The 288,358-nt window shown below is 38.1% G+C and overlaps 3 protein-coding genes across 11 annotated transcripts; all 3 read left to right on the plus strand.

Moving 5' to 3' along the window:
• The first annotated feature begins 38,892 nt into the window (after positions 1–38,892).
• On the plus strand, positions 38,893–95,782 carry TNPO1 (transportin 1). 3 transcript variants are annotated; one of them, XM_054652210.2, is made up of 25 exons: positions 38,893–39,029; positions 39,200–39,313; positions 41,778–41,853; positions 58,909–59,058; positions 62,421–62,527; positions 63,624–63,757; positions 66,061–66,142; positions 66,824–66,946; positions 67,419–67,537; positions 69,787–69,847; positions 70,490–70,658; positions 72,171–72,323; positions 73,560–73,785; positions 76,326–76,497; positions 77,741–77,827; positions 78,610–78,717; positions 78,893–79,051; positions 79,144–79,231; positions 80,152–80,250; positions 80,463–80,558; positions 83,332–83,407; positions 84,198–84,297; positions 85,669–85,743; positions 88,488–88,630; positions 90,132–95,782. In XM_054652210.2, the coding sequence occupies exons 2-24, from the start codon at positions 39,209–39,211 to the stop codon at positions 88,593–88,595; spliced, it is 2,673 nt and encodes an 890-aa protein (XP_054508185.1). In that variant the 5' UTR covers positions 38,893–39,029; positions 39,200–39,208; the 3' UTR covers positions 88,596–88,630; positions 90,132–95,782. The 3 variants fall into 3 exon arrangements, 1 of the variants encoding a protein (XP_054508185.1); XR_013180185.1 differs by lacking the exons at positions 83,332–83,407; positions 88,488–88,630; positions 90,132–95,782 and adding an exon at positions 83,497–83,569 and having other exon boundaries at positions 85,669–85,706; XR_013180186.1 differs by lacking the exons at positions 83,332–83,407; positions 88,488–88,630; positions 90,132–95,782.
• Positions 95,783–106,057: 10,275 nt separating this feature from the next.
• On the plus strand, positions 106,058–191,618 carry FCHO2 (FCH and mu domain containing endocytic adaptor 2). Of its 7 annotated transcripts, none has more exons than XM_077171871.1 (27): positions 106,058–106,222; positions 115,045–115,136; positions 120,678–120,752; positions 121,967–122,108; positions 122,194–122,346; positions 126,912–127,016; positions 128,955–129,053; positions 130,040–130,136; positions 144,000–144,044; positions 146,208–146,280; positions 149,242–149,266; positions 156,612–156,666; positions 159,129–159,307; positions 159,885–159,899; positions 160,310–160,334; positions 161,019–161,061; positions 161,995–162,089; positions 165,363–165,872; positions 166,483–166,586; positions 169,441–169,570; positions 174,886–174,997; positions 175,577–175,732; positions 176,604–176,736; positions 179,538–179,737; positions 181,830–181,894; positions 184,281–184,445; positions 184,662–191,618. In XM_077171871.1, exons 1-27 carry the CDS (start codon positions 106,196–106,198, stop codon positions 184,682–184,684), a joined length of 2,943 nt encoding a protein of 980 aa, XP_077027986.1. In that variant the 5' UTR covers positions 106,058–106,195; the 3' UTR covers positions 184,685–191,618. The 7 variants fall into 7 exon arrangements, with proteins under 7 accessions (XP_077027986.1, XP_077027987.1, XP_077027990.1 ...); XM_077171872.1 differs by having other exon boundaries at positions 159,888–159,899; XM_077171874.1 differs by lacking the exon at positions 106,058–106,222 and adding an exon at positions 106,249–106,365.
• Positions 191,619–200,955: 9,337 nt separating this feature from the next.
• Positions 200,956–228,589, plus strand: TMEM174 (transmembrane protein 174). Its single transcript, XM_054652573.2, has 3 exons — positions 200,956–201,527; positions 223,326–223,551; positions 225,049–228,589. The coding sequence occupies exons 1-3, from the start codon at positions 200,960–200,962 to the stop codon at positions 225,149–225,151; spliced, it is 897 nt and encodes a 298-aa protein (XP_054508548.2). The 5' UTR covers positions 200,956–200,959; the 3' UTR covers positions 225,152–228,589.
• The last annotated feature ends 59,769 nt before the right edge of the window (positions 228,590–288,358 follow it).

Raw genomic sequence — 288,358 nt, forward strand, 5'->3', positions numbered from 1 at the left:
CCTACGCAGAAAATGCAGGAGTGGTGTTATTTCTCCAATATGCATTATTCATTCAGAAGGAGAAAGCTTTTCTTGTTAAAAGGAAGTTTGTTGGGCTGAGTTGATGCGCCTATTACTAATAAATAACTGAAACATTGTTTTAGTAATCTAAACACAGAACAATGCATTTTATTTGTTTAAAAGCCAGAGCCAAAATAATAACCAAAAGTTAATTTTGGTAAAAAAAAATACAGTAAATTCTACAGAAAGACAAGTTTGATACAACAACACATTTTTACCTGTAGAAAGGGAAGGGGGGGGAAGAAACAGCATTCTGACAGTTTAGAGTACTGAAATTCTACTTTTGATACGACTCTTTGTGAAAACAACAGGCCATAGGAGCCAGGCTGGAGAAGGCCAGGATCAACCAGAATAGGATCATAGAATGGTTTGAGTTGGAAAGGACATTGGTTGTCCCAACTAGACAAAGTTGTCTAGTTACAAGCCCCTGCCATGGGCAAGGATGCCATTCACTAGATCAGATTGCCCAAAGTCCCATCTAACCTGGCCTTGAACAATTCTGGAAAGGGGCTTCCACGGCTTCTGTGGGCAATCTCTTCCAGTCTTTCATCACCCTCGGAGTAAAGAATTTCTTTCTAACATCTAATCTAAACATGCCATATTTGAGTTTCAGTCAAACCATTACCCCTTGTCCTGACACTATCTGCTCATATAAAAAGTCTCTCTCCCTTGTTTTTACAAGCCCCCTTAAGGTACTGAAAGACTACAACTGAGGCCTCCCCAGAGCCTTCTCCAGGTAGAACAATCTAGAGATTCCCAGCCTGTCCTCATAGGAGATATGTCCCATCCTTTGGATCATCTTTCTTGACATCTTCTGGACCTACTCCAATAGGTCAATGTCTTTTTTCTGCTGAGGACCCTACACCTGGATGCAGCATTCCAGGTATGGTCTCATGAGAGCAGAGTAAAGGGGGAAAATCCCCTCCCTTTCCCTGCTGGTGCTCCCTTATGGTGCAGCCCAGACAGGATTGGCTTCTGGGCTGTGAGCACACACTGCTGGGTCACACCCAGCTTTTCATCCAGAAGAGCTCCCAGGCCCTTCTCCACAATGAGTTCTTCTCCCAGTCTGTACTCATATCTGGGACTGCCCTGGCCCAGGGGCAGCACTTCACACTTGGACTTGTTGAACCTCATGAGTTGAAGAGATTCCCATGGGTCCATTTCCCAAGCTTGTCCAGGTCTCTCTGGATGGGATCTTGCCTTCTCAGTGTCTCAGCTTCATTTCACCTATGAACCTGCTGAGGGTGTGCTCAATGTCACTGTGGATGTCATTGATGAAGATATTGAAGGGCACCAGACCCCAGACCTCTGTCTGCCCTGAGAAACACCACTCCTCACCAGCCTCCACCTGGGCACAGAGCCATTGACCACAGGTCTCTGGCTGTGTCTGTCCAGCAAATTCCTTATTCACTGAATAGTACATCCACCAAATCCATTTCTCTCCAATTTGGAGGTAAGCATATCCAGTGGGACTGCATCAAAGGCCTTCAGAGTCATAGGTAGATGACATTGGTCAGTCTTCCCTTGTCAAAAGTTGTAGCCATTCCCTCACAGAAGACCACCAAATTGGACAAGTGAAATCATGATGGCTGCCCCAGATCATGCCCTTCTTTTATGTGCCTTAATATGTCTTCTAGGAGGATCTGTTCCACGATCTTCCCAGGCACAGAGGAGAGGCTGTAGTTCCCTGGATCTTCCTTTCCTCTCTTTTAAATACGGGAAAACTGTTTCCCTTTTTCCAGTCATCGGGGACTTTGTCTGACATCCATGACTTTTCAAGTACAATGAAGAGTGGCTTGGCAAAAATATCAGCCAGTTTCCTCAGGTCTCTGACACATCCCATTGAGTCCCATTGACTTGTGGCTATCAGAGATGATCAGATCCAGGCAATAGGCTGCAGAACAGCTCTCAAGTGTTCATTGTTACAACCCTTCATGTTCAATGGCAGCAGCAGCCAAAAGTTCCATACATCTATTATGGTTTAGAAACAGCAATACAGCTGCCCTTCCTCCCCCACCTCATTGAGACAGACAAAAGGCAGAGATTAAGGGTTGAGATAAGAACAATTTACTGAGATCAACAATGAAATAAGAAAATGATCTGGAACAGCAAAATATTAACAAAAAAAGTGTACAAAGAGAGGGTGATTTACATGCAAAATATGCTCACCCTGACCCACTGTAGCACATTCTTGAGACAATGCTCAGAGTGGTGAACCAATCCTCTCCGCCCACACTTTTCTTTCCAACTGCAACACACCTCTCCTTGGAAGTGAGAGTCCCTCAGTTCCACTCCCAGCTGTGTGTTCATGGTATAGAATAACAACCTAGACATGCCCACATAGCTGCAGGCTACACCGCCACACAGCTCATATGAAAAATTAACTCTGGCCTGGCAAAAACCAGGACAATATCTCACAGGACTGTGACATTTGGCACTGATGGGTTTAACATGTGAAGTATTTTTTTCACATTTTACAGAAGCATAAATTTGGTAACACTCCCCTGTCACAGGAAATCAACTGCATAGAAATTAAATGCTTTTCTTTTTGTCATGCTATCTTAACAGCTCTTTACTATTCTGTTTTTCTTAATCAATTCATAGTTAGAGCTTGAAAGTGTGGGAAGAAATATTTGAAAATACAGAGTGAATCTCTTCTCCAACAATATTTAGCTGAGGCTTTGATGGGAGTTCAGAGAGATTGGAAAGGGTTTTTTTCCCCTCACTTTTACACATTCAGGTAGTATGAGCCTCCTCTCTGTGGTGACACTGTTTTGTGCCACTTCAAAGAGTACAACCTAAATCTATCACTCTGTCAGTTTTCCTTCAGTAGTATTAAAAGAAATATTTGTGATAATGTTTGATATTTAAAGACATAAGAGAGCTAGATGAAGTAGATAAAATTATTATTTGATATTTTATAAATATTATTTGATATTTAAACATGCTAGTTTAAGATAAACTATGTTGGCCAAGAATTTTGCTCCTAACATGTCTACCTGCTGTATTTCCTACAATCTGGTGTACATATGTGGTTCTGTAGTTATGGTAGTAGTGAGATGTTGCAGTGATATTATGCCTGTTAACAAGTTGTTGTGTCAGTTTTGCATGACACACATGACAGTAAAGGAAAGGATAGATGAACAGCCTGCCTAAGCCTGCTTGCACCAGCTTTCCAGTGGGAAGGCCCTTCTGTTTAGTACAAATGCCACAGTGCTGCACCATGGGCTTGATTGTAGCTGTGAAGGTGTATTTGTACTTCAGAAAGTGCTGAACTCATGGACTGTGAGGATTACAGATTATAGATTTATTTCTTTGGGAAATCTATTAAGAGATAGAACAAAATACATATACATTCAAAGAAATTCTGCAGAGTATGGCCAACTTAAGCAATGGCTTAAACAAACAAAACTGAAGTGCATTCAGGGGTTATAGGCTCACCCTAAAAACTAAATATAGATACTTTCTTCAGGCTGGTATTTGATATATAATACTTTTTTATGAGATGCTTGAATTAGTGGGATTTTTTTTATTATTCCCAGAGCACATATATTTTCAATGCATCAAGTGGAAATAAGTTACTAAAAAGTAACTTATTTTAAGAAAACAACATAAAAGAGTACAGTACATATATCTTATAGTCAATACATTCCCACACACATAGTCAATGGCAACTGTCGTGGCAGGTCTAACTCTAAGGTACACATAGCCCATTCCTTCTAAGAAAAAAACAGCTAAGACAAACATGTCTTAGCATGAACTCATTCTTACAGTAAAGTACAGGTAAGCTTTTCAATCTCAGCAGAGGAAATAGGTGTGTAGGGTTAGTTTCTGTGGCATCGTGGAATTACCCACTTCACAGCTGGTAATTTCAGAGGACAGGAGAGCATGTTTACTTGAGAGAAGCTTCTCTGCACACCACAGGCAAGCCACTATAAAATAAACTTTTTAACCTTTTTTTTTTTCCTGTGGTTTAGAGTTTGGTAGTTTTTTGTTTGTTTCTATGTGTTTAGTTTGGTTTGGTTTGGGGTTTTGTGGGAGGGAAGATTTCTTCAGAGTCCCAATTCCAAAAATTCACACATACTTTTCATGTTTTAGTCAGATAAGAGATGATCAGAGTACCAGTATCACTTCACTTGTCTGTAACAATCTTAAGTACCAGGTCTGCATATTAGGCTTTTTTTAAATTTAACTGCACAAAATCTTGGAAAGGGGCAAATTTCTCCATTTCTTTACCTACTGGCTTTTGGAGATCCCTTGTCCTACTGAGCATGTCACTTGTCACTAGCCATGTCTGCCCATATCAAAATAAGTATTTTCCTGCAACAGCAAGCAGGTAATAGTGTTATATTTTCCATGTTGAAAATAAAATTCTGAAAACATTGTCTCTAGTGAGTGCTTTCACTCATTCCTTTTTTTACATAAACTCAGTGCAGCCAAAGGAGTCAAGCTGGGGCATCAGACTCAATGCGAAACTAAATGTGATTTTTGACAGCCATGGAATTGTCTGAACAAACATGTTTTATAATACACCTCATAGTCATCAAGACAGAGTGGAAGTTGAGATGCCTTTCATCACCATCAAAGATCAAAATCCTAAAATGGTAGTAGAAACAGATCCCTAGTTGCTGCAGCAGCTACTACCCTTCACTGTCTTTTCAACCCTTTCACACATTTTTGGTGGGAAAGAGACTAACAGAGTGAGAAAAGAAGGTCAATAAGGGTGGTAATTCTGGCACCAAGTGAGCAAGCAGGCTTTCACTTGGCTATGAGCACAGTTTTTGCAGGGTCTCTTGAACAAATTTAGCTTCCAAGTTTTTGAAGGCAACCTTGCATGTCAAATGATAGATCCTTTCATTTCACCTGCTCTCTGTTCTCCCTACTTAATTGTACAGATCCTTGTCCATTAAGCTGTGAATTCTTAAAGCAGTGAATACAGTGAATAAAATTCTTGAAGCACTTTGCTACAGTGGGTGTAAGAGACCAGAGCCTTATGAATTTTTTCTTCACTGAGTACCTGAACCTCTCTTCAAAGAAGCAGTGCAAGTCTATGTCAGAACAATTTTTGGGATCAGAATGGCATTTACCCAGCATGAGACAAACTTGCCTGACTAATGACTTAAACAGCTATAGCCAGGGTTAGGCTAATTCTTTCCTCCTTAATTTGAATAGATAAAAGTAATGTGTCTTGTAAATGTTCAAGTTGTTCCATCAAACAGAAGACTAATAAACCCAAAGAAGTCCTATGATTTATTAATAGAGTCTAACAAAGCCAATTTAGTGCTGAGAATAGAGTGAAGGCTGAAAAATAAGTCTTCCTCTTCTAGCCATCTTATGTAACGCAACCCTGTACATGAAGAGGAAGTAAAAATTCACACTACTGGCATACACCATCGATGTGTCATTGTTGACATTCCTAGAGAATTAATTTTCCCAGCTTGGGTGTGTTAGCTGTAACGAAATAGAATTTGGATTTGCTATTCTGGTTATTGCAAATAGAGATCTTTACTATTGGAAGCCAGCCTCCTAAATACCCACCATTTGAAACAGTACCTCCTTTTCTTTCACAAACCATACTTTCTGTGTTCTTCAGCACTCTTATTTGTGATTTTTTGGGATATTGTGGGAACCCTTTTGTAGGATGGTTTTCCCAGCATTATGCTGCATGTAGGATGCCTCAGAATTGACCTCTTGAAGTTGCAAAGGACAGAGAGAAAACAGGAGATACATGAAGGAGGTAGAATGGGCATAAGTATGTATGAGGAAAAGGAAAAGAAGTGGAAATAATTTTATAGGAAACTAACTATACCTGTAGACTTAGTCAGTCCCTGGTGTCTCATTCTTCCAGTAATGCAAATATATATCATTTTGTTCTATTTATTGAGTCAATGTAATTATGTACACCTCTGTCACAGTCTGTCTAATATTATTCCCAACCATTTATTTTCAGATGGAGCATCCCACAGTTGAATGGTCCATAACTTTAAAATTTTCATTCTGGTTTCATTCAAAACCTCATGAGCTCATTCTTGATTGCTCCAAAGCCTCAAATAATCCTTTAGCACAGAGCCAATGTAAACTTTTTAAGAAAAGTAACTGGAAAAAAAAAATCAATTTGCCAATTTGTCTAAAACTGCTTTTCCCTTTTTATACTCCCAAGAAACTCCTGCAGAAGATACTAAATTATAATTTTAATAATTACTGGGTCATTTTAGTATACAAGCTTCCTTTGGTTGCCTCATTAATTACCAGATAGCTACAATTAGGGAAAAAATGCTCTTAAAAACATTTACCATTTCAGCAAACAATTAATGATGTTATCAACACTGCAATTTTATACCCTCAAATTAATAATTAGAATTATATGCTATTTTATGTCATAAAATTATGCCAGTATTCAGGTAAACTGCATCCTAAATTTTTATGGTATTTTTATTATATTGATTTCCAAAATATATTTAGGAATTTGCAAATCCAAACATCATTTTAGTGTCTCAGATTTGTTGAAAAACACTTGAACTATTGTCCGAAGAAACAAACCACAGAACAAATTTGTTAGATTTGATGAGACACCTCAGATATTCACTTGCAGGGAAACAGCAGAGTACTTAGAAGGATAAATTAGTTATTTAATTGCAATTTCTTTATGCAAAAAATAATGCAAATTTCTTATATTAAACAAATGGTGGTTCTTCTCTTTCTTCACATTTTTATGTATATTACAATGTTCCTAAAAAGAGTTTAAAAAGTTACTTTTAGATTGTAAATCTCATTCATTCTATTATTAGGGGCTAAAATCTATCCAAGCAATTAGGTCAATGTGTTCATATGTGCTGAAACAAGTTAATGTTCAGAAAGTGAAGCTATTTCTTATCCCATGGCCAAACATTCTCTTTACTGACTCAAAAATTAGAAGAATCATTAAGTAAGAAAAAGATACTTAAATAAGTATTTTTTAAATGATAAAATGGGACAAGGTGCTCTGTCATAAAATAAAAGGCATCATATGTTGCTGTCATCTGGCTTTCCTGATAGGCGATTTTCAGCTTTTATTTCATTAATTTGTTACCAGTATAATTTTTCTTTCAAATTCTGATGTGGAGCTGTGCCTTTTTATTTATAGTAAAGACTGTTCTCTTAATTACATTGTTAAAAATAGCTTCATGAATGGACAGGAGCACAGAGTATAACACAGTGCAGTCTGGGTTAGGGTCATCAACAGATTATCTCCAGATCATCAGGATTACGTGATTACCCCTGTGAAATGTAGGTGTGTTACAAATTAAAAATTAATCAGATTTCTACAAAAACTATTATTAAGTCAAGATAACAAATGTTGGCCTACATGTATTTAAGACATGATGTATTTTAGTGTGGATTGCATCGATAGTACAGTGAAGCATAAAAAGAAAGCTCAAATTTTAAAAAGGTCTTGCATTGACTATACTGAGTAGTCTTGGTATAGGGGTTTTGCTGTTATTACCCTTTCCATTGCCAAGTGAATTTCAAATATGTCTTTATCGTGATCATTTTTCCCTCCTACAACATTCTTCCAACACTTCTAACAAAGCCAACTTCATTTTTTCTTGGCAAGTTGGAGATTTGATTCTCCTTGGAATATAGAACAGAAAAAGGCCCCAGCATTTCCCCAGCTATGTGAAATTCAGTGTAATGGATCAAAAATGTTATTAAGGCAAAGAACTCCTTTGGAGTTCTTGTGAACCAAAATGACCCTTCCATAAGAACTCATGCTCTGACCAGATGAAGCAAGTCCATTTCAAGGGATTCTCCAAGAAATCTGGCTCATAAAAAAATTCTATTCTGCAGCAGCTGAGTGCAAAATTCACTGATTCCTCTTCTGGGGAGGAAATTACTCGATGAAAGTGTGATGAAGACAGAGTTCTTCACTGTGCACATAACATTTACACACACAGATATTGAAACTCTTTTTGCACCTGTCATGTAACAGGAATTACCTTTTTAATAAGGGACTGGAAAATAATTGAAACACACCTTCAAAATTAACTATACAATTTCCTTGCACTCTTCACTAGGAAAACAATCCATGTAACAATGGTATTGCTAACATCACTTCTTTAAATAGGATATGTACTGGAAAATGGAAGCACAGAGATGTTTAATGCTGCTCTGACTGTGCAGTATGGGACCTCAGCCAACAATAGGAACTACATGAAAATACTGACTTAGATATGAAGGTCAAATTTAGTTCAGTCAGATTTACAATGAAACAATTGTGAAATCAATGGAACCACTCAGAAGAGAAAGTTGAATGACATGAAAATACATGAAAATAATATCTTTCTGTTCTTAATCATTAAATACTCAATGTGAAGGAAACTGTATTCCTCCTGCCCAAATAATTGGGCCCAAAGTCTCTGGGTTAGCAAGGTTAATAGAGAATCACGTAAATGGACCATGACGGAGTCAACTTGAAAGCTCTTCTGGACATGCTTAAAAACTACTTGTTATTTGTAACTTATCTATGTGTGATTTATTCATTATTTCACTATTTCTAATGCAATCTAATTACTATTCACATATCTACCACAGAAGATTTTCTCTACTATTTATTTTAATTGGCATGGTACTTGTGTTTTTGGCAAAATAATTTTGACATACTCAGATGTCATCTTTAGGAAGTACTCTGTCAAAGACAACAGCTGTCAGAAAACCTCAGAAGACCTGGGAGAGACTGAGGGGGTCAGAGGTGATTCAGGATTTGCTCCTGTAATAGCCTGAGGTCATGAAATTCTGAGTTATTTGTCCATTATAATCAAGCCTGAAAACTTAAGTTTTTTGGCTCATAGCCTTGCAAAAATCAGCCTGCAATTTTCTAGCTGTTTAAGCTTGAAAACCTTATGCGGACTTTAATAAGTTAAGAGCCTTCAATCTGCAGTGTATACTACCAGCTGTTATGTTAGATGCTACTATGGAATTTGAGAATGCCAGCACATCAATAGATATAAGCAGGATCTTCCATGCTTGCTTCCATGCATAAAAGGCTTAATGGCCTGGACTTCACTGCCATATATTTATATTTCAGCTTTTACAGGGAAAACGGCAGTCATATATTTCACCATTGTGATATATTATTAACTGGAAAGAGAACATCATTATTATATAAAAATTTCTATCATCTCTTACTTTCTTGTTTTCATGATAGAATTTTTATTAAAAGGAAAAGTATTTTCAGACTACCACTGTGATATTTTAATTTCTACTCTGGTTAGGATTACTGATACCATTTCATGGCACCAGCATACACGTCTACAGGATTTATTACTCAGCTCATGTCCGCTCTTTTATGGATTTCATCCAAGAGATGTTTGAATACCAAGCTCTTGAAATGTCTCCCTTGTGGTGATTCAACTGCACTGAGCTGCATCAGCAAATAGCATTGACACGAAGGCAGCAACTGTTACATTCCACCACAGTTTGATTTAGAGCAGAATTTTTTTAGATGTGTTCCACTGTAACCCTTTTCTACCCATTACTTAATGCAAGTCAAGTCAAAATATCAGTTTAATGGCTTTAAAAAGATTCTGGTATTCCTCTGAAATTTGTCTTGCAAATATGAAAAAAATAGCATAGGTATGATTCATCATGTGAAGAATAATTCAAATGCATTATATCTTTTTCAAGTTATGCTTAAGTGCTTAAAGAAAAAATGGTTTAAGAAATCTTAATTATCAGAATATTTTTAAAAGTACTTCAAAATATATAAAGTCTAGAATGTGAGGCACAGAATCTCTATGCAACTAGCATTTTTGTTTACATATTCTGTTTCAATGATGAACTGAGGATATCAAATAACAGTCAGTGAGCCTGCTGCATGCATAAAAGTACTTGTGAGTGAAAATTTGGGTGTGGAATAATTGACACATCATTAAATATTTGGCTCTAAGCTTTACACTGGCAGGTCAACATGCAGTGAATATAAAGCAGGTTAAAGGAAGAGGTCAGTATACTGCTAGTTCACTAATCAGCCACTGGCCTCTTACCAGAAACAGCACGTAAATCTCATTAAACTGCTCTTTATCTAAGTGGTGGAAGAATGTACATCATCCTTCGTTGAAGAACAAATGGCATACAAGCACTAAGATTCTTACTGCTCTCTGTGGTAGAGGCAAAGAACAAAAATATAAACACAAATAGCATCTGCCAGGTGTCATATTGTAATTGTTAAATAATGGAAAACACTGGAACAAGAAAAGACAGTGGCTAACACTTGCTGACAGATATAAATAAAGCATTCTCAGCTTTGTAATTATAAAGTGCAGATAGGTCTGATAGATTAAAGTCAGTTTTACCTTGGCACAAGTTTCCACAGCACTGTATGAACTTATCTGGGAAATTATTAGCTGTGCTGAACTACAAAACTGATACACTAGAGTTGGGGTATTCCTTGGAAACTATCTCTAACTATATACCACAGGTTAAAGAGTGAAGTAAATCCTGTTTATGGTTGTTTTTAGAAAAATCACTATCATTACATTGTCCCTGAGAGAAGCACAGGAATAACAAAAAGAATATTTTAAATGCTGAGTGGGGGGGAAGGAAGCTAATTTTCTACAAGCAAGTCTCTTATAAAAAAAACAAAACAGTACAAGAATGTGATTTGTTATGTAAAGACATTGCTGCAAGGAAGGCTAATGATACCCTGGGCTGTATTAGAAGTACTGCCAGAGAAGGGATGTGAAAATGATGAGGGGAGAAGAGAATGCTCAAGGGCAATGTCATCAATGTAGGTATATAAATACCTGAAGGAAGGGAAGAGGTGTCCAGGCTTTTTCCAGTGGTGCCCAGTGACAGGACCAAAGGCAGAGCCAGAGAAGATTCCTCATGAATGTAAGGAACAACTCTCTTTACTGTGAGAATGACTGAGCAGTGGCCCAGGTTGCCCAGAGAAGTAGCAGAATCTCCATCCTTGGGGACTGTCAAAAGCCATCTGGACAAGGTCCCAGGGAACCAACTCTATATGACTCTGCTAGAGCACAGAGGTTGTACCAGATAACTTCCAGAACTGCCTTCTAACATCAACTATTCTATCTATGAAATACATTAGGTTTGAGAAATATCTCCAGAATAAAGCCATTTCTGTAGTTTATATGGAATCATTTGCTGTTATGTATTTAGAAATGAAATTTTTCTCACCTAGAACTGCCATAGCCATATGCTTCTTCTCTTGACAGCAAATATTCACTTCATCAGTTCTAAAATTAAGCATACCAAAGGAATGAATGAAACATATTAAATTGATTTACTGTACGTAAACACATTTTCTGGTTTATAATATTTTTTTTCTAAATGGTATATTGAGGGAGTTTTTATTATTTTTCAGAAAGGATATAGTACAAAGTTACTGGGGAAAACATGGGAAAGCAATCTTGAAAAATTATATCTATGAAGAAAATTCTAAGCATAGGTTTTAAAGAAAGGAAAAGAAGCCCTTCTCCAAGTGGGCAGTAATGCAAATCTTGTGAAAAGAAACTTCAATGACTATTTCATTTATAATTGCAAGGGAAGTGAATATATTATATTTGATGACTATAAATTCAATTTAAGATGACAGGTGGAAAGAATGCACCCCTCTCTGTGCAGAGAAACAAATAGGTTCACTAGAATGTAGTATTTCCTATGGAGTAAGCACATTGCCTGTTGAGCTCTGCAGCAAGCTGATGTCTAGGGAAATTATTTCTAACATGAAACCACTGATAATCCATGGGGTCATGATAACTGATCACAGACATATAGGGAAGGAACAACGTAAGCCAGCAAAAACAAAGATGTGGCATTAAAAATGTAAAGTTAAATTGTGCAAAAAAAAGGGAAAAAAGGTCACATGAAAATTAGAGAGGTGACAGAAGTCAGTCAAAGTCTGCAGGAAAGAGTTTGCAGTAATGCCAGGAAATCGATAGAGTCTTAGGTCTGCAAAATTATTACAAGCTCCCCTTATGAGAAGAGGATCTACATATAAACTAAATTCACAATCTGAATATGACAAGGGATGAGACATGAAAGAATATCTCAAGACACCTAAAGAATCTTCTTAAAGAACAGAAAACTGCTTGGGATTTAAAACTACTATGTTAGTAACTTGGAGAAGAAAAATATGTTCTCACAGCATTGAAAGGTTTCAAACTAGAAATGTTAGTGGCTAAATTTTTTATGCTTATATTTATTTTTAACAAAAACAAAAATTCCAGTATTCTAAAATTTTGCCCACTGTGGCTGCTCTTCCTTTCAACAACCAAGATTAGAAAATTCTACTGGATGAAGATCGTGGGAGCCTTTTACTGTAGGCCAGTGAAAGAGAGCCACAGACATTGCATAAGAATAGATTAAGCATATAGATTTTCTCTTTTGTAAATAAAACCATTATCTAATAACAGTGCTATGAAGATTGAAAGATACAGACAGCTGACTTTCATCCCTGATGGGGCACATTCCTTTCCTCAGCTCCCACATCTCCAAGGGAAGTGTGCAGAATGAAATACCACCCTGAGGGCATTTGTGTGTCTTCCTGGAAATATCCTTTCCAAAGTCCAGGTTCTCAGAGGCATTGAAAAGGCATGTGGGATAGGACCACAGCTGCCATGTCCTCCCCACTCCTTTACCTTTGAGATGGAAGTGAAAACCAGCCATATTAAATGTCCGAATATATGCAAAGGGAATGAAGGGCTATCATGTAACCTCCACGCTTCCTTTTATATCTACAATATGATTAGGCACAATTTGTTCACAAACAGTGAAATTATCATTGCGTTCCAGCTTCCACTGTGAATTGAAGGGAGATTGTGCAATAAATGTCCTCAGTAATCTCTGGAATGGTTCCAGACAGCAGTCAGAATGCCTCTGGAGATCATGATGAAATACATTTCAAATCAAGAGCTCTCCTGCCATTCAACCAAACTCAATGTCTCATATATTGCAAATTAAACTTAGCTTGGTTAACATCTGTTAAGGACTATGATATTTTATAAAAAGATATTTTTCAAGGGAAAGGTCAGTAAATCTATTTCCAAACATGTTTCCTCAGCAAGAATGTTGACAGCTTTTACTGGAATGCTTTCCAGCAGTGCTTGTCCTTTGACAAAGTTCTGAAATTCAAGTAAACTTAAGTCAAATTACTCATTCTTTCTTTTGGAGCCTTAGGGAGAGAGAAAGATTTTTTCCTTCAGGACTAACATGTTCATAATTCTGTCTTCTTTTTTTTAAAGCAGATTTTAATTCTGTGTTTCAACAGTCATTTTTAGTGGGAAGAAAAGAGACTGATGGTTTTCAATTACAGTGTTTCTATCTTGCTACAGAGATGCTATTAGACTTATCAAAGATGGTTGCCACAGCAGTACTGAGATAACACAGAGTTCTTTTGGAATTATTTTTCTGACTTAAACATAAGAATTGTATAAATACTTGACATGATTATATCTAGGTGGATATTCCCATGTTTAAAAACTTGATGCCCTTGAAAAAATTAAATTCTTTGGCCTTTTGATCTATACTGGGCACTGAATGAAATCCTGGTACCACATAAAATATGGGAATGGTGCCAATGCCTTTGAAGAAGTCAGAATTATTTAGGGACTATGTCATAATTTTGTATTTACTATACAACTTTCCTGACTATCTAGACCCAGCCGTGACTTGAATGCTGTAACATATTTTAAATTGTAATTGTAAAACACATATATTATCTTCTTTATATTTGTAAGCATAACAAAAAAAACCCCAACAATTTAAACAGAAGAAAAAAGCAACTGAGGTTTGTTTATAATACTGGGAGATTTGATAATATAGTTCTTATACTTATTGAAAGTTACATGTCATGCCATGTCATCATTTTAGCTTTTAGTACAAAGTTATTTGCAAACGTGACATACTGAAATGCAAACAATTGATTTCTCTATTTTCATGTCATCATGGCTAAGTACTTGGGATCATGTATCCTAATGGTTCAGTAATTGTATTTGTTCTTAATGCAGCATAATGTGTGAGAGGACAGACAAATGACAGTTGTGTGAAACCTGGCACAAATCTAGTTGACCTGTCTACAGATAGAATTTTACGGATTGAGTTTTTTTAATTCATTAAATGAAAATTCATTAAGTGGAGTTCTGAGAAAGAAATAAAATTATTATATTGCTTGAGAAAAATACTGCAAGTATGTATTTTTATCAGAACATTTAGGAGCACATACAGTTGTGTCCTTGGGTATCTCTTGTATCCAGAATCTTGAAAATACCTCTGATAATTTTTTAAAGTGTTTGGTATTCACTCTAGATGCCAAAGACTGTGGCACTGTGTGTGTGACTTCCAGTTATCACACAAACCAGTAACCTCTGCAATTTCTAGGCCACTCTTTCCCCAAACCTTTTAGTCAAAGACTCTCGTAAAAAAATTAGTGGCATTCCAGAGGACTCATTCAGCATCCCATTCCTGTCACCACCTGTGCTATTCCCTGCCGGCTGTACTGCTGGTGCTAAGAGAACTCTCACCAGCCAGGCTGACCAGGCAGGCAGGCAGACAGGATCAGCACTGCAGACAGGCTTCCCAGGCTCCCCAGCACAGCTGTCTGAGGAGCAAATGCAACAACACCCAGGCTGCTTCTCCAGGCCAAAATTACTTCACCAAGTATACTCCATACTTCATCATTTCATAGAATCACAGAATCATGGAATAGTTTGGGTTGGAAGGGACCTCTAAAAGTCATCCTGTCCAACCCTCCTGCAATGAGCAGGGGCATCTTCAACTAAACTTAAGTGAGGCATAATAATTTTTGGTTCCTGTTCTTACCACAGCCGTTATCTTGAATAATTATAGAAATGGGCATTAAAATAAGCAACCTCTCAAAATCTCACGGAAGATCTCCATTTCCTATACAGTTTTCCATTAAGTTGACATCCAATTGTAAAAATCAGTAATTTAAATATTCTGAATTTGTAGTTGTCATGCATCATAATTCTGAATGTAACACTTAAATCATCACATGCAAGTAACTGAAAATATGAGAAAATCCTACCCGAAAACTTGACCCAAACAAACGAATAAAAACACTGAAGATTAATAGTCTTTTTGTTGAATTCTGTTGAAATTAAGCTCTTTTTAGGCTTAGGTTCTAACAATTCATAAAAATGGTAATCAAGAAGTAACAAATTAAGTTATAGAATTCTTTATCACAAGAAAGTAAAGTAAAAGGAAAATTAGAGACTTGGTAATACTTCTCTTCCCTTTCTCTGAGTCCTTATTCCCAGTTATTCCCAGCTTCACTGCTCAGAAATCTTAGACACCTATATCTTCACTAATTAACTCTAGTTATTTTCTATTATTTTTTTCATCTTTCTCAAATTAGCTAATCTCTAACCTCTCATAATATTTTCTTTCAATCTCTAGCATAACTCCCTTGGAGATAACTCACATCCCAATCTTCATCATTGGTTAATGTAGTCACTGGCATTGATCCTGAAAAGAGGAAAAGGTGCTTTCAGCACTCTTACTGCTGTTGCCTCCACTCCCTGTAAAGACAAAAGCAAGAGCACTATGCCTGTGTCTGCACAGGCACTCCGTAAATTTTGTCATCCCCACAAAACAAATCTTTCCTTCCTTCCTTCCTTCCTTCCTTCCTTCCTTCCTTCCTTCCTTCCTTCCTTCCTTCCTTCCTTCCTTCCTTCCTTCCTTCCTTCCTTCCTTCCTTCCTTCCTTCCTTCCTTCCTTCCTTCCTTCCTTCCTTCCTTCCTTCCTTCCTTCCTTCCTTCCTTCCTTCCTTCCTTCCTTCCTTCCTTCCTTCCTTCCTTCCTTCCTTCCTTCCTTCCTTCCTTCCTTCCTTCCTTCCTTCCTTCCTTCCTTCCGCCCCTTCCTTCCGCCCCTTCCTTCCGCCCCTTCCTTCCTTCCTTCCGCCCCTTCCTTCCGCCCCTTCCTTCCGCCCCTTCCTTCCTTCCGCCCCTTCCTTCCTTCCTTCCGCCCCTTCCTTCCTTCCTTCCGCCCCTTCCTTCCTTCCGCCCCTTCCTTCCTTCCTTCCGCCCCTTCCTTCCTTCCTTCCACCTGTAAGCACTTACATCTTTTCTGCTGGTTCTACTATTCTATGCTCATGGCAAGGTAGTTGGAAAATAAAGTCACAGTGACAACAGATAACATTCTTCATGCAGCTCATTCAGGTCCTTCAAATATCTCCAAGGATTTCTTCTCAGAATTCCTGCTGTTTCCAGATGGACAAATTAATTTAATGAAACATGAATCAAAGGTTTCAGTCTTCCATTGAAAAAACTTCAGTGGCCAACCAAGAACAACATGAAGATTTCAGAAAATGTTCATAAATAATTTTCTGTTAAAAAAAGGTACCTAGACAGATGATAACAGTTCTTTTGTCTGCCACTGCTAATGACCTTGATTTATGTGTTGATGGCCTGCTTCACAATTTTTTTCCATTCATTTATTTAACATGGCAGTTTTCAACCCTTCTGACCTTCAGCCAGCCCAATGAAATATATGCTTTAAAGCATATATTTAATTTGTTTTAAAGTTTAAGCACATTATAATCAATACAATTTGACATTTATTCCAGAACATTTACATTTTAAATTCCACTTAACATGTACTTGGCATGCTATGACTAATCTCAGAGAAATGGCTCGTGTAGATTGCTTCAGGGAATAACAGCTTTAGTTGCTACTGCTAAATTTATCTTCAATTGTGAAGCAAAACCTTTAGGAAAGCAGCCTATTCCTTTGTAGGGATACAAAATAGAAACTGAGTTGAAAAATATCTCAACAGCTAACATTAAACACTATCTTGCCAGTATGTAGTTGAAAAAATATTTTTAGCTAAAAAAAATTATCAAATTCCTACAAGCAATGACACAAACACAAAAAATTGATATGTAAATTCTCTTAACAGGAAGTCCCATAAGAATAAAGATAGTTCATGAAACTCACTAAAAAGAAATACTCTTTGAATAGGCAAAATAGCAGTGATATTTTCAGATTCTTGCAAACCAGGAAAAATTTAAGTTTGTAACTGCACATACTGAAAATCTATTCAAAATTTTGTCTATGATATTAATTAATCATGCCTATGAAATCAATTAAGTAATTTGTGTTATTTCTGTCTGACCAGCAAAGCTGGTTAATCCTGTATTTCTCACATTTAGTGACAAGATCATGGCCAAGATTATCTTCTTACTTTGTCTTCATATATAATGCTTCCAAAATATGTAAATTGCATGTTGTTGAACAAATCCTGCTTTATTTTATGATAGGAATTAACTGTACATGAATATGTATATTTTAATTTACTACTTAAATATTCCTTCCTTCCTTCCTTCCTTCCTTCCTTCCTTCCTTCCTTCCTTCCTTCCTTCCTTCCTTCCTTCCTTCCTTCCTTCCTTCCTTCCTTCCTTCCTTCCTTCCTTCCTTCCTTCCTTCCTTCCTTCCTTCCTTCCTTCCTTCCTTCCTTCCCTCTCACCCTCAGGCTATAAGGAAGCCTTGGAGACAATTTAGTACCACTCACACTGGTATGGAATACACATTTCCCTACAGTTTTTTGTCTCCACTGTCTAGAGGTGCAACTCTAGGTAGCACTTCTTCATTTTGCTCTCAGAAAGGGCCTTTGTAAAGTGCCCACAGAACTTCAGCTGTAGCACAATCACTGGACACTTTGGGAAAAGTGTCAGAAACTAAAGAACAAAAAGTGTACAGCAGCTGGACACTGATTGAAAAAAAATATATATAAATTCATACTCTTTTCAAATTAATCTTGAGATAGAGTATCAGGTTTCCAGAAGAAGTAGTTCTATTATTAGACCTAACAAGGTAAGAAACATCACAATACAGGGAAGAATATGCAAAAATGCCTTTTCTTCATATTTTGTGGAAAGTCACACATTTTACCACATTAGATGCCCAGCCTTCACCTCTAAACATATGAAGTAATTTCAGTACTACAGTATGTTAATTGTACATCAGAGTCCATGAGCATACTTAACTGAGCAAGATAACCAAGAAAGACCAGAAAAAATGGTGGATTTATAACCAAGAAAGACCAGAAAAAATAGTGGATTTATTTTCCCATCTAAGTAGAGGTAAAACTGCAGGTAAAACTGCTGTCAAGTGGTCATTTTGAGAAACCACCAAAAAACCTGGTGGATACTTTGTCCATTTCCACATGTTACAGATCTTCATTGTGACACCAAATTCAAACATAGTGCCCAAAGCCAGGTTCTTGTCCACCTCTGACCTGAATAAGGCTCACAGTCCTGCTCTCCTAACTTCATGCATGTTAAAAGAAAAAACCACTTCTTCTTGGCTTTGATGATCAACAAAACAGTGATATTAGCATTGAAACATGGTCCATGACTATGTGCATTTGTTTCTCATTATGTACATTTGTATTCAGCAGTAGTACCTCTTTCACCTGCAGCTTTCAAAATTGCAAACTCATGCAAATACCAAAACACTTTTACATTAATTTCTAGGTTTTATTCAATCCTAACTTTATGCTTACTTATAAATGGAAGACAAAATTGGAAAAATTACAGGACACATTATCTGTAGAGCATCTGTAGAACATCACACAGCATCTGTAGAGCACCTCAGGTTGTTTCTGATTCCTCTGTACAACAACTAAAAAATTCAATTAAGTCATTCTTTGTAAGCTGGAGGGCAAATTTTCATGGGAACTGTACAGCTTCCTTTATTACTAAGGAATTATGTATCTCCATGCTTTTAAATGATGAATCTCCATGCTTGATCCTGTCAAGAAAAATCAGGTGCTTAAAAACCACCTGATAATGATAAACCACCTGAAAAATGATCACAAATTATAGTGAAAATAACAAAGTATGCTCCTAAAAACAATTGCAGTCACACAGACAGACTTGCAGTCTAAAATTTTTAAAAATTTAAATGTATGTCTGTATACTGCATTATCAGCGCAATGTAGAATTAAGCTAGTTTCAAATAAATTTAGGAATTGTTTAGCACAGACCTTTGGCTTTCTCAGTCAAAATTATTATACTCAGAAAAGAGATAAATTAGCTCTGGCTTGCTATGTGCTATCATGACTAGGCTGCATCTAATAGCCACATACCTCACCATGCCAAAAGACTTCAGTGTCATGGAGAGGTATGTGGCTATTAGTTTTTTGCAATAACCTGTTTCCTTCATGTTTTGTTGACAGAACATAATCAGCAACTGAAATGGACCACCTTCTTTTGTATGGAAGATGCCTATCACAGATGATTTCTTCCAAGTGTGCATAGAAAGCAAAACTATTTAAACATACTCTGCCATAATCTATCACTAGAATAAAATGGATACATTGATTATAGTTTTATTTGCCTTAAGTACAGCAGACCAGTGCATCATGTCTGAAAATCCATTTCAATGAAGTATAGCTAACTGAAAATGCATTGCTTGTTAATATTTAATAATTTCTAATTTAATATTAAAATAATATTAAATAATTAAATAATAATAAAATTTAATATTTCTAATATTTAATTTTATTTAAACAAATCTTCAGAAAGTTGTCAGGAAGTTAGTAATCTGAATTTATCTTAAATGTGGGTAAAGTCAGGCAAAGGTAGATCTCATCTTTCATTCTTCCACTTCTTGAACTCTAGCCAGTGGAAGGACACATTGGACCTGGATAATATTAATTATGCCACAAAAAAAGCAGTTTGGCAATTGGAGATTATGATGTAAAACAGCAGTGTGACCACAGTGACTTCTCTGTCCCCTTTAGAGGAATACTTGAGTAGTTGACTATGCTGCTTTTGTAGCTTTCTTGTACTACGGTTTAAAATAGCTGTTTCAGGTATCAGAACATGCACCACAATTTGAGTATTTGTAGCTCTTCTCTCCATACCAAATAAACCCTGTTACCATGAACTCACTCCCACATATTTGGGCAGACAGCTGGGCCAGAAACAGCATTTTAAATTATGTATGTGGGCTGGACCAACCAGTATGTTGGTACTGATGAACTGGCAGGATATCAAACAGGCAGAAACTATCCCTTCCTTTGATCAGTTCCAACATTTCCTCATAAGCACAGCCCTTCTTCTGTACGTGGCTCCCTCCTGTTTTATCTCAGGACTTGGACTTTTTTATCTTTTGGAGACACCCTCATGTGTCAGTTAGTTTTGACTGCAGCTGACTAACATGTTGAAAACTATCAGAAAGAGGATAGCAGAGGATTGGGCATCCAGGCAGACCATGATCACACAGAATCTTTTCAGAAAGAAAACAGGCCAGGACTTTGCCAGCAGATTGCTGACAAAGGTGTAAGTAAGCCATAAGACATATGTTCTGTACTCAGGAAGGCTGAACTTCAGAAGATACAGCCCCACATACCTACCTTCCTGTTGGCTCAGAGATTTTATTATGAGAGAATGAATTTACAGTGATTGTTGCAGCTGTAAGTATTAAGATTCAAATCACAATTCAGTATATAACTATATTACAATCTGCTCAGAACAATACACAGTAAAATATTATTCAAGAAAATAACTAGTATTTAATTTGACTGTGGGCAGGAGCTTCAATAGAGGGAAGAAGCATTTTGAATGTGCATATAACAGATCTTCCTGCACAAGATCTTCCTTCAGTACATAGTACTGGAGTGTTAATATTTGCAAGATTACCAAACAGATCTTATGAAAACAAACAAATTGAGTTAACTGTTGGAGTAGTAGACAATGAATGTGTTATGAGTATAAAGTGCTGGTATTCAGACCAGTTGTGTTTTCAAGTTTTCCTCTGCAATAATTAGGAAACGTAGTGTGGTGCAATACTAGAGCTGAACTTGTGCAGCAACATTTGAGTGCTGACTTAGACAAGTGGCTGGGAAGCCCCGTTTATGGAAGACACTGTCAAAAGCTCTCGTTGTTGTGCAATCACAGTAGTATGTGGGGTTGTGGAAGGGTATGTGTATGCCAAAGAGGCAGACTGAGAGGATTGTTTCAATGAGGATTGAGAGAAGACCATGAGTTCCAAGAGCAGAAGACACATGACGGGACCATAAGCAAAGTTTGTATCAAGAATGTGCTTTTCTAAATGGTCTATAAGCTTTAGAAATAGTGTGAAAATTATCAGCTTTCACTGTTTAATAAAAAAGTAGCTAATGCTTACAGTCAAGGAGATAGGACTGCAGCACAATTAGAGATTGCTACTGTAACTTGTTGGGGCACCCACAGCCATGAACAAATGTGCAGTGGTCTTCTTGCCATGACAACTGGCCACGCACCAAAGAATTAGAGAATACAGTGGTTTGGGTTGGGAGTACTCTCCTCTGGACCTGTTCCAACGGATCCATGCCTTTCTGGTATGAGGGCTCCGGAGCTGGATATAGAAGCCAGAGGGGAAGAATCAACTTCCTCAACCTGCTGGCCTCATGATTTTTGATGCAGCCCAGTATGCAATTGTCTTCCTGGGCTGCAAATGCACCTTGCCAGATCACATCCTGCTTTTCATACACCAGTACTGCCAAGTCCCTTTTCAGAGGGCTGCTCTCAATCCATTCACTCAATCCATCGGGAAGACCCTGCGTATGCACTTGCATTACCTGCCTAAGATGAAAGCCAGGATGCTGTACTTTTACCCTCAGCCTCATTTTTTATTTTCTGTTCTTTTTCTTTGGCTGATGTGTCAGACACTTCCTGTAGAGCAGCTGCGGCCGGAGGGCTGCGAGCGTGAGGGGCTGCGGGGAGAGGGGGCCGGCCTGGGGAGCCTGGCGGAGCCCAGGGAAAGAATTCCTGTGAGGAGCCCGTTAGTGCTGGGGGGCCACGGCCGGGACCGTGAGGGGCCAGGCGGGGTCGGGCGGCCATTTCAGCGCCGCTCCATCCCGCCCGCCGTTGCCAGGGTGAGCGGGGCAGCGGCGCCCCCGCCCCCGGCCCCGCCCCGCGGCCAATCGAGGGGCGGCGGCGGCCGAGCGAGGTTCCCTTTGTTCAGCCATTTCGGGGGCCGGAGCGGCGCCGCGCGGAGCTGTGGAGGGAGAGGTCGGGCCGCTCCCTCGCCACTCCCCTGCCGCCGGGCTCTGGGATGGTGTGGGTACGTGTCCGGGTTGTGAGGGGCGGGGTGGGACGTCCCATCCCCAGTAGTCGCCAGCACCGCCGCGTGCCCCGGCCGATCTCAGGGGCCTCCGCGCTGCTGTTGGGCGGGGAGCCGTGGGGACTCGGCCGTGGGCTGCCTCTGCCCCTCGTACCGGGGATGGATGGATGGACAGATGGACATGGATGGATGGATGGATGGATGGATGGATGGATGGATGGATGGATGGATGGATGGATGGATGGATGGATGGATGGATGGATGGATGGATGGATGGATGGATGGATGGATGGATGGATGGATGGAGATACGGGGCAGGCAGCGGCTGGAACCTGAGGATCCGGGCAGACCCCCGAGATACCTCCTCCAGGCCCCCCTTTCCGCCGGCTCCTCCCGGTGTCACGGCTGGAACCGTCTCCGCAGCATTGTGCCGGAAAGTGAAAGTCGCTTCAGGATAGAGGAACGTGGTGCTATTTCCTACCGTGGTTTCTGGCGCGTGTAGGGTCCCTGCTGTACAGATTTGCCTTGGCGGGGTTTTAAATTTTTGTTCCGAAATATTAGAGAGGCGAGAAATCTCGTGATTGTCTAGTACTGTCGTTTGCATGGGAAGGTCGTTAATTTAGGTACTCAGTGGAAATTGACAGTGGAACTTGTGAACCTTCTGTGGGGCGACTGTACAGAGGACAGGAGCGCTTTCTGGGTTGATTAGTCTGCAAGATATTTGTCTCCTTGCTGTGAAGGTTACAATATCTCTCACTTGACTTTCTGCTCAAGACCTGAGAACGTCTCCTACTGCTGTGAGGATTGTTCTGTGATGAATTCAGGCCACCACAGCTTCTTAACCTGTTTGCTTGTCCTCTTGCATAGTTAAGTAGTCCTTAATGTGGCATTCGAATACATCAAAGATGTGGTTAAATCCTTAAAACCCACATTGAATAAAAATTGACTTTGTTCCTTCTGTAAATTAGTAATTGAACAGAAAAAAATACACATATACCCAAACTCTTAAAAGGAGCCTTTGATAGAATTGGAAACTGAGCCCATAAGTCTTCATTCTACATCTGCTGTGTGAACTGTAGTTATTTTTGAATGGTATGTGGGAGGATGGAGGAAAGGTGCCTACAGTTGGGAAGAATAGTTTCTGTATGATCAAAATTACTTAAGAATGCATTTTTCAAGATTTAGCTAGCTTATACTCAAAGCAGGATAAGACAAAAGAATAGTTATGATGGTGTGGAGACAGATTACAAAAGCAGTTCATTGATTGTCTTAAAGGAGGAGAGCTTAGGTTAGAATGAATATTGACCAAGGACCATGGTTACTGTTGGATACAGGCGATGACACGTTTCATTGACTAATACAGGTGCAAGCACAGCTGCTAAATTGAGCTATGCCTTGTGACAGGGAGGTTAAAACAACATAATAATGGCTTTATGAATGTAGGCTTTTACTGGATTATCTGACACACTTTTCTGCTATATTTATTTAGAATCCAGTTTAGGAGTCCTTGTATGTAGATATTCAGTAAAGCAGATATGTGTGCCGAATTTTTAGCTTCGGGGATGGGGCCTGAAACGTTTTATAGTCAGGTGATAGGTATGCACAGAACTGTCCAGCAGAGTAGCAGAGCTGTGGTAGAGTATATCCTGTTCATACTTCAGGCACACCAAGATGCTATGGCTACAAAGGAGAGTGGAGGGAAGGCCAAGTAATCCTCCTCCACCAAAGCTGATGTTCAGAAGCTTTCCAGTTAAAGATCAGGGCTGAAATAGAGACTGATATTTTATCTTTTAAATGTCTTAATAATAAAGATCTTCTGTCATGGGTCCAATGTTGTCAGAGTCATAAAAAAGGTTTTTGTCATAAAAAGTTTTACAACAGTTTTATGAACTTGATATGTTATAATGCACTGATCAGTGCGTTATTATCAAGTTGTGCTGGTAACATGAAATAGGGACGATTTTTTCTTTGTTTTAAACCAAGGCTAGGACTGCTTTTCCATTACTTTCATGCCTTAATATGTTGTGATCAGTTTGATCACAGAAATAAATTTTACCCATTAATTTGGTTCCAAATTCTACAAGTATTTAAGTATACATGTAACAGTAGTATGTTTCAATGACTGAATCCACTGCTTTCCACTCACTGTTTTACAGTATTGATTTGGATAATTGAGGCAGCTTTGATTTTGAAATCATTGATAGATTTCAGATTTATACTATACAATGTTTTAATTGCATGTATTGTACATACATAAATAATAATATATTCATACACAGAAAGATACTAATATAGCTATATTATACAAGTCATACTGAAATTATTTTAAATGCCTCATTGAAAGAGATATAGTTGTGTAGATCCACTGTTTGGTTATGTATCTGACCTGTCATGTACATGATAAAACACTGTTCATATTTATGCATGTATACACGGATGCCTTGGAATATGGCTTTTTCTAGTAACAATATGAAATAAACCTCCAAATGTCACTTTTAGCCTTTAGGGGGTTTTCTTTTCCAAACCAGGCTCCAAAGTGAAATTTAAACAATTTAAAAACAATTGTTAATTTCCCATGTACTGAATGCATTTGAAATTTTGAGTTTGTGTATATGTCTGCATCTAGTGTGTATGTCCTTGTCTATATGAGTCAAATCTCAAGGCATAAAATCAAATAAAATTTGTGTTTAAAGAAAATTTTTGCTTTTTAAACCTTGACTATAGAACAGAATCATACTCTTAAATTATTCTCCTATTAAGTAATTTAATTTTGTAGAGTATTTTCTACAAGTCATTGTGAGATACCCTTAAACATTGAAAACGTGCTGCTTATGGTGAGCCTTCCACTAAGTGCAATAGTTTAAATATTAGGTCAGTTCTATATATGAAAGAAGAAAAGACAAAATGTTTTTGTCAGAGAATAGAAAATAGATAGCTGGTGGTACAAAGATGCAAGAAAATTTACTGTCTTAGAATTCAAAAAGAACACACTTGCAGGAATGATGGTGTGATAGTACAGACCAGACATTCCCAAACCTAGTGGGTATATGGTCATCATCAGTTACTTCTGGCATCCAGGGTCATGCTTTTCCAACCATGCCAAACCACAACCTCATCTATGGCTCTTCTCCCACCTTCCCTACTGCATGTTCCTATGATTCAAGCTAGGATTGCAGTCCAGTGCTCACATTTAAGCTTTTCTTGCACCCATAAAAGTTTATTCTTTATTTCAGATTTCAGTCACATAATTTCTCCTCCACATACCCATATCATCAACCTTCAATTCCAGAAGGAAAAAGTAGAACCTTGGCTTCCCCTGCATCCATGTACCTCCTTAATCCTGTTCTTCCTACTTTACCAGTCTTGGTCCTCTTCCTCTGTCCTGAGCCAGAAATGCACTCTGTGTGGGGACAGCAGAGTTATTCATTGAGTTGAATGTGAGTGGTGGCTGCAGTAGTTCCTAACTCTTTCCTCGGGTTTTATGGAGGCCAGGGGGCCATTGCTGTGCTGGCTGTATAGGAGCAGTGAGACCCAGAATCTGTGGCTCAGTTAAGTTTTTAAACAGGCATAAGTGGCATTTGTGCTACACTTTGGCCACTTTTTTTATAGGCGAGGAAGAAAAATCAGTAGCAGAAAAGCATGGAAAGGCCAGAGTCATTTTTGTCAGAGACTAAAAAGCATACATTTCTTCTTCTACCAGATAAGCTGAATCAGTGCAAAAATCCAAACAGATATTTCAGTCTGTTTTGCATCAGTTTTGCTTGAGTCAATTTATCAGGAAAAAAAGCCAACCTTAAATTAAAATAAATTATTTTTTCTTGTGCAGACAGGCCCCAAGCCATGTCTATGGAAATCAGGAGTGACTGCAGTCCATTAAATGTAATGCAAATAGATGAATTTTGCATAGGAGGCAGAAGCTTCAGTTGTTGAATCTGGCCCATGAAAAGTAGTTAAAACCAAGCAAGACGAGCTTTGAATGAGAGCTTTTGAACAAATGGGAATCATATTAACAAGAACACAAGATTCATGTAATTGCATTCTTTGCTTGCATATGAGAAAACAGACTCCACATTGGTGTCTGGAGCAGAGATACTTTTGGAGCCCCTTGAAAAGGAAATGGAAGTAGGTCAATTGATGAGGGGAAATGGTTGGTTAAAAAAAACTTAATTTGGTTTCATTATTTTCTGAAACACAGAGAGCACATATGCCCTAAGTGCAAATATATTTCAGATACCTTCCTGTCTTAACATTTTTTAACCTTCCATAAGTAAAAATTTATTTGGTCATTTGATTACATTGGCAAATGACTTCAGACACCCTCCTTCCAAAATCTTCCACGTATCTGTAGAAGACTTTGCATAGTCTCCTTCTGTTTCTCCACTAAAAAGTGGGTAACACACTGTAACTTCACAGTTCTTTGCTTCCGGAGAATCCCTATTCCCCCAGGAGATAATTCTGTTTATTTTCTGAGCCAATGTGTACTTGCAATATATTTTACAATCTGTGATAATAGTATGATTTTCAGTTTAGCAAGGAATCCTATCTTAAGCATTGTCCATTCCAGTGGTTCTCTTAATTTCTTGATGATTACACAGAATCAAAATAGCAAACAAAAATCAAATACAGCACAATTGGCAGTATTCAAAGCATTCCTCATTTGCATTGTACATTTCAAGGTATGCTGTATTTTGGTTGCTACTTCCAGTTGCAGTCTTTTCAGATGTGGGGTGGAAAAGATGATGCTGATAAAGGAATTCTAGGTTAGTCTTGAATATAAACACCACTGAGTTCAGTTGTTTTGTTTGTTGGTTCTATTTTTAGTCTCAGCTATTGTTGTATAATGTTGTAAAAATAAATATTTATTTTCGATATATGAAAATTAATAGACTATTTGAAGATGCATTTTTAATAGTTATATGAATAATAATATGAATTTTGTATCAGCACATGAGATTGAGAATTACCAAACATTGTGAATACTGTCCTTACCTTTATCTTTTGTTCTACGTAACACAGCTAATGGATCATAGTGAGGCTTTGACAATTCTAGTTCCATTGGGGTGCGATTCTCTCTCTTTTTTTTTTTAATTTTTTTAAGGTTAAATGAGATAGCAGAGGCTGCCTTTTGACGATCTCTTGGTAGGTCTGGCTTTGGGCAATAGTGCCAATTTAATTTAACATAAGGACAATTTCTTAACCACAATTATTTCTTGGAGCATAGGAGAAACAGTATACCCCCGGAAACAAATAACTATTCTGAATTGCATGAGGACATACAAGTTGGACCTAAACTGTGGTGGAAATTTTAAATGTTGGCCAGTGAATTATTCATAATCTGACTTGGTATTTTTGCAAATAAAAGGTGATATTTCTATATATTTGGTTCTAAAATTTTACAAGTAGGAAGAACAATAATAGAAAATAATACTTCTTTTCTTCACATTTTATTCTTGCTCTTGTTTTATCAGAGATAATAGCAAAAATCCTAAGTCTTAGAATTAAGTGTGATAAAGTGATAAATAAGAAAGTAAGACATTAAAAATTAATTTGAGAATTTGATATTGCTGATAAAATATTACACGTCAGAAGGAATTCTAGAAAAGATGCTGTAGTACATGGTTTTGAGCTCTGCAACATCCCTTCTAGTGTCTTCTGTGGAGCTTACAAAGAGGTACCTCAAGTTCAGAGTGGTTAGATATAGTGTAATATTTTCATTGCAATTTAATCCTTAGGTCCTCCAGAAGGTGATATCAATGTAAGATAATAAAATTCAATACTCCATTGCAACAGTAGTATGTAGATTAATTACTTCATCCCTGTTATAGGTAGGTCTGAAAGAAGGAAAACAAATGTTTACCTTAGTGAAGTTCAGCTATCCTGTTCACATTTTCCATAAGTGTTAAATAGAGAAAACACATCCTTTAAGATTATGCTAATTTAGTTGAAAATGTGTTCAAAACTAACCTCTGTGTTCCTCGGTTAGACTTTTATGTTTGATTTTGAAATTCTGAAAAAATATTAAAGTCAATATTGGTTTTATCCATGCTGAACAGCTTTAACACTCTCAGTGTTAAAACATCAAGCAAGACCATTTTTTATAGAAGTGTTTTCATTTTGTATATAAGACACCGTGTATATAAGACATTCAGTACATTGTCAAATAGTCAGTTTTGTTATTGAAGCTAATTTGAAAGAAGTTAAAAAACTTGGCTGCCATATTATGCAGAAAATAGCTTTTTTTTTCAATTTAATATATGATTTTATATTTAGTTTTTACTTATGGTAGTGCCCAGATGCCAAACATATGTGGCTCTAACTTGTCAGATGTGTAACAAAACAGCCCTTTCTGCATATGGTTTACAACTGAATTACAAAATAGAGTATAAATGTTTTCCAGTAGGCAAATACAGGGAGAATAAGAAGTATGAGAGAGACTTAAGACCTCTGTGAATATTTCACCTAAAGACAATTTCCACATAAAATGTGAGAAAGGGTAGAATGCCTTTTGCATTACATTTTAAAGGATATCATATGAGAAAGCATTGTGCAGGTCAATAAATTGATCCTCAAGGTGAAGATCATAAAATCACTAGCAGGGAAAAAAGACCATGTTCTGCATTATGATAATGTATAAGAACACTTATATAGGGGAGAGATATTAATTTATTATCTTGGCTATAGCCAGTTTAGCCTGTGACTGTAGTTTAAACTTTTCATAGGTTTATGTTTCATGTACTGATTGCATTACTTTTTTAAGACAAAGATGGTATGTAGAATGCCAGCAAGTTTATTTAGTGGAGTTGGTGAAGTGATTTGCAACTGGTTTTTATTAAAAATGTATTTAAGTGGCCTTCAATTTATTATATGACCTATGCATTTAAGGCAGATTGAATTATTTCAAATTACAGTTTCTCCACTAAATAAATTTCTTTTATCTTTGTGCAAGGGAAAAAGAAAACCAAACCTTTAAAAAACTTGATTTTTTTGTTTTGTATTGGTTGTTTTGTTTGTAGCTTTTTAAGGGAATTAATTTACGTATGTATCATTTAGACTAAAGAACTGATCACAGCAAGTAGTCTCTGATTCAAATACATTTTAATATCCTCCACAAACCATCATATAAGTATTTAAATTACTAAAATATAAAAAACTTCCAACTTAAATAAGAATTACAAATAAATTCCTCATCAAATAACTTCCTCATCCTCAGCCTGAATTACATTTTTAAATGTTTAGATTCAGTTGCTTTTCTAACCCAAGTGCATAATGTACTTCTAATTTAATTTTTGGTTTCTAATGTTTCTTCTTTCATGAAATGCTGCATTTTAACCAGAAAGGTAAAAGAATTGCCAAGGGGACTGGTAGCAAGTTGATTAAGGCTGCATTAAACTGCCCAAGGAATTTTATGGGATCATTCATCTGTAGAGTAACAATCTCTATCTGTGCAGAAACAGCTATGTAGCCACTTCAGCACAGGAGCTTTACGTAAGGTGAATTGCTTGCCTTCAGACTTGCTTGCAATTTCATTTACACTGGTTTGACATTGCTTCAAAACTGGTCTCACAGCTACAGTTGAGAGAATACTTTTTTAAAAAAACAAGGCTAGAAATTAGAGAATACAGTAAGAATTAAACTGTTATAGTTTTGGTTTTAAATTGCTTCCTGTATTTGTGCCTTTTTTAAAACTAGACAGTGTAAGTCCACAGTCTACCTGTAATTAGTCAGTGATCTCTTAACACTCATTGCTGGAAAGGGCCATGAAGATGTGTGTAGAGGAACTCCTTCAATTTTCTTCTGTGATGTCTGTTGGCTTCAAACTATAGCAACTTGAATATCTTGTTTATTTGGAAATCTGAGACCTCTCTAAAACCTCATCTTCAGATGTCATATCCAAGAGCATTTAGAATACGACTTAATATGCTTAAACTGAAAAAGTTGAAGCATTTTTCCTGTGGCCATTCTATTAGATATTCACTGTGCATCTAATAATTGAAACAGTCTTCACTCCTAAGATCTTTCCTTGCCACAAAATTCAGTGAGTTTTATTTCTTTGCTCAGATGAAAACTGGAAAATTTCTTTAGGAATTTTTAATACTGTTTTAATTTGTATCAATAATCTGTCTTTAATAAGACAGACATTTCTCTGTTCTTTTGTAGTTGTCTCACAAAATTAATCTTGAAACTCTTGGATTGTAACTGTTGTATTAAACAATCATACATTCAACTCATATAATTTCTTATCATCTGAAAATACTGATATTCATAGAAGGCAAAAACATTGGTTTTGATGTGTCTGCAAATTCCACTGTGTATATAGATGCAGGAACAGTTTGGGGGTGGCAGTACTGCCTTTATCCATCATTGATTTTTACTCCCTTGTTCATCTGAGGCTTCCAATGGAGTGTGCAGTCATTCTTTAGCATTCTCATTAAGATCAATAGGTCCTATTTCCTTATGTACCTTAAAAGTTTTGCTTCTCTGATTAGGGTGGGTAGTGTGTAATCCTTTTGTTTATGTGTATGATTGGGGCAGTTGACTGCTCTCACTGATTAACACATTCTCTTTTGGAAGAAGCTCCATTCCAGATCAGTAATTATTTCCTCATCCTTTTCCACAAGGATGTAATTTCAGAATATTTATCTGACATTGGAGATTAGAGAGCACCCTGAACTCAGGCTTACTGGATAAGATTTAATTCCAGTTTCTTTCTGAAGGTTTCTGTAGATCTTCCATTTGTGTACCTGCCCGCTCATATATGACTCCGCCCATTTATCCCTATGCAGGACAGATAACTGCTCACTGGAGACATACAGGGACTAATAGAAACTGAAATATTGCCATTTCCTTGAGGCAACAGCATCTTAAGAACCTTAGATAAGCCACTCACTGCAGTAAGGAAATTCATCAGCTATGCAGGGAAAAATACACTAGCATTCTATTACAATGACCAGTGATGATGTTTCAGCCAGCGCTGTTGCTGTCAGTATTGCAAGTATCACCGAAGCACCACTGTTGTTACCAATGACAGATCAGACAGTGGCAGTGTCACTGTCAGACAGGTGCATGTCTTAGTGCATGTTCTGTATGTAAAGGTTTTAAAACACATAAGAGTGTTCAGAAAAAGACTGGGAGGAAAGTAGACGAGTGTGTCGTTCTGAATTCTGTGTACCCTGGGATGCAAGGTTTTTTGCCAAGAAGTAAAAATAACACCTAATCCTGATTAATCAGGTCTTAAGGCTCCCAATATCATTTTTGCCTTGAACTCTATACTGAATTCCAAATTATGCCTGATGGGCTTTCCAGAGGAGACTTCTCAGTATTTTGAATTTTCTTTACAGTTGGTTTCTTTACAGTGGGTGCATACTATGAAAAGACAGTGGTATGATTTAAACAGTGTAAAATAACTAATTTTAATAATTTTAATTGGAAGGCCAAAAGATTTAAATTTTTGTATTTGGTTTTAATTTAGCTTTTCTTTTCCACAATAGATTGTTTTTACCTCATTTATGCATCAAAACATACTTAAAAATACATATGCCATTTGAATTGTATTTGTTACTTTCTACTAGCAAAAGGTCTTCAGCACCTTTACAAGTTCTCTTTCTTTTTTAGTGAGATTGCTAATTTTTATCCTCTAATGTATTATTATTTTTTATGATTGTTAAGATAGCGTTGTAGAAAAATGAATTTAAATTAGTGAACTGTTTCATGGGGTATATATCAGTACTTATATATATTTTGCACAAAACTTGGTTGGTTTATAAGCACCTACATATTGACAACAATTGGAGAACTATGATGTATTTTGGTTCAAGATTGTGCAGAATTTTTTTACACTAGCTTAAAAACAGATCACCACTTACTTAGATTAAGTTTTTTTAAAATAATGGTGAATAACCTTATTTTAAATAAACAATGCATTCTTTTCAGGGCCAAGAACTTCCCCAAATTTGACACTGTTCCATGATGAGGTGTAATCTCCTTTACATTTGCTGTATTTAATAGCAGGGATGATTTTGTCTGCAAATATTATTGTAAAAGAAGAGCAGCAGATGTTTATCATGTGCCTATGCCACCAGGGCTCATGAACAGGCCCTGTCTGTCTTAGCTAAACCATTGTGAGAGGAAAGGGCACTATGGAGTCTCTAACCGTATGACACTCCTTCCAAGATTTGCACCTGCTCAACCATGCAGTAAGTCAAAACAGGAATCATGCATCTGTTAGTGTCATTATTTTTATTAATCTCTGTTAGTTGATAAGAATGAATGTATACCTGAAAGAAAGTGAATGCTAGAATTTCAGGGACTGCATCTCTTTTTTCACAGCCTTATACCCATCCTTGCATAAGGTTATTTTCAGCTGTAATTTTGTTTGTAAGTTAAATCTGCTAGTTTCCTCAGATGTTTTCAAAAGTCTGCATTCTGATCTATCACAAGGAACAGGTTCAAAAGCTGTGTATCATTTTGATTTTTGTCTGCATCTTAGGGAAGCCTGAATTACCAAGTAGAAAAACTGAAGTTCAGCAAAAATCCTCCAACAGATACCATTTGCTTTGCCTCTTACAGCTCAGAGAAAGAAATCTTACAGTATACTTTAAGTATAGAGTAGAATACGGTTCATAAGCACTTGACACTAATAATGCTTAAAACAATTTTAAGCAGGCAAAAAGCACATGCTGGATTTCAGACATAAAATTTGACAGTAGAGGTTTAAATAAGACTGGACTTGCAAGAATGATGCCTTTCATCCTTTGTACACTCACTTACTCCCTCTACCATTTAAGATTTTAGCTGATTGATCTGGTATTCTTTGTCACAAATTCATGAGGTGATGTTTTTCTCAAACAGCTCTCCACTGAGTTTTAGATTGTTTTCTGACTGCCAGCATTAAAAGCACGTATTTTAGTATCCAATGTGTGTGATTACAGTCGGGCAAATAATTTTCCACTTGGTATCTCTAGCTGTGGAAATGAAATGATCATAGAATCATAGAATCATCAAGATTGGAAGGGACCTAAAAGCTCATCCAGTCCAATCACCCATCCAGCACAACCACTGTCACCACTAAACTACATAAGCCAGTACCAGGTACAGATGCTTGTTGAACACCTCCAGGGATGGGGACTCCACCACCTCTTTGGGCCACCTGTAACAATGCTTGACCACCCTAACAGTGAATTTTTTTTCTAATATCAGAATCTCGCCTGTCTCAGCTTAAGGTCATTTCCTCTTGTCCTCTCATACTGATACATTTGAAGAGATGGTGCATCCTTGTCTAGATTAGTTGATCAAAGGCACTTTAAGTCTAGATCTTTGCAATTTTGCACTGTCTACAACTTCATTCAGCTGGACATTTCATTAATGATAACAATGGTGTTATCATTAATGTGTTTCATCCTGTCAAAGCAGAATTTGAAATCAAAATGCTTGTAATGATTTTGTAGTTGGTGAAAGCTTGGCTGGTTTTTGTTCCTGTAGCTGAAAATGTTGTGTGTCTAATTGAACCCATGAAACAGCAAGAGATTTGGGTTTCAGTTCTGACCTGTAATAAGCCTGTGCTATATATTAGTGTTTGTTATCCTAATTTGAATTGCCTTAATTGTTCTACAAAACAAGGAATATTAGTGCATGCTGAGGCTGGTCATCCATTTTATCTGCATTGGTGTGATGGTTTTGTACCTTCATATATATGGAAACTGTATTGCTGTGCTCTTTTCTCTATGCTCATTTGATGCATGAGAAGCAGAGGTATTTCATTAAATAAAGAGGGAATGTACTTCTGTCAATGGAGTGGAATTGCAGGCTGTTGGTCTTCCTGAGTACTATTTCATCTGTTCAATGGGATTCCACGGTGCAGGCTTTTACAGACATTATCAGCAAAAAGAAATACTGCTCCTCACTTTTGAAAAAAGAAGCCGTGAAATCATGGATGGCGACTGCAACAATAATGAACCATAACAGCTCTCCCTTTCACACTGGCAACAGTGTAACAAATTTCATGAGCAGATACCTTGTTGTAACTGTAGATACCTTCAGAAAAAGTCTATCATCAAATTGATAGCGTTCTACAGGCAGCAAATCACATTATAGATTTATTTGCCTCAAATATTGAAATCCCAGTGCTCTAGGAAATTTGAGTTCAGCTTCTTTACGGGTGTTGTACTATGGGAACATTTGTACATGTACACAACTTCTAGTTTCATACACAACATAGGACAGAATGAACTCTAGCTAGAATTATCTCAGGAGAGTAGAAAGCTAACATTTCTCTCAGTTTCTTCAGCTTATTCAGCTCCTTGACCTACTGACCAGAGAGAATGAATAACAGTAGGAAACAAAGGTCAGTTAACGGTACACAAATCTGAAATTATATTACCTCAAAGCCCAGATATTTGCTGCTTTGAATGTTGTTGTCGAATTGCTCCTCAGAGGTAGAAGAAATTCTGTCTATAGATAATAAAGAAGTCATTTTTTAAGGTAGTCTTAATCCTACCAATGAAGCACATTCTTAGTGTGGTACATTTCACAAAACTTTTTTCTTTAGACCAAGGCTTATGATTATATGATGCATCAAGTTGAATTTGGTTAACCTTCTGCTAGGTGATTTTCCTCTTGGTCTTTTATCATCCAGTGTGACATTGAAGAGCTCTTAAAAATGAGGGGTTTTTCGCAACCTTAGTTACGAGAAAGAGATTCCACTCCATTTGACAAGTTAATACCCTTTGTGCTAGTCTTAACCACAAAGTTCTACCTTCAACAGAATTACACTTGCAGTAGTGGAATTGCTTAGTGTTGCATTAGAAAACAGTAAGCCTACAGCCTCTTCTGTCTCTGATTTTTATACAACACAAATTAAAGTAATGTTGAGACTTCATCTTAAAGATATTTTTCTAAAGTTTGCTTTGTTTCTGTTTAAAACAATCCTTATATCATAACCAATCAGCCCTGGAAAAGTAGAAAATTAATTTCATAGACATTTCAGTGAGGCACACAAAATCCTTTCAAACTGTCTTCATAGCATCTCCTTAGTAACTCCTCTGGTGTGCTTCATAGGATCAAACTGTCTTCTTCCTAAGACTATTCAAATTAATTGTGTAATAAATGTTAATCTTGTATCATACAGCTGAACTCAGACTGCATCAAATGTTTCAGAATGGATGCTTCTTTGATATGTTGGATGTGAGGACTACCAGTATTCTTCTGAAGTGAAAGCTTAGGGCATGTCTCCAGGCACAAAACATTGCAAAATAGTATAGCAGTAGCTATTCTGCATGAGCTCCTTCACATAAACACATTTATTCTGTGTTATGAGAGCTTTTTTTCTGCTTTTCTTAATCTACATCACTCTTAGCTTGACATAAGAGGGTTTACACAGAAAGCTATTATGGAATATGTGTTATTTCCTTGGTGCATATAGTCCTTTGCAGAAAAACACTATAAGCAGTTTGTGTGGAAATTCAGAAGGCTGAATTTTAGCAATTGATTGAATGATTGATTACCATTATTAAATACTAATATTATGGCTTACAGTGTCTGAATTTTATGCCAAAAAGAATGCTATTAGAATTCTCTCAAAATTTTAAAAAATATTCTAATATTACCAATGGAATAAAACTAAAGAATGGGAAAAATTTTCTAAAGTATTAAGTGGCTGAAACTGTCTAACAGTTCTGAAATTAGGACTGTTTCGAGAATTAATTTTTATTAGAGAATAATTACTTGAAACTAGTTTCAAAACCACTGGCAGTGAAAAGTTGTAGTTTCCAAATGTACAGATTGGAATCAATGTCATTTGAGGGATGGGACATCTTCCTAGCAGTGCAGATCTCAGTCTATTTTCTGGTTGATTGTTGGGAGGGATTTGCACCAGTTTCTGGTTTCTTTTGTAAGTACACTGAGACTATGGAGGGATGGGGTGGGTATTCTATTATGAATCTCCTATTTGTTCTGTCTGTATGTGTTTTGAGTGTCAATTAATACACGTTGCTGATCAGAAACCAGATTCTAATCCAAGTTCCTGTTAGCATCTGTTTATAAGATAATGAAAAGCAGCAGAAGAGATTAAAGACCTAGAATCAAATGCATTCCAATGTGATGGTAAGGAGACTTTACAGAAAAAAGTTGGGTTAATCACCTTGGGAAGAAGCAAGAATCAAAGCCTATCTCATGCATTCACAGCTACTACTCTAAGAAAACCTGGATTTTGAATAATTTAGCAGCAGTACATATTGTAGCCATTTCTTTTGTTTCCTTGTATGCCAGGTATGTGTCATTTCAGCCTTAATGAGGAATTCTGGGAGGGAAATGGAAGAGGTCAAGAAAACAGAAGAAAATAAATTGTATAGGCTTTTTGTGGACACTTAAGTAGAAAATTGCAAGGTCTGTGAAGAGATAAATATCTTAAAGATATAGGTGTTTGGGCATGTAATTGTTTTGTTAGTTTGTTTTCAGTATTACACATTGTGATAATAGTGGATTATGGCTAGTGCATGACATCTGGAGTCTGGATAACAGAGAAATCAAATATTCCTCAGCATTTATAAGGCTTCTCTCTTCAGAGAGCTTCTTAAATCTTAATCTTAAATTATATAGATGAAGTGTGTCAAATTTAATTCTGCTGCATTTTGCTGATCAAGTGGGATGAACCAGGCTGTGTTTTGGAGGGCAGCATTCATGCCTTGGGTACTTTGTTTAACATTGATTCTGATTTCCTTTCTATACAAGAAGATTTTTGCTTGGGGAAAACAGGTAGTAGAAAACAAAAAAGGCATAGCATACAGATATATAAATGCAATACAGAAATAAACAATTTTCTCTTTTTTTTCCTGTAATGCTTTCAACCCAAAGGTTTTTTCCTTGTCGCAGTAAAATTATTTTGATTTCTGCTTCCTTACATAATTTGGAGGACTAGAGATAGGTTCCTCCTCAGGTTTCATACAGGTTTCATATATAGAAGCTGAAAGAGACACCTCATCTTGCAGAATACCTTCTCATCTTGATAATGTCTCATAATTTATTCTAACCTGTCTTGGAGGATGGTCATGTAAAGCACTTAGACATCTCCACTAGACGTCTTCTGTAGAGGCTCCCATTCATACTTCAATTTGTAGGCTTTTTTCTGTCCTTTCCACTGCTGAAGTGGAAATTCTTACCAGGACTGAATTCTAGTTACATTCTTGGAAAGGAAACTTATCTTCTTCTTGGCTATGGATCCATGCCATGCTTCTCTCTCTCCCTGCTCTTTCCTGTTCTGTCTCTCAATCTTCCTTTCTTTCCCTTGTTTCCTGTCTTTAATGTTGTTCTTCTTTAGCACACTTGGTTTCCAGGTAATATTAGACAGATATAATCCTTGTGTCAAAATTTCTGAATAGTAACTTTTGAAGCTCTAATCAAGTTCAAACAAACTTGACAGATGTGGAAGAAGTCTCAAAGAAACATCAAGTTTCTACAACCTTACTTCTAAGGCACAGTTAGGTGAATGAGGCCCACATTAGCTCTTTCCTGATTTGTTGGACTTCAGCTTTCATCTGTTCCAGCTATGCACACATCCCAGAAAGATCTCTCCTGCCCATACAGTGGGAGCCATTAACATCAGTTTTAATGGTCTGTATCAAAAACCTTTTGTTTTGACATGTTCCTATACTGGAGGAAAATGAGTGGAGATTCACCCTGATCAGAAAAATCTCATGTAAATCTTGTGCCTATTCTTTCCTGCTAAGTAGTGGCATGTCTTTATGTACCTGCCTTACTGACTTCATCTTTAGGTACTGCAAACTCTCAAGAGGTGCTCAGCTTTTGTTGTCTCCCAAAAAGTCCTGTGATAACTACAGCACTAGTTGCAATACTGATTTTGTCTCCTTCAATAATATCATCACATAGTAATAGAAGAAAAGTTAGCTAAGGACACTTCTTAGAACCTTGGACTGGACAGTCAGTGTTGGGGAGGTGAGACAAAGAGGCATGCAGCAAATTATCTGGGATGCACCCTTAGGAATCAGTATTGTTCCCTGTCCTCAATGCCTCTCAACAGTTGCTACAGCTGAGATTGTAATGTTTCAACTGAGTTCTGTACTGCAGCAGAAACTAGTTTTCATGTCAAGTGAGGTGCTTACACAGTGGCTAACAGTAAGGTTGTAAAAACCAGGGAATTACCGTCTTTCACGTTTTAGACCAGTTTTAAACAGCATGTATTATTCTGTTAGTATATTACATAAAAATAACTGCATACATACATGTGTAATGCATATTTTACATATATACATATGTATCTAATTTATCAATTTTAACTCGAGATCTCCCGTGATATTTTTTGGGTCTAAGTTTAAGATACAGTGGATATTCAAAGCAGTTTCTCTGGAGTTTGCACACCCCAACCTCCCCCTACTTCCATGCGTACTTTGTCCTGTTCCCTCTTTACATGGGGAATTGGGAACCTCTGAGATCTGCTCAGCGCTCAGCCAAATGACGTAGATGTGCAGCAGGTACCACGTTCCTGACCCCGGGCTCTGATTTCGCGCCCGCACATCTCTTCCGTGGCAAGGCGGGAGCCTCGCACTCGTTGCCGGGCGCTATCCCAGGGGCCTGGGCCGGGCCCGGGGCGTCCCTCCGCTCCTCGCCTGTCCCGTTCGCTGGAGGTTTCTGTCTGTTCTCGGGTGGGCGGCGTGGGCTCCCCGTTTCCCGTCGGCCAGGATTGAGGTGCTCGCGTTCTGTCGCCCGCAGGCCCCTGGCAGTGTGGGACGCACTGGGGAAAGGCGGACGGCGGCGCCGGCGGCCCCGAGGCGGCCCGGGCGGGCGGAGCCGTGCCCGGCGCTAGGACCCAGCAGGACGCGAGGCGGCTCTTCGGGCCGGATCACAAATTCGTCGTGACTCAGTCTCTGCTCAGCGCGGAAGCAGCGGGAGCAGGTCGGTGTCCTGCGTCTCTCCAGCGGCTGCTGGGGTGCGTGGGGGCACGAGAGCCGGAGCGGGCACTGCCGCGCCCCTTCCCTGGCCCGGCCTTCCTTCATCTCCGCCCGCCCCCGCTCGGGCCCTGCCGCGCCGCCAACCGCGGCCGCCTGTTGTCTGCTGTTTTCCAGACAGCCAAGATGGAGTACGAGTGGAAGCCCGACGAGCAGGGGCTCCAGCAGATCCTGCAGCTGCTCAAGGAGTCCCAGTCCCCGGACACCACCACGCAGAGAGCCGTGCAACAAGTATCCTTGGCCGAGGCTGGCGGAGCCCCGAGAGTGGGCCGGGGGCGGCCGCGGGCGGGCGGGGGGAGCGTGGCCTGCGCGGCAGCGGGGCCGGCGCTGCGGCAGCTGGGCCTGCCCGGCTCGGCCCGGCCAGGGAGCCGCCGCAACGCGGGAGGCCGAGCCCTGGCCGGAGCGGCCAGCCGTGGCGCGGCGTTTGAACCGCCGAGGCGGCCTGTGGGCCGCGGGGCCGCCTTCACCCGGCGGGCACTGGGCACCTGTTGCTAGTCCAGAGACAAGGGCCGCTTTGGGTTTGACCATAGGGGGCCTTTTTTCAAATTTATTTATTTATTTTCAAAGCGGGCGCGTCTCCGCCGATATCCGCCGCTCTTTCGGGTTCCCCCGCCCAGCCCCCAGGGCGGCCAGGCGGGAACGGGGCCCTGGGCCCAGCGGGTCCCGCCGAGGGGGCCGGGAGTGCCCCGGGGGATGTGCCCGCTGTCCCCATGGCAGAGAGGGGGCGAGCTGGGGCCTCTCGCAGTAATCTGGGGCCGGGATTCGAGGTGAAAGCCGTAGCTGGTGGGGGTAGTGCCGCTGGCAGAGCCGCTGCCTGCGCGCCCTCGTGGGCCTGCTGGTTCTGACACTGCGCATTTTGGTGCGTGGTCAGGATGTTTTTATTTGTCTGGAAGCTTGATCTTGAAACTCGGCTCTTTAAAATTCACGAAAATTAGCAGCTCTACAGTACGTATCTTCTTGTACTGCTTTGATTTGGTGGTGTGGATTGATGTTTTTTCACTCCCATCCCTCCTCTTCCCCTTCCCCCCACCCCTCCCTGCTGGTTACTCTTCATTGTAGAAGTAGTGAATACCAAGGTTTTAAGAAGTAAGGATTGAGAAAGCAAAACCTTAAATTAAGACTGATAGAAGTATAGGCCTTAAAAAATAAAGGCCTCATCTATTGTTTCCTGCTCCTTGCACTAGCCATAAGTGCTATGAAATTTATAGAAGTGCTGAAATTCTATGAGGAGTTTTGTTACCTGGGTCTCTTTTTATTTAAGGCATTTTTTTGAAGGTCTCCACAGAAGGCAACAGAGTTTATTTAAGTAGGTAAGAACATATGTGTGTCTGTATATATTTATATTAAGAGTTCAGATTTAAGCCAAATTTGCTCCACTTCTAGACTTTTGTAGCAAATGCAGTGACTGTCAGGAAGGTTTCTGCTCCTGAAACCTTCTGAAAAGTGAAGGTCAATTGCATCTTGATCATCTTGTTCTTTCAGCTGTGTTCTAAATTTTTAAGTATGATTGCTTTCTTTGAAAAATCCTAAACAGAAGAGTCTAAAGAAGTAGTCTTCTGATAATGCCCCAGGCTTAAACTGATGCTCTTTAGTATTTAACATATCAAAGTGTTTATAGGAACAATGTTTATAATGTAGCTTTAGTGTAAAATTACACTTTAAAGCTTTGCTTCAAATAATTTAATTACGTCTTGTTTGGTTATTGAGCTATAGCATCATATATGCATGATGGGCAGTATAAGTGATGCTGTCTGTCTTGATGATGTATAGAACTTAACTGAACAAAAATCCTTTCAACTGATGCTTGAAATTCTTTTTAAGTGATAGTGAAAACTCCCTGCTGTGTTGATGTTGGCTAGTAAGGGTTAGAGGTAGAAGGCTTTGTGTGTGTGTCTGTGTGTAAAGGTTCCACACACAAAAAGAAAGGAATTATGATGTCTGTTGTGTTCTAGGATGCTGTTTAATACCATGTCCAAGTGGGGTTGTGATTAATGGTTTCAAATTTAAAGTACTTAGTCCATAATTTTTTGTAGAAAAAATCAAAAAAGTTGTGCATTTATTCTGCAATGCTGTTTCTTTATGATGCTGTTTAGCACACTTGGGTGTTCAGGTGTCAAATACAATGAAGTGGGAAGGATACATAAGCTAAAACCCTTTGTTAGTAAAGTTATAAATTAGTATGGTTTCAGATATTTTTCAGTTTAATTTATTGTATGTTTCATGGAATGAAAAAGTTAAGTGGGTGAAGAAGTTGCTAAGAAAATTGGTCCAAGAAGTAGTCTTAATTTCATAGACCAATTAAGTGTTTTCTCATTAAGTTTCTCTTAAATACCGCTCTTTTTGTTCTTTCTTCTCCTTTCTGTTACATTTTGATCCATTTGACTACACAGTTGTTGGTAATGTTGAGCTGTCTGTTCCAGTGATACAGCTTTACAGATATCTTTAAGGATCTGTTATTTTTTATGTCTGCCCATGGATTATTTTTTAGATTTCCCCATAACTAAAAGCTATTGCTTCAGTGAGAAAATTACAGAAACTGTTTTTAGGTTGTTCATACTCTGTATGTCATGAGCTTATAGTCACAGCTGATTGTTATATTTGTTATGTACTGCTACATCAATTCAATCATCGTATCCAGAAAGCTGTAAATATTGTATGTAAAGATTCAACTTTCCTTAACAGTTTTTCTCTTCAGAAACTAGAACAACTTAATCAGTATCCAGATTTCAACAACTACCTGATTTTTGTTCTTACAAAGTTGAAGTCTGAAGGTAAGTTCTTGAGATAGTGACTTTTATTTTAATTTTTTGGCTTTCAAAAAGAAATTTATTGTTTTGCTTCAAAGAAAGAAAGAGCTGGCTCTAGACAGCTTCCTGATTGGTTGACCTGTCTATAGTCATGTAGAATTCAGTGCACTCAGTGGTCTTTGTGGGGGAAAAAATCTGATAACTTATTAGTACTTGCAGTATCAGCCTTAGAGTGGAATCCATTCTAAATGGCCTATGAAATCTTCTGAGAATGTTAGAGCATCATGCCTCTATTGGACTGCAGTAAAGTTGTGGAATAACTGTGGTGAATCATGACTATATACATTCTAAAACATACTGCTAAGTTCAATTATGATAATTATCTCTGTAGTAAGGGGACTGCTAAATACTTTGAAGACTACATATTTAGAGTTGTCCAAAGATGTCTGTCATAATTGTGATTCTGAAGATTTACTTGTAGTAAAAAAAAGTTAGAAATCAATCATGTTGTTCTATTGTTATGGACATTACAGTACACACTCTATATGACATAGTTTATAGCCTTTACCAGTTGGTAAATTCAGCCAATTCTTTGTGTTCAGGGTGTGTGAAAGATTGTCTTCTCAGTGGACTACAGCTATTGTTTTGAGGTGTCTTTGACAGAGAAAGGAAAATTTGTTTAAAGGTCTGCTTTAGCACATCTGTTTCTTTACATGTGTTTGTAATTGTGTTTGGTTGTTCGGGTAGTTTTCTAGGTTTTTTTCCTTTAGTGTTCTGCTACTAGTGCTTTTTCTGCCACTTGATGTTTCACATCTTTGTGAATGCTTGCTTTTTCCCTTTGAATTAGATTTTACTTATGTGTGGCCCTATAATGTTCAAAGAATTGTCAAGAATGTTTGTCTACATTCTAAGTACTGTTTTCATCGTATCAGCTTGCTTCAGGAGGAGGAAAACAGAGAGGAGTATGAAAGTATATTTTCCTGTTTCAAGGCTAGAGTATATCTAAGTGCTTTTGTGTGTTCTGTGTAGGAAGTCACCTAGTAATCTGTAAAGTCTCTTAAGTCTGAGAGCATTTTCAAGACTTGAGTCAGCCAGGATAAGGTATCTTTGAATACGGCGCCAGTGTAGATACCATGTCTTTTATACCATTACCAGAAAAATGTAAAGCAAAGCAGTTCCAGTAGTGGGACATGGAATCTGTACAAAGGATGTGACAAGAAGGATGTTTCACTTTTTCTTTTTGTCCATGAATTTGTTTTCTGACACTTACACAACTTCCTGATTTCTCTTTCTTCATTCACCATTTGAGCCTGAGGTTCTAGATTGTCGTAGATATTTGGTGTTTAGTGGTGTGTCAAAATCTATCTTCCGAACAGAACTATTTTGGTTATTCTGTAGTCATATTTTCTCTTCCTTATGTTTAATCGCATCGACCAATGTAGAATTTGATAAAGAGTAGGGGCTGTTATGGAGTGTAAAGCTGTTTTATCTGAGGGGAAAACAGCAGGTTGCAGCAGGTTGAGAGGCCAAGCAAGCTGGGAAGAAGTAGCAAGTTAACTTCCAGGGAGCAGTGTTTTGGATCAGATTGCACTGATATCTCTCACAAATACATCAGGTATATTGTGAGACTGTTGGAGAACATCTCTTACTCTGGTGATGCCCTTGTCCAGCATCGTGACATTTTTAGGATCATAACCTTTTGTCCAAAGCAACTATTTTTTACCTTCGTATCTCTATTTCTGGAAATTTGCAAAATTTGAAGGTATCATAACCAAGTCTGGTTGGTGTTTTTCATAGTGTTTGCTAAATTCTAAATATTTGAATTCTGTTGCCTTGCTTAAGTAGGACTAATGAAGAATAGCAGGAGACTGTTGATTGGATTTGGATTTGCTTTGAATCCAACCAGCAGCCCTTCCTCAGGCTCAAGTAAGGTAACTGCTGGTCAGCAGCTGCAATACTTGGACGGACTCATCCCAGTAGATAGCTGACTTCAGTACGACTGAGAAAGCATTCTGTTTTCTTCCCTCCTGAAGCAGTTCTGTTGGCTGTCTGTCTCTACAGCCTTGCCACAGACCAAAGCATGGTTATTCATACTGTTAGAAGTTTATGTTTTTATTGTGTCCATACTATTCCAGCAGAAGGAGCAATGAAAATAGACTTATAACATATTTGACAGCTTTTTCAATAAAAATTACGGTGTTTTCATAGTCCACAAGAAAAAGATCTTGGCTTGTTAGCAGATGGAACTGAGATTTGATTCAATTTTTGCTACTGTTGAAACTTCTGCTGAGAAAATAGTGCTTAAGGATACATTAGGTGACAGCTCCTGAATGTGGGAATTCTGTCATTTGGTTAGTTGAAATGTGTGTTAAATAGTATCATTCTACTTCAGTGAATGGTATCATTCTACTGCAGTGAAGATTGGTTTGTCTTTGACCTGAGTCTTAGACCTCTCTGGACAATTAACTTTGCAAGAAAACTTCTACAACCCTTCATTTACAAAACTGGCTTTCACTGAGCCCTGCCTTTAAGATACTAGGGTAAACCTTATGTGTAGGAAATTTGCTTTATTTTAGCACTGTTACTATTCAGTTGAAAAAAAAACTGTTACCTTCTTTTCCTCTAGCTACAGTTCCATCAAGCTTCTTTTTCTGAATGCTTATGACTTACTGGTTTAAGACCTATTGTGATAATCCTACATGTAAATAGGGGTTTTCTTGGCTTTGTTTTTAAATTTTTCTGGGCCTTGTCAAAGCTTGTTAAGCTTGGGTCTTCCTGGAAGCAGGAATGCCCTGCTGCCATTTCATCAGTGAAAATGTGTGGTGTACTTTGCTGCTACAGCATATAGCCCAAGGTTTAAGTACTTCATTTTTTCTTCTTGTTTTTTTGGGTTTGGTTGATTGTTTTTTTGGGGTTGTTTTTTTTGTTTCGGTTTTGGTTGTTTGTGGGGGTTTTGTTTGGTTTTTTGTCGTTTGGGACTTTCTTGTTTTTGTTGAGGGTTGGTTTGGTTTTTTTTGATTATTTTAAAATTAATGTGCATTTCTAAAGATAGAGTTGGGAATCTGAATGAACCCCAGTGTTAAAAATATCACAATATAAATCTTGTTAAGGAAACAGCATTCAGTTAGACAGTGGACAGGGTGATGAAATAAAATAAGATCCCAAGCCATTAAAATTTAACGTGTAGATCTCTAGAGTGTAGTTCCCATGAAGTATGTTGCTTAGAGATCTTCCTTAGCTAGGTAAGATGGAGTCCAGATTAACTGAAAAGTAGTCTGAATAAAAAAAAGAATTGTTTTGTTAATTTATCTGTAAATGAAGATATTATGTGTAGGCACTGTGAGTCTAGTTATTCCTTCTTGGACTGGAAGGTAAAAAACCTCACAGGTAATGTAGTAACACTGTCCTGTCCTTAGTGTTGGGTTTGTGGTTGTGTTCTTCCAGTGTCGTCTGAGGTGAGCTCAGAATCCTCTAGTCTTCTGTATTCTGTTAATAATTTGTTTTCTGGAGTGTTGTGTGCAGGTTGCTTCTCAAATAATTTTCTGGTTTTTGTGTGTTTGACTGAAACAGTCCAGTGCTACATGGAAGCATCAGTTCTGCTTGTTGCTTTTTTCATTTAACTGCAGCTTCCCATCTTTGATCCAAGTCATGCACCTATATCCCCCTTTCCTTGTTTGCATTATTGCATCCCTAGTCCAGGTATGTTTCTTTGAAGGAAAGTATGAGAATGTATTTTCCTAATTTCAGCCTCTTTGCTGTCTTGCTGAGGCCTGTTCTAGTCTCTGCCTAAGGTGTGCTGAGGTAGTTCTCCAAGATATATGAAGCCTGAGGCAGGTCAGAACCTCTAGATGACATAATATGGACAATTCATGCTGCAAGCAGAAGTACTGAGTTTGTTTCAGACCTTGCTGACTGCAATGATGAAATTTCCAAAGGTGCCTATATGAAAACTTGCTTTGTTTATGCCTTTTCTAAATCAAGATCTGTAAGATATTTCTTTCTCCTTCTACTCCAAAATAGACAGAAATAGCATCCTTCTTAATTTGCATTGTCCTGTTGTAGGACAACTACATCAGTTTCCTGGTGTTTTTTGCTTAGTTTCAGTCCAGAATTACACCACAATTTTATTTCAGACAACATTCTGAACTTTGGGAATTGGAGATGGATGTGGCTTGCACTAAACTATGAAAAGATGATGTCCATTGTTATTTAATGGAACATGGTTAGTTTTGCATTATTTCTATGAAGTTCTGCATTCACCTCCCCCCCTTGTCTGCTGGGCTCTCAGCAAGTACTTACAGTAATGGGAAAATATAGAGAGAAATGCATCGTGGTCCTGATAATTTCTGCTGGCTTGTAAAACTGCAGTTGTCTATTCTGTTGCAGTTGCACAACTATGATCTTGTGAAGGTGCTTTAGTGACTGACTTTTCACCCCATCCAAACATGGGAACTCTAGTATTTATTCTCCGCAGAGTGTTATCTGCATGGATTGATTGGTCACAGTCAGTGGTGTATGGCTATTGCAGTCAAGGATCAGAGTCCTTAAAATGATCTTTTACTCTGAAGGTGAATGAGCTGAAACTGAGAACAGCTTTAGTGCTGTTTTTGTCACAGGCTTTAAGGATGGTCTTTTGAGCTTATTTCCAAAATACTTCAGATTTTTATAAACCAGTTGAAGATAGGAGAACATGGTCTCGGCAATTCTTGGTCTTGTTCATGTGATGATCTAGTCACTCAGAGTACTTTGCTCTGGAACATTACCATGGAGACAGGTCCTGTCCCCACCCTACTCTCTCCCCTCCCTCCCCCTAGTTTTTGTTTCAACAGAGCTTTTACAGATAGTAATTTATGTTCTGGTAATCATGACACTAATAATTAATCTAGTTTTGCACATATAATTCAAAATGGCTTTTTATCAAATATTACTGAAACCTGAAATGTTCATGTGAGTTTGATGTGAACGTTTTCTACTGAATCTTTAAATTTAAACTTGATCCAGAGAGCAGTTTTCATGAATCCATTCCATTAGGATCTTTCTTGGCATATTGAAAGGTAATTGTGGCTAAGCAAGAAAAAGACTGTGATGTGAGATTACATGTAGATTTGCCAGTTACCCATTTCAAGAAGATAACTTCGAGAAGGATTAATCCAGAAAAGTTTTAGTTGTTAAATTAAAACAGAAGCTCCCCTCACCTACCACTTCCCTCCAGTACAGTCACTCTACATATCACTATTAAAAATAATTGTCAAGCAGTGAAACGGATTGCATTACCATTCAGAAATCAAGTCAGATTAATCTGCCTTTACAGTTTAAAATGCTGCATAGTCTGTATAATGTCCCACTTAACAGCAAAGTATTCTCTGAAGTTCAGATAGATGAAGAATTATGAAAAGACTAATTTCTGCTAATGAGTGCATAAATATAATAGTTGAGTTGCCTAAAAGGGAAAGAGTAGAATCATGGAATATCCTGAGTGGGACGGGACACATTCACAAAGTCACGAGTCCAACTCCTGGCTATGCACAGAATACCCCCAATAGTCACACCATGTGCCTGAGAGCATTGTCCAAACACTTCTTGAACTCTGTCAGGCTTGGTGCTGTGACCACTTCCCTGGGAAGCCTCTACCAGTGCCCAGACAACCTCTAGTTGAAGAACCTTTTCCTGATATCCAACCTAAACCTCCCCTGACAAAACTTCAGGCCATTCCTGTGGGTCCTGTCACTGGTCACCACAGAGAAGAGATGAGTGCCTGTCCATCCTCTTCCCCTCACCAGAACAAGATGTAGGCTGCAATGAGGTCTCCCCTCAGTGTCCTCCAGGCTGAACAGACCAGGTGACTTCATCTGCTCCTCATAGGGCTTCCCCTCAAGGCTCTTCAGCATCCTCATGGTGCTCCTTTGGACACTCTCTAGCCTTGCATGAGGCTATTGTGGCACCCAGAGCTGCCCCAGCACTGGAGGTGAGGCTGCCCCCAGTGCATTGCCCAGCTGGCCATGCTGGGCCTGATGCCCCCAGGACACAGGTGGCCCTCCTTGCTGGCAGGGCACTGCTGACCATGTTCAACTTGCCATTGACCAGGACCCACTGGTCCCTCTCTGTGGCACTGCTTTCCAGCATCTCATTCCCCAGTCTGCCTGCACATCCAAGGTTGCCCCATCCGCAGCTACAGAATCCAGCACTCGTTAGAACTTCGTACAGGTGGTGATTGTCCAGCCCTCCAGTTTATTGAGGTCTCTGCAGGGCCTTTCCGCCTTTGAAGAAGCCAGCAGCTCCTCCCAGTTTAGTATCATCAGCAGACTTACTTAGTATACGTACTATCATATAATTAATTTTGTAAGGTTAGTAAAAATTCCATGGCTTTTCCCAGTGTGCTCACTAATTATTCCTTTCCGTGCTTCTTTAGGGATTTTGTAGTGCAGGTTTAAGTAAAGTCTTCTCCTCATAGATTATTTATTTTGAGTTTTGAAAGAAACTGAATTTGATTGTGGTTTTGTAATGTGATTCAGTGCTTCAGGGACACTTTCCTGGAGCTCTTTACTTTAAACATCCAGAATTGAGAATATGAAATCTCCATTGTTATTTCTTTCCTTGTTCCTGAAGGCCATAGAAGGAAAGAATTGCTATGTCATTGTCTGAAGTTCAAGTAGTCATGGATAAGATCTGTTTTTGCCTTAAAATAAATCTTTAGGTGTAAGATGGAGGTATTTAATCAGCTGTTTCAAACCTTTCCTTAATGTTTCTTTACAGGCTGCAATGATTATTTCTTTATATGCTATTTTAAAAAGTAAACTCTCATACTCAGTGATGTTTGGTTGTTTTTTTACATCAAGCCTAAATGTACTTAAAATGCCAGTATCAAGCATTCCTATGGGCTGTTTTCCTGTAGAAAGCCAAAGTGTTGCCGGTATTTCTAAAAGAATTCTGTTCAAACCAACACCAAGCAGTGTTTGATTCAATGCAGTTCAGAGGTGCCTCCTATTTGAAAGGCTGTATGCTGGTGTCTGATTTAGGCTCTTTGGAAGCAATATCACCACCTCTTTCTAGATTTTTAGAAAGCATACTTACTGTTAAGCATTGGGATGATAAAGCTTTTAGCATGTATGTTGTCTTGCAGTGCTGGGCCAGATGCAGTTGGATAGTGAACCATTTTATAATACCAAATCTGTTTTAGTAAAGGAGTGCCCATTACCACTGTTCATGTACAAGTTAAACATCTTTCCTTTAATGTCACAAGAGAGTGGAACCTAGAAGAAAAAAAACAAAATACTTTTAATACTACAAATAATAGCATCCACAGTATGTTTTACCAGCTCCAGAATTGAGTATCTTTACTGTCCATAGAAAGGGCACATCTAGACACCACAGTTTCATGCTAATACCATAATAGGATAAGCATTTCTACGGCTTTTGCAAAACATTTTAAACTCCTTTCTTCTGCTTCTGTAATAACATAATACACATTCTTTAGAACCCCCATGAACTCAGGCCGTCTGCTTTCAATGGGCATTCAGGAGCAACTGTGCCCTGACAGAGCTACATAATCATCAAAGAATGATACAGTAGTTTTGGTTGAAAGGGACAGTAAAGATTAATTGCAACTCCCCTGCCATGGGCAGGGATGCCACCCACTATATCAGATTACTCAGGGCCCTATCTAACCCTTGAAAAATTTCAGGGATGAGGCATCCACTACTTCTCTGGGCAACCTGTTCTTTTTCCTCATCACCCACTGAGTAAAGCATTTCTTCCTAACATCTAATCTAAATCTCTCCTCTTTTAGTTTAAAAATCTTCTCCCATGTCTTACCACTATCTGTCAGTGAAAAAAGTCACTCTCTCTGCTGAGAGGCAGCAATTGAGGTCTCCCCAACGTGTTCTCTTCTCCAGGCTTAACAACCCCAGGTCTCAGGCTGTCTTCACAAGAGAGGTGTTCCAGCCCTCTGCTCATCTTTGTGGCCCTCCTCTGGACTTGCTCCAACAGGTTATTGTCCTTCCTGTGCTGGAGACAGCAGAGCTGATGCAGCACTGAAGGGGGGGACTCATCAGCACAGAGTATAGGCAGAATCCCCTCCCTCACCCTGCTGGCCACACTGCTTTAGATGCAGCCCAGGACGTGGTTGGCTTTCTGGGCTGTAAGCAAACATTGGCTCATGTCCAGCTTTTCATCCTCTAGTCCTGTGCTCTCACTGGTTTCTTCTCCCAGTCTGTACTCATCTAGGATTGCACTCACCTAGGGGCAGCACCTCCCCTTGGACTTGTTGAACCTCATGAGATTCTCATGGACTCATTTCTCAAGCTTGTCCAGGTCCCTCTGAATGGCATCCCTTCCTTCTGTTTTGCGCTGTTCAGCTGCACTGCTCAGCTTTGTCATCTTCAAATCTGCTAAGGGAGCACTCAATCCCAGGTGACAATGACTGTAGTTTGCACTTAGACTGTGTAGGGGGTTGATAACTCCTTTGCCCTATAGCAGTTTTCTGCTTCATCTAAATTGTCACACACTGGCACTTCAAGCGAGTGTAAATTCAACAGGACAAATTTTTAGTTTGATATCTCCAAGGAAAAAGCATTCACATAACTTCAAGTGATGGATGTTTTTGTCTGAATCAGTAGATATGCTACTGATCAGAGAAAATTCTGACTGGCAAGCTGTAAGTCTCAGGAGCTTTGAACATTGCAAAATGATAAGAGCTCCCAGTTTTCCACATGTTCATTCCCCTATAAAGAAAGACGACTGATGAAGTCATAGGTGGAAACTGAAAACTGAAGAGACTGAAAACTGAAAAGATGGATTTATAACTGCTCAGAAGAGCAGCATGGTCACCCAGCAAAGCATCTCAGATAAGTCTCATTTTCACTGTATTCTTAACCTTCCTGGTAAGAACTCTTGTGTAGCAAAATTAAAAAAAATCTAAGGTCCTAAAATCATAACAATAATGAAATGTTAAATGTATGAAAGTGTATTTTCCTATTTTAGCTAGATACACATCTGCTTAGGAAGAACACCTCCACTTGTGCCAAACCTATGTTCTGATGTTAACCAGAGTGTAACCTAATATTTCTAATTAAATGTCTGATGATAATGTTCAGAAAAATCAGCCAGAATGAAGGGAAGAAGAAAAAAAAAAACCAACCAACCAACAACAACAACAACAACAACAACAAAAAAAAAAACAAAAAAAAAACCACCAAAAAAAACCAAACAAAAAAAGGAAGCACATTGAGTACAGACTTAGTAAATAAACAGGAGAAGGTTTTCCTTTCATTAAATCCTTTCATTAGGGGAAGAAGCTTTACTGGCTGGTAAGGGTATCAGAGAAACAAAGCAGTGTGGCCTTAGAACATTTACACTTGTATGCTACCACACAATTTTCTCTTAAACTATACCTATAGGATATAGACAGAAGGAAAACTAATCAAAATTTCTACTGTGCAGCACCCTGTACAACACCAATGTTGTATCCTGTATTTTGTGTTTCCCAATACCCAGCGGTTTGAATACGATTCTGAATTACTCTTTTTGATAACACAGTCTTAGTTTGCTCATTCAGGTAATCCTTGTGTACCAACCAAGCTATTCAAATAACAGATTATCACATACTTTAAAGATTCACCTTTGATATATTCAGAGAGTGCCAAAACCTCTACTCATCTGACAAGGCAATTTCTTCAGATAGATTAATGACTCTAAATCTGTATTCATTCACTGCCAGGTGCTGTCTAAGCAAGTTCCATTGGGAATGTCATAGTTTCCTTTTCCTGTGCACTTGACTAAGCACAAAAATCCATGTTGTCATCTTCCTCCTCACCCTCAAAAAGTAAATGCCAGAGACATGACATTACTTTTGAATGTAATGTTCTTAAACTACAGCATTGTCTTGCATTTGTTGTATGGTTTAGGACCTTTCAGTGAATCATGTTCTCATCATGCTAAATGCCAATTTTTTAATAATAATTATTGTGCTCTTGATGGAATTCTGGGAGTGGTTTAGCTGCTGGATCAGGAGGCAAGGCGAGACTTCATGAGAAAGGAAAAGTGCTGGGACAACCAGGTTGTGGAGATTATTGATAGACAAGCTGAAAGTAGAAGTGAAACCAGAAGATTAGTTCTTTAACCTTTTTTTTGTTTTGTAAGTCTGTAGAGGTATACAGAATTTGGCATTTTGATTGACATGTGGTAATTATTAGTTAGAATACAAAACCTTCCAAAATTAATTGTAGTGGGTTGACCTGGCTGGATGCCAGATCCCTGCCAAAGCTGCTCTGTATTTCCCCATCTCATCTGGACATGGGAGAGAGAATATAACAAAAGTCCCTGGATTGAGATGAGGGCAGGGAGAGATCATTTGCTGATTACTGTCACAGGCTTGGGGAAATAATTTTCTCTATGACCAGTCAAATCAGATTAGGGTTTTGACAAATAAAGCCAAATCTTAAAACCACCTTCCTTCCACCAGGGCCTAACTTTACTCCCACCTTTCTCTACCTCCTCTCCCCCAGTGATGCAGGGGGACAGGAAATGGTGGTTGTTATTAGTTCACCACATGTTCTCTCTTGCCACTCATTCCTCCTCAGGGAGAGCACTCCTCATACTTTCCTCATGTTCCAGTGAGAGGTTCCCTCCCACAGAAGAAAGTCTGCCACAAGCTTTTACAACATGAATCCTTTCAACAGGTTGCAGTTCTTGCCAAACTGCTCCAGTGTGGATCTCTTTCATGGAGTGCAGTCCTTCAGGAGAAGACTGCTCCAGTGCAGGCTTCCCACAGGGTCACAGCCTCCTTTGGACATCCAACTGCTCTAGTGTGGGATCCTGCATTGGCTGCAGGTGGATATCTCCTCCACCATGAAACCTCCATGGGCTGCATCTCCTGCCTCTCCTTCAGTTACCTTAATGTCTGAAGGCTATTTCTCTTACATATTCTCATACTTCTCTTCACTCTGGCTACAATTGTTCTTGCATAGTAATTTTTTTTCCTTTCTTAAATTAGAGAATCATAGACTATGCTGAATTGGAATGGACTTGTCAGGATCATAGAGTCTAGCTAGCCCTGCACAGGACATCCCAAGAATCACACAGTGTGCCTGAAACTGTTACCCAAATGCTTCTTGAACTCTGTCATGCTTGATGCTGTGACCACTTCCCTGGGGAGCCTCTTCCAGTGATCAGCCACCCTATTGGTGAAAATCCTTTTCCTGATATCCAACCTAAACCTTGCCTGACTCAGATTCATGCCATTTCCTCAAGTCCCGTCCTGAGAGTGAAGAGGTGGCCACCTCCTCCTCTGCTGTTTCCCCATCATTGCTGATGCGCTCAGCCTTGGCCAGCAGCCAGGTCCATCTTGGAACCATTTGGCACTTGTTCTGTAGAACCTGGGGGACACTTCTTGAAGCTTCTCAGAGAAGTCAGCTCTGCAGGTGCTACTCTGCTACGTTGCCACATAGACTCAAATGTAATAACTAACAAGTTTATTTTTGGTAAGCAGTTCAGTACTTCTCCCATATTGTCCACAGTTCAATTTTATTTACACCATCATCTTAAGAAGCATAACTTACTATTAAATAAATATGCAAAAGTCAGTATCAGCAGAACATTTCCAAGTTTGTTTTGGTCTCTTATAGACATTCCTAAGCTTAGGCAATTGAGTTAAATTATTTTCCATGACTCACATAAGTCAATGGAGAACACTGATTAACTTCAGTCTAGTCACTACATTTCAAGGTCATTTATGTGTTGACGTTACTGAATGTTTTGAAATACCATCACTCCACTCCTGACGTGATAGTACCCATAATCATTTATGTCAGAAGTGTTACACTTAAGGCATAGTCCAGTATCAAAAAAATCCAGGATTTTTTTTCTGCTAGGAAGCTTGTGAAGCTGTTTTTGTGCTGTATTCTTATATATTAGGACAAAAGAAATTGTTCATTTTCCACTTCCCGTATTACACAGTTCTGTTGGGATTCTTATTTTTTGAGTTTTATCTCTTTTAAGTCAGTCTTATTAATACATCAGAAATTTTCGTGTGCAACCGTGACACTAGTCATTGTCAATACACATTTTGTATTTGTACATAGTAAATCCATATTGATAGTTAAAACACAGAATGACAGCTTATTTCTAAAAAAGGCTTTACAGCTTTAAGGTGGAGATTGACAGACAGGCAATTCTGCCTTAGAAAAAGTCTCACCCTCACATCTAATGTTGCCAATATCACAAGATATCAGAGCAAAATAATAGCCATGCTCATAAATCATTATATCACAGCTTGTGAATGGAAAAATGTTCTCAATCCAGTCACTCAGTTCTTTTAGCAATCCTAGCAAGTTATGTTTGACCTGCTTGTTAAACTAAAGGGCAGGAAGGAAATGCACAGACAGTGGAAGTAGGGGCACAGCACAGGAAAGATGTGGAACAGGTCTAGAGGAGGACCACAAAGACCATCAGGGGGTTGGAACACCTGTGCAATAAGGAAAGGCTGAGAGAGCTGGTGTGTAAATCATGTGTGTCCAGCATGTAAAAAGTAAGGCTTTGAAGAGCTGTTATTGCAGCTTTTCAATACTGGAAAGAAGGCCTATAGGGAAGACAGGGACAAATTTCTAAGCCAGGCCTATTGTGATAGGACAAGGTGTAATGATTTTAAGAAAGAAGGATGGTTTAGACTACATTTATGGAAGACATTTTTTACAGTGCAGGTGGTAGAACACTGGAACAGGTTACCTAGAAAGTAGTGAATGCCTTATCCCTTTAAACATTCCAAGTGAGATTGGATGGTGCCATGAGCAACCTGATTTAATTGAAGATGTTCTTGCCCATGGTGAGGACGTTGGATAAGATAACCTTTTTAAGGTACCTCCCAACCTAAATCGTTCCATGATTCTAAAAGGCACGGTGAAGCATGCATGTGCTTACCTGGGCTTGCAGGTGGGCTACAAAAAGCTTGTTGCTTCCACATACACAATCTTTGTTGTACAAACCCTTGGTAGAGGAAATGTGGCTGTTTGAGGACACACTTTGTTTCTTAAAAGCACTGCAGTAACCCTAAAATAATCTGTGTAATGTGACTGTGCATCCATTTGCTCTGCCTGTTACTAAAATTTGGAGCAAGTATGAGAATCTTAAAACAGAATTGAATATTTCCTGAGAAACAAATGATAATTGTTATGTGGTTTTATTTTAAAGTGAGGCAATGTGGGAGAGGAATCTTCAACTGATGAACTGATTTGGCACCAAAGATGATACTAAATGCCAGAGGTCTGCTTCACATTCCTTCTTTTTCTTGTACTATATGTTCTTGTCAACTCTATACTTCCAAGTTGACTGAGACAAAAGGAGACAAGACTGTGAGCTTTTTTGATGGGAGAAGCATATGGCTGACAGAACTAATCACAAAATTTATGAAGACCGAGGGGTGTCTTACTCAGCTCTTAAGCCATCTGCCTATAATTTTGGTGTTACAGCAAGAATTCCATCCAGACCTATATTACTATCTTCTGACAGTGTAGCTGTTAAGTTGTTGAGCAGCCTGTATTCCATAAATAACCTTGTCCAGTCATATCTGAATTTTTTTTCTTAAACTAAGACTTTAAGATGCAGTGTTATGTCTTTATTTTAATGCTTGGATATCAGATTCTGGGCTGCTTCTCTGTCTCAAGTGGTTGGTGTTTGTTTAGCACAAAGTCCTTTGTGATTTCTGCTTGTCAGCTCTCAAATTTTTGATACTTACCAAAACTTTATCAAAGGTTTTGCTTTTTTTTAAATTTTTCTTCTCTTCCTCATTTTGTTACTTCTTTTTCATTTGTCAGATACCACTTCCATTATGAATCCCATGGAATCTTTGTTGCAGATATGTGGAATAATCACTTCCTATGAAGGATAGTTTTTCTGTTGTCTTCTGTTGGCTAAAAGAATGGATTAAAGATATATCATACTTCTGCATACCATAGAATAGTTTGTGAAGAAAAAAAATGGTCCTGAAGTTTCACCTGCATGTGATCTTTATTTTTATCTAAACTGGTTGACTAATCCGTGTGGTTTTGACAAAAGTAACTTAATAATGTGTGTATCTCTGCTTGATTAAATTGAAACTGTGGCTTTGTCCCTTTTGTAGCTGTAGCCAGGCATTCTAATGGATTAATGTTTTTCCATAATGCAGTGTTTAATATTTTCATTCTAGAATATATCCTAATAGTGACTAGCCTACTGTATTCTAATCAGACTTTGATTCTCACTGATTTGCTTCACACCAAGAAGATAGTGCTGGATGATAAGGAGTTACAGTAACTACTGTGTTTGGTGTCTGTGGCTGTTAATGATAATGGGGTTTTTTGCGGTTTGCAAAAGTTTTAAAATATGGAAATTAAAGGAGGACTCCTTTGGCTTCTTTTCTCCCCAGGCACAATTTTAAATCATCATAACAATTTATGAGGGACTGAATTTCTTAAAGATATGTGTACCTACCAATGGATGACAGTTATGTAAAGCAATCAGAGTTTGATATACTTTACTAGTGCAAGAATTGATGTAAGGATTTTACTTTTAATTTGAAGACTATCTCAAAATTACTTGATTGACTTGCCAAGTAACTATAGTAATACTTGTGATGGCTCACAACTAAGTTGTGAGGTTGAGAGAAGTTTGTCCACTCATACAATCTTTAGTTTTTTATTTAAAATAATAAACCCTCTTTTCCCCTCCTTCTCCCAGAAGAGGTGCTGGCAAATGTAGAGCTGTGCAAGTGAAATGAGTTTTATTTTTTATGTTGTTTAGAAGTTGGTATTTAAATCATATAGGGTAGGTGAAGTTGTAGAATTGTCTCAAATATATATTCATTGGATGGCTTCCTGGTTTATAAAGTTATTGAATTCTAAAGGACGTGTTTGTTTCTATATCAATACCTTTGTAGTTCCAGAGCATTCTAACTAATGCTTCTTTATAACTGAAATATGTACATAAAAGACAAGATAAAAAAGTCTATGAAGGCACTTTGGTTTTGGCACTCAAAATCAGTTGATAAAAATGAATTTTAATTTCTGATCAGCCAAACAATCCCCTATCTTCTGAAAAGCATCCCCTATCTTCTGAAAAGCTCTGTTTCTCTTCCAACTGGCCTAAAGTGTCCAATGTCTGTCAGTCAGCTGTCAGTCAGACATTGCAGTGTTGTGAGACTCTTGATGTTGTGACGTAGTAGCTTTAGTTTGAAAGTACTTTATATTTGAAAGTCGCATATCTTATTTTTCTTATTTCTGTTAGGTCAATAATAGTTTTGAAGGGCTGGAATAGATCCCTGTGTGGACTAGTTCTTGGCACAAAGGAATTCCTTATTTTGTCCAAATCAGGACTTCATAGCAAAAATTCAACAAGTGGCTAAAATGCTGATTAAAATTAGCTTCCAGTGTTATTAGGGTTCCTGTAAACTAAATTTAAATTTGTTTATATTTTAAACTAACCCCTTCTATATAGAACATTCAGATCTTTCACTTTCAGCATATGTCAGATGTAATACCAAGTTACTCATGTCCTTGGTTAAGAACGAAACATGAATCTACTCCACTAGAAATGGAAAATCTAAACCGTTCTTTTTCCATTCCTCTACTTGGCCCAGTATCTTAGAGAAAGCTCAGTGAACAGAACTGAAACTGTTGCCTGAACTTAAATTCTTACTCAATTCAGGTCAGTTCTGGTTGCATTTATTTTTTAGCTCATACTGTGTAACACTTTCCTGTTAACATTGTCTAAAGATTTTTTTTTCCTACTTCCTCTAATTATTAATTTATTAGATCAGAATTTGGCATTTCCAAAGGGATTGAAGTCCCTTACTTCTTAGAAAAATGGAACACTATATTAATGTGGGAATAGGGGTAGAGGTTTTACTGCACAGTCACTGCATCATTTCCATATCCTCCTATGGTGAAACCGGGTTTGTGACCAGTTTCTTACAGTAAGAGTATTGCAGCAAGCCTGTCAGTATAATCAGAATGTCTGAATGTCTTTGGCTGACAAACACCTTTAATAGAGTTTCTTGTATCGCATGACTTCATATCTGTTCCTTGCTTGTATGAATATTCAAAACTTTCTCTTAAAATATAAAGTTTGTTATCCAATGTTCTAACTTTGTATAAACAAAAATAATGTATCACAGAATCACACAATATGTTGAGTTGGAAGGGACCACCAAGTCCAGCTCCTGGCCTTCACAGGACACCCATGTGCAGAATCACACCATGTGCCTGAGAGCATTGTCCAAACGCTTCTTGAACTCTGTCAGGCTTGGTGCTGTGACCACTTCCCTGGGAAGCCTCTACCAGTGCCCAGACAACCTCTAGTTGAAGAACCTTTTCCTGATATCCAACCTAAACCTCCCCTGACAAAACTTCAGGCCATTCCTGTGGGTCCTGTCACTGGTCACCACAGAGAAGAGATGAGTGCCTGTCCATCCTCTTCCCCTCACCAGAACAAGATGTAGGCTGCAATGAGGTCTCCCCTCAGTGTCCTCCAGGCTGAACAGACCAGGTGACTTCATCTGCTCCTCATAGGGCTTCCCCTCAAGGCTCTTCAGCATCCTCATGGGGCTCCTTTGGACACTCTCTAGCCTTGTATGAGGCTATTGTGGCACCCAGAGCTGCCCCAGCACTGGAGGTGAGGCTGCCCCAGTGCAGAGCACAGCAGGACAATCCCCTCCCTTGCCCAGCTGGCCATGCTGGGCCTGATGCCCCCAGGACACAGGTGGCCCTCCTGGCTGCCAGGGCACTGCTGACCATGTTCAACTTGCCATTGACCAGGACCCACTGGTCCCTCTCTGTGGCACTGCTTTCCAGCATCTCAGTTCCCAGACTGTGCATTCAAGGTTGCCTCATCCCCAGCTGTCACTTACCCTTGTTGAACTTTATATGGTGATTGATTTGTGTACTCTGAACCTGAAAAGGTTTGCTAGGTGAATTGATGGGTGTAGCTGGAAGGAGAGATAAGGAAATGAAGATTAATATCTATATATAAGCTTTGATCTTGTGGCATTTTCTGAAAATATGTTTTATTTCTGTAAGCTGATTGAAGATTGACTGTAATTACTTTCTGTTGCAGATGAGCCAACACGTTCCTTGAGTGGTCTTATCTTGAAGAATAATGTAAAAGCACATTTTCACAACTTTCCAAATGGGGTAACTGACTTCATTAAAAGTGAATGTTTGAACAACATTGGTGATTCCTCCCCCTTAATTAGAGCTACTGTAGGTAAGTTTGTTCTTAATGCTGTCCTCTGCATACTGAAAATGTTTCTGGTATAGGTGAAAGTTGTAGTAGGGACATAAAGAGTTACAAAATTAGTAAAATTTTTTGTTTCTCATAATTGTCACAACTTCACCATGTTTCAATGAAATTTTTCTTTATTGTGAATATAAAGATGCCATACTTTAGATTCTTGTTATCTTAGAAGTGATGTAGCAATTCAGTTCATATTTCTTGAAATGTAAGATTTGAATCTTCCTAAATTGAGCTTGCTGCCAGCTTATATACCTAAAAACAGGAACACAGTAAAGGCCTGACTTAAGAGCTGTTGCGGTGCTCTAATTGCATCAATGAAATGCTTCTGTTAGCTGATTTTCTGCACTCCACCCCCTATATGCCTGCATATGCACATCCCTCAGGGGATCATCATACCATGCATAAGGCATTCACGTAAAGAGCTTCTGTCAGAAAACAGTAGGTAGGTGTGGTGTACAGAACTTCATAGTATCATAAAATCTTGAAATGATCTCATAAGAGGCCTTAAAGATTATCTAGTTCCAGTGAGAAGTTTTATTTGTTACATGAATTTTTGATTTTGTAAATACCTTATCTTGATACACATCTCTCATAAAATACGTATATTTGTTATTTTTTTTTATTTAGTTCAAGATGAAGTTGCTTTTCTGTCTGTTCTTTGATAATATGATTTCCTTCAATGTTATAGTAATTTTCCTGGTCTGATCAAAAACTAGAAAAACATAAAGTATGTATTTGAATACTGAAAATGGGTATGGGTGTCAGTTCAGAAAGAAATTCAGCTTTTTTCAGATGGCTCATCTTTTAAAATAATCTATCAGTTACTATTTAGAATCATTTGCTTTTTCTATAGGATTCCTTCTCCAGGCATTCAGGTTACGGACTAAAGACTAGAGGAAACTACTCATTTCTTTAAGTAATTTCCTGCTGTCTTGCCAGTTGTGAAGCTGCTTTACTATGAATTCTATTAATGATCAATGTCCCTAATGAGAGTAGAAATAAGTCTTTGAGTGACAGGTACTCTTTGAATTTCAGGTTGTAGAAGTCACGCTTACTTCTTTGTTCATATGAGTTCTCAGTGGAGTACAGTAGAACTAGCTAAGGAACGTATTCCAGCTCCATTTGTTTTGCTATCTTAGGGTTGTTTGGTGATGTTCTGTGGGGTTAGGGAGGGAGGGAGGGGCTGTTTGTTTTCAAGCAGTTACTCTCTAATTTTTCCTGATGGGAGATGCTTGTGGATTAGTAGCTTAATTATTGTTCAGCTTTAAGTGGTCTTTGCAGGAATTATTAGGCATATAAGAACTCTGAAGATGAGTAACAGCTGATGAACTGCATGCTTGCATAAGTGTTGCTGTTTTGCATGTGTTTGGCACCTTTCTGTTTGAATTGCTGGATCCTTGTAGCTATCTGAGCTTGGTCTAATACCCACTGGATTCTAGATACTAGTGAAGTGTAAAGAGGTTACTGTCTAGCTAGACAGCCTTCTTAGCATGAGTTGGCAGGTGGAGATTAGGGCTGCTCTTCTGCTGAGTACGTGTTTGTGCAGTTCAAGCACTATCAATTTAATGAGTCAATTGGAAATAATATCTCAGGAATTCTGAGAGCAAGAACATCAAAATGGCATCAGAGAAGATTTAATGCAGTATTCACTCTCCTTTGTGGTCTCTAGCATCTAGTGCTAATCAGACAGAAGGTACCTTTTGGCCCAGATGGAGGCAAGCTGGTCAATCCCATCTTCAGAAGTCACCTTGCTGAGGAGAATGAGCACATGACTTGAGACCAAATGATAACTGCACATTGTTTTATCCTTACTTAGCTTGTCCTTATTCAAATTCCCAAATGAATAACACAGTGTATCTTCTCTGTGCTGTTAACCAGTTGTATAGCTTTTAAAACCCCAGTGCTAATTTTGAAATATAGATTCAATCTGCCTTTGTTGAGGACCCACAAATCCACAAGGATGTAAACACATCTCTTAAGATAAGTGTCTGCAACTGTTCTTAAAACTTTCTAGGGACTCTAGTCTGGGCAGGACCTTAGTATAATTCCCAATTGAAAGCAAGGAGGGAAAAGAGTTCAAGTATTTTAAAGTAGTGGAGGAACTGGAGAGTTGAAAGCTAACGATTGCCCTTTAAGGGGGAAATTCATTATAAAGTTCAGCTTTTAAAAGTTAAGAAGTTCAGAAATCAGCTTCAGGAGTTACAGAGGCAAAGCACCATGTGTACAGAAAGTTTATAATGGCATGTATGGCCTGAATTGCAGGCCAGACCATTTCATCCTCTGAAACCAATTCTGGGACCTTGAAAAGATCCAGCATATTGCATCAAAGGAATAATATGAAATATTTATTAGTTATTGTGTGTCCTGTCCAGGATGTCCTTTGCTCTGTAATGCTGTCCTTTATTCTTTCGTATTTAACCAGAATTTTTGCATTTTATTCCAAAGAAAAATGATATATTGTGAGTAGCTCAAGGAAAAAACTTGGGAAACTTCTTCCATCACTTTTTGCTTGGGAGATTACTAGTTGTAGTAGTGTTGAGCTCTTCTGTGTAGTAACTGCCAGTAGCATTAAGGATTGTGCTAGCTGTTACATTTTGCATTGAGGCAAAATGGACTCATACAAATTCAGTTCTAGTTTATAAGCAGCTTTCTCAGTCCCTGTCACCTAATTAGTTTTTCCCAGGATTTCTATGTGTGCTGGAAACACAATTAGTGATTTCTTTGTGGTGACCTGTGTGTTTGCTGGCTCTCACAGCTCCTAACCGGCTGACCTGCCATAGTGTTTAAGCTCTTAGTAGGTATCTTGGTCTTAGAATGTGTCCTTAATGTTTTGCATGAACGTAGTAAAGTTGTAAGCATGTAATTTATCACTAGGTTTTAAGTTTATTGAATGACAGATTCCCACATCCATGCTTTCATATCATAGTAAAAAAGGAAGTGACTTAGGATGGATACTCTGTATTTATTAAAGGTCCAGAGTTGCACAGTGTTTAGTAAATTTAGAGCCAAAACTGTCCTGCTGTGGTATAAATTATACAGATACATAAATGTTATTAATTACAGCTTCCTTAAGTGAGGTTACTTGGTGCTTGATTTCTAATACTTGAGTCCTTCATAGCAGCAGGAAGGAGCAACCCACCTTTGCTGTTGAAAGCCCTTCAAATAACATTTGCAATTAAATTGCACTTCCTCTTTTTATGCATGCCAGTCCTTAACAAAACCATAACTTTCTTAGCTCTTTAGAGATTGAGAGGAGAAAAATAAGAAAAATGTATATGAAAGAAGTGAAAGCATGTGAGATCTCATTTTCTCAATTCTTCTGTTTCTTTTAGGCATTCTGATAACAACCATTGCCTCAAAAGGGGAGTTACAGAATTGGCCTGAACTCTTGCCAAAGCTCTGCAGCCTGTTGGATTCTGAAGATTACAATACCTGTGAGGTAAGGAGATTTATAGAAAACAGAAGAGAATCCATCTGAATGTCATGATTTTTTTCTCTCTTTGGGGACACTATGTATATGTATTGTGTGTATGTCTGTATGTATTTATACATGCCCATGTCTTCTCCTTGCAGAACGGTGGCTCAGATTTGATACTTTTTCTTCTAAATGTGGTCCATGTTCTTACTGTTCATTCAAACAAATTGATTTTCTTTGCATAAAAGTGGAATAAGGTTGCAGATGGATGATCATCATATCTCAGCTCAGAAGTCTCCTGAAATTACTGCTCTGTGATACCTAATCTTTTAGGCCCCATTAGCATCATCAAGCTGGTGTTGAATTTTGTCTTACATAAAAGTACTGTTCATTCTTTTTGTAACTTAACCTGGAAAAGTGATCAATTGCTATATCAAGGTGAAATGAACTGTTTTGTTTAGTCTGCATGAAGGGAAATAAGTAAATAACAGTTTTAAACTAACAAAAAATATAAGGCTGTGTCTGATGCAAAATAATTAAGATTGTGATCACAGCATTTGAATTACTTAATAATGTCTCCATGAAAGTGTGAAACATGTAGTATAAAGTGACCTTCAGAGACAACTAATGATCAAAATGCCACATTGTTTTGTAGGGTTTTGTACTTTTTTCTTTCTGGAAAATAACCTCACATTTGAAAATTAAACTCAAGTTGACCATATCTCTCTTTTGTCCCATAGTGAATCATGAAAGGAAATACAATTATATATGCAATTAATTTGGATACTTCTGCTCATCCTACTTACTTCTCAAATAAAAATTAGCTTTTAAGTGTTCTTTGAAGTATATTTGGATACATAAGCATCAAATCAAAATAAAATTATCACTTAGTCATTGCCGACTCTGCCAGCTTGAGAGCTGACAGATGCTCAGATGCTGATTTAAATAAAATGCCTTTAAGAATATTTCAATTTAATCATTAATTAGTTATCTGCATTTACCTTATTAATTAGCTACATTTACTGTGTTGTGCTGAAATCGCCCATTCTATATGAAGTCTTAAATTTTGTTTTCTTCAGAATGCGAAAGATACTTATTTGTTTATTTCTTTTTAAAAAAGGGCGCTTTTGGCGCTCTTCAGAAGATATGTGAAGATTCTGCTGAAATTTTAGATAGTGATGTGTTGGACCGGCCACTCAATATCATGATACCTAAGTTCTTGCAGTTCTTCAAGCACAGCAGCCCAAAAATACGGTAGGTTTATGAGTTGTACTTACAGTTACCTGTTAAAATTCATTTACATTAGCACAAGGGTGCTGTTTTGTAGATGTCTTTAAAACCTGCTTAGCTATTTTAAATGATCCTGCAGAAACCCACAGAGATTCCATGCATCAGTAATTTTCATTTTATCTTTGAATAAACTAAACTTAAACTATGAAGCTTATCTTCATAGTTAATACAAGAATCTCACCTCTTCATACAATCAGTAAATGATTCTGAAAATCAAATAGCTTCTTTTAAGTTTTTGCATATTATTACAAAAAATTCAGTGCTGTGGTTAGAACTTATTATTCTCATTAGATATAACAATTTTACGTGCCTTTTGTAATGGCTTCAGCAATGGGAGAGTGAAAATTCTTTTGCTGACAAAAGTTTCTGATTCTGACAGAAGAAAAAATTCTGCATTTAACTGAACTTCCAACTGAATCAAATTAAATGGATTCATCAGCCTTCACTGTAAAACCATATTAATCTCTCCAAAGTACCAGTATAAAAGAAAAATTCCAGAATTAAATTGTTACTGCTAGTATTCATTGCAAAGAACAAAAAGCTTTTACCCTGAATTGAGCCAAGGGAGTGCCCCTGCCACAAGGAAGGCTAATGGTATCCTGGGCTTGAGTATTGCCAGCTGGTTTAAGGGAGGTGATCCTTACCTTATTCTTCCTGGTGAGAACACACCTGAAGTACTGTGTCCAGTTCTGGACTGTTCAGTGCAAGAAACACATGAATATACTGGAAAGACTCCAGCAAAGAGCTGTATAAGTAAGGGTCAAAAGAGTTAGGACACACCAACATATGTAAATACTTAAAGAGAGTGAGAAAAAAAAAAGCACAGGCTCTTTCCATTGGTGCTCAGTGGCAGAACTAGAGGCAGTGGCCACAAACAGAAACTCAGAAGTTTCTTCTGGATATCAGAGAACAGCTTTATTACTGAGAGGATGACCAGTCACTGGCAAAGGTTACCCAGAGAGGTGGTGGAGTCTCCATGCTTGGAGATACTCAGTAGCCAGCTGGACATGGCCATGGGCGACTGGCTGCAGGTGGCCCTGCTTGAGCACAGGCATTGAACAGATGACTTTCAGAGGTGCTTTCCAACCTCAACCATTCTATGATTCTTTGTAATTCTGTGAAATGTGTTTTATCTTCTCTTTGAAATTATATTTGACAGCTTTAAGGTGGCAATTCTTTATTGCCAAGAGTAGTAGATAGTGAAGACCAGGACTAACGATAGGACTCTAATACAGTTTAGGAAGTCATCTATAAAAGATGCTCGCTAAAGACATTATGAAACAAAATGTGAACATGGTTTTGTGGAAAGATAAACTTAATAATTATCTGGAGCTGGGAGAGAGGCAGAAAAACATGCTTTTTTCCTTACCACACTGTACAGTCTTTCACTTTTTTCCTGTGTTGCTATGTTCATGGCTTTGACACTTAAACCAGTTTCAAGTTTAAAGTCTACCTGCCAGCCCACAGCCTAGTTTCAGTACATAGTGCTGAGGTACGAAAAGGACTAGTAATGTCAGTGCAATACTTTAAATCTACTAAAAGACAATTTTTGAACAATGTTTTATGACACAGTCTTCCAAGAAATGTCTAAACAGAACAGAAATTTGAAGTTACAGTAGTAAAAATACTGTAATGAATCTACAAAGGGTTCTACAGGTAGTTTTGCCTTATGCCTCTGACTTGAGAATTTCACTTTTGTGTCTGAGAATGAAAAAGACCTGTAAGTAATGGCTTTGCATGAAATGAAATAGAATAACAGTGCTTCATTTCTGAAAATGTTTTCTTCCGCAAATGTTTTAGTATGTTTCCAACTGCATGTGTGTTTTTTTTCTAAGCTACATCTATATTGTAAACACATTCTGGTCTCAGTAAATTGTAAACATATTGTAAAGACAGCTGCATACTTAACAACAAAGAAGGTCAAGCTAAGATACCACCATATTGACTTGTATGGAATTATTATTATCTGAGAAGATCACAGTCTTAAAATGCTCAAAAAGAACATATATATGGTTCAGAAAAAATATGCCAGCTGTAGTCATCCTAGCCTATTTACTGAATACTTTATTTTTAAATATTTATAAGGTATATCAAAGTATAAGGCAGTACTTAAAATGTTTAGTAATTTTTCTTGGTAATGCTACAGATGCACAGATTTGTTCTCTCTTGCCTTTGAAGATATTTGGTTTATGCTTTTGATGCCTGAGTACACATTATAAAATGTTCCAACTCATGAAACATATATATTTTAACTGTTTCTGTTGTAGGTCTCATGCAGTGGCATGTGTCAATCAATTTATCATCAGCAGAACTCAAGCTCTTATGTTGCACATAGATTCTTTTATTGAGGTGAGTATAAATTCTTGGTTGGAGGTTTAAGTGAAATTACCTATCTGATTTATCAAGCGGTTTGAACTACGTTTTACAACCACCTCTACCCCTAAACTCTCCATTTCTTATTGCCCAATCTTAGCTTAAGCCTCCATGGATTGAAGTTCACTCTGTATGCTTGTGCTCAGAGCTAACCACCATGTAAGCAAAAGAAGTAGGTGTATTTCAAAAGATGTTTCCATTTCCTAAGTAGGGAAAGCTTTTGTTGTGTAAAGGTGCAAAAGTAATGGCAGCAGTCTGTCCCATACCTGTCCTGAGAAGTGCATGTCACTGGGCCTGTCTGCTTGTCTGAATAGTGTTACTGAACTTGGATGAGAAGGTTCTGGGTTCTCTAGAGTATTTTATTTGCTCCTCTTATGTACTGACACAATTTCTATTAGGACCAAATATAATCCAGAAGTACTTTTCTTGTGCCGATGTTTATACACAGTGTCATATTTATGTATAAAAATATACACTGAGAGACTGAAGAGTTTATTTGCTAACCCATATGTCTTTAAAAAATAAAATAGTATTCTAAAGTGTGCATTGGACAACTATAGAGAAATATACATCTATCTCCTTTAGTCAGTAATGTAAATTCTAATAAAGTTGAACATGATGAATTGAAGTTTTTCAACTGTTACTACTTTCTAACAGAATCTTTTTGCACTGGCTGGTGATGAGGAGCCTGAAGTACGCAAAAATGTTTGCCGTGCTCTTGTAATGTTGCTGGAAGTTCGAATGGATCGCCTCCTTCCTCATATGATTAGTATAGTTGAGGTGAGTCTCATTTCCTAGATGTTCTGCAGATTCCCCTGTTTGACATTGCAGAAATAATGAATAAAAAACATTCATCAGAATGTTGTTGCTCTTGCCCTTGTTAGCTCTTTGTTTCCCTTTAAGACTGAGATTGCAAAACATTATTCTTATATAATTGCAAATTGACATTGTGTTTGACAGGCAGTGCATATGGCAGTTGTTTATTCTTCGTTAAATCAATTATCCCAAAATGCCCAGGATCACAGCCAGGCATTGCATGACCCTAAATGCAAAGATTGTGTTAAAAATCTAGCACTAGAATTGAAACTGCTAAAGTTTACACATTGGAGCTGTCACTTTTTCAGGTGTGTTGACCATAACAAGGATAAAGCATGTTATTTTACATTGCTGAGGTGCTCTTTGAGCTGCTAATGAAAAAGTTTGAACATAATTGTTCTATTTTATACAAGTAATTTATTTTTATACTGTGTAGTACATGCTTCAAAGGACCCAGGATCAAGATGAAAATGTGGCTCTGGAGGCATGTGAATTTTGGCTGACTTTGGCTGAACAGCCAATTTGTAAAGAGGTATTATGTCGGCATCTTACTAAGTAAGTATCAAGAATTACAGCTCATATTTATTTTCAGACAGTCCTCTTAAAATTTCGGTTGACTTGTTCATGGATACTCTTAGAGACAGTGTATATGGCTTGCAGTAGAATAATTCCATAGCTAGTTCTTGTGCCTAGTAAAATTGAAAAGACTTCTGTGGGTTTCAGACCCCATGAACTCCAGAAGCAATTTAACTGTGCCACTGTAGTGCTTACCTCGAATTTAACAAGCTGTTACACTTCACATGAATGCAAAGATATGGTAAAATGCACTTAAGTGAACAAATCTAGGTGACATTACCCACAGTATCTGGTGTATGAATATGTTTTCTTGACTACTGCTATGTAGGCATCTCTATGCAGTGCTTCAATGTGCATTGTCATGCAAAGGGTTCTTCATTTTAAAAAGAGCATAAACTAAAATGACACACCTTGGATTTAGAAATCAGTTTTGTATAAATTACTCCTACAAGTTGAAGAAAGCCTGTACAATTTGTTGCTTCATACTTCTGCAGCGTGATGGTTTGAGTTTCAAAACCTACTTCTCCAAAGTTTCAAAAAGTTTTCCTCTGCCTCAAGAGATAGATCTTTGATTGAATGGGAGTAAATATCCATGTGTGTAGTAGTATCTTTTTTTTGCAACAGTGCTTGCAATTTCTCCAGACTAATTTGAAATCTTTTACAACAGGAAATTAGTTCTTCAGTGTTGCCATCAAATGAATACTTTCTTTTCATTTATGAAGACTTTTTAAATATGGACAGAGTTCTCTCAAAATTTTGAGTGGAGGAACAGAATGACAGGAGACATGTCCTTTTCAGCAGAAAATAGCATTATGGATGTGAAGTAATTAAAATAGAAAGCAAAATTTTGGTTTTCCTAACCAATTAACAAGTAGAAATTTGAGATTAAAACATGTACTGTTGCAGAGAAAGACTAGGAGTTAAAACCAGGAGAATAAGTGTTACAAGAAATTATTTTAAATTTCAAAATGGTCTGATTTAATTCCTACTTTTGTAGTTCAAAAGGCAAAAGAAGTCTCTACACACACCACATGGTTAATAGCTACTAGTATTAAATCTCTTTTGGCCTACAAGAGCCTTGACACTGCAACAGCATTATACTCATTTTTTTAAAAAGCTTTTAAATTTCTAGAAAAATAAATTATTAAGAGTCACATCATGTTTTTCCCATGATCTTTCAATGTCATGTGTGTTTAAGGCAACTTATTTGTTGGTGAGTCCTGTTTGACTATGAAGCTATATAAGCTTGTCAGTATTTGATAATCTTAAAATTTTGTATGTTAAATTAAAAGTGGGACAGGATCTTCTTAAAACTTTTTCGTCTGGTTTCTAATAATTTTCCATTTTATGCCTGTGAACTTCTTTATAAAATGTATACTTCACAAAGTATGCTGCAGAAATGCCAATGATTATATTTATACTTACTATTCCTTCATTTAAGGTTTAGAACATAATGTGGCACTGCAGTATGTGAATATTAGAGCAAGCTTGATACCTTCAAAAACAATACTCACGTGCAAAACATAGCAAGATTGAGTCTGTCACTGTTGCTGTGTCATCCTTGGTTATTAGTTTCATTTGGCTTATATATGCTTACTTGTTTTTTCTTTTGTTGTGGTGAACGTGTCTTAATGGGAAATATTTTACTTTTTTCCTTAGTACTTTTTTAGCTGTACATCTGTACAGTTGGAGCCCCATAGCCATAGCCTGTTTAATAATTAAGTAAATCTTAATATGGATTAGTCAAGATTTCTGCAATGTTGAAAACTTGTCTTACTGAAGTAATCATGGGTTGATAGGAGAGATTAATGTAGTTAGGCCTCTGTCTTTAACAATAGTGAGGTAAAGTCTTCATCAAGAAGTAAATAAAGTGACAAGCACTATTGGCAAGAGTCAACTTATCACGCATATTATGGGAGTTTGAGTTCTTACTGAAAACCTGTAGGTGTAATTTCTGAAGGGCGCTTCTGAATAAATTCATCAGTTGTGCCATTGGACTACTTCTATTTAAAAGTTTGTCATTTGAAATAACACTTTTTCTCATTACAAAGTATTGATGAATCTTATGACATAGAACTTGGCTTAGGTAATAGCCCTTTTTATCAGGCTAAGGTATTTCTCTTATGAATTGGGAGGTGAGAGTTACAACCAAAATTATGGCCTATATAAATTCAAACCATTTTGCTTTTATATGTGTTACTTTAATATGTGTAACTATTTCTTTGTAGGCTGATACCTGTGCTGGTAAATGGTATGAAATATTCAGAGATTGATATTATTCTGTTGAAGGTGAGCATATGTTTCTTTTACTCTGTTGGAATACTTGCTTAGGTTCTGACCTATAAATCAGAAATGATTCAGGTCAGAGTGGGCAGACCTAGCCTACCATCTCTTCAGTGGAGAATTAACTTTCTGGGGCAAAGTAGGCTGTTCCAAATACTAAACGCAACTGATGCCATGTTTGTTGGAAAATAATCTGTGGCTCTCCTGCTTTGTCCCAGTCCCCTCTCACACAACTTAGGCAGAGCTGGGATGCTATTACCATGAACTACTTCAAGAATTCAGCATTAAAAAAATGTTCAGAACTAATTCTAATGCCTTCCAGGTTGAATACATAGCTTTTTCCATCACTACATATGTCTGTGTATCAAAATTTCTGAATCACTTCTTTCTATTTCATTCCCATTGAGTAACTTATTAACAAGAAGGTTACTTTGGGGGTGAACATACCTCTCTTCCTTGTATCTTTCTGTTGTTTTTCTGGCAAATGCAGCAGTAGAACACAGAAACAGTCCCATCTTTTTAGTTAAGCAGCTCGGGTGGGATGTGAATCTTTTATAAACTTACAAAATCTTGAACTAAAACTACATTGTTAACTTCCTTAAGCAATACAGTTGAACTAGTTTATCTAATAAAACAATTTGGTGACAGGGGGATGTTGAAGAAGATGAAGCTATTCCAGATAGTGAGCAGGATATAAGGCCTCGTTTCCATCGTTCGAAGACGGTGGCTCAGCAACATGAAGAAGATGGTATTGAAGATGATGACGATGATGATGATGAACTTGATGATGATGATACTATTTCTGACTGGAATTTAAGTAGGTCAAAGTAATGTGTGAAATGCTTTGAACAAGAGCTACTTACATAATACAAGAACCACAGTAAAAAGACAAGTTTGTATATAAGGAATACCAAGGCTCTTTTTTTGACTACAAAAAAAAAACCTGCTGACATAATTGGTGGGTTTGTTGGAGGGGGGAGCCTTTGAGATGACATTTCGACTTTATAACTATATTGGCAAAAGCTATCAGTAAGCTTATTTTGAATATGGCAGATTGAGTTACAAATATTTATTTGATACAATACAATGGAGCTTTCAGGCCTAATATTTTGATTCTATGAAATAATATAAATCCTGTATCACTTGGTTAAATTCAGTTTAAAAAGAGAAAAAAAAAGCTTTGCACATTGATAACTGGAGCAAGCCTAATTAATGCTGTCTTTAAATTCAGTCTTCCCTCTAAAATTGGGTTGTGTTTGATTTGGTTTGCATTGTTTTTTATTTCTATGTGAACATTCTACTGCCTATAGCCCTTACAGGTATTTCTTTTCTCAGTGAGGAATTTGCTTCTCAATACAGTACTTTAGTTGTGAAGGTAGGAGATGGCTCTGAGGAAACTAGAGTTCAGATGTCCTGTTTTGGGGGTCATAGGACCTTTAGGTTAATAGGCTATATTATAAGGAAAGAAAACACCACAAACTTCTTTTTTAAGTTCAGTGACAGAAAATAGCTAGTGAAATTCTGACAAATCTGATTTGAATTTACTTTGCAAGCAAACTCATTGTGAAATAATGCTTTGAGATGTGGGCGTAGCTACAGAGGGTCTTTCTTCCCAAGTTTTCACAACAGGTGAATTTAACTTCAGGCTTATGGTTGAACAATTTTGAGACATATCTGAAGAATTATTGCTGTTGAAAATATGCATGCAAATATGCTTGTTTCTGTAAAGCTGCATCTTGGAAAAAAGTGTAGTAATATTCTTTTTGTCACTGCTGTGTGTAGAGATTGCAGAATTAAATATGCATTTTCTGAGAAAGAGCTTAAATGACATACAGTACCCTGTGATGCACAGTTTTGATTAAAACAATGAGAAAGCTGAAGTTGTTCAGGAATGGTGGCCTAAAAGAGAAAGAGTAGAACACTTCAGAAGTCTGTAATAACATATGTTATCTGGATTTGAGAAAATTTGAATTATCTGAAAATCAGAATTGCATGCCCTATTTGTTGTTTAGTGTTCCATATTTGACTTCCAGTTTGAACAGAGGTGAAGCACCAGCATAGCTTGACAATTACCACTATTGCTAACTAAGGAGACTGGTGCAATTCTTTATGGCAGATTAAGAAAGAATTTATATTAAAATAGCTTTCTAAGAACTGTGGCTTTGCCCAGGAGCACAGTGGATCCCTCTGTAGTGTAATGGAGTGGAAGTATGTTTCTTCCTAGTGCACTGAGAATCCATTGGCAGCTCAGAGTTAAAAAGGGGATTATATTGCCTAACTACAACTGTTTGTATAATAAGCAGAGATTAACACTGTTAATTCCCTTCAGGAAAATGTTCTGCTGCTGCTCTAGATGTCCTAGCTAATGTATTTCGTGATGAACTTCTACCACACATCTTGCCACTGTTAAAGGAATTGCTCTTCCACCCCGAGTGGGTAGTTAAAGAATCCGGTATCCTTGTTCTTGGTGCAATTGCTGAAGGTAAGGCAACAGTTCATATCAGGTTGCTGATTTTTAAATTGATTCTAAAGTAGCTTGGGTGAATGTACTAATGCAAACAAGTGTATGTCCTTAGCTGGTTTGGTCATGGTAATTAATCTCTTCCATCTACTGATAGGTGACTGCAGTTATTTTATTTTTAATTTTCAAATTTATGCGTATTTGGGAGGCTAAACAGATTACATAATTTATTTTATTTCTCATTTTCTAAACATTACAGTATAGAGGTGTTGATATCTCTCAAAATACTAGCTTGATTTCATAGAAGGTAAGTATTTAATAAATTTTGTCTTTAGATTTTAAGTGTTTTCAGAAGTGGAGAAGACCATTCCTGTGACTTCAGTACACTAAGATGCCTTTTGTAGATGGTCCTCCAATTAAAACAGGCTAACTTCCATTCTTATTTACTTACTCACAGTCTTGCTTGGCTTTTGCCTGAAGCTCAAGCATCTCTGATCTCTGTCCCTTTTGCAAGCTGAAGAAGTAGATTTGGGTTCATGTCTGGATTATCTTTTTTTTCCTCGCTGTCTATTGAACATATTTTTTTTTACAGTTAATAGAAAAGTCTTAGTTGGTTTTGATTTGAAGTACAGCAAGGTGGAAGCTAGTACTTCTGGCAAATCTCAGGGTCTAATTGCCCTTGCTGACTTGAAGGGTGCAGCTTTTATTCCTGGTCAATATTGGTATGATTTTAGGAAAAATGAAGAAATTTGAACTTCTAAGGAATCCTTTCTCATGTGATGATTTGTTGTCAAGACAGTCTTTCTCTGCTTGGTATTTTCTTGCTTTTTCCTACTTCAGTACACTGAAGTAGGAATTTTAAGCTTTAGAAACTTTATTTGGATGTACTTGCTGTACTATATTCAATAAAGCATTTCTGGAGACTGGGGAAGCACTGAAGTAGAAATGTAATTGAAAATAATGTAACTTCAATTGATGATGTAATTGTTATCTAATAATTTTAATATTTTCATTATTATGCAGTGTTATAATTATTATTTATGTAAGAGGGTTTTTTTTAGAACCCTAAAAAAATAAAATATTTTATTATAAAATCATATAAATTAGACAGACTTGCTTTGTTAAAATATTTGTATTTTTAATTGCATGTTGTGTTCCTATGTGATAGAGAATGAAAATATGTCTCTCATAGGGAACAGAAAACAGTGGAGTTTTTCATTAATTCTGGTACTGCAATAGCTGTATTTTTCTTTCCAGGCTGCATGCAGGGTATGATTCCATATCTTCCAGAGCTAATCCCTCACCTTATTCAGTGCCTCTCTGACAAAAAGGCTCTTGTGCGCTCCATTACATGCTGGACTCTTAGTCGCTATGCACACTGGGTAGTTAGTCAACCCCCAGACACATACTTGAAGCCATTAATGACTGAGTTGCTAAAGCGTATCTTGGATAGCAACAAGAGAGTACAAGAAGCTGCCTGCAGGTAAGCCAAAGCTTAAGCAAACATCACTATCCATTACACTGCTTTTTTTCCCATGGGAAGCTATTTTCATACCCTTATCAGTCAATGCATGACTCCCTTTCTAGCTCTTAATGTATTCTTCCTCTTAAATTAGAGTAGATGCATCTTTCTCCCAAATTGTAATAACATGAAAAAAGTTATGTCTATTTCTCTTATGCAGTTTGTTTGCCGAGTATCTAAAACACCAGCTTAAAAAATATATCTTGTATTAAATTAGCTGTTTGCAACATTTACTTTCATTGACCAGAAATTTGGTCTTTTTTAAAAATGTCTGTGAACAGGGTCAGAACTGAATACAGTGGAAAGCTGTCCTATCATTAGATAACTTAAAGTGTTTGTACTTAGCATTACCAAAACATTTTGCTTATGATTATTTCAAGGGATATTATCTTTCTCTTGAAATGAGGTGTTGGGGGGTAAAACGCCCTTCTCCTCCATGTCTACTTCTTTAAAAAAATTGATTGCTTAAGTAATGGATGCAACATTAATGGAATGGGAATGTGTGCACCCCCTTATGCATCAAAAAAACCTACATGTCAGTTTTTGTCAGACTGGAGTGTACACAGCAAGCTTTCAATGTTTCTTCAAGAAGCAGTTACATATGCCTCTGAACACCTGAAACATAATAATAGTAGTAGTAGTAATAAAAATCATAATAACAGCTACCGCAAAATGTCAGTAGTGCCTAAGGAGAGTGATGAGTGATGAGTTCAGAGTTCTTGGACTAAGCTTTGCTCAAAAGGAAAATATATCCTTGCCTGAGGACAGATACAATGACTTTGTGAATGTACTTAGTAAGATTTAGGAATTAAACACTGTTTCCTTTTTGTCTCCAAACATCTGCAAAAATTTGGCTAGCAAGTTTGGGTAGTTTTAATGTCTTCTATATTTATTCTATTTAAAAACACCCAAATGGAAAACCCAAAAAACCAAACAACCAAGGAACCAAAAAAAATCCCCAAAGGAAAATCTTCCACTTCTCCTCAAACTTTCCTTGTCCAAAACGTGGCTGAAAATCTGCATTTAGTTGAACACAGCTGTGTTGTGGTGTAGTTAAATAACCTCGCCTGGTGCTTATGACAGATGTGCAATGGGCCGTGGAAACCAGGAAATCTAGAATGGAAATACTAAAAATTACAGTACACTTGATTTTTTTTTTATTATTATTATAAGTCCATTGTCAGACATGGAGTGTGTTTTGAGATACTTTCTTTAGAGCAGAAATTCACTAAAATTACTGTTACAACTAAAAATAAACTGGGAAACTTCACTGTAAGGAAAATGTAGAGTTGTCACAAGTCAAAACGTATTTACTAGCTTTTTTAATTGTAAGGGGATACAGTGAACCTTCTTGGACAACAACAAAGAGCTTCATCCCAGCACTGAGTAGTTGTATACATTGTTTATGTCTATCAAATTGAAGATTGAACACAGGATACTGTATGTTTTTGTTCCTAAATTCATTATGGTAACAGATGTCTAACATTCACTTCTGTACTTTCGAGAAACTGCTTCTTTAGTTGGTGACACACAGAATGATATTTTACTGAAATACATTTATTTTCCTGCTCAAGTTTTGTGCCTTTCTGAAAGAATACTTCAGAATAAAAAAATAAAAAATAAATAATTCAATAAATAGAGTAAGAAAACTAGCTATTTAGAGTTCACAGTTCTCTTTTGTTAAAAAAACTGCATTTCTGTATTTGGTAGCACACAGTGGAGTTTTCATCTTATGCAGTGGTGCATGCATTTTAGTGCAGAGACTAGCTAATAATAATCTTGTTGAGAGAGCTAGACCAGTATATCTTCAATAGCTCAATAATTCTTTCCTTTCCTTAATGTTTCTCTGAAGCAGTGTGTCTGCTGTGGGGGGGATTTTTTTTTATTTTGTTTCATTTTGGGTGGTTTTCCTTAATGCTGCTGCTGAAACACGGATAGACAAGCTGAAAAGTTTCCATGATGTCATGATGTGTACTTTGACCAAGAGCAGCTAAAACTGTTCATCGTCTGTATTTGCTTTTAGTTTTCCATGTCTTTCTATGTATTTTCTGTGTCATGAACAACTGACAGTACAAGGTGATGTTTGCATTGTACCAGCGCAGCAGCATCAAAATGTCTAGGTGCAGCTACTGTGTACATTAAAGATAGTGGTCCATTTTTAACTTAAATAATCAGCTTTTGTTGTGGTTCCTTCTATTTTAGTTAGTATATTGTAACTTTTTGGCTAATGCTTTTCTTTTAAGTGGGGGACTCCCTAAGGAATTTTATGGCAATACTTTAAAATTTTGTTCTTCACAATGTAAGAGCTGGATCCTTACGGGTGATTTTGTTAAAAAAGATCAAAGTTATTTAAGTACTACCTTTTTTTGGAAGTATATTTTACATGAATTTGAGGACTTAAATCCAGCTTTATGTTTAAACAGATAGAGGTTAAGTAGGGCATTTGGGGGTTGTCTTGCTTCATTATTTCCAAGGTACTAACCTGTTTTATTGTCCTTCAGTGCCTTTGCTACTCTAGAAGAGGAGGCTTGTACAGAGCTTGTTCCTTATCTTGCATATATACTTGACACTTTGGTCTTCGCATTTAGTAAATACCAGCATAAAAACCTGCTCATTCTTTATGATGCTATAGGAACTCTAGCAGATTCTGTAGGACATCATCTAAATAAACCAGTGAGTATACCTTATGTTCTGTAGAAGGACTTATGATATTTTAAAAACTTGTTCAGTGTTTTTTGTAGTGTGCTTTAGATGTTATAAACTAGAAATGCTGATATTTCCGTGTACCTTTTATTAGTACTACATGCTTACAGATAAAATACATAGACTTCACGTAATTCTCCCACTACACAAATATTTGCCATTTTGAGTAAACAGGCAAAAGTGTGTGATTTGTTGTGAAATGTGCTGTTCATCATGGTTTTCTACATGCTTCAAGTTTTTTTTTTATCTTAGAGGAGATAACACTGTAGATACCCCATTTGGACAGAGCACGGATAATACACAGGCAAATGTGGTGGGGTTTTTTTAGTGTACATGTATTAATTAGTAGAAGATGTACATGTCATGTATTTGCATCTTATGATGGTTATTGAGACTTGTTTTATTTCTCTATAGTGCTTCAAATTACATATATGCCCTAGAAAAAAACTATTTTTTGTTGTTTCCATTTTACTTGCCATCTGGACCCCACACCAGCAAAGGACCTGTTTTTCAGTCTCTCTCTGAGCCTGGCAACCTCGATATTTTACAGTACCAGGAGGAAGCTAAATGGCAGCTCCTGATGAGGGTGGGATTTTCTTTAGTCAGTTAGAATTTTGTACCTTTAGACATAGCAAAATCAGTCACCTCTTTGATACCTTCTGCAAGCAACAGCACTTTAGAGATGCCTTGCTTAGTGTCCTTGTGACTGTGGCTGTGCAGTGGCAAGGAATCCAGCTTTACACCCTCCAGAAGTGCCTCCTTCTCCAGGGATAGGAAATTACTTTCTTTGTGGATTGTTAGTTTGAGGAAAGAGTTTCAGAACTTGTGGTCATGGATATAGGGTTGTAGCATCAGGGCAGTAGAAGATGGTTGAGAATAGCAGATGGCACATGTAGAGCCACAATGTAAATATAAAAATGTTTCCTGCACGCCTTGTGGCAATCAGATAGATAACCTGGGCAGGTATGCTAAAACCAAAACTGGAGGAAGAGATTCCCTTTGTAAAGGTACTTATGTGCTTTAGGAAAAAATGCCAAATGCAAATTTTAAAATCTCGTATTAAAATATTTCTATGAATTGCAACAGTGATTGAATTACAGTACACCTGTTTGTTCCTTTATTTGAAAAAATAGAATATATCTCAGTTCTTTTTTAACTTCGAAATAGAATAGTATGCAGTAAAGTGTTTTAGCAGCATTTTCATCCTAAACAGGAATATATTCAGATGCTAATGCCTCCATTAATCCAGAAGTGGAACATGCTGAAGGATGAAGATAAAGATCTCTTCCCTTTATTAGAGGTAAGTGTTAAAATGTGAATATTTTTTATAAAGTTTTCTAGAAACTATTTTTTTAAATAAAGTGTTCCTCCTATGAAATATGACTATAAAAGCAGACATTTTTAGCTATTTTCCATTAGGGAAAAAATATTCTGACTGTGGTAAGAAAATTTTATGACTGAATAAATATCCTTAGGTTTAGCAGAAATAATGTAGGGGTTTTTTCTGCCATTTTGGGGTGTTTTCTTTGATAGGATTCTTTTACAAAAAAAGGATTCTATCCTCCTTTTGTTCTTGTCTTCTCTCTCCTTGCTCTCCCTTCATCCCTTCATTAAAACTATTGTCAGACAAGCTGAAGGTATGAACCAGGCCATGTAGTTTAATGCTCTCTACTTGGTGAGTGTGAAGCACCTCTAGAGGAAAACACCTCTAGAAAAATTAGTTTTGTAACTCTTAGGTTATATTAGGGGTTGTTTATGGTCAAGATACTGCATCTTAGTGTAAGTGCTGTCTGAACTCTTGTAACTGGTTTTGTATGCATTTTCTTGGCTAACTCTTAAGAAGATGCTGCTGCTGAGAAATTTTCTCAACAGGTGTATGCAGGAGCAAGTAACAACTTGCTGATAGTTGCCTTGGCTCAGCTAAATCAATACCGCCTTTCTAGGTTGTCTTTGCTTAATCAGTTACATGTTGGTGTACTTAAAATACTAAGTTCCAAATTCCCCCTCCCAAGTAAAAGACTCTTCAGGCATGTGAAGAAAAGTAGTGACTGCTTTCTCTCTCTCCATTTTTTTTAATTCCAGTGCCTGTCGTCAGTTGCTACTGCCTTGCAATCTGGCTTTCTTCCATACTGTGAACCTGTGTACCAGCGCTGTGTAAATCTGGTGCAGAAGACACTTGCACAAGCCATGGTATTTTGCTATAACTATTCCAATGTTACTTTGCTAAACCAAAGTGTTAACTATGTAAAATTAGAGATGTGCTGGGGAATTGAATATCTGCATGAAGGTGCAGTTCTGCAGCTTTTTTATCGTACTCCTGAGAAAATCTAGGATAATTTTGAAAATGTATACTTATTTGTTGCAGTTGCATAATGCTCAGCCAGACCAATATGAGGCTCCAGATAAAGATTTCATGATTGTGGCTCTTGATTTACTCAGTGGTTTAGCTGAAGGACTTGGAGGCAACATTGAACAGCTAGTGGCTCGCAGCAATATCCTGACATTAATGTATCAATGCATGCAGGTGAGATGATAAGCTATCTGATCTACACATTTCCTTTATTCAGAGAATCAGAAACTCTTCTAGAATTGTAACTTTTTTCTTCCTCTTTTTAGGACAAAATGCCTGAGGTACGGCAGAGTTCTTTTGCATTGTTAGGTGACCTGACAAAGGCATGTTTTCAGCATGTTAAACCTTGCATCGGTATGTTTCTTTTACATGTTTATTAACTTATTTTTCAAATGACTAAGAGGTTGTATTAGCCATTGTTATGCTCCCTGTTCTGTGGGTTGCCTTTTTATGGTGTGATACATGGTAATTTTCTGCAAAAGTCTGTAGTCTTTTGCCCCTTTAATTGTATGTTAAGAAAATATGTTCCTATTTTTGTGGACGGTGCGAAAGTTCATTTTTCTTCTTTATTTTTATACTCTTTTTTTCTACTTCAATTTATTTTTAAGTTAAAATATGTCTACTATAAATCCAAAAATGGGGTAGAGAATAAGGTTTTACTTTGTTTTTCTGCTTTTTTTTTTTTAGTTCTGTGGAAAGTAGCATCAGTGGTACACTTCCACAATGTTTGGTCTTTCTTCCCACAGATACTGTTGAGATGCACTTGCCAAATGAGTGTTTGGATAGGCTTGGAATTTAAAATTATTTGACAGATGTTAGGGTGACCTTTTTGACTCACTTTTCTTAAAATTTAATCAAAGATGTAATTGCCTTCTAGTCTTTGTTGTTTTTTCAGGGGTAGCTGAATACATGGTTATCCTAGTGATTTGGGGGATGTTCAGTCATGATAAAACTAGTGCTTGTAGATGTGGTTTTTTTCTTCTCTTCCTCTCTCTCCTCTCACCTGAGAAAGGGAAGGAGAGAAGATTTCTACATAAAAGTTACATAAAGATAAACTCTTTAAGGAAGATTCTAGAAGCATAATTTGAAAATATTTGAGTTTCAATCTGCTTAGGTTCTAAATAATCTGAATGTAACACTTTCCAAGTATTTAAATAAGCTTACATTATCTTTTTCTTAAATATCCCTTCCTCCCCTGCCCCCCCATAATCCTAAAGTAATGGGACGAGATGGTTGTATTGTATGATGAGTTTTCAAACTGTTGTTCTTTCTAGCTGATTTCATGCCAATTTTGGGAACCAACCTAAACCCTGAGTTCATTTCTGTGTGTAACAATGCCACCTGGGCAATCGGAGAAATCTCTATCCAGATGGGTAAGATTTAATTTTTTTTTTAATCTCCGCACATTTGGAATTATTTGTCTGGGTGTTTTGGGTGAATTTTTTTTTAAGTGATACCTTTACATTACTATTTAAATTACATTTGTGATCTTTGTCCTTGTTAGTAAGTTACATATACATGTTCTGTTTACATTATGTATATTAATGGTCATTTTCTTCTGATTTTTTTTAATTGTTTTTTTCAGGTATAGAAATGCAGCCTTATATTCCAATGGTCTTGCACCAGCTTGTAGAAATAATTAACAGACCCAACACACCAAAGACGTTGTTAGAGAACACAGGTACCCAAAAAATAACCTGTACACGGTGAAGGGAATTAAAAGATTTTTTTTAAAAATTATTTTTTGAAATTGCATAGGGGAACCACACCAGAACTGATTTTGTTATGTACTTGGCTTTTATAAGCAAAAGCAGCTCTGTTTTGCACAAGCTCTTACAAGTCTCAGTCTTGCAGCAAATCATATATCTAGATTCTAATTGCTTTCTCCTTTTATAACATTTATTATATCTATTTCTCATCTATTTAATCATTCTTCCAGTTTTATTTATGTATGAAATATGACAAATGTATGCAGTAACACTTAAAACTTAATTTCTCACTGATTTTGATGTATGCATGTCCTTACACGTGTACTGTATATATATGTCTAGTGTTGGAAAAAATGTAATTGGCTATATAAAACAATGAACTCTTTGAATTTACAAAAAAGTGCATTTTTATTGCAGGATAAACTTACAATATCATACACAAAAATCTAGATCTGTGATGGCAGTTTTACCACAGCATAACTGAAATAATGTTTAATTTCTGTTACCTGGTCACTTAGTAGCAAATTCCTGAAAAGAATTCAAATAATGGCATGCATATTTTATGTTCTGACTTTGCATTCCAAATTGGGAGTAATTCCCAAATGCCTTACTGAATTGGAGTTTCTGAGGCTTGTTTCTTTTGCATTCATAGAGGGCTTGTTCTGGTATGAAAAGCACCTTCCATACTTGATCAAAAAAATTATAGATAATGTGATGGGTTTATTGTTTACTATTTTACTAATTGAGGATTTTTTCCCTTCTGTTTGAAAAACATCTTGTAAGAAAATGACAGTTTAGTTGCTATATCTGACATGATTGAATATGATGCAAGTACAATGGTTCAGTTATATTTTTGAGCAGAGTAAGATATAATTTGGAGAGAGATTTTTCAAAGCATTTTTTTCTTTCTGTATTCTCTAAACATAAAAGCTGCACTTTCTCTGCCCCTCTATCTCATTTAGTATGGAAGGTGAACTTGAAGGAAAATTTACCTAGTTTTACAGCATATCATAGGGACTATTTTTGAAAAGAAAATTTTGAATCAAATACCTAGATGTGAAATACACCATGGAATAGTGTAACAGTATAATACTGTACTAGTGTAACCATATAAGATTTTCTTAACCCTGCCCTGATTCCCCTCCTCTGCACTGATGGATGTGTAATACCTGTAACTGAGAGGCATCCAATAGTTTTAAATGTATGTATGCTTCCATCATTAAGAGAATTTTTGGAAGCATCTGAACATTAATTTTTTTTTTCAATTATCCTAATAGTTATTTTAAATGTGGATGGATAACTGCAAATAAATGTTGAGTGTGGTGTACTTATTATAAGTTTGTTGTGGGATATTTTGTTGTGTGCCACTACTATGTGCAAGAATAGTACTGGTTTTGCTGTAGCTTGCTGTGTAATTAATTATTAAAACAATTGTGAAAACACCCTTCAACAGAGATTTTTGTTCCTTGTTCAGGCTGTAGCTGTAAGAATTTACAGATAAAACTTAAAATTGTATTTTCATTTGAACTTCAGTGAAGTTTTGTAAGATGCTAAAAAATTCTAGACACTGTGAAAATTGAGTAATACCAAAAAATTGAGTACATTAACAGTGAGCTGCATCACATGAAATTAACATGTTTGAGACTGCTAGTATATCCTACACCAAACTTTTATTTGAGAAAGCATCATCTGCTTTATTGCATGTTTCATGAAACTGTTCACAAATGCCTGTTAATTAGAGTGTTGCATAGTATGTCCCTTGAACATAGGTTTCCTTTTTCCGCTTCATACAAATCTGCTGGATTTTAGTATTATTCATGTATTTTGCTTCAAGTAATTCTGATACATTATTCCCCACCCTCTCCTTTTTCTAAAGATTAATCTTTCGTGAGTTGAGCAAACACCATTAAAACACATTTGCATAATGATACTTTCTTTGGTCTGTCCCTTGGAACAAAGAACCAAACTACCTGATCATGTGGTGAAGCAATTTTGCTTTCTGTGTGTCCTCATGCTTTGGTATCAGACGTCAGATTCTTGAACATCTTATGAAGAAAACTTTTGTGAGCAGGAGAAGTACTAGGATTAAAGAATTAATGTTCTGCAGTCAGTTGCTTTGAGTTAGCAACCATTTTTAATTAAATTCTTTGTGAGATTATGAAGAAGACATAAACATTTGAGAAGTGTTCCATCCACTTAGGATTTTCAGACAGACCACAATATATTCTATGTAAAAGTATTTGGAAATGTATTTTTACTAAAAGATTAGGTCTATAGAAACCTTGAATTCTAAATATTGGATAAAATAAAATGTTTAGAATACTTGATACTAATACTGAAAATTATTAATTTCCTTTGTAAAAAAATATCCATTATAGTACATTTCAATAAAAACTTCAAATGTGCAGAGGTAAATTTACCGTAAATGATTACTCTAAAGAGGGACCGAATGACTGCTTACATCAGAGAGCCTTTGAATTTAAAATTGTGTTTTTGGTGTTCTCTCATACTTCTTTAATTTTTTCTTTTACCTTGGAGAGTATACCATATATGTTGCTGCCTCTTATTTAGGGGGTGGTAATAAACAGCACTGGTGAAATCTTATGTTTATTATCATACACAGATTCTGTTGGTTTCTGTTTCTGAGTTATTTGTTGTTTTTTCTTTATTTTTTCTCCTCCCCCCTCATTTGCTCATGTCTTGGTTGGCGTTTGGTGGTGTATAACCGTGATTGCGTTACCTTAGCAATAACAATTGGTCGTCTTGGTTACGTTTGTCCTCAAGAGGTGGCCCCCATGCTACAGCAGTTTATAAGACCCTGGTGTGTATTATTCAATCTTTTTTTTTTAATTCATTTTTCTTCACTCTCTTTCTTTCTTTCTTTCTTTCTTCTCTCTATCTCACTTTTAGATATATTTTCAGTTGGTTACAAAATCTCAATCCTTAATCATTGCCAACCATGTGACTAATCTTGTCCTATCAGGTTTGTGAGTTTTTAGTAGCACCGTCATGTATTCTTTATGTTGTGGCTAACGACTAATTTATGCATGGGATAAGATTGTCACATGCTTGCTGTGTTAAAGCTTGACTATGAAAGAGCATTTTAAAATCCACCAGAATGACAATACAATGCATGCAAATATTGTAAAATTTAAACTGTGCATTACCTAAAATTCAGTCTGAGGCTTGAAATGCTGTAAGGAATATATGTTTATAGATTTGTTACGTATAAAATAGCTTGCTTGCTGCTGTAAAAGTTCAATAACTGTTCTGTAAGTGGTATCTGACATAATTCATACTGTGACAGTATTTTATGTTCCGCTTCTAATAATGATAGTTTCTATAAGTATTTCAGATACATGTTTCTTTTGTATTTAATGGAATAGAGGTCACACTTTCTGACTACAGTATAACAAAAAGCCAGATTCTGGAGGTGATGCCTAATGGTATTATGCTAGTAAAAACTGTGCAACAAGTGTTTTTCTAAGTGTTAAAAATTGTGTTTCAGATCATCTTATCAGTGTGACTTATTCCATCAGATACTGTCATCTAGTTTTGACTTGGTTGAAGAAAAGTAAGAGTGATCTAAGTTTTGCTTTCTAATTTGTTAGGTGCACCTCTCTGCGAAACATAAGAGACAATGAGGAAAAGGATTCAGCATTCCGTGGGATATGTACCATGATTACGGTCAACCCCAGTGGAGTAGTCCAAGTAAGATGCATTAATAGATGCTAACTTTTCTTTACTTATGTGAAATTTAGTGAAAGCTATATATGGAGCATGAAAAAGTTTGCTTTGAAGAGATTCCCTGCAGTACATGATGTAGCTTTATTTTGAAGTCAAGAAGCCCAAAATGTTTATATTGTGAATGATGTGTGTCATAATCCTTCATTAATTGTCATCTAAAAGGAAAAGGGGAGAAGTACTGTTAAAATGAATTTTTGTCTTTTACTTGCAATGAATATGTAAATAATGAACTTCAATTAAAATAACTGTATTTTGATACTTCTGTCAGGTTGTGGTCAGGATCTGTATGCAAATATAAGGTAAAAGTTGACATCCTTAGACCCATTTTCCACATGTAACCTAGGTTTTTAGAACAAGAAAGAGAACAAAACTAGTAACCACCCCTTTGTTCTTAACACTTGGGTAGGGAATATTCTGTTTCAACTTTGGATCAATTTTTCCAGGAGTCCATGTAACGATGAACATGCATCTCTTTAAAAGAAATGGTAAAATTGAAGAATAGAATATGACTTGATCTTTAGTCTCCACATCTCTAAAGTAAAGCTGTATCAATGTAATACTTTTTAAGAGGAAAACAAAATTGATCTTTCCCTTTTCTCTGCCTGAAATTCTTCTTCCTGAAACATAAGAATTGAACATTTGCCTTGTTCTGAAATGTGCGGTTCATTTCATTTAGGCCTTATTCTGTACTTTACAATTCAGACTTCTATTGTCTGTTCATTCATGTAGCTTACAGAGAGGGGCTAAATAAGGACCCATTTCATTAACTCATCTTTTCTCTCTAATCATCCTCAGTTCCTATTTCTTGCATTAGCAACATTATTTTTAAACACTGGTATTCTGTTGGTGTAGGAGGAGGTAATGCATGACAGCAGATGAATGGGGTATAGGGATTTTGAAGTGGCTTTAGTTTTGAACCTCTATGATAAATGTTCTCTGTGTCCCAGGAAAAAATTACTTTTAAGGAATAAAACAGATTCTTTTCCCTAACGGGAAATGTATGAGAGATACATTTGTTGCATGTGAGTAAAGGAAGTAGATATTGCATTTGTAGGCGTACTGAAAGAATTAAAGTTATACTAGTGTGGTGCAGAGGGGAGAGTTATGGTTGTTTTCACTGTGGTTTAATTTGAGATACTCAGCAATTTCTGTAGCTGAACATTTAGGCATGCAGTAATTTATTGTTGTCTGAATTAAGTGGAAAATAAATGCATAAAAGCAAAAGCAGTTGTAAATTAGGATCAAAGACCATCCACTTCACAGAATGAACATCAAGCATTGTTTTCAGATGTATAAATTGAGGTTTCTAACCTATATGATTGTTTAATCTTGTAGGACTTTATTTTTTTTTGTGATGCTGTTGCATCATGGATTAGCCCAAAAGATGATCTTCGAGAGATGTTCTGTAAGGTAAGGTTGCTAAGATAATAGTATATCCTAGTGGTGGCTGTTTTACATCCTCTGGTTTCTTTCTTTCTGTTTCACTTTCAAGTAAAAGTGCTTTCTAGCAGTTACTGTGTTTGTGGTCATGGAGACAAAGCAACATGAAAATCCTGACTTCTTTTTTTAACCTGTGTCTTCTTATATGCATTTGGATTATTCCAAATTTTTTTAAATAGTTGCAAAGTTCACTTGTGTTTTTTGAAGGGATAATGATCCTCAAACAGCTTTCCAGCCTACTATGTTTTTCCTGCATTTGGAAAAACAGGCAAGTTTATGCTACATGTAAGACTTTTTTTTCAGGAAATGAGATTTTTATGGTTCAAGACTGTTTTTTGCCACAAAGATGGCTACTTTATTTTGGAGACATACATAAGTTTCAAATTAAAAATATCCTAGTCGTATCTTGTTTCTCATAACTCCTGCTGAAAATAAGAGATTGCTTAATCCTCCTCAGAATCCCTCTTGGTTGAGTAAGTTCCAAGAAACTAACATGCAGTTATACCCAAGAATAGGTATGTGAATTTGCTTATCCCTAGGCAAAGCATCAGTAGAATTTAAAAATTTAAACTAAAGGACTGTTTGCCTTGTATTGAGTTAGTAAAAAACAAACTCAATACAAAAACCAAAAAAGTAAAAAACAAAAAAGCCTTACCCAGAATGCGCTACGCTGTATTTTGGCACTAGTGTCTTAAATTAAAAAAAAAAAAAAGAGAGAGAGAGAAAGTGATTTACCTCACAAGCTCTAAAGTGAAATCCCCATTTTCAGGAAGTTCTATGTCAAAAGTAAGGTTCATGATATTCTTAAAGAAAAAACGGAGCATATTCTTAAGTACTTATTAGGCTCATGGATTGGTATTGGCACTTCTTCAATTAATGACATGTGTGAGCATCAAATCAGAAGCTAGAACTTCTCTATCCCATCTTTAAGATCAAAGGCAGAAATCTTGCTGTCCTAGTTAGTCTCTCAGATAACTGTCTTCCTTCCAAGGAACATTAGATCTAGACAAGGTGCAGCTATGAGTATTCTAACATCAGCAGAATGAAACAGCAATTACAACTTAAAAGAGGGTCCTGGATAAAGTCTGTGATGATTGCCCAAAGCAGTCTCACTGCATGTTTTTGCACCAATCCTTCAGCAGGTTAAATTCCTCTTTTTCTGATTCTTTTCAAGTGATCCATTTGGGAAACAATGCATTCAAATCTAAACAGAGTGGTTCTTGGTCACTTGGCAAAAGGAGATCCTTGCTTTTTTAAGCAAGCAATTTTAAAGTAGTTTTGTGGGATTTGCCTTACAGAAAAGGAGACAAAGTTTTCTTCAGTGATAACCCACAGGGTTTTTAGACAACTTCTTTATGAATATGTGATTGCTGTAGTCCAAGTAGATGTTTTCAAACAGTAATTATGACTTCAGGAACAAGGGAAATAAACTGGATTTGTCCAAGTTTTCGAATTTTCTTTAAAATTTATTTATTCTTTAGTACTAGAACTGCAAGAGAAGAAGCTTTCAAGAGCATGGATAGATGAGCTGCCAGTGTTAAAATCTGACTCATAACCTTTTGTCTATCACTGAGCATTCTTAGATTTTTCAGCTGGTTAATGGGAAACCATTTGGGTTTAGGAAAGCCTGCTTGTGGGAGGGAGAAAAGCAGTGAGTTAACTGGTTGCATGTAATGCCATTACCACTACATCTGTTTAAAAACAGATCTGCTTGACAGTCTTGTGTTGAACTTGTTACCATGAGCCTGAATTTTGACATTGCCTTTTATTTGAGGATGTGTTCATGACAGACTGTTCCACAATTTTTGACACTGAGTGTAAAAAGGGAAAACAAAACTTTAGATTTTCTTGGTATAATTTTCTATGAGGAACAGTAATTCTTTCTGCTTTTGTCCTTTTTAATGTTTTGGTTTTACTTGCTGTTTTGAGAGATAACATACTAAGTTTTTTTTTTAATAGCATAATTCCATTTTCAGGTGGTTTATTATATCAAACAGTCCAAACAGAAACCTGTAGATTATTTGTTTTCCTTTTTCACTGGATTTTGAATGCCATTGACTGTGGATCCCTGTTATTTCAAAACAAAGAAGGTTTTAAGAGCTTCATTTTTAGTGAAGTTGTCTTAGGGGTTCCATGCAGAAAACAGAGTTCTTAAACATTTTATATTTGTGCTAGAAATTGACAGGTATTCATTCTATCAAAAGCTGGCTGCCATTTAACTCAACTTCCCACAACATACTTCACATCTGGTAAAAAATAAATGTGAACGCAGTAGTCTTTAAATATATGTCGATAAGATGGATGGATGGATGGATGGATGGATGGATGGATGGATGGATGGATGGATGGATGGATGGATGGATGGATGGATGGATGGATGGATGGATGGATGAAAAGCGAATTGAAACAATTATAATTAAACATTCTGAAATGGCTTAACCCTAGGTTTTAAGTTACCTATTAAAAATATATATAAATACATATACATACACTACTTTCTTTGGGTAACTGTATTCTTTATGTCACCTTTAAAGAAGCACATTAGAAAGACCTTGCTCTACTTCTTTGCTTCTTTGTAGCATTTCAATATGATATTGGAGAATTCGAATTGCCGCATGTACTACTCAGCAGTTTGTGGCTTACAGCATATGAGGCTACTAAATAATTTAGCCTCTATTTTTTCCTTATTTTGACTTCTCCTTTCTCATTTGTAGATTCTTCATGGATTTAAAAATCAAGTTGGGGATGAGAATTGGAGGCGTTTCTCTGACCAGTTTCCTCTTCCCTTAAAAGAGCGCCTTGCAGCTTACTATGGAGTTTAACCTCATGCACTGTAGCTGCAGTCCCATAATTAGAGGTAAGCACATGAGTCTTGCTTGCCAGAGAGAACTGGGACTTCCTCCCTGTTTGCATCATATGAAACATCATTACTTCATCAGTCTAGAATTGCTAAGCTTCTACTTTGTATATGAAGGAAAGAAAGAAGGGATGATAATATACCTAAATGATGGGGATTGTAGCAAAAGCATTTGTCTCATTTTTTCTATTGTTACAGAGAGAGAAAGAAAGAAAGAAAGAAAAACTGAGTCTATGATACACACATTAGTTTATCAAGAAAGTTGAAAGTATAGGTATGACAAACTGCTGGTTCAAGTTTAATAAGCAAAGTGATGAATATGATCCTCAAGTCATCGTACTAAAGACACAGGCTACCTTATATGTTGTGAATTAATAGATGACAGATGTGGTCTAAGAGAGAATACTCTCCTAGAATAAGAAAGCAAGTTTGTTAACACACTAGCTATGAGAAGTCTAATGGCCTCCTAACTACATACTAAATGATCTTTCCACTGAATAAAGAATGCTATGCTAATAACTAATGTACCTGTAAAGCTTGATGCTTGGGGGAGTCTGATATGTGTTTATTATTGCCATGTTCCATTTTGTGTGTCAACTCAGAAGTGTTAGACGCTTGTGTGTGGAGAATGATTCAGCTTTGACAAAGAACAGTGAAAATGCATTCCAGAGTACCTCTATTTCTATACCACCTTGCTTTGTATGCTACCTGTGTATGCTGTATAAAGCAAATTTCCCATGTGTGATACTGTGAAGAGATTATTATATTACCCCAAAAAAGAGAGAATTAAGTTTATTCTTTTAGTCTCTATACAAATTTGATGCTTTTAGTAGAATTTTTGTATTAAAATTCTGAGAGTGAGTCATGCAGTTCTGTTTAGTGTTGGAATGGACAACTGTTTAAAATTCAGCCTAAGATTTTTTTCAAAGTCAGTGTCATAAAATTGCATGTTTGATCGGAACATTGGATTAAAAATTAAACAGCTACATACTTATCAATGAGAGCGTTTTAGTTCTGACATGAGGATGTTTTCTCTTCCTGATGAAAAGAAAACAAAAGTGATAAAATCTGCCATTGTTCTCAGTTTCAACTGCAGAGAAGGTTTGGCTATCTTGTTTAATCCACTGAGAAGAGAAGCTGCTAGGTCAGGTGCAGATATGTTTAATATTCTTTTTCAATGTCATAACTACCTCATAATTTTGTGCTAAAAATTGAAAAACTGGTTAGAATATGTAGGGTGCTTTTGTCTTAAATCTAAGTTTAACATAATACTGGAATTGTCAATGTAGTTTGAAAGCATATATATTGTTGTTTCAGAATAGTATTTTATCTGATACAGATGGGCTGGTTTCTTAGCAGACTTAAAAGGGATCATTAGGCATAAATTCATTTTTAAGTTAGAGGTTGGCACTTAGTGCTTGAAAAAGACTCTTGTTTATGTATCTATCTGCCAGAGGTTCCAGGTAAGATTTAATTATACCATTATCTTTTCCCTTTACAGGTCCTTCAGTCTGGGAGACTATGAGGGAGCCTCTGCACCCAGGGAAAATGTTACCCTTTACTGGGGGGAAGGGTAAACCAGTAGGGAATACAGTACAATCCCAACCCTACTGGGAGGGGCGGGAGGGAGGTGTTGCCGTCACTGTATTAAGTCGATGTTGGGAAATGTTTTAACATCTGGAGCCTTTGTGGGTGGAAATCTGTCTCCTATTACACCTCTGCACTGGATGTGAAGAAGAAAAAAAAAAGAATCTAGTCACAAAACAGCACATTCTGGAATATTGTGGGGATTTGTACCAAAATAAGAAACCATATAATTGAACCATAGGGATACGTAAAGAGGAAAAATATTTTGCGCACAATAAAGGAAACCTAAGAATGGGGGTCACAAACAGTAAAAGGCTTTCTTTTTTGTTTTCTGTTTTTTTAAGTAAGGGTTTTCTACATTATTTCATCCTGCTTGGGGATTCCTAGATATTTGCATGTTAATGAAGAACTACACAAACGAAGTTAGTCAGTTAAAATGCAGCTTGTGTCTGTATTAGGTACAGGCACTTGCAGTGTACAGTATAGAAACCCCATCATAAAATAATAAAGGTTAACTTGGACAAAATGAAGCAACCTGCTAGCTGCCAAATAAGTCACTCCTTTCATTTTTGGGGTAAGGAGAGGTACACTGCAAAGGAAAGATTGACATCTTAATTTTTACGTTAAGAGAAACAACCAAGGTAGTGGATATGATTTTATTATTGTACTTTGTTAGTTTTGATTTCTAGAGTAAGGCATTATTCCTAACTTGCAGTTTAAGGTTCAGGCATGCGTTCTGGCTCATAGTGATCAGAAGTAATTTTAATTAGTGGGAAAGTAGCATGCTTGCATCACATAGAGTGAAATTGGTATACATTTACCTATGTTGCGCCAGTTTTGTGTTGCAGTTTACCAATTCAATATAGCCCTGCATTTAAAATTCCTTTTAAGATTCAGTGGAATTTATTTTTATTAAGAATATAGATATAAAGTACTGTAGTTAACAATTAGGCCTTGAAATACCTTTTTAGGATCTGTTAAGATTAAGATTGATATTGTATTGTGTGTAACCTGCACAATGTGGAAAGCTGATATAGCTGTGCAAAATATTTGCCTCTGTGCTGTCAGTGTGATGTGCTTTCTGCATGGTTATATACTAGTGATTTATCAGAATCTCTAAAATGAGTTACATGGTAAGACCCGTTAAAGGCTGCATAAGTGTTAGTTGGCACGTAAAGACAATTGTAGAAGTTGATGACAAGATTGCTATATTTGTGTTTATTCCCACTCAACGTATTATCTTCTACGCTTTCTTTTTGTTCAAAGCATGATCTTAAGAGATGTTTAAGTTAATGGATGTAATGCAGGGTATCTACACTGTATCGGCGCATGTTGGTGGCCCTTTGTGATGTAGTTAAATGCACAAGGGTGCAAGTTTAAAGCTACAGAGTGAAAGTTGGTTTGGATCCTCTTCATTTCATTTGTTTAGCTTTTCTGTTGTGTTTTTTTTTTCTCTACTTACATGTATTCCTGTGAATAAATCCTTGTTAAGTTAACGCTTTACTTTTCCTTCCATGTGTATTTTCTTATGTACTGTGAATGTGAAATCCTAACTGGTACACTTGATCTTGTGTCCATCTGAAAGTGGCAAGTCTTTATTAATTTAGATTGCCTAAAGAGTATCCCATGATGATAAAGGAAAATGGAGAGATTTTTAGCTCTGCTGGTCAGAGGTGAAGCCACACCTTTCCATTTTTCAAGTGCTGCATTATTAATCTGCAAAACAAATTAAGCCATAACAGCCTTTTTGTAGATTTAGTTTCTCACCTTTGCATTGCAGAATGGATACTGGATAACAGTTTTCGGTTTAGTTGGTGTTTTCTGGTTTTTTGTGGGGGTTTTTTTGGTTTTGTTTGTTTTTGGGGGGGGGGGGGGTGTTTTTCTTTTTTGTTTTTCTTTTTTTTTTATTTTTATTTTTTGTAGGTTTTTTTCCTTTGGTTGGTTAGTTGGTTTTTGGGGTTTTTTTGTGTATTTTGGGGGATCTTGGAGGGGCTTGTGGTTTTTTTATTCTTTGTTTTGGTTTGGGATTTTGGGGTGGTTTTTTTTGTTATTTTTTGTTTGGTTTGATTTTGGTTTTGTTTGGTTTGAGGTTTTTTTTGGTTGGGGCTTTTTTAAGAACTTGCTCTTCTTTGCATGGTTCTGTTCTTTGACTGTTGAATGATTTAGCTATTGCACTGAAGTTTGAGCTGTGTGAGTGTGAACTTTAAAATGCTGTTTAAAGAGTTTAGACTTTTTTCTTTTTCAGTGCATGATCACATGCATGTTTTATGTCCTGTTCCCATCCACCGCCCCCCCACCCCCCTGGGTTTTTTTTGGCTTTGCAAATTTTAATGGATTATACCTGAAGCATAGTTTGGACATGTATTGTATGAAATATATTTGATAATGCCAGTACATAGTATTCATTCAATTTGATCAAAATTGCATGTGGTAACTTGCTTTCAAGTTACATTACTTTGATAACAAACCAAAAATACCTTCTCAACTAATAATTCTGATAAAAATTAGTAAAATTCAATTTAAAAAATTTAATTTGAAAGGGAACATCCCTGCCCAACATTTAGCAAGGTGCTATATTATTTTAGACCCAAACTTGCTTTAATTTTAAGTGTGTTTGAACATTAAGGAAGAGTTTCAGAGAAATGACATTAAAAAGTTTGTAGAATAGAAAATCTACCCAAATCATACAGTAGCATAACAACTAAAATAAACAGTAGCATAAACAACTAAAAACTTCTTAAATTTCAGAAAGCCCCTTTAACCAAATAAAACCACTCCACCTCACCTTGGATTAGCTTAGGATGCCACTTTTGTACATATTTGTTTTAACACATACTTGTACAGATATGAACTCATCTGTTTTGACAACAAGGAAAATAATTTAAAAGGGCAGGAATAACTAGTACAGGAATACACAAAATAGTGTTTTGTATCAATAAGTTCTCTCATGGTATATTTTAAAGCAAGTAAACCATATTCCTAATGCATAATATAGTGCAGAGATTTGCAGAATCCTTTTAGGGTGTAATGTGAGGTAAGAGAAGTTCTGAAACAGCATTAATATTTAAAATTGAATTATTGCATCATGGGATATATAAAAAGCATCTTAATTCTTGTGGTGTAGTCTTGACAGTTCTTGAATGTTGACTGGATGTTCTGGTAGAATTGTGAGTTTGTCTTTGTTACATTCCAGTGTTTCTGCCTCTTGGCATGCTAAAAGCACGGCTTACTTCATTTGCTCCTTACACACTGAAAAAGTGCTGTTAGTGTGCTAAACTACAGAAATAGCCGCTGCTATGTAATGGTGTAGATTTTTCTACTTGAATAATTTTGTTGTAGGAACCTCAGGAGGTCAGTGTTTACTGTTTTTATATATGCCTTTTTCCTGTTTTGAGTTTCCCTTTTTGAAGGATTCTGAGAGTGAAAAAAAGCTGCTGATCAACCTAAGTTGGTAACAGAAAGTGTATTTAAAATCCTTATAAATGCATCTTTTTGGCAGTTCAAAATTGCTGTTAAATTAGTCTTAAGTGAAGTTCAATATTAAATTTTTTTCATAACACAGTCAGGAAACCGCTCATTTTATTTTAGAAAACAGACTAGTTCATTATTTTAACCAGCGCAAGCAAAAGTAATCAGTTTTGTATTTTTTTTCCAAAGTTTGATTATTTTCTTAATCAGTGAGTATGTATATATTTAAATTGTAAGAAACTAATTCTTATGCTTTAGTTCATTGGTTCTTGAAGCTTGTACTCAGAAGATCACTTTTAGAAGAATAGGTTAAAATTTGTAATCATTATAATTTTTAAAATATGAAGTAGCATAAATTTTGTGACTAATAATATTGATACACACTGTGATTTTTTTTTAGGACTTTCATGTTAGCATCAGTCTTAATTACTTAAACTGCATATATTGTATAATAGTAAAATGTATATTTTAAATCTTAAAGTGGCTTTCCTCAAGCAAAACTCAATGCTACTTAGAAATATTCAAATACTAGCTTTATCTCAGGTGAATACTCTTGTACCCTTTTTGTTCAGAACACATGCATATAAAAATGTGTTGTAGTTTTATCAGTTTATGTATTTCATTTAGGCAGCTCCTCTTGTCTTAAACTTACTCTAAATTAATCTTCTACTGTGGGACAATAATGACTTTTGCTTCACCTATATTATTCATATTGAATGTATTAACAGATAAGGTGTAAAAACGTTCTTCCCTTAAGGAGAATGCATCCATATTCAAACAGCTGAATTATTACTTTAAAAATGCTTTAAATGCAACATTAAATTGGAAATTTTTGTTTCAGATATTTTCAAAGAAAGAAGTTGTAACTTAACACTAACTGCTTCCATACTAGCTCTTTCATGAGGATGACAGAAAACTTTTATATAGGGTCTAAAGTGTGACTTTTTATCTTAGATGAAGGTTAAACTCTGCGGTGAAATGGCAAAACATCCTGCAGTTAATCTCAGATAGATGCTGATGTAGTTTGCACATATATTTGTGTATAATATTACATAACCTCACCGTAAATAAATAAAGCTTGTTCAGTAGCAATGTATTTCACTCACCTATGCATTCTCCAGGATGATTTGTATCCATCAGTCTTCTATGTATTCTCCACTAGAAACTACATTTTATTTGCCACTGATGCTTGCTCTTTGCACTTAACAGTTGGAGCAGGCCAGTTTTAAATGGGGAACTGAGGCAAGTACTCTTCTTACTTGCCTTGTATATTCTGCTAAAATAGTGATATTCACTCGCTTGAATGTACGTAAATGAGGGAAGTTTGAGATGACTCTATAGGATGAATCCCTGTGTGGTGTTACAGTATGTTTTAAGTAAGCCAAATCCATATCTCAAAGAATTCAGCACTTACAGTATAGTATCATTTTTCTATAAATTTGTTATGTTGTGCTACTTTCACTTTAGGTATCCACTTCCTTATTTTGAGTGAGCAACAAAATTAACAAGGTTTGAGTGTTTTTTGTGAGGACAGCAATGAGAATAAAACATATAAGGAGGTATAAGGAGGTTTATTTGGCTGTTGAAATCTGCAGTGTAGTATCTTTTTTGTGTAAAGAGATAGTTATGTTGTACATTGTCTGACTTAGTGATACTAGAGACTTCTAAAATTTTTAATTGGGTGAATTACACAAAACAGTTTTAAATGAAGGGAGACCAGATCTTTCTGCTGACAACTTAGGTTGTGTAAGTTTTGCTTGAAAGCTTTAAATCTTATGTTTCTGTATCTGCCACAATGTTGGAATGTTTCCTTCAAACATATCCTCCTGCAACCTCTCAAACTGTACTTACTAAATTGAGTGATATTTCTTGAAGTCTGCCTATGTGCTAACAGAACTTCATTTTAATAGAATATGGTTTTAATTTTTGATAAGCTGCTGAATTTTAAAAGAGTTTTTGGGGCCACCAAATATTTTGGATCATGCAGAGAATATATATTGTACTGTAGTAATTTTGTATTTACATTTGTATGATGTGACATAATAGATGTGAATGTTAATCACTGCTTGACTATGTTAATAAAGTTGTTGAAATATAGATGTTGCATTCCAATTTTTGATGAATGATTGAAATTTATTGTTCAATTTATGTTTTGCCTGACCCAGTAGTACACTCTTCTAATTCACATGTGTAGATTCTAGTATCTCTGAATTAAGGATTTTTGTTTTATCTGAAAGAGAATGGTCTTCAGATAACTTGATGTTAGCTTAGTTTAGATACTTCACGCTGCTTGAGGGTTGATCAATATATGAAAAAGGAGGTTTAGGTGGATTGAAATTATAACATGTTGGGTGATAACTATAACTGCTTTGCTATTGAGAAATGTTACATTAACTATGTTTCTTGAAACAGTTGATACTTGCTAAGCCTGACCAAATGGGAAAGTGGAGAAAAATTATGTACTTATTTCCTGGGCTATCAATAATGTGAATAATTAAACAATGAGTAAACCAGAAATAAATTAAAATTATTCAAGACCTTCAATCAAAATTTGCAGTGGTCTTAGTCTAATTTTATCTAGCTTTCATGGGATCATGGTAATACAAGCTATTTAAAGAGTTGTCCTTACAGAACTTTAGGCAGTTCTATAGATTAGAAGTCTCTAAAATACAAAACAATGGTTTCTTTCAATCCACACATGTGGAGTTGAACATTTTATGTCCAGTTTTAATATTTAACAGTTGGTCAATAGCATGTAGACAACTTAGACCATGACATGTGTCTTGTCAGTATAGGACATGAAAGAACACAAGCTTACACCACTCTTCTCAAGGTGAAGAAAAAAGGGAAGTTTATTTTCTGACTCTAACATTTATAGTTTTCCAAAAGTGACAGCGGATTGGAGGGTGACAGTGCCACTTCTCCAATGACACTGGTCAAACTAACAGTCTATCAACGTTCTCTTCCTCCATAAAGGAATGCAAAACAATGAGTTATTTACAAAAAGTGTGTGAGAAAGCTCACTACAAGAATATCAACATCAGAAGGCTTCGAAAATCTTAAAAAACTAGAGTGAGTGTCTAGAACAGATTGCTTATCTGTTAATCATTTTATTGAACTTAGTCATTACACTATATAAGCAACTGACTAATATAGCAATAAAGTGCATCCATATAAATACTATAATGAAATTTATTACTAATTAACTAATTACTTGCACACTTGGCTGAAACTCTGTTTAAATGAAGGACTTCCATTTCCTGAAATAAGAGAAGCCATGGAATAGCAGTGTAGAGACCAAGCTGCTTAGCAGAAATACCAGTTCCTGGTGGCTGAACACAAGTGGCTGCATAGGAGGGGATTGGAAAAGTTTAGCTTACTTTCAAACAGGGATTCCCACTCACCTTATGTTCAGCATACTGCTGTCAATAGTTTGTTCAAGACTTCTACTATCAGCTAAACACCTGATTTTAAGCTGTGGCCTCTAATTTCGAGTGTGAGGTTAATTACTACCTGTATTTAAAAACATTAAGAGGATGAAGTATGTTTTGAGTACAGGAAATTAATGTTACAAAGCTTGTGGAAGGGTGCAAAAGATTGAACATAATTTTATGTCATGGTATTTATTTAAAAAAAAAAAGACATTTAAATTTGTATTCGAGTGCAGAGGCATTTCAATAGGCATAGAGTGTGTAGAAAATAATTTATGTATGTTAAGTGCTCACAGACTAGTTGTGGGTAACTTTTGTTTTCCCAGAATGATTCACAGTGAAACAGACAGTGAAAGGACTGATCTTTCACAGGCATTTACCCTTGTTCTGTATAAAATGAGCAGTTGAGACTATTAAAACCGCTCAAAAGACATCCAAATGTTAATCTGAATAATGACAGACTTAAAATTAAGTAGTTTCTTATAATCCATCCAATTCAAGCAAAGCAGATCTAATTATACAGCACATGTACTAATAAATAGATGTATGTGTAAGTGAAGGCATAAAAGGAATTGTTTCTGTGTCACAGTTTTTTGGGGTTTTTTTTTTGCTGACACGAACTCTTTGTCTACCAGACTTCAATTTGAATTGGGAAAATTAAAATGGAGGTATTTATAGATATATATTAATCTTTTTCTATAGATATAGGTGTCTTCAGCTAAAAAAGGAATTGTTTCTGAGTCACAGTTTTTCGGGGTTTTTTTTTGGTGACACGAACTCTTTGTCTACCAGACTTCAATTTGAATTGTGAAAATTAAAATAAAGGTATTTATAGATATATATTTATCTTTTTCTATAGATATAGGTGTCTTCAGGTATAAATATTACTTTTCAAATATTCATTTATAATTTTGAAATATATGGAAATATGTATTTCCATATTTCAAATTATATTAAAAATAGAAAAATGTTGTTATTATATATATATATACACATACATTTTATATATGGCAGTTTGATCTATTTTTACCTTTTCTTCATGCCCCTTGGCAAAGTGAATGGTCATCAATTTCCTGTATTAAATATACAGGGGAACTCAAAGTCTTCATGTGTTTAAAGCATACAGGTTAATTTGGATGCATAACTACTGCAGTGTTACTGTAACTTATGCCAATATTTTTAAAATTTCCATTATTTCTCTCTGCACCCTCTTTGTTTAATAGAAATACTGGATAGAATTTTATTTCTTTGATAAATTACACAAAGGGAAGTGAGATTTATTTACCTGTCCTTTTACTCTGGAATTATTATTAAGTAATGTCTTTACAGGGTAGTGTATATTTTGTTTACAGTTTTCTCAAGCTATCTTTTAGCTTTACATTTATGTTGACTTACTGAGAAGTTTCTGTGACTTACAGGTATAAAAACTAAAGGGTTCTGTAGTTTGAAAACTCAAGACAGTGAAGGATACCATTTTAAAAAGTATTTTGCATATAAAGTAAACCACAAAAAATAGTGGAAAACTGTTTTACAACTAAATTTTAATGTATTTTTCTTCCTAGAAACACATCTTTCAGTGTCTTCTTTTAATAAAATCATATCTCAAATGGAGGTTTTGAGTCATTTTACATGGTAGGGTTTTTTCCTCCTTAATGTAATGATGGTCATTGTCTTGCATATATGTTTTTCATTCTGAAATATACATGCTCAAATAAACATTTTGGAATCATATGTGTAAATATATGCACCTTTTCCTTGTAGCTGTGGAAAATCACATTAACCACAGGACAAATTAAAAATTAAAGTGTTCATTTTTTTAAAATTCTTTAGATATCTTAGCATAAGGCAGTAAAACAGTTGCATCACTTTCTCTAGTAGTACTCTGCCACAGGAGTATGTAGGCAATTTTAATTTTGTTTATCTCCATCTTCCTTATCCTTGAACACAAAACCTGTTTTCATTATTGGGCCAAAACCAGATGAAGCCAGCTGGAACCTTAGACCATAGCTCTCAATTGTGTTGCTAGCATTCACTCAGTCAGATAAATTTCTCATTCCATGAAAAAAGGCAGTGTTTAACACAGACAATTGCCTGATGTAATAACTCAGAGTTTAGTTATTCTGATTAAGACCCATAGGCATCTTGACTACTTTTGTATCTTTAAAACAAGCACAAAAAACTCACAGAAAAAATAAGAACAAATATAAAACCAACAAAAAATAAACCTCCAATGTCATCTGTGTGAGCAGACAGGAAGCCTTCTAAATTGTTACTACACATCTTCAGAAGGAGTTAGGCTTGAAGAGTTTTATTGAAATGACAAGGACACTGAAGTTCACTTTTTTTTCTGTTTGCTAAAGCTGGTGGCTGCCAGTAGGTAGGCATCAGTGTGTCATGGATGTTAAGAATCAAAGGTAAGAATCATTTTCATATACCATTACTTTTCCCCAAATACAAGCCATTCACTGACCATCCTGTTCATACTGACATTCTGATTTTTAATGTTAAGTATTAGTTAAGGATTTGTATAGCCAAATATTTTCACTTTTTTCACAATATTTCATTGGCTACTTCCTACCTAGGCAGCTAAAATACCTGTCCAGACCAATATCTTTCATTTTTTCATTTACTGTCTTGCATGAATCCCAGGCAGTTGCTCTTCTGTTAGTATAGTAATACTTTTAATCTGTCTTTGGTTTATTAAGAACACAAGTACCATCTATTCTTATATATGTTGTCCTAAGAGTGCTTTCTTGAGATACCACATAGTCTTATTAGCTTGGCTTCACACCCTTCCACCAATTACCTTTTCTTTTGTGTATTATAACAAGAGTGGAGAAGATCTTTGTGATCAGAACACCACCACAGTTGGTGGTGTATTATGGAGCACTTTGGTGCTAAGTAGTTCTACAGTCAGAGCTTGCTCTTCTAAACACTTCATTTTTCTTCACTTTTCATTGAATTTCAGTGTATCAAATACATTAGTCTTCTTTTTCTCATTTAGGTTATTATTACTAGTTGACTGCAAATAAGCTGCTGCTCCAAGTTAGTTGATTGACATATTGGCAGGTAAGTAAGCATGTATATAATATTAAAAATATTAAGGTGTCCATAATATGAGTTCAACTAACCACTGAATGTACTCCTTAGGGTACAGCTGCATAATAATTATCCTGTTAATTACCCATCTTACATAGAATATAGATTTAAAACTTCAGTGTGGTGTTACTGTAGTAATGCACCTCCTGAATATGTTAGTCCCAGAATATTTCATGCAGGACTGAAATGGGACAAGAAGTCAAAATGGAATCTTCAACTGCTCAGCTATTCTGGTTTGTTGTTGCTAATGTTTACGAACACTTTCTGAGCCTTCCATTTGATTGGTGGTTGATTTCATGAGACATGCTTTTGGTAGAAGAGTTATAAAGGCAGACCATTAACACCAAGTGACTCATTGTGAAACAATGCTATTGGCTTCATGTCTTAAGTAATTGAGTTAATGAATGGGATAAGATCAAGCTTGGTGTCCAGATCAATAGAAGCTTGCAGTTAACTATACAGTGAGTCAGATGATGCAGCCTAATGGAATCCATAATTCCAGGGATGTAGGAAACAGTGCCATTAAAAGTTGCTGCAAATCTTCAACAGAACATGTATATCATTCCTTACTTTGAAATAACTTTGATGAAATATTGCACCAGGTTTAAAGAAATTCAGTTGATCTCTTACTGTAATAACATGGCTATGACTCTGTCAACAAATATTTTTGTTCATCTAATACTTAGAAATAACATTAGAAACGCCCATCCTACCAAAAGTGTGATGTAGGCCATAATCCCAGCAGTGTTCTCTCATCAGACTACATTTTCAGTTTATGCATGTATTTCAGAAAAGGACTTAGCCTGTATCAAGATTATTTGGGAGAATTCCCTTTGAATAAATTATTTCAAGTTAGCTGTATTTGCTGCTAACTTTATAATCTCTTTTTCCAGATTTTTTTCCTAAGTTTTACCAGCACTAACATTTCGCCTATGGGATTTTGTTACACTTTCTGCATGAAAAGGCTGCCGTAAACGTCTGATAATGAAGGTAATGTGTAGGTCATAAGCAAGTGAATTACTAAACTTCTCGGTAGGTGTCTGCAGGTATGTAGGCACCATTTCTTGGTTAGAACATAATCCTGGTGGCTTTTTAATCCTACAAGGTAGCCTGACAGTACTGACCAAACTGAAACAACTCTTGAAAAGGACTTTGCTAACAATTCACTCTGTCTTCACTTCATCTTTGTTCTCCACCACAGTGGTAAACAACTCTGGCTTTTTATATCCCCTTCTGCTTCTTGCAGTCTTCCAAATACAACTTGGAAGAGTTATTTTAGCAGAGACAATAAAGAGAGAAAATACATTTTTCAGGGCATATTCTCAATGTAGTATACGAAATACTTATATGATATATAAAATACCTCCATCTGCTTCTTCAGATTCTCTTTAAAGAGAAAGTGTAGTGTTAGAGTATACATTTTATCTGAATCTGTTTCTTAACTCTTTTAATTTATAAGGGTCTTTAAATATCAACTAGCTCATTGACAACTCATTATGATAATAAGTTACATAATAATCAGTGTTATTTTTGGTAGTTGTTTGGATTATTCTTTTTTTAAGTCTTAAAATTAGTACGTGCAATTCATGTATTAAGGATTTTACTGTAATTGAATACAGTTATTTTACCTAGAGTTTATAATTTATTTTCAGATGGCTTAGACATAAAACAAATTAACTTACTTGCTATAAATAAAATCAAAATACAATCTTTATTTCTGTTGAAAATAAGGTAATATTAACACTTACAAAACTAGAAGCTGGAAATATGGGAGAATAGGTATGTGGAGATGCAGATAACGAACTGCACAATCAGGGATACTCGTTCTGTAAGAGGAACTGAGCTAAATGCCTGCTTTAACATGTGTTCAATCCCTATTAATGCCAAATGCTGTACTTTTTACAAAACCTAGCATTATTTTCTGCCATGAGTAACCCGGAATGTTACTGTATTCCAGATTTACCTGTGCCCAAATTTTGTTACTGTCTCTTTAAGACCCTGCAGCCGGAAAATGGAACTGGGGAGGGTGGTACTGTAAGCATTTTTAAAATCAGTTTTTGCAGGCAGCTCAGCCTCTTTGACTGCCTGATTTTTGCCTTGCTGGGTTCTTCATTTTGCTGAGGCAGAGCTCTCACTCTGGTTGCTTTTTTGGCTCTTGGCTTCTTGCTATAGAGCTGAGGCTCTGTGGACAGCGGGTTTTCAGGTTTGGGTTCTCTTTGGGGTTTGTTTTTTTCTCATCTCAGAGAAGCTGCAGTCAGTGGTCTTGGTCTGCCTCAGGGCAAATTCTACCAGCAGCACCTGGCTGAGGAGAGAAGACCACAAGCCACCCCAACCCAGCTGTCCTGCCTTGCCTGCCCTACCCTCTCCTGCAAGAGAAAAGTGAAGTTCTTCCATGAGTTCTAGCCCCGTGATCCGGAGAATGCCAGTAGGGGCTCCAGCCATCAGGGAGATAAGCAGAGCAGTGAGCAGAGGGAGGACTGGCACTCTTTTTCACTTTGTCCATGAGACATGCTCGGCTGGGGGGAGCCACCTTGGTGGAGAAGTACTCTGTGAGATGTAGCAATATTGTATCTAGCAATTGTTTACTGTTATTCTTTGCCTGTTGTTCTGATTGTTAGTAAAGTGTAATTTTTTCACTTACTTCTAGTTGTATTCGTTCCTCATCAGTGGAAAAGAGTTGGTTAAGCCTATAAGGGGAAGCAAGTCATTCCAGAGTGTTTCTTCTAAAATTTTGTAAAACCAAGACATAAAATATAACTAGTAAACTAGTCTAACTAGGGTGTGTCTTTAGTTCTTCATGCCCTTCCAGGGAAGTTTGTTGTGTTGGTCCTTTCACCTTACACTCATGTAGATGATGAGAAGAACTGCTTTTTTAAAGTATTAAAAAATCAGCAATCCAGAAAACTATTTTGATCTTCCGTGAACACTGCTGAAAATATGCAAGGAATTCTTGTTTTATTATACAGGACTCACTGTGTATTTATGGCTTTCAAAATAATGTCCCTTTCTCTCTGCCTCCATTACAGAAGGAGAACAAAAGAATGACTGTACTGGGACAAAAAGTCTATCTAACCTAGTGTCCGGTCCTTGGCAGCCAACACCTCGGGAAGAGATAAGATTAAAGAATTGTAAATGACACTATTGCAAAGACACTATTCTCAAAGACTTCACTAACATGCAGATCAGAGACTTCCAGAATAAAGGATATTGTCTCCACATTTAGTAATCCATTATGGATTTCTCTGTGTAGAAAAATCTCGAAATGTAATCTCAATCCTGATCATGGTACAGATCAAAGTGTTTTTCTGTATAACTGTACCTATGTTGGAGTGTGCCTTTACATTAAGATTGTGCATTTCACTCAAATTTATGTGGAAAGCGTTTGAAAACCTGAGAACGGGTTTGATATTTCATGGATTCAGATTGCTGAAGAACTGCAACAGTTGCTTCACACCTAGTATAGCAGCACATAAGGGAGAACTGTATAGCTTTGAAAATATGGAAGACAGGAACTTTTCTGTGAAACATAGAAGTGAACCTGAGACTCCTTCCGTCATAGCATAGTATCTGTCCCTGTGAAAGGTGTATGTCTATCTGCTATGGAATGAAAAGCCTCAGCTCTGCTCATATGCCATTTATCTGGTCTGTCCTGGTGTACATCCTTACAGATTGCAATACACACTGCAGAATGTACTATAATCATGTACCCGTTTAGTTTTTTTTTTTGTTGGAACAGATCATAATGCAGACTCCTTACTTAAGTAAAAAGAGAACTAAAGAAGTGTTCTTCAAATGTAGTCCTATAGTGTTACAAAGCAGAGCAATGCAGAGTCCCTAGGCAGGTGCAAAAGAGAACTCCTCTATTGCAAAAACCGGGTATTTTTAAGCAGTTAGCCTTTTATCAGTTACATACTTCTAAAATACAGCAAACATTATCCAACCAACCACCAAACACAACGATGTGAACACACAATGGTTATACAACTTGTTTTTCCATCTCTAATTCAGTTGAGTCACTCCCAGCAGTCTTTTCTACTTAGCCAAAGTAACAGGAGTGAGCCATGATTTCACAAGGCTTCCTTCTGTAAAGTTTTACCCATCAGCATCACTACAGTGTGTTATTAATGTTTAAAATGACAGTACACATGCTCCTCTTATCAAAAGAGTGAGATCTAGATCTAAAAGTCTTGGGACTTTTAAAGAAATTTGTCGTGTGAAAGATACAGGAGTTTTCTCTGTATTGACAACTTATCAACTTGGCATACACTGGAACTTTGGGAGAACATTGCTAGAAAGAAAGGAACTTCTAAACTCACCATGGAGCTACGAAAGTGATAGAATAAAGGTACAGCCATTTACCAATAACTGTAATACCATTTCAGAATGATACAGCTCATCCTCCATGAAAATATCTGTAGTAAAGGTAGATGAAATTCTGTAGCTTTGTAAACTTCTGAACGACATTTTTCCTAACCATTTTCTTTCATGGAAGTCTTTAATCAGCATAAATTTTATACAAGTTGGTGAATTCATCAGGTTCTGAGGGATGGCTTGGAAGTTCTGCTCTATGTCTTACCCAATAACATACAGAACAAAGTACAAAAACCGTTAGTGTCAATGTGAAAGAAGGTGAGGTTTTTCACACCAGAACTAACAGGGTTTCCATAAGGGAGGGGAGCTCCTTGAACACCCATCTGACAATATCACCATCTTACTTTTTCTGGTTTGGATAAAACTTTGTGCTGACAAAACCACAGGTCGAGTTGGGATAAAGCACTTACCACATGTTTGCATTGGGAAATGAGCTGCAGCCCCTCACATTCCTGCTTAGACCTGGCCCTCTATTTTAGTCAATAATGAAAACATAACTGCTGTCTTGGGCAAGGAATTGCCCTATTAAGGTAGAACAGGAAGTCTCCAGAGTTCCACAAAGAGTCCAGTGGTGCTGACTGCAACAAAGACTATCTATCTATCTATCATCTATCTATCTATCTATCTATCTATCTATCTATCTATCTATCTATCTATCTATCTATCTATATCTGTCTATCTATCTACCTATCTACACATATATATGTATACACACACACAGAAAACGAGCACTCCAGGTACAGATTGGCCACAGGTGGCACTTGAGTGGCCCTGTGCTCTGGACCAATAATTGGCATCACCCTCGCTGGCTAATAGTCTATATTGAGTCAAGGAAGGGTCTACAGACTGAACCATCACTGAAGAAGGTGAAGACCTGAATTAATCAGTTTCTCCAGACACTTTGGCTTTAGATGAGGTGCATCTTTGTTAGGAGCATGCCACTGGAACTGTAAAATCCTGTAGGACAACACTGTTAGGAGGGCAGACTATGCTTTATCAGCAAAATTCCCTGCAGGACTAGTCATCATCAAGGACCTTGTTTTCAAGGACCTTACCCTACTTGGCTGGAATAAGACTTGGTTGTGAAGCCACTTCACAGAATCACAGAATATTCTGAGTTGGAAGGGACAGAAGGATCATCGAGTCCAACTCTTAGCCCGGTAAAGGACATCCTCAAGAATTGCATTGCGTCCTCGTGACACGCGTTGTCCAAACGCTTCTTGAACTGCGTCAGGCTTGGTGCTGTGACGGTTTCCCTGGGGAGCCTCTACCAGTGCCCAGCCGCCCTAGGCGAAGACCCTTCCAGCAGCAGGCCTCTCGTCTCCGCGGTGCGCGGGGGCGCTGGGCGCGGCCGTTCCCCGCCGCTCACGGGGCTCGCCCGAGCTTTCCGCGCGCGCCTCCCGCCGCCCCCGCCAGAGGGCGCCCGCCGCCCCCAGCGCTGCCGGGCCTGCGCAGCAGCGGCGTCGGCCGAGCGCAGGCGCGGGGCCGGGCTGGGGGGCGAGCGGTGGCGGCGGCTGCGGCTGCTCTGTCACGGGAAGGGCGGAACGCGGCGGCGGCGCCCGTTTCCTCCGTCGCGTCTCGGCGGCCGCGGCCGGGCGGCGGAGGAAGGATGGCGTACTTCGTGGAGAGCTTTTGGGTAGGGCAGCGCCGCGGGCCGGTGACGCCGCGCCGCGGGCGGGACGGGCAGGGCGCGGCGCGGGGCAGCCGCAGTCCCCCCTGCGAGAGCAGCCTCGGCTCTTACGCCACCGCCGGGACTGGGCCGGGGCCTTGCGGCCGGAGGTTCGTGCCGGCTGCGCCCGCCACGGCGGGGCTGGGCCGCGGTGAGCGGGGTACCTGCAGCCCGCGGCAGGGCAAGGGGACCGCCGGCCCTGCCCGCGCCGCCGTGCTCGGGCACCGCTGCGGAGAGACGGCGGGAAGAGGGATGAGGTGGTATGGGATAGGATAGTATGGGACAGGATATGATGGGGTGGGTATTGCCAGGGGGCGCTGGGCCGAGGGATGCGCGGACGCCACTCTGTGCACAGGGGTCCGACACTCGCACTCAGCACGGTGCCGGGGGTGACTCGGGCTGCAGTGAGTCGTGGTGCTGTACGGGGAACAGCACGGGCAAAGGGAAAACCGCGCCTCGGCGCTCCGCGCTTTTGTACCGGTAGCTCGTCTCTGTGTGCCCGTGAGGAGGTACAGCCGAGCAGCAGTCGGCTTAGGGAAACAACAGGCTTTCCAGCTTCCTTTGGACATGCGATCTTATAAGTCATCTCTACGCAGTTATCTGGTTTTTGAAGTGGGTAAACATATATGGATAAAAAAGTTAAATGGATTGAATTTCGTGTGACATGCAACTAGTTTTCATTGTGACCTTTGCTAGTTTGAAACATTAAAATAAGTGTTCCCATAGTCACCGGACTGCTTACAAAGTTGCTTCTTTTTTAATTATATTATGTGCCTCTCTACCAAGAAGTAGCAGAAACATAAAAATTGTTGTTTGAGCCTGAAGTGAAAAAGAGACAAAATATCTTCAGACGCATGCGTTTTCAGTTTAAGCAGTTTTCTGAACTTTAAGCAGCAGTTATGCTTAAAGTTCAGGAAAAAAATAATTTCACAATTACACTATTATGGAATATAGGGCATAGCTCAAGTTTATGTTTTATTTGCAATCTTGTTTAGTTTTGACTCCTTTGCTTTCAACATACTATTAAAATTTAATGCTCAAAGATACTAGATTTGCTCTCTTGGTGTACAAATCTGCTTAATTTGAAGCCTCAGTGTGGGAGATCAGCATTAAACTAACATGTGGAAGAATTTTATCTTTCATAAAGATAAAATTAAAATTAATATAAAAAGATGCATTTTGGTTAGAAAAGCTTCTATCTTCTCCTAACATTAAAGCAAAACAGAAGTTGTTTATTCAGCTATCACAACTGAAATTGAGTTTTTTCTATTAAGCTTCGTTATGTACTGTAGTATGTTAATTTAACTGTCTGATCAGTTGTTTTGTTTTGTTAGTAAGTCAGTTAAATTGGTGAAGGCAGTGGGCCATTCCTGTAAGTTCTGTTTCCACGTCTGTGTCTTCACAAACGCTTCCAGCAAGTATGAGGTGGAAGATATCTACCTCAAGTTCCCATTTCTCTCTTTCTGCTTTAAAGAGTCTCTACCTATAGCTTTGTTAGCAAAACCCCTAGTGTGGTTTACCAATGAGTGCCAAAACATGGGTAATTCCTTCTGTTAGTACAGGTTTTTCTCATATGTCAGAAATGACACAATGTAGGACAAGAAGTTTGTTTGTGTTTGTCTTGCAGTGATGACAAAGACATTAGACAGGGTCTTAACTTGCAAAATTAACCAAGAAAGTTAAGACAGGGTCTTAACTTGCAAAATTAACCAAGAAATTTTTGTGATACCACACACAGGGTTTTATTTTGTATAGAAGTAAAATTAAAAGGCATAGGGAATGTTCTGTGTTTCCTGCTGTGGGTGAATATTTTCCAAGATTAACTGTAATGATGGATTTGTAAAATCTGAAAGTATTGAGTTTCTGTATATCCTCAGAACTAGGCATAAATTATAAGTTTGTGCATTTTTAATTATTAGTCATCTTCATTTGCACTAACATTTCAGAATAGGTTATTGTTCAGAATTGCTACTGCTTTGGGAGACTTGGAAAGCAATCCATGTAGGCTCTGAATTGTGGTGAGAAAGTTAAGATGGAAATTGGAAGATACATGAAAATGCACTGAATGCATGATGGCTAAAAATAATGAATAGAAATTTGTAAGGAAAAAGGAAGGTGGTAGTATGTAAAACTTTGGAAGGATTGTCTTGTCGTTTCTTCTTGCCCTTCTAGGTAACCCCAGACAAAATATTTTTGGAATTATGGAATGGGATTGTTATGCTTTTTAAAGCACTGATTTAAAAATTTATCCAAAACATAATTAATATTTGATTATTTTACATAAATGCTGTCATAAATTTGAAATTGTGCATTGGAAATGAAAGTCTGGATCTTAAGCTGTATGATGCTCCCCCTTGATTTAGTAATTTGCTGTAAGTAATAGGAAAAGAGATCAGAAACTGAAGGGACTTTAATGAAAAGGGGAGTGACATGTGTATGAGTGTATCAATTTCTTACACAATATTTAAGCTGCTATCTTCCTAAATGTGCTCATGTAAACAAAACAAATTTTTCCTTCTTTGTTGTAAGTCTTGAAAATTATCCTGAGGCTTTCCTCTTGCACTGCTTTTCAAAGTGTTTAAATAATTGCACACTTTGGTTTTGTTGTTGTTAGAGGATGTAAGAAAATTGGATGAGCCTGCTATGTCTTCAGTGTTCTGTAAGAGGTCAATGAGAGATAAATAAAACTGTTTTCAGGATGTGGAAAGCTGAAGTGCAGAGACCTCTACTGTCACTTTAAAAATTTACTATCACTTCAAAAATGTAAGGGTCTGCTAATGCAGCACGACATTCTAGAGCTATTTTCCAAGCCAGGAGGATATTTTTGGGTATCAAAAGTTATGAACTAGTAGTACAGGCTGTAAGTGGCTTTGATTCTTATGACTTGAGTTTTATGCATTCAAGTCACATGTCCAAGTATTCCCAATTCCTAATTAGTGTTGTCATAAAACACTGCATGCTTGCTGCTGTGTATGTGCTACATCAAAACCATGTCATAATTTAAAGGTAACACTATCATAAACCATTTCTGTTAACTGTAGCTACATTTTGTCACTTTGAGTACACTGTTACTGGTATAGGAGTATGGAAAGTGTTGTTTATCATTGACTTACAGTTTTCTTACCAGTGCAGGTGATTCTTATGACAGTTTAAAGACAAGTCAAGAAAAATAAGCACCTTCCAAACCAGTCAGTGATTGTTTATTAATTGTTTAAAATCAACCAAATTAATTAAACTATTAGAAGTTCTGTGAATAGCTGAAGCTGGTTTCTGTGTAACTCTGTGCTTCATAACTCTGGAAGTTCTGGCATATAAAAACATATGTATAAATTGGTTTTGACAATTTAAAATTTTTTTTTAATTGATTGCTTTACGGTAGCTTTTGAGAATGGCTGTGTTGAAGATTTGTTATTTTTTTTCCCCAAATACTTCTGTGGAGCATAAAATTGGCAGTATCCTGGTTTAATAATTATAGCTTTGTGAAGAAGCTTGCTCTATTAAGGGTAAGAATGTATTGTCTTACAAACTTGTGAGTATATGAGTGGCACAAAGACGCCAGAGATGCCATGTTGACATCTGGAGTTACATTCATATGTCTGTGCAGCACTGCTCTTCTGCTGGGCATACAGCGGGAGGCTCTGTTTCAGGAGAGCTGTTGTGCAATATTTACTTAGTATCCTCTCTGTATGTGTGCATGTAGCATGAGTTGGCTGCCTTCCATCTGTTAGTTAAAAAATATTTAAATATTTTTACTTACCTATATATGGTGGGAAGTCTCTGTCCTTCCTCATATGCATAGAGCTTCTCTGGAGTTGATCTTTATTTGATATGTTGAAACAGGAAGGTGAAAATTGAAGTTGACAGGTAATTTTTGTGTCCAGTCTTCTCAGAACTGAAGAAAATGCCTTGCTTGTGTAAGCAGATGACTGCCTTTCTTTCACATTTCAGTGCTCTCAGTTTTCTACAGCTCTTTCAGACACTCACAAATTGAAACTTACAGATAGGTAACTTTCAAAAATGTAAGACCATAATATTAATCACATGGGTATTTTTATGTATTCAGGGCCCATTAAATTAAATTATTTTCTAGGTAGAAAGCATGGAAGACATGTAATTTATTTGAAACTGCAGCAAGGATTAATATTTTAAAGAACTTGACAACTGTGTTTGTCTAAGCAGCTAAAATGAGTTTGCATAGTCCTGAATTTAATACCTGACTAGTCAGAGTCACCATAATGTAACCATTTATTTGTACTGGGTAAATAGAAAATTGTGTACAAGAGTACAACTTCTTTACACTAAGAGATGTTAATATTGAATGGTTTTAATCCAAAGGAGACAGAACTTGCACTCAAACAATTTAATTTGAAATACAGAAAATAAATGCAGCTGCAGATTGCCTAGAAATTTCTGGGTATTTTACTAAATGTGGATTTTAAATTCAGGATTATTTTTATTGCAACAAACAAACTTATTCTTAAAAATGTGAAGTATTTTAAGTAGTTCAGTCCCACAGAGTTCCTGTAATGTGTTTCCTGTTATGCACAAGTCATGGAAATACTGATTTCTGACTACACATTTGCTGACAGGGCTACTTTCATTTCCATGAGGAAATCTTTGCAACTAGTTCTTGATGAAGGGAAATGGAAGAACTGGTTGCTCTTGCTTTCCATGACTTAATTTGTTTTGTGTATGAAGTTGGTCACTAATGCTTCGTTGTAGGCTTATTTAAGTGTTTACTTGTATTTAAAATCTTGCTTTCTCTAGTGGCTTGCTCTCAGGGGGCATCTATGCTGCAGATATGGAAGAGATTTCTTACAGTAGTATAGAATAGGAAATCTCACAACAAACACCATCTTCTGAAGAGAGTTTTGTTAGATCTGAGTAAGAAGGAGAAAACTGCTAATGGATTTCAGAGTAATTAAATGGTGCCTATATGGAGAGGGGACCACTTAAATTTTGCTCTCTTATACACAGCTTTACATTTGGTTTTTTAATGAGTAATGACAGGATCACCCTCAACAGACAGTGGTTTACCTAAAAAATGACATTCAGAATGGTCTTTTAAACTGATCTGGAAGTCTGTTACCCAGAGACTGATGTTATACATGACAGCAGAAGATTGTCTTTCTCCACTATGCAACTTGTGGAAGAAGAATCTGCATCTGACTTAACTGTCTGTTATACCAGTGAATGGTATTTGCTTATTAATGGGAGTGGAAGGCTTCATCAGTTCCCTCTGCTATATGCTGCATTAATTTATTTTTAAGTAGGCTAGTAATGGTCTTCCAGTGATCACAACTATTACTGCTGCTACTAGAAAGGAGCAAGTAAAAACACCTAATGAAGAAAAAGTGTCTAAGACACAAAATTTCCATGTACAGAATTCTATACAGTATGTGTAGGAAGGAGAAATGTTGAGAAAAGACAACCAAAACACACACAGTGTTGCTGGCATATGTACATGTAGGAGGATAAATACTCTCCTTTTCCCACCACATACATCTGTCTTGTTATGCTAGATACAGAGCCTTAACTCTGATTGCAGCTCTTCATGAATATAACTATGAAATGGAGAAGTTGTGGAAAGGCTGTATAGCTTTTTCTAAAGCAGAACATCTGCTTTCTGCATTGAGCCACTGTACTTAATTTGGTTTGGCTACATGTATGTCTCCAAACATGAGCAGAATCGTCATCAGGTTAGTCTTTGGAACTGTTGGTCATGTGAAGAGTTTTGAAGACTGGATATTTGTGCTTTCAGATAGAGCCTGATACAGGTAATATACATTTTACATTGTACTTCACATTATATTTACAAGTGAAGACATGTCTTTTAGGTGTACCAGACTTAAATCAAATAGGCCCTCAGATCTGTGAGCCTGCTTTTGACTTACTGCTTTGTTTAAACTTTAATGTCTTTTGCACATAGGTTCTTAACCTCCGATAACCATTGATAGTGTACAAGAGATGAGGCTTTCAGGGGACTCAGTTGAGGAAAGTATCTGTTCTGTTTCTCTGTTGTGCTTTCTACTATTCATTGTGAAGTCAGGAAAAATAGTAGGACTCATTAGAAAACCTAATTTAAGTGGAAAAATTATTTCCTTTGCAGTAACCTTCAGTTACAGTTAGAGAACAAGATAATGATGGCAGTTGGTTGTTTAGGCTCATTTCATTCTCTAAAGATTTGTGTGGTTACATTTCTGACAGTTTATCAGGAAGGCTGCAGCCAGAGGCTGGGTCATGGCTGTGCTATCCTTCCTGCGTTTCTAAATTGGCAGGAAATTTAGGGAACTCCAGTGTAGAAAAGGCCCATTTAAAAGCTTCCATTATGAAAAGTTTATAAGCGGCCTATGTTCAGCACATTTTGGTAATGTTGGTTTAGCTGGAAGAAGCACCTTAAAGCAAAGAATATTTCACAAAGGAGAATTTTATTAGTTTTTCAGGAAGAAATGCCTAACATTTATCTGAAAATGTTTATCTATAAATTTGGGTACAGTAACAACTTTGGAGAAGTTAAATAAGAATTATATTCTGTATTCTAATTGAAAATACCAATGAAGTCTTAATTATAATGCAGTGGCATTCTGGGTTTATATTAAGTAACTACCTAAAGTTAATAAGTTAGTGCACCAGTATTCAGAGTTATTGGGCTTTAAACTACAAAGAAAAATGTTTAAATAGGGGTGAAAGGGGAAAGAAACTATTTAGACTGGTATTTGAGTAGGACAACATTTGAATAAAGTTGAATTTTCTACTAATTGGTGTTCTAATCTTTCTTTTACTTTTCAAGTTTGTAAAAGCCTTGCTCTGTGGAGAGTCCTTTTAGAGTTTGCTGTATTTCCATGTGTTCTGTTTAGTTTTGTTTGTACTTTTTATAGACTGTAATTGCATTTATACCAAACTAATCTGAATTTTGGTGCACCTTTTCAGGTTACAGCTTACTGCAACCATGGAAACTATGATTTTTTTAAGGTGGTTTTTTTCCTTTGGTTTTGTTTTTCCCAGTGCTTGGAAGAAGTAAAGCAAATAATCCTGACTAGTAATCTGTATAAATTGCTTTCAGTTATCTCTTATTTGTAAATTTATGTGTCTCTCTATGGTGTCCCTTAAGGCAACTTGAAACTTTGTGGAAGTGGTCTTAATACCATGGCTGCTGTGAAGTTTTTCCGTCCACCCATGACTACTTCTCCTTATTTAAGATGGCAGATCCCTGAATGCCTTCTCCTCCTAGCCCCCCCCTTCTGCTGAGCAATACAGCTTGTTTGTTTCCTTGCAGTGATCTGGATCAGTGGTTCTTGGTTTTATTTGCCAGCTTTATTTTTCAGCTGTATAATTTTCCTGATAAGGTTTGCTTTATGGCTGCATAAACATATTTTTGCAGAACTGAATAGGCAGAAATGTTTGGAAGGGTATAAGACCAAATTCTCAGGCTTTTCTCACTGACAGTATAGACCTGCCTTTGTTAAAAGTTCAGGATTTTAAGAATGATGTGGGACTATTTGAATGCATCCAAAAGATGACTGCAAGGTTGGTGAGAGTGCTGGAAGACATGTCCTGTGAGGAGCCACTAAGGACCTTGGGCTTTTCTAGTTTGGAGAAAAGGAGACTGAGGTGTGACATAATTGCTCTCCATAGCTTTCTGAGCATGGGAAATTGGGAGTGTGATGCCCATCTCCTCTCCCTGAGAGGTAAGGATAGGACATGTAGAAATGGTTGAAAACTGTACCGAGGAAGATTCAGATTGGACACTAGGAGGAATTTCTTTATTCTGGGAGGATGGTCAAACACCGGAATGGCGTACTTAGAGATGGTGATCAGTACCCTGAGCCTGCCAGTATTTAAGGGATATTTGGACAATGCCATCAACACCATGATTAAACTTCTGGTCATTCTCAAAGTGCTCAATCAGTTGGGCTAAATGATTGCTGTAGATCCTTTCCAGCTGAAATAGTCTATTCCATTCTGTGCTATACATCCTGTTCTTTCCCTTCCACTCTGAACATGCATGCAGTTTTCCTGAGGGCACGCTTCACACCTTATATAGAAGCATCATTATGGATCTGAAGCTTTTGTGAGAGAGAAGGGGAATGGATAGTCTGACAGGAAAACTTTAATAGTAGCGGTGCTACTATGCTGTGCCTTGCCTTTCTTTCATTATTTCTGTTGTTGCTTTTTTCTGTAAGGAGGAAGTTCATCATAGTGCCAGAGGTCATAAGCTGGCTGAGTTTCTTAGTCAGTGCTTAGAGCAGTGTCTCAGTTTTAATAGTGAGGTGTGCCTCACTCACTGGAAAATGTCTTAAAACTTAAGAATAGATAGAGAAGCTATGAGTGAGAAGGAAAATATTCGTGATTTTTTTTTAACCAGTTTTACGAAAAGCAGGGGAAGAGAAATGAAGTGTGAAGGATTGGGGAAGTAGAATATCAAGTAATCCTAACTGAATTTTAGTTCATGTAAAATAATGAAAGAGATAAGAGGATAAATGGAGAGTATGGTATTTAGGATGTGTTTAATATGATGGGAAGTGAAAGAATAAAAGACCCCTAGAAATCTACAACAAGAATGTCTTTCACTATAGCCTAGAAATATATAGATAGAATCGTAGTGGTAGCAGCTGAGGTGATCTTAGTTTAGTTTACATATATGGGATTTATGGAAACTAACAGCAATTGCTAAAAAGCTGAAGCATAAGAAACAACTTCTGATGAAGTGATTAAAATGAAAAGCAGTTATGAAAATGCATAGGTTCAGCATGTTGCGTTTCAGAGTTTTATTTTCTGTTTATCTTTAGGGAGAAAGGAACAATGGCTTTGATGTCCTCTATCACAATATGAAACATGGACATTTGTCAACAAAGGACTTAGCAGATTTTATTAGAGAAAGGTAAGTATTCATCCTATATTTTTAATATAGTATTTGTAGATTTTATTGTTTGTCATTGTGTTTAACAGTAGTGTGCAAAATATGTAAACAAAATTCAATTATCAAAACCCAATTATCATTTTAATATACCTCTCACATTCTACAGGAATATCTATACTTATTTCATTAGTTTAGAACTGAATAGGAACTCTTAAGCATCAGTCACTAACGAGCTTCTAATTTTTCAGGTTTCATTTAAAAGATGAGAATAAAAATCTAGAAGTGTTATATTAGGTGTCCAGCACTTCATTTAAATTATTCCAAATTTTTCATTTGGAAGAAAAAGGAAGAAAAATGATAAGTTATAGTTGCAAAAATTATTAGGCTTACAAAGTTGTTACTATAAATTTGGAATTAGGCTATTAGCAACTGCTGGTATAAACTTTAAAATATTACACTTTCAGAAGCTGAGACAGGTTTGTTAAAGAAAGAGAATAATACATAGGGACAAGAAAATAATACGCAGAAAATAACACAAGTTCTTCTATATTGGATGGGAGGAACAGGACTGAAATCTGAAAGTAGGACAACTTTCAAAACAGGTGACCTAGTGCTGCATTTAGTTCTTGAACATATGGATTTCCCTTCTGAACAAAATTACTTATATGCCTACTTTGGAATTTTGCCTTTCCTTAGTTACTGACACTAGATAACACATGGAAAATAGTTGCAAGGAATTGATTGAGGACCTGTTTCACTGCTGGCTTCTTGCAGTAGAACCTGTCAAACTGGAATTCTTCAAAATTTAAGTTTTGGCCTCAAATATATTTCAGTTTAAAAAGTACTTTCAAATTTCCACAAAATATAACCACCACAAATCTGACAGATACTCCATTGCACTACCATTAGTGTCATTTCAAAGTGAATTGGACAAAATGACAAAAAAACATTTCACTAAGTAGAAACAGGTGAGTTCCAGAGTCCATAGGTGATATCTCCTTTTGTAAAGACTGCACAACCAAGGAATCTTCTGTTTTTCAAATCCCCAGTATCAGAGAATGAATTATGAAGCCACAAAGGGTTCTAGTGAAAACCTGAGTTAGATTTAGCAGAGGGATATCACACTGTTCACATTTAGTATAAATGCTTAATGCTTCACAAACTTGCACTTTTAATATTTGCTTTTTATCATCTGAGTTCTTGAATCTTTCCTTTGATAGCCTCTTTAATTTTTGGAATCATTTAGTTTTTATACCAGCACATCATGGACCTAAGCTGTACCTTACCTGGAGACATTTAAGTTTATTGGTTTTACAACCTTTGTGTTTAGATTTACCTCCATATTTAGATGAGAAACCATCTCACTCTCTCTGCTTCTTGTCTCCTGTATGTTGTATTCTTTGGGCATGCTCCATTTTATTCATATTGGTGCTAAGGTGAAAGGTCTTACGTAAACAGGTAAAAAATAAACTTGCTGCTGTATCCGACTTGGTTTCTTTGCTTTATAATACTGACATAAGTAAACCTTGACAGTTCTTTCTGCACAAAATCCCTAGTAAAAAGAATATGGCATTCTGGTTTTTTTCTATCTATAAGCTTCTGCAAATTAAATTTTTAATTTCAATATTTTTGAAATTAAATAATTATTTTTAAATAACTTCTAAGTTATAAGCATTTGGAGTCAGTAAAGAAAATCTTTGAACCTTTTTCCGCATGTTAAAATGTTTCAGCTCAGGTTTCTGTGAATTATTTCTGGTGTGTTAAATAACATTTAAAGATTAATGACCGTGTATGAATACATGAGGATCCCCATGGGTACTTTATCCTCAGTGAGAGTTCAAGAAATGCTTTTTTCTGTGCATGGATCAGGATGTGCCAAAGAGATATGCAGCCATCTTACAGCATCTTTTGTAAGATCTATGAAAAAAATTCTGTTCTCATTAACTCACTAAGATAGAATCTGAGTGCTATGTTGCAATTTACTTGACAAAGCTGCACTATTTTTCCTTAAGGGTAAGTTGCCCATGTCGATGATGCAGATCAGCTGCACTAAATTCAGTCCTTTCTAGTGACTTGTTTCCATTGGGATATTAAACCTGCCTTGTGTATTCTTCAGCCCTGTTTTTCTGCTGCCTCTTGATAAGCCAGGCTGCAATTAACAAAAAACAGTTGAAGAACAAATTGATACTCCTTTTCCATAAGAAATGAATGATCAATCACAGCCTAAGCTAGCAGTAGTTTGTGACATATAGTTAGATTCAAAGAAATAGAGAGACTTCAAATATTTGGTGTCCTTTAATAAAAATATTTGAGAGTCCAAGTGTGTGCAGTGAAGCCCTTTGCGGCTGTTGTGAAGTTACTGTGGGATGTCATTCAATTTCCTGGGAAATAAAAATGGTTCAGTAGAACACATTTTTTCATATGGGCCAAATTCTTGGTCTCAAAAAGAAATTGGATTAGACAGTACTTGAGCAGTATTTTACAATGGTTCAGTTGTCTTGTCCATGATCTCTTTTGCGTATTTGTTAATTGCAAAGAAGTTAAGAGATGATGCACACAGTTATCTGTTCTCCTCCTTCTGTAGATTATAGTCTGAATACTGTTTTACAGTACTGTCTTCTGCTGGGAATATGTTAAGTGGATGGGCAACATGTATTAGGAGCCATCTAGATCTAATATTTTTATGCCTTGGCTTTTGTGTACCTGATTTCTGAACTCTTCCCTATGAAAACTAAATTTACAAGCCTTGGAATTTCGAATCTGTTTTTCCATTCCTTTTTACACATTGGCTGTTTTCTGTCTTTTTTTTTTCAGAAGTGGATACATAGGAGGGTGAAAACTGTTGAATAGGCAGAGACAGATCTGAGTTGGTGGTAATACTTTTAACAAGTTGAAGTACTTACCCCTTCTAGGTAGAGCAGTTATCTAGTCAGCTGGGTTTGCTGGAGTCTCCAGACTAGTCAGAAAATATACTTTTTACAAAGTGATTTTGCATGGAAAGAAGAGATGGTCAGTATGTTTGGATGTACAGACTGCTTAGGGCACAAAAACATGTGTTTGTGAAGCCCCTCTCTGTTACTTGTGCTGTTCAGAATGGTGTTTTAGTTCTGTGTAGCCTAATTGGGGAAGAGTATTGTTTCCTTTTCTCCAGCCTTAGAAATGGTAATGAAAAAATGTGTAAGATATGGAATAACTTTTAAAATTATTGTAATCTTAACCATTTCTTTAAAAAAATATTTCAAAATTTCTGTAAGAACATTCTGAGATTGTGAAGTTTTTTTGTTGAGAAAAACAAGCATTTGAAACATATTAATTTGTAATAATATTTCTATGCTGTATCTGCCATTCCTGCCTGATATCCTAGAAGGACCAGAAGTTTTGTTCCTTGTCTGTGTTCAGTGACACAGTATTGTTACTGGTCACATATTAAAAGAACCAAGAGGCAGTTGGATCTGTGGTTTGGAAGTTTGTCATCTAAGGAGTGAGTTTCCTGGCAGGCAGTCTGCTTAATGTTGGTAAATCATGAGTGCAACAGGTTATCTATCTGCTGAAAGGTTAGTCACCAGTTCTTAAAATCATCAAATCATAGAATGGTTTGAATTAGAAAGGATCTTCAACATGATCAAGTTCCAACCTCCCCTGTTGTGGTCCGGAACATCTTTCACTAGACCAGATTGCCCAGTGCCCCTTCCAACCTGGCCTTGAATAAAGGCCATGCTTCACTTATAAAGCATGTAGACATTTTTGTTTGTTAAAGAAGTCAAAATAAGAAGGTTGAGCTGTCTGCATAGTTGTGGAAGATTTTGTAGGTGAACTGTCATGTGTCTGCATGCATTTAAAATCTAAACTTTTTATATTTAAGAAATCACGCTGCTTTTCTAGGAGAGATGTAGGTACAGAAATGTGTTGTTTTTTCTCCAGGAATCTTTCTAATGTTTTTCTGCACCGATTGCCTGTAAGCATCATAGAAAAAATCTTCTAGATCAGATGAAACTAACAATGCATATGTTTCCATTTAACTTTTAAATGTTTGGCAGATCCCAGGCAAAGACACACATTCAAATGGGTGAAAATTAATTTACTAAGAAAATCATAGCCTGTTAACTGTACAACGGAGTGCTCTGCGAAGTCAGTTGATAGGACAAATGTACTAATTAGTCATCTTTCAGTTCTTAGTCTTTTTTACTGGTGTATGTTAATACTCTGTAGTGAATTGCAGAACTCCAGTTTTGTGGAGATAGTTCAGGGAAGTATGTTGTAAATTGGTTCAAAGAAAAGGGATATGGATTTTAGTCAAAATTCTTGTGTTTAAACAGGAAAAACAAGTCACTGAGTTATAAAATCTGGAAAACTTGGATAGACTATACAAATGATTAGTCAAAATACATTGTTCATCATGGCAATTAAAAAAAATCATTGTCTATGCTTGGTGCATGTGTGCTTGCCATTGTGCAGTGTGCAAGATTTCCAAGCCTTGGAAAGTTGAACTTTTTCTTATCATCTAAGATATGATCATATGTGGAACAAGGATAAAGTGAATTGACTTTCTTTTATGGTGAATAACTTTGCAGTAGATAATATTCAAAATTAAATTTATCTGTTGCATGTTGCAGTTTAATCACCTTCTCCAGATAGATTTCCAACTAACAAACTGGATAGTTATTTTGCAAGTTCAGTAGGTTTTAACACATGCTCCTCTGTTTCAGGTGAATACCCCTACTTTGTTTTCATATTTTCACAAGACAGTTCTTTTTGCTTGTAAACTGTTGTTGTGCAGAAGAAAAGAAAACTTCTGTCTCAGGTTATAGTCATGGTATAACTTGAGAGAGGGATGAATTCTTCATCTGCCTTCTTTTCTTCTCTCATGTCCTGTGTAAACATATTACACAGCAGGAAAGAAATTGCTCCAAGTTTTTCAAGAAAAGACAATTACAGTATTTACTCATATCTAGGATGCTTCCTAATCTAAGTTGACACTATATAGTGAATATTGTTTAAGTTGAAAAATTAAAATACTGTGTATTTTTAATAATAGGAGGTTGAGGAAGATTAATAGGGAAGGACTTGCAGGGAGTCACTGCTGTAATAGGTGATTCCATGCCAATTGACCCTGCAGAGGCTCTGAGGGGAGAATCTGTGCCAACCCTTGGATTTTGCATCTCTAAAAAACGAGTGAAATTGTGTGTTCGAGTGAAGGAAAATATTAGAACACTTTGTGTAGTTTCTAAACTCAAATATTACTGTGTGAAGAACATAAGAACAGCCTACCCCCAACAATAAGACTAAACAAGATCTCATTTTGTGTGACTGTTCTGTAAATATTTTTTGTTTCTGAGTTTGACTTGTTCTTCTCCCTGTAATGTTTTGTCACAGGGTTCTTAGATTATTTTTTAAAATATATTAATGTATATTTTAAAATGTATGTACCGCTTTTAAGAGATCATGTAAATGGAATAATTTTTAGCTCACGTAAAAAGTCTTCAGTTTTTTACCTTTAGAATGCATATTCAGTCTTCTTACCTTCAAATTTTTGATTGTACTTTTGATGGCTTTCTTTGGCAGGGCAACAATAGAGGAGACATATTCAAGGTCGATGACAAAACTAGCCAAATCAGCAAGCAATTACACACAACTTGGGTAAGTAAGTGTACATAAGAGAGAAATAAGTCACTGTATACATGGTAAGAATCAAGTCTGATTCTGAATATTTTACTGATGATGTTGAAGGTTAGTATAACTTTACCTTTAAAAATGGTTGTTAGGTCTTTAGTAACCATGCAAAAATTCATGCAGACAAAGACAGCACAGTTCTTTGAACTGAAGAAAAAAACCAAAGCCTAAACACAGATAAACTGTCTTCTGTGTTTAAAGCAGAGTTTTTTTCAGACATAGTTAATTCTATTATGTCCTCTCAAGCCTTTGGAAATTATTTTGAAGAGAGAACATATGGCCTGCAAATATGGCAGTGAATTTATTTATTTCTTTTATTTCTGGTTTTTGGGGTGTTACCTATTCTCAGAGATGTTCAGAATGAAACTTTTCCGTAGATTTATTCCACAGTTAAATGGAAGTTTTATACTCCTGGTATGTTTTTAAAAACTAGAATGATTAATGGATACTTTTCCATTAGATAGATTAGGCCAATGTAAACTCAGACTTCTGAGAAAAACTAGATTTTTTTTTTAATTATAGTAATGTAATCTAGAAATGTGGGGAGCTTTCATCAGTGAATAATTTTATAATAGTTGTTTTTGCTCTTTAAATTAACAGGCAGATACAGAACCTTTGAACATAAGAGCTTTAAAGCCTATGGTTAGTATTGATTTTTACCAGCATTAACCAGAATAGCAAGGCAGAAGTATGTCTTTGGAATGCTTGGAGAAAGTCCATTCAGCACAGAAATCTGAATCTGAGAAATGATCCCACCTCTTTGTTCATCTTCGTTAATCAGTAAATCCTTTTTAGTGGCAGACCATCTTTGCAATATTTTTTCTCCATCTTGTGGCTGCAGTGATGTAAGACAACTAGAGATGTCACTAACCAAGGAATTCCTGATTTGTTCACACTGTTCAAGTATAAACATAATAGTATTTACTACCTGTTAAATTATTTTAAGCTGTTCTTGCACCATCTTGATGCTTGGCATTGTTATGTGCTCATCATAGTGTTAAATGAAATTTGTGGTGTTTTACTTATTAGAGCCAATACAAGTAAAACATTGTATGTTTTGTTTGTTCAAATTTAGGAGGAGAAGTGAACTGTAAACTTACTGATTATTCTGTAGCACTACTAAAAAAATTGCCAACTGAAAGAAAAAAAAAAACAGATTAACATTATTTTCCTCAATCCAGGACATTTGCACCAGTTTGGGATGTTTTCAAAACCTCAACAGAAAAACTAGCAAGTTGTCATTTGGATCTTGTGCGGAGATTGCAAGAGCTAATAAAAGAAGTTCACAAGTATGGAGATGAACAGATCAAAGCTTACAAAAAGGTTATTAATTCTTTTTCTTATGTATGCCCAATGACTTGTTAACATTAAAATGGTTTGGTTTTGACAACCATATGATATTTGGCAGACTAAAGAAGATGTTTCAGGAACTTTGGAAGCAGTACAAAATATTCAAAGTATCACTCAGGCCTTGCAGAAATCAAAAGAAAACTACAATGCAAAGTGTGTGGAACAAGAACGCTTGAAAAAGGAAGGAGCAACACAGAGAGAAATTGAAAAGGTAGCTGTCACATCTTTCTTTAATTGTGCTATATTATTATCACTGCTTTTAATGAAGGAATGGGACCACCATTGGGCTAAGAAACACCTTATTGCTCAGATAAACATCAGTCTCAGAGGTCATGAGATTTTAAAGGAGCAAGCTGTTGACCATAGCTCAAAGTAGTCACAAGTTCTTTGTTACAAGACAATATATAACTTTTTAAACCAATGGACAGTTGCCACAAGGTTTATTTTGCTTTTCTAACCTATCACCTTTACTCACTTCTACTGCACTGCAGATACTTTAACCCAGTGGGATATTATGACACATATAGACATAAACTTCCATTATAACTTTTAAACTCTTAACTTACTCTATACAATTACATTGCTCTCCTACAGACCCTTCACCATCTTACCCAATACAGTTTCTTACTTAAGGTATATTCTTACTTACAATTATAGAGACATAAGTTTATGATTTTTCTACTTAATGTCTATCTACTTTATTTTTACATCAATCCAAGCTCCTTCCAAGGCTGCAGATCAAACCCCCCCTGTATCTGTGGAAGTTTCTATCTTTCCATTTCCCACAGTGCTACTTATTGTCATACATGTTCACCTTGTATTAGTAAGCGGAATGCTCAGAAAGGATTAAACATAGTTGAAAGTTGTGACTGTTTTGCAATATGCATGATATTGTGGCTATCTAGATATGTATTGTTTACACTTATTTATTTGTCTGTTCTTACTGTACTGTAGTTTCTAATTCTTCACTTTGTAAATACCTGCATCAAATGATAGTTTTGTGTAGGGTCTTTAACAGAAATTGTGCCCAATTGTTTTAGCATCTCTTGCATTTTTGAATATATTTTCTTACGTGAATGCTCAATGCCCTCGTAACAGAACTCAGGAATAATTGTGTTATCTCTGCAAAGAGATAAAGTAGCTGTGTACATGAGTATTTGAAGTCTCTTCAATAAAGAAAATGTTATCAACGCTTTCACTGATGTTTTAAAAGGTTCCAATCTCATGGACCAGAGATTGAAGGGATCTTTACAATGATTCAATACAATTAGTATCTTGAGGTGTATTTAGTACTGTCCTTGGGTTGTGATGGGGGATTGATCCATTCACAGAATCACTCAATGTCTAGGGTTGATAGGGACCTCTGAAAGTTGTCCTCTCTATTCCTCATGCTCAGGCAGGGCCATCTAAAGCCAGTTACTCAAGACCTTGTCTAGACAGCTTTCTAGTATCTTCAAGGATGGAGATCCCATGGTGTCTCTAGGCAACCTGTGCCAGGGCCCAATCACCTTCACAGGAAAAAGGTGCTTCCTGCTGTTCAGAGGGAGGGAACCTTTTGTGTTTTCTGTTAGTGCCCATTGTCTCTGGTTTGATCACTGGACACCACTGAAAAAAACCGGACTTTGTCTTCTATGTAGTCTCCATTCGGGCATTTGTATCTCTTGGTAAGGTTCGCCCTCAGGCTTCCCTGCCCCTGAACAGTTCCAGCAGTCTCAGCTTTTTCTTATGGGTAGATGCTTCAGTCCCTTCATCATCTTCATGCCACTTTACTGGACTCTCTCCAGTATGTCTATGTCTCACTTGCAATGAAAATTCTGGAACTAGACACTACTCCTGGTGGGGCCTCACCAGTGCTGAGTAGAAGGGAAGGATCCCCTTCCTTGACCTGCTGAGAAAATAGTAACTTTTTCTTATTTTCAGGAATCTAACTAGTAGAGGAAAGAAGTCACCTTTCCTTGTCTCTAGTTATAACTTCTCTTATTAAATCATGAATCCTCTGCCTATTTCCATTTCAATTAACTGGTCCGTGTAGGACTTTGTTCTTGATAGAATGATGTTTTTGCTTTTAGTCCTGCTATCTTGATGGAGAAGATAGCATTGGTTATTGTCTTTTCACTGATGACAAAAGTTATTTTGTTGACTATGTTTCAATTGTTTTATCTTGGTATAAATCTAGCTTTTTTCTCCCCAGCTTCTCTCTCAAATGGGAGTTCATGTTGGATTCTAGACATTAATCAGATGTGTGTTGGCAGATGTTTTCCTGCTAGTCTGTTCAAAGTATAATTTTTCTAAATTCTTGTAAATAGTGTTTCAGTAGGAAAGGTTGACTTGAGGGAAGGCTTTTTAAGATGTAGGATTATCCTTAATTTGGAAACAAAAAAATATTCAGCATGACAGATGTCTGCATGAGAAGGGGGAAAGAGGAGGCACTATAGGAGGAGGGTAATTTTTTTACTGTTTTATGCATCTTCCTTAGATACAACTATGTCATTGAATAGTACTTGAATGCAAGTACTTAAAATATGTTTCTAGTGGGAGTAGGTAACTGACACTGTCACATCTCTTCTGTCATGCGTCTATTTAAATTTACACTTGCAATTTTGTAAACAGTGTGACCAAAAATGGTATTAATTTATTCTTCCTTTGGTAGAAAATAGACATATTACTTTCAGTGCAACATGAAATCTATTTGCGGGCAAAATCACAGATTCACCGCTTTCTCAGAAAACAAGGGATCTGCACCAGTATACTAAGAGTTTATCACAAAGCAAAATACTTGGAGAGCTACTTTGTTGAAGAATCTAAGGAAGTATCTGAGACCTTGCAAGTCTCATTGCAGCTGGAAGTTAAAACTGGCTTGCATAATAATTTCCTGTTGTTCTCTGACATGTAAACTTCTCTATTTATAGTGACTTAACAAAAAATCAGTTGACTGATCCTTATTCTTTCACATACTGTAAATCTGGTCACATACTGTAAATACAGTTCTAGCAATTGCTGTACCTGAGAATAGTCACATCCTATTTTCAGAAGAGATTACTAGTTAATCATACAGTGTCCATGTGTTTTATCATTTTTTCTGTCCTTCTGAGTACTTAGTTTTTTAATTGCTCTTCAACATGTAATACTGGCATTCTGCTCATCATTAAACATGATGAGAAATGGAGAATGTTCTTGTTTTGCCAAACTCCCTTGCACATAGGGTTCAATTAAAAATGCTTTACCAAAAAAAAACCCCATTTTTACATCTTTTAGCTTGACATTACTTTCCTTTTTAGTGATTAAATTTGGAATCAACTTCAAAGCAGTCATAATTTTAAAAGCAAGATTTCAGGGAGCATGTTGTATTTTCAGCATAGTAAATGGCAGTTGAGAAATATGATAACACTCTGCTTCTCAGTGATTTTCCTCTGTAAATGTGTATGAGTGAGAATCATGAAGTAAAATTCAGGATAATAAACTGATAGGTTTGATCAACTTTTCTGAATAATCCATATTTTTGTTATTTTAAGTATTTTCACATTCTGTTATGCTGAGTTTAGAAGAGTTTGTGACTAAGATATGATTAGGCTTTCTTTGTAACTGGACAACTACTTTTGATTCCTGTTCCTTTGAAGTGCTAATGGTATACTGTTACCCATGATTATCAGTTATTTTCCTCTTGGAAATTGCAGAATCTCTCTCTCTTGCCAGAGGGCATCTTTCTATTAACTCATTTGAAATTATAGATAGCAGTCAGCTTTACAAATCATTGTAAGGAAAAAATAGTTTTTGTTAGACAGATGAAATTGATTTGCAAGGGGGAGGAGGGCTACAACTAGAACAAATAGAAAATATACAATTCTCTTTACTGATCTTATTAACAATTCAGGAACACTTTCTGTTATAAATGATGGAAAATTTCTGAGAGATAGTAAGCATATTGAATAAAGAAGCTTGGAAAGAAAATGGTGCTCAAGATGATTTTCATTGGCATTTAATTTGGAAATAGATTATCAATGGTTTGAAAGACTTCATCTCATGCATCATGCTGTAAACTTTGAAAATAACTTTTTCTCTACCACAGTCAGTCGCTTCATTTTTGTTCTCCATGTAATACTGAGATTTTCCTGTATTTTGTTTTATGTTCTACTTAACTCCCAGAAAGATGATTTTGGTTTATTAGCAACAAATAATGAAAAGTATAAATCTCCAAGATACTATTAATAATAACACTGACTTGCCTAAATGTGACCTTCACTATACTCTGCACTAGCTTCACTTTCAAATATCTGCTAATCCATTGATGTAACTCCCATACTTCTGAGTTTCTTTCTTCATTTCTAAGAGAACTTCAGCATCCTGGGGTTTTTGCCATTGATCCTTTCAGAATTGCACTTTTAACTGTTTGCTCTATATTCTAACCCTTCTTTTTTTCCTGTTTTGCTGTTGCAAATATAACTTTGTTGTTCCTATTTGACAAGAGCTAATGAGTTGTCTTCAGCAATAAAAATTTTATTTCAAAGTTAGTATTGTTATAAATATTTTAATAAAATTTTCATTGCTTATAAGGGGAAGGGATTTAGTTGAGTTAATTTGTTACACTTTTATGTGATTTATATATAGTAAAATCTCCAGTTGCTCTTATCTGAGATATTTGGTGTTTAAATTTTTTTATGATGCATCTCTGTTTTGGTATGCCCCTGATAATTTTTAGAGATCATCCTGGGTTTTCTTTTAATATTAACTTTAAAAACCTGTATGTGACATTTGCCACATATTTGTATTGATCTATAGGCAGCAGTTAAATCTAAAAAAGCAACAGATACCTATAAACTGTATGTGGAGAAGTATGCTGCATTTAAATCTGATTTTGAACTGAAAATGACAGAAACAGCACAGGTAAGTGTTGCATTAAATGACTTACTTTTGAAGTTGGTTAATGTATTCTATTTAACTTCTAGAGCAATCTGAAATTAAAGATTTAAAAAAACTAGTCCCTTTGGAAATTGATTTGTTCGAAAGGCAAACACTGACTATGTATGTTGTGATAGCACTGTCCTTCAATGACACTGTGCTGGCACTCTAGAAGGTGTTTTGAAGAAGTTTTTGGCAGAAAGCAAAATGAACTTCTGGAAGTATTGTATATACATTGTGTTTATGTGGAAAAACATCTGAATTGCTGGGCACCCAAGACTCATTTACAGGAATTTTAATATTGGGATCCATTGTGGCTTTTCATTATTCCACTGAAACACTCAAGTTACAGTTTGTTAAAATGCTACCCAGGATTTACCTGAGGTTATGAAAAGCCATTACAGCTGTTCAAGTTTCTGGGGTTTTTTAAAAGACTATATTCTAGAAGATTTCAGGTGCTTTGTATCAATGCATATGCCATTTCTTGTTACATTTTAAACCTCATTTGCCTAAGTGTCCTTAGCTCCTTAACTGTAGCTGTCCTTTTACTTAAAATTGAAAGTAATTTTCACTTAATGTTATTATGGACACTTGTAAACTTTCCACATTTGTCCATATTGGAAATGAAATTGTCATTTTGCCAATTAAAGATGTATGTGTGGAATTCATTTTAAGTATAATGGTGTAGCTGCGTTCACAATTTGGTTGCACAATGGCTACTTTAAAGATGATGTGATAGGAAAAATGACATCTATGAATATATGGAAGCCCACTTCTATGTGAAGCACATCCTGTATTGTCTTAATTCAGCATACATTTCATTTGAAAAGATGCTGATTAATTCTCAAAACTAAATCAGTGAGGAGAGTGAGTATTTTCATTTCTTACAGTGCAAAATCAGTTGGTTTAGATTAAATCTGTCTTACAATGTCCAGTAAAAGTAAAATCATAGGTTAGGCTACAGAGGATGACTGTGTCTTCTGTAATTAAGATGAAGGCTGCTGAAGAAAAAGAAAATAATTTTAATCTCCCTAAGTGATGACTACAGAGGTACATAAGTATGGCAGAAGATTGAGGGTTTAAGAAGCTAGAGATATGTGTCTTGTATGCAGGGAGTCATAGTTTGTGAATCAGAGTAGCAGGATTTTGAAGATCGGGATCTTCACAGAACCTTGTGCTAATTGGAGAGAGGATTAAGTGGTGCACCGAAGTTTGGACACACTTGAAAGAATAGTTATAGAAATAGGCAGAGAACTAGGGAAGAGCAGAAGTAAACAAAGATTTCAAGACTGTTTTGGTTTACTGTTGGGGAGGATGAGAACATTTTTAGTTCTGATTTTTGGCCAGGAAGAGGCCATTGAAAACTTTGGAAGTGATTTTAAAATGGCTGTCAGCTGACAGCCTGGGTAAAAAGGAACAAACTGTAACAATTATGCATGATGAATTTAAAGATCAAACAAATCATATTTAAAGAAGCTAAGAGCATAGATTTAACTAGAGAAAAAGTGTGTATGTTTACAATTGTTCTAAAAAGGAAGTGCAAAATAGATCCAGACATAAGATATCTTGGTTTAGATGAAAAAACAAGACTCTTGAGTTATGGAGAAAAGAGGAAACTTTAACACCTTCTAAACATCTTTTGGTAGAATTAGATCAGATTTTTATGAAGGGCTAGATGAAAGTTCAAACAGTAAGTAAAAAAGTTCAATAATAATTCTGAAATGATCGCTTGCTTTCTAAAGTGCATTATTTCATAACTGAATTCTGCACCTAACTTTCCTAAATGTAACTATCAGGTTTAAGATGTGGAGAAAAAAAAAAGAGGCTTATTTTTTCATTTTAGTGTATTTAATTATTGAAATTTTAGATTTAGTGTTTCAGGAAATATTTTCATTATTATTAATTGCTTATATTTGTTTGCAGAAATTTCAAGACATCGAAGAAATGCACCTTCTTCGAATGAAAGAGATTATACAGTCATTGTCAAATACCATAAAAGAAATTCATTTACAAATTGGAGAGGTATTTTTATACTATATTTGGATCATGCTTTGTTTTTTCTTAACTGTTAAATGGAATATTTCTTACTTTGTGAAATTCAACATAAGGTCAAATTTCCATGGCTTCCTGTTGCATTTTTAAGTTCAGTGCCACAAAGTTTTCCAAATAAGACTGGATAAATTTTGTCATAAAAAAAATATTAGGACAATTTGAAGAATTCAAAAGTTGAAGAATTTTTAGTGTATTTTTAAATTCTGCTTCCCGGATATTAATTTAGCACTCATTTCACACAGATTTAGGATACTGCTTTTTAAATTAGAACTAAAAATTATATCAGTCTGAGAAGTTTCCAAGTATTTTATACTCTTGGATTTTATGAGCAGAAGATATTTAGTAACAGAAGCTTTTAGCATATCTTTTGTTTAGATGGAAATTGAGTTAATTAATAATCTTTATAAGCAGGCCTTTTTATTTTTTGAAGTGTCACTTTATTTGCTTACACTTTAGTATTGAGGTTCTCTGCTAATAAATGATCATCACAAGGGTGATGCTGCTTATTTCTAAAGTATATACACATCCTTCCTTGTTGGAAAAACCTATTAACAGCATGTTGTTAGAGCAAAACAATGTGTTGCTAGACCAGAACTATTACAAGAGTAAGGCTTTTTACTCAAGCAGGTGGGAGTTGTGATAATACATTAGTAACAGTTCACACCCTAAACTGTTACTGGCTGAAAATACTGCCTGTCTTCCTGACATTATAGTGGGATATGTTGCCAGCAAATTTAGAAAAATATATATACACAAGTTGTTAAACATGGAAGAAATAGAAGTAAAAGCTAGATCTGTCATTTCATTTTTTGCTAATACTACAGAAAGGAGAAGGTTTTCCTAGATAAATTATCTGTTGATTTTTCTAAGTCCTGTAATGTGTTTTAGGGGAAGGATTATGAATTTTAACTACTGCAAAAGCAACTTCTTAAAGTTAATAACTTTTTTCTTTGAAGGTGCATGAAGAGTTTATTAATAACATGACAAATACCACAGTTGAGAGTTTAATACAGAAATTTGCTGAGTCAAAAGGAACTGGCAAGGAAAGACCTGGTAAGAAATTAAAACTCACAGAAAAGGAAATGTTAGCTTTAAAACTGGAAATTTCCATTCCTAATGAAATGTCAAACCTGTATTTGTTAATGTGCTGTATTTTAACATATGTTAAAATTATGTGTTAACGTAACATATGTTCAAATTCTTAGTATTCATTAACTTTGATATTAAATGGTATGTAGAAATTGGTAATGCAGAATTCATTTTATGCATGTAGTATTTGTGTTCATGATGCTTGGTAGTTTATTGGTCTGTACAACTAAACTATGCAGTTTCCTGGAACATCAGGGAAATTGGTCAAGAAGCTGTAGTTCCTTAAACAAACTATGTGTTGTCTGCTATGTGTTTCTTGTACAAACTTTGATTCTGCATAAATTGTACTTCAGAACTTTGTTGAATATAAACATATTAAGAGCAGATGTCTATAAAGCTGATTATTGAACTATTGGAATGGTTGCATCAGTTTGTTCAGCTTACCAAATTATCATTTTATAGATACACAATATCTATTTTTTTATAAAATGTATTTTAATATACAATAATGTGTATTGCTTCTTTAGTAAGAAGCAAATTGAATAGTACTTTTTGAAGCTACTGTTTATTGGGTGTGGTAAGACTTTCCTGGACTGGCATAAAAAGGCATTCTCACAGTACTGCCTATATAGTGTCACTTTAATATTGGCATGAATATACAGTCACTAAGGAATTAGTAGTAGTTTCCTTCAGTGCTAGGAGTCCTCACAAGCATCTCTGTCTTCTAGTAGAGGCACACAAAGATGTTTTTTTTTCCTAGAGCAAGAATGTACATACCAGAGTAGATAATGAAAATTTATAATGAATTGTTAAATATTATTAGGTGTCTTGCAATGTGTGTGGGAGGTGTTTTTAACATAACATTGTTTCATATTCTTTCTGTGATGCTATAATGCTGATATCCAAGTGGGCTGAGGTAAGATTACATACGGAATGATTTTTGAACATTTCCTGTGTATTTATCAATTTCTCAGTAAAGCTTAAAAAAGAAAATGTGTGAACTTTAGGGTATCAAGTTCAGTTGGTCTGAAACAGGACAAAGACATGTAACAATTTGGTGTTCAGACCTCTTGGATTAGCTGTTGCCAAGATGTCATGGGAGGGATCTCCATCTTGCATTTAGGTGCTGACTGCCTGGGTTACAAAGACCCTTCCTAATTTGTTGTAGAACATTGCACACTTCAAGTCATGCTATCTAGCATGGGTTTTGCCAGACAACATTGTAATTTTTAGAAAAGTAATACTTCACTTTTTAATTTAATGGAGAAATTACACACATTTATTCTTGCTGCTTTACAGTTCTTCAAATCCCATCTGTGCTCTCTGAGGACAAATAAAAACTTCTCCAAATACATTCTAAGAAAGTTAAGCCGAATATTTTAAGGAACAATAGCACATTTAGTGTGTAAATATATGCACCTTCGATTTTCTTTTACAGTATTAAATTATTTTATTGATATGAACTTTGTCAAGTAGTCATAGTGCAGGGAGAAAGCATAGTCAAATTCAGCAGCAAAAGAATATAAATTCACAAGAAGTTTTGGAGTGTTAAAGAGTAACTACACAGACTTCTAATGACGTTAATTATGCTTATTGCTTCTCATATATTTGTTTTATTAACTTAGAATCATAAAACTTTGATAATTCAGAAGATTTGGAAGGCAAAGTGAGGTATCAGTCTTCTGAGAATGAAAAGGACACAACCACTGTTAAGGACTCCTTTTTCTTGATTAAGCTCCCACTTTTTTGCATCTGAGAACTGTTCACAGTGAAAAGATAATTCATGGAACAAATGGTGAAAGTCTGTGGGATGTATTTATTAATTAGGTTGAAGAAGGAGATGGCTCCTCAGAAAAACTAAATATTCAATGTAAAAAATTATACTGACTTGGCTTACAAAACAAATGCAGAAAAACTGCATTTGTTGTTTGTCACTGTTGGTTTTAACTGTCACTGTTGGTTGTAACTTAAATCTGTTTAAAGGCAATATTTTCAAATCCCCCAGGACTATGTAAGTCTTTTTTCATATTATTTGTGGGTTATTATGGTAAGTGAGATGGTGGGTACTTTCAAATAAAATAAACTAAAAAGGCAGTGCAAAACAAAGGATTTTAGTTTATTTTGGTATATTCTAGCTATTTATAGTTATTCACGGCAGAGTTAACTTGCTTTTATTTATATCTTTAAAAATAAGAATGAATCAGAAGTGAAGAACTGATGAGAATTACAAGCGATTTACAGTAAAGTTAATTGCATATCTGAAATGTATCTGTACAGTGATGTCTGTTTTACCAGATTATATGGGCTCCCTCTGGTGGCTAATTTCTGTCACCTGGAGTCAGAATGTAGAGGGATATCTAGAATTCAAGTCTGTCTTGTACAAATAACAGGTTTTCTTTCAAACAGTAATGCTTTGTGAGAGTTTTTCAATTCACTCAGGAACTTCTTTACAATGGCTCTTTTTGCACTGCTACCTAAATAACTTATCTAGTCAGCTTTTTAATCTGCTTCTCACTGAATTTGCTTTAAGTTTTTCTTTATCAATTCAGTTTAGAATTTAGAGTTTTTAATAATACAATATTTGGAGAAGTAATAATTTTTGTTTTCTGACTTCCAATACTGTCCCCTGGGGAACACCACTTGTCACCACTTTCCACTTGGACATGGAGTTTTTGATTGCAAAAACTTCTTAGAGTGCAACCATCCAGCCAATTCCTTATTCACCAAGTCGTTTGTCTGTCAGTTATGTTTTTCTCCAGTTTACAGACCAAGATATCATGCAAAACAGTGTCAAATGCTTTGTAGAACTCCAGGTAGATGACATCACTTGCTCTTCCCTTAGCCACCAGTGATGTAATCCCATTGTAGAAGGCCTTTGTCTTCATTAATTTGTTGTGGTATTGTTTTTAGTGGTTGTTGGTAGTTTTGTTTCTCTATTTTTTCATTAAAAAAATTGAAGATGTAATCAAAACTTTAACTGTAGTGTGGATTGAAAAATGGAAAGCCATAATCTTGTTTGCTCCCTTGCTCTGCAATATAGCAGTGATGTGCAGATGACAATTACTACATATGCTGTGCTGTTATTTAGTGTGAGTGAGAGAGGCATTGGGTCATTTTCAGCTGTAGTAATTTTTTTTTTAGGTATTGGTTTTGTGCTAGCTTAATCCATGTTTCAGAATCTGAGAGCCCATAGAAATACTTCTTGTCTTTTTTTCATTATCCATTCAATAAATTTGAGCTTTTTACAGGGCCTGAAAGACATTTGCATTTTTAAAAATTTTGAAAATTTGTGTCTGCAATTAATCTACTCTTTGGATTAAATTATAGCAGTAGTTCACAATGTATATTACCAACAGTTGCTGTTGGTCAGCCATCACTGGCTCTTGTACATGTAGTAAAGTATTTGACTTTTGTTTCTCTTGTCATTTTAGATACCTGAAATATAGCATGAATATTTTTAATAAAATGGTTGTTCCACAGAGAACAAGATTCAGAAAGGACAGATGTAATATTCCCATTCTGTTTCTTCCCGCCACCAAATGCAAAAATTGACAATTTGGTTAGTAACCTATAATGCGGATTTAAAAAAAGTGGGGTTTGTTGATTTTTGGAGCTGTTGAAGACCTATTTCACTTTATTTGCCCATGCAGAAGAAATAGTCTCAAGGCTCCTAGTAACTCCAGTCATGGAACAGAGTAAGGTCATGCATGTCAAGTGGAGACATAATTTCCAAATGACAAAAAAATTCCTGAATTGCTTTCTGGAAATGGTATAAAGTAGACTAAGTTGTACAATTTTTAGTGAGTTAGGACTGCTATAATGTCAGGATCACTACTTTTTCGCAAAGTAGCACATACTAGAAAAAAATACCCTGTGTGCTGGTGATCCTTTTCTTAGCGTGCTGGTGATCCTTTTCTGTTCTGAGAGAACATATTTGGGAGCTCTGCCTGTTAGCAGAGATCATGAAGCATTAAAGCTTCATAAATATAAGCATCTAACCCCCAAATTTTACCTAGCCTTTAATTCAACTGATTTCTGATTCTGTGAACTTAACTGAATTGTTGCTTATTTGATTAGAACAATATTTTATGTGGCTGTCTGTTGGCGGTGGCATTAGTGCAAAGTTTGGTGTGAGTTTATCACATGTGTTCAGGCCTTTTGTAGTTGCCTATTGTGAATGTTTTAGTCCTAAATGTCCATGAAAAGTACTGCTTATGTGTTTTTTCCAAAACAAATAGAAGAGTGTCAGAGTGAGCTGCACCACAGCTTAAAAGTAGTGCTAGTAGTGTTAATGCACAGTTGTGCTCACTCCATGTTAATGCTTCTATTAAGTTAGAGTGTTGTGTTAAACAGCATGTTTTGTATCTAATGAAGAAATGTACCAAATGAACAAGATTAAGCAGTGGGGAAAAAAAGAAGGTTAAGAATAAATGTATTACTCCTAAAAATTTTTAGAAACAAGTTAATCCTTTCCCAGACTTTAAGAGTCAAAACAAGGGCCACTGAATATTGAAGTTTGCTTTGATTAGAGCTTACTAGCATTTTATGTGGATAAATAATGAACTCTGTTTTGAAAGACGGACTTTAAACAGTGCTGGGTGTGGCATTTATTTTTTTTCCGTGGGTTCGTTTGATAACGTAGTTTACAGCACATACAAAAATACTGTTCTAGGACACTAAATAAGTTACAAAGTAGATGTAAATAAACACTGCAAATGGTTAATACTGACTTTTGAACAGCTCTGCAGGACATCTTTGAGCTTCTTTTCCACAGGGAAGGGTAACAAAGCAAGTATTTATTTTATGTTCTTATAAATTATTTTCTTTGTATTTTCTTTAAATACTGTGAATAGTTCAGTGCTGCTGACGCTTGTGGTTAAACGCACAAATAGCTTGGAATGTCACAATTTCTCAAAGATTGTGCCCACATATAGGTCTACACAGAAGACTGACTGAGGAATGAGCCTAGTTTATCAACACTGACAGTGTCCATGGGATTCAGCAAAGTATTCTTTGTAAAAGAGGGCAGACTACTGCTTTATTTCAGAAGTTAATTAAAGAAATTAAGTATGAATATTTTTGAGGATTTGACGAGAAGCTGGGCTTGAGGCAGGTTGAAAAGTCTTTAAGGGTCTTATGCTGTAGAACTGATTTTGAGAAGGAGATACAAGCTGAAAAGCTGTACCAACAAATGTATCTTAACTGCTGTCCTAGATGTCTGTTTTATTTTGCCTAAAAGATTCCGTCCTTTCAAGAAACTGCCAAAGTGTCTGTGGGCTTCTAGTCTGAAGATCTGCCAGCATAGATTTTTAATAATTACACATATCTAAGTTGTAAACTTGTTTTAGAGTGCAATTTATTGATTTTTAATGGTCTGGAGAGTTGTAAAGGAGGAAATTTTATTGAAAGAAATATTTGAATTCAAGTGGAAGAATCATAGCATTGATAAAAATATCTTGGACAACATCAGTAGACATAATAGGGCAAGAGCTAGATTGTGAATGATCTGGAACACGCAGTAAGATAAAGTACTGTTGGGCACACTCAGATTTTTTTTCCTACAGGCAAACAATTCAATTGCAGCCTGCCATTTAAAAGAGTTTTTTGGGATTGCAGGAGCAAAGCAACATCCATTTCAGTAATTTAAATAGGAGGAATATTTTAAGTAGGTGATGGTCATCACAAAATGCAATAGGATATATGATGGATTCTACTATGACCAGAAAAATTGAATAGCTTGAAAACAACTGAAAACAAAAAACCACAGAGATGTATTTTATGTTGATAAAGTAAATAAGACCTGGACTTTACTTATATAAAAACATAACTTGATATATAAATTAACATTTAGGAAAGGTTTGATATTTTGAACTTATTTATTTGGGGTATATTTTTCTTTTAAGTTAGGAAATGTTCTTTGTTTTCTAATGGAAAAAAGATCTTTTTGCCTGAAAGTTCTGAAAGATATAAAATATATTACCCTATTTTTGCTCCATAGAGTCATATTAAACATCTTAACTTTTGATGATTTCATGAACTTAAGTTCAGAAAGGAACCATACCTCTCTTCATTTACAGAATGTGTGACTTCTAAAAAAGATGTGATTCTTTGAAACTGTCTTTGAATATGTAGGCTATAATTTGATGTATTTACAGTGTCTAGTGTTCCAGAATCTTAGCTGAATCTCCTTAAAAGTAAAAGTATCTGTGCAATTCTTTCATCACTGCATACTTGCATGGTCGTCTTCAGCAGGTGCATCATGTACCATGTAGACAGGCAGAGCCATTTCTTACGGATACTTATAGACTAGAGTTATGCTGTTGTTTAGTACTTTTTCCACACCTCTCCTTCAATTTTCACAAGACTGCTACTTTCTACACAATCTGATGGAAAAGGAGAGTGTAGAAATGAGGAGGTTGCTAGAGGAAGAAGAAGCTTCCAAACCACTACTCATTTAGAGAGTCAGCAGATAGCTGAGTATGTATTTGTACATATAGTGTATGTTGGCCTGCCACTTAGCTTATGAGTACTTAAAACCAGCCGTATTTCACATCCTGTTGTTTATGCAGAGAGAAAATATGGAGTGAAGCTGAAGCAAAAGCAGGAGTAGAAAAGGATGAGAAAAGGGGTGGTAATGCCCTGCAGATTGGTGTATAAGCTGACATTATTTTGCTGCTAACAGACCTCACACTTTCATAGATCATTTCTTTCATAGATCATAGCAGTGTTTGTTGTCATACTCAGGTGTTGCAGCCTAGACAGATCTCTACCTTGAATCATTGCTTTTGGTACATTTCCTGTCTCTTTTGAAAATTCTTGTGTTATCAGAACAGGGAAAAATACTTTTTAACTGATGTTTGCCACCTTTTTATTTTGGAGAAAAAAAAAATCTGGTCTTTCCTTCTGATGGTAAACATCTTAATTGATAATGATTATTTTAAGGCTACTCAGATTATGATCAATTTCTACTTTGTTTTTGGTTTGTAAGCCACATAGAAATAGTCTCTTGAGTATAATAATAATATATGGGTGTCCCCTTGAGTACTTGCTGTATTCACGTAGTTTGCAGCCAGAGGACCAGAAAAGCCTGAGCTGGATAATGTTGCCTTTGATTTGGTGAACTGAATGCAGGGCTGGAAGCCTAATAACAGAATCAGAGTTAAAATTTTTCATCTGAAAAAATTCTTCCCAAGGAAGTGCTACATGTTGCTACTGATAATTGTCATTATTTCTGGTGCCAGTATCACCTCTGCCTTTCACCTTTTTTTTCTTTAATTGAATACTATTACTGTGCTATAGTTTTCCTTTTTTAATTTTTTTTTTAAAGGAAGATTTGGTGAGGCATTCAACATCTCTAGAGGCTGTGGATCAGCTAGGCTGATACACCATTCTGAGGATATAACGAGTAGTCAGAAATTCAATGATTGGTGTGATGGGACAGTATTTATCGAATTAGATTAAAGGATAAGGTTTTGCCAGTACTATTTCAGTGTTTTCCCTCAGACTGACCTGTTAGCAGGCCAGTTTTATTTGTTTGTCCCTTATGCTCTTTTTTAGCAAAGAAGAGCTGACCAAATCCATAAATAAAGATTTACTTGTTGCAGTTTGGTACTAGAATGATAACTGTATCACATGTATGAAATTTAGCTCAAAGAAAATAGCTGCTCATCTTTACTCTGCATTCCTCCAAAGAAGATATGTTTTTATTTGGTTTTTTCCTTCTTTTTTTTTTAATATAGAATAAAAGGTCCTTTCCTAGGAAAAAAACATTCTTATTATTTTATAAAATCATTTCTTATGTATGGACAGACAATAAAAATGGGAAGTTAGTGTTAGAAACACTGATGTTGACAGAATATATTTAGGCTTCCTGGCATCTGAATTTGAAATTTTTTGCTAAACATGTCACAGGATCAGATGATAGCAAGAAAAAGATTGCTTATATGTTTGTGTATGTACAAAATTGACCTTTGTGATGCAGCTTGACATCTAAACACTAAAAGCAGTCATTTGTTTTGACAGCAGAATTAATTGAGGCTAAAACAGTCGAAATTCCACTTGTATCAAGCTGTTCATTAGGAACTGCTGTCTGGCTTTAGTGCTGTCAGAAAAATAACCTGTTCTGCTATGATTAAATAGCAGAATGATGGTCGGTCCACTGAATTTGAGAGAGAGGTTGAATAAACTTTCTACTGCGGAAACAATTCAGAAGTGACACGCTGCAAGGGGGGTCAGAATGTGCATTGATATCCAGCTGAGCTGTCAACTGGCACTGAGCCAGGCACGCAAAGCTTTGCCATTTGAAGCAGCATGTGAAGCATATGCAGTTTAAAAAAATTGTTCTCCTTTCATGCATGATTTACACTCAGAGACAAACTTTTGTTTTTGTTGAAAACAAGAATATGGTTTGTTACTGCATTTGTAACTACAGATACAGATTTATGGAGTATTTTTAGAAGATTTTGCTTGAAACAGATATGTTAATGTTTATGTGTGTGCATGCATGTGTGTAAACTGAATCCTCAGGCTGCAGGGAAAGGCAGTTTTGGGGGGTGTTCTGAGGGTCTGATTGTTTCTAGTTACTGAGAATTTATGTGAAGTTAATACCAGTATAATGTTTCTTTCTGTCATACATGCTCCCCTTAAGATGGAAAGGACACAGTTTTCAAAAGCAGATGCAAATGTAAGGCAGTTCTTATTTGATTTGTTGACTTCTTGATTTGTTTAACTTTTTAGCTCTGTGGGATTTTCCAGTTCATTGATATACTTACTGGGGGCACTTTTTCAGGGTATGACATAATATTATGTTTTCCTTACTAATAATATTGGTTGACTTTTGCATTTGACTTGTTTATTTAAGAATCCAAACAGTAAAATATTTTTTCCTCTCAATTGAGGAAAGCGGAATTTATTTTATTGTTTTGACGTTAGCAAAACATTCTCCCTCACAGAGGTTTTATGTAAAAGTTATACAGACAGGCTAGAAAATCTGTATCTAAGATTTTGTGGAGACAGGTTTTGTCTTTTTTTTTTTTTTAAGTAGCATGTATAAGATAGTGGTTATAAAGATAGTTTCTGTTTAGTTACCTTGAATATACTCTGAAAGTACTGCTGCCATAGATGTGAGCTAAATACATAGGAGATTCTGTTAGATAATGTACAGTGCAATTATATATTCTTCATTTGTCTGTCAACAAGAATATTATTTCCTTATTGCTAGCTATATACTGTACCTTTAGGGGCATGAAAGTTCACATACTCACATGCCACTTGTAACAAGAGAAACATTTCATGTAGTTACTGAACAGTCTAGGAGATGCATCCTGAGATGCACCCTTACTTGCTGATGCTTAATTTATGCAAGTGTTACTTCTTAAATTATGAAATTATGAATTCAGTAAATTATGAAATTAAGTAAAATTTAAATTACACTGTATTATATTATTGTAAAAATTATATTTATACAAGTTACTTTTTTCTGTTCCAGCAAACAAAAGCTGCGTTATTTGCAAGAGCCTAAGAACTGATCCAATCCTGGTGTATTTGCTTTAGTCTCTTGTCAATTAGCAGCTGTCTGCCTCCATGTGTTCGTGAAACCATACTCTATTTGCTTTCTCTTCTTGTCCTTATTCTGTCCCTACTGGTAGAATACTGTGAGCATTCAAAAACTCAGTGCAGCTTGCAGTGATGCTTGCTAGGAATTTGTATGTACAATTAGTGGGCCTTACTGATTTTTAATGTCTGCTTCCTTTGTAGAATACTACTATTTCTCATTAGCATCCAGATAGCTAGGTATATATACTTAAGTGACGGAAATCCCACTAGATACTCGCGTCTCTTTCTATTACAAAGGCTAACCTTCATTTATGCACTGTATTTATTCATTTTTTGTCTATTCTGTGTGTCTACAGTATCAAATACATGCAAGTGTATATAGAGGTATTTGAGGTGTTAAAACCAGAGTTAGCAAAGTTTGGATTAATATAGCAGCAGGGAGAGTAGACTTTTGAAAGTTGTGGTCTTCTTGCAACAGAACATTAAATCAGAGACCTTTGCAAGGATTGAACTAGATCTCAGCTATAACTTTTTATTTACTCTGAAAAAAGTCTTGAAATGTTCTTTTGTTTTTTACACTACTGCCATAGTTTTAGAATTTGGTTTTGTGTTCCTATGAATGGTTGAGAATGGGCTTCCTTCTCAATTCACATTATTGTCTTGTTATGAGAAAAAGAACAAAGGAAATTTTAGTGCTTTGATTGCAGTACTGCCAAATAGCAGTGTTACCAGTACTATCACCTGCACTGCAGTATGGCACCATTTAGATGGTTCTTTCAGTGCCTTAGCCTATCTCTGTGGCATGAACTCTAGTGGCTGCTTCAGGGAACGACTTCAGTCCCCAACATCAATATTTCTTCTTAAATGTGAAGCAACTGCTTTTCATTCTTTTAATGCTGCAATGGACAGTGAATCTGTTTACTTGCATCAAAAATTGTAGCCATTGTAATCATCCACATTTTGAGCTGACAACTTGTTGGTGTTAAGCCTTCTTCTACAGTACAATCATTGGGCATAAGCCTGTTCTGAAAACTTTTTCCCTCCTAGGGGTAATGCATCCACCTTAAAAACTTAATGTAGTTGTTACAGGAGTTATTGAGATACCAGGACATCAGTTCACATGCTTTGACTTCCCTTTGTATATTATATCTGTCTGGCAATCTCCGTTAATGCCAAACCACTGGTAGTTCTTGACTATAGCAACTTCTGACTTCTTGACTTCTGATTAAGGAATCAGAAAGATATGCATTATGGTGTCACAGAGGAGAAAGCTTTCTGAATTGGGACTTTTTTTAGAGGTTTAGGGGATTTTTTTTTTTCCTGTGCTAGTGCAGCTGCTTTTATTTCCATGTTCTACACAGTCAGTGGGCAATGCTGGAAAACTTTTTAAGAAACTGTCTGAATTCCTTGTTGATGCTATGCTCTTATAACAGCATGTGTGCCTAAGGCCTTCTGGCTGACTAGGAGACTGCAGCTAGTTCTAGCAGAGGACAGTGTGGTGACAACACACAGTTCTGGCTGGACAGCAGTATTATCAGCTCTTTGGACTCAAAGGCATCTGTCCTAAGGAGACTCCAGGTGTTATGCAGGCTGTTGAAAGCTTCTCACAGCTATCCTGTTTTCTAAGTTAGTATACTATAGAGTGCCACAATAGACAGGAAATGTCTATTTCTGAAATGTTACTTTGATTAAAAATACCATGCCCAAGTCAAAATATGGTACTCTTTAGGCAGACATATAGGAAGCAGAACTGTTGGAGGTCTGAAGTTACAGAACAAAACTTGTGAGAAAATTTAAAACTGTTAAAAATTTCCCTATATTCAAAAGGGCAAGCTGGATGCACAGAATATTCTTAGTTGGAAGAGTCCACAAGGATCATCAAGTCCAACTCTTTAAGTGAATAGCCCATATAGGGATTGAACCCACAACCTTGGTGTTAATAGCACCATGCCCTAACCAACTGAGCTAATTAGAGACAGCCACTGATACAAATTTCTGAAATTCTCAAGGAAGAAGGGCCCTATACAAATTTGAGTAGGAAAGGTAAGTTTCTACCAAAATAGGTTTTTGAATTGTAACTGGTTCACATTATATCTGTGTGTTTCTGTAGTAAGGAAGAACGTGTCTTCAAATATAAATTCTTACTAGGTGTAAAAACCTTACCTTTAAAGACAACTGTTTAAGCAAGCATAATAGGAAAAAAATAGACTAACTTGGATGTGTTGTTGAAGAAAATCTTTCCTTTCTGCTTATTTTAGAAGTGGAAGTTAAGATACTGATCTGAAATATGGATAAACTGTATTTAAGCCTTCATTATTTCTTTTAGTCATTACTGTAAAAGTTTTAAAATTAAGGGGATCACTCTTAGTAGAAAGGGTAAAGAAATGGTGGAATTCTGAAAAAGCCTGAGTATTTCATTCCTCTGAAAATATATTTAAGTCTCAGTGTTTACAGGTTCCTTTCTTTTGCTTTAGGGATGAGTGTTTGTCGTTGTTTTGGCTTTTTAAAAATTTTTCCTAGCAAAATGAGAGTATGTATAGAAGCAAGAAATAGAAGTAGTTGAATCATTAGCAAAGTGATGAAAAATATGTGGTCTGAAGTGTAGTTCTGAAGAAGTAACAGTTGAGTTCTTCAGCTTCTATATTTTATGGCATTTTTATGAATGTCTTGCTTAATATCCTGTGAACAATAGTTTAATTTTGTAAAATAAAATGTTGATTAAATCAATATGGAGATGTAGACATGTACTATTCTAAAAATCAGTTTTCCTGGTCTTTTTTTCCTGTTCTTTTGTTTTACAAGATACCCAAGTTTGTTTCATTTTGGAGCATGCTGACCTTGTTTTACTGTAGATTTAGTGAAGAGCAAAGGAAAAAGTATTGGAAGACCAGTGTAAAATACGCATATATTTATGAGAGAGCTGTAAGGAATTTGCATCTTGTCTTTCTGTATTGAATAATTAGACTTGCATTTGAAGTAATTTGATAATTGAAATTTAAAGTCTGTTAAGACTGCTATTTGAGACTTGTCTTTTAATATTCTGCTTGCCAGAGCATCATTCGGAGGCCAAACAATTACATTATGATAAGTGAGATATTGATGGTGCACTATTGATAGTGCAAAATTCTGATCCTGCTGTTTACAAACACTTAAATTTGTTTTTACTGATTAGAAAAATTTTGCAAACTCAGTCTTAATTACAGTAAATATAAATTAATACCTTGACCATGCCACAATTAAAAAAGAAAATAAGTCATTAGAGGTATTTTTTCCCCTCTCTCTTATCTGTAACATATCTGTACATAAACTTGTGTGCATGCTATCAAAATGTTTGTAGAAAGGTAAGTAATAACCCCTGTGGCACAGTGATAGCATGCTAAACTTTTTCTTCTGTGGATACAGATACAAGGTAATCCAACATGGGCTGGAAGAAAAGGTGCCTGCCTGCATGTGCGCTTTGTTTTCATTGCACTTCTACAAGTGCTGGTATGATTCTATCATTCCCTGAACAAGATCCTACAGAAACTCATGCTGTTTTCTGTACACATGCTTCCTAAAATGTCTCAGAGTGGGATTAAATAAATTCTAGGTTTAGGAATATATATGAGTAAATAAGGCTTAGGACATCAATTTGCAATGGCAACTGACTGTTGTTAGTGGCAAGTGACTGTGTTGGACTGTTAATTTGTGGCAAATATAATGTGAGGAATTTCTTTAGATCTAGAACTTAGCTAGTGTTCTCTTTTGGTTTGGTCCTGTTGGGTCTTAATGGTTTTTTAGAAAAAAAATATTTATTTCTGTGTTTAAGATTTTACAAGGGACTTCTAATTGTGTAGGCAATTGGCTGTGGAGAGGAAACACTAGAACTAGCAATGCAGGGTTAGAAAAAGTGTAACTTTCAAAATTAGGGCTAAAGCTTCTCCTTTTTCATTTTTACTTATACAGTTCTTGTTCATTAAAAGAAGGTAAATTTAAAACCTTACACTGATGCGATATTATAAATGCAGTTTTGAATGAAGACACCAATTAGATATAGGCAATTGAATTGTAGTTAGATGATGACTAGTATTTTAATTTTTCAATATGAAGGAGTGAAAAAACTGCTTCACATGTGTGATTTTGCAGTATCTTTGGCCATTGGCAGAGTAATTGTGCCTTTCATTTACTACCAACATTTCTAATTCAATTATCTCATATTTTCAGGAAATATTAGTTGTCATTAAAAAAGATTAAATTTGACCTAATGTTTATCTTCATTGTCATTTCTTTAAGGCCCTATTGAGTTTGAAGAATGTAACACATCCAGTGTAGCCGAAGGTGAGTTGCCATAACATAGTTATTTACACAAGAATTCTGTGGATTAGTACTTGAACTGTGAAGCAAAGGGTACTCATCAATGTGTGAGTCTGTATAAATTTAAAGTCCTCCAGTAGACTAAAATGCAGTTTTTCTTTTGAGAAACAAACTTCAATGCCAATAAGACTGATGCCTTGGGTTTTAGCTTTTGAATTTTTCGGATTCTCTGCTGCCTGGTATGCAACTCTGAAACTTCATATTAGGTATTAGTAGGTTCTCTTCACAGGGTAGTTAGACAAAACAATCCCTTCCCAAGTAGAGAATCATGGACAACCATTACCCAAAAAGCATAAACAGCGGCAAAGAGAAGGGGGCAAGCCATGAGGCTTCATGACTTGGAGCTGTAATTGCACAATTGAACCCATATATAGTTGAACTAAAACTTATAAAAGTATAAAACTCATGACCAGAATCCATCTTGGATTCATCCTTGGTGTAGCCCTGACCAGGCTCTTGCAGTGTCCAAGGTGTATCCTTTTAAGGCCTTTCAATAAATACCTATTTTGTTCATTTAGCTATGTCTAGTCTCTGTTCCAGATCAGCCTTTCTAGGCATCAAGGCCTGTAAAACCTTTATAAGACTAATGCGTAAAGGCCAGATAATTTGAGTGTTTCTTACATGTGTACTTTGGCTAACACTTGGTCTTTGCAGAGGTTTGGATTTGATTCAGTTATGAATGTGTTGTAGCTTAATTTGCAAGTGTCAAAACAATGGGCTCTTCCCATTGTTACTATGTCAGTTAAACTAAGCCTAATGTAGTGTTATGGTTGCAAATTCTTTCTTTGTTGGTGCAGCCTTTTTTACTTAGGGGATTGTTTAAAGTGGTTAAGCTGTCCATAAGCTATGTCTTTACTTGTGGGACAGAGGAGTCAGCAGTATAACTTATAGCATCCAAAAGCTTTTTTAAGTTGCCAAGATCTTGGCTGAGACTTAAAATCTCTTCTAACTGAAGCAGAGAAAATCTATGTTCAGAAATTAGTCTCATACTCCATTTGCCATTATTTTGGTCTGCATAAGACACAGAAGAAAAACAAAGCCCAGACATTTAAAAATAATCTTGGAGAAAATTATGTTCCTCAGTATATATTACTGACTACAGCTACCCTGATTTGAGAAGCTTGGAGTTACTGAAAATTTCTAGGAGTGGAGAGGTTTCTTATGCGCTGTGTAATATATTTTTGTAAAGGTAAATATAATAAAGTGCTTGAATTAACAGTGGTTTAATTTTGGAAACCAAATTATTTCTACCACTCTGCTCAAAAGCATGCTGCCAGTAGTATCATGCATCAAAACCAAATTGTAGACTAGTTGGATCAGATGCTTGCACTTAGTCATTTTGTTTGGCAGTCTGCTTTGCCTCAGCAAACATTGTGAAGAAGCAGATGTGGCAGTAAGTCTGAGGGAATATTTAAGCGTATTTTAGTGTTAGTATATTAAGTGGGAATGAAAGCAATATGAAAGCAATGAAAGTACTTTTTTCAGTACCGTAGCTATATGTATCTAGTGCTAAAAGCAGGGAAGAAACAAAAGGGGAGAAGCGTAATTCCAGACTCGGTGAGAAGCTGTATTGGAGCTGGATACAGCACTGGGAAGTCATGAACTCACATCAGCTGGAAAGCCAAGAAACACTCTTATTTTTAATGGGACCAAAATCCTACTTTTGAGGGAAGACAGGAGCTTGCAGCTCCTGGGAGCACACAGGGCAAAAGAAATAACAGGGTAGCTGTTGAACTGCCATAGTTGGGGAAGGCAGTGTTCAGTTTCTCATCCATCACTATTCAGGATCACCAGGAGCAGCAGCTCCTGTTGTGTTTTTGTGAGCAGAATCTTCTTCCTCAAAACTGTTTATTAAAGAAAACAGAGTCTTTATACCCAACTTGGAGATCCAAGTCAGTTTTTTAAGAATTTTGTAACTAATGCATTGAACCCTATTTTGATTTTTTTAAAATTGGTATTTCGCTTAAAGCAAATTGGAATAATGTTCCCTTAGTTTGGCTCCATACCTATCTCCACTGCATACCTGTGGCAGCATTTAAAACATTGGATTCATATGCATCTATGTTTGACATTGCAAAATATGCCTTTATCTCTTTGATCTGTGAATGAAAAGTGTTTGTTCCGTAGGAATAAAACCACGGAAAAGGAAGCCTTTTGGTTTATCAGGAATAATGAAAAAAGAAAAAGATACTGAATCTGTGTAAGTATATTTCCACCCTGAAGCCTTGTTTTATATGAAAACTAGTAAGGGGGATAAAAAATAGCCAATATTTAACAAAAAAACCAGTTTATAACAGCCATTTGAAGGAACACAATGAATACAAATACATCACAGTTATTTACAATTTTTGTGACCAAGGATTTTAACATAAATAACAACAAATAACAAGTGTATTCATAGTAGTCAGCTCATGTTTCATTCTTTCCTGTGCATAGGTAAGTAGTTTTCCATTCTTCTACACGTCAGCTTTGTAGATAATGTAATTCACATTAATCCTAATAAAATATATCTGTATGTGGTAAAAGTACTTGATGGCTGTGTTTGCAGAATTGAAGCTTCAGGTATTCTTCTGTTAGAGGAACTTCTACATATACTGTCGAAGGACAGAAAAATGCAGTATATCATGAGCACACTCCTTTCTCAAACACCATCATTCTAGATGAGGACTGATGTCCCAGATATACCCTATGCCATATTCTTTGCATGTACTCAGTCTTTGAGGAGTTAATCTGTGCAAAAAGTGAGTTTGAATAACAGTTCTGAGGGGAATTATTCACAGCATCTATATTAGTATTTACGGTCAGTGTATTTTTTTTCGTATTTCTACATGTATTTTCTCAAAAAGACAGCTTACAATTGACAACTTTGACAATATAGAAATATTCCCAGAGGCAACATCTGCATATATCCTTTTTTAAATTAATTTTTAAAGTATTTTACCAGTGTTAGTTTTTTTAACATACTGCTGAAAAATTCATGGCCTGAGGACAGCAGGTGCTAATAGTATTTTGTTTCTATATTCACACACACTACAAAAGTGCCATAGGCATTTACAGAGATTCTTGCATTAAACCATAACTACTAAATGAACTAGAACATCACAAATAAATGACAGAGGCTTCATTATGTGTTTACATAATATATTTTAATACTTCTTTTATGATCTCTTTAGAGATATAGATTGCTAGTCTGTATTTTGTCTGATTTAATCTTCAGCTGATGATCCTGTTACAGACTGGAAACGATGAAACTGTCATCAGAAACTTCTCTGCACAGAGAAATCAAGTCCTTCCTTGGTCTTGTGTATATTAGTCTGTGAGCTTGTTTTGTTTGTATAGGGCAAGCTTTCTAAATCTAGAAAAACTCTCATGGTTAGTAGGCTTTTCAGTTTGTCAAGATAGTTTTTAAACTGTTGATGCCTGAACCAGTGTGTCTAGTAATGGTTTTAATTCAGGGAAATACCCCACAGGGTGCATTCTCATATATATTGCTGTAGTTTAGCAAGGGATTACACTTCTAACCACTGCTTTGCATGATTTGGTTGTTTCAGTTTTTATCTACAATCCTTAAGTTCCCTTATAAAATCTCTGTTTTCTGAAATGCTACCTTACAGCAGAAGCATGACCCAGTTATTTAATTTAAAAAGAATGATCTAGTAAATCTAGTGATTTAAAAGTACTTTTATCTACAGCTTGATGTCCTTGTTCTCCACCTCACCAGCATTTGTAAACTGCTGTTTTCCTTGCATCTATAGAACAGATCCTGAGAGATGTCGGTAGTACTCCTCTGAGTCTAGATCTGCCATTTCTGCTTAAGATCTCTTAGCTCACTAATTTAGGAAACCTTCATTGTGGGCTGAAATATATTAATTCATTTGCCTCATATTTCACATTTCTCAACTGTTATGTACCTCAGGCTATCTTGTTTGCATACAGACACTTTTTGAAACCATATCTCTCAAGAGAAGAATATGCTTTTCAAGCAGTAAAATATCTTTCAGAACAGCTCTATTGCTATGAAAGATATAAACCAAGTAGAAATTTGATCACATATGTCTTCTTTTGTGTCAGGCCTTTCAGAGAAGATGGAGTGCTTCATCTCACTGTCATTTCCTTAACAAGCTGTACTGAATTTTGTATCAATGCTTCCATGTTAGCAAGTTTTTTGGACTTTTTTTTAGCACACTGTAGTAAAAGCTACATTTTTTGCTTTTAACCCATTTGTTTTTTCAGAGAAGATGTTTTAGATTACAATGCATTTTATTTTTTCCATGTTCTTTTCTCTATACATGCATGTGTAGGATATTCAGACTAATGATAAAAAAACACTATTGTTCAAATGCACCATCATGATTTGTCAGGGTGCAAATTAGAGAGGACTTGTATGCTACTCAAGTATTCCCATGTTCTGTAAATGTAATTGCTTCTAGTTTTTGAAGACATCAGAGAGAATCAATGTCATTCATTATTTTAAGTACTACTACTCAAATTGAAGTTGCAGTGGAAAAGTGTAACACTTGTGAATAATGTGCTTGCAACCACTGCCTTCCTGCAGACAACTTACTTTTTTTTTTTTTTTAAGTGCTTTTTAGGAGGGCACTCAGTTATTTTGTTCAGCATCTTCTAGTACTTGACTGCAACTGTGCTTGACAAACACAAACTAAGAATGAAACTCTATTAGAGTAAGCTCTGAATTCCTCTGAAGAAAATCTTAATTTCTTTGTGAACTGGGTTTTGTCCAACACATTTTGCACTTGCAGGTAGACTATTTTATTAGGATTGGTGACTTCTGCTTATTTCACCCATCACCCATGAAGACCTGAAACTTAAAGTATGTTCATCCAGAACACAGTGTGGTAGTCCTCACTTCCCTTGATTTTTTTTGTTATTATTTCTAATTCTTTCCAGTAATATGTGAGTTTGATTTTTCATAATTTCTTCTGATTTTTTTTTCTGCAGTGTTTTGAGCATAAACTGTCAGCTGTTGTTTAAATTTCATTCAGTTGAATGTGGAATATTTAAAGTAAAAATTTCAAGAGTCTGAGAGGCAAAAGGGTCAAATGAACTGTTTTAAGTTAATTGAAAATATTGAAGGAGATTTTGTGTGAATAAAATAAGTTGTGCATTCTATAATTCTAAATTTTCTTTTTTTTTTAAATAGGGAGTGTCCAGATGCAGACTCAGTCGTAAGTAGACTTATTTCCAAAATAAATACATATGCTTATACTACCAAGCCCTGCAATCTGATGAAACTCAACTTACATACAGTCCCTGCAATACATAATTTATCTGGTAAAAGATTTAGTATTTTCATTGCATACTCAAAGTGTTAATTTTGTGCAGTACATGATCTTCAGCGGTATGTACAAACAAGTGTCAGTAATACATTTTTGTTTCCTAATAATATTGTGTTTTAAGCAAGGTGTTTTCACTGCAAGTATATGTTACTTTGTTTTTCAGCTAATAGTTTGAATTCCTTGGCTAAAAGATTCTAAGAAAGAAAAAAGATGTAGTTTATTGTAGACTCAACTTTGTGTTGTCATATTCCTCTGCTTACTACTGTTTCTTTTGAGAAGTCCTTCTAATATTGACTGGGTTCTGCTTTACCACTGGCAATAGAGTATAGGAATATACTGTTTAAAATATGGCCTTAAATGCAGCATTTCTAGATGCACTTTATTAATGGTCTGGTTTTCATTACTGTTAGATCTGTGGTATGTCTTACAATTTTTTTTTAGCCAATTCAGGTAAGTGACCATTTCAAATTAAATTAAATATGTTAATGATTTTCATTTCCTTAATTTAGTCTTTTCTTTTTATGCAAACATGTATGTTCTCTTGAATTAACATATAACAAAGATTGTAACTCCCTGTAGCTATGTTTGGGAAAAATTTACAGAGTAATCTAAGTGATTTTCTGTAGCCTTATTTATTTTTCATTCATTCATTTAGGTGCAAATTATATTACACAATTTAAGTTTTCAAGTCCACTTATTTTGTGAATTTTCTGATTTCTATTTGGTAACTAGGAGGTTTTACTACCTAATATTAAAATTTGTTTTGAGAAACTTGATTTAAAACATCTAGTAAAACTATCCTTCTAAATGAGGAAAATTAAGTTTTGCCACATAACAGAACTATATGTGTAAGAACAGATGTGTAGTTCTTGCCAAGACAGTTACTTTATATTGTGCAGTCATCTTGGCTTACAGTAAGTTTCTTTCCTTGGGTGCATTTAAAAGAAAGTAACAATAGAAGTATCCTTATAATTATCAGGCTTCTCATGGAAATAAAATCATTTGACAGTTCAGGTTGAGTCACTGGAGTGAACGACAACTGGATTTGACTTGCAATGTTTATTTTCTATGCTTATTTTGTCTCCATGTTTTTGGAAAACAATTAGTTCAAAAAATTCAAGTATAAATTGTTTTGACATTCTATCTGGCTACATGAGGCACACCATATGATCATCTAGGTTAATTGTTGATATTTTTGGTTTGGTTTGTTTTTTTTTTGCCTGCTCAACATTTTATGACTGCATTTGGAATTTAAAATCTGGTCTGTGATTTCTGCTTGCTTTTTTCAAGCCACAGTAGTATTCTGTACAGTGATTGAATGCTTTAAAAACAGAAGTCATTGCTGTAATTGTAGTGAAAAAATTATAGAGATTCATTCCACCCCTAACAAACAAGCAATCCAAAGTGCTTTTATGTTTTAAGGTTGGAGTCCTCTTCTGAAAGGTCTCATTTCAAATGCTTTTAATTTTTCTTGGCTTTTACTTATGGGTTTCCTTTCTGTTTAATTTTTCAAACCTAATCTAAATACTTTAAACAGTCTCTATCATCTGTAGAAAGATTTGTTTTGTATGGATATTTGCAACAAATTATGCATTTCAAGAAATTGAACTTGGAAAACTATTATTAAACAAAAAATAGTAAAACAATATTAATTAGTGTTTGATTGCTAAGAAATACTGAGGAATAGACCTCAGAAAATTCAACTTTAGATGTCCCAGTTATTATTTTGTCAATTTTGGTCACTCACAGAAAGCCTGTCTGGCATATATATGATTAACTTGATCATTTTTTAAAAGGTGGCTTTTGTTTATTTGTCAAGAATTGTAATTGTGTGAAAGGAATGGAAGAGATAACCAGTCTTCAATTATATATAAAGACCAAGGTAAAATACTGCAAATTTTCAGGTTAAGGATGTAGCAAGAACTGATTTCTGTATATTATCTACCAGTTCTGTGTGCTACTGTGGATCTTTGAACATACTGTGTAGTCAATACCATGAAGGCCTTCTCCCTAGTGCAAAATGTGTAACACAGTCTATCAAGCTTCTATTCTGTTTCCAAAAGGAAACGGTGAGATGGGTCAAAAATGTCTTTTGTCCCAAAATCCTGTCACATTTATATGTGGTGAGACAGATATGCTTATGCTCATCCTTTTTGTAGCTGCCAGATTATATATACTGGAAAATAAATTAATAAGACATTAATTCCAGTAAGTATTTTTTTTGTAATGGCTGTAAGAGGTTTTCGTGTGCTCATTAGTAGGCAGCTGTGGACTGAGAACTGGTATTTGTTGAAAAAGTTGACCACTTCAATAAGCAGTCTCTGTTTAAATATAGGCAACAGTATCTCATGAGATGTAAAATTCCTGAGTTTTTTATATGTCAGTTAATAGTGTAACTTCCATTAAGCTAAACCTTGATAATTAAGAAAAGTGGAAAGTCTGTAGTAGAAAGTATCACTTGAAAGAGATAGAAGACTGACTTTGTATGGGGGTTTTGCCTTAGAACATTTTTCTAAAGGCTGAAATGTCTTGTTTGCCATGTCTCTAGAGATGTTCTCTAGGAAGATATGAGCTCTAAAAAAGCTTTGTGTCAGGGAAACATTTACAAGGTTCCACTTGTGTCCAGTAATATCTGAATTGGGATTTCAACCCTTCCCTTGGTTAGGATGCTTGCTGATCTCCTTCTTCTACTTCACTGCCTGTTTTCATGAAGACTGTAGTAATGTAATTATCTTTGAGTTCTCTGTTCTTTCTGTCAAATCCATTTGAAATTGCCCAGTAAGTTCAAAAGTAATTAAGAAGGGAGTCATGGATGTACAGAACATAATGCTGGAAGGTTTTTTTTTCATGGGAAACTGAAATGCAAACACATATCAAGGCATCCAAAACTTTTCATTAACCTCTTCATATGTGAGATTATATAGAATTATAAGACCATTTTTTTATTGTTGGGGACTGGTTGAATTTGGAACCATCAATTACTTAAAAGTGGAACAAAAGTGTAATCTAATATTGAAATTCAAGTATTTTTCTTTATTTGCGTTTTACAGCATTTTGTTCTGGCATTTTTCAAATAGTTGCTATTGAGGACAAGGCTTTCTATCACAGCACAAGAAAGGGACACTTTGAATTCCCATTTTTCTTTCTTTCTGCATTTCTTACACTAGGAGAAACTGACTGCTCTCTTCTTCTGTGTCTTTTGGGTTAATAGGCACCCTAAGGAGAGGAGGCCAATATTATGCCTCTGTTTTATCCTAAGTATATGTCAGAGTCAAATTTACACCTCAAATACGTCAAAAGTGGAGAGTCTTTTTGTTCTCTTGTTCCAGCCTATGTGCTTCAGCTGCTTATTTTGAGTCCTCATCTGGATTACAGGAAGCCCATTGAGTTCTGGTAGAAAAAAATAGAGTGAGCTGTTCAGCTGCATTGCATCTTGAAGCATACCCTCAGGAAAACTTGATAAAGAGTTCTCATAACCACTGTAGTTATCCCAGGAGAAGAGAAAATATAAAGAAATCAAACTGGGACATGGTGAGGGTTCTTTGCTTCTGGACTGATGACCAGCCTGTCAGCAGTGCTAGTGTTGCAGAGGAAGGGCCAAATGAAGTAGCTAGACCACAGTGCTCTGTATGGTCCTCCCTTGTCCTCTGTATGTAGCCCAGAGACACTAATGACATGGTAATGGTGTGGCTTCTTCAATCACTTTTAGATGACAGATGGGACAGAGCAAACTGAAATAAATTATTCACCAAAGCTAAAAAATGTGTTTTGTTAATAGAATTCTTGGTCCTCAAGCTTCTTATACAGGAAATTTAATTTTATGTTTTATTTGATGTTTTATTTCTTTGAAAATGTATTAACCCCAGAAAGCTTGTAGCATATGCCATAGCAAAGACAAAGGTATATGACCTAAGTTTCTGGCGTATGTTTAAAGCTATATAAGATCTCAATTAATGCATTACATCTGCAAACACAGGGAAAACTGGCTTTTATAGCTACATGTTTAGTTGCTTAACAGAACCTCTGAAAGGCTTCCTGGAAGTCCACCAGTTCCAGTTGCTTTTGCAGTTGCTTTCTTTCTAGTTGCTTTGCGGAGTTCAGTTCACATGCATAATGAGGTAGTTGGGAGCTTTTTGACTGCAAAGAACACTGCACATATTTGTGTAGGGGGCTAAAGCAGACCTCCATCCCCATTTTATTAATAATAACTTTTCCCAGTTATAAGGCTGAAATTTGCAAAGATCATCATCTTTGTGTGTTGAAGGTCAAAAATTATACAGGTAGGTTGTGAACTTAAACTCTGATCAGCATGGTAGGCAAATCAGGTTTTACCTGTGTTGTGTGCCTGATATTTAAGATACACTGTTATTCATGACATAATATGTAGTTCTGTAATTGTAGGAGTGTGGAAAAGGGAATAAACATTAGGCAAATAAATATAAATGCCTTCATTAACATCAGATTCATGAGTATGGGTCTCTCTCAGGTTGCTGTGTTATCTACTACTGTTATTAAATGTAGATTTGCAAATGAAATGTTGGTATTTCAGAAAGCACATTCATTGGTTCAACCATTCAAAATATGGAGAACAGTATTTTGAAATACTACTCAGCTTGTAAGGTTGTGAAGTATCATTTTATTTGTGTAATCTGTAATCAGACACAATCTGCCTTTGTCTATGCAAAAGTATATCAAGTATCTATTCCACCCATTTTTTACGTTGGTTTATACAAAAATATAAAGTCAGTGTCTAGTTAATTATAGCAAGTGTTAATGATCATAAATTGGCACAAGATCCAATCAATCTGAATTGCTGACAAGGCTGGAAATACAAGGCATGTTATTTATGTGTGTGTATGCTGTTTCATGTCCGATGTTAGAAATTATTTAAATCCATGTTTTAAATTTCAGATATAGGAAAAAACTGCAAATTAAGTTTTCTACACAGAGTTTGAAAAGAAGAGGTAGCATAGACTAGCTAAAAGGGAAGGAAGGAATTTTCTTCTCCTGTGTTCAGAATTTAAGATGTACAGTATTCATCTCTGTTATATACATGAAGTTGTGAAAACAGACTGCATGCTGAAGGGCTGTTTCTGAGGAATAGATGATTCAAGTATATTATCAAGATCAGAAATAATTGTCATGAAGGTATTAAGAAAGAAAGTTAAATATTTTAAGATTTTGGTTGTTTCTTAATCCTAGAGATTATTCAGTAAATTAAAAATAATACAATGAAAATAACTTCTACAAACTTAAGTTCTCTCATAGTTTTATATCAAAATAGTGAGTTTTGCCAGCTACATTGTGCATGCTGTGTCAGCCCGGTAATCATATCCTGTACATATATGGCCCAGTTTTAAGAAAAATTAAATACTGTATATTTAAAGATTTTTATTGATTTTCAATTCATCTTAACCATGAATGTCCCTGATCTATGGAAAATCACCTGGTGTGACAACTAAATTATTTCAGAATTCAGAATTTGTAGTATTACAAGAAAATAAACTTACTCTGTAGCTGTATGTTTTTGTTCTGTTTACTTTGATGTCAAGTTTCATTAGTGGTATATAAACAAGGTCAGCTTGAGGTCAAGCGTAGCTAAGAACCTTGATTTGAGCAAGTAGAGCTAAAGTATTGGACAATGTGATTGTACTGTTATTACTTTTTTTGTTGTTGTATTTATTTATTTATGTATTTTGATGCAGTATTTAATTTGGTGTGTCTGACATCTGTACAGGACTGCATTTCTTATACTTTTCTTAGCAGAAAGTTTGAGCTATGTGTAAATTCCATTTATTTCAGAAGTGCTAAATTTAGGGAACTGTACAGAAGAGACTCTCTTAGTGAATTATCAGACATCCCATTTGTGATATCTGTAAAAAATACAGAAGAATAACTACATTTGAATAATTTTAATGCTTATGTTCTGTACTTGCAAAGCTATTCAGAGATATTCTCTTTAAACTTGGCTTCAACTTTTATCTGAAGTCATGAGGTTCCTTTCTTGTCCACTTGAAATCACCAGCATAAGTCATTTTGTTGTATCTCTTGACTTTTAACAGATTATGTTTTGGCCATACTGTGTATACATATCTGTTGGTCAAATTGGTTCCCAGTACCTGTTTTCTTATAGAATATACTGATGGTACACAAGAATAAATTACTTTTATATGTATACATATTCTAATTTTTATAGCATTTTAGTAACTACTGAAATCACTGCATTTTGAAGACACCTTGGTTGTGGTTTTTTGTGATAAACTTACTGAGACATTGAGCAGTTCACATACACTGTCTATGCATACAAAGTTGTGAGTGGATTATTTTGGTTCTGAGTGGGGAAAGTATCTACATATCCACGTTTTTCCTGTATATGTAACACATGATGCAGGGGTTTTGTGCATTTTTAAAATTTAGATTAACTTGGAGACTTGTTTCTCTCTGCCCCAAAGTTATTTTAATGAAACTATATGCTTAGCTGAGCATTCTAAGTTACTTTAACATAATTCTTGTCAATTTCTGTTTAATTGCCCGCAAGAACAGACAAACAGAACTTAAGTTCCCAGATGCTTATTGGCTTTGAAGATTCAGGATAGTGTTGGAGATTTGTAAAGGAAAACTTGGGAATAAAATTTTGAGCACCTGTGATGTGGATATTCTTTTCTGAAGTAACAGTGCAGGCATGCTGCCCTTGCTAGGGAAGTGGAATTTGCAAAGCAGCACTTTGACTAGCATACTTAAATATTGACTAGCACTTAGGAAAGGTTTTTCCTCTGCACCATCAGAACACCTTGTGTCTTAGCTGAAAGCAGTAAAAATTGGGAAATTTTTCTGGAGCCAAGAGAATTATAACCTAATTTAACTCAATACTAAAGCTAAAATAATGTTGATTTCTGTCCTTTTTGATAAAGTAATTAATAATTAATCAGTAATTCGTAATTACAATTAGTAATTAAGTAGTGATTGATTATTTAAAGCAGATGCATTTCAAACTTGCCAGTTTTCACAGAAAATTTAGAGCTTGTTTTGTTACATTTTGTGGTGAGATACCTTGTCACACAACTTCTGAATGACAGATCATAACTTCAGAGAATTGTGATAATGTTGAATAAAAATCACTTGCATGAGTTGTTGCAATTTTAATATGTCAATGACGTAAAATTCGGTCTGATGTAAGAATGACTTGTTTTTTTTAGTTATTTATCAATAGCATAATTTTTGTTGTTGTTTTTAGAACTTTCCTGATGTAGATGATGAAGGATACAGCATTAAACCAGAAGCAACACAAGATATCCTTTTTACTATTATTGCGCCAAGTTATTTGATGCTACTATAATTCTTTGGAAAGAGGCAGTACTGACTAAAAAGTTAAGGAAGATGAATGACATTTATGTCTATGTTGCAACTTTGTATTCTTACACTCATAGTTTCTGTAAAATGAACCAAATTTTTTCTTGGATGTGTGTATGCAAATGTTAAGGATTAGATTAGGTTAGATTAGATTTGATTGGATCTCTTGGGAACTTTAAAAGGACAGTAAAAAAAGCAAAAAAATTGCCAGATCCATTGCAGATCCAAAATTCCACGCAGATCTCTCTCCATGAAAAGCTCTCAGAGAGTTTATAAAGTTTGCAAATTTTTTAAAGCAAATTGAATGGTTATCTGTTCTATACCTGCACCCTCACTTTTTTTTTGTAGCACTAGAGCAGTGTAGAAATAGAATTTCTGTTACTTAATGAAGTCATTACACTACATGCTGTTTGCAATTGGTGCTTTTAGCTTTTACTGTCTTTTAATAACTTCATATTGAAAGCTTTATTGCTTTCATATACAGAGCAGATTTTGTTCTGAGTCACCTTTATTGAGGCTGAAGATTTTTCTCTGCCATTCCCCTGTTGCTTTGGAGAAAAATTCTTGTCCACTTTTTTTCCTACCACCACAGAGGAAAGTTCTATTTAAGAGCTGGGAATAGTTACGATAGATCTAAGCAAGCTTGGTATATTGGCAAGATAGCTAATTTTTGGAAATGTATTCACTGAATTTTCTGGGTACTTCAGATAAAAGGTGAATTTGGACTGTACCATTTCCTTAAATTGCAAAAATTTTTAAGCAGTTAACAGCTCATTGCAGTGGCCAGGTTATCATCAAAACTTCTTTGTTTTCATCAGCCTTGCAGAATATTCCTCTTATATCCACATGGAAGAGTCCTGTAACAATAAAAGCAGTTGATGTAATCTTCTGTTTAAAAATTTGATATACAAGTGACAGACTTTTATACAGTTCTAAGAGGAGTATTGTTTCATGTTTTGCATGTATTTCTGAAAGTGAGAGATAAGTTAACAGCATTCAGGCTTATGATGATAAGTGAACAAAATTCATGCTTATTCGCTTATTCATTTGGACATCTTATTTTTTACTATCTCTTTTCAATGAAAAATATCCATGATTTGCAATCTCTCATAAGGTAGTACTTCAGCTGCTGAAAATCTTGACCAGCTTCAGGAATTTATCAGCTCACTTTCTCTTTTCCTCCCTTAGCCTCTAGAAATTTATTTTGTTACTGGGATCTCATGAGATAATTTGTTGGAGAACATTGTTTTATTATAATGACAGTCAATCATAATAAGTCTGACTTAAATCTGTATTGGCCAAACATTTTACGAGAACTGTCTTATTTGTAGGAAATGAATCTTGAAGGTTAGTGATAATGTTCAAGACAAGAAATATGTTGATGAAATTAGAATTACTTTTCTTTGAAACCTTTTCTATAAATGCTTCATTTTGAAGGAAGAGAGGTGTAAAATGAAGATACTTGGCTTTTCCCTCACCATAACTTTAAGATCCTTTCAGCTGAAAGGAATTTGGAATGTCAGGTTGAAAACTTTGTTAGGGGATAGTTTGAAGGAATTTAATGCAAAAGTCTGTCATATTTTCAGGTGAAAATAACAGAAGTGACTTAGATAATATGTACACTTCTTCCAGGTGGTACAAAACTTTGTGTTTCCGTAGAGGGAAATTTTCAAATTTTTCTTGTCAAAACAAATGCAGGTTTTAAGACTTAGCTTGGGCCTTTCAGAGCTTTTCTTCAGTGCAGCTCCTGTGCATATAAAGTGCTGTTTATTTTCCTTATTTTGAGGTCTGAGATGTCATGTGATTTCTTTCTATCCAAAGATGACAGTACTTTAAGCAGCTGACATTGTTCAGTTTGCTGTGCAGCCTTCTATTTAACTGGCATCCTTACTAAAAAAATTTTTAGTGCCACACTGTAAGAGGAACAAGTAACGGTGGCTCCTGCTCTTTCCTTCACTGTTTATGTTAGGTACAGGTACCATGGGCATTTCACTGCTCATTAAAAAACCTAGGCTTTTCTTCATTTGATTTAAAAGACTTCTAGATTTTTCATACATCCCTTAGAATCCCTGTTGGAGTCTTGCAAATTATAATTTTACATGTAGAAGTGTTGCTGCTTTAGAATCTTAAACTTACGCCTTCAAATATGCAGTTATTCATTTATATGACAGATACTGCCATTCTTCAGTTATTTAAATGACATCATGTTTTTTGAATAGAATCATCATTCTGAAGTTAAATGGAATAAACCCCTAAATTTTAACTCTGAATTGTGCATTTTGGACTGTGGATATATGTAAATGCACTAAGAGGTCACTTAATATGAGCATTTTGTGGATCAAAATTATAAAGTAGAGTAAGCAGATGACTTTGAGGTATTTCCACCTTAACTGAGACAAACATACCAAAGAGAACCATTTCTATTCATCCAGTGAGTCTGACTCTGAAGATGATGAACCTAGGAGGTTCCATGTGGAAATAAAACCTGTCCAGCCAAATAACAGCTCTCAATACACTATGCCTTCTTTGGATGAATTAAAAGTATCCATAGGGAACATCACTCTTTCTCCAGCAATATCTGTAAGTCTTTTGTTGCTTGTATTTTTGATGTGTAGAAAAGTGGTAAAGAAACAGTAGTGTAAACATATATTATAATGTTCAGAATTTTTCTAGGTTCAGTAATTCTTTTTTCTTGTGCACTAGGTCATTTTTGGTACATTTCATTTTCCAATATATATAGATTGCACTTTTATATTGCAATATAACATTAAGTACTTTTCTCATATTTAAAGTCTCCTTTTAGACTTTAGAGTACTCAGTTCTTGTGTTTGTGCTTGTGCCACTATGAGACATTCAATTACATCTTAGTGTTAGCTGATCATGGCTTTTAATGTAATTTGAAAATTAGTTTTCAATAACATACAAGTCTTTTAAAACAGGTCATATAATGAGGATACATGTAACATTTGCAGTGCAGCTTTGTTGATTTATCCTGCCAGTTCATGGAATAATCCTTTATACCACCAAATGATAAATAATATTAGGGTATGCTAGGACTCAGATCAGAGCGAGACTGGTTCTGATTTTAAGGAAAATAGTGTACATAACATATTAAAATAATAATTTTTCTCTTTTTTCTCTCACCACATTTTGAAAGCAGAGGCACAGTCCTGTAAGTAGAGAATGGCTTTTTATTTGCATTTGTAATTAAAATTAAGTAAGTGTAGTGTGTTAGGGGACTTGTTGGGAAAACATGAGGAATGTTTTGTTTCATCTGTACCATGTGATAGATACACTGGCTGTTTAATTCTCTGTCCCAGACAGTAAAGAGATTTAAAAATGCTGCTCCCTTTGTCAGCTCTACAATATTTATTCCTGCATTTTCAAACTGGTATGGCAGATGTGCACTGGTTGCTCTGTCCAGGCTCATGTTCCATGGTCTTCTGCAAGCTCATGATGTTTTTACCTGGCACTGAAAACAAAATATCACATAGGAAGTTGAGTGGAAATAAGAACTCTGGAACTGTTAAGTGGTTTATTTCACAGTAGAAGAACTTATTCCTATTTTTTTTCCTGTTTCAGGCACAAATGAATCAAAATTCATCCAGTAAGTGTGAATCTTTTAGTCTGTTAGTTTTTTAACATAGAGTGAAAACAAAACTTTTTTTTTAATTGTTGGAGACATAAACTTCTTAAATATCTGTATTTTAAATTGAACAAAATGCTTCTCTTGTTAGTTTTATATAACTGTTCCTTATCTATGTACATGGCTGTTCCCTGTTGTGGGGACCTGTCTGACAGTAATGAGGAGCACATCCCGATGCCAAAGGGGTTGCCCCATAAGAAAAACTCCTGTGCAAGTTCCTGAAACCCTTCCACCAGTTCAAGTTTAGGATGATCCACAAACCAGCAAAGCACACCATGTTTATGATATAAAATACTGACATAGAGGATAGAGCATTATCTCTTATTACTGAGGGTTGGGGTTTTTGGGGTTTTTTTGGCCAATGGGAAACCAGACCAGATTTGCTGAAGAACAGTGTTGTAAACTGTATAATTCAAGGAGGAAGTTTCAAGCAAACAACACTTCCTTAGGCAGTGCAGTGGTCTATATAGTCTTCTCATAGTTAAGGAAACTTAAGTTATCAGAAATCATACATTTTCTTTTTTCCATTTTAATAGTAATTTGTTTGAACTGCCTACATGAATGTTAAATATCTTTTTATAATGAAAATGAAATTTTTATTTTATATTTCACACTTTTAGTTATAATATGGTATCTTTTTCTTAGGTGAAGAGTTAACAAAATCAAAACTTTCTGCTCCAACTACTGAGTAAGTTAAAATTTAAAATTCTATCAAATGCTGTTTTGCAGGAATTTGTTCTTATTTTTCTAAACTCAGAAACTCATTGGAAATGACAGCTGAGTCCTATCTTAAGCTGTACATCTATTGCATTATGTGTATCAAAGCCTATGTGTATCAATGGGTATTTCCATTCATTTGTTTACCCCTTCTAATACATTTGATTTATTGTGATCAATCTCAATTGGTATTTATAATTACATAGCTACACAATGTTTTTAAATAAGACAGACTTAGTGTTCCATGGTACAGTGTTTAAGATTGCAAAACCCAAATTTACACTGATCTGCATACATTGCTTATGTGTATATATGCTGAAATGAATGAATTTGAAGATGTAAGTCTCAAATATTGCAGTTATTTAACTGACATTATGGAGTATGTTCACATACAAATTTTCACCAGAGTTTTGGCTAAGACAGTCTCCTTATGTGTAAATCAGTTCTTTGACCTCCAGATTTTGACTAATTCTTTTCTTTTTAGATGCAAAGACTAATATAGACTAATTTGTCAAAAGTTTTTATCATATTATTGAGGGACTTTTTACAAGAATTATGTAGTGATAGGACTAGGAGGAGTAGCTTTAAACTGAGAGTAGTTTTATATTAAATATATGGAGGAAGTTCTTTACTGTGAGATCTGGTGATATGTGGAAACAGGCTGCCCAAAGAAGTTCTGGATGCCCTGTCTCTGGAAATGTTCAAGGCCAGTATGGAAGGGGCTTTAAACAATCTGGTCTAGTGGATGTCAGCATGGTTGGAACAGAATTTTTAAAGATCCCTTTGAAGCCAAAGTGTTCTGTAATTATTATAATTATTATATTATCAAACTACTACAGAAGTTTGTCATTTTTATGAATGCATAAATCTTTCATTTCTATTTCAATTTTAACTCTTAATATAGAAAGGGGAACAGTGACTTCCTGGCATGGGATCCACTCTTCAGCACTTCTCTTGAATCTTCCTCTTCAGCTTCTTTGGCATCCTCATCTTCCTCAGGTAAAATATTCATGGTAGAGATGGTGTTCACTATATTTCTGGATGTTGTGGTTTTTCAGTTATTGCAAAGGGGTGTGCTTTGATGCATAAATTATAGAATTTTATAAAGCAGTATTCTGTCTTACAAGTATTACATGACTGAGAAGGCAGCATGTAAGGCTTTCAAACTAGAGAGCAAGAAGGAAGAGGGAGTGCTAGACATTTCCAAGAAAACTCCGTTTTGCTCCTGCCTTTTTTATTGCCTTCTCATACTTACTGAATAATTGCTCACCATCTAGCATGCAATCAATTTTTTTTCAGCTAGTAAGGCTGGGAGATTAAAAGGAGGTTGTTGCAGCAACTGTGAGACAAACAGCTTGCACAATGAATCAGGATGGATTTCTTCTTTCCAGGAAAGTCGGCTGGGCTATGTAGTACAAAGGCATTGCAGAGCTTTGCTCTGAGGAACTTGTTTCCTGTAGGAAGGCATGATTCTGTTAGGAGTTGTGAAGGCATAATCCAAGGGGAGATGGATAAAAATGACAGGACTGAGACATGAGTTAAGCTGAGATCCTGAAAGCAGGGATATTGCAAGGAAAATGATGATGTGTGGCATATGGGAGGTGGAGGGAGAGAGCACATGTTGCTTGGGAATTTTGGGTTGCAGGATATTAGTGTTGGTAGGACAAGTTGGCAAGCTTTCTGAAACCTGGTCTTTGCAAAAAATAGTTCCATACTTCTTTTCAGTCTACCTACTGTGTATCTTTACTCCAACATCTTAATTTTTTCTTAATGTAGACACTTTCCTCCTCCCACACACCTGAGAAAGGAAGTGTGTTCGCTGATTTTTTTTAACTAAGTACTTGTATTCCAAAAATAGTCCTCATTTCCTTGTTCATTATGGCTTTCTAGTGGTTTTCTTCTGTGCATAATCATGCAGATTGAAGAACAATAAGGAAGATTACATGTATCAGTAGGAGAATTCTGAAAAACTGGTGTTATTTTTTGGCTTAAGTAATGTTCTTTTAGCAGCAATCAGCACTGCTTTGTAAGACTTCAGATATTAAGAACTTAGTCTTTCACAACAAGTTGATGTTCCTTAAAGGTTACAGTTTTAATAAATCTGGCTTACAGAATTCATTATAACTCTCTCATCCTGACTTACATAATCAGTCAGTAGTATTGGCAAGTGAATCCACCATGTGTGTGATGGATTCACATTTAAGAATAAATTCTAGAGAGAGATACATTACTGGAATACTCTGAAAAAATTGGTGCTTTCTTAAAATACTCTGTTTTGATAACTTTGGTCTTGTGTTGGAGTCTGCAGAGAAAGGCAGAAGATACTGAACTTGTTTTGCTGGAGGTTGTAGCTGTATTCAGGTGTTTATTGTTGTGCCTGGATGAGAAGTGAAAACAGGTTAGGAAGTCATCATACAGTTCCTCCTGGCAGCAGAATTGTGGAGAAAGTAGTCTCTCACTGATGGGTAATGACAGAGATCCATAATATCCTCTGGAGCTCTATCTGGCAGGGAGTCATCTACTCTAGTCATACGCATTAGGTTTATACATAGAGCCCTGCAGTTCATTGAAATTGGTGCAATGGAGGGTCTTGTGGGCATAAATCAAGTTTAGATACATCTGTGCCTTGGCAAAATGCCTTTATCTGATAATTCTTTCAAGGACTGTTGTTCTAGAAGTTAACTAAGATATTTACATTTGTGAAATAATCTGAAGAATTAAATAGAAAGTAAGTGTGCCAAAGTATAACAAATTTCTAATACATTTGGGGTAAAAAAAAATTGGATCAATGTAAGTCATGTTGTTTAAATTGAGTTCTAATGCTTGCTAACTTGCAAGTAAGTTTTTAAAGTTTTTAAAAAATATTTATCAGATGGTATTTTCCTCAAAATCAATGTTTTATCTTCAGCTTGAAGGTTAGTAGTAAGCTGGTGCTTTAAATTTTTGAAAATCTCAATCCCAAATTTAAATTACATACATTAGTTGTGTGGAATACAGTATATGTCTCTTATGGTTTAAACATTTGTTTAACTATTGTTTTATAACCATGTTAATCATTGAACTCTTAAACTACCTTGGTATTTGAGCAGACAGTGGTTTATGCAGCGCAAAAGTAATCTTTGGTCATCCATGAATAATCCCATTTTATTATAAGTTTAAGCTAACTTTGTTATCTTGAACAAACACAACAGACATTTTTTAGCTAGTTCTTGATATTTAAAAAATGCTTCTATTAGTTATCTTCCTTATTTTCATCCATATGTATTTTTTAAATAGTTCCTAACATGTCCACATTGTTTTTAAATAGGATTTATAGTAGTATTTTAAAGCTTTTGAATGATAGTTAAAATACTGCTTGAAAGGGAAAGGTGTGTTAAAATTCTTAATGTTAGGTGGACTTACAGAATGTATTTTTTTAAGGCAAAAGGACCACTGTAGTAAGGACAACTGTACTTTTGATCTGAACTTTTAAATATGTTTCCTTTTTTTATTTCGGTTGTCACTTCTGTTGCTCCTAGCTCTGCCAATGTGCAAGATGTTGAGAATTGACTAACCTTGCATTTTCTGCTTCTATTGTCATCTAGAGCAACAGGCAACAGCAAGTGCAGGGAATACTTGTGGAAAACTCCTTTTTTCAGCAATCAGAAGATTATAGGATGAGACAGGGGAAAAAAACTGAGGTGGATGAGGCCTCATCCATATTGTTACTCACAGATTGATACAGACAGAATAACTATCAGACTGAATCTTGTGGCTCCATTGTCTTAATTCATTCACCTGAAAGCCAAATCCGTTGGACCTTCCTATTACAAATAGTAGGACTAAGAGGATCAAAGTCTTTGGAAGGAGCAGGATAGGTTTGATTAAATAAGGAAGGAAATTAAAAACAGAAAGCTGTGGAGAGGAACCAAAGGTAGTGTAGGATGCAAGAAAGAAAAGACAAAGATGAGAAAAATTAAATCACAACAGGTAGGAAGTCAAATGAATAAGGAAAGTTGTGAGAAATAGAGCCTAAAGTGGAGACATACACAATAATTTTTTTTAATGTACTAAAAAATGGAAAGGGACATGGTTGGCAGTATGAATGAAGTACATATGATATGTGACTGGCTTTTTTTCCTTCTTCTATTTGTGAGTTGTTACTTTAGTAGAGCAGTTATTTTTCATGCTGGCTAGTAGTCTTGTGCAGTGGATATTGAATACTTTTTTGAATATTGAAAATTTTATCTTTTCATTGTTGGTCCTAGTTTCAATTCTTCCCTTTTCCTTCAGCTACCCTAACAGAGCACAATAGGAGCTCCTCATCATCTACCACTGATTTGCCTGGGTGTAGAATATCTCAGTCTTTGCTTGGACACCAGACAGATTCTGGGTCTACAAGCCCATCCTCACCAGGCTTTACCATTAGCACTTGGTGCAAATCTGGTGTTACAGCAGCGCCATCAGGGAGTACCAGTACTTTATCCTGTTTTTCACGGTCTCAGAGTCAGTGGATTTCCTTTGCTGATGAACTTCTTACAATTAGACACACAAGCACAGACAAGAAGGAGCCCCAAAGATTGCATTTTAAAACTGAAAATGCCTGCCTTGCCTCTTCTGCTTTGCTTGGGAATTCTTCCAACAGCTGTGCTTCTGAGGATCAAAGTGACCTTTTCAATAACTCTATATGCCATGAACAATTATTCATTGAAGAAACTGGCACTGCTACTGAAATATCTTCTGCATCATCTTCAGCACTACTGGACTATAGTTTAGTGTCTTCTTGTGCTCATACAAATAAGGGTATGCGAAGCATGCATTCTGTACTGCTCTTTGCTAATAACTGACTCCAAAAAGCAAGCTTTGGATTCATTTCTTCTTTTTGTTATTATTGCTCAACTGATGCTAAAATTAACTCATCTTCTTACTTAGAATGTACTAAACTGCTTGTTAATACCAGTTGGGACAGTGAAGTAAATATTCAGCTTGAAATCAGAAGAAAATTCAAATTCTTCATTTAAAGGCATTGCTTTTTCTTAACTATGCAGTGTTGCTTTTCTAGAAATGGGAATGTATTTTTGTGGGATGTCAGACAGTAACAAGATCTCAAAGATTAAGATTAATTGCATTTACAAAAACAATTCTTTTTACATACAAGCTTCCAAGAGTGGTTGGTATAAAATCACTTGAGAGCAATGAGAAAGCCCATGATGCTGTTTTTTAGATGCACTTTTCAGGGTATCACATGGCGCTATTTTAAAAGCACTTACGATTTGTGGTAACTCTTTACACATGGCACTTGTACAATAGGAACCTCTAGTAGAAACATCACTTCTAATATTCTACGCAAGTAAATAACTATTTATGTTCAGTGTGATATTTCTAATATTTTCCTAACTTTGCTTTATTTCAGCAAGGCCCACCACTCCTCTTTCTGTGGGCACCATTGTACCCCCGCCAAGGCCTGCTTCAAGACCAAAGCTGTCTACCGGGAAACTTAGTGGGATTAATGAAATAGTATGTATTGATTATTATTTTTTATTTGCCATTTTGACTTGATTTCAGATACACCATTCATTTACTCTGTTACAGTGGAGTTACTTTATAGCCAGTGTTCAAGGAATCACATAAGCAGGTTTTCAACATTGCCAAATAGGCGTGGTAATAGTTTATGAGAACTATCTTATTACAACAGATAATTATTAACACAAGTCCTAAGGTCCAAACCAAAATTTTTGCATCAGCTGAATGTTTTTAATTGGGCAAATCAGTAATTTGATAATGAAAAACAAAATACTATTGAAGTTATTAACAAACCTCCCTTGATTTAGGGATATCACCAAAGCTCTGGGAAATGAGTGGGGTTTTTTTCAATTGTATGTTGACAGAAGTAGCCCTGTTGTGACTTCTCCCTGCACTTGGTGCTGGTTTGTGGAGAAGGGAGGTGGTAGATTTCAGCAGTTGCCCGTAAGGATAGTGAGAGTTTGCACACTGTCCGCATGTACCTGCAATGTGGGTTCGCCTGCTGATAAGGAATGTGCTAAAGAATGCAAATAACCAAACAGCCTATCAGACTAGGCCATGCCTAATTTCCTCTGTAAATATTAGTATTCTGCAGGTTTCACTTGACTTCCTGACTTGGAAAAATGTTCCTGTGGTAAAATCCTCTCATTGTCTTTCAAAGTAGCAAGATATTTTCACCATATTCTTGGTACAAACAAAATTCTCATCTTATGCTTTGACAAAACTGAGAGAATATTTTAAAACTGTTTCGCTTTTCTGTAGGATCAGAACAGAGTTCATTTTGAAATTCTTTTCTCTTTCCAATGCAGAATTGTAGTAATTGCTCTTAGCTCAAGAAATCTGTTCTTCATGTAATTTATCTGTTCTACTATAAAGTATGATCCTGAACAAAGCTACATTCATTTTATACTGTTGCTTTTGAAATTTACTACTATCTGGATACAAGTAGAAGGTTGTCAGTTGTCTTCATTATATGTTAACTCCTTTTATAATTCTCATAGTCTCTATCAAAGCCAAGAAGTGCAATAAAATGGGGGAAAAAAAGTTACGGTGACATCCTGCCCTTAGGGGAAAGGAAATACCCAAGATTCACAAATGCTAGGGATCAAAAGGAATGACTAAATTCAGAGGGTCCACAAAACTCACAAAGTTTTATTATTAAATGATGCACTTGACATGGAAATTGGTATGTTAGTCCCTGACCTACTATATATGTGCATGACAGTGGGTTCTGGATAAAGAGGTAGAATAAAAAAGGAAGAGAAAAAGGAACATATGAAATAAACAGGAAGAGAAAGGGAGAAAGAGAGATCACCAATCCTGGTTCCAGTGTCAGTTCAGCTGATGGAGTATCCTGGAAGTATCACCTAAGCTTGTTGGGAGTACCAGTTTTTCCTACCCTGGAGCTAAGTTTCTTGCTTTCTATGCAATTTAGTCATCATGCACAGTTCATTGTTTCAGACCTTTCTGAAATTCAGTCAGAGGCCTTTGGGGGTCCTGGGTGGTCTTGTCCCCCCCAGTCCATACCCATTTCTCTGCCTCATTCCTGCACTTGTGCTTATCTGCAGGAGCTAGAGCAAGACGTCACAGAAAAATGCTGCCTACCGCTGCATTGTGCCTTCTCCATCCACATCTTGTTCTTTTTCACTTTGTTTTTACCAACAATCCTTGGTTATTATCAGCAGACGTCTTCAGTTGGTGCCAACAGTCCTTGCTTATTAACAATCATCTGTGGTTATTACCAGCCAGCCTTGTCTATTAGTACCAACAATCCTTGGTTATTACCAACAGTCCTTGATCAGTATCAACAGCCCTTGGTCATTATCAACAGTTTGTCTGTTATTACCAAACAACCAACTGTTGGTTCCATAGTCATGCAGCTATCAGTGTTTCAGACATACACATTAGCCCCTTATCATTCGTGATTCTACAGTTATCCTGTAAAATGATGCTTCAGGGGTTTCAGTCCCTTTCAGATATGTTAACCCCAGTATGATCACTAGTTAAATAACTTAACTGTTAAGTGTTAAGTTATTTAAGTGTTAAGTCTCTAAAACCATCTAGAGATTTAGAATGGAAGAGACTTTTAAGTTCTCTAGGCCAGCCTGGTCAAAAAAGTGCTGACTTCAAAATTGTATCAGGTTGCTCAGGACCATGCTGAGTTTTGAAAATTTCCAGGGTGGGAGATTTTACAATCTGCCAATCTGGCAGCCTGTCTCAGGATTTTACCAAAAGGTTGCAAGAAGGACTTTTTACCAAAGTCTGGCTGGCATTTCTTCGCTGTAGCTCTTGCATCTCTTAGAAGAGCCTGACTCTGACTTCTTTGTGTGCCCCTTTTTACCTAGTAGGAGCCTGCTAATAAATCTCTTCTTAGGCTTCTGTTCTCTGGGCTGGAAAAACCCTGGTCCTACAGCCTGTTCCTCTCTTGGTCCTGTACTCCAGTCCCAACTACCCTCTGCCGCTCTCACTTCCAATTTATTAGTAGCTCTGCTTTAGCTCTCCAAATCTATGTTTGCCACACACACAGCCCTGTAGTCTTGGTTTCCGATACTGTGTTCTGTTATTATTATTGACAGGCTGTTGCATAATCCAATATATTAGACTTGACTGCTCTGTCAAAAAAAGCCTATAATCTATGAAATCTATGAAATAATGGTATTTACTCCAATGGAAAATGCAGGTTCTCTGTTTTACATGAAAAACTAGTGTAGATAAAACATTAAAGAACTATGTTGAGAAACATTATGAAATTGATTGGAGCATGAAATAAGAACTTTTCTGTTTACAATATTTTGTTCACGTCTTTAAAACCACTTTGTGTTATATTCTTGTGATATCTTCTGTTCAGCCTAGGCCATTCAGCCCTCCATTGACTGCTAACTCAAGTCCACCTCCAGCAGCTCCTTTGGCACGTGCAGAGAGCATTTCTTCTATATCCTCTTCTGCTTCCCTCAGTGCAGCAAACACACCTACAGTTGGTAAGTTTAATTAACCATTTTATCTTACTGGAGAAATAGGATAACTCAGCTACTAGGCTGCACCTGCTGCAAGAAACATTTATTGGAGTTAGTTCTTTCATATGCAAGTCCAGGTACTTAAGCATTCTTTGCAATGTCTGCTTCTAAATGACACTGAGACACAGGAAAGTAGATTAAATGAGATTAGACCATAGACCCAGTTATGACATGTTCTTTAGGGAAATATTATTCACAATTAACATTCCATGAATTCTTATTTGGTATGCCATGCATCTTATTTGGTATGCTATTTTTGTATAGCCATCAAGTACAACACGTTATCATATATTTGTTCAGAAGATGTTATTGTATAGGTGCAGAAATACTTAGGGATACTGAAAAATTCCAATGAATACAAATGTTCACAGAACTGAGTTCTTTTATGTTCTAATGCTTATTTTTCTGCAAGTTAGTTAAGAATATAAGCTAAGCAGTAAAAGCAAAACAAACAATTAAACAAAGATCAAGAGGGAAAGGAAAGTCTTCATGTGTTGTCACTAATTTAGAAGGTTTTCTCTTGTTTTTAAAGCAAGGTGCTTCAGTTTGATATTTGATTATCATAAATCAAAAGGAGACATTGGGGATTTTTAGTTAGCTGGGGGTTTTTGTTAGTTTGGGAAGGGCAGGGCTTAAGACATTTTAACTCATTTATTTAGCAGTATTGAACTTTTTAACTTCTGAACACAGTTACACCTTTAGACACAAGTTAAATCAAGTTGTCAGGTTATCATTTAGTTATCTGCAAATGTTACTGATGCCAAGGATTCCTCACTCAGGCTCAGCAGCTCTGAAGAGCATCTGTGCAGCACCTAGTGGGAGTTCTGCAGTGGAGTCATTTCCACCCTGTGCAGAAGCAAGGCTACTAAGTTCTGCCCAACCTTAGCTCTTACAGTTCAGTATCCACCAGTTTCACAAATGCTGAGAAGCATCGCAGAAACACAACTAATATTTTGGTTGCCAGAGTCTATCCAGGCTCACGTCCTCAGGTCTGAGCTCTGGTGTCAAGGAACCAAAAATTGGGTTTTTTGGCAGAGCATCAATATCCCCCAGCTCTGGGGAGATATGTATGTGTGTGGTTGGAAACAGTGGCAGAGTGAAATCATGAGGTGAGGCAGGAGTTAAGGAGGTGTGTGTTGACAGTGAAGCTTGATCTGGTTATTATTCTGGCCTAGGAAGGTAGGTAAGGCCAGTTCCATCTGCACTGACTGTATGAATTAAATAGTCCTGGGAAAATGGGAAGAGCAGTACAAAAAGCTGAAGTACTTTGGGACATGAGACTATAGCTTGCAATACATTCTGTATTCTTTTAACTTTTGCGCAATCCAGTGTTCCCCTTACCCCATTTGTTCTGAATAATGTAGAATTGACTCTGATTATCTTCTTCCAAGTTGAACTTTAAGGCATGTGTAATTTAGTGCTTCTTTTATGCTTTTGCTTAAATTTAATTTGCAAAATATTTTTAATATTAATTTTTAGCATCTATTTTTGCTTGAATTTTTTTTTTCTTGCAATGTTTTGTTTCATTTAACTGTAATAGACAATGGTCTTTTGATTCGAAATCTTCCTGCAATTGAAAAGCTTTGTGAGACACTGTCAGGTATTGTACTCAAAGCACATATATGTCTTAACTAATCTTCCTAATATACTACATCTAATAAATTGTATTTCTTTTTGAAACAAGTTTCTCCAGATATTTCTGGTATCTGGCACATACAAGTTGCTTGACATCTCAAGTACGTAACAAGTTGTATGTTGCTGAAATGACCAAAACGTGATGTAAACACTTTTATATAATGCTGTCCTCTGTCCATCCAATTTCCTGTTCCATAAACAAGGTGAAACTTGGCCCTGGTTCTTCAGTTTGTCATTACTACTTTTTTTCAAGTAAAGTGAATATATTTTTACTTTGACAATCCTAATTCTCCTAACACATGTTAGGAGAATGCTTCTATATTTACATATAAAATGGATCTTAGAAGACAGACATAATAAAGACTGTACTTTTTCAAATAAATTTTATTTTCATGACAGCTCCTTTGCCAGTATTAAAACTGTCTGGATCTTTGTTCCTAAACTGAACTAAAACCATTTTATCATCTTTATTCAGCTGTCCTTTTTATGACCAATGATGGAGTCTTTTGTTCTGCAGTTTTGGTCTGCACTTTGAAGGTGTCAGTGCAACCATTTGCATGGTTATGTTACTAGTTCTTGTGTCAGCACAGCTCAGGAGCTAGTAGTGGTGATCAGGCTGAGACCGGCAGCAGGGCATTTAAGCCAGGTTTGTCATCAATACCAAAGGTGATAGACCTGGAGCCTTGATCTGGGCTGCAGTCTGAGATTAAGTTAGGATACCTTCATGCATCTCTGTCACTTCCCTTCTGTCCGAGACCTCACAACATGTGTAGAAAACCCTGAAGCTGAATGTTGCTGCATTGAATTGTACTCTCAGCAGCAAGGCAACAAAACTGTTGACTTTCAAAACTGCTGACCTTCAGCATCAGAACAAGCAGTTATGTTTGTATCATATGATAAAATGACAGAATCATGAAGGATGGGAAAAGACTGCCAAGATCATCAAGTCCAGTCATTGAACGATCACCACCTTGTCAATTAAACAAAAGCACTAAGCACTCCAATCATTTCTTGAACACTTCCAGGGATCATGACTCCACCACCTGCCTGGTAGCCTATGCTAAGTGAATAAATTCTTGCTGTTGTCCAGCCTGGATCTCCCCTGGCACAGCTTGAGGCCATTTTGACTTCTCCTGTTGCTGATTGCCTGGGAGAAGAGGCTGTCCCCTACCTTGCTACACCCTCTTTCAGGCAGTTGTAGAGAGTGGTAAGGCCTCCCCTTATCACTCCTTTTGTCCAGGCAAAATATACTGAGCTCCTTTAGCTGTTTCTCATATGACTTACTCTCCAGACACTTGCCTTGCTCTATTCCCCTTCTCTGGATGTGCTCCAGCACCAAAATGTCTTCCTTGAACTGAGGGGCCCAAAACTGGACACAGCACTCAAGGTGTGGCCTCACCAGTGCTGAGTACAGGGGGACAATCCCTGCCCTGCTCCTGCTGGCCACACCATTGCTGGCACAGGCCAGGATGCCATTGGCCTTCTTGGCCACCTGGGCACTGCTGGCTCATGTTCAGCTGCTGTCACCAGCACCCCCAGGGCCTTTTCCTGTGGCAGCTTTGCAGCCACTCTGCCCCAGCCTGTGGCACTGCCTGGGCTTGCTGTGACCCAAGGGCAGGACCCAGCACTGGGCCTTGTTGAATGAATAGTAATTTATTTATTTTTCAGTTTATTGGTTTCTAAGAGAATGCATAGATTTTTGAGTCAAAAGGTGAACAGTGGGAGCAGAGTAAAGAAGAGAGAAGTGATCTCATTTGTTGTTCCCCAAATAGGTCTCAGAGAAATATATATACTTACATATTTGCTTTGATGTTCCCTGAAAAAAAGTTAAAAGCATGTTATTTTTTCTAATACATTTTACTTTTCAGTCAAGCAAACAGTGTTTGTCTTTTACCAATATGAATATATAAAGAATATGCTTGCATTACTCTGCATAATTTTTGAAATATTGCTATAAAAATGTACATAAGGCCATTCCATTAAGTTAAAGATTTTAAAATAATTGATACACCTGTATACAAGGTAATCCCTTTGCTCCACAATTGTTTGTTGTTCCTTAGTGAATTGGCAGAAAAAGACATAAAAACAGCTCAGCAACTCTAGTGACACATTCATTGAAGGTACACTTTGGTTTTACTGAAGAATAATTCTGGAGTTCAATATTTCACCAAACAGAATTTCAAGTAATTGACAATTCATAATTTTATTGTATATTTGCCTCTTGAAATAATGGTTTCTGGATTCCTGAGACTATTGAGAATCACAGCTTTTTATTGGTAGTTTTCAGGGACAGAAAAAACTTCAGAATCTTGATCCATGTATTGTCTGAAAGAATAAAGAAAAACAACCTACTGAAAAAAAAATAAATCAGTGGTTTTTAGCCAGAATCATACTAATTAGTTCGTTTAAGAATTTTTGATTTTCAACACTTTTGACTATATCTTTTGGATCTAAGGAGGCCTAAGTGTTGCACAAATGTTTTTATGGCACTGAGAAGCACTCTGAACATTTTACTACCATATATGAGAAATTGTAATGGAGAGAGAGGTATGAGGTAGCAGAATTAGACTAGCTCCTGTCTTTGACTGTCTTCTGTCACTACTTCATTCACTTATCTCTTAATTTAAGGTCTAATATGAGATATTAGGTGCTCTGTGAAGAGCAAGGCCCCAACTTTCTTTTTACTTCTGAAAGAGCTCAGAAAGGACAGCCACTTAGAGTAAATAGGTTTAATTTGCCATGGGCAATATTATACAGAAGCATTTTGTCTCTCCTTTGTGGTATGAAAGAGAAATTTTTCAATTTGCTTATGAAAAGATAAAGACTGTGCCTCCTTTGTGATAGGTAATACTATGTGATACAGACCATTTTTTCATGGTACAAAAAATATAAGATGCTATCTACTACAGTACTGCACTAAGAAAAAAAGAAGAAACTTCCAGTATTGTCTTTCATATTCCATACAAACGTAGATGATTTGTGAAAAATGAAATCCCATGACAACCTGTTTCATCAACTGTATATGCGCATTTCAAAAAGCCTTCAAATGAGGTCTTGGTTGATATAGCTCTATATTGGAATTGTGTTGTGTTGGCACAAGCAACAAGTGAAGACTTCTCCAACAATTTCTGCTTGGGAATTGCAGTGTTTGTTGGCTGAAAATGTTAAAAGAATGTTAAACTGTTCACTTATGTGGGGTAATATTGATGAATTTGCATGTAAGTTCATTTTTACTGTAAGAGAATTCTTTGTATTTCTGTGACCATTTTATCATGCATTTTTTCCATATAAAAAAGCATACAGTAGGGATCTTTATTTTAAAGCATTCTGTTCAGTTTGCTTTGGGTCTGTTGACTTCACCCCCACCAATAGCCATTTTAATGCAATGTTCCTCTATCTCCTTTCTGTCTGTTTACATAATGTCATACCAATAGTCATACCTATGTTCTTATGCTGCTGAGCAGCATTTTGGTGGTACTATTGTACTGTACTATGTTTATCTATTTCTACACACTTTACAAGTAATACCTCTGTTGAGACTGTGATGTTGGTGTAAACTCTTGTGAAAATTACAGATGTAGTCAACCATTCTGAAATCTACTAAGCTTTTTGAAAATTAAATTTATACACTGTATGTATTCTAGGTGTTTCACGTGGTCCCAGCCCCGTCAGCCTTGGAAACCAGGACACCTTGCCTGTTGCAGTAGCTCTTACTGAATCTGTTAACGCCTACTTTAAAGGAGCAGATCCCACAAAGTTAGTTAAACAGTGAATTGTGTTGAATGTATTGAGTTACAATGAGAAAAGACAATGGGTCTACTTTTCATACTGGGGGAGGGGAATGAGAAGGGGAATTAAAGGGGTTTTTTTTCTCTGGGTATGAATGGGACTTATTGCTCTGTAATGGCCTGCATCCTGCCAGGAGTTCATATATACCTGCTTTACACAAATGTGTTCAGTGACAGCACAGAAAATGACAAGGATTTTTATCATTGTCAGGTAGGTATTACATGTAATTTTGTGCAGCTGAAAGTACTTCCTTCCCTGTGACATCCATTGCTATGCTACTTAGGCCTTGCCTAGGCAGAGCCATATTGCCATGTTTTCAAAGCTTGAAAAATATCCAAGACTACTGTATGCTTAAGCAGTTCAATTTTTTTATTTCTTATTTCATCTTACTTCCAAGCTGAAAGTGGCAGTACTAGTCACATTGGCCTCATTTGAGATTGATTTTCTGTTTTAAATTCAGTTCATAAGATCATGAAATTACAGTGGTTGCTTTAAAATTAGGCAGTTAATGAGTTGCAATGAAGCTGATTTTTTATTCTTTTCTAGATGTATTGTGAAGATTACTGGTGATATGACAATATCATTCCCAAGTGGGATTATTAAAGTATTCACCAGCAACCCATCTCCTGCTGTGCTCTGCTTCAGGGTGAAAAACACGAGCAAACTAGAGCAGATTCTTCCAAATGCACAACTTGTATACAGGTTTTGTATTTTTTTAACATAATTGTAAGCTACATAATTTGTAGAATTGTTGTGTATGTAAATCAGAATTCTTTGCAGTCTGGTTGATTGAATTACATGTAATTTAATTTTCTGAATTAATCTTGTTCAGCTTAGTTCTCTCTCTCTCCACTGCCACTATTAAAAATCTCAGTGACTACTGGACTTAAAATTTGTGCTGAGTATAACAGGAGCCATAAAAATAATTTGTAAATGTGTCTGTGTTTTCATATGCATTTAATAAATAATTTCTTTACACAGTAGTAATAATGGTAAAACTTAATTATGAAATAGCAGGCTTAAATGGAAAACAAATAGTAGGAGATTCATGTAATCTCATTTGCCATCTACTAGTGTATTTTAAAGCTGAATCATTACATTAATCAGATGTGTAGCATCATGCTTGGAAGAATTTGTAGAAAAAAAGGTTGCTGATCAAGTAGGATAATTGTTGAAATTGCACTTGGAGATATTGATTCCTAAAAAATAGAAAAGCTGGAATTTTTTTAGCAGAAAACCACTTAAATTGAGTAGTTTCTGTTTCATTTATTGGAGAAATTACTTCAACACTAAGCTAAATGTTTTTTAATGCTGTACTTTTTTAATTACTAAAATAATAAATCAAACCATATGCACGTATTCTTTTGTATTTAATTTCCTTTTGTTAGTTCATACAAAATTAAATTTAATCACTGTTTGACATGACAGTTTATAACTGAAATGTTAGCAGAGATGTATCTGACATAGTGAATTATACTGAAAAAGCATATTTTGCCAAAAAAGGTTGAAATGTCTGGTATTCTTGAATGACTGGTGTAATATTTCACCCCTAATTAGTGATCTTTCTTTGCAGTGATCAGTCACAAAGTGACTCCAGTACTAAAGACTTTTGGATGAACATGCAAGCTATAACTGTCTACCTCAAGAAATTATCAGAGCAGAATCCATCTGCATCCTATTACAATGTGGATGTTCTAAAGTATCAGGTAAGCACTTTTATCCTTTTGAAAATTTTAATATATATATTTTTATATATACATATATAGTATATATAGTATATATATACTCATATATATATACTCAGAAATTTAAAGAATTATTATTTGTCTGCCAGCATGGAGGTGAACTGTCATCCCTCGTCTCTACTTAAAATGCATAGACTCTGCCCATGCTTAGCACATTATGTTTCTTGTCATTCCCTAAGATACAGGGCTTGTTTCAGCTTACTAATGCTTCAGGTCAATCCTACAAGCAAGCTTCAAACACTGCTTTTTTTGATATTTTTCAGCAAAGTCAAATTCTCCTTTAAAAAATTTGATGGGAACTTCTTATCATTTGTAGTACTGTCTTTGATTTTGCAATTGCCTACACTTTGGATGCTTTCACTGATAAATTTTAATGCATGGCTCTGATTTGCAGTTGTAAGAGAGTCAGTTTAGATTAGATATTAAGATAAAAGTCTTTACTCAGCGGGTGGTGAGTCACTGGCACAAGTTGCCCAGAGACATTTTGTATTCCCCATCTATCCCTGGCAGTATTCAAGGCCAAACTGGGTACGGCTATGAGCAGCCTTATCTAGTGAAAGTTGTCTGTGCCCTTGATGAGGGTGGGTTGGAACTGTATGATCTTTAAGGTCTCTCCCAACCCAAACCATTCTGTGATTCTATCTGAGAAGTATGACATTCTGATTTCCCACAATGAGAAATAGAACAGTAGTCAGAATGGATTTACTGAGTGTGAGTCAGGACCAAGCTGACAAACTGCTGTGGTGACATGACTTCCTCTGTGGATGAGGGCCGAGCAGTAGATAGATATTGTCTGCTCAGCCTTCAGGATGCCCTTCCACACCACCTACTGCAGAATCCGTATAGAGAAGCTGGTGAAGAACAGGCTGGATGAACAGACGCTGAGGTGAACTGACCCCCAGGGGGTATATTGATTTTACAGTTTAATAACTTCATTAATGATCAGAATGATGGGATGGAGCGTATGAATCCTTGGCAAGTTTGCTGATGATACCAAATGGGGATGGCCCTCGGGATAAACCAGAGGATTATTTTCCCCTCCTCAGGGGGCTCAGCGGGCTTCAGAAATGCGCTGAGAGGAACCTCATGAAGTTCAACAAGAAGCACACTTGGGGAAACCAAGTGGAAATTATCATGGCAGAAAAGGACCTGAGGGTTCTGTGGGTGACCATGTTGAACATGAGCCAAAACAATTCGCTGCTCATGTGCAAAGGCAGCAGATGTTCTCCTGGATGGTCTCCTGAGCTGCATTAGGCTAGGTATTGCTAGTGAGTGAAGGGAGAGGATCCTTCCACTCAACACTGGAAACACCACACCTGGGGTGCTGTGTTCAGTTCTGGGTTCATTGCTAATGAGACTGGATAGAGTTCAGCAAAGGGCAATGAAGATGATGGTGGGACTGGAGTATCTGTCCCATGAAGAAAACCTAAGAGTGTTGGGACTCCTGAGCCTGGAAAAGGGAAAATTCAGGGAAATCTCACTAATATGTATAAATACCTGAGAGGGCACAGAGAGAACAGAGTTAAGCTGTTTTCGCTGGTGCCCAGTGTCAGAATCAGAGACAATGGATACATGCTGAATCACAGGAAATTCCCTCTGAACAGCCAGCACCGCTATTTTTCTTGTGACAGTGGCTGAGCACTGGGCACAGGTTGCCTAGAGGGGTAGTGGAGTCTCCATTCTTGGAAGTGTTCAGAAGTTGTCCGGAGCTTAGGCAGCCTGCTAGAGGTGGCCCTACGTGAGCTGTAGGGCTGAACCAGGCAGCCTCCAGGAGGTCTCTGTCAACTTCTGCCATTTGGTGCATCAGTGAGATGATGTTCTGGCTGTTAATAAAATATATTCAAGATATACTCACCTCAAAGGGAGAACAGAGATTTTCTAGGCCTGCCTTGAAATGTTTGAACATCTGAGACAACTGTCTGCACAACAAAAAAACCCTGAAAATTACCCTGAAAACTACTCTGAAAAAACCCTGAAAATAGTCCAGCTGTTCATACCTGTTTCCACATCTGCCTAGTGTGGTTTAAAATCCTGACATACTGAACCTGCAAAAAGCATGTTAGGCACACAAATTTCTTGAGAAAGGTGGGAGGAAAAAACATTTGGTTTGCTGAAATGAGTACTCTGTATTCTTATAAAAATGAGTCATTGGCACATGGAAACCCAGACAAATAAAAACAGTTTTGGGCAGACAAAAAAGGCAAGAGTGCACATCAGGACATGGGAGGTTCCTCCAACAGATTGAGAAGGTGGTTGAGATGCATCAGCACAGTAGAATGAGCTCAGCTACAGAAGCAGCATTTTGCCCTCCTGCAGCAGGAAAATAATGCTTTGAAGAGGTAAGAACTATTCTGCTGGCTGCCTGCCCCACAGTGACAGGTATTGATTGTTCTCTGGTGCTGCCTAGTTGGGCAGCTGAATTGGCACAGCACACAACTCCTAAGGAAGAAGTCATTTTGCTGTAAGCATGCATCTTGCATAAGGCAGAACAGAACAAAAACAAACCTTACAAAAAGTTATAAAAGAGCAGGAAGGAGCAACATAGGCCAGAGGGAGTTCAAACCTTTTCTTCAAGTATTTTAAGTTAAAATTAAAATAACAGGAATTCCTTTAGGCAACAGTCTTCCAAATTCTGTGATTAAGAGGTCAATTGTTCTCTTGATATTTTGTCAGCACTGAGACTTATCTTAATTACCATCATCCCCTCATTCTGCCCAAAAGGTGGATATCTTAATTGTTTTCAATGGTTTATTCTTTTACAGGTATCTTCAAATGGCATACAGTCCACTCCACTGAATCTTGCAACTTACTGGAAATGTGATGCTAGCACTACTGATGTGAGAGTGGATTATAAATACAATCCAGAGTCTATGAATGTGCCTAGTATGCTGTCTAATGTCCAGGTTGTGGTACCAGTAGATGGAGGAGTAATAAACATGCAGTCACTTCCACCTGCAAAATGGTAATATTAATTCTTTTCAGTATTTTTTCAGATACATTTCAGTGCATTCTTTAGTGTCATAGCCTGAAAAATTTCACAGGAAGAAATAGCAAAATGTGTAGTATCAAATGTCTAGGTATTTTGTGGTCTAAAACAGAGATCACGTGCCTCCAGTTTGCATAAACTGAGTGAGTATCCATCCCAACTGTGTAATAATACACGCCTTTATGAATTTTCCAGTGTTTGCTTTCTTTTGTCTGATAGAATAGACAATTTTAATACAGTAATTTGAAGTGGTTAAAAAATATTTTCTCTCTGTGTGTAACAATGTATTCTTATAAGGGGATTATATAGTAAAAGTAGCAGAAAGGCAGTTTTTTTAAAACTTTCCTGATAGTTCTAACATAAAAATTAACTTCTAATGGAAATAGAAGTTTAAAACAAATCTGAGTAACTGAGGAGCTCTCCATAAGCCGGGTAGCACTATCTCGCAATTTAGGTGTCATGCAGATTATTAGACAAGCAGCTACCTGCCACCACCTTCTGAGCCTGCATTTACAGTAGCACTTCAAAGTGAGACATAAGTAGTAGGAAATTATGTTACAAGTTTGTGGAAACAAGCGGATGGTAGTGAGACTAGACAGAGTAGTACAGCCCTGGAGCAAATGTGAGCAGAATTTAATCACTGTGCCTGTGCAGCATGTACATACTTGTCCAACTGTAACATAAATCCTGGACTGTTTATTCCCAAAATGGTCTTTTTAATGTGAAGAGGGCAAAGAACACCAAGTTAAAGCACATTAGGCTTTGTTAACCTTATTTCTTATAGATCAGTTTACCTTACAGAGCAAGGTTTAAAAGAAAAATAAACATGATGCATTTATTTGGGTGGATTCTGTTGTTTCTGGAGGCAGTACAGTTACAGGTGTTTATTGGACAATGTAGTAATAGAGAAAATTAGTAATAGTAATAGAATAAATTAGAAAAATAGTAATAGAAAAAATTCCTTACAGGATTGAATCCTTCTTGACCTGGTATTTTAAGGAAACAGTACTTCTAACCAAATTGTAAGCTTGTTTTGAACAAGAACATGTTTAGTATCCTATCTGAATACACACTAACACACTGTGGTGAAGCTAGTTGCCCTGCCTAAGCTTTTTCCACTGTAATGAAGCTGGAGTGAAAGCAGGAACACCCATCCAGAACACGCAGTGTTAGCTGGGAAGGCTTAGGGATAGTTGCATTAGTGAATTCATGTGGGCAACTTTCAAGACCAAGAATTTTGAGCCTGGCAAGCTAACCAAAGGAAAAAAATTCAGTTATGTCCCAGGCAGGTATAGTATTTGTTCCATCTAGTGGATTGGGTGGTGGGGTTTTGGTCTTTTTTTAGGAAAAAAGGTCTCTATAGCTTGACTTCCTGTGAGTAAATGCTACCATATATGCTACTTATGTGAGCATTTCAGTCCTGCTACATGAGTGGCAAGAGGAATTTCAAACCTATCAGCACTTCATGCTGCTCACAGCTTTAAGTTGTTGACTTTCCTTTAATGCAACTGCTAGAAACTCCTCCAGGAGTTAAAATGCCCTGTGAGCTCTTGGTACCCTTTCTGCCCTTTACAGTGTCTGAAGTTAGCTTGAACAGAATGTTACGGATGCCAATTAGTTTTACTAGAATGGAAATGGAATAAAATTCATGCTCTCAGGACTCTCACTTTGGAGAGAACAGTCAACATTGCTCCCCATTCTATCTTCATCATGAAGCATCAAGGCATAGCTTCCAGACTGCTTCCAGAGTAACTTACCCTTTAAGACTGCAGAGGAGTTTGAATTTTGGAGCCATAGGTGTGGACACAGGACAGTGTTAAATGTGTAAAAAATTACTGTGTAAAATGTGTAATGGAGTGTGTTCTTCTGAGCTCACTGCTCTGGAGTGATGCAGACACACCCTTCTCTTTTCCTCTTTTCCTCCTGTAGTTTTCCACAGACTTACCTTAAAATATGCAAATATTTTTATGGGCTTCCATTTAGAGATGTTTGTAATATACCAGTGTAAATCAAGGGAAATAAAGTTCTAAACCCAGCAGTTTGTAACTAACCTACCATTCTCTTACAGGAATGCAGACCAGATGAAAGCATGTTGGAAAATATCTAGCATTTCAGAGAAGTCTGAGAATGGAGGCAAGTTGAACTCTTTTGTTTTGCTTTCTTGTACAGACAATTTTTATCAGTAAACAGGTGATTATTTTAGCCTCTATGCTCTCGTCATTCCTTTTTACACATTTTCTTACGCTGTAACCTGTTTACTAGTTCACCTTCTTTTCAATTAATTGCCTCCTGAGAGATTCTGTTATGAGTGAGATGTCAAAATATAAATTTAATTATTAGCTATATAAGGGACAATAATGAAGTACCCTGAAAACAGTTAATAGTTCTAAAATACAGTTTAGATAGGATAGGAAATTTTTGCGTTCATGCAATTTGGAAGTGAGCAGCTACTCAAATGAAAATAAGTTTAATATCTGTGTCTTTCCACACATAGATAATTTAAATACATTAGAAGGAGGTAAGTGGAAGAACTGGGAGTAAAAAAAAATCCAAAAGTCCTGAGTTTAGATATATTATTCTTGACCAACATTTTGAGTCTTGGTTTTGACCATAATGACTCCAGGAAAAGACTTAATCTATGCACATCTGCTCAGAGTGGTAATTTATACAATATTGCATAAGGCACCAATAGTTGTCCTCTGCCCAGTGCCATTCTCTGAGCTGTAGTTGATGTCACAACCCCTGCAGTCTCTGCAGGTGCAGTATTTTTGTGAAGTAGTACAGCAGCTAAAACATCTTGTCCTCAGCCTCTGTGGAGAAATGAACTGCTAATGTAAAGGAAAGGCCTTTAGTCCTGTTAAGAATTTAGTGAAGAGGATTGTGAAATCACAGATTTGCCTGTAAATGTGACTGGTTTCATACAGAAACCACAAGCATGGAAAGAGAAGACAACTTCTATTCCTGCAAAGGCTCCAAAGTTGTGGTTATCATTGAAAGAAAATCAGAGAGAATTTTACTGAACACAGGTGATTACTCTAGTCTAGTGTACTTTGTCTTTCACTAACCTCACAGTTCTTTGCCATTTGTCTTCACTACATCGGATTAGCCCTCTTCCTTTTCTTTTCCCCTTCTCTTTTCTGAACTTTGTGACCTCTTTTAAAAGGAAAACTCATACGGAAACACAAATGCAGCCAGATGAAGAGGAATTTTACACCTGCAGAACAGCACAGAATTGACTACTAGTGATCCAGTTTGCATCTTGTATGTTGACAGCAGAGTTGCACATATCCCACCGCTTCTGCTGTATTCCTTCTCTTCCCACCATCTTTTCCTCCCCTTTTCTTTGAGTTTAAACATGTATAGTACTCCCAGTTCAGGAGGAAGCAATATTGTGCTGATCTTGCACTTATAGAAGCAAAGGGAGAAGTTGGACAAACACTGTCAATGTCAGGACAAGTGTATTCAAGTCTTTTCTCCTGGTGGACAGCATGATAAAATTTAAGGAGGCTTTTTATGGTCCCACACATTATGTGATCTGTCAGCTGGAGAGAGATAAAACACAGAACACGCTGTCAAAGCACTTGAATATATGAGTTTCCATAGCTGGAGTAGAAAGAATCTCCAGTTTTCTGAATAAGGCAGACCTACTGAAGAAATGAAATTGATCTTAAGCTAAATTTATGAAGAACAAGCTACTGTGTGAAACAATATCTTTTAGTTCCTGCTTTTAGCTCAGTACCATTTCTGTTACTAACTTTCCTTGTAATTTAGCAGTTCTTATTGATAGGAATAGCAAGCTGCTTTAAAGTAAAATTATTCCATTAATTTTAATTTAAATCTCATTTTCCCAGCACACTTTGCAAGAGCAAGAAAAGACCTGGTTTAAAACTAAAAAGTAGTAGCAATGAGGGGATTTTAAAAGTGCCTTTCATTGCCTACAGAAATGTATTTAAATCTATTATTGCTTTATAGTACTATCAAAGTGATACCACCTCACCACTGAAAGTCTCTGAAAAAATCAACTGAAATTTGTGAGAAGTATTTAATCCGACCTTGTCTTTATTGGAAACATAGTCATTTCTTTCCTCTGGGTGCATTACTGTAGAACTGCATTTCTTCCAATGTTTTTGTTTATGTACTTTCATCCAGATTGATCAAGACTGAACTCTTAAATGTTCTGCTAGTGAAAGGCAGATAGTATCTCCTATCTATCAATCAGATACTATCTACCACAAGATAGATGGTAGTAAGTACTTAGAGACCAGCAAGTATAAATTATTATAGGGACCAGTCAGATTAGTAAGTGATTACCAGGCTGATACCCACATTTTGGATAATCTTGCAGACTATTGGATAAAACAGATTTGTACTCTTACCTCTTTTGAAAGTGTATATAAAGTGCCACTGGGAATAGATGTCAGAGGTCACCATATTCGTTTCACTTCTTACTACTAAAAATTTGGAGAGATCCTTTTATTTTTGCAAAACAATCAGCCTCTCAGTTTTGTTGTTTTTATAGGTTCTGGATCCCTCAGGGCAAAATTTGAGCTTTCAGGAGGACCCAGTAAACCAGCAACACTTGCAGTGCAATTCATCAGTGAAGGAAGCACCCTTTCAGGAGCAGATGTGGAACTCGTAGGCACTGGCTATCGGCTTTCCCTTCTTAAGAAGAGATTTGCCACTGGTAAGACACTGACATGCTTATATGTTCAAATCAATGTTATATATTCTCTAGTGTTAAATTCTAAAATATGAAACTGTTTAATGAGTGATGTATAAATAGTTACTCTTTATTGAAACACTTCTGACAAGTCAGTTTGTTTTTCCACAGTTATTCAGACTGCTCCAAGGAAAATATTGACAAAATCTTGACTGCAAAAAATTTACCTTTGTTTTTCAGGACGGTATATGGCAGACTGTTGATGTACCTGTGAAAGTCATTGGATCAGGAGTGCAAGAAACACTTGTGACGATAGGAACTCTGCCCTCTCCATTTTCAAACACTATTTTAACATGCATTAATTTTTAAAAATATTGACTTACTTTGAGGCTAAACTACAGAAAGTAAATGCACTTTTAAGAGTCATTTTGAAAACCTTTTATTACTTTACAATAGCACTGAAGTTAACTTCAACACTGTCTGTAAATGATCAACTGCAATAGTTGGGAAAATTTGTTGAAAAATTAGTAACTTTATGTAGATGAAGTCAAAATAGTAATCCACAGTTGTAATGGAAGTATGAAATTTTATGTTGTACTGTAAACAATAAACCTAAAATATAGGGGATCTAGTAAGAAATATTTGAGCTTTTCAGAAGTAATACTCATTTTTCAGATTCTTTAATTGCCAGCTTTTAATTGACAGTTTATAAAGATAGAGGCTATGTCTTGTGTAGTTCTTCTTTCCATTCATACCACAAGAACAGCTGAGTTAGAGATGTATAAAAATAACTTGATGCCCATGTCTCATATATTATTAAAATGTAAGTTGTTTCATATAGGGTTTTTTTTAACTAAGTGCAATGTGTTACAAATTGCAAAACACAGCAGAGATTTACTTCTGCAGTTAGTAAAATTTTTTGGGCCTTGTTATTGTTTGAGTTAATGCAGTAGATTTAATTTATTTTTATATTAATTGCATAACTTTTGTGCCTTTTAAAAATGCCTGTGCCTATCCAATTTGATATTCATGTGCCTCACTTCCTTTTTCAAAGTTTGGCTCTTCATCAAGAAAGCATGGCGTTTGTATTATGCACAGAACTTTATAAAAATTCTTTTTACTGCAATTTATTTAGAAGGCAGGTTTGCAAAAACTGTAGTTTGTTTTAAAAGAAATTTAAAACACTGAATTATTTCCTCAATGAATAATTGCAATTAAATGTGGTTTTAATAAAGGGAGCTGCATCATGCAGTACTCGGAAACTTTTTAATTAACTAATTTTAATGTCACCAAAGAGGAGAATCTGAAAAATCAGTGAGGATAGGAAAAACAAACTTCTAAAAGCAAACAGCATTACTCTTTGCTTTGCCTATAAGTCTTCAGACTTCGAGTGGTTTTGGGGATGTGTGATGTGAATGTACACATAGTACTTCAGGAGACATTGTAAAGAATATTTTATGGCTGCAGGATGACAAATCCTGTTGTGTGTTCATTTTTTTTTATAGCTACCAATTTTAATATTTGTATTGTAATCTAATCTGCTTGCTACAGCCTAAGCACAGGGAATTGACACATCAGTAACAATTTTTTAAGCAAGTCACTAATTTAGAAAATTTTCTATGTATTTGTATTACCAAGCTTTTTTTGTAATGTTGAAATGGTAAGCATTGGGGCAAAATAATTCAATAACCTGCATTTGGCAATTTCAAATGAACATTTAGCATACCAGTATGTATTTCAAATTCTCTATTGAAACAGTAAAACATGTTTGAGTTAATTCATGCAAAACCAGTAATGAATTGGTCTGCTGAAGCTTTACAAGAAATTATGCCTTTGTAGAAGCTGCATAAATTGTTGTGTACTCTAGACACTTTTGCCGGTGAGAGTTTCATTGTTAGTGCTAAGAACATAGTGTACTGTAGATTTGATTGGAAGAGTATATTTGGTTCCTATATTTTGCTAATCTTATTGATGATAAATTTACAACTCATAAAATGGTGGTCTTTTTATTGGAATTTTAATTGTAACCTGTTTTACAATCAAACTGATTAACACAACAATATTTTATTAATGAAAACCCAAATCTATTATTGCTATTTTTAATCAAGTATTACATTAATTTCTAAGATAAATGAAGTAGTTAATGTTTCAGCACTTTTAAGCTAGCCTTCATTCTGGTGTTTTTCATACATTTGCTTTGGGTGCAGGTTACAATTTTGAAGCCATACAAGTTTATATAGACATTTTGTAAAGAAACTCAAAAACAATGTAAAAAGTATGTGTAGCTATCTGATTTAAAATAAAAAAACTTATGTAGCAAGCTGGTTCTTGCTTGTGTATACAGCAATATCCCTTGTAGCTGCCTCCTAAGAAAATTAATTTGTGAACACAACTCTAAAGGATCTGAATTTTTATGAATTGTTACTACATTAGACTGTAAATTAGGACATACAAGTTTATCTTTCAAAAATTGTAAATACTCTGAATTTTCATAAAATGTAAATTTTAAAAATTTGCACCCATAATAAACATGTAATATATAATTTAAATACTGATTTATATTGCCTGTACTTTTGCAGTAAAGTTCTTCTAAGCAATAAGGTAATAGAGAAAAACCATGCCTGGATTGAACATTTGAAAATACTCATTTTTAAGTGATAAAGGGTAGAGATCATTATGAACTCTTTTGTATATTTAAAATCATCATAGAGAAGGTGGATGGAAAGATGACTTCTCTAGAACATTTCATCTTTACTAAACTGTAATGTCTGAGATGTCTGTAGTGCCCTATGCCTTTACTAAATTGATTCGCTTCACTAATAAATTAGATTAGGCAAAACTGGATATGTTTATGAGAAAAATCTTGACTCGTGGACATGAGCTGCTGTCTGTAAATAGTGCTGTCAAATGCTGTACATTGTCTTCGTTTATGAGCCTATAAACGTTGTGTGTGCAGGAGAAGAACTAGTGACAAGATTAAAGTAATTCCTTCTGATTTCTAATGTTCACCAGTCAAAAAGAGTAGACAATTTAGTACTTCTCTAGCAGTCTGTATGGTTTAGTCCTTCTAAGCTTTGAGCACAGAACAGAAGCTGAAACTGAACAAATGTTTTTGAATCTGTTTGGTTCCTACTAATCCCAAGGCCTGCAGAGGCTTAGTAAGTAATGACTTATTTAATTCACTTTCTCAGCTGGTTGGATATCACTGCAATAGAGGTACCATTCTTGTCATGCAGGAAAGCAATAGTCCAAGGGCTTGATTCTTATCTTCTGGCAGGCAGGAATGAAGAACACAAGTACTTAGTGGTCAGACTGGTCCATCTAACACAGTAGTCTGGTCTTCACCGGCCAAAGAACAGGCTAAGCCTTGGAGAGCTAATGTGCCATTTGCTTTCTGATCCCCCAGCACCTCATTTATTGGTTAGAAATGTAAAAAGGTGCTGCTCAGTTCTTCTACTATTCATTGAACTTAAAAGTGTAACAGATCTGACTGAGGCTGCTCTGGCACTTCTGTTAACACTTGACTTGTACCCACATACTGCTCACAACTGCTGCAAACTGGATCTCTACTGTCCAAGCAGGTTTGTGATTATCTAAGTACACAATCAGGTAGTTTTTCAGGGAAACCTATCTCTAGCACTGCCAAATAACATTTATGTAGGGTATTTGAAGGAGCTAAGGTATTTGATTATGAACTGGAACAGCATGAGAGTTACAACTGTGGCAAGTTTTGCTATCTAACATAAAAACAAGATCTTGCATCATGGCAAAAAGTATTACATTTCAAGTCTTGTATGTTTGCAAAGCTTAAGATACACAGATGTTAAGATGCCTATCTTGAGTTTTGCAATTCATACATAATTGGTTTCCATTTCAGTTGTTATGAAAGGGAAATTATACTTAAGAGCATGCAAGAAAAAAAATCAGGAATTCCTCCAAGCATAGCATAAGCTAAAAACAGTTCAAAGTACTAAAGCATCAGATAACACATCTACAGTTGAGTTGCCATTGATTGGACTGATTAAAAAGTCTCTCAAGTGAAAACATAATTTTTATCTTTGATTCTACATATTATTACACCAGTAAGTATTCTGCTCAGCTCACTTTGACCTCCATGTTTACTGACATGTTGATTTTTGGATTCTCCATTAGTTCATTCAATAACCAATATAAGGCATACAGTCTTAAAAGAAGAGGCCTCTTCTGGATTACTTACTGAACATTTAGAACTCTAATTCTGCATTTTCTGTAACTGCTTTTTTTCACTTCCTTTGGAATACTTTTTGTTTTTCAATCTGCGATGGCTACTTTAATTACTGTAACCTAAACTATCTTTGTTTGTCATTGTTCCAGCTGAATTTCTTTCTAACGATCTTGTTCTTTAACTTTGTTACTATTACTCAGGAGGTTTTTTAAAAAAGTTAATAATCATAAGCTGTAAATCATGCCAATTTCACTACTCTGATTATTCAACTTTTCCTTTTATCATGTCCTAGTCTGTTTTCTTCAAGTTCTCAGCTCTTAAGTCATGTTTTCTACTCCAGAAAGTTAGCAGTGGTAATGTGTTCAGCAATGACTCAAATAATATTATATAATAAATGACTCCATCCTGTTAAGGAAGCAGCCCATTTTTATAATAATTGTTGATTCTCCCCTCCAGATGTCCCTTCCTGCTTTGCTATTTGATAAGCTCTTTATAATATCCACAGGCTTCCCTTCTGTTTCCCACTCTTGTCATTGGTAGGTTATATGAACAGTCATCACTGAAATGAAACAGTCATAACAGAAATGTTAAGGCTGCCCCAATGTTAGTACCAAAGAATTGCATCCAGGTAAGATGCACTAATGCAGGGGTGGAAGAAAACCAAAGCCCAACTCAAAAGCTCAAAAACTGTTGTTCACCTTCCATCTCTGTTGAACTCTCTTTCTCTGGCGCCTTAGAGGACCATGCACTTAGACAGAGAATCAAAGACAGAGAACAGACAGAATGATAAGCCCCTAAGCACCTGACTTCATTCTTCAAAGCAAGTTTCTCCTTCTCAGGTGAGAATCCCTTGGCCTGTGTGCATGAGTCCCTTCTCACTTCTGAGCACTTGCTAGGTTGACAGCACACTGCAAGCACTCGGGTACATGAATGCAGGAGGACTGTTGCAGTCTATGATCTGCCATCTCTGCAGCTGACATCCCTCTGAAGTCTCACCAGTCTGTTCCCATGGGTGGGCCAAGTGCAGCCATGCCTTTTGCCCTGCTGAAATCACAGTTCCATGCTCTGAGTCATCTGATTGAAAACAGTAGATTGGATCCCTGCTTCTAGTGAGATTACAGAATAAATTTAGTTTTATTTGGGGACTAAAATGCAGAAGATTTCTCAATGTAAAAACTGCATCTTGTACATCTAGCACAAGAAACTCGGCCCCCAGACAACCACTATAATTTCTTTAGGTAGAATAGAGTAGCATAGAGCAAGCACTACACTCCCAGGAGAGAGAATAGGGAAATTACAGGGAAAAATTAATGTGGGCACAAGTGTTCCCTGCAGATTAAGGGAAGAATATGTATTTGCCACAACTTTCCAATAGAGGAGTTGAAAATTAAATGAAATTCATGATGATGGGCCATTAGAGTTACTTTATTGGCATTTTTGCAAGATACTTGAGAAGACTATCAAACTTCTCAAAATAGAAGTATTGTCTTTAATATGATGGGAAAACGTGGAGGATATGTTCTCTGTCCACCTAGCTATGAGCTAGAACTTGTCACTTAGAGCTAAGTACCAGCCTTTGCTTACAGGAAACAATAAGTTTCCCAGTGAGAAAAATATGGAACCTGTACCCCCATTTTCCTCAGCTATGACCTTTCCAGACTGTTTAAGGTGGCTGGTTTTGCCAGCTGCTTCCCAAGGGATGCCACAAAAACATTCACTAGAATTCAAGAGGTTTTTGGCAAATACCATTTTGTAGTCATTCCTCCTAGTGATTCTCCAGCTCAAAAGAGTCCTACAGTAACATGGTTTTGATAAAGAAGTGTGAAACCGTTGAATAATCTGTTTCTCAGGAAGGAGTTCATCCCTCATGTAGGCAGCAACAGTGCAGTCTATGGCTTTTCATGCTACTTACGATTAGGAAAAACCAGCTGTTGTCACACATTGTAAAAGAAGCTTTCAAAAAAGTGTTACGCTGTTCTTGAAGTGGTAACTGTTACCTCAGCATCAGTTTATAAGCAAACAATGTTCTGAGTTTTACCCCATTGGAGTCCTTCTGGGCCCAGGAATGTGCACTCAGCTATACCTTCTGTCTAGGTCATCAGTAAAGGTGCTTGTACCAACACACAGGAGGAGCAGTAGTATCCAGAAGACATGTACACTATTTCAATTACTGACAACAGTCTACTGTTGCCATTATTTTAGTGTGGAGCAAAAATGCTTTGTTTGTGTGACAAGTGGCACCAGTATCCTGCTATGTCCTCTTACATGCTGTAAAGTATTCACAGCATACAGTGCCATACACTACAGAGTCTGAACAGAATACAGATTTTTGCATCACCCCTGTAAAAGCTAAGTGGTAACTTGCTATCTCCTGCTACTCCATTCAGTTATCTTTTCAGTTGTTTTTTCTGGAATTGTAAAATATTGTAAAACAATAAGAATATTGTTAAGATGTTGGCTGGTGTTTGTAAGGAACAATATCTTACTCATCTGTTCAGACAAAGACTGGTTATACAATTGTTTTAAAATTCTTGTTAAGTCTATTTTGGACACTTGCCTTTAGTTAAAGGATCTCTTCAACATTTAAAAGTGTTCCACACTTGCTCTGTATCTCCATGAAAGTTTAGGAAGCCCTTCTTTGCCTCTCTCCTAGCAAGGCAGGTGTTTTAATGGTTATTGCTGCCACTATCTATATGTAAAGACATGTGAATTGTATGTTTACAACAGATACACAATCAGATCTAACCAGATGTTTGCAAGTAATGATTCAAATGAGTATTAGATCATATCACGTGTATCTTTCATTGTTCTCTATATGTGTAACTGAGTCTACAGAGAGTAGTGTTGGCATATACTCCACTGTCATCTCTATAACCAACTATGATAGCAGTAGCAATCTTACCAAGGTGAGGAACATGTTAAAAATATGTGGGATTATTTCTATGGTGAAGAAACTGATGTAAGCCTCAAGAAATAAAGCACACTGCATTGGACCTCCTTTCTATAGTTAGTATTTGTTTTTAAATCAGAAAAACACACAGCTGCTGGTAAGGATCATATTGGAGCAACTTACAGTCTGCTTACACCTTGATTTACACAGCTACTGTTAGCTTTCAAGTGGTCTTCTGTCATCCGTGTCAAATCTTGGAGAACTCCTTTGGAACACTTGCCTGGGTTAAGGAATTCAGTGCTCTTGTACAGCAAGCTGCTTTCTTCTAGGAAGGTCCTAGACTCTGCAGAAACTGCCAAACTTGCTGGCTGTCAGCAGGTTATGGGCAATTCATTTGTAGTGCCAGAATGAGCTCAAAAGTGGGGGTGGGACCATAGCAGTTGTGGAAAGAAATAAACATAAATGAAACTCTCTCTGATGCAGTTGACCAAGAATCATAAATAACACCTAATTTTAAGTTGCCTACCTGAACTGCAAAACCAAACATTAGCAACAACCAAGTCAGAATTACTTGATTGCATTTGTTGTTAGTAATCAGATTCAAGTAGTATGGCCAGGTGCTGCTACAAATGGTCAATTTTTATATTTTTGGATATGCTCATAATTCAATAATCTTTTGAGTGAGATGCCTACCATAAATGAACACAACCCAGTTGGTTTCCACTACAGCTTCATGATGAGCCAGTTTCCTCAATAGTTCAACATTGTCAAAAGGCATGGGCCAAGCTGTCCATCTTCACTCAACACCCCTTGTATCAGCTGTGTACCACCTCTGTACATACCTGCTTGTGATTCAGCTTACCAACCAAACATAAGTCAAAGTCAGAAAGCAAGAAAATTCTGTTCTAAGTTAAGCCAACTGAACCATCTTGCAGGAGGATCTGCAAATAGGGATTCCTGACCTAGGAGTAGAGATGGAATAGGAATGAGATCTCCCAATATAGACAACAACGCATCACCAGCCTGGGCCTACTAAATCACAGTCAGAGATTGGAACTAAATGCAGCTGGGTCCAATGACATAAGGGAAGACTTCTCTTAATAGTGGCTTTAAATCCTGAAATTATAAACTATACAAGATTGATAAGAAAAGAAAATTAAATACAGGGGTAGGAAAGTCCATGGAGATAGTTTCACTGAGGGTGAGAAACAGGTGTTTGTTCTAAAAAACAACAAAAATGTTTCCCTTCCACTGTGTTATGGGATCCATACTAGCTGGATATGCCAGAATTGGTAAAAATAAAAAGAGTGAGAAAGAAAAGTATTCTGTAAATATTCTGCCATATCTCTTTCAGGCTATCTAGATCATGTAGTCACATGGTGAAAATACTTGGCAATCCAAGAGTATCTAAAGTGAGATATTAATACATCATCTACTAAAACTAAATATTTTTAAACCAGCATATCTGATAAACAACATCCAAGAATTTAGGAAGTTGAATAAGCCATACTATGGATCATTAATTTTTATTTCAGTGATTCTCAAATACTAGAAAGGATTAGAAGATTAAAAGAAAGATAACACCATTACAGAAAAAAAGGAAAAAAAAAGAAAAAAAAGGTGTCAATCCAAATAACTATAATATAGAACTTGGTAAGAAAATTTTAAAAAGCATTTAAGATAATTAGTGTCAATCATGGATGTACCAAATAAAGGTCTTAAACTAATTTAGGATTAGGTTGAAAATCTGGTTCATAAGAATAATAGGGTCAAAGGAAAAAAGGATTTATGTAAGATGCCTGATTTAGAAGTACACAACATTGGATTTATAACTAGAGCAATGCAAGAACATAATTACAAAATTAGTCTTAAGATGTAACTGAAGAGGGAATCAACTTTAAACACCATTCTGGTGGATTCCTGCAGACTTCATCATATCTAATATTTCTCCAATTACTAATGTTAAAAAAGCTGAAACTTTGCAGATGAGGTTGGAGGACAAAAAAATAAGCTAGGTCTCAAGTGCAGTTTTTAACCACTTCATGTCATCCAAAATGGCAGGAGGATGCTATAGTATCAAATAAGTAGGGACAAAAAAACATCCCTTTGGGATTACTAAGGATTTTCCTGAATTATTATTAAAAAGTCACCCAGCACTAGATCTTGTGAAAAGTCTGCAGATCTTCATGGGATCACAGAAGATCTGAGGCTAGAAGAAACTCTGATCACCTAGTCACTTCCCAAGCTCAAAGCAGGGACAAAGACCAAAGTTTTACCAAACTTCCTGCAATCTCCACCCCTGTTTTCCTACATTCATGATAGATCATATGAGTCCCTGAAAGACAATTAAGATGTTTGATATGATTCAGGGACATATTATGGACCAAGTCAAATGTTCTTATCCCTCCAATAAAAGCTCTACCATGAAACTGAATTCTATACACTATAATATAGTTGTGTACTTGCAGAGAAGATACAAACCTTGGTGGAGGGCACCTAGGCACCTTTTTCTTATGTTTCTGAAGTCTTTCCTCAGATAATGCAAGATGTATCAGTGATTCTCTGTTTGGAGTATAGTATAAAAAGGGAAAGGACCATTTTTCTGAAAAAAAAGATATGATCAATATTCAGAAATTTTTCATGGAACATAGATGAATCCTCTCCCTTGTCTCAAGGCTTTCAGAAATTACTTCTGGCTTCAAGTTTCCTGAATAAGTAAGAGAAATCTGAGTTTGAGAGAATTCAACAACCTGTAGTGCTACACAGATGTTTAATATCTTTTAACATTGGGCAGCAAGTAGCTTAGGTGTGTTGCAGTAGCATCCCATAGGTAGTATTAGTTAAAGAAAGGCTTTCAGCTCTAGTGCCTGGATACATCCATGCACAGACATGCACCTGCAACACTTCAAAGAAACAATAACCTGCCTTACTCCTGTGATGATGAATTACTCAATATGGGAAAACAAACTTTGAGATTGCATGGAAATTAATTATCATCATCTATAACAGCAAAATAAATAGATAAATTAAGCAATATATCAGCAAAAAATCAGCTTAGACAAGGCCCCCATAAAAAAACTCAAAAAACCAAAACAAAACAAAACAAACCCCAAAACAACTTATACTGCATTTATAATGATGTGTGAAAGTACTGGTCATGAATGAGATTAAAATCTTTGTTTCTTTTTTCAATTTTTAAACAAAATGCACTAACATGTTAAATGCAGAGGCAGACACATTAATCTTAATATTATTAATTTACCTTCCTTTAAAATCAATATGGAGGCTATTAAAAAAGAAAGCTGTGGGACTTGCAAAACCAGTGGAATAGAAACCAGTGATTTGAGTCTATTTTATTCTATCAAACCCTAAGGAGTTACTTCATCTCAGCTGATATGAACCTAGGTAGAAAAATAGTATTCCACGTACAGCAAAAGCACTGTTGTCAGAAAAAAAGTTGTCAGAAGCTTTCCCCATGTCCTGTAGAGCCAATGCCAGCCAGCTCTGAGATGGACCTGCTACTGGACAAGGCCAAGGCCATCAGTGACTGTGACAGAACTCCTAGGGTAACATATTTAAGAAGCAAAAAAAAGTTATTGCACAGATACAGTTGCAGCCACAGAAGAATGGAGGATCTTGAGATCCATAGTCCTGGAAGGACTTGTCACCCTGCGGAGAACTCACACTGGAGCAGCCTATCCCTGAAGAACTGCACCCTGTGGAAGAGGGAACCATATGCACCAGTCCTGGAGAGCTGTTGCCTATGGGATAGATTCACATTGGATAAGTTCATGGAGAACTGTCTCCTGTGGAAGGGACCCCATGTTGGCATGGAAGAAGGACTTCTCTGCCTGAAGGGCAGGAACAAATTATGACTGTAACCCTCGTCCCCCATCTCTCTGCACTGCCGACAGGAGGAGGTAGAGCCTGAGGGGAAAGTGGTTTTAAGATTTAGTTCTCATTCCTCTGCTCTTAATTTGAGTGGTAATAAATTCAGTTAACTTCCCCAAGTCAAGTGTGTTTTGCCCATGACAGTAATAAATGAATCATCTCTCCCTGTCCTTATCTCAATCCATAAGACTTGTTATATTCTCTCTTCCCTGTCTAGCTGAGGAGAAGAATTATAAAGCAGCTTTGGTGGGTGCATTGCTTCCAGCCAGGAAGCGAACAAAATATTTATCAAGCCAATAATGTCCAGCACGCAACCTCATGAAGTTCTGCCCTATACTTTAATAGAGATACTATTTTCTATTCAATGTGTCAATCCAAGAGGGCCAAGTACAGCATCCTTAGCTCTGATGGATGCTCTTAGCACACTGATGGTAGTGGGTGACCATGTCTCTTGTATAAACATTGATTCTTTCACTAAGATAGATGAAAGCCAGCACATTTTGACCACTCAACTCAATAATTTTTGGCAGTGCAAATATCAAAATGATAGATCTCATTGCATACATCCAAACAAATCCTCACTTCCCTCACACTTGGGACTTGTTCTTAGTCTGAGAATTCAAGGTCTTGCTTTTATTTAAACTATGCTGTAATTTGGTCAAGAATAAAACCAGCATCTACAGCTCTGTAAAACAGATTTGGGTGGGAGCACAAAAACATCTGGATGCAGATCTCTAGCAAACCAAAATACAAATGTCCCAGGTCACACAAAGTAAGCAGTCTGACCTTGTAGCCTAGGAATGAACAAAAACTCCCCGGGGTCACAGAATCTCTGGATTGTTTAGATTGGAAAAGACTTAAGGTCATTGAGTCCAACCACTAACCCAGCACTGGCAAGTCCACCTTAAACCATGTTCCAAGTGCCATGTCTACATATCTTTAAAGTTCCTGCAGGGATGGTTTCTCAACCATTTCTCTGAGCAGATTGTTATAATGCTTGGCAACCCTTTCAGTGAAAAAATATTTCTTGATATCTAATCTAAATTTCTTTTGTAACAATTCAAGTCTTTTTCCTCTTGTCCTATTGCTTATCACTTTGGAGAAGAGACTGACCCCCAGCTCCTCACTCCTTTCAGGCAGCTGTAGAGGGTGATATAGTCTCTGGCCTCCTTCTCTCCTGTCTAAACAACCCCAGCACCCTCAGCTGCTTCTCATAGGAGTTGTGGTCCAGACCTTCATCAGTTTTGGTGTCTTTCTTTGGACATGCTCCAGCACCTTAATGTCTTTCTTGTACCTTCTCCTGACCTGGTGCCACTTCCTCATTTACATTTAAAAGCTAAGGGAACTCGGTCAATGTCATACAATCAATGCGCATTTTTTTCCTGGTTAAGTGTATATGCAACCTACCAGTCTTGTAATCCTTTTAAATAAGGGCACCTATGGTAAAATCTTGAACAGAAAATTACATGTGTTTTAGGATTTCAAAAATGCCTTTCTAACACATGGAAAGATTTCCTCAAGTCCAGGCTAGGGGTCTACCTACACTGGATGAGAGGTAATAGAAGATTTCTGCATTCCTCTTTCCTTCCTTCCTCTGCATGACCAAGGTGCCCTTCTACAGGATTCAATTCCTCACTGTGAGAAGCAGCATAGCCTTCAACCAGGGAAGGTTGTCTTGCCCCAGACCCCTCTTCTGATGGGTGCAAGATGTTGGCTTGGGCTCACTTCCTCATTCCAGTGTCATCACAGCACAGTGCAAGATGGATTTCTGGTGCCACCAACTGAAACAGCTATCATGCCATTCTTTTAAAAATCAAATCCAAGCAGAATAAGCAAAACCAACAACTTAAGATACAGATTTGAGATATGGATCTACCTCTCCTGGCCAAAACAAAGCTATTTGATTTTTATGAGGGTTAATGCATAATCTCTCTGAATTCCATTAATTTTTAATCACTTCTCTCTCACTTCCTTTCAATACTTACAGGGGGCTTATAAGAAAAATGCGTATAGACCTTTCAGCAGGGCCTGTTGCAATAGGATGAAGGGTAATGGTTTTAAATTGAACTAAGGGTAGATGTAGAGTACGTATAAGGAAGAGATATTTTATGATGATGGTGGTGCAGCACTGAAACAGGTCTCCCAGAGTGGTGGTAGCTGCCCTATACCTGGAACCATTCACTGTCAGAAGTGACAAGGCTCTGAGCAACCTGATCTAGCTGGAGATGCCCCTGCTCATTGTAGGGAGGCTAGAATAGATGACCTTTAAAGGTCCCTTCCAACCCAAACTATTCTGATTCTGTGATTCTATGATTTACTAACAGAAATACTGACATTTACTACAGAAATACTGTTGCATTGACGCATCTTTTAGACGGATGGAGCAGAGAGGTTTGGAAAGATGATTTATTAAGAGAAAATGGTGACTGTCAGCCAAGTCATGGACACTCCTGGCATGCCCAGGCTCTGAAGAGAGCAGTCAATTTGGTCTTCCTATTGTGTATTTCTCTGTTGCTCCTGAGAAGGGATGATCACAGGTCACAAGGATGCACTGCCTGAGCGTACAAATGCCACAGACCCAGGCTGCTGCTGTTTTGTGAGGAGGGAGTCAGTCGCCCATTTATCCTCCCTTATCGTATAGCCAGCAACATACTCTTTCCTGTGGTTCTTTTGTAGCTATCTGCTGAAGAATACAGAATAACTATTTCAGGATTAATTAAGTTTGGTTCCAAAGCTTACTGAATGTTGGCAGCAATGCTTTTGTCATTTCTAAGCCTAAAAGTGGACAATTTTAATAAAATAAATGTTCTATATACTTGTATTTCTAAGTGTAGATCTTTTGAGTCTACCTGACTGTTTTGGTTAAATAAACCAAAATGATCTGGACGACTCTTGGCTTCTGCATCATCATCTCATTTGTACCATACTGTCACAGCAAGCAAATAGCGATTATAAAGTGAAATTTACCATGCATTTCCTCCATGCACTCTTCAGCAGGTCCTGCTTCAGAGTATACTAACAAAAGGTCAGCTGTCACTGAAACAAAGCGAGTAGCATCAGCCTCACTGATTCAAGGATCTTCTACAAAGCTTCAAAGCATGCTGTGAATTATGAACACTAGATATTTTTATGATGGTTACATTTTCACCAAGACAGTTTAGGACAGTCTGGATTCTCTCTCCTTAAGTGTTCAAACATCTGAAAACATTTGAAGTAGATCACACAATGTTTTGAGTTGAAGCACTGTCTTAGCACATCCAGTATTTCACATGTCTAATTGCAACAGCTGTGGTTTTATTGACCCATCTTACATTGCACACAACATATTAACTTCTCTTCCATGCTGTAGAATTTTAATCTAGAAGTGACCAGCATTTAGTCTTACTTGCTGCATTTGTGCCCTTGTTTCTAGAGACTGTCTTCTTAAGCAAACAATTCATACCAGCTGTCTTTGACATTTATAAACATGTTTGCTAAATTAAAAAAAGAGAGGAATGCAAAGTTAGTAATTTCATTTATATTTCACCACATTATTGCTGTAAGTAGTGGCTTCCATCAAAATAGCCTCAACTAATTCCCAATAAATAAATCATGAGCAGTTATATTTCTCTGCTCACCATCCCAAATGGTAACCTTCTTGTCAATGCCTTCGTGAGTGTTACTGACTGTAACCCTAGAAATAATGTCAAAAGCAGTGACTTTCTGGTAGCTCTGGGTTCTCTGTCATACTCTAGCTGTGAATGCACTGCATTTTTTCATAGCTCTAGCACTGCTTTCCATACCAGTCAAAACTACTTTCTCTACTAGCACTAACATCCAAAAACTACTGTCATACAGCTATGTCCAGTCTTAACATAAAAAGCTCTCTCAGTACCTTTCTGTATGGTAAAAACCAATATGGCTCTGTTTTTGCCAAATACTGTCACTTACATTGTGGACTTAAAATATGCATTACTTGTACCTCAACAGTTACTATTTTAAAAGTTTAAAAATTATAGTTTAAAAAAAAAAAGTCTTATCTTAAATTACAGCATATGGCTCAAGATTACAGTTTTATGACTGCAGTCCCATGGCAGGAATCAACAGCCACTTAATGCACTGAAAACTCATACCAGGCTGAGTCAGAATCTTAAGAACTGAAGAATGATATTCTTTCAAACCCTTCTGTCATTATGGAGGTCAAGTCCTTAAGCTCAAGACTATGAGAAATTCAAGTGCTGGATGGAGGGGAAAAGCTGATGACAATCTTCGTGTCAGAATAATTTTTAGGTAGATGCTAGTGAACAAGCTTGTTAACTGTTACGACTGACTTTTTTCTAAGTGAAATTTTTGACATTTTAAGTTTGGTATAAGAAGTATTTACATAAAATAAAAAACTATTTATGTAACAGGAAAAGAGAATGTATATCACATCAGTGGTCCAATAATTTACTAGTATCAGAGAACCGAAGAAAGTTTAGCCTGACAAAATACTTAATCCAGAAATGTGCTCCACATAAGTGTTTTTATTAATTATTTAAGCTCTATGTTGAAAAAACATTGGAACCAGAATCAGGTATTGGAACACTGACATATAAACATAACTAAATCTCTTTATGTCACTGCTGTCTGACTTCATAAAATAGTCTGATTCTGCCTTTGATGCTCTGTCACTCTTGGCAAGAATTAACCTTCAGCTTGTGTTTTTAAACAAGCACAGCTCATTATCTTTTGTTGTCCTCCGACTTTTTAAAAATTCTTTACTGGAATATTTCCCTCATCATAGAACATAGGAATTTATTATTATTTTGTTACTTCCCAATCTCCTTATCATGAGACCCTTCACAGCAGTAAACGAGTGTTATACAACTGAAGCCCTTGCGGTCAATGGAGGTCAGGACATAAAGCAGTTGAGATAGCAAAGAGTCACTAACACTCTGGAGCTTACAGTTCTGGAAACCTCAAAACCTTCTACCCCCTGACAAGCTCCTTCCTACACCCAACATATACACTCTTTGGTTATCAATTCAATTCCAAGTTTTCCTTGCTCTCTACCAAAATGCAGATTTCCTGTGAAAAGCTACAAAGAGTTTTCACCCAATCATACTGTCTAACCAAAATATCTCTCTGTCAAGCAAGACTATAATCACTCTTTTCCCCCTGCCATCTATTTTCCCAGCATCACTCCATCCCTGTTCTGGCTCATCTTGTTTTGACTCACATAAACCCAAACGGATTCACCCACACCTCACTGGTTACCAGGCTGATGCTAACTACCTGGGCAAACTTCAGTCACATTGTCTTGGTCCTGCCACTGCTACAGCATTTACAAATGGCCCATCTTGATCTTCCTTCCCGGGCTCCTTGTCTGCTCACACAGCTGCTTTCTTGCATGTCACAACTCTCTCATCTCAGCCAGCTTCTTCCTCCTTCCACTGCCTGTACCTGGCAATAAAGCCTCTTCTTTCATTTCCACCAGCTAAAGTGGCTCACCACTGAAGCAGATCTGTCATATCTAGGCTCAGCCTGTCTCTAGCTTGCCTAACAAGTTCCCAAGTGTGTGGAGTAAGGCAAATGTTGTTAAGGGACTACTACAGGCTCCTGAAGCAGAGCCTGGTTCTAGCCAAGATGTGGGTTCTATCTGTGTATGGGCCATTCACTGGAGAGGTGCACCCGAGGATTCTTACGGGCCCCTTTCAACTCAGAATATTCTGTGATTCTGTGAAATGGGAAACGTGGCACCAGCACCCTGAGGGGGGCTGCTCGCCTGCCTCACCTCGAAGCCGCGGCTATTTCAGGGGCACACTTGACTTTGGCCACCTAAACCCGACTCCAGAGCTGCGTGCCACAGCCGTGCCCTGCGAGCTGCACCGACACCGACACGGACACTGCGGGCGATCTCCGAGCCGGGCAGCGACGCAGCCGCCCCGGGCCGAGCCGGGCCGCCGGGAGCCACGGGCAGGCCAGGCCGGGCCGGGCCTCGGCCGGGCGGGGCGCCGGGCACGGTGGGGGCGGTGCCGCCGCGCCCGCGCTCCCCGGGGCGGCTCGGCTGGGCCTGGCCCGGCCCTGTCCTGCGCCGTCGGCCGCAGGTGCTTAAATAGCGGCGGCTGCCGCGCTCCTGTGTCCTTTGCTCCGCTGCGAGGTAAGGGCCGGGCGCCTGGAGCCCTTCGCCGAACGCGCTTTCTCTACCGCGGGTCCCTGTGGCTGTGCTGCCGTGGCGGGGCGGCCGGGCGGGAGGGAGGCAGACAGAGAGAGAATGGGCGGCCCCGGGCCGGTCCCGCGGGGGTCGGGAGCGGTCGGGGCGCGGGCGGCTCGTCCTCCGGCCGCCGCCGTGAGGGGCGAGGGGCCGCCGCGGGCGGGCGGGCAGGATCGCTCCGCGTCTTCCCGCGGCCGCCGCCATTCCCGTGTTTTCATTCTTACCGGTGTGTGTGAGAATTATCTGGGGTGTAAGTGTCCTGACTTCTCTCTGGAGAGCCCACCGCTCCCACACTGCTTCCCCTCTGCGGCCTCAGCCATCCCTGAGGGAGGATGGAATATCTCTGAAGGGGTTCTGCAGTTATTCTAGCGTGTAGTACTCCGATGGCCGATGCTGGCGTGCAGCTGGGACGGCACAGGTGAGGAGGTTCAGGTGCTCCTCCATCACGGAGAGGTGATGGAGAGGTTACCCTGCATCGCTCCTCTCTCTGACAGGATGCATGGCAGCTTTTGGGGCATGGTTCATCTTCCTGAAGATCTTACTGTGACTAAGACTAAGTGACTTAGAATAGACTCTGCCTGATGGGCTGGTGCATGAGGAGAGGTGTGCCATGGAATGCTGCTTTCCCTAAATGGAGTAGAGCTTAATTGCTTGCCCGTTAAATTGCCTGGCTTAATGCCCTAGGCTAGCCTCAGGAAACTGGGACAGGATGGCTTTAGGTAGCTTTTGGAGCCTGCATCTCCCTGATGGTCTCCATGGCCTGTCCTATGGTCAAAGATCTGTAAATCTTTTTGTCTTGTGTCTTTTGCTGCTTTGAGATATATCAGCCCAGCCCCCTGGGATAGACCTTCCTGTGAATTTCCAGAAACTGGTCTGTTACGTGTTTGAAAAACATCAGCTCTGTTGTTAACAGTATGTGTCTGCTTTCTGCCTAGTCTCCCTGCAGGTTCTCCAGAATATAGGAGCTGCTTTGCCGCAGCTCTTGTGTGCTACTAGTGTGCCATGTAAAAAGCATCCCACCAACAAACATGGGACCCTTCAGAGCTCATTTTTGAATCTAGGTGCTGGCCTAGTTGCCTACATGGCATCCAGTCAATGGGTTACCAAGCTGTCCTTTGCAAGCTCCTCGCCGTTTAAACAGACTTTTGGGGTCCTCCTGTCCGACTGTGGTGTCATTATTCTTCCTGGTGATGTGAGTGAGGCACATTTGTGGGCCCATCTTTCACTGTAGCTGCTTTTCTCTTGTAGCCCGCAGAGACAGGAATTGGCAGCTTTGCAGAATGCAGTTCTGTCTGGCACAGTCAGAATCCCTGATTTGTGCTGATGTGTGGTAAGAAAGATCCCTGTTGCACATATCTCTGGAGAGTGGCAGGATTCGTCCCACTGTCTGGAATTTCCTATAGCAACTGCTTTCTAGTACTTCCGCAGGTGGCTCCTGCCCCACCTGCAATGATCATAAATAACTGCACAGCATTACTCTTCCTATACTGTAAACTGAAAAAATAATTTTCTTGACCCTTATGGGCAGAGTTCTTGTGGCATCCACTCCTAGCTTAGAAATCTTTATCCATACTGTCTAAATCCTGAAATCTCTTATGCTATCTGAGTCTTATGTTCCTCGAGATAAGAGCACTGTCAGGTTAACCAATTAGTAACTATGTACATAAGAGACCAAATTGCATGTATTTGGCATCTCAGAACTTGTTACAGCTTGTAGTTTTGTTTCTTAAATGTAGAAAACTGAAAGTACATCCTGTTGGGCATTTCCCATTAGGTCTTCAAATAAGTGGTTAAAGACATCATGGGGAGGGAAGAGTGTTGGAATGAAGGTTGCACATTGCAATTTAGTTTAACCATCTGTACTCATGGATGAGTGTCTCTGAATGCTAAGTTAAGAGTCCAGTCCAGGTGGAAACTGGGATTTAATGAAGAAGATGGTGTGGGTACAGAAGCAGATATGAACAAAGAAAGAAATTCAGACATGGGGAGCCATTAATGTTTTGATATGGAAGTTAAACTGAATGAAGTTGAGAGCATTTTTCCTAACATGTAGTTTGACCAATAAGGAGTCATGGTTTAATTTGAAACCTGGGGAAAAAAATAAAATATCACCAAAATAATTGCACAGTGGCAATAGCAACTTCCCAGTAGTGGTTCAAAACTTGGAAGCATAGGTGCAGAAATGGAAAAATTCAAATCCTTTAAAAGAGTGGCTTATAAATTCTAATGGAATTTCCATTGTGGACTAAAACTGACAGAGTATGTAGTTTTTGAAATAACACAGATTAGACCTGAAACTTCTGCATGAAATTATTTGTGTGCTTTTGCAAGCAACAAGAGGGGGAATGGGACTTACTCTGGGAAGGGTAAAACAGAGGGGCAGCAGTGTTTTAATTCTTACAATGCTTTTCTTTTAATTCTCTTCCTGAATTCATAATGTCTGCAAGAAGCTATCAAATTTCTAAGATTAAGGGCAGGTAAATTCATAGCCCTGGTGTTTGCAGTGGAAATCTTGGAAAATATGAACTTTGAAGGCTCAAGAAGAATTGTGGTGGAAGTATTTTTTTAGTGGAGTTGTCCATAATAAGAAAGTTGTAATACAAGTGTTACACAGAAAAATGACAAGAAATCATGAAGTTATTTCCTGTTCTATATATCTGGCATAGGCCTGACTTACAAAAAGGTAGAGCTCTAAATAATTTAAGTTGAGCTTATAACCAGACTTCTTTATAAGCTATGTTTCCAATTCCCTCTTCCCGTCATACTTAACTGCTTCTGCACTACTGGACTGTGTTCTAATAGCTTCTGAGCTGTTATTTCCATGTCTGCATTCAGACTTGAGTTTAATATGAAGGAAAAATGCCTTTACATCAATATGCCTGTGGAGATATGAGATCTAGTGGCAGTATTTCAAGCACATAGACAATAAAATACTTGCCTCTTTGTTAAAATACTTTTTCTTGAAACACAGGAAATAAGTTTAATCTTGCTTTGAGTTTTCTGATAAAATTTCATGGTAGTGTAAATGGAAATTAGTCCTTCATTGGATTTTCCAGCATAAAATGCATGGCTTTCATCTCCAAAGCCACAACAGACTGTTCTGAATATTCCTTCTTTGTGGCCTGAAAGAATGAAGAAAATGTGTACATGCTTAATTTCTAATGTGTTTTAGCTTAATCTCATAACAACAAGATTGGTGGAAGAGAAGCAGGTACTGTGTTGGAGTAAGGAAGACAAGTCTCTAGACTTTTCTTTGTAATAGATATATATTTGAATTTACCTTTTTTTCCTTATTTTATTTTGTTTTAATTTGCTTGTATTTAAGACCATGTTTTCTTCCCTAGAGCAAACTGTGAAGAAAGGATTCAGGGTTCTATGTAGAGTGTTGATGTTATAATGGTTAATGTGCCTCAGCAGAAAAGTATCTCAGGACAGTTGTGTTTGAAACCAGGCTTTGCTGGATTTTATTTATGTCTATGTATGTTTCAGAGGTGTTTCACTCAGCTATGTACACTTAGTAAGTCAGGAAACCTGAGCCAGCTCAGATGATAATTTATGGGAATGGGGCATATACAGTTATCAGAAAGAATTTTATTAACTTAGCAGGGACCACTAAAATTGAAGAGCTGACCATTCCAGTCTGTGTTTTTCTGCCCAGAAGTAGATCCTTCAGACTGACTACAGCTCATGCAGCATTCAAAGTGTGCTGGGCTAAACGTCTTCAGTCTGAAATCAGTCAGGATATGTTAATTTTTTTAGGATTTTTTCTTGTTGGTTTTGTTTTCTTTTCATGACACGCTGTCCTATCTTTAGTGCTCTTTGTAACTTTTTTCCCCCCCAGAGTGAATTGGACTCTTCTACCAAGGGACCCTCAGTTAGCAGCTTTTCAAACCTATCTTAGTAGAAGGTTCTCAGTAGACTGAATTCAAAACACTGAAGAAGCACTTAGCAGTCATAGTTTACAAGTTAACTGTGCACAGTAATGGGATGCATTAAGGGTTGGTCCCTCAGTTTTGCTGTTGAAGATGGCCAGCTAAGAGACTTGGTTGCTTCCTTCAGTGGCTGCCTTGCTGTGTTTCCTTGCCTCTCAGATCTTGTGCTTTGCTTATTGAGCCTTTCACCTGCGGGATGTACTCTGCTTTCTCCTGTGCTCTTGGGGGCCTGGTTTGATGTTCAGCAGTAGAACGTGTAACAATTTCATCATTCGTCTATCTGCTCAGCCAGTTCTTTGACTGGATTCTACACTTAAATGTGGCTGAGTAGTGACTCAATAGATTGCCTTGCATTGCAGGTAAATAATTGTGTGTTTGAGTCACTAGTGGGTTCTATGATTGTGTTTTGTTTTCATCCCAATGGGCACTGCAGTTACTGGGGAGTGACACAAACCTTATTTTCGCTGACACATGTTCAACAGTTTGCTTTCAGAAATCACATAGTACCTTGTTTTTCTTGTGGAATAAGTGTAAAAGAGGCATATGTAAGGATGATCCAATCTGATTTGATGTTTTATCTTCGAGTCATCTGAATTAGTAACAGGACAGTAGAAGCTGATAGAGAAAAGGCTGAAGGTTAACTAACAAACAGCAGTAACTAAGCTGATTCCCTGTTTCCATCCATGGCAAACTCCACTAGTCCATATGTATCGGTCCTTATATACCCAAGACATAGGTGAAATTGTCTGTCATTGTCTTATCAGCAGTCATCAGCGACTGCTGATGAGGGGAAGAGGGCGGTGTCAGAACACTGCAGCCTAAGCATGCCTAAGTACTTCCTACACTTCGTAGGGAACAACTTTCTTGTGGTCTATCCATGAGACTTGTTATTTTCCATAGTCTGAACTTCTCCTGCATTTCAAGTTGGCTTTTGATGGATGTTAGCCAAGATTTGCACAGTTGCTAGTCACCATCTGGTGGCTAGTGTCCCTCTGGCTCTGTAGGCCAGTGTGGCAAAGTAGCAGAAATTTCCTTGTAGGTAACAGCGGAGTTTGGTGGTTTTTGTACTAGAGCTCACTGACTGGAGCTCGCCTAACTTTCAGTCAGGCTTCCTTTGCCCCAGTAAATCCACATCCAGCTGATTGGTTATCCATGTGACCATATGGGCTGTTATTGGCCTCAAAACTGTTTTCTTCTATTTTGCTGCTGAATCTAGAGTCTTGTGGGCTCAGAAGTCTTCTGGGAGTCACCTTCATTAATTTATTTTAAAGATCTTTTGAGCAAAGACAAAATTCTCAGAAGTAGGGGGAGTTGAATGGAAATATAGGAGCGCTATGCTTACCAACTCTAACTATGAAATCAGTGAGACTTGAACTGGTCTTCAGAATGTTTTTTGTTTTGTTATTTCAGAACTGAGCCAAAAATCATCTCAGTATTTGCTTTTGCAGTAGTGTAGGGCAGGAATCTCATTAAAGGGAGAAGTAGAAAGGTCTTTACTGCCTGTGGAAAGAGAATCAAGATTTATATGCTCTGAGAAAGTATGTAATAGAAGATTTACTTGGTTAAAAAGTCCAGTAGTAATTGCTCATTTTCGTTAACATAATATCTCTCACAAGCTGTCACTTTCTGCAGTTCAGCACAAACATTTCCTGTAGCTTTCCCTTTTGACAGGGAAAGCTAACTTGTCCTTGTTCCAAATATTCAGCCTTTCAAAGTAAGGTCCTATTAATCATAAGACTATTTCTCTAAAGAAACAATTTAGCTATGCAACAGCAGTTACAGTATGTTTAAGTTAAATTGTAAAGCAAATTCTGTCTTTCCATTGGCATTTAACAGCAAACTTGAGTAGGCCCTGTAATTCATAGTGGAGGTACTGCAGAACAGCAAATACAGGAGCATACGCAATAAAGGCTGAGTAACAAATTTGAAAGTAAGAAATATAATGTAGCTAATCCTGCTGGGTTCTCTTCTTTCAGTTTGTTTATTTTCATGTTCACAGATCTGCTGTAGTTTGCTGCCATTTATTTCTAACAACTCATCTGCTTGAAGAGATTCTGTTGTAATGTATTCAGTGGCTGTTCCTGTGTCAGGAGGTGAAGGAGGTAATGGACAACATGGGAAACTTATTTTTTTCCTTTTTGTTTTTGGAGCTGTGTTGCTCTGTGCTGGATTCCTCCTTTCAGTCTTTATTCTGCAGTCATGTCCATCTGGAAGCTTCAGTGACTGTAATGAGGTCCTTAAGGCTGCTGGGCCAGTGCTGGCTGTAACTGGACTGGCTTGTGTTCTACTGGCACGATCAAGGGCCAGGATGTATATAAGACAAAGACAATTGCAAAATGAACAGGTGTACAGCCTTGTTTTTTGTCGTGGGAACTGTCAGTTTGCCCAGTTTCTCATATTTGGATTCCTCTTTTTAACTAGTGGAATGTTGATTAGCATCCTGGGCATTTGGGTTCCTGGTTGCAGCCCTGGCTGGCATACGATACAGCTCAACCACACTGGCACTTCTGACACAGACCTCCAGGGCTGTGGATTCCTGTCACTTCAAATCTTGGGACCTTTGATTGTGCTCACTGGGTTGTCTTTCTTCGTGATAGCTCATGTTAAAAAGAAGCAAAACTTATATCTCAACCAAGAATCTTGTGAAAGTGAACAACATCCTCAGAGCCCTGAATCTTTTCAGGTTACATTAGGTGAGTAAAAAACTGAGTTGGAACTTTACTCTAGGAATTAGGTGGGGTTTTTTTTTCCACTAATAATTTAATTGGCTGGATATTACTTATTTATTATAATTACTTATTTAATATGAGCTCTCAGCATGTCAGTTCTGCCATGTCAGGACAGATGAAATAGAATAATGTTACTTTGTCTCATATGCTTTCTGTATGGTCAGTTCAGTTACCTTTCTCAAAAAGGCAGAAAATCTCTCTTTGGCATAAAAAGTAAGGTCTGACTGTGTAGAGCAACATAACCTGACACAAATAAGTCTAACCCCAATTCTCTTCTCAAACTGTGTAATTGACACTGCAGATCAGACTTCTATGACTATATTTAAGATCTATTTTAGCCTTGAGCTCTGACCCCTTAAACAGAAGATTCTGATTTGTAACCAATGTCCTGTATTTTTAAATTGTGGCCACATCCTCAGTCGGTAAGAGATATAATTATGGGTTTAAACTCTTCAATTACAGAGTGGAAATTGGTAGATTTTTTTGCTGTACTATTGATGTAGTGAACTGTGTATCAATAGTTGTGGTTAGCGTGCCTTGAACTACAAGTAACTTTAGTAAGGAAACTGTCACAGCACACAAAATCAGTTCTCAGAGTCATTAATGACTTCTGTTACAGCACTGCAGTACTTATGGAAAAACTTAGAATTACTATTTTGTTTTTGGGAGGGAAACAAAATACTTTCCTATCCTTAAAATGTTTCAACAGTAACTGTGTGCTTTGCACTTTGGCTTCTTGTAGACAGCCAACCATATTTGTGGTTTTTAGCTAGATTAAACACTCCCCCTTGTCAGCTGTATTGTCTAAATTAAATCTTTCATTTATAAATATGCTGCATCTTTATTTTGGCATTATTTAGAATGTACCTTATTTTGGGATTATTTAGAATGTACCTCCAACCTACTCCAACAGCCTGGAATGTATCAATTCTGTATATGGGTTAATTCATCTTAAAAGCTAGGCAAGTAAAAGTTATAGGATGCTGTTAATATAACCAGAGGTGCTCAGTTCTTCAGAGGTAGTAATTGGTGTTCTTTCCCCTAGGTGATGCTGTGATGATATTCCCACCCCCACCACCTCCTTATTTTGCTGACCCTATGTCACCAACTGCGACTCATTGTCTTATGCCAAGTGTTTTGCCTACAAGTGAAAATCCACCACCATACCACTCTATCTTCACTGATGGGTAAGACTATTCATCTCTGACTTTAGGAATCTGAGGTATCCAAGAATTCTTTAGGTTTCCAAGACCCTGCTCTTATATAATCACTGTGAATTAACTACTAGGCATGACAAAGTTTTCTAGTGCATAACTCAGTTTACTTCAGATACTTTACTTGAATTGGCATTTAAATACTGTTGTATACTAGGGGAGCTACAAACTGCAGAGTGTCCTTTATGAGGATTAAATTATTATTATGACTGGAAAGAACTTCTGAAGTTCTTAAATCAATGCCCCACAGTAGATTTCTTCCACAGATTGTCCAAGAGAGGATGCCATTGACAGCAGTGTGGTAGTGACGTGATATGCATATTGCCAGATTTTAGGAGCCTCTGTAGAAACAGAGCTGCAAATATTTTATGACACATGCCCACAGACCCTGGGAAAGTTGCTTTATCTGCCAGTGTGTTCAGTTCTCCCATGTCCCTTATCTCTGCCTTGAAGAAGTGAGGCCTTGGGGTGCTGATTACCTTCTTCCTGCTGTGGCCATGTGTTGAGATTAAAGGATTCCTTGATATCACAGAAGGCTCCAGCATGCTGATAAGGGAGGCTGCAAAGCTAGTTTCATTTAAAGATGTTGTACCTTACCCTTGCAGGGATTCCTTACATACATGGATTATAACAGAATTGCCTGTTATTGACACCACCAGACTCGGGGAGCAGGAGCTGCCAACTTACCAAAGACTTGCCTGTGCCACAGGAACTTGCAGGGTTATTTTTCCCCTCTGGGTTGCCACCACTAATCTGCTAACTTGAGGGTTAAAGAAGTCACTGCAAGGGCCACACATTAGAAGTCAGAGCTAGGTGTCACATGTTTAGAGTCCCTAACTTATTTTCAGGCCCTTAATGATTCAAAAAGGACTTGAATTAATATCTTTAGAATGGTCCTACATCAGCCTGGGTTTCAGCTGTGAGTAAGTTATGTGGGACTATCATTTAATGACTTTAATTCACAAGGCTGTGTGTGCAACATTGTGTCACTGGAAACTGGGAAATAAACTCTGTGACCAATTTGTTAGGTTACAAAGCCAGCATTATTTTATTAGCAGTGCTGGAGGCTTGGGTAATTCTCCACATATCATGTTTGCTCAGTAACCTAACAGACCTAGTTATATTCCTGAAACTAATACATATTCATCACATTTGCTGAATACATATATATATTATTTCCATGGACTTATTTGGATATGCTTCCAGATCTTCTGAATCATTTCTCCTTGAGAGTGTCTCAAATCAGTCATCAGGTCATAATGTACTTCTCTTACTGTTCTTTGCTCTGACATACAATCCTTTTTCTCAAAACTAAGATATCAGCTACTACATATTAGTCACTGATATAAGGAAGCATTAACTAGAATAAGACATATTAGTCAGAGATGTAGGGAATTAACACAAGACCACAATAGTGTCTGTATTTGTACTAAGCACTGTATGGGACAAAACTAAGCATTAGCATGAATATAGGGGTAGTACACTTAATATGTTAAAAGAATTTTCCAACATCTTCCCCTACTGCTGCATAAACCTCTTACAGAAATATAACTGGTTTGGTAATAGTTGGAAGCATCATCACTGCTCTTAGTGATGAGTATGGGGAAAGTTGTCTGGCAGAAAAGGACTTGGGAATGGGGGTCAACAGCACCTAAGGATGAGCCATCAGTATGCCCAAGTGGCCAAGGCAGCCAGTTGCATCCAAATAAACAGTAGTGTGGCCAGTGGGACCAGGGCATCTAAATCCTCTGTTCAAGGGCAGGGGGACAGTTTGCTTGTTGCTGGCAAACTGTGGGATGGGAGGCAAAGATTAGAAGAACAAGATGCTTGCAGGGGTCCTCTGCTTCTGAATCTGGAGTGTGCTGGCCACACTGAAGCATGCTTGCAGTCTTATGCAGTTGAGGCAAGGGCTTCTAAGGTAACAGAAGCCAGGAGGAAAACACTGAGAGCTATCTCAAAGGAACTAAGGGATGTTCCTCTAGGAAGGCAACATGGCCAGCATTTCAGCTAAAGTGCCTTTACACCAATGCACACAGTATGGGCAGCAAACTGAAGCAATTGTGAGCCACCGTGCTGCTGGAACACTATGACTTTGTTGCCATTCCGGAAACTTTGTGGGATGAATCCTATTTCTGGAGTGTGACTTTCAATAGCTGCAAGGCTGTTCAGAAGAGAGAGGAAAAGAAGTAGAGGCAGAGGGATTGCTCTTTACAGCAAGAGGTGGATTGAATGTGAAGAGTTGTCCCTGAAGAATACCCATGAGCAGGTGGAAAGCTGTGGGTAGGAGTCAGAGACTGAGGCAACAAAGGGAACCTTTGGCTGGGCTCTGCTACAGCCACCTGACCAAGGGGAGCCCATGGACCAAACCTTCCTGCTCCAGCACAGGAGGCATTGTGCCTGAGGGTCGTGGCCTGCAGGGGAACTCAGCCACCCCAGCAGCTGTTGGGAAAGTAGCTTGGAGGGCTGAGGCAATCCAGGAGACTCCTGGAATGCGTGGAGGATAACTTCCAGAGCCAGGTGACAGACAGCCCTGCCAGAGGGAATGTGGTACAGGATCTGTTGGTCACCAGTGCAAGTGAGCTAACTGGGCACCAGGACTGGAGGCAGCCTGGGCTGCAGGGATCACGCACTGCTGGAGTGTGCAGCCCTGAAGGATGGGGCTTGGGTAAGGAGTAAAAGTTCAGCTCTTGAACTTTAGGAAAGCAGACTTCCAGTCCTTTGGGAACCTAGTCTGTGGGATCCCCTGACAGACTGCCCTCAGGGACAAGGGAGTAGAAAAGAGCTGGCAGATCTTTATTCAGTTCTTCCAAACAGCATGAGAGCTGGCAATCCTCAGGAGCAAGAAATCACAAGGAGGGCAAGAGACCAGCATGGCTGAGTAGGAATTTGCTGGTCAAAGTTAAGGGAAAGAAACCAGGACAGGTGACCTAGGAAGAGTTTAGAGATGAAGCACAGTTGTGTAGGGAAGTCGTGGGAATGCCAAGGCAAAACTGGAACTGAACCTGGCAAGGGACACAAAGAATAACAGGAAGGGCTTCTACAGGTACAGTACATTAGCCAGAAATGGAAGGTCAAAGAAAGGATATCTCCCAATTAAACAATGCTGGGAAAATTATGACAGTGGATGAGAAGGCCAATGTACTCAACAACTTTTTTACCTCTGTCTTGAATGGCAACCTCTCCTCCCATTCAGGGGTGGATAGACAGCAGGATAGGGACTGAGGGGGCAAAGTCCCTCCCACTGTAAGGGAAGATCAGGTTCATGGCTATCAGAGGAATTGGAATGTACATAAGTCTGTGGGACCCGATGATCTGCATCCCAGAGTCCTGAGGGAATTGTCAGTAGATGTCAGTCATATGTAGTTGCCAAGCCACTCTCCCTGATACTTGAAAAGTCACTGCAGTCAGGGCAAGTCCCAGGTGACTGGAAAAAGGGAAAAACATTGTACCCACCTTTAAGAAGGGTAGAAAGGAGGAATACTGAGAAATACTGACCCGTCAGCCCCACCTCTGCCTGGGAAGATCACAGAACAGATGCCCCTAGAGCTGTGCACACGTAGGACAGGGAGGTGGTTCAGGACAGACAACACAACTGCACCAAGGGCAGATCCTGTCTGATCAAGCCAGTGGCCTTCTACAGTGGAGTGATGGCATCAGTGGACAAGAGAAGGGTTACAGGTGTCATTTATCTTTATTTTACTGTAAAGCCTTTGGCACAGTCCCCCACACCATCCTTCTCTCTTGACTGGAGAGAGATGGACTCAGTGGGTGGACTGTTCAGTGGAATTGGTTTGACAGTCACATCCAGAGGGTGGTGGTCAGTGACCCAGTGGACTTCAGTGAGAAGTTGTGTCCCTCAGGGGTCCATATTCAGACCAGTGTTATTAAATATATTAGTAATGACATACACGAATGGATTTGCAAATGACACCAAGCCAAGTGGTGTAGTTGTCAGATTTGAAGTATGGGATGCTATCCAGGGGGACCTGGACAAGATGGAGAGCTGGGTCCATGGTGATCTATGTGTTTTAACAAGACCAAGTGCGAGGTGCTGCACATGGGTCAGAGCAGCCCTGGTACCAGCACAGGCTGGGGATGAACAGATCCCAGCAGCCCTGCCCAGAAGGAATTGGGGGTGCTGGTGGCTGAGGCTGGACATGACCCAGCCATGGGCACTCCCAGCCCAGAGAGCCACACGTGTCCTGGGCTGCATCCAGAGCAGGGTGGGCAGCAGGGCCAGGGAGGGGATTCTGCCCCTCTGCCCTGCCCTGCTGAGACCCCACCTGCAGGGCTGCATCAGCTCTGGGCTCCCAGCACAGGAAGGACATGGAATTGTTGCAGTGAGTCCAGAAGAGGCCACCAAGATGAGAGAGGTCTGCAGCACCTCTCCTGTGAGGAAAGGCTAGGAGAATCAGATTTGTTCAGCCTATAAAAGGGAAGGCTTCAGGGTGAACTAATTGCAACCTTCCAATACCTGAAGGGACCCTACAAGAAGGAGAGGAGTGTATTTTTTTTACAAGAGCGTATATTGACAGGACAAGGGGGATTGATTTCAAACTGAAAGAAATTTTAGACTAGATACTAGGAAGAATTTCATTACGGTAACAGTGGTTAGACACTGGAACAGGTTGCCCAGGGAAGCTGTGGATGTCCCATCTCTAGAAGTGTTTAATGCCAGATTAGATGGGGTTCTGAGCAACTTGGTCTAGTGAAAGATATCCCTGCCCAAGGCATGGGAGGTTGGAAATAGATGATCTACAACATCCCTTCTAACCTATAGGCTCTTTTGTGATTGTGTGGTTCAGTTTTGGGTCCTTCTTGGTGAGAAAGAGTTCTGAGAGTGTGACAAAAGAAGATCAGCACAGCTGGTGAAGGATCTGAAGCACAAGTCATGTGAGGAGTTGCTGAGGGAACTGGAGTTTTTCGGTCTGGAGAAAAGGAGGCTTGACCTTATTACTCTCTTCAAGTAAAGAGAGTAATAAGGAAAAGGAAAGGGGGTTGTGACAAGATGGAGATTGGCCTCTTTTGCTAGATAACAAGTGGCAGGACAAGAGGAAATGGCCTTACGCTGTGCCAGGAAAGGTTTATCTTAGCTATTAGGAAAGGGTTTTTTTGTGGGAAGGCTTGTAAAGCATTGGAACAGGCTCCTGAGGAGAAGTGGTGGAGTCACCATCCTGTTGGAACATCATGTGGATATGATTTAATGCTTGTGTGCATTTCTTTGTCTTGTGAACACATGTACACAAAGAAGCAGTTTTTTGGGATAGTATCTAGTGGAATGGATAAAACACCTCAGGCTTGGATACTGAGCCCAGAATGTCTGACCTTGCCCTTTGGTGTTTTCTGATGGGGATGCTCTAGTGGGTGCCCTTCCGTGCTTCCCAGCATCCTCACAGAGACCTGCTGAGCTGATGCCACCTCTGAGTGTGATACTACCTCAATCCTGCTCTCTTGTGGTTCAGCACTCGTTGGCAGTTAGGGCATCTTGACTCGTGCAAGTTGCTTCCTCAGCACTTTCATGGAAGAGGAGCAATTGGCCTCGTTATTCATAACAATGCCATGGTTGAAGATCCCAGATATGGCAGGGGATACACATTTCACATGTTGGTGACTACTGGACAAAGGTGATTTGCCTCTTCAATCCATTGCTCAGTGTTCTGAGCAAACACAAACACAGTGCTGCAGCCTGTGCTGGATGAGAGCTGTTAGTAAGCTGAGTCATGGTCTCATCCCAGAACTGCTTGCATTTTTCCTGCAATCTGTTGCATAGCACCTCAGCACTTGTCTTGTACTATTTCCCTCTCCTTTGAAAACCCTCACAGACCAGTAACAGCATTGAAGATGAGGTGACTGTGCTCTGTATTTGTATTTGAGGTGACTCACTATTTATATGGATACAGATGTATGAGTCAGCTCTGGGAGTGAATCATGAGGAGCAAGCAGGTCTTCCCTTTCCTTGGCAAGCAGCTGAAGCAATATGCTGAGGGCCAGCTCCAGGGTGAGATGAGCAAAGTACCAGAACAATGTGGGTTCAACCAATTTTAATACAATTATGATTGTTAGAGGAGGACAGAGTACTTGGCTGTTCACCTTGAATGTCACTGGGAACTTTGCAATATGGTCATGTTCAGTCTGCCATGGATTGCTGGAATGCCTAGTAAAAGTTTGATTGCCTTTCATGTAAGATCTCAAAAGGCTAGGGAGAGTGATTTGTTTTGGATGCAGTTCTAAGTCTAGTAACTGTCTTTCATAAAGGAAGGGGACTGTGTATGTGATACACTACAAAAGGGACGATACATTAGGAGCTAGGGATCAGAAGATTTAGTAAGATTGTGAAACAGCACAGCCAAAAGCAGCTAATACCCATAAGCCAGGCTGTGACTGGTGATCTGAAAGGTTAGAAGGGAGCTTGTTTTGCCCTTCCCCTCTGAAATTATAGACTTTTCATATGAAGAGTCATAATGTATCCCACAGAATGAAATCTTAATGCTTATGCAAGTTCTTTGCTTCAGGGATTTTAGGAAGTGTGTTCATGTTTATATAAATCAAGTCAAATTTCACTCACTGTAGATAAATGAATTATGCTAACACATAGTTTTGTGTTTTATAGAGCACAGCTTGGTGATGATGAAAGAACAGTTGCTGTTAGAGACTATGAATCCGTATATACAATTTCTGGAAGCAGCTCACCTTCAGATATTTTACCAATGCTATACCTTTCTTCTGAATCGCCACCAAAATATGAAGAGAAAGCATCAATTACAAATAATGAATATTCACCATCTTCTTCCTTATCTTTTTCATCTGTTTCCTTAGCCACATCTGACACCAGCTTCTAAAGGACTGACAGTTCACTTAATTTTTAATAAAATGTACACAGAGATTTACAATTTTTGAATTTATTTACATTTTATAATAAAAGCAGTAATGTTGGCTGTGTCTAATTTTTCATCAGGAAGAATAAACAATGAACTTGGATTTCAAGAAATACTAGAGAAGCCTGGGCCTCTGCTAAAGTAGTCTGAAGGGAGTTCACTGCAAGAACATTAAATTCTCATCTTGTTCCGTTACAGCTTCAGTTTCTGTTTATAGCTGTTCTTTTTATAATGAAGCCGCTAAGTAGAAACCAACTTTTTTGATTATTTTAATTAAATCTGTTTGGAGCTTCAAAGAAAGAAATAATTAGGAAGTGTTTTTATTTCTATTTTTGCATTACTTTTGTGGAAAATACTTGTTTGCAGAGTTACGGCCTTTACAAGTACTCAAGGAGCATTCACATATAGGGATGTTAAGGTTGCTACGAAGATGCCATGATGCTATGAAGAGCTTCAATGGTTACCTTTTGGTCTGCCTGGTAACGAACGCTCCATATTTAGGCTATCTCTGGTCCTTATGTAAGTATAATCCCTAGGAAAATCAGTTTTAGCTGCAGTTAAGAGCCCAAAGGCAGCCCTGAGGGTAGATAATAGGCTAACAGTTTAACTGTGGTAACCACTGGTTTCAGGGGGATTATTCTGCTGTTTTATATCATTATTCATGGATTATACAAGGAGTGCTTATTGTGTGAGAGTGAGTGCCACAAAGCAATGCTATCTTCGAGCTGCAGACATTACTTACCAGCAGATGTGGGAGAGGCAGTTTCGTGCAAACCCATGCAACAAATGTTTTTAAATGACATAACACTTGACAGATCCTTCAGAAATACAACCCTCTGAGCTCTTCCATCCTGCTGCAACCCTAGGGTAGTGATAGTGGCCTGCGTTCAGGGTGGAGGTTCTAATGTTATTTTGTGTTTGTTTGCACCTGTTCCCAAACTGAAGGATTAGCTTGTAGTAGGTAAAGATAAGTAGGAAGAACTGAGTTGCTGCTATCTTTGACATCTTACAACTTGCTCTGAATGCTGTTTGAGAAAAACAAATTGGATTCTGTGCTCAGAAAAGTGGCAGGGCTTTGGGCTTGGTTCAGCCTGGTGTATTTGCTAGCGTTAAAACTTTTTGCAAGAGTGATCTCTGAATTGTTCAGTTCAGTCTCTGAACAGCTGTGTGCATTGGGACCCCAGTTACATCTCCACTTGTCATCTACTATGCTGAATTTCAGAGAACTTGAGTGTAACAGGATGCCAGACTATGAATTAAGAACTTAAATTCCCTCCTGTGCCTAGGGAAAGGTGATTGCCTTTTTGTCATCTTGCTGTGAACGTGCCTCTCACCTGCTGACTGCTTTAGAGAGATGTTCAAGAGCTCCTGCATTTGCCATTTATTTCCAATTCTGTGTCATTCCCTCAGTTATGCCAGGACAGCTCTTTGTGCAGCCACACAAAAACAAACCAGCCAGTGAGGGAAGTGTATTTAGCCAGCAGTAGAGCTGAGGGGCTTATGCATGCAGAGTAATGAGCAAACACGGCACAGAGGGGGATTTAGTATGTAGGAGCTGATTAAACTGGCATGACTCAGCCATTGGAAATGTCTGTATGAAGAAAGGGAATCCACAAAAGCCAGTAGGCATTTTGTCCTCTCTTCTCTCAAACGTTTTTTACCTAGTGAGTTTTTCAAGGATGTTTCTCCTTATATGCAATCTGCAATACAAACTGTAGTTTGCCATCTTTGTGATTATTTTTTAAGCTTTTGCTCCTAATGTTTAAACAGTGGGGCCCACTGCCGTGTATGATTCATGGATACATGGCTTTGCATGTGTCTAAGGAGCCTGTTTCAAATTATCCTTCTATCATATAACAAGAACAGAAGCTGGGGTATTTTACTGGAAATATCCCATGCAACAAAGCCCATGTTAGCTTTATCCTGTTCTTTATCCAGAACACTCATTTTCTGAAAAGGCCAAATATCAAAACGTGTTTTCACAAATCTGGAAATATTTCACCATCTTAAACAAAAAAAATCAGTTGCATCTGGTAGTAAAGTGAAAAAGTATCAACCTTTTCTGCTGTCTTCAATTTGCTCAGTTGGTTGTTCCCAAGAGGTACCCAAGAGACCAGACAAATCAAGCAGAATATGTTGATTCATCGGAGTTCTCTGTAACAGAAACATAATCTTGTTTTCCTTCAAGGTTATTGTATTTTGATCATCTACTGCAGAGTCTTCAATGTGGATCACTTCATTTCTAAAAAAGCAGTCTTCACGTGGTTCAGAAAGCTGCTGACCTGACTTCAGACATGGCATCCTGAGAAGGCGTTACCTCTAAAAACAAGGATTGAAAACGGAATTTATCTCTCTATGATTTTGAGAAGATGCTTAGGAAATAGATCTGTTTACAACTCTATTAGCATCTTCTATTTTTGACTTAGAAAATCATTACTTGAAAACTCAGTGGATGTGCTAGGTGGCCCTCCACGAAGTGCTCAGCACTGCAGTGGTTAACATAGCCAGTGCCACAGTATTTGCCGACTGTGCTGTTGAAATCTGTTGCAGCAAGGTCAGAAAATGTGAGTAAGAGGCTAGCAAGTCTGCCCTCACCACTGAAGGCTACCACTGGGTGAATGGCAGTAGAGGGAGGAATTTTTGATGTGAGGAGTAGGAGTGAAATGTCTGTATTAGAAAGGAAGCAACACCTTGTAAAACTATAAAAGTAGCTTAAAATAATACAGAATAGCATTTTTATTGAGGAAGTGAGATACTTTACTGTCCCACTAATGGTGCTATAACCCTCTTTCTACTCTAAGGTTAGCTTAAGTGTTTGACATACAAATGCTAGTGAGCAAATCAAGTTGGTTACTGATTCACACTTACTTAAACAGGCAAAGTGGGAGGTAAGGGTTGCTTGGCCTCTCTAAGTGAAGGTCTTTCTTCCTTGCTGCCTGCACTGATGCTGCTCTGCTTCTAACTGCAACACTGCAATCCTTTGCATATGAGAGATTCACAAAAATATAAATTAATACCTTTTCTCTAGGAAAAGTCCTTCTTCCTACATCAACAGCAGCTAAAAAAATCAACAGTTAACTCATCTGAAAAACTGAGATTGCACGGGTCTTTGCAATGTTGCTATGTTTTTGTGATAGCAGCACTTGATATCACAAGGCAGTGATTGCACCCACCCCATCTTTGCCCTTTATGGTTGTGTTGCTGTATTCATTTATCCCTTTTCCATCCTATCTCTTCAGAGTCATGACTTGTAGTGCCAATACCTCCACATTCTGCACCGAACATGCCAGACTTTCAGTGCTCCTCCCTCTATCACGCATGCATGCATCTCAACAATTAGGCATGGAAAAACCTTCATTTTGGTGTGCCTGCTCACAAGACAATATTTTCGGGAGCATATAAAGCCACCTTGCTGGTAAATGCAGTTGTGGACAGCTGGCTGAACCTGCTCCTCACAATTTATTTGTGCTTTGAGGCTGGCAGTGCAGTAGTACAGGGGTGAAAGGCCCACTCACAGTGGTTCTTCATGTACTGCTCCTATATGTGTAATTGTTTTCCACTAAAGACACCATCTGCAGTTACTTTCCTCTAGGAAAAATCCCACTAACTCAAACCACTCACTCCTTAATCTCCCTAAATTGTGGACTGATAATTTGTACTTACTTATTTTAAAGCTAATCAATGTGCAATACCCTGTGTTGTGCAGCTTCTTTCGCATGTTCTTTGACTAAGTCCCTGCTTATATAACTGGCGTGTAAGAAAATAAAACCTTCCTACTGATAGTAGGCTGATAATATGAATAACTGTGTAAAAGAGGTAACATAAGGAGAAGAAAAAAGGGTTAAGTGATAGCCTGTCAGTGTTCACTAGAATGACTTATCAAACAGGTTAGAGAACTGAGGGGTTGCAGAGCACCTGCTTCCAGCAGCAAGCACTGCAGGCAATATTTTCTATTACTACTTCCCCTGGTAATAGAAAATTAGGTGCAAGAACAGAAAGCAAAGCAGTGCTTGTGTTCAAGGGTAAGGTCTGAAGCAGATGAGAACAGAACTGTATTGAGATCTGAAAACAGCACTCATTCTAAAAAACCTCACTCCAACCAATTTTCCTTGGTTTCACAAAACTCTTTTGCTTAGGAGTTATTCCAGGTAAAAGGGATGCATTTGGTAAATTGACATTTTTAAGTGAGTCCCCAGAACACACACTTATTTGCAAAGAAAAGCACTGGTCCTAAAAAAATCAGTGTGATCCAGTAATCTCTTAAGACCTTGACAGCTGCCTGACTGCAGCATTACCACTCTCTGGGAAAATAATTGGAGAAATATGGGGATTCATAGAGGAAGCTGTCTTACAGAGGGGGACAGTTTACAGGGAAAGGAGTAATTTTAATGTAGATCCCAGCACAGCAAATAGAGAATGTTTTCCATCCTATTTTAAAAGTTCAAGTGGCATGTCGGTTTGGAAGGAAAAAAAGAATCCTGTGCTCTCCAGCTCTACTGTGCACTTGCTCAACACATGAAGTCATGTCCTAGACCAGAGGAAAAGAGATGGCTGTGGGATGACACAACACCCAGCTTGGAAAATTCTGATTCCAGACAGGATCTAAGGACCACTCTGTGGGATTGAGGAAGTGCTCCAGTATGATCCCATTGCAAATAGCAGTTGCAGAGTTCTTGAATGAATGAAAGGAGCAAGGTGACACTCCATCTGTATAAACTATTAGTTGGACAGCTATTATAATATAGTGCTGCTTTTAAAAGGATGTTGGAAAGCCTGAAAGATGCAGCAGTGGCAAGGATGATTCATAGTATGGAAAAACCTGACTTGTAAAGAGCAGTAACAGTTCATTCCATTAAGTTTAACAAATGTAAGGTTAAAGGTGATTTAGACTTCAGCTATAATTGCCAGTGCAAGGACAGTTTATGTAGTATTTCAGCACTTTCTAGTTTAGTTGTCATCATACAAAACCACTGCATTGCAAGACTGATCTCTTTGCTCAAGAGGTGCAGAGAATCCTGACCAGACTTAGTATTGTGGTAAAGGCTGATCTTGAGTGTATTTGTCAGAAAATTTGTTGACACCCTGGGTAACAGGGGTGACTTAATAATGCTGCATTTGGAAGCTTCACAGCTTTTTTTTTAAGGAATCCAGCACTAATATTCCTCAAGGTCTGTGCACTAAAAATGAGAACAACATCTGCAATTGCATTCAGCATCAGTTCTGAAGGTGCCAAATTTGGTGAATCGCCCTTTCCAGGAAAGAGCTGTTGTCACACAGTGTGATGTGAATGCACAGTAGACTAAAGGCACTTTTACTGACTTTGAAGAAACAGTCTAAAAGGTAAATTTTCTAGTTCTAGAGCTATTTTTAATTTTACAAATTTCAGGATAAGTTTGCTTCCCCAGAGCTGCTGGTAGCAGGAAATTACGTGTCCTACTGCCCAAGCAGTAATCAGTGTCCTGTGTGTAGTACCCTGCCATGCTAGTCAAAACAGGCAGAGTAGTTGGAGATTTTTCCTCCTTAAGGAATTATACAAAGACATTCTACCAGAACTTTTCAATAGGAATTGCTTTAGTCTGAAACTGTTGGAAACAGAAATTTTCAAAATTCAATAATCTGTCTGTTTAATATATGAGACATGAGTTCAGCAGAACAATTCATTGTGATATGAAGACGTATCCTAGGTACCTGTGAGTACAGGATAAGATTCCTCACTCTGTCACGTTTAGCATTACAGGAGGTTCTTTCTCTTTCCTGCAGTGATGTGCTATTCAGGGTATTTGGGCATTATTCTCTGTGAACCTTAAAACCTACAGCAAAATATGTCCAGAATTAAGGGGAAATTATAGGGTAATTTTACTACTTCAACCTGCTGAAAAGCTTTGGCTGTCTTGAAATAATGTTTCTTCCACAGCCAACAGTTCTCCCAGGCTTCTCAGCACTCACCATCCTGTTGCCACTTACCCTCCTGCTCACCTCCTGGTTGCCCCAGAAAAATATCAGAAAGCATACTTTGATATTTTTTTAAACCATGAACTGCAAAATGAGCTGCAGCAGAGGTCCAGGCATGACTATAAATGTCACGCTTCAGAGCATGGAAAAGCATTCCTAGCAATGGCCATGTGGAATTTTCCTGCAGAAAATTGAGCAGGAAGTGGAGAGCAAGGATCTCTTCACTGCTGTTGACTAAACATATGCTGTCCATATGTTGGATGCATCAGCTAGCTGGGGCCAAGGAAAAGCTGCAAGAGCTTCATCTTGCTTTTTCTGCTATCCAGAATGAGCACGGTATCATGGGTGCTAAATTAAAGAAGAAGAAACATAAGGAGACAGGCAGTCATGCAGGGGTGAATCCATTTCGGAAGTGATGGTGGTAATTCAAGAAATCTTTAGTGATCGCTTCAGGCTTCACTTCCCAGACCTTTGTTCTTTCAGGCAAAGTTTATTCTTTCACATGATGGACTCTGTTAACCATATACACACAAAGTTCTTGTATAACTAACCTGAACCTTCGACTTTAAATGCTCTGCCAAGTCCTTTACAAGCCCCCTTTCTCTTGAAGGAGAGGATACATTATAGTCAGTAATGGAGCAAAACAACAACAACAATGTAGAAGATTTCTCCTTGAATGTTTTTTCTGTCACTCCTTGTCAGCCAAGCAGATCTGATGCCCTGGTGTCAGATGGGGATAAAGCTGGCACCACTCTGCTCTTTTCAGGTGTGTTTTTGGGACTGGTGGGGATCACTTTCACTGTGATGGGATGGATAAAATATGATGGCATTACACACCTGGAGTGGACTCAGTTACTAGGGCCTATTCTGCTGTCTGTCGGGGTGACTTTTATTCTGATTGCTGTTTGTAAATTTAACATGCTTACGTGCAAGCCCTGTAAAGAAAGAGAGGAAAATACGTCGGAACTTGACCAGGCTGCAAGCGGACAGTCCTTTGTCTTCACTGGCATTAACCAGCCTATAACTTTCCATGGTGCCACAGTGGTACAGTACATCCCTCCGCCGTACCCATCCCAGGAAGGCGCTGCCGTCAGTCCCAGCCACCTTCACTCAGGGCTCAGCTGCTGCGCTGCTGCTCCCCCCAGCACCTCGCCACTTCTCGCCTCGGGCTCTCCTCACTTCTGCCCTGCCTACGCCCTGGACAACCTGGCTTTTACTGGAGATGAGAGCTACACTGCTTATCCTGCAGAGAATTCCAGGAATCAGAGGTACATCTTCTGAAATGCCTTAGTGTGTTTGGACACAGGCTTCTGAATATTTTAAGTACAATGTGTGGTTTTCATAAGAAACTGCAGCTAGTCCAGGGTATTATCCTTCTCAGGCTTTTTTTTGTCTTGGTTAGGAATTTTTCTTGAGTGAGGAAACATACTTTTCCTGCAAAGTGTTTTTATACAATTTAAATTCACTTATAAATGCCTTTTGGTTTTCAGTAAACGAAACCTCTTGTTACTTTTTAAGATATGTATGTTCCTGTTTGTGGAGGTTTTCTTATGTTTATCTTGCCACCTTTTGATTATTATGTGTATGATACCAAGATGATTTTTTGCCTTTTTTTTAAATATACCTTATATACATAAATATATATGTTTATATATATAAAACTTCTATATATTCTCAGTATTCTTAGCAAGCATGCTTGTAAGAATACTGAGGATATATAGAAGTTTTATATAAGTCTGATAACTTAGCATAGCCCTAGTATTCTGCCAGGCCAGGAGACCAAACATCCTAAAGGCCTTGTGGTGGTGGTCGGAGGCCAGAAAACCCTACACTGTCTTGGAAACCAAGGTCCTCTCTAGAACACATCCTGTAAACTAGAGATTTGGCCCATGCAGGGGGAATTCCACAGATGGGGGAATATCACACCATTCATCCAGGCCTCCCATTGGGGCACCCCTGTTAGATATGCTGATTTTTAAGGTCTATAAATTGTATACACCATCTGTCATGGGGGTGCATTGCGACACATCCCACCTTGGTGAAGTGGTGCACCACAAGGATCCTTACTAAATACCGAGGGAAAACCCCTTGTCCCTTAATTGTATCTGGCTCTCAATTTTTAAGACTGGGAAAAGGTATCATGTAGGGCCAGAGACTTCCATTTAAACTCAGTCGTAACACATGAGTCAGCACACAAACAGCATTTCTGCAACAATGCAAGAATCAGTCTGGTACCAGATGCTCTCCCTCCTAAATACACCTGGTCACAACATGCTGCTGTCCCACTGAAACAACCTTCCAGCTCTTCCTCTTTTCCTAGTTTTGAGGTATAAACAATATTGGTCATGTTGCACAGCAGTATGGAGCTGCTCAAATTGTACACAAAATTATTTTATATAGTTCTTTGCTCCAAGGAAAAATATTCTAATTATAGGAATTACTCATAATTATATCCTCTGTGCAACACAAGTCACTGTTAGTTCATTTATCAAAGTATTTCTCAAAAACTGCTGACTAACTTATTGTTCTCAGCAAATATGAGTGACAGGCATGGGCAGGGTGGAGACAACGGTCACCTCCTGACACTTCTAAACTTCATGAAAAAACCACAGCAAACAGCTGAATATCAGTAAAACTTCATCTCATAGCATTTTCTCCATAAGCCAGGAGTACTTTTCCCAGATAAGGCTGGGAGGATGAAACACTGAAATTACCTGAATGCTCTGGTAAATTCTTTTTGTATCTGCTCCTCTTCCTCTTTTCAGGTCAGAAGACAGTTCTGATGAACCAGAAGGACTGCTGGAAGACTATGCCCGTAATAACTTGTCACCTCCACGTTACGAGGAAATATACCCTTTTTCTTCATAAAATCATCATGGACAAGAGACAACAATCCTAGGAGATGCTAGCAAGAATCCCAGAAAATCTTTTCTTTAAACACTTGTGTGATAAGACAGTGTGAGCAAGTTCTTGATATTCATACACAGTATCACTGAAGATATTTAACTGACCCTTTCCTTTTTCTCTGTCAAATTTTGTTAGCCCTTGGCAATGCAGCTTAATAGCAGAGCTATTAATTATTCAATGGCTAACTATTAATAGCAAAGGTATTAAACTCAAGGATCCAAATCTATATTAGGATTCCCCAACAAGAAGCTTGATTTTCAGACTTGCTGAAACCAGGGAGAACTGTGAATGCACCAGATGTTTGTGGAAGATCATGATTGCTCCTGGACATTCAGCATCTTTAGAAAATACTTGATTTTTCGTTGAGGTATTTTCATTCTTGATTGCTTGGGAAACTTTAAAAGTACTCAAGTGTCTGATCCATGAAAGTGCATTTTATGTCTTAATTTTGTCTGATTCTTTAGAAGAGCTTACTCATTAACAAGTCCAGTCTACAGATTAGACTTTCTCAGCTTGCTTTAGCTGGATAACCAGTCCTATTGCACAACCCAGTCCTGTAGGCATTTTTTTTAGAGCATCTTGTTTGAACCACAGCATCTCAGAACAGAGAAAACAAATAGTGACTTATGACAACTTTTACATAAGATCTCTAAGACACCCTGCATGCATCAAATTCAGTTCCCTTCCCCACCTGATGGAAGGCAAAGCACAGTCTCCCACCAGGAGTCCTAATAACTATGAGGTTAATATCACTAAAGAAAATGGCATCTTTCTGAAGCCTCGACAGAGATGTGTGATCCTGCCACTGTTAAGGACTTTGACAATCACAGCTGCTGCACCCCACTCTGTGGGAAACACCTCTGAGGTCCCTTCTTATTTGAATGTGGTCTTAGGCACACAGCCCAGGCTGCAGGTTGCCCCCAGAGTATCTAGGCAACTGTAGGCGGTAGTAAACTTGCTCAAGTTCAGCTTGGTTCCATGCATTGAATCCACAACAATTTGAGATAAGCTCATTTGGTTAGAGAATGGCATCACTGAACACCCAGACTGTGAGTTTGATCCCCAAATGGGCCATTCACTTAAGATTTGGACTTGATGATCCTTGTAGGTCCCTTCCAATTAACAATATTCTGTGATTCTGTGAAATATATTTACAGCTGTATTTAACAAAAGATGAAGTGTATTAGCTGTGAAATTTTGCAATCCAGAATGAAGATCCAAAGAGGCTTAGCTCAGGAGCTTTTTAAACCCCAGAACAATGACGATGCTACAAGTCCCTACATTTTTGTTTTGTTTTTCCACATATATTTAAGGTTCTGCTTTTGAATGTGCCAAGAAGTGCAACAAGCCAGTATTTCCCTATGATGATCCCATTAGGTTTGCTCATCTCCCTCAAAGCAAAAGCTGATCTCAGCTCTCACCTGCAGGAGTGGGCACCACACAAAACGCCCCGGAGGGCAATGGTAACTGTCCCAGGTAACCAAGCAGTGCACTGCTGGTGTGCCTGTGGATCAGTCTCCTGGCACAGCACAGCTAAAAGCAGGCATCCATTATGGAATATACCAACTTTCTCTTACTTGTTGATGCAGCTGTCTTGGCTCTTGCCAGATCTCATTCCTGGGAGCTGGAGAAGCTTGGCATTTGAGCACAGACAGTTGCACACCAACCTGATGTACCTGACAGCTAGCAGGAAATCTCAGAGTTTCTGTGCAGCTCCTCTAGCAATCAGGAGACAGCTCTGGATGGAGATGTGCATTCAGAACATTGTCCAGCTGCATGGACCAGCAGGTGCATGCCTCCCTGTCCTGTGCACTTAGAAGTTGCCAAGAAATAAAGCGGGGTGGGGGGGGGGGGGGTGTACAAAACAACCACTGTCCTGCACAGTGATGAACAAGACACTGACAGAGGTCATATTTGGGATGCAACATTTAAACAGACTCAAAGCTGGATTAGCAACTGCAGCAGCAGCCACTGAACAGTGACTGCAAACTTTGTGTGAGGTTTTTCTCATTAGAGAAATCTGGAACACACTGTTTTTCAGCAGTGATGGCCTGGTGTTAGCAGGTAGTTGGAGAAGGGGAGGTGCGTGTATTTGGAGAAAGGGAGGCATGCTGTGTTCAGCATGATCTCTATGGGATTGAGTGAGAGAACAGAGGATCTAAAAATAAATGCAAGTTTATTTTATGGAAGTGTCTTGCTTCTTTTCTGGAATTTACACAGAGGTGAATTCATCCTCCCTCCACAGCAGGAAACTGGATGGTCCCAATTCCCCAGGTAGTTCCACATGTACAGAGCCCTGAACTTAGCACATAGTTGTGCTGAACCCAGCAGGCACTGCAGTAGCACAGAGGTCAGGCTTGATGGATCCAATTGCAGGACTAGGGTCAAAATTTCTGCCCAGTCACCCTCCCCCACCCCAAGAAAATTCCTTCAGTCAGATACCACAGATTTTTTTCCTGCTTCTCTTCCTCCTGCCCACTGCCCCCCCCCCCCCAGCATAAATTTCATTAGGTAATAATATCTTTATTTTAGATATTAGATAGACAGAATAAATGGAAGAAAACTCAGAAACTCAGAAGGGTACACTGTGGACTGCATATTGATTTTAAAGTTTACTTCTAGCTGCACTATATTCATTGTAGAGAATTGGAAGAATCCTGGGTTTCTCTTTAAAGAGGATATTAAGTTTAAATAGCTATATTGAAATTACCTTGACCCATCAGATTAATTCTGGCTGAATTCTGTGGGAGTCTTCTGAGAAACTCCAGGGTGGTAACAGTCCCTTGTTGTACTGAGTGCTGATAATGGATTTTAAGAACAGAGACATGTATTATAAAGGCTTTTACTTCCTTTTCTTCCTTCCACCTTCTACCTTCATCCTTTTTTTTTTCTGTTTTAACCACAAGGTTTGGAGGGGTTGCTGGGTGTGTGTGTGTTTTCTTTGTATGTTTGGATTTTGGAGGGTTTGTTTGTTTGTTTTTACTGTGATATATAACCATCACATGAACTCACTTCTTAGCATTAAGAATTCTTTCTGCGGTATGATGAGTGAAAGAACAAATCTTTTTGGCCTTCAACCAAGGGCAACTGTCACAGCCCTTCCAGATTATACTGATGTAACTTCAGAAAGCACCTGGAAGACTGTATTTGAGATTTTGCTCAATCCATTTTTAATTTAAGATGGTGCTCTTTAAGCAAAATTGCATTCTCCCACATTGCAGACCTGCAGAATATTGGGGATTTAATAGTTTAAGGTGTCTTGCATTCTAGTCATAGTGATAGAATCTTGTCTGTACTTTCAGCTATGTAACCCTGCGTGGGCTTTTGGGATTTTTCCTAATATAACTCTATTTATACGATTTTGATCATAAAATAGTTAATAAATAAATAAAATCAGTAGAGGATGTCTATTGATATGAAACTGAGCATGATCTATTAATTTCAGTAAAAACTCTACAAAGAGCTTCTCTAAGATCGAGGAGCTATTTCCAGACATTGAATGCCACACGGTGCAGCGTGCGAATTTCTTCTCGGATTAAATCCGAAGTCTGCTGTTTCACAGCGGCGCTGCCGTATTGCGGTCAGTGCGGGGGTGCAGCAGGAGGGTTTGGGGCGCGGTGCTTTAGCAGCACTTTCCCCCAGCAGCCGAGTTTCCCCGGCTGCTGCCGTGCCCGGCGCCGGTGCTCCCGCGCCAGGGATGCTCCCCAGCGCAGAGCACGCACGGGCGGGGGCGCTGAAATCCTTCTGAGAGCTATTTTTAAACTGAATCGGGATTTAGGAAATCTGGGTCTCGGGGAAAAAAAATAAACCTGTTAAGTAGGGCTCGTTCCTCTCCAGAGAGCCCTAGTGACGCACACGGCGGGCCCTCAGCTTGGGGCCCCTCCCCGCGGGGCGGGCGCTGCGGCCTCCATCCCGCGGGGAGCCCGACCCCCGCGGCCTCGGGGCCGTGTCCCAGCCGGAGCGCGGCCGAGGCGCTCCCCGCAGGCCGGAGCGGGGCAGGCCCGGCTGTCCCGCCGCGCCGGCAGCGCCAGAGGGCGCCGGGGCCGCCCGGGAGCAGCCGCGCTGCGGAGGTGCTGTGCCGGCGGGCGGCTCCGCAGGCGCCCCCGTGCCCTCCTCTGCTCACCCGCCCGAGGTAAAACTGTGCGGCTTTAAGGAGATTTCTTCCCGCACTGACCCGAGGGGTGTCAGAGGCGCAGAGCTGGCAGTTTGTAAGCGGCCCCTCGTTGTGAGACACCCGGCATTTCAGCCCGGGGAGCCGAAGCTTTTCTCCTTTGCTTCGAATACTCAAGATGCCGTTGAAAAGTGCCCTGTGCTCTCTCACAACGGAGAGTTGGCTTATTCAGGAACAAAATACTCGTGGTGACAGACCCAGTGAAATCGCCGAAGAGCAGGGTACCATGTCCGCCCTCACAGCAGCTCTCACACCCCTCCCTGTGTGAGACACTGGGCTGGAGACATCTGGAAGGACTGGGGTAGGCGCTGCACAGTGCACTCGCATGCACCCCCGTCTCCTCCTCCTCTCCGCTGTGACCTAATGGGACAGGCTTCTGTCTGCATGAAGGAGCAGGGGGAAGTCCAAGGGTCATTTGCAAAGAACTAGGGCATGCTGTTTGTATACAGCACCTACGATAATCTGTGCCTGCTCCGAGTATCATTACTGGCTCCACTTTAGCTGTCAGGGTGAATAGACATCAACAGGACGTGCTGAACGTCGCTGTTGCTGCCCCATCCCCAATGTGAATCAGTGTGTCTGTCAGAGAAGCACAGAGCAGAGCCAGGTGGGATCCCATGGGCTGTGCCTGCATTAGCTGAGCAGCGCTGCTCAGCAGGAGAGGGCTGTAAAGGGAAAGAGCAGGTGCAGAGAACCCGGTAACCACATGCACTGCATGTTGGAGAGATTTATATCAGACTTACTCCTTTGGACTTGATGCTGATCAGAAGTTGAAATACACATTGTTCTCCTGTGGTGTATTTTCTGGTACAGATTTATCCAATAGAAATTATTCATCTCACACCTGCAATGTGATATGATGTGATGTGACAATGTGATGTGACGTGATGTGATGTGATGAAAAGCTTCACAGAGCAGGTGAGAGATTCCCTAACTATTTTAGGGAATCTCTTAAATAGCACCTGATTTAGAGGCACTTGTTGCCCTGCAGACTGGGATGACTTGCAGCAATTGCAGGAGTTGCATGTTGTAGAGCAGAGAGGCTTCTCTCAGCTTCCTGACAGCAGTGAGCTCATGGGAGAGCCTTTCCCAGTACTGACAGAGGTTACTTTGAGAGATCTCACAGTGTACTCTTGACACCTCCAAAGATACATATAGTCTAATTTTGAGATGTAGCAGGTTTGTGCCTGCTTGAACAATAATTTCAGAGTGATGAAGAAGTTTTCCCAGGGGGAACAGGAAAAATTACTCCCTAGCTCTTGTGGTCCTGTACCTCATTCCTTATGTGATAACAGCAAAGGGTCAAGGGTAAATCAGTAGTGGCATGATTGTATCTGTGTCGTGTGTGGCATCTCTAATGAGCAATTGATTATATCTACACACGCTATTTAGCAAACACCATGGGACATGGTCTAGCAGAGTAGCTGCAGTACATCTCTTATAAAATCCTAGGATGAGATTAATGCTCTTCTGTTTGGGTTGTATCATGTCAGATTTCTAAAAATTTGTTTATTTTTGTAGATAAATCATCACTCTATATCTAAGATGCCGTGCTTGGTTCTTAGGGAACAGGGCATGCTATTTAACAGCCCTGGGTAGATGACCCAATAATTTCATGTTTTGCATAGCTGCAGCGTCCTCTTTACTTACAGTTCAGCGAGTCTGCTCAAGAGCTTAGCTCTAAGGTAAAGCTTCATGCTCTGTCAGCTGAAGATATACCTAAAGAAATACAGAGCAATAATGCAGTCCAAGGTCATGACTTTCAAAACAAACTGACAAACAATCAAACCCGAAACAAAGAGGTGTGCATTTTAAATTTCTAACCATGAAAGTGGCTATAGCTTCCATGTTAGTGGGCACTCTTTGGGGTACCCTTCTTGTTTCTCTGCTGCTCTGCAAGGCAAACCCGGCCAGAAACAGTCAACACTGGTGTTCAAAGCAGCAGTGACTTCTCACACTGCCTTTTGTCCCTAGGCACCTGCCACACATCCCTGTGGTCAGCTGACAGAGCTTTGCCTCACACAGAGGCCTGGCAAAAGCTGGCAGTTAGAGAAGGCTGTGATTTGCACCTCTTTGCTATTTTTGTTTGTCCCCATTTGTTTTTCACCATTTAACCTGCCACCTTCTGGATTTATGTAGAGCAGAACCACAGTTGCCACAGCACACGCATAATGAAAACTGTTTCATTATCTTTTCAAAAAACACATGCATTAGATAACCATTTGGCCTCATTCTGCTTAAACCCTATTAAGGGAGGGAAGAAAATAAACTAATAGTTCAGCAAAAACTAATCTCTTCTGAACTCTAGAGGTGCTGTAGGATTCTTTTTTTGCCACAAAACAGCAGTTCCCTGCAAAATCTTTCATGAAAATGTAAGGAAAGAGATAAATTTTTGGAAATATACATACATAATCCATCAATATGTGGTCTTACTTATTTTTATAAAACATTAAGAGAAGATAACTATTTTATTTCCTGTATCAGTCCAAACAAGGCATTATTCTTACTCTATTCCACTTCCCCAGATTTTGCTCTCAAACCAGAGGTACTTGAGTGTTTTGCAATGTGCCAACACTGCACTATTTTAGAACTCTCTATGTTGTTTTGGTCTTTTGCAGACTGACAGGTGCTTTGTCTTCTTGCCCACCACACTGACTGGACAGGGACTGATCAGCACTGTGCTGCCAAAAGAGCAAACACAGATATACATTAACCCAGCACACACATGCGAAGAGTAGAATGACTTGTATAAAATCAACTTTTTAAAGGGCTGTGTCAGTGGGAACTGGACTAATGTGCCAGTTGATGAGAGAGTGCAGCACTGGGAGCATCAAAGTGGAAAAGATTTGTACGACTCCTGCTGTGGTAGGCAACTGCGCAAGCCCTTTCATAAATTGTTCAAGCTCCATTTTAGAGTTAGTTAGTATTTGGTCCTGCTTTTAATGGAAGGTAGGAGAAAGTCAAAAAGAGAAAGAAAGACTCGACATGGAAGAGAAGAGAAGAGAAGAGAAGAGAAGAGAAGAGAAGAGAAGAGAAGAGAAGAGAAGAGAAGAGAAAGGAATAAACTCCTTTTACATATTATGATACCTGTTTCAATGCCTTTGCCTTCTCAGTCCATGCTCTGTATGTTGCTCTTGACAGTTAATCAAAATCAAGCAACAAATGTGTTAATATTTTATGTTTATTTAGCCATACAGTCCAAGGTGGCGACCCACCACCTTGGGTAGCATTACTGAGATGTTTTTTTTTACCTTACATGTTCAAGTATTTTATGTTACCTTCCTGTTATTTTCACAAAAACAGCTTCTCCTCCATCTGTTTAGGAAAAAAAATCCAAATGAGCTGCAAAACTATGTCCCTGCTTCCAAACAAGTAGTGAAATTTTAATGTGAATAAACATGCCATCATAATCAAAGACGTGTTCGTGATCTAACTGGATAATAATTCACATGTAATATCATCAGCTCAGAATGAACATCAGCATAAGTATTGTTGGTGCAGGTGTAACTTAATGAATTCAGGCTCATTTTATCTAGCACTTAGTTGCTTATATTGGTGTTGGGAGCATTAGGTCCACCAATTTTTCATAACGAGCAACACCATTAAACTGTCACAGAGCAACATAAATCAGAGATTTTCCTTAGACCCCATAAAACAACTAACAAAAATGTTATGGTTGCCAGATTCACTGTGTGCTTTTATACCTCCAGAAAACAGAACTGATTATAACCCTTTTTCTCTGCCTACTATTTTTGCTCTTGTTTCAATAGTGTATGAAAATCTATGTGAAAATGTAAGTAGACTAGCCTGAAGAACTCACTGTCAAAGGCATAGAAGTGATAGCAGGCCCCTGAACACAGCACAGGATCTCTGCTTGTATTTTTCTCTGCTGCACTGGACACATATTTTATTCAAGTTAAATACACAAACAATGAGGTTAGAAGAAAGTGTGTGATTGCAGAGTCGTGTCACGAGCCCGTTTGAAAATCTTGGGTTGTATGATTGCATGTAATTGATAATCACATGCGGACATGCCTCAGATGCTCACCTCTTGATTTAACCTATTGACACAGGTCTGTATTAAGTCACTGAAGACTGAAAAGCAAGATACTAAATACTAGGAAAAAGTATCCATTGGTGTTTTTCAGAAGGTGATGTTATTTTTCATTGTTCATTATCAGAGGAAAAATTATTTTCATTGTTCATTTAATTGGCATCACAATACATTTTATAATAATATATGTAAAAATATTTCATAACTTGTACCTTGCAGATGAATTTCCCATCTTTCATTTACTAAAGAACCACCTAATCCTAATTTGACACCCTTCAATGACAGAATATTATGTTACACAGCTCTCTTTCCTCTCACCATTGTGAGAATAAACTTTGCCTGACCTGCCACAGAAAACTGAGAGAAATCCGTCTGTTTCAAAAGTGACAAATTACACACTGCTCTTCATGCTTCATACATGAATATGTTTTTTCAGCCTTATGTAGAAACTTTTAAGATGCTCATTATCGGCAAAATGGGAATAAATTCAGCTATGATTCCATAGGTGCAAACAATTAAAATAATGCCATTTGCCCACAGTGACATCACACGAGGCTGATGCAATACATCTGAAAAATAATTACCTTCATATCAGGTATTTGTTGTCATTTGCTAGCCAGCTATAGGATCTGAAGAATAGGATGAATGCTTCAAGCCAGTTTTAATCAAATGGCTGTCAGAAAATGCCCAAAACAGAAATCTTCACTGCTTTTATAAGCACTTTTTAATTAACATATGAATAAACTGCATATTTGAATTTTCACCAACACAACTGTTTCCCCCAGGAAATCACAGTTAAAAGCTGAAGTGAATGTTCCTTTAGAAAGTGCTCTTTGTTTATAGAAATAGTCTTAGCAGTTAATGGTTGGCAAGACTTCAAACTTAGAATTACATTACATTGGTAATTTTAACTTTGTCATCTTAAATAGATCCAGTTTGGATGTATGAATACAAGCAATGTAGGACAGCCCTCAAAGAACTGCCTTTAAGCGGGCTTTATTCTATCCCATGAAGCTTTGTAATTCCTTCTGTTATTATTAATAGCTGTTAAGTGCTGACAGCATACTTGGCACTGAATGAAACGCAGGAACAGACATGGTTCTTGTTAAGGGTGGCCCTCGGGAGGTCATTTACTGTGTGTAACAACAACAACAACTTTATTGGAGCAGTAACCCACTAGCACAGCTGCAGCCTGGGTATCAGGAGGTGTCGCTGTTTAGACAAAATAGTGTTGTGTACGCACATGCAGATATGACTCCTTTCACACGTTAATTTTTTCACAGCTGACAAGGTTATCAGCTGAGCAGGTAAGACATTTGGAGGCAGCCAAAGAAAAGCTATGGCCCAGAATGCCTTTTTGCAGGGTTTCCTGCCTGCAGCCAGCGGGGGTGCAAACTATCGGGACAGGCCAAGCAGTTGGGGCATGACAGGTTCGGGATGCACTGGGATGGAAGGACAGTCCTCTGCTTCTAGATCTTATGGCAGGTTCAGACACAGGATTAAAGGAAATAGTAGAAAATGACCGGCAAGAATTTCAGGCAGAGGGAACTTGAAGATGTCTTGTGTAGATGGCTTTCTTTTGAGCCAGGAGCTGTTGAAAAATAGTTCCGAGGGAATGGTGTGGAAGACAGCTGCAGACCCTGACTCCTAACAGAGAGCTCCTGAATCCCTGAATCCTCCTAGGGGGAGCTGAAGCACCAGAGCAGAACAATTTCTGCTCTTCTGCTGCAGGTAAAGCTGGCATGCCCCGCAGACACCATCTGTCTACAGTCACAGAGACAATGCCCAACTCCTGACCTTCAAGGTCCTATTAGATTTAGCTAAGCCAAGATGAGAGCTCTACTGCATCATCACATGTGGAGGGTAGAAGAGAGGGAGGAGTGGCAGTGGCACCAAAACTCACCAAGTTCACACTCCAAGATGTACATGAGCCAGGAGCTTTACAAGTGACCTGGTCAGGTGCTTATGCAGTGCCCAGAGCAGAGGAGAAGGTGACTTACTCCTCTCCAAAGATGACTGATTCCCCAGCAATGTCACTGCTGAGTCTCCCCACTCCACAAGAGTAGTGCCCACATCCATCAGTGTGACTGACCTGACACATAAATGCCACAAAGGCAGGCTTGTCTGTCCTCTGCCTTTGTCTGTCCTCCTCTGTCTGTCTTCTCTCCTTTGGGTCTGCACTAATACTTTGTACCAGCATCCAGGTACTACTCTTGATGTTTGCAGCTGGATTCATGTTTGCGTCTTCTTCCCCAGGGCTCTGCTCTGCTACTCCACCCATGGCCACAAACAACCTTGCATCAAGTAAGGCTGGCTGGGGGTTTCTGACCCACAAGCAGGTGGATAAAGCTCCACATAAATAGATGCTGCACCATGCAGAAGGTAAGTTACCACTAGGTGTACAGATGCTGGTCAATGATAATGGCAGGAGAAAGTAGGTCCAAACAGATCAAATAGTTCTTTCAAAACTGTTTATCTTAGTTTCATTTTAATCACCTGGCTGTCTTGTTTCCTGCTGCACAAAACCTTCCCACCCCCTGCAACATCACCTACCCTCAAACAGATACTAACAAGTCTCCTCCTCTCTTTGGTGTCTGCCTCCTAACACTAATTTTAGATGCATCTGCCTTTTGAGTACCTCTGTCACAAGCAGGAAAACTGTCAGAAAATGCTCAATAACACTCTAAAAATACATAGTCTTAAGGTCTTAGAGCCGGATACGCCAAAAATATTAATTTAAAGTCATTAGTCACTTGTGACCATTTGAGCTAGATAATATAGCAATTAAATGGATATTTTTAACTTCCTAAGGAACAGTCCTGCTTTTCATACCCTCATATGCAGTGTTCTCCATGCTGTTAAAATCTGCTTTTCTGTAAACCCACTGATTCTCTTGTATTAACACTTGAGTTTGCAAAGGTTGTTCCCTGCGCAGTGTTTACACCCACTTGCCTGTGATGTACTTTTAAAAAGAGCATTGGAGGGGGTGGCACAGGGGAATGTCTGCAGGAGCCACATATGACTGTGCAGAATGAGCTGGTTTCCATATCATTCCTTGGCTGGGAATGTGCCCTCAGACCTCACAAAAGGAAAGTTGTGACAGGGTGATTTGATGACAGGCACCATGAGGTAGGCATTTTCCAATGCATGAGAGCAATCTGAGATCATAAGTAACCTGTCCAGGCTGCTGGTCTCTGTGACTGCATTATAAGAGGGAGAGGTTCCAGCAAGGCTAGAGCTAGTTGCCTCAGGTACTGATATCATGCAGACGGAGCAGCATGGAGGGATGAACAAACTGTTTGAAAAGCTAAGTAAATATTCAAGCAGTTCACCCATGGTGCTACAGCTGGACTATGAAGAGTGTCACAGATTTTTTTGGCTGTGCTGCATCATGTTGCAGTGGCTATTAAATACATCTCCCCTGGCTTTTTGCACCAATATGGTGCAAATATAATCTTAGTCTACAAAAAGATACAAAGATATAAAATGCTGGTCAATCCAAAAGTGTCTCATTTTCCAGAAGATTATTATTGCAACAGAAGAAATAATATATCTGTTACAAGACAGTGAATAGCAAGCACTTCACAGAAGGGACTGTTCTCTACATTAAAATCAGTATTTACATATCCCTGGTTTCTCCTTTACTTTCAAATAAAAATCTAAACTAAAAAATTTGTGAATGCAGAAGGTGTTTTCCTCCCCCTCACTGTTTACTGCTAATTACTGTGTGTCACATACTACTGTTCTTTAAGCCCAAGGCCATTCCCTGTCTCCCTCCTCAACCACATATCCACTTCACATGTCACCTCTCACTGCTCCCTGTTTCCTTCTGAACTCCAGCACAGAGCATGCTTGGTTCAACTGCTTTTTAAACATTAACTCCTACACTGTCACATAGAGGAGAGCAACTTTGTGTATCTAGCATAATAGTAGTCTCTTTATTTTTCTGCTGTGTTAGTAAATCAACCAGCATTTCACTTTTCCAATGCCATTGCAGATAAGATTGTCATAAAGGCATTTTCAAGCAGGCTTTGAGAAGAATTAAACATAGAGTTGCAAAGCATCCTAATTAAGGCACAAAATAGGCCTGGCAATCTTTATAGTACTTAATATGTCATCTTCTTCCTATCTCTTAAACCCAATAATGTGCAAACCACCACTATATTGGAGCATTATATCTGCTATAACTTATGTCAACTTGGATCACACACCCCCTCTTTCTTAAACAATGTTTGGCAGCCAACCTAGTGTGGAAACTAGACTGTTTTACATTAGCCAGAAGTACATTTAAATCATTCTTACTAAATGATTTACTGTGGATTACAAATTCTTATACAGCATTTTAAGTTAATGATTAGGCAAAGTAATATATCACTAAAATGATTGGGTGCATATGTATTTAGCTTCTATGATTCTAAATTTCTCTTTGGTTTGGAAGACTTCCTTGAACTTATTTTCCCCAGCTGAAGGGGAAAAAAAAGGAGAAAATAGTAGAAGAATCTAACATTTCTGCCTGTCTTCTTAAGCTATTGATAAAGTCAAGAGAAATTTTGTCACTACAGAAGGGTTAGGTCATGAGGAAGCACTAGTAAGTTGGTTAGTGCTCTTCGGACAGATATTGGCAGGTGTCAGTATTGCACAGCATTTCCTTACCCTATTGTGTCCCAGTGAGAGGAGGAAAAGCTGGACAGAGAACTATTAAGACTTTATATCAAATGGAAAAGTGAATGAACCATCTACAAAGACAAGATGTTGTGGCAGAATATAAAAACTATCTCACAGGAAAACTGGAACAGGACAAAACAAAGCAAACAAACCCACTACCAACGAAAACAACAAACAAAAAAAACCTGTACTCATTCTCCAAGCACAGGCATTCTGTGGAGTTCTAAAAATTGTAGGGATCCTATGTGAAAAAAAAGGGATTTGCTGACTCTGTGTAGCAAGTGGACTTTGAAACCCAAGTGAAAGAAAGGCAGAACACACTAATAAAACATGGGCTGTTACACCAGATGCTCACAGGTGACTGGAATTCTTAAAAAGAAACTGTGACATACAATAAATTATTTGTTTAATTTATTGCTAGGGGCTAGGATTATGCCAGTGCTGAAAGATAACAAGTAACTTTGCATTTACAACATATATGAAATAAGGAAGACAATTCCCTCTGCTGCAGGGGTAATAAAAATAAAGGAAACCATTCACCAGTGCAAAGTTACTTGTGTAAGCAAATCAGGACTCGTGGCCATCACCCTCTGGTCTGTTGCATGCAAAGAGCTACCCTGCTGGTTTCGCTGGTGCTGTGTGGGGCTGCAGTGATTAATTCATTCATATGAGCCTTGGCATAGCAAAACCAGGCCAAATAGGCATTGCATGCTCAGTTTGGTATCCATCATATCTTTCATCTGCAGTTTCAGATTGCTGACAAATAACAAACATGATTATTGTAATATTATTGAATTTATTAATGCCCTGAGGTCTCAAAAGCATATAGGGAATAAAAAAAGGGCCAGACATGAAGGAGTGATCTGATATTCATTATCGACTTCTGCTTGGATTTCCCTGGCCAGTCCTCAAGTTTCCAACACATTCTGTAACAGATCAGGCTCCATACACTTCTCAGAGAAGTCTACCTAGGGAATACCACAACGGCAATTTCTGCCATCATGATTCTTCACTAAAAGTTTTTAAAGAAAGGTACCTCTCCTTGTACCAAACGTAAAGATGTTGGGTCTTCTTCCTCAGCCAATGCCAACACTCAAGAGGTGACATGAAAATCTGGGACAAGATTTCAACTCATCACACAAAGTCAATGCTACCTGTTGGCCTTAGGACAAAACTGACAACCACTGTCAATCATAAATCATAGGCACAAAGTTTTTTGGTGGAGAAGTAGATTGAAATGTATGATGTTTGGGACAAGTGTCCAGGAAGAGGATTCAGGAGAAATCTAATCCTGAAGCAATTCATGTGCAGGGATATATAGCAATGGGCAGCCTACTTGGGGTAAATAAAAATCACAGATTCTCACCCAACAAAATCTTGAGACTACAACACAATAAAGAATGAAAGCTGACAGAAACGAGGGAAACACCAGTCTGTCTGGACTGAAATCCAAAATTCAGCCTAAATTGTCCAGGTTTCCTCTACAGTGCATATACACCTAATAAGAGGAATAAGAAGAGGGTCTAAGCAGTTACAAGATGAGAACACTGAAGGGACTCACAAAGAATGCTAGAGACAGGGGAGCACCCAAAATCCTATCCAGCCTTTTGCTGTTTAAGCACCTGATGCATATATCTGTAGGAAACTGTCTTTACCTGCATAGGCAATATGGCCTAATATCTCCTATGGATCATATTGTACATACACAGAGCATGAGGTTACCTCAGGTGAAGAAAATCTTATCTATACCTATATAGTTGGAAAAAAAATCTAAAGAAACAGATTGCAGCATTTTCTCTGGAAGTAGGAAGGATGACTTCATTTCCTTAGCACAGTGACTGTTGGCTCTAACCTGCATCTGCCTTATCCATAAAAGCACCAACATTCCTTATTCTAGCTATGTGGAGTGAAGAATGTAGGTTAACACAGAGAGTAAGCCCGGCTCAAACCTCATGAATAGCATCACTTGGAAGGCATAGGAGCTCTGGGACTTTGAGTCCTCTTCTGAGATATTAAAAACAAAAGCATTAAGTTCGAAATATTAGCAGAATGGGAAGCAGGTACCAGAAGCATAACCGAGTGCCTGAAAATAAAGAATCCAGAGTTGTACTCCCCTTGCACTGGCTGGGGAGTACAACTCTGGAGGGTAATGGCTTAGATATTCTCATGACAAATGGGAAACATAGATTTCATTTTAAAATTTTCAGTTTCTGAGACTGAGAAGGACATTGAACTCAGGTATCTCACTTCTGTCACACTGTTGCATATATAATGAGTTACATCATTCAGTCTGGTGTTTCAAGCTGGCATCTGGCAACATACTTCATCCAAAATAAATAGATCCAAAGTCAGATCTTTCTGGTGTCTCCTAGATGAGCTTAGAATTCCCCTGCTCTCATAGGTCACATAGGAAAGTGCTGGTTAGGGACAAAACTGACAAGAATTTATATTAATATTTCAGTGTGAAACTGAAGTCTCAGGATTGCATTCATCAGCCCTTGGGAAGGGAGAGAAGAAAGAGAAAAACTGGGTAGTAACCTTAAGCAAAATTATAGAGGCACCCTTAAAGATGGCAAGCCCTCTTACACATCCAGGGAAGCCTGGTATTGGCCTGGACACTCTGGTTTCCGGATTTTCAACAAACTTATGTAAGAGTGGTGGTGTTAGGGTTTAGAGTAAAATGATTTATAGTAGGCATGTAAATTTCTACAGATGTTACACAGCAGCCTAGTCTAGAATGTGAGACCCAGTGGGCATTGAGTTCTTTCTCAGCCCTTTCAAAATAGCATTGTATACTACCCCAAGAGATTGCATAAGTTGTCCAGTGTTACACAACAGGACAGTGATGGTAAGACAATTCTAAGCATTAGTATGTGTTGCTTCTTCTTTCAAAAAGGTGACGTCTGGGACATAAGAGTTTTTGTATGTACTATTTTCCGAGCTAGAAGAAAAGCTATCTTTGCTAAACAATCTCCTTATAAAGACCCAAGATACCACCATCATAGAACTTATTTTCTTCTTCCAGCTAAGACAGCCGGATTGAGCCTTAAAGTATCTTTGTTAAACTAGTTAATAGATTATTGTCCAAAATAAACATATTTCAGTAAGTGCAAGACTGTTTTTTCCTCCCTCTTTCTGTCTTTTGTTCAACTTCAGCTCAGCTATTTATGATTCATTTCATGAGCCACTAGGTTTTCTCTAAAGGCACTAAAAAGGGCCAGAGCTATCAAACAGTTTTAGTGACTAGTGCCAACAAGGAACTGTTTTCCTCCATGCTATAAAGCAGGCACTGTCAATAGACTACAACCGGCAATAAACTATTAAAAAAGGAATTTATGATGGCTACTTATTATCCTCCTGAAATAATGTTGTTACAAGGCTGCCCTTTCCAGTCCTCCACAAGGATCACATGGCAAGTGCCTAACAAAGGGAAAGGCCCAGATCTGCAGGGACTGTCTACAAAGAGCCCAGGAATTACCCCATGTTATGTGGGCAAACACACCACACCAGCATTTGAAAGCAGCAGACAAATTGTCTCACACTGGACTTGGGCTTGTTAGAAATGAGCATTTGATTTAAGGTGGGGCCTTAATTAACTTATATCTAGAACATGTTGCATTGTTTTAAGAGCTAAATATCAAATTATGAAGGAATGTCTATTATTGTTTAGCGAGGAATTGGGAAACCACAAGGATAAAATAAGAAATGGCAAAATCTCAAATGCAATCAGATCTGCCTCTTATTTTAGATTTCTAAAACCCCCCTAATTGTAGCTCTTTCCCCTTCCTCTCCAATCCTGTAACAGACTTTCTTCCTTGCTGAAATGTCTGTCTCTGTTGACATTTGACTACGACACTGATCTGTAATTGCTATAAACTGTGGTATGCCACTTGCATTAATAGAGTTACCCTACCTAACTCCAATTAATGAAATGTTGCCCTCAATAAATATTTTAGACACAAGGAAATGCTACAGTTTAAACTTCAGTGTCATTTGGATTGACTCCTCCTTGTCTGGACCTTCATACAGTGTGACCCTTGAATCCTCAGTACGTCAGATTGGAGACGTACAGGCTGTGGTCAAGGCTGAAGGCATAGCCCTGAAAGGATGTCTCCTAATGGCAAGTGGGTCTCAGAAATTACAGAGAGGGTCCTAAAGGTGTGTAGAAAGATGAAAGGTGTGCTTTGAAGAGCTTAAGAGAAAAGAAATATTTTCATCCAGAGAAGGGAGGGCTAGGTTGAGCTGAGAATGGAATGAAAACTGAGGTGCGGCAAAATGGGATGGAAGGACACCATTACTGAGATTTGGATTAAAAAAGAAAACAAAACAAACAGACAAAAACAACAACACAAGAAAAATAAAAACGCCCCAACCAACTACTAGAATACATTTGCAGCATTAAGATTTCTCAAAGTCCTGATCACTTGCAGTAGAGTTCTCCTCTTTCCCATGTTGCCGCAAAAGAGTAGTTGCCTTAAATTATGTTTCTGAATGGTGTATCTGGAGGAGGTGATATTATCTGGAGGAGATGATATTATTTAACAGCAGATTTTATTCTGAGAACACAACACTTATTCTCAGCAAGGGATTATTTTTAAATCCAGTTTTACTAAATTTATGAATTCCAAACAAATAATGTACACAGCAGAAAGTCATGAAATACCACATATAGAGTCCTGAGATGAAAAATAACCATTTTAATAAGAGAAGATCTTACTAATAATATCTGTATGGTAAAAGCACAGGTGAGCAAGAGTTAAACTTCTGCTGAAACTATAACACTGGCTTTGCAATGTTTTCCTTTACTATTTCTCAGCAAAAGAGACAATCCTGCCTGTGATTGTCTCTCACTGGCTTCTTGACTTTACTCAGTTATAATCGCAACTCTACAGTGAGAGGAACAACTAAATACTGAGTCCATGAGAAGCCATAAATCCTGCAAAACCACTGAAGTTGCTCATTTCAATCTCGAAATGCCTGTTTACATAGAAGAAGGAGAAGAAGAAGAAGAGGAGGAGGAGGAAGAAGAAGAATTATCCATATTCTATTTCTACAGCACCTTCTGCCCCTTGTGACACTCCCATATTCTACAAGCATTCACCCAGAGAGCCAGGGCATGGAGGGGGAGCACAGACAGTGGTTGGCCACACAGAATATTCACCCCCTCCCTATGAACCCCTGCAGTGAAATATGGTCATTAATCATTATTTGACTCTTTTTTATCGCATATGAATCATCTGAAGTGAAACCATCACCTTTCACTGAGCCCTGAGAGGACTGCAGCAAAAGAAAAACAAGATTTTTAAAATTTATGGTTTGGCAGCATTTTTTAAGCGAAGGGCTTTGGAGGCAAGTAAAAAAGAAAAGTGTCTAAGTGTGCACGAACAGAGAGAACCGTTTAATTAAAAGCATGAAAGGAGACTAAAGACTACGTTAATTCCTGCTTTTTGGTAACATATGCCTATCCTATAATTGCCTGTAAATAGCCACTGCAAAAGCAGCTCGGATTAGTGGGTTTTCTGGATGAGGGATGGAAACTCTGGCGAGTTCAGCTGTCGAAATCTTACATGAAGTAGTACTGTATGGGGACGGTGCGGGGGGAGCGGGGTGAAAAGGGGAGCGGTGGATAAGGGAAATTAAAAACAAAAACAAAAACAAGCCCAAAAAAACCCCATAACCTATAGAAACTCCGGCTTGCAGAGATATTTTTCTAATTATCACCTTGGCAAGATACCGTTCCGTGCTTCCAAAGCCAAGTTCTCCCCCACCAGCACGGGTTTTGCACTCTCACAAATATTCTCCACTTCCGTCCCTTCCTCTCTCGTTCCCTCCCTACTTTCCTCCCTCCCTCCCTTTCTCCCTCCCTTCCTCTCCGACCTTTCCACGGGTTTGTACAGATCACCCACAAAAATGCCCCCGGGTGTCGCTTCGCGGTGCTCGGAGCCGGCGGGCGAAGGGGGCTGTACCGGAGGTACCCGCGCCCGCCGCTCGGCCGCAGCTCCTCCACGGCACAGAGAGCAAAACTCGCTCTTTCTGGGCCACCTCATGTCCTCCACACAGGCTTGAAACACCTTTTTTTTTTTCTGTTGATAGGTAGCCCTCTGCCAGGCTCCTCGGTAAGACGCCGCACATTTTAGGACAGAGCCGCAGAGCGGTCCGCGAGGAGAAAGGAAAGCGTCGGAGGAGGACAAAAAGCAGGGGTGTGCCCATTGGGACCCCTGAGGATACCCTCACAAGTCCGCTGACCCCAGAGCGGACATAGCTGAAGCCCCGCAGAGGCGAGATCCCCTCCAGCATCCGCAGAGTCCGGGTGGAGGCGGAGAGCTCGGGGCTGAGGGTCTCCGTCCCGGAGCCACCGGCACCGGTGTCCCCGAGGGGCTGGCGGAGCGCCGGTAGCGGCGCGCTGAGGATGCGAGCGGCTCCGCGGGGGGAGTGACAGCAAAGAGGGTTCCGTGCGCCCCTCGGGAGGGTGGGGGGCTGCGGAGGGGCGGCGTTCCAATTTCTCAGCCGTTTTGTTAATAATAACGCTTTAATGCTTTGGTTACAGCACACTCGTCCTTCACGGTATCTTGCGCTGGGCTGATTTTATGAGGGACTGAACCGCGACACAGGGATTTACACTGAATAGTTCTTATTGTCCAGTCTGATGTATTAAACCACGCCAAGTTTCATGGCTACATCGACAACTCGTTTCAGGCACAAACACTGGGATGTCAAGCTGTCACAAATTCCATCCCCTTCTCTGACCTGCGTCCATGCTATCTCACTGGAACAACGGCGGATGATCGGGAAAATATTTGTTCCTGAAAATTCATCGCCTGCACTTTCCCCTCGACCTCCGCCGGCCGCGTGTGAGCACCCGAGAGCGGGGAGCGTGGCACCGCCACCTCGGCTCCCCGCCTCGCTCCGGCGCTGCTGCGACTCCCATCGGCTCCCCGCCGGCAGCCTCCGAGCCCGAGAGCCGCGTCCTCGGTGGGAGCTTCCTCCGCTTCCTGACAGGCACCGCCGGGGCGCTTCTGCTGTACGCGCGGCACCGGGCAAACCGGAGAGCAGCGGGGCAGGCAAACCTCCTCCGTGGCATCTGACGGCGAAAATTTGGCTCTGAGTTTTCCGTTACCTGTCGACTGGGATCACGCATATAGGGGAAGCTTTCGATATAATGCTGCTTTCGCTCACTGTAAATCCCACATGTTGCAGTCAAATTCTTACCAGCTGGGAGGGCTAGAGCAGTAAAATCCAGCAATTCTATTTCATTATAAATCAAGTTTATGAACTATAGTACAAGGTATATAACTCCGGAAGCTGAACTTTTTTGGTGGTGAATGGCTGTTGAAATATTCGACTGTAACATTGTCAAATTCCCTTTTCCACCTAAAACTTGACATAAGCTAATTCTTACAGTTATCGGTGCGTCTTGCTTAATTTGAAAGAATATCACCTGGCATAAATTGCATTAGACAAACAGACAAAAAGTAAAAAAAAAAAGTTAAAAAGTAAACCTCGCACTGTAACATTTAGGATAAAAACCACAGGTACTGATATAGCCTACGGTTCTGATCCGTATATTTGTAATCAGATGTGTGCAGGAGCCTGACCATAACACACTGTCACGCAGTGGTAGTCAAAAAATAAGTGACCTCGTTTTAAAAGGAAATGTAAAAGTACCCGTTCAAATTTCGTTTTTTAAGGCTACTTTCCTCCCTCTCTATCCTTGCAATAAGCATAACAAGATCGGAAGTATGCCCGCGCAAGACAAATGGCATTCCAGTCTTATCACCTCCTTGCTTTTAATTTCTTACTGATTTATTCTAGAGCTTCTTAGGAGCAGAAAAGCTGAAGGAACAAACCCGTGGTGTCCTCTCGTTTGTGCTCTGATGCTGATTTGCAGTAGATTGAGAGGACTGTTGTTCCTCCCCCAAAAGTCAGAGTACCATCTACATCGAAGTTCAGCGTTTCTTATTTGGGGTTTGGTCGTGCACTAGGTAGGAAGGTTGCCCAGCAATATCTGGAGAAGGGTAGCTCAGTGCATTATTTAGTGCCAGTGTTTTCAATACCTATGGTTATGATTTCTAATTATCTTTCAGAACGAACTATGGCATTTAGCAAGACACTGATGACTGTTGCCATTATAATCACAACCACGAATATTGCACCGACTACCAATAAAATGTATCGATACAGCAGCAGAGAACACAGTATTACGGCAGCATAATAGAAGATTCGGGTAGACTTCTCTGGCTCCCGGGAGTCAGAATAGGGTCTCAATCAGAGCTCTTCAGCTTGTCAAAACTTGTCTAATCAAAGGAAGTGAAAGTGAGGAAGAAAAGAGTTGGGATTTCGCCATGTAACTTTGGAGATGGGAGACGGGTCAGAGATTGAATCACGCCTGTGAGATAGCAGCGGGTATTTGGGCTAGGAAGTAACACCGGTAAGCTGTTAATTTTTCTCCATAGAAATCACCCAAAAGATTCTTGTGAGAAACAGCTGTCAAGATTTTACCCCTGGGGAAAGAAAAAAAGAAACCACACGCCACACACCCACACACTACCGCATATAAATAGCGACCTGTTATGTAATCCAGGACTCTCGAAGAGGTGTCTCGTACACTTAAAACAATTTAGAGATACTTTAAAACTAAATATTGTTTGGTTTAATAATTGTTTCATTTTCCCATTCATAGATATCTGCAGCCGATATAAAAAACTACGGAGATGTGCTCCATCTCTCCCCGTGATACCGGGCTTGCATTTTGTGCTGTAATGTACTTATTTTACTGCTTCTGCATTCGAACTTCCACTCATTATTTTTGTGTAGCTGAAGAAAGAGAGTAACAATTTTAAAAAACCCCGAGGATGCCCTCAGTAGCAGTGCCCGTATTGATAAACCACATTTCCCTCCAGAGTTTGCTATCCTGACTCTTGCGTGGGGCTGCGATGTTGCCGGTGTGGACGGCGTAGGCGAAGGCACGGCAGAGGCAGAGGCAGAGGCAGAGGCAGAGGCAGAGGCAGAGGCAGAGGCAGAGGCAGAGGCAGCCTGCCCAGCGTGGTGCTGCGCCTGCCTCTGCTTGGGGGATATGGGAGCACGGATGTGGGCAATTTACATGCCTACTTGTTTTGGAGCTCTGGAAACAGACTGTAATTTTATATGTCCTTAACAGTTTTATATCTGACTTTTTTTTTTTTTTGTCAAGTATAGACTGTCTATCTCTGAAGACAGATCTGGATTAGCTCCTAAGAATGCATAAAATCTGGGATAAATTGAAAGAAAATCTGCTATCATTTGTAAGTTCGTCTTAACACTGTAAAATAAGATCGGGAGTTAAAATGCCTCTTATTCACGTTATTTCTCGGTGTATTGTGAAGTCATCCACATTCCGCGTGTTTGGGATTTTGCAAGGAAGGAGCAAGATTTATTCTCTTTTTTCTCTCTCTTTTTTTTTTCTTTTTTCCTTTTTTCTTTCTCTCTCGCGCTCTTTTTTTTTTTTTTTTTTTTTTTTTTTTTTTTTAACGGAGCTGACCTCTAGCAGTGGAGTCTGCTCTGCTGGAATTAGATATGTTACCATTTTGCATCCTCGCCTCTTTTTCCCCGTCATCCTTTAGACCAGTTTTGTACAATAATCCATGTTCCAAGTCAGCTGTCAACTTGCAGTCGTACCACACCACCTAATCTATGACAGTTCTAAAAAATGTGTCTTGATTTACGTTTGCAAACGGCTCTGCCACAGCAGTGGTGCTGCTGCTTAAGACCTAGTTTACAAAACACTCTTGCGGAGCCTCATTTTTCTTCTGGAGGAATATAGCTCCATTCTCATTTCCGCTTCACAGACGAGAGACCATAACTTTGCTTTACTTCCCCAGTAAGTAAAGCAAAGCATTTGCCTGTTCTTTTATTGTTGAACGCCTTAATCTAGTGTATAGACCATTAACACACAAATATAATCTGTTCAGAAGTTCATCTGGCGCGATTAGGCCAGCAGAGTGCTGGCTGAGCCGATCCTGATGCGAGCCAGTAGACAGGACCGGGCGAGAGACAGAAGGCGACCGGGAATAGCTCTATTAGATAAATGTATTAATCTGGATCCCAGCTGTATCTGCAGTGTTTTCCAAGATTCCTTTCTGAAATCATTCTAGTCGGATGTGGGTTTCCCTAATTAATCACTCATGCCGTTGTATACATTACAGCTCAAGAGTGTAATTTTAGTCAGTTGTTTTGAAGCGCCTTACTGTTCCCATCTGATCCGCATTTGTCGATAAAGCGTACAAGGAACGTAACACTTGTAGATAGGAGTCCCGATACGGGCTCCCCGCGGCACCCGCCCGACCCCGCTGCCGCTTGGGGCCTGTCCCGGCGGGGCTGGGGCTGCCTGCAGCGGGGCTCGCCGCGCCGCCTCCCGCCGTCCCGATGCCCGGGCCCGAAGCCAGGGCCGGTCCCGCCGAGCCCCGCGGACATCCGGGCCCGGCAGCCCCCGCGGGCGGAGCCGTGCCGGGGCGCGGCCAGCAGCGCCCCGCCCGCCGGGGCAGGGCCTGAGGCGGGGCCGCCCGGCCCTCCGGCCCCGGCCCGCCCGGGCCCGCCCCGCCGCGCCGCGGGTACCCGGGGACGTCTCGCTTCATCTGTCACCAGCTCCGTTCGCCTGCCCAGCTGTCAAAACAGGGGGTGTCTTTTTCATTCCAGCTCACAAAGTACCAAAGGGGAAAGGGGCTTTAATGCCTGTGTTTGGACACAAGCAATTATCCCTAATTATTGTTTTTCTTTTGAGCCTGCCCGTCCTGCTGGAGAGCCAGCAGATGAGCATGCCCTAATCCTCCCCAGTCGGTTGATCTCAGTGGGTTTTGCGGGACAAACCGGGCGAGAAGGCTTCGTAGCTTTCATCTCGATGTGAGTTTTGAACTGATTGAAACTCATTGCGATGGAAGAATTAACCTCGGAGCCCAGGCTTTCAATGGCCCCTGATAAGAGATTATACGTGTTGATGGCAAGCTTTTCTTGGCAAAATGTTTTCAAAGGGCTCGGAGCTGTTAAATCAAAGCCCTATTGAATTGGTGGTAGGCCCCTTAGAGCTCTCCCTCCTTCTTCATTCCCCGGTACTGTGTGTTGGTAATTACTGGCAGGGATGGGAGAAGGAAAACAGAAAATCCCCTCGAAGGTACACACACATGCGTACAAAGGTGATGGGCAACATCAGGCAGAGAACTACGAGGAAGACAGAGGAAAATTTCTTAATTCCATGGAGGATAGTTCTATAAACAGGCCAGTGTAAGGCTGATCCTTTTCTGCTGCAGTCTCCTCTCATATGTCTTCCCCATGATTTTGTAAGGTTGCAATAGCATTCCAAGGAATCATGCTTCCTTGTTACTTCCTTAATAATTCATCCTCTTAAATGTATGGAAAAGAAATAGAAAATAGGAAAACCCAAAAAAAGTTAGAAGCTATGAGGATCTTTCAGCCGCATGTATCTGTGGATGTAAGAAAACCTAGGTAAAACTTAAGAAAATGAAATATCATGATGAGTCCTTTTTAAAGGAGAGATACTTATTTTTCAAGTTTTCTTCTTCCTCACCTGTACAAAGTGTGTGTCCTGGACTCTGGAATTACACATATTGGTAAAGAATTACCATATTTATGAAATCTGGGTCATATTTTGTTGAATACTCTTTCTTCCACTGTCTCCAGAATGGGAACTTTGAAAAAGCCTGCATGCAAAACTGAAAGTTGTTTGCTTCCACCACTCATATGACTTAGAGAATCTTGGTTTGATGCACCCTAGCTTTTGTAAATGAATGTGTGTTTGTTCAGAGGCAGATCTGGGGTAATGGATGTGACTCTTATTTTAACAGTAAAAGACTAAGGTCTAACAGAAGAAAATCTTCCAGGAAATAGAGGTAGAGATAAGGAAAGACAGACCACTTCAAGATAAATGCCAACAATGCACCCACTGCAGAAAAGTGTTGAGCATGAGAAAAAAAATCTGCTGGCAGACAAGGAGAGATGTTTGGATGGCCCAGATCATGTTTACTTACTATGCAGGACCATGGGACAATGTTATTACATTGACGTGATGATTGGTTGATAAGAAAAAGGAAGCATTGATATCCAAGACCAGAAACATATAAACAAGAAAATAAATAAATAAATAAAAGAATTTTTGGAATGCTACTGACAGTAAAATGTTACCTTCTTCACTAGATTAGCCTGTAGTGGTAAGGAGAAGGTAATGGAAGCAGTGGCAATATGAAGTTAGACAAACTGCTTGATGGATAAGATATCTGGAAACTGCCTTAGAGAGGGGAGATCAGCATGGGCAGGAGCTGGAGTGCTGCAAACCCAGACAACAACCTATGGAGGTATTAGAGCCAGCTGCCTCAGCTGATGCTCCAGCCAAAGGAGGAGGCCTAGGTTCCAAGCTATTCAAAGTGTGTGCTGCAGGCTGGTAGTCGTACTACCCAGAGCATCAGTTTTAAAATTTACTGTTTATGGCGTTTGCTTTTTCTCTCTAATAACACTTACATTTTTAGAGCTCTATGTTTAAAATATTTTCTTATGAGGGAACATATTTGGGGTTCGAATGGTCTACTGAATACCTGTATGCCTTGTCTTCCCAGATCCTGATCCAAGTTCTAGCCACAGTAATTTACTGAAATGACCTTGAGATCAGCCCTTTATAATCCTTGGTGTTTGCCAGAACACAAACATGCAATATTTTTTTTCCTTCATTTAGAAGCTTAAGCCATAATAGTTAAATAATATAACTAAACTGCAATTACCTGTGCATAGGCAGTAAAAATGCCAGAACAGTAACCTTTGCTTTTAACATTAAATTTACTTTTGGCATTAAATTACCACAAAAATCCAAGTTGTTTGGGTTCCCTTCAGCTTGTATTTTATCATAGAAATTTCTTGCCAGCAGATCTTTCAGTGAGAGCTTTGATAGCAATTACAAAATAGGCTTTTAAGTTGAAAATTCCTAGGGTTTATTTGCTTGTTTGCTTTTGTCAAACAGCATCTTAACAACTGGAATTACAGAATGAAAATTTTGGCTTACTCTCTTCTTTACTGTTGACTAGGCCTGTGATTTTTGTGGAGATTCTGTGGAGAATAATAATAGCTTTACTTGTTTTGGTGGTTGAAGTGTTCTGCCAAGGCATCCTACAGAGTTCATAGGCTGTGCAAGATCTTAGGGAAGCTATACATTGCAGAGTCTTCTTTGGTGAAATGCCTAAATTATCACAAAACCACTGCAAAGCTTATTGGTAAGAATGTACTTGCAGAGTTTATACTCTTCATAGAAGTAAGCAAATGCAATGTGGATTTTACAGCAACCATAGGATGAAAGGAATCTGTAATAGAATAGAAGACAAGCCTGTTGTAGAATAGATAAAGTAGCTGTGTAAATATTTGGCAATTCTGAAGAGACATCTAAGGCTAAGACTGTTTCATTGCTACTTTAGACATGCCTGCAAGCCCCAAATAGTTAAAAAATTTTCCACTTGAAATAGTGTGTATCCAGCTTGTGAAGTTAAATATTTGGGTTCAGCCCCAAACACTTTAAAATTTTATACTCAGTGAGAAGCAGCACTTGGATCCAGCAAGGAGGTGGTGGTGATGTGGTATAACAGCAACACCCCTCTTAGCAGCTGCAGCACAGCAGCTCACAGACCAACATCCCAGACAGATGCAGTCTTTGTTGCCAAATAGAAAGACTGACAGCACATAATGCAGTAACAGAGCCCCTGAGGTTCTTGGGATCAAGAAGGTATTTTGGGTTGGAAATTTCCTTGGACTTGACATATTGAAATAGTTTTGGCCCTAACAGCCTCTGACCAAATTCTTGATATAAAAATAGGTGACTTTACCATTTGTAGTTCTCCATCCCATTCATGCCAGGATTTCCAGTGTCTCAGCTGTCAGTCTCTTGACTTAGCATAAGAGTCCTTGTTTCCTAGAGGAAGGAGGCCCTATTAGTATTTTCTATTGAGATATTTCATGGACAAACTCCACATGTTGCAGGACCACTGCTGATCACATAGACTGGCTAACCAATCCAGAGAGAGTGTTGCTATAACTATTTGCTCTACTCATAGAGATTTGCCATCTAATCACATACAAATAGCTACACAGTACAAGTCCCTTGCACTACATTTCTCTTTGCCATAGTTCAAGAAATGCTCCATTCTTCAAAGCAATAGCTAGACCATTTAGAATTAAAATTCAGTTGTTGCTCAGAAGGAACAAAGGGGAGATCTTATGTGAAAGTACTGTGTAGCACAAATATCATTGTTCTTATTCTTTCTACATGCTACTTTCTTGTGAATATTTCTACTGATGTCTGCAATTGTTTTAAACAATTATTATCATTGAAGGACAAAAAATAGTGGGAATAGGTACCACACATCCTGTGCCAAGTACTTAATATGTGGTATTACAGAGAGACCAATATTTGTACTGGAATCTAGTTGCCAAGCATTAAATAATTTTTAGATCAAAGTGAATCTCTATTTTCAACTTCCACTTGTTTTACAATAATAAGATGTGGGGTTTTTTTAAAGTAAAAGATAAATGTTACCCTTATGAAGCAAAAATTTGGCTAGGTAAGATAATTGTATTTCTGTATATCTTCATATAATGTAGCAGGATTTGGAAAAAAATGAGCCCAAGAAAATCTGCAAACACTTAGAAGAAGAACCAGTCTTTATGGCTTATAAGATCTAAAAGAAAAAAATATTCTAGCTGTAGCAGGTGCCACAGGCCACGGAGAAGAAACTACAAAGATGAATTATATGCAAATATAACAAGGGAAAGAAATTCTAGCCAGTAAAATTTCATTAAATAAAAACAATAGAAAGGTAAGATAAGACACACAACAACAGGCTCAGACATGACTCAGTTGTTAAGAGATGCTTTGCTGACACAATGTTATTCTGGCATGTTCATTCTGGCAGACTGTCCACAAGATACATGTCTAAGATGCAGAGTAATGTGTAAAAAATCTGGTATTCTTCACAGATGAAAAATCTTGGATTAACTCACTTTTGCTATTGTGCTTTCTATAACCATATCAGAAGGGAATCTTAGTACAGAATATTTTGCTCAATGTCCCTTAGTAAATCCATTATGATATTTAAATTATTATGTTTACCAAATGTTTCACTTATTTTTCCACTGTTGTTCTGTTTGAAATAGTACATTTAAAAAAATGACTAACTACATATTTCATAAAAATAAAATCTCTTCCCCTTGCACATTCAGTACAAAGCCATAGATCTTGGCCAAAGCCTGCCTTTTACCCCAAATGCAATATAGCTTGCCTTTGCAGATTGACCAGACACCCCTGTAAATTCAGTTGCCCAATTCCTATCCACTCACAGCCTTCATTTCAGCTGCAAACGTACTGTCTCTACTGCCATACACAGGTGGACAAAGACGTGATCAGGGACACAGGTTTAAAGGATTTATTTGAAGTTTTGAATACTTTGTCACCTTGAGGGTTTCAGTTTGTTTAGAGATTCATTCTGACCTGTTCAGTGACTCACAGGGAGAAAGAGCCTTTTCCTTTTTAAAGCTTGGACAGATGACAAGCACTTTCAGATTAAACATCAGGACTATAAGAGACATTTTTTCCCCTGTTTTTGTTTGGTTGTTTTTTTCTGGTTGCTGTGGTCTTGGGTTGATTTTGGTTTTGTTTGCTTGTTTGATCGTTTTGATTTGAGATTTGTTTGAATGGGTATCATATCTGTTGTAGTGTTTGACTGAATTCTGCCTTTTTTTCCTGTTCTTTTGCTTTGATAGCACACCCTTCTCTCACAACACACCTGTGCAAATTTCCCTGGACACAAGTGAGAGCAGAATGGGATGCAAGTGGCCTCCAAGCATTAGTGATTTGAGAAAGGAGTGGCAGCAAGGGCTGAGTGACAGCAAATGATGTTGAAATTCACAGTCTAATGTAGCTCAATTAGGCAAATAAATGTATGTAAATATCCTGATGGAACTTTGGAATCAGGACAATGTCTGCATGAGGGCTTCCACATCCACAGAAATGAGAACTTAGAAACACAGGAGGAAATCACTGACATCAAATTCTCTCTGATTATAATGTCTCTTGAGAAAACACCAAGAGACCTTGGAAATAGAGACTATATAGCAGAGTGGTCAATATGTGTGTCACAAACCATATAGTCTAAGCAGCAAGTGCAGCTCTTCTGCCTGATGTTTTGTGGCTGGCTGTGGCCAAACTCCCCATGAAATACAATAAACACTGGAGATCCTAAAGACACCAGATTTATCTTGAGACGTATCTTCAAATGCTGCTCAGACATGTCTCCTAGTGGAGCAGTGGGACCTCACCTGGCCTTTGTCATATCTCAGGTGCTCTCTGTTTCCCTCTTTTCAGAACTGTGTGATACATTTCTTTCATGTCTCAGTCCCTGAAGATTCTGGCATACAGTTTGTGTTATATGAGGTGGAGCTCATGCCTGGCCTCAGGTTCAGGGCTTGGGGGCTTTGACATAAACATGGCAATCTGAAGTCCCTGCAGAAAAGCAAGTGATGGCTAATAATCCCTGACAAATTACCCTGATGGTTCCCTCTGAATCTGAAATGGTTGCATATAATCAAAATCTAAGAGCAAGGAGAAAAAAGGAAAAGGATATTCTCTGTGCTACTTTAAGAGTGCCAGTCCAGACTTTCCTCCAGCCTCTACTTGTAAGCAGTCTTAGAGCCAAGTGGAAAAGACAACCCTCCTAACTAGAATAAATCACTGCAGCATGTGCTAGAGGGAAAAAATACCTTATATTCCCCTTGCAAACTTCTAGCTGAAGCCATAACACAACATGCTTTTCTCTTGTTGAGTTTGGTGAAATCTTTTCAATAAACTGTACATATGAGATACTTTCAGTTGAAACACTGAATACATGACTCAAGAATAAAGGCATAATTGCAAATAAATACTTCTATACTTAAATTTTAACTGTGATGCATGTCTGTCTTTTGTGTGTGTCATTTCTTTGGGCTTGTGTGGCAAGTTTTTCGTAGTGTGGGGGGTTTGGTTACAGGGGCAGCTTCTGTGAGAAGCTATCAGAAGATTCTGCCTCAACCAAGCCCATGCCGGCTGGCTCCAAGATGGACCTGCCACTGCCAAGGCTGACACCACCAGTGATGGTGGTAGAACCTATGGGATAATGTATTTAAAAAGTGGGGGAAGTTACTGTGCAGGTTCAAGTTTCAGCCAGAGAAGAAAGGAGTGAAATTATGTAAAGCAAAACCATGGTCAGTGAAGAAGGACAGGAAGGAGGTGCTCCATATGCCAGTGCTGAGATCTGTCTACTGTATCCCATGGTGCAGATCATGGTGAAGCAACCATGCCCCTGAAGCCCCTGGAGGACCACAGTGGAGCAGAGATCCCACAGCCTGTGCAAGACCCCACACCAGAGGAGGTGGATGCCCTCAAAGGAGGCTGTGACCCTCTGGGAAGCCTGTGCTGCTGGACAAAAGGACCTGTGTCCACTGGAGAGAGACCAGACTACATAGCAAGTTTGTTGGCAGAACTTGTGACCCCTTGGGGTACCCTCACTAGGGCACTCAGATCCTGAAGGACTGCACTCCATGGAAGGGACCCATGCTGGAGCAGTGGAAGAGTGTGAGGGTCCTCCTCAAGGACAAGGGAAGGAGAGGCAGACACTATGTGTGTTGAACTGACCACAACCCCCAACCCTCAACCCTCATTCTTTTTCACTGCTGGGACTAAAGTTGAACCTGTGAAGTATGGAGGGGTGGGGGAAGGCATTTTAAGGTTTGATTTTATTTCTCATTATCCTATTCTGGTTTAATTGATAATAAATTCACTTCTCCTAGTCAAGTCTGTTTTGCCTATGACAGTAACTGGTGAGTGTCCTTATCTCAGCTCATGAGCCTTATACTCTGTCTCCTCTGCCTCCTCAGAATACTCTGTCCAGCTGAGGAGGGGAGTGACAGGGAGGCTTTGGTGGGGCTGGTGTCCAGCCAGGATCAACTCCCCACAGTTGCATTTCATTTCCCTCAAGGTGAGAGAACACTTTTTTTTTGTTTTTAGAAAGAAATGCTCAAGTGCATGGATAACAACGTTTTAAGACTTCAAAAACAGTGTGGATTAACTTAGAGGAGCAGTAAAGCAAAATTTGTCCTGGTAGACAATAAGAAGTGATTCACACAATTGTCTTACTTTTATTAAAATCTTTCTGTCTTCAACTTTAGTTTCCAACAAATGGTTTTGTAGAAGCATGACAAAGGAACACTAATATATAGCTAACAGCATTAATATTTTTTAAAAGTACTTAATATGATAAATTTTGCTCTTTTATCTCAATCTTATTGGATTTACTTTAGCAGATGTCAGCATCTTAAATGCAGTTGGAGCCCGTATTCTGAAATAATTGTTGAACCTGAAGTAGTTTATGATCAGCTCCAGTGATGATGTGCTGGATATTATAACCTAGAAAACAGAGTATTACAGGCACGCTCAGCCTACAGATGTTGCTGTGTTAGTTTTTCGTGTCCTGGAAAAAAGTATTTAAAGATATTGAAAACAGCTGCTTTTCCTGTTAGTGCAGCGGATGCTTATCTCCTTGCTCTATATATCAAAATATCAGTGTCAAAATTTACTATTACTGCATGAACTTGAGAGACTTTGATCTAGAGATAAAATGGTTTAGTCAATATTATGTAACAGCTGCCCTCAGCATTTTTTAAAACAAAATTTTTAAAACCAATTATTATTCTGTTACAATATGATAAGCATGAATTAAAGTGAAATAAAGCAAGATAGGACCATCACAAAATAATTTTGAATCAAGAAATTATTTTGAAATTAAATAGAAAATGCATTTTCAGAAACTATTTTAGTTTAAGTAGTTTTCCATTTTGGATTCTCAGGGAAATAAAAATCTGTATTTTTTCTCTAATTCCACAGTAACAAAATTCAAAGTTTTACTACAATCTGTAAGGTGAAAGAGAATTCAGAGTGCTGACAGGCATTGACAGGTGCAAAATGTTTCTTGCACCCTGGAAAACCTTGAAGACAAGTATTAAAAGTAAGATGCAAGATAGAGAATATGTAAAGAACTTTCAAAATGCATCTGTGAAGTGAAAAGGGATCCTGTAAGCAACACTAGCGTAACTGAACAAAGAGAGGAGGGGAAAGAGCACAGGGGATAGGGAGGGAAAAGGTGACATCTAAAGGTCTATATGTTGTTGCAGAAGATGTGTACAGCATTTATTTGAGAATTAAAGGAAGATTTCATACACCTGTATGTCTTTGGCAGATCATGAGTGGTGACTTACAGCAATTAGTGAACTTTTTGATTCTATTCTGGGAATAATCACAAAAGTAGTGTTGCTCACAAATGTGCTTGTTTGACAAAATGTCTAAACACATTTGTTGAGGACTCATCTCCCAGATGTCCTCAATTTTGCATGCAGTCAGCAAAAGCAATTGACAACCTCCCTTGGGTCAAAAAAAGGCCCATTAGGAGCATTGCTCTCCTACCCATCTGCTGAAACTGTTATCTGAGGCAGCTAATTATATGTTTCACTCTTTCATTTCCAGAATCAAATATACCTCTCAGTCTCTGTATCATTGATTGCATTAACTGGAAACATTTGCAGGAATCATGGACAGTGAACTTTACTTCACCCTGAAGACAGGGATAATGGTCCTTCCATCTTTTTTTTTTTTTTTACTTTGTAAAAATGTTTAGAACAGGGAGCATGAATTGGGATAATTTAAAAAAATACAAGCTATTTTTGCATATATTGCATTGCCCGTCATGAACAGAAAATCTGACTTGGCCTAAATTCAGGAAAACCTAAGGCTTCTCAGGACTTTTTCCTAACCACTCCCATGTCCTGCTTAATCATCAAGTCAGATATCTGGTATACTTCTTGCATGATATACAGTTAAGAATGCTGGTCATGAGATGATTAATAAAGTACCTTCTATTGGAACATCAATATAGGCCTATTTAATATTTTCTCTTCTTGTTTAGCAGACCACAGCAACAGGGGGCTCACTGGATTGCAAGAGGAAAGTGCTCCTGAAATATGCAAGGGATTTCCCTGAGGGACACTGCTGGTGAACAGCAGTGTGTGCTAGGAAAGCATTGCTGAAGACCTGGAGTGGCCACAAGTCAGCACAGAATAGTGGGGAAGCTGTATCGCTGACAAATGGGCTATTGGATGTAAACTAAACCACCAACAGGCACTTTTACTGTAATTGTACATATTAAACTCCACTACCAAAATAGCCTTTATCAGGAAGATACTGGTTGACTGGCATACCTTACTCCACACTAGAAATAATTTGCTTTAGTTAAAACATTGTTTGAATATTTTCTAAAATGCAGTGTTGAAAAAAACAACAAACGCTAAACATAATTTTATCCAGTAGAAATTAGTGCTAACATTGTTAGTTTTTCTCATTGGAAGCTGTCCTACAGTGTCCAGATAGTATTCAGAGAATTACATTATTTGTGAGAAATACATTTGATAGCTCTTTTCATATCATTTACCACTATCCCTAGCCAAAAGAATATAAGCCATGGGATGTAGCACAAAATGTCTGATCTTTTGTTCTTTGGGCTTCTTTTCAGTATGAGCAATTTCAGCTTCATTGAAAATGCTCATTTGGAGATCATAAGAATTCAGAAAATTTCCAAAGTCATTGTTATTAGAATTGGTCTTAAATCAGAGCTGTATGTTCAGCTATATGTTCTCCCTTGTTCTGCAAGAGGTTCTTAGATTAGATTCATAAAGCTGTTTACTTTCTTTTTATTGTCCCTTCCTTATTTTGACTCATAGTTTTGTTCTATATTATCTGATGGAGATATATGCAAACTAACAGAACCTATGGGAATACATAGAGATTTAAACTAATTTTCTTTATTATGAAAACTTTATATACCTTCATACAAAATTTGCTACTTGAAGTTAAATTAACAATTTAAATTAAAATTAAGTGTTATATGTGGCGTTCCTGAAATTCAAAAGAAAACTTTAAACGATCCTTGAGAATGTCATAGAATCATAGAATGGTTTTGCAGAAGGGACCTCAAGGATCATCTAGTTCCAACCTCCCTGCTGTGTGCAGACACCTTTCATTAGACAGGTTTGTTCAGAGCCCCATCCAACATCACCTTGAACACTTCCTCAGATGGGACATCCACAGCTTGTCTGAGCAACTTGTTCACCACCTCACCACCCTCACAGTAAAGAACTTTCTCCTAATATCTCTAAACCTACTTCCTTTGAGTTTGAATCCATTGCATCTTGTCCTGTCACCTTATAACAAGTCTCTGTGTTTCTTGTAGAGTTGCCCAAGTAGTGGATTGATGGTTGCAGTTAGGTCACTCCAAGGGCTGAACAATCATAACTCTTCCAGCCTATCCACAGAGGAGAGATGCTGTACCTTAGTTCTACTGTCTTGTGTCCATTCAGATCTTTATGGCGTTGGAAAGCTGCTTATTTTGAGCTGGGTGACCAAACCTTCCTTGTGATGGCACCACTTCACTTAGGGAAGACTCCAGGCTAGGAATATAGAAGAAAAACATTTAATGTTAAAGTCTCGTGTAGTCTCCCTCTGGATTTTCCAACATCACTTCTGACATTCCTCAATCTGAAATTCTTAGTTGCATATAAGACATGCTCACAGTAAGACAGTAGAAATTTGTTGAATAATGCGGGAACAACATCGTTAAGCTTCTAAGTAGTAGCTTTAAAGCTAAGAGAAGAAAATTGCAACTCATGCTCTGTGCAGCACATCAGAGACGTAGTTAATCGTACAAATGTATTTTCTTTGCTTATCTGCTGGTAGATGTGTGTTATCAGCTGTGAAATTGGTTACAGTGCTGGAAACAATCCCTTTCAGCACAGGCTTTGTATTCTTGTTCTTTCCATGGAAATTTTGAAACTGCTGGCAGGGTATTTATTATACTTTGCTGACACACCAGTAAAAATACCTATTAAAATTTTTTCAGAGTTTTAGGTCAAATTTTTGCTCTTCACTATGCTAATATTAATACAGAGGAAAGCTACTGCATTTCTACTTGTGTAACCAAAACCAGAGCTTTGCCTTAAGGAACATGAGTGTAAATGGCAAGGTATTAAAAACACAGATGCAGAGAGAGAGGTCCATGTGTGGAAATGGTTTATATTAAGAAGCAGTTGCTGGAACAAATAAGAGTTTTGCCCATGCAAGGCCCACTTCTTGATTCTGTATTTTTCTTTGTGACTTCTAGTTTTAGAGACATCTATAATTAAGACAATTTGTTCTGCCTAGTCATGACTGCTTCAGATCACTTCTCATCTTCTTGGCATTCTAGGTATTTTTCTGGACTGACCCTGAACCAAACTTCCAATTGTAGTTGTCCATTGTGTTCAACCAGTATTGATAGTGGAGCTGTGATTTTTTAATATCTTCAGAAGATTATTTCCAGTCAATCACAAATGTTAATTGTAACAACTGGCTGCATAGGATATATAAAACTTTCTATTTCCTGGTACATAAAAGGATCGCTAAATTCTCTGCTCAAACTTTCAGTTTGTCATTGTAATACCTAAAGGAATTTCTAAGGAGAAAAGGTTCATTGACAAAAAAATTCAGGCCTGCCCATGCTGAACAGAGATGATATAAAATATTAACCAAAGTGATTTCAATTGCCTCCTGAGCAACTTTGGCATGAAGGTTCAACATTTCTAGTAATAAAATAATGATAGGTGAGTAATACTGCAATAATAGATTGGTAGGCTAGCATAAAATTAATAACATTCTTATTTTTTCATTACTTTTCTTAGACCTTGGACACCACAGTCAGAGCTTCCTTTCCCTTTATCAAAATATTCCTCAGGATCAAGAATGACTGTGGAAAAATGTGTCAGTCATGGAGTCAATACTGAATTGTAAGAAGCAATCATAATAGTACTAAATTTGGTAAATTTTGAATGTTTTCTTTTTCTGAAATTATTTTCATATAACTTAAACTCTAAGAGAATAATAGAATTACTTTGAAGATTAATTCTGCTCTTTTGTCAGTTCCTAGGACTGTGGGCGGTTTCCTCTGGCTCAGCCACGTTTATGCTTGGGAGAAGTCACCTCATGACTTGCGTCTTTGAAGTTTATAACTACTAATGTATTTTGCATTGAAAGATGCAATTGTGCCTATGGAGTAGATGTGTCTCTTGTCACTCTTTACCACCAGGCTGAGTTTGGGTGGTGTCTAGGGAGTGTGAGTGTATGCAAGTGGACTCATGAAGTTAGCAGAGCCCTGGGCATGTGCCAGGAACCTCCATCTTGGCTTGCTGCTAATACTTTCTAAAATAGGAAACAATGATGCATTTGTTCCAAAATCCTCCACAGAGCAGGGAATATTATTTTATGCATAGTAATCCAACATAAATGTAGGGGATTTTTCTTGGTCAATATGAGGAGGAGGCAAGTCCTGAAAGCAAAGTGTTTTGTTGTCCATGCCTGAATTTGTCTGGTCCTGGAATAACCATGAAACATTCCTAAATCCTGTTGTGTCCTCATAATGTTCTGGAAGACAGCATAAGCACAGTGTAAGTGCAGGTTCCTCCTCCTGTGGCCCATTCAACAAGTGACTTTTTGCTGTCCCAGGTCATGAAAATGTCTCAGTGGCAGATGGGGTGCATGGAAGTAATGTGGCTTGGCAGATTCTTCCAAGGCTCATCCACACTGCAGCAGAGCATATCCTAGAGAATGTTTAAATACTTGGTGTGCACATGAGGTTTTCCCAGAAAAAACTAGTTGAATGGCCTCAAACTTCTCAAAAAGCCCAGTAGGTAAGCAGTGGTGGACTAAGGGAGAAGTTGGTTTCAAAGCCACTTGGCGTTGCAAGGTTGATATTATCACCTCAAGATTAATATTTGCTTAAAAATAGCTCTGTTTTGAGCAAATTATAAATCTTGTGAAAATTTTCTGCCTTCTGAGGAGGTGCAGTTATTTGTCTTGCCACTTTGCACTGTTTTTGTCTTCGACCTCTATATTTTTAAATAATTTGAGCAAGCAACCAAAAACCTCTCACCCATAACCAAGGAAGAAACAGTAGTCTTCTGAGTTCAGATATATGCATTGGTGTAAGCTCTGTGTGATATTTATTATCATAAGTGGCAATGTCTACTAGCATGTGCAGAATTGCTCATAATTTAGATTTGTTAAAGCTGATGTTATTTCATGCAAATGTTTGAGCATGTCTCTTAGAGTGGCGCCAGAAGTGAAATAAATTTCACTGCTCAACTTCTTTGCTGTGGCTGACTGAATGACTTCAGGCATGACTGTGAGCAATACTTCATTCTCTGGTGCAATATGTAAATATGGCTTATTTGTGAAAAATTAATTTTTACCAGGGAAGCATGGAAAACAGTGCAAAATAGGTAAAGGAAGGACAGTTATCAGGATGCCACATTGAACATAGAACATATGGCAAAGGAGGCTTTTTGACATCTGTCTTTAGAGCTAAATTAATGAAAGATTAAAAAATCCTGTATAGTTTGGAAAAGTAGTAAGTACCTGAGAAAAATGCCATAATTCTTATTACATCCACTGGCAATACAACTGAAATAAGATGGAAGAATTATGTTTCTATTAATTATTCTATTCTTCTCATATACTGTGGAGTGCTAAGAATCATTAATCACACAGCTAACAAGCTGATACTGTCATGGCATTGGCACTGGGCTCAGTTGCATCAGTGCTGTTGAACAGCAAATAGACAAATAAGCCTAGGACAGAACTAGCTGAAATAACAGATGATTCACATGAGATCAAGTAAAGATATAAACACAGACTGAAACAAACCAGAGCAGCTTTTGTGCACAAAAAGATAAGCACTATAGAAATTATGGGAGACCATTTGATGGTCTCTTCTTTCAAGATCTTGTGTCCAGAAAAGAAATCACTGTGCAAAATATACAGGTAATGCTAGAACCATCCCCATCTAAGTGGATGGTGAGAGCTGACAATCTTTTTTCTGGGTTTGCATTCACTAACACTTGCTAGGAGATTCACAGCATTATGAAAATTGAATATTATATACAATTTCTGCCATGACCAAGGGAAGTAGCTCCAAACCATAGTGCAGCAAGCTTTAATTAAAAGTAAAAGCAGGAAGAATTTGCAAGACAACCTGGTAAGATGCTCTGGACAAACATGATTTAACGGTTTTTGAGGGTGGGTGTTTTGGGATGATATCTAGCAAAAAGTGGGTCTCAGAGAGGATATCTTCACAGCACAGCTGGGAAGAACAGAGACACCCTTATCTGCTTTTTGAAGGCAAGGGATAGAGTGAATGGAGTAAAGCACTTTTGACAATGTAACATATTGGTAAGGTGATTCCAGGCGCACTTCCATCTTGCACTCCATGAAAGAAGAGATACTTCATTTATATAAAGATGCTTTTGGAGGTATTTCATACCTGCTTGAAGAACAACAGCTGGAAAACAGCTCTGAGTTTAAACAAATACAATTGCTCCCCATAAGTAGCAAATCCCTTCAAGAGGAAACTTTAAAAAAACCCAAACTTGAGAACCATGCAGAGAGGGGGAATTTTGAATTAAGTTATACAACTAACAGAATGGATGTGCAATATGGTAGCTATTAAAAACCAGACAAACTATACATGTGTATTGTTCAAATCTAAAATAAAATTGCATGATGTGGAAGAGAGAGAATTGCCCTGTAATTACACTGATAATTGAATGTGTTTAGCTTGAAATAGAAAAATAGATGTGTACTAGTTTTGCAACTCAAGTACACATATTCCTTCATTTGTGTAGTTCATTTTCATGTTAACTATTTATTGTCACTAAAATTGTGCAGCCATGTTCATGAATTTTAGGTTAAGCAAAGTTACAAACATTTTCCTGAACACATCTGCTGCACAGCCTATGTTATCCAGCTCCAAAGGAGGAAAAAAAAAAGAAAAAAAAAAAGAAAAAAGAAAAAAAAAACCAAACGAGTATGTATTGTGCCTTTCTTCTGTGTACCATTTTTAGAGGAGAAATATGTAGAAAAGAAGGAAGTAAAGTTGCCATAGCACCCATTTGTATGTTAGTAGCTGAGGGAGTGCGCACTTCTTTGTGGGATCCTAATGGTCACCAGAAACATGGATGTGCTCCATGATTTTTTGCATCGTATGGATGAAGAGAAATCACCAAAGACAAGGCAAGGCATTTTTTTCATGGTTCCTGAAACTTGTTTTGATGCTCTTTTTGGCTACCTCAAAACAGAAACCAGACAAAATTAAGGGAAGAAAAAACAATTATATTTATTGAAGGGCCTTCAGGTATACATTTAGGGCAGAAAAAGCCGCCCCAGGGACTACACCCAAAATGGACAATGGGTCACGGATTTTTGTACTTATATAAGTTTGGTCTGTTTGCATTTTGGGGGTTAAGCTTCCATTTACAGTTTCAGGTAATGAAGTCATTTACCCCAAGTTTGCTCCCACCCCCAACTCATTTTTGTCTACATTTCTCAGGGCCTGAGACAGTGAGGAACCCTTGACTCCCAGGCCTAGAGACGAATTGTTTTGTCTGACCAAAATGGGAAAGCAGTAACTAACACTCTATATGGAGTTTAGAGTTATACACTAAAGAATTGCAGGATTACAAATATATGAAAAATATTAAAGCTAAAATCCTAAGGCATCAGTTTCCTCAGGAGTGTGAATCAGAGACTGCCAGTGAAAGTCTAGACCCAATGTCTGTAAAGAGTGAGACATCACAGGGAGCTGAGCCACAATGACACACACATGCTGAGGAGGTGCTTATAGAGAGGTCACCAGCATCAACTGTAGAGCAAAGCTGTGTCTAAGCTTCCATTCCTGGAGTACTTTCATTACTTGGGATTTAATCTTTGTCTGCCAAGCTGGGCCAGGTTCCTTATCTTTAAAACACAACCACCAAAGCCTGCTGTCTTTGATAGCCTTCAAATCTGTTAATCAAAATATAGAATGAGATACACACACACTGCCTGTGAAGATAGAGGCACATCTCTTAGACTTTGGTGCAGAAAAGTGTCATAACCTCTGCTGCAGAAGAATACAGCCTGCATAGCCACTGTGCAGGCCTCCTACAGCCAAACCCATGAGATTCTATGCACACTGGCAACTGGACATGGACAAGCTTTTTATGTATAAGTTGGTACATAAATACTCAAAGTGCAGCAAAACTTTACAGCTACTGGAGTGGGCTTTTTCTGGATTATTTTCTTGAATTTGTGTACTTCCTAAGGGTGTTTTTACATGTCAAAGTTTCTAATTCCTTCTCATTAGTGCTTCCAGCTCCATGTGCACTGTCTCTTGGAGGTCAGCCAGAGCAACAACCCAAAACCCATTATGTTTTCTGATCTAGGTACTATGCCCATAATCTCACCAATGAGGCTCACACTCTTTCTCACCCAGAAACACCTCCACATTTGGATGACATTATTCTGTGGGGGTTTTCCTGCCAGAATGTTCTCCCTAGCGTGCTTCCCTAGGAAATTTTACTGTGAAGAGGAACCCCTCGCCCCATCTGTTGGGAGGTGACAATGACATTCTAATTTCACATTTAAAGGCATGATGCAGGCTAGAGTCATGTAACTTTATTACTTGTTTAATATGAAAAAACCCTAAAAAAAATTTCATTGTACTCACTTGTGGCTTCCCCATCTGGAGGGCATTGAGCTACTCTCAGACAGAGCTCTGACAGGCATACTGGATGGATCAGATCCCTGCCTGTGTCAGTGGGATGTGCGCACTACCACTCATTGATTCTACTGGCATTTTTAGTACAGCACCAAGGAAGAACTATGCCCTTCCATTAACTGACGTTTCCAAACAAATTAGTGTATCCCAGTGTTTAGAATTTGCAAACTGATTAAAACCAAAATCAAATCACATGCTGCTAAGTTATACCACCTCCTTGCAGGATAACAGTGTTTTGTGTGTTTAAGCCTTAGGAAAAATGGATGTATTGTGATGTGTATTTCAACCAAAGTAAATAAGGCAGCAAAGAGGAAAGGGCAATTTTAGATGACTAATGGAGAGAGCTCTGCAAGGAGAGCATGTGCCACTTAGCAAGGCCTGGGGCTCTCATGGCCCCAGGGGAGGTTCTGCCGCTTCTTTAGTGCTGTGCATCGGGGCACTCCCACTGATGCATGGCTGGCTGCATCATGATGCAAGGTGCATCATGGGAACCTGAGTGGGTCTACTCTCAGCTGACTTTGAATGCCTCCCTGACAGACATCTGCATCCGAACTGGACAAAAAGCATCTCCAAAAGCTTCTGGAGAAGATATTACTTCACTGATTTAGGTTAGTGAGATTAATTCCATGCAGAAAACTGTCCTTGATCTTCTTTTTCACCTTACTGTAAAGGAAATACAGATTATTGTTGATGTACAAAGTATTTTTATACAGCAAATCAAGCATACCCTCAACAGTTGTGTTTTCATGTTAGGGCAGCATGTGCACTAAGAGGAGTAGAATTGGAGTTTACCAAAATTACCTGCATGCATGCACTTCACCCAACAGCCAAATTGTTAGCGCTAGCTTTATTTCCAGATCACAGAATATTCCAAGTTGGAAGGCCCTTACAAAGATCGGTCCCACTCTCGAGTGAATGGTCCATTCCGGGATTGAACCCACAAACCTTGGTGTTATTAACATCACACTTTAATCAAGTGAGTACTCTCAAGTGGGTACTCCCAGGGACAATTCCAAAGTAGCAGGCTGTTCCCAAAACCATCCCTTCACCTTGATTTTGAGTGGGGACTGAACTAAGCTCTCCCACATCCCAGGAGAGTAGATCCACTGTCAGTCTGTTGGATAATTGCGCTGCCTCACTCCCATTGAAGCTGTTCTGTATGAATAATTAACTAGTCATTGCAGCAGTGGTTTGAACCTGACTTGCCCACTTCCCAGATGAACATGCCAACTAGCAGGATGGAGAAACACTGCCTTACATTTCCCATTCCCCTGTGTGGCTCACTGAACATTTAATTATTTGTATTAAGGGATTTATGAAGCTTAAAGAGAAGAAAGGCTCATTTGGGGATAGCCTGGGGAATTGGAAACCTGAATCAAACTCCTTGGTCTGAATTAAGCCAATAGAGAATTTGAAAGTTAGTCTCTGTCTTCAGGTAAGCTTTTTCTCTTGGGACCATTGAGTTAAGTCTGGTTGTGCATGCAAGTATTTCCTCCATGAAATACTGTAGCAATGAAGCATCACTGTCTTCTCCCAAAAGCAGTTGAGAATCCTGGCTGCATGTAGCTGGGAGTCATGCAATTGCGTACCTTAGACACTGCTGTCCCCAGCATTTCCCACCAGGAAAGTGTTTCTCTTATATAATAAAACTTTCTGCCACTTGGTGCCTTTCTTCATAGGAGTCAGGGATCCCAGGCAAACATAGAGCCCCTGTTCAGACTGACAGTGGACGGGTGTGATCCGGTGTGAAATCAGGTACTACAGCCATGCAGGAGACAGGGACACCAGTCTGACATGTTAGGTTGCAAATGCAGGACTGGCCAGGGGTGTGTATTCTGTTGCCATCTCTTAGAGGTGGGGCAGTTGTCTTCTGTTAATTGGGCCACCTGTTAAAACCAGGTGGGGCAGTTTTTCTATATCTCTTCAACAACCAATCCTCCCTCAGGGAGATATCTTCTGTTAATGGGCCATTGAGAGTCACTGTATGACTGATAAAATTAAATCATCCCATTGTGAGGTGCTCCGCCCATGGGGAGGAGCCAAACATTCCTATTTGGATAGAATCTGAGACTTGGAACACCAGAGCAGCTTTTTCCCACTGGATTCCCAGAGGAAGACCAGGCCCATCTACACTGCCACTGGACCTTCAGAGGAAAACTACACCCTTCTAGAGGATCACTGCTCCAACAGAACCACACCTGTCTCTGCAGGAGGACTGCAGCCACCACTGAATGGGAGTGCTACCAGCACTCTGACCAACAGGGTATGAGGTCATATTCTGATTCTGAAACTGCTGTTTTGTATTACTGCAATTTTTTCTTCAATTTTTTTCCCTAATAAAGAACTGTTATTCCTACTCCCATATCTTTGCCTGAGATCCCCTTAATTTTAAAATTATAACAATTCAGAGGGAGGGGGTTTACATTTTCCATTTCAAGAAAGGCTCCTGCCTTCCTTAGCAGGAGCCTTTTTCCAAACCAAGATACATCTTGGTTTTATGTCACAGGTCACACTGTTTACAAATGCAATGATATGATATTTATTAAGAAAACAATGTCCAACAAAATCTTTCCTGTGCCTTATGGGTAATCAAGGGGGGAAAAAACCATTTCTGTTGACACTGTCGTGTTTTATAAAGAAAGCTGAAGTTCAGAAAGATAAATTCTACCCGAAACCACATTATTAACTAAATTAGGACTAAACAATGTTGTAACTCCATCCCATTAGAACTGTCTAAGCCAGTAAAGATTTGAGGGGAGACAAATATGTGCTTCCACTTGTTAAGTCTGCGGCTCTCAAGGTACTGCACAACATAATGCCTTTACCTCTCTGACCCAGAAATGTTGCTTCATCATGTGATTGGGGTGAAGGGGGCAGTGGCCTGCCTGGGCACGCAGATTCACCTGATGCAGAAAATCCAGCTTTCTGTGTTAATGGCTCTTGCAAGAGATGAGATCCATTGCAATAGGCTTGAATTCACAGCAATTTGCTTAAGTGAATAGATGTATTCACCAAGATTAGAGAAAGCCAGTGAGGCGTGTTGTATTTGTTTCTATGCTTTTCCTTAAAATAAATGAGGAAAACCAACCCTGAAGTATGGGTTCTATAGAAAGTGCTGAAATAAAGCAGACGAATTGGAAGTATGGACAGAAATTTTGTATGTCAAATATTTCTTATGACATTGTTTTGACATTATTCTCCAAAGGAGTACTTCTTTTTCAGAGATGTGACCCTACACTTACCCAGCTTGAGATGTTAAAGGCTGCAACTTCTCCCTTCCACTGTAAGAAAGTGTTTAGATCAGCCTGGGAAAGGGTTTGAAAATGAACACATCTGTTAAACAGAGTCATTTGTGAAGAGTAAATATCTACCTATTGTCTACTTCAGCCTGAAGGATGAGCCTGCTGGTTATGTGCCACAAAATTTTAAATACCACCCAGCTGGCTGGGAGAGTGTCACTACTTCTTTTTTCTTTTCTGAGACAGAGCATCTCCTCTATGGTTATTTTTGTTAATTGGAGTTTCTTCCTCTATGCCTGTCTGCCTGCACCGCTGAAAGCTGCTCCCTCTTGTGGTCTAGTGAGATATCCTACGGCATAGGATATTAATTATACTATGCTTGACCCTTTACATAAAAGGGGGGGCAAGCCAGAGGTTTATGAACTGTAAAGGGATCCTGTTCTTAAATTTATTTATGTCGGACTGTCTTAAGTTTTGTAAGGTGCCCCCATTCGCCTTCCTTACAGAGAAGTGTTAAAACTAAAATGACTAAACATGTGCATGTCCTTAAAGAAGAAGATAGGACCATCCTCTTCAGGAATGATTTTCCTCTCAAGGAAAGAAAGGCAGTGGTTCATTTTTTGAACAGTGTTGTAACAGTACAGATATGTTATAACTTACATATCTGCTTTCCTTTGTAGGATAAAACCTCACAGTATTACTACAAAAACCTCACTTTGTACTACTTATAAAGGAAGTGATTTCATAATGCAATAGGCATAAAAAAAAGTAAAGGAGCTGATCAGCATCACAATCATTTCTTTCTGTTGCTAATTCTAAGTGCTGGTTTGGTGTGTATATTCAAGGCACTCAAAATTATGACAACAAGCTGATGGTGAATTTATATTCTTGTTATCATCAGCACTGATATTCTCAGGTGGTATTGGATTTGATGGAATATGGTAGAATGTCTTTAAGAACTTTTAATTTTTATTGTATGTCTTTGTCCAACAACAGATAACCCAAAATCAAGTGTGGCTATTGTCTCAAATACTCTCAAGTGTGTCCTTCTGGATGCTAGTAGGAAAATGTTTTCATCTTCTTACACAGTGACATGTTTTGTCACTGCTGATATCTTTCATCAACATGTTTAACAGATATTTCAACATATATCACAGATACAGGATATTATATGGAATCCCCTCTGTCTATCTCCTTTATTCCTGGAAGTTTGCATTTGGTGGGCTGAGGATATAACCAAAAACAGAGACCACTTCTCTCTTCACTTCCATCTGTCTGCCCCTAAAGGACTGATTGTGCTCCCCAAGAAATCAAAGCAGGAGTGATGAGATGTGTTCAGATCTTCTGCAGCAGATGCTTAGAGGACCTGTTATTAAGTCTCTTCTCTTTTGTGAATCTCATGTCTACATTTGCTTAACCTTCATCCCTCATGCAGCCTGTGTGCCTATGTGAGTCTGTGGCTTCCTTCAGGTGACAGGTAGCCACTATCTTCTTGCTGCCTGCAACCTTCCTTTCAAACCACACTGACAACAGACTTGAGGGCCACACCCATGTCTTTCAGCTCTTCTCCCTTTTCTTCTGAGGCCCATCCCTTGTCCCTTTTCTCCCTTCCTGTTTTGCCTTCATCCTGCTGCCTGTTGCTGTTATTATGACCCTGGTGGCCTTGTTGCCCTCACTTTACACATATCCCCTGGGACTTAGTGTTCCCTTTCCATATTCATTATAATTTTTATTCCCCCAGCCTCAAAGCCTTATTACTTCATTCCTTGACAACCCACAGTTACCAGGCCTCTTGCTTAATAACTCTCCAGTATTTTCATCTGTATCACCTGGGACCACATGCTTCATCTCTGGCCAGCCCTCTTCATCCTCTGTTAGTATGCTTCTTTGGCTTTTCACATAAAATTCTATTTTCATGTCTTATTCATGTTCCATTCTTAATCACTTCTGCTTGGTTTTTTTCTTGTTGCATTTCATGTCCTGTGCCAGCTGGTCTCTGGACTCTGCACATTCCACTGCACCCCCCTCTATCTCTCTCCTAGTCAGGTTTCCCATCAGTCCAAATCTTCCATCTGCTCTTTACCTCCAAAGTTTCCTCTAAGCCTCCCTGTAAACATGCAATTCATCAAGCAAACCAACAAACAATTCTCTGCTTGCCTCTTTGGACAAAGAAACTTAAAAAAAAAAAAAAAAAAAAAAAAGGAAGGTCTCTCTGTGAAGTCCCAATAAAACAAACAAATGATTTTTCTATTTGTCATCATTTCACATCCAAGTATCTCCTAGGATCTATATAGAGTGCCTGATACATGACTCTGTAAGGACTTAATCTGGAAATAACGATTAGCAGGACCTTTCCTATCCTCCACAGTATTTTAAGTTCTTCAAGATATGGATGTTATCTTTGACTTACCTATAAAACAGAATGCACAGTTATAATACACAGCAAATGTGGTGCCCTATGATGTCTTAGTAATAGTGGCATTGGGGTGATGATGATTATTAATGTTATCTCAAGCAATTAGTGTCCGTTTTAATAAAGGATTGCCTTCCTCTGAATTGGGAATAATAGCTAATGAATAATTGCTAATATAATATTTTACCTTCCTTTTTTTTAACATATTTTAGGTTTAAATTGTGAAAGTCCTTTCTAATCTTCACTCTATCAGATATTAATGCCACCTGAAACAGGCTACCTTTTTCTGTTCATTGTGGAGAAATAGTTAGGAGCAGGAAGTTAAGAAAAAGGAAAGGAAGGGTTCATACAAGGATATGAGTTTTCTGAGTCATCGTTAGAACCTATCATTTTTTTCACTCACTTTCAAAACAAACAGTCAAACATAAAACCTGGTTTCTTTGTGCTTTTTGTGCACTGTGATGAGGGCATCTTGTGTCACTTTATGTAGCATCACATGCTGAGCTGTTTGCTATCCTTGGATAACCTAAAGCAACAAGATGCTCTTAGAAACAGAATTGCAGATGGTATTTCACGTCTAATGTGCCAGTAGTCCTCTGATAACCACAAAAAGGCTTGAAGTCTTTTTGTTCCGGTTACCAAGTAGATTTTAAGTGGACAAATTCAGTGGAAGCATGATGTTTTAAAGTGATTTTTTGCTTTTCTTTTGTGTCCCCCATGACTTTGCCATCAAAATTTACAGCTGCAAGAATCTGCTGCCCTTGCATGTTACAATGATAAATGAGGAGTGTATAGACATTTTGGTGGTAGGTCTTTGTACAGTAATGCATATGCATGAAAAAAAATCTTCACTCTGCCGCCACCTCCAGTGCCACATGTAACATATACATATCTCTTAATTGGCACAGACACATTTCATACATCTGCGCTGTCACAGCTATTCTGAGGGTAAGGCTGTACTGCTCACGATGCCATGAATCCATTTCAGCACCCTCCCAGTGACATTCAATGTTGCCTGATGTTTAGACACACTAATGCATCTAGCTTGTCATTTTCTAGACCCATCACTCCTCTGCTCAATCAAAGCGTCCTTGATAACCACTGCTACTTGCTGATGGCATAATGAGATGGCTCCAGACTGCAGCAATGCTCATGTTTGCATGCAGAAAGGGGGAAAGGAATGATCCATAAATTTCTCATTAAAACAAACTGAAGTAATGAGAGGAGCCTTTTTTGGATGACAGAGGCATGAAGATCACATTGGATCTGCCCTACTCTTGCCAGTGGGTTTCACTGCATCCACCTGAAATCACTAAAGAGACATAATCCAGCTAGCTAAGACTGTAAGAAGATGTGTTTGAATTAATTAAAACAAACATTTTTAGGTAATTGTACCTTGGCACGACATTAGAAATAAGCAACAGCAAGATGAGTTCCAGACATGTATAGTAAATATATATGATGCTATTTGGAGTAATAGAAGTTGTTAGCTGGTTTTCAAAATACAGAAAATAACATAAAACATGCAAGTAACCTTTCCTTTGGAGACGTTACAACCAACAAGGAATTCACGTGCTTTTTCAAAATTGTCTGTATAATGCCTGTATAAGAAACTGTAGTAACTTATTGGGGTTTCTAATATTTTAAACAATTGTTACATGTTTACAATTGTTACATGTTAATTGTTGCATAAAAATTTCAAATCCCGAGCAGCACTCAGCGTAATTATTACGGAAGTACTACTTTCATAGGTATTTTATTTGCCATGTATGATGTACATATGTACATAGATGTTAGCAATTCCTCTTCTTTGATATGCACATTTCAGGATGTGCCCAGACTCCCCTTTCCCATAGGACTGGAACAGTCTGCAGCTGCATCTGTATGACTGAATTCAGTTCTTTCAACTGGTTTTTGTCTAATCTTATTACACCTCCCTAGTCAGAAACCTCCCTGGTTAGACAGTGCAGTACCTTCCATTTGCAAAAGACCACACTGAAGGGCCCACCCCTAATTTGTTGTCTCATTTAGCCTGAAGGGAAAGTCCTCTCAACTGGTGAGCAGAAGCAATGCTGTTTCTCTTCAGAGAAACAACTCAAGGGTGCTGTGGCACATACTGTAGGCTTAATCTAAGACATACTTTGCTAAAAACCTCAAGTTATACTCAACATATGGCAGAGGATCATTATTTAACTCTTTAAATCAAACCAGATATCCAGTTGGAGGTGGATCTATCATGATCTGGCAGCATTTTCTATAACTGCTCAATTTTAAAAAGTGTAAAAAGGAGTTAAAAATTAGACTAAATCTACAGTCATGTGCTTCAGTGGTCTCATGGTTGTCTTTTATTACTGTTCTGCTATTAAAATAGCCCCAGATTCAGATGATTTCTAGTACCATTTGCCTTCTTTCATGACTGTGCTAAACCAACTCAGCCAGAAATTATATGGGGATACATAAAACTACTTCTGTAAAACAATTTTTTTCCAACCCCCCCCACCCCCAACACCATTGTCTTTGATACAAACTGGTTCATCTCAAGTGTCAGGTATTTAAAAGATTTGGAAGCAAAGATCTGCAAGGTCTTAATGGTCATTTTCATTATACAGGCTGAAAAACATTCTGCTTTGGGCTTCAGTTTCACTGTAAAACTGCATTAGCGCCCATCATCTGTTCTCCATACGAGCTTCTTTGTCCTGTGCTTCTGCCTGTCCCCCACTCCTGTATTTGACTGTTGTGTAGTAGTTTCTTGGATGGGAACATGTAACTCGGATCTTTATTTTTCCCTTCTGCAGCATTCCCACCAGGCTTACAATGGAAGATTAGCACAAGGATGAGGCAGACTGCTCACATTTTAAAACAGAAAACCTGTTATGATAGATAATCTTCCATAAAGGGGCATGCATAAAAACAGATACATACTAAAAGGACAGTTATTAAAAATAAACAAGCAGACTCAATAGACAGGTATATTTGTATGAGATCTTAACTATGCTTTTAGTAAGCAACAGCATAAACAGCTCTGATTTTTGCCATTATATGATGCCGCTCGGGCTCAAAAAATAATTTATGAGGTACACGTTACTGATGTGGGAAGATGATTTGAGAGTATGATACAAGTGTGGGATTACTGTACTTTAAAATAAGAGGTGTCTATCTGGTCCACAATAGATGTTGCTACCAAGCCTGGGGTATGCTAATCCATGTTTGAATTTAGGCAGGACTGGATTATAAGAATTAAATCTGCATCTGTGCTGGATTTTAACTTGCTGAAAGTCCAGGTGGTCTGGACTCAATCTAACTCAACTTTCTTAAAATGAAAAATCTATTTACTTGCATCAAATCATAAGTAATGCAAATTACAAAACAGACTGAGTTAATGAATTCCCAAGAACCATATTTTGCAATTTTTCATCCCAAGAAGGACCAACTTTTCTTTCTTCTTCCATCTTTAATGGAAGTTCAGTTACTTATTGAACAATGTTTATTGAAATAAGTAAGCTACAAGTGTTACAAGGTTTATATTACAGCATTTTTTTTCATTAACAGTGATTTTACACTCCCAAATATTTCTTTGTAAATGCTGGCTTAGTATTTGAAGTTAGCACACCTAACTAAATATTTTAACAAATAGTAAAATATCAAATGTTCATACATGTTGCCTTTCATCAGGCAGCTAGATTCAAAACTGTCATGAACTGAACATTATTTTTTTCTCACAAGTGTCACAAATTCCATCCAGCATATTAAGGAACAATGCACACAAAGAGGTTTGGTTTGGTTTGGTTTTGGTTTTCTTTTGGTGTAAAAATTCTATTGTTTGATCTCAGGCTTTTGCTGCTCAGTTTGTATCCAATTATGAAAAAAAAGGGGGAAAAAAAGAGTGGAAAAAGATGAATGGCTCCCCTTTTGGGGAGTAATGTATCCATCCTGTTATATACTCTGTTTCCTGCATAAGATCATGATTATTATTCCATCTTTCCTCTGAAGACATATCTAAAATCTTAGTAATGGAACTTGCTGAGAGGTTATTAGCAGTATGTGCAGACTGTGTGTTGTTTTGCAGGTGTCTATGTTTATTATGAAAAACTGAAATGTAGAAATCACAGTCAGTACTTTGTCGGTCTCAGCTTTCAGCTCAGCCTCTGAGTAACCTGATGCTCCAAACCCCACAGCTGTCATCTGCCCCAATATGAGACCTCAGCCAGGGGCCAGGCTCTGCTCTCATTTTTTGCAGCACAATTTCACTATGCCAGTGGAGTTACTGGAATTCTAGGGTACATGAAAGTGTATTTTGGCACATGCAAATGACTCTGTGCAGTCAAAGGAGGATGGTATGTTTTTACTGATTAGCAGAACTGCATTGATGCTGCTGAGAAGGGGAGCTGTAGGAGGGAGCAGGCACTGAGCTATCCAATGGATTCCAACTGTGGCACAAATTAACCTTTGGTTAACGTCAACACAACTCTGGGTGCAAGAGGATTTTTCCAGTTTTCCCACAGGAACGCAAGGAACAGCCTGTAGGAAATGACGAAATGTTTTGCTGGATGTGCCTACAGACAGAAAATGTTTGCAGCTAATTTTTGTTTCAAGCCCTGGATGAAAGAGTAAGTAGGTCAGAGACACAGAGGAGTAGCTCAGGCAGAACAGAAGACTCAGCTAAGTGACTACTTCTGTTGTGTGTGACCACCAGTTGGCAGAAAACGTACTTAAAATAATGCTTTTCTTTACAGAAAACTAGCTTAAATGTATACTGCCTACACTTATGTTAGCTGACCCTTTCCCTTCCAACTATCAGTGGTTACCAGGATTTCCACTTCTTTGAATTAATTTAAATAAATTTGGATTCAGAAAATATTTCTTTTTTATTTTCCTCTGTCTTTGCAAAAGTGGAAATTTTGCCTGTCTTTCAGTTCAATATGCAGCATAGAGGGAGAACAAACCCGTTGGAGGTATGTCACAGTGAGACAAAAGAAGGACCAGGGAATCCCATGCCTCTGGATTCAAATTAATTTGGAGAAGCTGGGCGGTTTAGAAGCTAGGAACATTTTGGGTTAAAGGCAATTAAAAAAAATATGTTTTAGAAATGGTCCAATCCTATTTTATTTCCTTATGGTGCATTAAAAAACCTGAGAAAACCTTTTGAAATATCATTTCTGCATACTCATTACCTTTGTAATATCAGTAATATCAAGTTTGATCATGCCTACATTCATTATGTAAGTTTTTGGTGATTTACACTGAGTTTGCTTTAACAAAATATATATATTTTTTTTAATGGGTGCTAAAAATCCTACTGGCATTAGGGGGGCTTTTTTCCAAGCTCTCTTGCAGACTACAAAAATAAAGAATTCTGCAATTTGCCTAGTTTTGAAGGAGTGTGTCATGTTTAAAATATTTGTACTCCTTAAATAAGATTGTACAGATTGAAATACCTATATTGTGGCTTGGTGGAGTGCTGTTCTTAAATATCATGAAGCAAAGTATTTTACTTATTATCTTTTTTCTTTCTTTATTTTGGGAGGGGTACCGCTACATTGACTAGCCTTCCACTAAACACTTGTGTACAACAGGCAAAACTACAATAGGATGTTTATTTTTAGGTAGGTACAGCTTGTGAAAATGGAATACAGGATCCCTGCCTTAATATCCCCAGGACTGATTAGAAGAAACTGTGAAACACCACTGGCCTGGTCATGTCAGGCATGTACCTTCCACAGCTTCCAGCAGGGAGTCCAACTCTGAGAAGCATTAAGCATGGATGAAAAGGCACTGGGTTCAAGGAAACACAAATCTTTGTTTGACATAAATATAATAGACTCGTGGGGCTGTAACACAGACAGCAGAAATTTGCCAGCATTCCCTGTTACTGATGTGCTCATCAATCAACATCACATTGTGCTCAGTGTTGTACAGTGCCAGAAAAGCTCTTGACTGAAGGGCTTATAATAGAACCTGAAGGCTAGACAAAGTGACCACTAAATAAGATGAACTTAAACAGAATGAATGAAAAGTGACTAATTTCATCTGAGCTGCATCTCTATTGGATAGAGATCTAGGAAGGACACAGGGGGATTCTTCTAGTTCCCTGTAGTTACATGATTTTTGGTCAGAGTTTATGCACAAAGCAGTGATTCCCATACTGACATTTATGGATCACCAACGAACAATGAGTCCATGGTATATAGTCTTTGGAAATACAATATTCTGCAATGTTTTGGAGCAAGAAATACTCATGTAAAGTTTGATGACAAGCAGGCAGAGTGGTCCCTTATCACTGAAGAGTTATAGTGACCTGTTGGCCTAAAAAGTTTGGAAACCTTTATGGGTTTTCATTGTTTAATGGTTTTTTAGCCCACTAACACTGAAGATCAATACACCACCTGTTGGAACATTTTGGTTTACATTTTTGAAAGGTGAAAGAAATATTTCTTACTCGACTAGTTTGTGTACTCTGCCTAATTCTGGCAATTCACTCCATAATTTTACACACATCATACACAGGTAGGTTCTTTTTAGCCATGTATACCCTTTATAAGTTGTTCTTCAGCAATGTACGTCATATGTAGGCTGAAGTATTAATAATAAAATTTAAGCTTAGTAGCATGACTGATCTCTGAAGGGAAGAAAAAAGGATCTCCATATGGTAATATTGGATGTGTGGTCAGTAAAGCACTAACATGCTCGCCACAGAGAAAACTGCATGCAGAGTCCTCTGTGTACTGCCAGGCAGTCCCTGTGGATAGCTGAAGCTCTGCAATGACAAATAATAGCTCAAATTTAACTTCTTTAAGCAGAAAAAACTATCCTCCTTCACCACTTTGTGTGCATTTAAGCCTGTTATTTGAAGTTTTTGAAGATTCTTCACACCTGTAAATTACAAAAATACAACTGTAAATCACGCTGAAAACTGGAATGGATTTTTTTCAAGTAAGGTCTCAAGAACAAAAAAAAATTGAGTCAGTGTTTCCTTGGCCTCAAATCAAAAAGTTCTTTTTGTGAATCTGAAATATGAGTCAGTTGTGAAGAAGCAAATAGTTTTGGAGTTCATCAATAGAGAGCTCTTGAGAGACTTTTCAGAGACATCAACCCAAGATTCAGAGGCAATGATTTCATGCCAAGGAGTAGGAACAGATGAATTGCAACAGACAACCATAAACTCCACAGCTAAACACAGAAGAAAACCTTTTACAGAAATTGAACAGGGAGAAGAAAACTGATGCCAACCAAGGAACAATGTCACTGATATGGCATCTAATTTAGGAATGTGAAATGTCCATTTATTTGTAAACCTTCCACTGAGATGTACCAGCAAAGGAAGCTCTGGGCACTCAGAGTTCAGATATCTAAGTGGTGAAGAAAACCTGGTTTTGAAACCACATGATAAAGGATGAAACCGCAAAAGAAAAACACCGATGGTTAAAAAATACTTTGGAAAACACTCAGGGATGCAGATGAAAGAACTGAATTTCTACAATGGAAAGGTGATGATGAGTTCAAGGTGAGACTGTTTGTCCCTGGTGAGCTTCAAATCCCCCACTTCCAGAAGCACAAACTGGGACAATCACTGGCTGGAATGAGAGCTTGCAGGAACATGCTACCTCTCATTGCTGGTAAACAAAGCAGCTGCACTGGTGGCCCAGTGGCTATCACTTGTCAGGCAAGCTCACAAAACGGGACTGCTTTAGGACACAGACTCGCTGGTGAGGTGGTGGAAGGAGACAGAGTCTGTCAGGCAACCCACTATGCTGGATCATCTTTTGAAGAGAAAACAGACCAGCAGAGGAACTATAAAATGTGACAGCAGATGGCATTGTTTGTAGAATCAAAGAACCAGCAGTCTGAGCTGAGGCCCTAAATACTGTGGGGAGGGAGGAGGACAGACTCAGACTCTGCATTGACCTCAAGGAGCTGAGCAAGAACATTAAAAGGATATATTTCCACTTTCTTGCAAGTAACAACATGTGTGCTGGGAGAGAGAGCCAAATTCCTAAGCAAATTTGTTGCCTTGGCAGGGCTTTGGCAGAGTCTCCTGCGCACAGAAGGCCGAAAGTATTGCCTTCTCAGTAAACTACTTAGCAGATACTGCTGTGTAAGGTCACTTCTGACCAGAAATGGTACTGCAGGCGCTGCTACAACTAAATGACTACCAAACTACCAAAGATTTGTGGTTGTATATTGAAACAATTGCCTCACAAGACTCCTGATGACACTAGAAAAGGCTTTTCCCAGATGACTGAGGGGCAAGAAGACTCAGAAGGGTCATGCCAGACTATATTTCCTGTGTAATTTTGCATGTCATATCTGTTAAAGAAGTCTTTTCTAAGTGTATTTTTGAGGATTGAAATGGCCAGAAAATAAGGAACTCAAACACTGTGCTGAGGGAAGCTGGAAAAAACATTGCTCTTCTCCTCCCTCTCTCAACTGTCATGCCACAGCTATGAAAAATAGAAACATGGATTGCATTTTTCCTGACTACTGCAAGAGTCACCAATATTGAGAGGAAAAGTGCCAGCTGGTGTAATCATCCTGAAGCTCTGGTGACTCACACCCACAGAAGCCTTGGCCATACTAATATTTTAAATGAGAGACTAATTAGATAATAACAATTTGGTTAGGAAACTGAGAGAGCTGAATTTGGCATGGTTGACCACCCCATCTCTGTTCTCCCTTCCTCCCAAGAGACTGTGGAACTCTGAATGGCAATAGCTTGTAAATCTTTGTGTCTGCTCTACTTCAGTATGGGCTGCCCAAGCCAGCCCTGTCTTTGCAGAGCTTTGTGCCCTCCCCAAAGCAAATCAAGCACCATGATGGCCATTTTGGATGCTGGCAGGTCCCGCTGGCTTGCAGCTGTCTTGTTTTCACCTGTCATTCATGTCACCTGTGCTACCCTATCTTCTGCCTCATGCTTACACATCGCCTTTTCTACTATGTAGAAAAGTAGGTGCACTGCCCCAGACTGCTTGCCCTCAGTAAGAACTGAGTAGCAAATGGTAACCATTCCCCACAATCTGTTTGTTTTAAATATCATATTAGTCAGATTCACACTCACTCTTCTCCTGAACAGAGGTAATCCCTAGGAAGCCTGGGCAACAACAATACTGTGTCTCTATCCACACAGCAAGGCATGAGCAAGGCAAGCAGCTCCACAGCAGTCCAGGGGACAGGACCACTGTGGAGAGGATGGATGCCACTTCTGTGCCCAGGCTGTCTCCAGCACTGCTGGGGTGCCAATTAGTGCCAGGCATGGAAGCAGCTCCTGCCCGATGGACACCTGCCTGGGAGGGAGAGCACTGAAATCACCCACGCATCTCGGAGAGGTCACCGAGCAGCCATTCGATGCTAATAACTTTTGGTCACTACCAACTTGGGCCGCAATCGAACCACTGACCTAGAGGTGAAAGGCTGTATATCCCATTACCAATCTGCTAAACCATCCAGTCTCCCTATTACTGCAATTTTAATTAACTGAGCCAACGACATGAAAGTTGAAGGGAGGGGGAGCGGGCAAGGAAGCCAGAACACATTGGCTTTTACATGATTTGTTTCTTCTGAGTGGGTTTTTCTTTTTGTTGAAAAGGCTTGTCCTAACCTGTGCTGCCCGTGATACACCCCCAATCTGCTGCTCAGCATGGGACTAGACCACGCAGTTGCTAATAATAGCCAGAAGGGTAAAACACTGCTGCTGCCCCCACTTTACAGTGTAACCCCTGGGAGAGCAATTCCTGACATCAAGAGCTGAAGTTTGCTCTCATCAGGAATATTCCTTACAGTAAAACTGAAATAAATTAAAGGCACAACATGCTAAATTCTGATACAGTCTTGCTGTGAAACAAACAGAAAAAAAAATGTTTGTGGTCTCAAGTTCCTAGATGCTAGGATCCAAAGAAAGCCTGCTGTAATGCAGTCCATAACAGGACTGTACTCAGTAAGTAGAAAAGTTAATGTCTCTGATAAGCAAATTATTTGACCATGCCTAAGTTCAGCTGTTACAAGTCAGTGGGAAAGGCTCCACAGTTGCTTGAATAAGGAACAAAAACATTATGCTCCTCTGTTAAGAAATCATGTCACTGCCAGATGCAGAAATAAAAAAAAAAACGCTATTTGTTTGGCAACAGTGCATGCCAATTCCTCACCTGCTCCTTTCCATGAATTTTAGTCAGTGTCTTCACTGCTGATTGGGAGCATTGGAGGAAGGATGGTGAGCCCTACAGTAACTCTGAGGTCATTCCTGGTTTGACTCATGCCATCATCACCAATAGCTTCTCATGTAGCAAGAACGTTTGCAGCTTTCCTGTGGCGATAGTTATCACCATGATTTGAATGATGCTTGCAGCCTTTGTGGCTTGTGAATCACAAAACAGGGGAAGCAAATCAAAAAGCCTCAGCCTCTGAGAAGCTCCTCTTCCCCTGTATGTGGTTCTTACAGTGTAATTAGTCAGCAGTCAGTATTGCCCCTTTGTGCCCATGTGTTTCCTTAGCCAAGTGCCTACATTTCAAACAGCATCCACTCCACTGTCAAGCCTGAAGTACTTCATGCTTGTTCTTGCATGTGTGTTTGATAAGTCACGGCATGACTATTTTCTCTCTGTGTTGATTATCCACCGTGGTCTAATCCCGCAACATAAATGACAGACCCTAAAACACAGCAGCTCCTTGAGGTCTAGCATCCTGTGAAAACCCTGCTCCTTGCAGTCTGTTCCTGTCTCCAGCAGTGCAAGCACAGGGGGGGGCCTATCGCAGCTTGATTCCAGTCCCCAGCTGTCTGCAAGAGCCGCTTCTGCTCGGGGCCTCACACACAGCGCTGGCCAATCTGTAACCCAGGGCTTCCTGAAGGTGGGGAGCCCTCGGCTGAAAGCCTCTGCACCCCCTTGTAGGCATGAGCCTCTTTGATGATCTTATGCCTTGTTATTTCAAATGCTTTGCATGTGTAACTTGTGCAGCAGGTCTAGGAAAAGAAAATGAGCAAAAGGAAGCCAGAACCAAGCTGTGCTTTTAATTATACCTGTGGTTGGGATGGAAAGCAAAGTATTAAGCAAACCCCAGCTATGTGGACCCTGATGGCTCTTCTCATTTTCCACCACCACTCTCCTGTAGCTTATGTATTCTGCTCAACGTGCACTACCTTGATCTTTAATAGTCTTCTTTTACCCCTTATCACCTCTCCAGAGTGCAGCCTTCTCTGTCCCCTGCCTTCTGCTATCCTTCACTGATCTCTCTCTCCCTGCTCCCAAAGAGGGTGTTAAAGTGTCACAGCACGGACCCAGAAGTTTCTGGCACTGTAAGAAGAACAGATCAGAAATGCCATGGCAGCTTTGCACCTTGAAATCTGGGGAGTGGGGAGGGGTGATTTATGGTAGGAGCATAAACAGCAGGATCCCTGTCAATGGACTAACACGCAATTCCTCCATCAGGTTCCATCAGAAGATCAAAGTGCTGAAGGTCTGGGTATAGGAACCAAAATATGTTGTCAGAGAAATACAACAACTACCTGGGAGGGGTAGTGCAGCATTTCTAGAGAAACCTCTGCATTACAGGTCAGGCCCCTGTTGCAGCAGGCCTGCTCTCCTGCTGCCGTGCTTGTGTTGGTTAGGTGCATCCAAGAGGCAGTAAGGAAAAGTACCTCCATTCACATCTTCACTGGCTTTGAAGGTGTGAGCAACTCCTTGTCTATCCCATCAAAACCCAAAGAGGGTTACCTTAACCCTATGTGCATCTTTTACCCCTCAGTGTCCAGCTGGTGAAGTTTCTGTGCAGCTAACCACCTAACAGAGGAAACAAGCTGTGTGTAGGAAATTGGACTCTCTTCTGGTGGTCTGGTCTGTGCTTGGTAGATGCTGGAATGGAAAACAGTGCATTAGCTGCATAGAAGGCCCAGAATTTAAAGCAAGAGCTGAGATACAGACATGGGCCCAATGCCATGACTGCTCTCTGAGCAATGAACAGGGTGATTTCAGGCTGTGTTCACTACAGTCTCCCTTCTAGTAATAGGCAGGAAGTAAACCATTAATAGCATTGGCTTTTATGCTTTCAGACTGAAAGCCTCAAAGTCAATAACCTGTTGAGATGAACAAGACAGTTCAGCCACTTCAGAGCTCTTTCCCAGGCTGCCTGCAAACGCAGCATGACAAAGATTTACACTTGGTTACCCTTCTAATAATTGTTTTCCTGCCCATCATGGCTAAAAATGTGTGCAGTACATAGAAATGAAGCTAGATCTGAAGCACATATTCTGCATGAGAGCTGAATGACGAGCAAATTCCATGAGCAGAGAAGCACAATCCTGGCTTAAGCTTGTAACATATCCATACCTTAAACAGGCACAGACCAGGTGTGTATGCTAATTTACAAAAGCCTCCCATATATCCCTTTAGTAACAATGCACTCCACTTTACCTCTACAGAGCGAGTCATTGGGAAACACTACAACCCAGGTCCCCAAAGCAGACATCTCCAGTGCTAACCTCTCTCCAAGAGAGTAAGATGATGTAGCTTGGAGTGCTGTCTGACACATCCTGACAAATTGTGGAGAAGAGAGAAGAGCTGCACACTCTGCAGCCAGTGGATGCTCTGCTTAGCAGAGCAGTGTGGAGGGCACTGCCTGGCTCAGAGGCTCACCCACAGCAGTGGCACTCTGCTGCAGACTCCCACTGCCCAGGAGTGCCCTGCAAGGCACAGCGGGATTAGCACAGCTGGGTGGCAGATTCTATCTGTTCAGCTATTGTTGGAGATAGAGAGGGAGAGAGCAGGACTGCCACAGTAATGTGAGAAAGATTCTCAGCTGCAGGAAGGCAGAAAGAGGAAGGGATTTTTAACACTAGAGATTTGACACAACTCATCAGTCTTGTGGACATCTTGCTCCCACTTGCTTCTCTGAGTTTTTCCCATCACTGTTGCTCAAGATTGAAATGGGAAGGTTGAATGGGAAATCCTTTGACAGCATGGGAAATACTTCAGCAGAATTTCTGGGTTTCCTGTGCCCTCAGCACTTCTCTACCATCCTCCAAGGACCTGAGGAGCTCTAGATCAGATGCTTTCACTCCTGGCCTACATTAACACTTGGAAATAATTCCTGAATGTCTTCCCCTACTATGAAATGTCTTAAACTCATGTGCTTTTTCCTTTACTTTGATGCACACTGGATTTGGAGTTCTCTTTACCTACTGTGAAGCTCACCATGACCTCCAGTCACATCCACATCTACCTACTAAACCAACACCCCCAGGGACCTGGCTCACCCTGCACACAAATCACCTGCAAGAGAGACCCCACCCTGAACCATTCTGGTCACAGGCACTCCCACTGGGACACCCAACAAAGCCACAGGACCCTCCTTGGGCCACCACCCTGTGCCTATAGTGATCCCTGCCATGCTCTGAAATGTAAGTTCCCTGCAAAGGCCTCACCACAGACAAGGCTGAGGCCAGGACTAGCACAAGACTAAAACTGGGCATTTGAAGTGCGGCTGCAGACAGTCACAAGTGACAGAAGCACCAGAGTGATAGAAATATCCTTCTGTGAGCTTGACTGCATTTCAAACAGGATGTGGATGCTAACAATACAACTTAACTCTCTGGGGGATTTTGGCTTTCTGAGTACTGGAGATTTGAAAATCATTGGCTGCTTCTAAGCAAGAAGAGGAGGGCTAAGGGCACTCTAGTACTGAAGGACATTGGAAGGCACAGGAGAGGAGATCCTTTAATCCTGTCCCAGTCCCTAACTGAACTGTCTGGCAGGCTGATTCTTCCAGTTTAAGTTTTGTTTGCTTTGTTCTGGACATGACACCAGGCTCTTTCACACACAGTCCAGCCTGGAACAGAGGTAGAGAAATGCTCTGCCTCTACCACAGCTGTACCCCTGGGATTACATTTCCTTCCCTCCCTCCATGCTGGTTCCCTGATCTTGGGACTCTCAGGCCACATGGCAGCAGTCCTGAGAAAGCAAATGCAGGCACAGCCACTGATTCAGATGCATCATTTCCCAGGATGATGCCATCAGTACAGCAAGAGCTTATGTCACGAGTCATGCATTAAACCTCAGATTACAAAACTGAATTTTATCTCAGAATAGCGGAGCAGCATCTCCCAGTTCTCAGGCCAGCAAATTACTTTACCTGGATAGCAGGTTCTTAATTAGCCCAGCACAGATGTTTGCTCTTGTCCTGGAATTAAAGACTCGTGTAAATGTACCTCACTGTTTTTCCCTGGGCTTGGATGAAGACAACACTTGTGTGATCCAGAGACGCATGACATGAGGTCTTGTCATCCAGAGCAGCTGAACTGCTCACCATAGGAATGGTCCCCTGCAAGATGGATCATTCATTGTCCAGCTCCATTATTTTCCTGGCTATGGGTTCTTTTCCCATTGACCTGCACATAATGCCCCTCTCCCCTCATTTAAATGCCTGCTGTCCCCAAGAATGGCACCACCAGCAAAGACTGTTCTCCTGCTGTTTTACTCACTGCTCTTGTCATAGTGCAGGTCTCTACTTTTCAGGCATGGGTACCCAGACCAGACTAGTATCAGAGAGAAAGGTGCAGTTGCTGGAAGAGGCATCGCCATCCCCAGATTGTTTAAAGAAAGGAAAATATGCCAGTGCTGCTGTACTTTTAAGTAAGAGGAAGAAAGATGCTTTATCTGCCTTCCTGCAGCTTCCATTTTCTTTTTCAAGGGGTTTTGGTTTTTTTGGTTTCCTTGAAGGAAGCTGGACCACCCAAGGATGTAGCCACCCTGTGGAACACAGAGGAGGGTGAATATCTGCTGATGAATACAGATGGATGGGAAGAAGGGACAGGGACAACACAGGGGAAAAACAGTAAATGCTCGAAGTCATAGACAGCAGAGAGCAAACAAGCTCAGCAAATGTCCTTTATTCTGAAGAAATATTGCACCTGAGGGGAGAAGAGAAGCAGTGGTAAACTGTACCTGCATGCCCAAATTATTGAAGTTTATGTATCTAAGCACACTAACAATTTTTAAAAACAAATTTACATGCTCTTTTTACTAATCCTGAAAGAAATGCCTCTCTGTACATTTCTCAGAGATTTGTTAATGCCCTCTGACATGCCAGTGTTGGAGTGCACGAAGAGATTTGCAGCACAGCATAGAGGTGCATCTGGGTTCCACGGTGCTCTCAGCCTTTAACCTCAGGCCTCTTCATTTAAACCTCTTCATGTTTGTACACAACTCTTAATAGATTTTCAGATGAGTTCTCAGTAAATAGGAGGGTGTTTGGTTTGAGTATTTTTTTTTTTGTTTTGTTTTGTTTTTGAGGTTTTTTGGTTTTGGTTTTGGTTTTGGTTTTTTTCAACTGCATTTTTCCTTCATTCAGCTGACTAGTTTTCATTAGCATCTCTAGGAGAGTAAGGACCTGAGGGTGTACACTGCAGGGTAAAATGGCCAGCAGTGCTAAGGCTAGAGCTTGAGGGTGTGGGCAAACTGTGGAAGGCAACATTTGAAATCAAGAGATGTTTTATTTCTTACAAAGCAAGACACACAATGGGGTAACACCACAAGTGCTGGTGATTTCTGCAGTTTGCTGAAGCACCCTTTCTGGTTTTGCTCTCACAGCAAAGTGAAAAAGCTACATGAAAACTCAGCATCTCATACTGGGTGCTTCCCTGCTCGCAGTATCCTGCTCTCCCTGAGTGCCAGCAGCACTGTGACAGGGCAGACAGCATGCAGGAATCTGCCAGGGAACAGCCCTGGCTCTAACAGCAACAGACTGCTGTCTTGCCTTCAGTAAAAATACAATCAACCCTGTATTTTGCTTTCCTTATAAGTGTTCTCCCTAACCTGCTCTAGTTGTTCCACATCAATCTTAAAACATGAGCATTGCCCCATGTATAATGCCATTTTTTATCAGTTTTTACGCTCTTGAAACACAGCTGTGACACAAAGTATCTGATAGCTGTCACAAGAGAGAAGAAAAAATAATCTCTTTTTTCCATAGCATAGCATATTTCAGAACCAGATCTCTCCAGAGCAGATTTTTCCACCAAATGAAGAAGGTTTTTCCACCAAAGTTGATACAGAAGGGGAAGGAATAAGGAGGTTAGGTGGCAGGCAGTGTGTGTTGGGTTTGGAGAACAGGGGCACCAACTGCTTGTGGTGACATTTTAATCTGCCTTTTCATCTCCTGTACTTGTGCTGTAATGTATTGCAGATAAAAATCTTCCAGCTAAGATTATGTATTTCTTCATGTGCTCACGGAGCATGGCTGACAACTTAAAAGTTCCACTAAGAGTCTAGGATTTCCACCACATATAGGCTCTGGTAGGGGCTGTGCTTGTGGAAACCCTTCTATTTTCTATATATCCCCCTTCCCCATTGTTGTATGGGACTGTCTTGAAAAATGATCAATACAAGTTGTTGCAAAATTACATTACAGAGTTTTGCAGGTTAAACAGTTTACATTTTTAGACATGGATGCCTTTCCATCTCCTTCTAGCTATTGCTTCCATTCAGAATCCCCTAGGGAAAATTACTTAATCCTTGTTGATACAGATGGCAACAGGAGGAACTTCTAACATTTGATAGGACTTCTAAAAATAAAGCCACTACATCACAGAGCATTCATTTCTACTGCACTATCCCAATGAAAGGCACAAAAAAAGAAGGCTGAAACTTCTCTTTGCTGTGTCCTGTGTTGCTTCTCTGATATCATCTGTGATATCACCTAATAAAAATATCTTAAGAAATAGTGTGTTTGGTGGAAGAAAGAGAACTGACTTTGTTAGCAGAACTGATTTTAAGAAAATTTACACATTAGTTTCCAATAGAAAAAGTACATTTCATAAACAGAGAGGAGACACGGTGCTGGTAATTGTAGTATGCCTTTTATACAAAGACACATTTGGAAACTGAAGAAAAGCAAGGGACTATATTTAGGTAGTGTAATAA

Source organism: Agelaius phoeniceus, chromosome Z (assembly GCF_051311805.1).
Source record: "Agelaius phoeniceus isolate bAgePho1 chromosome Z, bAgePho1.hap1, whole genome shotgun sequence".
NCBI classification, from domain to species: Eukaryota; Metazoa; Chordata; class Aves; order Passeriformes; family Icteridae; genus Agelaius; species Agelaius phoeniceus.

Excerpts from the sequence above, each read along its gene's own strand:
- FCHO2 (XM_077171871.1), top strand. The coding sequence starts at position 106,196 with ATGGCGTACTTCGTGGAGAGCTTTTGG. Across the intron at positions 130,137-143,999 it reads AACTGGCAAGGAAAGACCTG|GCCCTATTGAGTTTGAAGAA; the intron begins GTAAGAAATTAA and ends CATTTCTTTAAG. Across the intron at positions 175,733-176,603 it reads AATGCACAACTTGTATACAG|TGATCAGTCACAAAGTGACT; the intron begins GTTTTGTATTTT and ends CTTTCTTTGCAG.
- TNPO1 (XM_054652210.2), top strand. The coding sequence starts at position 39,209 with ATGGAGTACGAGTGGAAGCCCGACGAGCAGGGGCTCCAGCAGATCCTG. Across the intron at positions 63,758-66,060 it reads CACAGCAGCCCAAAAATACG|GTCTCATGCAGTGGCATGTG; the intron begins GTAGGTTTATGA and ends TTTCTGTTGTAG. Across the intron at positions 80,251-80,462 it reads AGAAATCTCTATCCAGATGG|GTATAGAAATGCAGCCTTAT; the intron begins GTAAGATTTAAT and ends TGTTTTTTTCAG.
- TMEM174 (XM_054652573.2), top strand. The coding sequence starts at position 200,960 with ATGTTGTTAAGGGACTACTACAGGCTCCTGAAGCAGAGCCTGGTTCTA. Across the intron at positions 201,528-223,325 it reads GTCCTTTGCTCCGCTGCGAG|TGGTACAGTACATCCCTCCG; the intron begins GTAAGGGCCGGG and ends ATGGTGCCACAG. Across the intron at positions 223,552-225,048 it reads GAGAATTCCAGGAATCAGAG|GTCAGAAGACAGTTCTGATG; the intron begins GTACATCTTCTG and ends TCCTCTTTTCAG.